The sequence below is a fragment of the Myotis myotis genome, unplaced genomic scaffold (assembly GCF_014108235.1).
Source record: "Myotis myotis isolate mMyoMyo1 unplaced genomic scaffold, mMyoMyo1.p scaffold_m19_p_9, whole genome shotgun sequence".
In the NCBI taxonomy this organism is placed as follows: domain Eukaryota; kingdom Metazoa; phylum Chordata; class Mammalia; order Chiroptera; family Vespertilionidae; genus Myotis; species Myotis myotis.
Genome location: NW_023416401.1, coordinates 36,973,051 through 37,261,408, shown reverse-complemented (window position 1 = coordinate 37,261,408; position 288,358 = coordinate 36,973,051). Strand labels below are relative to the sequence as shown.

At 38.5% G+C, this 288,358-nt stretch overlaps 3 protein-coding genes and 1 pseudogene across 17 annotated transcripts; 2 read left to right on the top strand and 2 right to left on the bottom strand.

Moving 5' to 3' along the window:
• Window positions 1-44,922: 44,922 nt before the first annotated feature.
• METTL4 (methyltransferase like 4) lies at window positions 44,923-67,644 on the bottom strand. Of its 3 annotated transcripts, none has more exons than XR_004970017.1 (10): window positions 67,540-67,644; window positions 65,320-65,707; window positions 63,937-63,999; window positions 61,524-61,893; window positions 59,447-59,516; window positions 54,539-54,713; window positions 51,820-51,926; window positions 51,351-51,430; window positions 45,877-46,463; window positions 44,923-45,548 (listed from the first exon to the last, which is right to left on the bottom strand). XR_004970017.1 is itself a non-coding variant. In XM_036322798.1 (10 exons), exons 2-9 carry the CDS (start codon window positions 65,698-65,700, stop codon window positions 47,986-47,988), a joined length of 1,269 nt encoding a protein of 422 aa, XP_036178691.1. In that variant the 5' UTR covers window positions 65,701-65,707; window positions 67,540-67,644; the 3' UTR covers window positions 46,334-46,463; window positions 47,962-47,985. The 3 variants fall into 3 exon arrangements, 2 of the variants coding, with proteins under 2 accessions (XP_036178690.1, XP_036178691.1); XM_036322798.1 differs by lacking the exon at window positions 44,923-45,548 and adding an exon at window positions 47,962-48,008 and having other exon boundaries at window positions 46,334-46,463; XM_036322797.1 differs by having other exon boundaries at window positions 44,923-46,463.
• A 57-nt stretch (window positions 67,645-67,701) lies between these two features.
• Window positions 67,702-105,116, top strand: NDC80 (NDC80 kinetochore complex component). Of its 3 annotated transcripts, XM_036322794.1 has the most exons (17): window positions 67,702-67,806; window positions 68,570-68,679; window positions 70,578-70,655; window positions 75,048-75,171; window positions 75,263-75,435; window positions 76,151-76,253; window positions 79,451-79,540; window positions 81,597-81,690; window positions 83,174-83,280; window positions 84,014-84,158; window positions 87,364-87,569; window positions 90,722-90,874; window positions 93,299-93,388; window positions 97,333-97,425; window positions 98,626-98,756; window positions 100,589-100,691; window positions 104,693-104,830. In XM_036322794.1, the coding sequence occupies exons 2-17, from the start codon at window positions 68,579-68,581 to the stop codon at window positions 104,828-104,830; spliced, it is 1,929 nt and encodes a 642-aa protein (XP_036178687.1). In that variant the 5' UTR covers window positions 67,702-67,806; window positions 68,570-68,578. The 3 variants fall into 3 exon arrangements, with proteins under 3 accessions (XP_036178687.1, XP_036178688.1, XP_036178689.1); XM_036322795.1 differs by lacking the exon at window positions 67,702-67,806 and having other exon boundaries at window positions 68,579-68,679; window positions 104,693-105,116; XM_036322796.1 differs by lacking the exons at window positions 67,702-67,806; window positions 68,570-68,679; window positions 70,578-70,655 and having other exon boundaries at window positions 75,068-75,171; window positions 75,273-75,435; window positions 104,693-105,116.
• Window positions 105,117-108,551: 3,435 nt separating this feature from the next.
• LOC118663268 lies at window positions 108,552-115,085 on the bottom strand (annotated as a pseudogene).
• A 9,284-nt stretch (window positions 115,086-124,369) lies between these two features.
• SMCHD1 (structural maintenance of chromosomes flexible hinge domain containing 1) lies at window positions 124,370-277,199 on the top strand. 11 transcript variants are annotated; one of them, XM_036323401.1, is made up of 48 exons: window positions 124,371-124,923; window positions 142,645-142,720; window positions 143,680-143,841; window positions 148,470-148,552; window positions 149,422-149,552; window positions 158,308-158,422; window positions 158,541-158,660; window positions 164,291-164,457; window positions 166,289-166,379; window positions 167,042-167,252; window positions 170,153-170,273; window positions 172,643-172,826; window positions 176,217-176,411; window positions 178,630-178,743; window positions 180,129-180,235; window positions 181,034-181,116; window positions 181,293-181,406; window positions 190,873-190,950; window positions 191,027-191,146; window positions 192,086-192,230; window positions 197,321-197,417; window positions 198,487-198,559; window positions 205,427-205,566; window positions 206,193-206,327; window positions 210,008-210,235; window positions 217,927-218,075; window positions 218,965-219,053; window positions 219,982-220,100; window positions 221,732-221,899; window positions 222,926-223,051; window positions 225,665-225,744; window positions 226,239-226,396; window positions 229,060-229,175; window positions 230,742-230,806; window positions 235,465-235,552; window positions 236,824-236,955; window positions 237,821-237,973; window positions 241,978-242,104; window positions 242,271-242,390; window positions 245,715-245,800; window positions 246,837-246,959; window positions 251,808-251,998; window positions 254,367-254,476; window positions 254,746-254,816; window positions 262,022-262,193; window positions 266,087-266,248; window positions 267,491-267,605; window positions 276,034-277,199. In XM_036323401.1, the coding sequence occupies exons 1-48, from the start codon at window positions 124,747-124,749 to the stop codon at window positions 276,056-276,058; spliced, it is 6,012 nt and encodes a 2,003-aa protein (XP_036179294.1). In that variant the 5' UTR covers window positions 124,371-124,746; the 3' UTR covers window positions 276,059-277,199. The 11 variants fall into 11 exon arrangements, 8 of the variants coding, with proteins under 8 accessions (XP_036179296.1, XP_036179294.1, XP_036179297.1 ...); XM_036323405.1 differs by lacking the exon at window positions 124,371-124,923 and adding an exon at window positions 137,004-137,060; XM_036323403.1 differs by lacking the exon at window positions 237,821-237,973 and having other exon boundaries at window positions 124,370-124,923.
• Window positions 277,200-288,358: the final 11,159 nt, after the last annotated feature.

The following is a 288,358-nucleotide window of genomic DNA, read 5'->3' as shown; positions in this document are numbered from 1 at the left end:
CTTAGTATTAAAACCAGTTTTTTCAGAAGCTACTCTTTGTGTTTTGAGTTCCAACAGAGCAGGGATAAAGACGGGTGCTGAGTGCTAAATTGGGCCAGCTGCGTTACCCAGCCAATGGGCTGATGTTTGCACCTGGGGCAGTGAAAGAGCACACAGTTATTAACCTCCTACAGGTTTCTTTTTGGTACAGGAAGGGTTGGATTTCTCTTCCTTTTATACATATATACACAAGAGATGATTTTAGCCTTACACCTAACGAGTCACCTGCTATATGTTTAATAATTCAATTCACTGATTAGAACACCAGGACTCATTCTTATTTAGAATGTATTAAATATTTTAAGAATTTAAAAAATAACCAATACACTCTCTCAAGTTTACAGACACATTAGTAAATATAATTCACAAAGTAATTCCAGTAATAATAGCTATTACTATTATCCTCATTTCATACATGAGGAAACTCAGAGAACCAAGTGACCCCCCCAAGATCACAGAGCTGCAAGTGATAATGGAGCAGGAAATTCAACTCATGACTTATTATTCCAAATCCCAAATTCTTTCCATACGTTGGTTGTCCGTTTTTTTGTGTGTGTGTTTTTGTTTTGTTTTTTTGGCTGCTCTGATATTGGTGATAGACAGATGGCTTACTGTCTCACCACTCACAATCTGCATTAGAAGTGGGTTGGGAGAATAGAAAATGCTCTGCTTTCCACCACCTGACCACTTTCCCTTAATCAGTACAGGGATAGAAAAAGCTCCAACAGTGCCCTGGCAAGGTGGCTCAGTTGGTTGGATCATTGTCCCAGATATCAAAAAGATTGTGGGTTCAATTCCCAGTCAGGCCAGATACCTGCTGGGGTCGAGCCCCAGCAGGTCCAGGGGTTCCCCATAGGTGAGGACGGAGTCGGCGAAGAAGGAATGACACGGAGACAGCGTTCAGTTGATCAGCAGCCTAGCCAGGATCTCTAGCCAAGTTCTGGTCAGGATCTCCAGTGAAGTTCTGGTTAGGATCTCCAGCCAGGTTCTGTGTCCATGTTCTCTTGCTAGGTTCTCCAGCCAGGTTCTGTAGCCATGTTCCCTCGCTAGGTTCCCCAGCCAGGTCCTGTCCAGGTTCTCCAGCCAGGTTCAGTTACCAGGTTCTAGTCAGGTTCTCTTGCCCATTTCTGTAGTCAGGTTCAGTCCAGGATCTTTTGCCATGTTCTCTCCAGCGAAGTTCTTCTGTCTCTAGTTCTGTCTCTTGCTGTCTTATTGCATCTGTATTTATACCAGTTGATTCAATCCTATCAATCTCTATTACAAAGGTTAGGGCGTTTCTTATCTTCATTCCAGGGAGTAAAGATTATGTAGCTTAAGCATGATTGTTCCTAGTTAAAGTGATTAATTACCCACCTGGCACTAGTTAAGAGGTTTTATTCCCACCTTAACTTCAGGGGAAAATCCCTACCTGGGGAAACAACCTTTCTCAGAGACCTTGGTTAAAACACATAGTGCCAAGAAGGTGAGCAAACATATTAAGAACAGTATGCCATATATGCCAGGTCCCTTGAAACAGCAAGCATGGACCGGCTCCCGGCAGATACCTAGGTTGTAGATTCAATTCTTGGTCAGGATGCGTAAGGGAGGAAACCAATCAATGTTTCTCTCTCTCTTTCTCTCTCTCTCTCGCCCTTCCTCTCTCTCTAAAAATCAATAGAAAAGCATATACTCAGAGAGGATTAAAAAAAAAAAAAAAAAAAGCTCCAACAGTTTGTTCCTAAACTGGTAGGCCAGTCCTGAGATGGAAATTTATAGCATTACAGGCCTACCTCAAGAAGCAAAAAGCACATTAGTGTCTGGGTTTATATATAACAAAACAAAACTTTATGTGGATTGATGCTCTCTTTACGATCACACCATATTTGGAAAGAAGGAACAAAAGGAAAAGACATTATCAAATACCTCCCAGCTTCCTTTCCATGAAGTGGAAGACAATGACAAGCCATCATGTAACCTAATCAAGAACATTTCATAGCATAATTCCCAAGTCAGAGCAGAGTGAGGATTTGAATTCACATTTTCAACAGCCAGACCACACACACACACACACACACACACACACACACACACACACACCTGCTAGTTCTGTTCCCTGTGTATTCGATAATTTGTCTTATCCTTTTACTCGGGTGTCTAGTCTATGGAATAGCAGTGCCTCATTGTTTCCCCTGCCTCCACTGTGGTCCAGGACACTTCCCAGCGATAACAGCCACTTTGAAGCACCCAATGAGAGGTAGCATACTGGCCCCAGTTGCATCTCAAAAGTACCCCTGCAGAGGCAGGATGGTTTCATTGAGGTGATACAGACCTCGGCAGTGAGAGTCAGGGTGGTAACGGTCTGCTAGAAAACTCCCTGGTTTCCAAGAAAAGTGTGACTGATTCCCCCCAAAAAACAGAGCTATCCTCGGGACAGAACTCACTCACATGTCCGGTCTGGCTCAACCTCTGCCCCACCAGGGATTTTCTCCATCTGTGTCTTCCAACAGCAAGTGCTTTCAAGTTGCAAACACTGGCCCTTATTAAAACCTGTCTTGTGTATTTGAATCTTCAGCATAACCAACTCCGAGTTTGGCCGGTTGGCCCTCTGGAAGAGGAATGAACTGGAGAAGCAAGCTTGGCTGTTCTAGGCAGAGGTTCTATAAATAGGTATGCATTTATATAATAAAGACATATGTAACATGTCTATACTGAAGCCTGCTATCATCCTCTTGTGTAATGGGACACACTGCCTGCCACGAGACTGGCTTCTCTGTACTGTCAGGCAAACCCACGTCATCATGATATTTTCATGCTCCTTACTTTCTCTTTTCTAAATGCAATGGGGTTTGGGAAGGGATTTGAGGGGACACCTATCAACAAATCCCATATTCCTCTAGCAAAGCAACAGGAAATCTGAAAGATGAGTGCAATTCTAGAACACTGGGGAAACAAATACCAAGAAAGCGCAAACAAAATATAATACTCAGAAAAACTGTAACTGAACGTTTTAGGAATTATGTCAAAAAAATTATGTAGAATTCTTTTGAAACGTCTTTAGAATTTACAGATAGCTTCATGATTGCGTCATGTACACAAATGTACACATCAAAACCTTTGTCAATGTAATCATCTTTCTTTATCTCTTTTTGGATATTTAAAATCTGCCTTTCTGTGGGATTGAACTGTAGAAGCTTCCTTTAACTGAGTGCTTAGCTATTTCCTCAAGAAGGACTGTTTCAACTCAAAAATATCATTTTTATTATTGATTTCTACTGCTTGCCAGTAGTATAATTTTTTTTCTTGCCTTATATGTCTATTTATCAAAATATGTCCAGCCAGCATTTTCTTGAACTACTTGATATTAGTACAGAGCATAGCACTAAGAGTATACAGTCAGTATAATGGTAGTAGGTAGTTGCTGTTCTTATCTGTTCCTCTTTTGAAGATATAGTATATTTTATCAAAGCATGGATTAAGAGACGCACTCAAGTATGATATTAAGATCAAAATTCTGTCTTACAATATGTACTTTCATGAATGTAAAATGTTAAAAAGAAAAAGGCAGTACAATCTCCTGTGAATATCATGAAGTTTAGAGTAAAGACAGTAAAATCCATGGGCCTCAGAGGTTGTAGGTATGGCCAGATTGGCAAGGACTCTAAAATCAACCCCTAAATATAGTGCTTTTATTTATTCAGTTATTTATTGGAGCATTTTTATCTGCCTTCTTCCCCTAAGACATGAAATGCCTCATTGTCATTTTCTCCTCATTTTCCCTGTCTTTCCTTAGATTAGAAACTGACAGCTTAGATCATGTCTGTAAGAGCAATGAAACCACAGCCCAGCCATATGTTATTTAAAGGCCTGGGTTTCATTCACCATAGGTGAAGTTGACTAAAGTGAAAGGGATGATTCATATGGCTGGGCTGCCAGCAGGCTAGAGATCACAGGCCCTGCCTCCCGTTGTGAACAAGATCTATAAAGGAAGCTGAGCCTCTAGGTTTCCACCAGGGCACTCGTTTTACACAGTGTCACCTGACAGAATTTTCAAGAGCACAACTTCAGCCTGTAAAACAGAAAGGTCCCTGTAACTGGTTTAGAGTATAACTGGTCAAAAGATAAGAAATATAGGAAATACAAGTTCATAGCATGACTTTTCTCAAATACTAGACAGGTAATAAATGCAGAAAAAAATTGTTGCTTTGAACCTAATATTGCTTTCATTCAGAATGAGAGTTGTATTGGTTAAACTTTGATTTGAAATACAAAGTTTAAAATGCTTATTCCTGTTTCATGGGATTTTCATGATAATAGTGCTATTTTAAAAATATGACAATCTTCTTATTAGCCAATGGCTCAGTGGTTGAGTGTTGATCTGTAAGCCAGGAGGTCAGAGTTCAATTCCCAGTCAGGGCACATGCCTGGGTTTTTTATTGCTGGCTCAATCCCCAGTGGGGGGTGTGTAGGAGGCAGCCGATCGATGATTCTCATCATGGATGTTTCTATCTCTTTCGTCCTCTCCCTTCATATTTCTGAAATCAACAACAACACTAAAAAGAACCAAACAAACTAAAAAGAAAATGCTGCAAATGGCAACTATTGTAAATATATTTCATTTAGGAAAGAGAAAGAGATGAAAGACATTTAGAGAAAACAGTTTAATTTCAGGGAACAAGTACAAGTCAGGAAGCAAACAATAATAAAAAGAAAGCCCTGGAAATACACTAAGTGGAAGGGAAACTCTTTTCGTTTTTCTCTCAGTCAGATGAGCTGAATCTTGTCTTCCTTTTTATTTTTTTACAGACAATTGAATCTGTATAATCCATGCAGGAGTTAGAAGAATGGATTAGAGCTCTAAGGCTGACATAGACATTTGCCTAATATCTTTCATTAAGTGTGAAAAGAAAACTAAAGAGCAATATGTATTCATGAACTCTTTTATGGAAAAGTACTTTTAAATCAATATATCACTATGTGTATGTAAATGCATAGGGAACAATGCACACCAAACTGTAAAAATGACTTCCTCTCAGAGAGAATTGTGATTGGTGTGGGAAAAATGAACTTTGATATTTATTCTAGGTATTTATGTCCTGAATTTTTAATAAGAATCCATTTATATATTTTATATATTACTTGCCAATTTACATAAAGGGTACAAATAGATAAATGTTGAATATGTATGCACAATCTCTTCTTTTTTTTTTTAAATCCTCACCCAAGAATATTTTTTTCCATTGATTTTTAGAGAGAGTGGAAGGGAAGGAGAGAGACAGAGAGAGAGAAACATCGATGTGCAAGAGACATATCGATTGGTTACCTTCTGCATGCATCCTGACCAGGGCCAGCATGAATCCTGTAACCGAAGTATGTGCCCTTGATTGGAATTGAACCTGTGACCCTTTAGTCCGAGGGCTGGTGCTCTAACCACTGAGAAAAATCAACTAAGGCTGTAGAACCTCTTCTTTAATGGATAGAGCTATAGACTAGAAAACATCAAGGTTAGATTCTAATCCAGCCTTAGAGCTGTTTGGAATCCAGGCCAAACTCCACCCTTATTAGCTGTGTGACCTTAGACAAATTACCAATCTGAACTGATGACTTCAATATCCTCATTAGTTGTTAGAAACATCAAAAAAAAAAATAGACAAAAATAAATGCAAAATTCTGCATTTAAATTTGGGGATTTTTTAATTGCACAACTATAGCATGAGGAGATCTGCTTTAATTACATTTCTTATGAAAATGATATGCTAATTTGTTTAAGGATCAAATCAGTATAAACCAGCCTAAAGAGAATAATGAATATTTGGACTTCATTTGTCAAAAATGTGGTCCAAATCAAGAATTTGAGAACCTTGTGTGCTCATGGTGTTGTAGTTTGCATTCCATTTGGATAATTCACATAGGTCATTAAGAGAACCACCAAAACCAATACAAAATTTAAATTTAAAAAGAGCCTTTAAATTTACATTTCAAAGCAGTTCTAAGGCTCTTTATTATTTACTCTGCATAGGCAGTTGTTTTTCCCCAGTGCTGCTTAGAAACCAAGAAAAACAGGGGTCTATTTCTCCTCCATCATCTATTTATTCTGAAAAATAAAAAGAAGAAACAGGGGTCGGGGAGGAGAGAGAGAAAGGGCATTGACATTTCCTTAATGGAAACCATGTTAGAAGCTGCTCCATCCTGGAATAGCTTTTTAGAGAATTTTATCTCCTACATTGGATAGAGGGAGCCACCTGTGCTGTCTTCCCCTCCCCCAGTGAAGGGGGTTTGTATTCTCCATTTGTCTTTGTGCTCTGGGACCCCATCCTCTAAATAGGTGGTTTTTATGTGGTATCACAGATTTTCTTTTTCTTCTTCTTCTTTTTTTTATACACTGTCAGTCCTTAACATGTGTATAATATCCTTATTTAACAAGCATTTATGTCATCCTCTTAGTGGATATGAACTTGTACAATGCAGATTTTATGTATATTCTTTTTTTTAATTTTTATTTTTTTATTATTAGTTAAGGTATTACAAATGTGTCCTCATCCCCCCCATTAACCCCCAATCTCCCCCTCCCCACCCCCTCCCGCCCCACACACTCATGCTCCCATCCCCCTGTTGTCCATGTCCATTGGTTTGGCTTATATACATGTATACAAGTCCTTCAGTTGATCTCTTCCCCTTATGTATATTCTTAATACAAATGACTTTCTACTTCATAATTTTACTAACACAACAGTTCATATTCATAAACTATATTTGTATAGCATTCTCGAAGAGGAAGCAACATAATTTTAAAAGGGAATTGAGGTGTGTATTTTTTTAAGTAGAGATTACAAGTTAAAATTTCACTCAGAATCTTTCTTCAAAATAGAGATTACAAAGCAGGAAAATATGAGTGGAGAAGAGTTAGGTTAGACCTTGTTAAGACTCTCAAGGAAGAGGAAATAGGCATATTTTCCTTATATCATCAACTAATGAGCAGGAATGACAATGACAGAATTTTCTATTTCATTAAGAAATATTTTCCAAAATGAGGAGAACTTCAAACAAAATACTGAGTTCCAAGTCAGTGAAAGAGTTCAAGCAGGAGTAGGTTGATCTTTCAATGATATTGTAAGAAGAAATATAATTTATGGAATTCATGGTTAACTAGAGGATCGTTAAAGAATTTCCAACATTTTAAGGGTCTGTGATCTGTGCTTATGATAAAGCATAACAAAAACCTTTAAAATGTGAAAATTGTCAAAGGGATAATAGGTTTACAACAGCTTTAACCAAAGCATGACTTCCCTGACGAGTTAAATTATGGTAATATTATATAGTGAGTAAGCTGCAGTACATTTTCTATAATTTTAAAGATTGAGGGTGTATGAGGATGAGCCTTGAGAAAAGATGACAAATTTGTGAAAAGTTATTTTATTTTTCAAAACACACATACAACAGAGAGAGATAATAAAACAATAGATTTAAAAATTGTGTTTAATGAGCGCAGACAAAATGAGCAAATAAAACATTACCTAAATGATAGCACACAAATACAGTCCTTCTTTAAAAACTACTAAAAAAGCCAGCCAGTGTGGCTCAGTGGTTGAGCGTCAACCGATGAACCAGGAGTTCACAGTTCAATTCCTGGTCAGGGTACATGCCTGGTTGGTGAACTACCTCATGATAATTCCAATCACAGACAAGATGAATCAAAATAAAGAACTCCAAAATGAAGAAGCTATGATAAAATAATGATTAATGGGAAGCTTTGAAATTATTTAAATAAATACGGAATAAAATCTAAAATAACCAACGTGGTTATAACTACATGGGAAAAGGTGCCTTCCCTATATCAGGAGAATAGAAGACATCCACATTATCAGAGACAGGGAATTTATGGCCAAGAAAGCTGTATAAATAAACCTTGTTAAACTATTCCTTATCTCCTTCGTTACCTCTTCACCATTTACTACCCATAGCCCAAACTCCTTTGTCTTGTTAATTCTTCACAAATTTATTGTTTCTTTGTCTAAAAGATACAAAAGCATCCTGCTATGATCACTTCTTTAGGTCTGCATTCTCTTGTGAAGGATCCATGTACATGTAAAAATCATCCATTTAAAAATTCAATAAATATGTATGCTATTTTCCTATTAAATATACTTAAATATATTTTTATTGATTTCAGAGAGGAAAGGAGAGGGAGAGAGTGATAGAAACATCAATGATGAGAGAGAATCATTGATCGGCTGCCTCCTGCCCCCACCTGGGATTGAGCCCACAACCAGGGCATGTGTCCTGACTGGGAATCGAACCACAACCTCCTGGTTCATAGGTCCATGTTCAACCACGGAGCCACACTGGTCAGGCTGTCTATGACAATTTAGTTCTTAAGCCCAGCCACAGACCCAAAGAGGGTAGAAGGGAATTTTTCCTCCCCCTACATTTGTAACTCTATGTAAATATGAATTCATTGCTCTTTTACCCCTAGATTCTTGAGTGTTGGTATTATAAATAATTGTTCACAATTTTATTAATTTTTTAATTATGAGTCTTCAATATGAAAGGTTAAAGAGTATGCCAACCTTGATTAATTGCAAAATAAATAATCCACTAATTAAAAAAGTCTTCTTAGTTATCTCCCACAATAAAGCATTAGGATTTCCTTAAGCAGCACATCCACTATGGTAGAACTAGAAGCCCAATGCATGAAATTCGTATATGGGTAGGGTCCCTAGGCCTGGCTGGTGATCATGGCCAATCTGTGGGGCAAAATCAGGGGGCCCCCTGCTGGCACCTGCCTTGGCTGGCCTGGCAACACCCGCTCACTGACCCCGCCCCCTACCACCGCCACTGGTCACCTCTCTCTGCGGGGTGACCAGTGGGGTGATGGGGGGGCCCCCACTGGCAACTGCCGTGGCTGGCCTGGGGGCTGCAGGATGGGGGAAGCTCCTGTGTTGAGCATCTGCCCCCTGGTGGTCAGTGCGTATCATAGCGACCGGTTGTTCTGCCAGTCATTCTGCCATTCAGTTGATTTGCATATTAGGCTTTTATTATGTAAGATATTAAGGTATTACCATCACAAGATAATGATAACAAATGCTATTCACAGTATATGAGGCTATCTTTCATAAATTAAAATGGAACTCCTTGTTTAAAGAAAAAAAAAAACCTTTCAAAATGTAAGAATGTGCTCACATAAACAAAGGGAAGCAGAAAAGTGACAAGTGGCCAGAGACCTAAATCAAAGCTGTCACTGGGATCTTCTTAAAGAGGAGACAAATTCAATAATTCTGTGACTTAATAACTGGCTAGACAACCGAGATTGAAGAGAGGAGAGAAAAATGGTTACTACAAATGTATAATCCTGAGAGTGAAAAGGATGGCAGAATAAAACCAGGTGCAACCATCTGAGTGGAAAGCTTGTTTCTAATCATGTTTTGTGTTTAGGGGAACAGTAGACATCTGAGTACAGCTATCCAATAGACAGTGAATAGAATTCTCAGAAGATGTGGGAGTCAGGATTAGAGAGGTACCTTTACATTTCATTGTCATGAGTCCCCTAAGCCCCCAATTCCCAGGCATTATGAACCTATGACTAGATTACAAAACCCAAGGAAACTACAAAAATATTAATTGGTTTAAGGGCAAGGAAACACTGAAAGAAACCCAGAGAAAGTAATTTTTCCCATATTTACTTCTAAAGAAATATCTACAGTGTAAGAGGGGGGAAAAAAACCTCTTTTCCCATTGTAGCAAAATAGATAGACTATGACCTTATAATGTGATTAAAGTCCACTGGTGCTGATAAGAAAGGTGACACTTAATTATACACTGCTTTTCATCTTCTAAGCACTTTACACGTACTGTGTTAACTAATTAACAATAGAAAACCTGATGTTTCTTCGAAAATACTGCTGTCGCTACTTTTCTTCACCTTTTAGATGATTCTTTTCTAAATCTTGTAATACAACATGCATGAAATGGGTGATATTTAAGCTTTTCAAACTAATGATTATGGTAAGCAGTTCATTTTTCCTAGTACTTCAGAGGTGAATTACAAGAAAAAAGAGTGTAAGTAAGCTATGTAAAAAAGAGAAGCAACTCTACTGGCTCATGAAAGCCCATTAAAGCACCACCAGTGAGCCCTGATAACACTATACAAGCAAGAGTTTGTATTACAGTGTAGTTGGCATTGTTCTTTTGATTTTGAAAAAATGCTTTTCCATTTCATATATCACTAACTGGGTTCCTTCTGCTTAAATGGTGAGGTTTCTGTACAAATTGTGAGTCATAATAATGTATTTGTAAGCTTACAGTAAATATTAAATAACACAATGTAGCCTTAGCTGGTTTGGCTCAGTGGATAGAGTGCCAGCCTGTGGACTCAAGGGTCCAGGGTTCGATTCAGGTCAAGGGCACATGCCCTGGGTGTGGGCTCGATCCCCAGTTGGGGGTGTGCAGGAGGCAGCCAGTCAATGATTCTCTCTCATCATTGATGTTTCTAACTCTCTCTTCCTCTCCCTTCCTCTCTGAAATCAATAAAAATATATTTAAAAATAAATAAATAACAATGTAAGAAAAATGTCTAGCCAATTGTAATAGTACATAAGATACACAGGATTTGGAGTCAAAAAGGCCTGATTATGAGTCCTGATTATAGCATTTAGTGAGTAGGAGCCATGTATTATGTCACTGACATCTCAGAGTATCTTTCACAATGCTAAATATATAGTAAATATTCATTAAAGTTTTGTTGACTGAGATTGACTTATTAGCCAATAAAGTAAAATACTCATGTGCGTGTACATTCCATTTACCTCCTTCCAGGTGTACAGTAACAGGTTCTAGCAGAGCCTTTGAGCTCTTCCTGGTTAAGGCTACTCTTAGAGTGACTGGACTCGGAAAGCAGTTTACACCTTCATTTCTGAAGTACACATATTCTCAGCTCAGCAGCTCCAAAATGAAATCCGAGGGGTAGGACAGACCTGTTACTTATCTTGTGATCTGAGCTTTAGTACGGATACAGTGAGTTCTAGATATCTAATGATTCTCAGTTTACGTATTGTTCCAACTCAGATATCTAAGGAAAATTCTTTCTGACCTCTGCTTGTGTGCCCTTCGATCATTTACTCCAGAGGTCATGGATTGCAAAAGCATGGATTATAATTCCAGTAAATATTTTCTTAGAATTGTTTTTTCCTTTTTCATTCTTCCCAGTCATCCTTTAATCAAACTGAGACCAGAAGGTGGATGGAGGTGGTAGAAGAGGTAAAGGGGAGGAAAATGATGATGGAGGGAGACTTGAATTGGCATGGTGAACACACAATGTGATATACAGATGATGTATTATAGAATGGTACACCTGAAACCTATATAATTTTATTAACCAATGTTACCCCAATAAATTCAATTACAAAATCCAAATTTAAAAAAATAAACAGATAAATAAATCAAGACCTGAACAAACATGCACAAACTCTATTTTTTTTCTATCCAGACAACTTTTAAGTCCCTCTGGCCTATTTTTAACTTGTTATGTATATGTAGTTATGATATAACCTATATCTATGTACATCTAATGAAGAGAAACTGCAAAATTTATCAAGAATTCTTTTCAGAAAACTGCTCTCATAATAAGCACAAATTGTTAGCATCTATCACCATATGATTTAATCACATAAAACCCTTTTCTAGCCTCATCCCCATAAGGTACCTCTCTATTACATTATAAAGATAAATTACAAAATGTTTTGCATGACTCAAACTATTAGAGAATTCTAGGGGGAATGTTAAGATACTACCAAAGTTTTCTCATAAGTAGCTACAGCTAAAAGTCAGCCTCACATTCTTAAATCAACTGATTTCTTTCACAATATTTACTTCTGGAAAAACAATTTACAACTGAACCCAGCTATATAATAAGGTCAACACAAACATGTATCAGAACTAAATACGCCATTGTGTGTTTGAAGACATAATAGTTAAGTGTTCAGCTTAGAAATTTGCTTCAGCTGGGTTAAGAATTGTCTATACCATATTATTCTATCCTGCAACGCAGCTAATTCCAAATTATCTCTGAGGATTGGATATGAGCAATTAGGATTCACAAATAAAGCCCAAATTTATATTAGCCAGTAGTTAAATCCCAACCATCCAATGCTACTTGAAGGAAGCATTGACTTTTGGGTAAATACAAATATTGGGAAATTTCTCAATAAAACCTTTCTTCTATTTCCTTTCACTCAGATTAGCTATTAAATCAAAATTCTCTTTTTTGTATGATATTTTATTCCATTTATATTCCATTTATTTAGAGGAACATAGTGCCATTATGTCTTTTGAATTTTTACATAGCTAACTCAAAAAATGTTTGTTAAAACAAAACATTCTATATATTAAATTTTGAGACTATTTCATTTTCTTTGCATCTTTATTACCAAATCATTGTTTACTTTTGTAACTTCAGAGTGAAAATCACAAACACTCACAACATTTTTTATCTTTGAGAAACTTTGTTTTACCAAAACATGAACATTTTTATACTTTCTCTGAAGCTCCTGTCGATATTCTCAAATACAGCAACTACAATAGCTAGTATTTATTGGGTATGTAATCTGTGCCAGTCGTGCTCAATGCTTTGCCGCTATTATTCATTTAGCCCTAGGCAAGTACTATTAGTATCCCCATCTTACATATCAGGCAACTGACACCTAGAAAGGCTAAAAAATTTCCCCCGTTTCAGCCAGATACTGAGTTGGAACAGAGAAGCACACTGAGGCAACTGGTTCCAATGTTCTCAACTACCTCACCACATTTCTTCTTTGTAGCTGCTTACATTTCAGTCTGCTCTACAGACTTACCTAATATACGTCCAGGGTATATGTAAAAAATGACAGTCAAACCTCATTTCTGGAAGGTCTTGCATCTTGAACAATTCAGTTCTTGACCCAAAAACCAAACTTCAGTTTTTGAACTGACAACCCTTTCAAGCTGATACCTCAGCATGACAAAAAGGGTCTCTCAGGCAATAAACAAAGGAGAAACTGTTTTTGTTGCTGGCCAACTGCTGATCAGCACAATTTTAAAACTAAAGAGGCTATCAAAAGTACTAATGTTGCCAAGGGTGTGAAAGAAACATTGATCACAGGCAATTGAAGAGGTAGAAAAACTGTTGTTGATTTGGATAAATGAAAAACAGTTAGCCAGTGACAGCATTTCAGAGGCAGTGATACATGAACAAGCAAAGATACTGCATGCTGGCCTGAAACACACCCCTAGACCAAGTGCTAAATATGTTTGGTTTAAGGCGTAGGCGCAGGGGTGGGCAAACTTTTTGACTCGAGGGCCACAATGGGTTCTTAAACTGGACCGGAGGGCCGGAACAAAAGCATGGATGGAGTGTTTGTGTGAACTAATATAAATTCAAAGTAAACATCATTACATAAAAGGGCACCGTCTTTTTTTTTTTTAGTTTTATTCATTTCAAACGGGCCGGATCCAGCCCGCGGGCCGTAGTTTGCCCACGGCTGGGTAGGGCATGCTTTGATAAATTTAAGAAAATAAGTGTTTAATTATAGATTAAATTGTACATTAGACATGTACTGTATATATGAAAGGTTAAAACAGGGAATCATTTCAGGAGTCTGGAACAGATTAATTCAATTTATATCATTTCTTTATTTTTATTTATCTTTATTTTTGAAAGTATTACATATGTCCCCTTTTATCTCCCATTGACCTCTTCTAGCCTGCCACCACCCCATTGTCGGCCGTGAGCCACCATTGGGCACTTGTCTATCAGCTGAGTGGCGCTCCCACTGTGGGAGTGCACTGGCCACCAGGGGGCAGCTCCTGAGTTGAGCGTCTGCCCCCTGGTGGCCAGTGTGTGTCATAGTTACCAGTCGGTCATCTGGTCGTTCGGTCGCTTAGGCTTTTATATTTATAGATGGGAAAAAATGATTCAGTTTTTTAACAAATCACTTCTCAAACACCCTTCCAGAATGAATTAAGTTTGAGAACCAAGGTTCCATTGTATATTAATAAAGCATATATCAGCTTCTCAGATCAAGCTGTACTTAAAAATAGCTTAACCAATAAGAGGTATGAGAAAACAAACATAACAGCAACCCCAGTGGTAAGACAATCACGACAACTCAAATTCTTTTACTCTTCTAGTCTGATATGTTAAAATTGCCTCCCCTCATGGTCCCAAGGGGCTGCAATTCTAAGCATCAAGGCAACAAACAAAATCCAGGGAAGAAGAGGAGCATTCTATACTGAACACCTGTTTTTGTTTATTTATTGTTTTACTTTTTGAGTGAAAGAAACCTTTCCCAGAAGCTCCTTAGCGGATTAACTCTTGGGTTCCATTGCCGAGGAGAGGGTCATTTGCCCATGTCCAAATTGAATAGCAAGGGAAATAAGACCATATGACTGACTCATTCTAGATGAGATAGATGATGATAGATAGATAGATAGATAGATAGATAGATAGATAGATAGATAGATAGATATAGATACACACATATGTACACACATACATATATATATATAAAACAATAAGCACAAATTATCTTCTATCACCATAAAATGTAATCATATAAAAGCCTTTTTTAGCCAAGATGTCAGGAAAGGCCTCCTCCAGAGGGAGTTGTTGTTGTCATCACTATGAGAAGTCAATGTTATTCCTGTCTTTTCAGATAAGCAGCTGCTAAGAATTACAGTGAAAGCTTGGGTCCTGACCTGACAGTTAAGACTAGTTTGAGAAACAAAACAGGGGCACTATTCAATTAATATTATATCTAAGAATTTCAGTGAATTCCACTAGAATTTCAAGGCCTGTTGTCCTTTATTTTTCATTAAGAACCTGCCTCTCCCTGTCACTCCCCAAAAAGCTTTACACTCTTTGTACTGGGGCCTTATCAAGAAAGAAGAAAAGAAAAGGCAACTGTGGGAGTGTCGAGACAATTGCAAAAATGGCATTGGACAGAAAGGAGGGAGAAGAGAGCAGAGACAAGCAGAGAAATTGAGAAGACTTCAGGCAAGAAGAAAGGAGTTTGGAGGTCAAGGACAGAAAGGATGCTCTCAAGGAGCCTCTAATCCCTGCCTCTGCAAAATGGTCTCTGACAATCAGAGGGCTTGTTTTAGAAACACAGCTTCCCACAGGAAGTAAATCCAGTGCTTACACATAATACCAAAATCCTTCTCATTCCTCCTCTTTTCCCTTAGCATCCTCTCACATACTTCCCACTTCAGATCCTGACTTTGTGATCATCCAATCTCAGTACTCCTTTTTTCAACCTCTGACATCCTAAAGAAATATTTTCTAATGAAATTTATATGTCAAATCCCAACCAGGAGGCATGGCAGGCTGAAACATCCAAGTATAAAAGCAGCTACTGACATTCACCCCATTTCAAGTAGATTTGCTTTTTCATCACTAGAACAAATACACTTAAGCTGCACAGTCCTTAAAACTAAATATGTATAAAAAATATACATATTTTTATATCTGTAGGATGTTTCATAAGCAGCTTCATGATTTCATTCTTCTCAAGCTGCTTGGATGCAGGATGGGTGTCAATCAGTCTAGAGGCAAATTCATTTTTCCAGCCAGAAAAGAATAAAAAGCAGGAAGCTATAGTTGGGATTTCATGGCACTACTGAGATGCCAGAAGGATTTTCTCTTATCCAATGCTGACAGGATCTCTAAAAGCAAGAGAGCATGTGGAGCAAAGACTCACACAGCAATCTATATATATAAAGAGGCAATATGCTAATTGGTCCTAACGGAGTCCCAGTCACAACTTGTCAATAAGGTGGGCGGGGCTGTGGGGGCCTCAGGGTGGGACTGCGGGTTGCAGGAGATTTCGTCCCATCCAGGCCCCCGCCCCCCGCGGCCCCACAGCCAAATCCTGAATCGGACCTGGGGTTTACTAAACTTTACTGGAGCTGCTCCTCACACCCCCACCCCTGCCCCAGGACCACGCTGCCCGGAGCAGGGTGCCCTGGCAGCCTCCTGACACCAGTGGCCGGGGAGAGCTGAGTGAGGCGGGGGCAGCAGGGAGCCATGGAGAGGGGGGGCAGCTGGAGCCAAGTTCCCGGGGGTCTGAGGAGAGCGCCTGACAAGAGCCGGGACTGCAAAGAAGGAAGAGGAAGCGGCCACGGGGAGCTCTTCCAATCCCCCTGCACGGACACCCTACCCCAGCCCCTGCACCCCTTGGGGGGATGGGAGGCTGACAGGACCGGGAGAAGACCCAGCCTTGTGGGTAGCTGCAGCCCATATCTCTGACTCCCAATCTCCCCCCCCTGCCCACCCCCACCAGGGGTGCCCACAACAACAGCACGCCAGCAACAACCCGTCAGTGCCCCAAAGCACCCGGGGCCAGTGGCCCACCACTGCCAGGCCTCCTCTGCTGGGGCCTCTCCTCTCTACAACTCCAGACCCGGGGTGGAGACAGTCCCGAGCAGCCCCCCAGGGTCAGACCCATTTCTCCCCCCCGCCATCCCTCCCCCAGCAGCAGCACTGTCTCTGCAGCAGAAGCACACTGAACCTCGACAGGGGGTCACAGCTAAACCTGCCCTCCTAGCCTGCCTGGCCCCGCCCTGGCCCGGCCCCTGCCCCGCTCCAGGAGATCAGAGCACTTACAACTGTGAAACAGCCACATTTAAAGAATGGCGCCAAGTGGGGAAGTTTTATAGTTACTCCCCATTCAGCCTCACTGCCCCCCTAGTACCCCCTAGAACCGCCCCCCCTCCCCCCGCCACCAGCACCTCCAGGGACAACCACTGCTACAGGGCTGCCCTCTGAGACCTGCCGAACCCTCTGCAAAGCTTCGATACCTGTAGTCACAGGAAACAATCATGCCCTCCTCCCCTAATCAGCACCTGCTACCTACAAGGGTACCCATGGGCAGTTGGGGGTGATCAGGCCAGCAGGGGGGGGGGGGCAGTTGGGGGTGATCAGGCCAGAAGGGGGGTAATTGGGAGCAATCAGGCCGGCAGACAGAGTGGTTAGAGGCAATCCGTTGGGATTGGGCCTAAACCAGCAATCAGACATCCTCCGAGGGGTCCCAGATTGGAGAGGGTGCAGGCCAGGCTAAGGGACAACCCCCATGCATGAATTTCGTGCACCAGGTCACTAGTTAGAGAATAAATACTGAATGGGTGATTAAATGGAGAAGCACATATGAGGAGTCCACATTTAGAGCCAGGAAATCAGAAAGCAAGGAAGCTCAGAGCCCTGGGGTGGATATGTAGTTGGGTGCACAGACAGAATGGAACAAGCACATGGGCCTGAGTTCATCCAGGCCCTACAAGAACTGGGTATGTCAATATCCTAGCAACCTTCTGCACCTGGCCATCCCACATCCTAGTGCACACTCACTTCCAGGAAGGCTCCTTTCACCATTTTCTTCTCATGGTTATACAAAAAATACTCTCTCGCCTTTTCTACTACCGTTTTCATAAGACTTCACTGAGACTTGCAAACAGAAACATTTGTACTTACACCCTCTCTGCTATGTCCTTTCTGATTATATTTACTAGTATCATTAAAGGAATTATTTCTTTTTTTCTCCACAACTAGATTTTTGTATGTGGAAGAGGATACACTCTTATGACCAGAATAAAGGTACCAATAGGGTTTTGTCTCCTTTCCATTTACCACATCCCTCATAACAAGTCCTAGAGATTTGATATCAATAGACCCTCCACCTCTTTAAACCATTTCTTTTTTGTCTATTACTGAAAATTCAGAGCCAGAGATAAAGCTAATGAAAAGCTACTCTGGAGCTCAAATTACTTGTGAACTATCAATTCAATAGTTGAATGTTAAGCATGGTAATTCACATGGAAAATCAAGTACTTCAGGGTTTGCCAGCAGCGTCATGCTTGTCTGTGTCTAAGAATTCTCAGAATAGCAATTCCAACATTCTCACCCTTTTGCTTGATGTGCATGTGATTTTTGTAAATTGAGGATATTAATCTTTTATCACATCGTAAGAAACATCTTTCTCAATATGCCATCCAGTTTTTCATTTTGTTTATATTTTGATCCTAAATGGGGAAAGAGCTTATTTGGGGACAGGTCACAAACTCTGTGAGAATTTGCTGAGTCCCTCATTAGAAAAATGAACATATGCACATATACATTTGCAAACAATTTTAAAGGGTTTATGGACCTCTTGAATTCCATCTACAGACTCTTTAAATTACATTACTTATTCATTGCTCTTTCATCTGGGTCTTAACTACCTCATAACCAGACAGGGTGATATAAACTCACTGCAATTTCTTACCACTTTGATTTGTGAAAATGTAGAGTACTTTATGTGTAGTATTGTGTTGGGGAAAGGCAGTGTGTAATGGTAGGAAGAAACTATTTTAAGAGTCAGAAAACCTAAGCTGTCAACCTAATTCTGTCACTAGCTAAAGGAACTGAGAAAACTACTTAATCTTAGTAGTTTATAGATCATCATCTATCAAATATGCATATATGTGTGTGTTCACTCGTGTGTGTGTGTGTGTGTGTGTGTGTGTGTGTGTGTGTGTGTAAGGTCTAGTAGGAGAATAACATTCTCTAAAGTCCTTTCTATTTCTAAAAAGTACATACATTATATAGCAAAGTGATGTTCTGTTATACAACACTTTTATTTTGAAGTCATTTAAGACCATACTGGAGAAAAAACATGTAAATTCCAAACAACATAGCTGTGACTATTCAGCACTCCTTAGTTACAAGTAGTTATACTACCATTTAATGGTGCAATTAAAAATGCATTATCACCATAGTAACGGCAACATTATAAGACACCAAATTTTTCCCTGAAATATTCATGCTGAACAGCATACATTGTTTTATGTAATAGTTGCTTCCACCTTTCATTTTCTTAACTGAAAACACATAGTGTTCCCTTGTTTTTAATTTATTTGTAACCATAAAAAAAACCTATGCTTTTAAAGAATCTGCTTTATTAAAATAAAAAAACTCTCTGATACTTGGAAACATAGAGTGCCAGTTGTCACAGTGTCACTATCCCGTAAATTGAGAAACAATAATGTTCCCACTCTAGACAAAATTCTGATGTGATTCTCCTCCCACCACATTTTTATCATTTTGTACCTATTTTTTCTCATTGTTGACCTTTTTCCTTTGGCTCTGTTTTTATTTTACCATCCCCTCCCCCACCTCCTGACACTCTGTCATTTGTACATCCTACATCCTATTTCTCCCTAGGTGATCACTAAAAACCAAAATATGAGTTGATTTGAAAATGAACTCATGCCCAGCTGGTGTGGCTCAGTGGTTGAGCATTGACCTATGGACCAGGAGATTACTGTTCAATTCCAGGTCAGGGCACATGCTGGGATTTTGGGCTCAATCCCCAGTATGAGATGTGCAGGAGGCAGCTGATCAATGATTCTCTCTCATCATTGATGTTTCTCTCTCTCTCTCTCTCTCTCTCTCTCTCTCTCTCTCTCCAGCTTCCTTCCTCTCTGAAATCAATAAAAATATATTTTTAAAAAAGAAAAGAAAAAATGAACTCACAAGGTTATTTGCATTTTAAGAGGAAAATCTTGAAGGCTACAAATCTATCAAGACTCAAAGAAGTAAAGTTTTAGTAATGTAACAGATGATATGGTCAGACGTTAGAATATAGTAGTCCAGCCTCATGCCCCCTCAACTAACCCTAGACAAGCTACCTTGTACTCCATCTACTTATGTGGTCTCTCTTTTTTTTTTTCATTAAAAACTGTTGAGTTATCTACCCAGTACTCTGTAGGCACCAGGGCTACACCAGCCAATGAGACATACAAGTGCATAGCATATATTTCTATCTAGTTCAAGGGGAGACAGTAAACCAAAAAGTAAATAAAGATACATTCAGCCCTGAAGGTCTAAAAGAACTTTCTAAGTAAAGGGACCCACTGGTGCCAAGTCCTGAGACAAGGAAGAATTCTCCATGTTTTTGGAACAGGAAAAGGCCAAGGTATCTAGAGTATAGTATATAAAGAGGAAATTGGTTCAGGATGAGGTTGGAGAGAAAAGTATGGGCCAGTTCCTATAAGAGCTTGAAGATGAAAATGAAGAATCTGGATTTTATTCTAAATCTAATTGAAATAGAAGACTTCAAAGAGGAGAGTAAAATGATCTGACTTATTTTTTAAAAAGATCAGTCCTGGCAGGGGTGGGCTAGAAGAGAGGTCAATGGGGGGAAAGGGAGCATATATAATACTTTCAACAATAAATATTTTTAAAAAATCACTCCTGGCTTCTACATGGAGAATAATCTATAGCAGGAGACAGGGAAGAAAAGAGACAAATTTGAGGAAACTGCAATGGCCAAAGTTGCGATGACCTAAGTCAATTTTGGTCATAATTGCCAGCAAGGGCAATGGCATGGGTGTCAGAAACTTTTTTTCAATTAAAATTAAAGCCTTTGCATAGGCTGTTAAGAAGTTTCATTCTCTTTCACATCTCTCCAAATGCCATCATGACTGGCATTATCTTGTCCAGATGCTGATGGACAAATGAACAGTACACAATCTTACCTCTTCTATTTCAGGACTTCTATGTCCAGCTCTGATTTGGTCAAATTCTAAAGTGAACACAAATCATAGTCTCTCAGAACTTTTAATAAACCATAGTAAAGGCAGTGAATATGACTTATACAAAAACAATACAGAGTTAGAACCAAGGCAGAAACCCAACAGTCCTACCTCCCAATGTATGGGTCTGTCCACTAGCCCATACTTCCACTGATTCCAGATATTATGCTATGTCTCCACTGAAAAAACCCTTATTTGTGTAATAGCCATCCAAAAAGAATGTAACAAATGAGTGAGGTGGCTAATTAACCTTAAGGTGTCATCAGACACTTTGGCAGAAGTTTGCCATTATCTTTTTTACATAACGGAATCTATTCCTCACTAGTGTTGTTATTATATGATACTTTTATGTTCAATCCACAAGACATCTTAAGACCTTGCTGAGAAGTTGCATGTCACTTCCACTGCATTATGTCACCTCCAGTCCCTGCCAGTGACGGAAAATAAGAGACTCAGAAGCTCCAGGACCCATATCCCAAAGCTTTCCCACCCCACTGAGAGTGGAGGGGATTTTATCATTGCCTCAGCATGGGCAAGATGTCCACCTTAAACCAATCACTGCAGCCAAAGTGATGACAGCTTCCACTGCATGACAAAGGAGATGCAGGTCTAAAAACAGGGGGGAGGAGTTTTGACACACTCCAAAAAAAAACAGTAAATGTCCACTCCAGACCATGGAAAATATTGAAGGGTCTAGGTCTGCATGCTAGCTGGTTCAGGAGTAAGAAATAGTCAATCAACATTCACTGCTACAAAGCCAAAAATTGAATTTCTTTTAATGCAAGAAATAGTTTAAACCATATATATATAAAAGCCAAGTGACCAGAACGACCAGAAAGACCGGTCGCTATGACTGCACACTGTGGCCGGCCAACCAGCCTGATGGGGGCGGGGCCAGCCAGCCAATCTTCAGAGGCCCCTCCCACTGGCCAGCCTGGCCCCTGATCAGGGTGGGCTGGCTGGACCTCACCCATGCATGGATTCATGCACCGAGCCTCTAGTACTAGTATACTACTCATTTTTTCTTTAGTCATCAAAGGAGAATATTATGTCATTTCTGTTTCTATTTTTTCTTTTTCTTAATCCTCACCTGAGGATATTTTTTCCCATTGACTTTTTAGAGAGAGTGGAGAGGAGAAGGAGAGACAGAGAGAAACACCAATGTGAGAGAGACACATTGATTGGTTGCCTCCTGCATGCCCCCAACCAGGCCCAGGAGCCTGCAACCAAGGTACATGCCCTTGACAAGAATTGAACCTGAGACCCTTCAGTCTGCAGGCCAATGCTCTATCCACTGAGCCAAACCAGGTAGGGCTCTATTTTTTCAATAAGAGGACCTGAACAGGTGGCAATAGAATAATTTCCGCATAAGGATATAGTAAACAGTAAATTGAAAAACACTTTTATTTGTCACATTGATTTTCTCTGGTCCCATCTGGCCTTAATATATGGATGCATACATATGTTTTTATTATATCACATTATTAATATGCACAAATTGCCGGGAGCCGGTCCATGCTTGCTGTTTCAAGGGACCTGGCATATATGGCATACTGTTCTTAATATGTTTGCTCACCTTCTTGGCACTATGTGTTTTAACCAAGGTCTCTGAGAAAGGTTGTTTCCCCAGGTAGGGATTTTCCCCTGAAGTTAGGGAGGGAATAAAACCTCTTAACTAAGTGCCAGGCGGGTAATTAATCACTTCAACTATGAACAATCATGCTTAAGCTACATAATCTTTACTCCCTGGAATGGAGATAAGAAACGCCCTAACCTTTGTAATAGAGATTGATAGGATTGAATCAACTGGTATAAATACAGATGTAATAAGACAGCAAGACTCAGAACTTAGAATACGGAACCAAGAGAGACAGACAGAACTTAGAATACAGAACTTAGAACACAGAACTAAAGGAGACAGAACCTAGGCACAGAACCTACACAGAACGTTCTCTAGAGACAGAAGAACTTCGCTGGAGAGAACATGGCAAAAGATCCTGGACAGACACTGGCCTCAGAACCTAGAGACAGAACCTAGCGAGAGAACATGGCAAAAGATCCTGGACTGAACCTGACTACAGAAATTGGCAAGAGAACCTGACTAGAACCTGGCTACAGAACCTGGCTGGAGAACCTAGTGAGGGAACTTGGCTACAGAACCTGGCTGGAGAACCTGGAGAACCTAACAAGAGAACATGGACACAGACCCTGGCAGGAGATCCTAAGCAGAACCTCTCTGGAGATCCAGACCAGAACTTGGCTGGAGATCCTGGCTAGGCTGCTGATCAGCTGAACGCTGTCTCTGTGTCATTCCTTCTTTGCCGACTCCATCCACACCTTTGGGGACCCCTGGACCTGCTGGGGTTGGACCCCGGCAACAAATGTTCAAAAAAATTTAATAACAGATACATGAAACGCAAAAAAGTTAAAGGAATTGTAAACTGAAATATGGTTGTTTTACCTATTAGCAGATTTCTGTTATATGAAATCAAACCCTTTAGGCTTTATCTAAGTTACTGACTCCACATCTTTCTTTTTATATTATCTTAAAATAGGAAGCAGTGACAGTTTGAGGGAGCTAAATATAAAAAGGAACCCAAACCAAGCAATATCCAACTTTAAATGGTGAGATTTACATGTAACAAATTAACTATCGTATTATACAGATAACCCTCCAACTTCTAGCTATACATGCTGTATGCCTCAGGGCATTTATTTGTCAAGAAGCAACTTCACGACCACAAACAATACTTTCCAAGAAGAGAAGAAAGAGTTAGCTATGACTTCTGGGTATTTGAGACAAGAAAAAAAGATCGCGCTGCTTAGAATAGGAGGCACTCTGGCCTCCTGGTGTTTTCATTGCTGATAAATTGCCAAGAAGGAGGGAGACTGTGAAGCTACCTTCTTTTATATCTTCCCTATCAAAAAAGGCCCTCTTTTCCATGCCTTGTTTCACATCTCTGCAGGAGACTAAAGAGGAAATACGTGTACTGCAGAGAAAGAGAGAAACAGTTTAGATATTTTCTGAGCTGGAGTAATCACTCCGAGGCTCATCCTTTCTTATCCCTTTCAAGGGGATGATTGCTCGGGATGAGCCTGCCGCTCTTTTCTTCCTAGGCGTTCGAGTGGTAGCCGTCCAAAGGAGATTTTAAACGGGTGTGCTGCCTAAAATAGAGCCCTATCAGCAGTGAAGGGGCTTCTTATTCTAGTCACTTGAATTGTACTTGTTGTTCAAATACTCATCTTGCTGATTCAAGCAAAACTACATGGCACACAAGATAGAAATAGGCCTAAGCAGAGACCTCCCTGAAAGGGGCTGCATACCTTTTTGGCCCACCTGGGGAACCACAAATATCAGCCAGAGGACTTAATCCAATTCAGATATCTCCAGAATAACATCAGAAGGCTTGGGAGTCTTGATTGTTGGTTGGTTAATTGGTCAGCTAGTTGGCTCAGCATTTTAAAACTACAACTAAAAACAATGTTGAAAGTGGCTGAACACACCTAATGGAGTGTATTACAAAGACTATAGGAACTATAGAGACACAGACCCCATGCCATTAATATAAGAGTCACCCTGGTGTTCACCATCAGCACCTCTCTACTGAGGTCCTGGTAATAGTGTTAGCCAGGAGGGGCTGAGGGAATCATACCTAGTCTGGTTTTTTCCTTGCATCATCCAATGTATATAATATACTAATTCTCTTTTACAGTCACACAAAACCATGTTCTATCCACATTGGTCACTTCCTTCCAACAAAGCTGTTGAATTTTCTCTGTCTGAAATTTCAAAAGTTCAGATTTATAAACTTTTCAACTGTTACAGCCTTTATTCAACTACCCATAACAACATCGCTTCCCCCCCGCCCCCCACCTCTGCCCCCGTTCTCACTGCAGGTGATCTTAAGACCACTACTCCTTCCACACCTGGCAAGAATTAACAATTTCTGGGCTAAGTTTGACCTCAAGGACTCATTACTCAAAATTAAAATCATTTTAGGATTTCTTCCTCTGTCAAATATGCCCATTCTTCACATCTGTTGTTGAACAATTTCAGCCCAACTAATGAGGGCAATTTAAAAAGTACACTACAAAATTTATAGATTAAGGAAATCTTATTTATTTTCTAAATGTGTTCACTGTAAGATTCACTTAAAGAATTTATTATTCTAAGTTCTTTGAAATTTTAAATTATTTAATTTAGATGCCCCATTTTAGGATCACACTATCATTAAATAAGATTAGTTTGCTACTCTTCATAAAAATACAATTTAACTCATTTACAAATATGCATTGTAAATATATATTGTCTATAGGGTTCTAGTTCAAAGCACAACACCCTCGGTGAGAGGTACACTAGAAACTTGTGTTCTCACGCAAAGAAAACAAGAACTCCTATTCATCTCACCTAGACTCTATCTACCACTTCACAACAACCACCTAAAACTTTGTGGCTTAAAGAAACAATGACTTATTATTTCTCAGAATTTTGTGGGTTGACTGTTGTTTTTTGTTTGTTTGTTTGTTTTCATTTTTGTTTTGTCTAACCTAAGTTGCTCCTGCACAATTGATCCTAGCTTGGTGTCTGCCTCTGGATGGACCTGGATTAACAGAATAATTCACAGAAAGTATAAATTAAGAAGTGATTCAATAATGAGTTTTCTTTGAACACTTTTCCTTTTTTCAGTTTGAAATTTTTTAAACTTCAAGAAAGTATGAAGAATAACACAATAAACACTTATGTACCCAACACCTGTAATGAACTAAATTTAGCACATTTTATGTGATTTGGCTTAGATACAATTATTCAGGAAGATGCCTACTGAGATAGACAAAGTATGATTAGTTTAGTGTTCTCTCTCTCAAAAATATACTACTTTGTTCTTGTCCCCTAATGCGTAAGGTTCTAGGACAACTCAGGAAAGTTAGTTACCTGATTCCCAGTGTTTTGAATAATGAAAATGCTAGAGGAGAACAAGAAACAATCTATAATGTGTACTGTTCATTTTTTTATTTTGTGGCAGTTTATTTATGATCTTTATCCTTTAAAGATCCCATTTAATGGCTCTGTAAAGGTAGCGTAGTGGTTCAGCAGCATTCTTTTTTTTCCCCTTTATTAATTAAGGTATTACATATATGTCCTTATCCCCCCATTGTCCTCCCCCTACCCACCCCCACTCATGCCCTCACCCCCTCTGGTGTCTGTGTCCATTGGTTAGGCTTACATGCATGCATACAAGTCCTTTGATTGATCTCTCCCCCTTACCCCCACCCTCCCCTACCTTCCCTCTGAGGTTTGACGGCCTGATCGATGCTTCTCTGTCTCTGGATCTGTTACCAACAGGTAGGAAAATCTCAGCCTCAGTATTCCCACTCATCATATCTTATACTGATTCACTGAGTCGGGTACCATGAGTGCCATTTACACCCATTATTTCTAAGTATAGTTAAACCAGAAAATCTTTAAAGATCTAGATTCCCAAATAAAAAGAACATCTTCAAAGGAAAATACGTTTGGAAGCAATGCTTTTATTGTAAATATTTTTTCATAGCAGAGGAAAATAACTTTTTTTCTTTAAATAGAAAATTACATTTTCAGAATACTTTGGTATTCTTCCTTTCAAAAAGAAAGGTGTGCCACAGCATGTATAAATGAGGCACAGTGTTTATTTTTACCTTTGTATCAGTCATAAAAAGGTTTGTTTTATTTCTCCTCTCTGAGTCTTTTTTCCCTGTATTCACTCACTTATATATACAACTTGTTGCACAGAAACACCAGAACATCTTGACCAGGGATGGGGAACCTTTTTTCTGCCAAGGGCCATTTGGATATTTATAGCACCATTCACAGCCCATACAAAATTATCAACTTAAAAATTAGCCTGCTATATTTGACCAAACATTTAATTAACTCACCCCTAATGCCTTGGCAGAGCCAGACCAAATGATTTTTTGGGCCTTATATGGCCTCTGGGCCAGACATTCCACACCCCTGATCTAGAGGTAATCCATTATCCAATTATGTTGACCATGTAACACTATAATTCCAGAAATCAAAATTTAATTCACATCTGTTTGGAATAACCATAAAGGTTATATCACTTTTTAATTCCATACCACTCAAAAATTTCCTAAACACTGTTGAGGATGGAGCTTTAGGCAGCTTTCTCTGAACATAATTTCCTACCTGCTTCCTCATTAGGACATCCCTGTAATTAAAAAAAAAGTTCATAAGTTGAAGAACACAGAATTTTATTAATGAACATGTTTGTCATAAGCTTGAGTGATTCAAGACAGACACAACTCTGCTTGTAATTCTTCTGTGCTATCTTCAAGGCTAGATTTTCTGCTTTCTTATGGGAAATTTTACTCCATCACTCCACTGAGTTTCCTTCATCTGTGACATTAGGATTGATATATTTCAGAAACACCAAGGAGATGACCAAACTTCAGAGATGTGGGCAGCCCCTACCTCCAAACTCAGGCCTTGAACATTTGGGGAAAGAGACATAAATAGGAATTGGGGACAGAGAAGGAAAAAGGAGGAAAAGACTGAAGGAGAAAGGGAGAGAGTTCCTCACATATAGGGGGAAACTGGAGACATGTTGTCATATAAGGCTCCTTTGAGAACAAGGAAGCCAAATGTTTAATTTGTTTAGTAATCTGTTGCCTGAAGTTGTAGTATACCTAGGCCCTAGGGCAACCATATAATTTATGGCCCAAACTGGGGCCCTTTGAGAATAAAAGGGGGTGCTATTAATAATTATGCAATGTCAGGACATAGAAAACAGGGCTATCACTGGCAAACCAGACCTATTGTCCCATAAAGCATAACCTACATGTCATTATCCTCCTTATTCAATGAAGTCAGCCACACCCAGATGACTTGTGTGAGGTTTTCATAGGGAAACTTAAAAGTGATAAAAATAACTCCGCTTCACCCTAGGCCTAGCCAGTTTGGCTTAGTGGGTAGAGCATCAGCCTGCAGACTGAAGGGTCCCAGGTTTGATTCGGTTCAAGGGCACATTCTCTGGGTAGCGGGCTCGATCCCCAGTAGGGGATACATAGGAGGCAGCCGATCAATGATTCTCTCTCATCATTGATGTTTCTATCTCTCTCCCCCTCTACCTTCCTTTCTGAAATCAATAAAAATATATTTTAAATAATAATAATAATAACTCCACTTCAAGTTTTGGATGGTGAGTGATGCTGAACAGTAACAACTTCCACATGATTGCCCACACTCTCTCTGTCCATTGCACTACTCCAGTGGGGAGTCAACTGAGAGCTGGTCATGGTGATTAAGAGGGAGGCCAGGTGGGGAAAAGCCTCTCGCACTGCATGTGGATTTGGAATCAGCCAATCATTTGAACCCTGGCCAACAAATTGGGTACACCATGCTGTGCCCTTGTTGCACTTCCTTTCTCTCCACACAGAGATCAGACAGGAGCTAAATGTATTCTCACCTAGAAAACTAAATATTTAAATTTTAATTTAAAAATATGTACTAGATGCTCCTTTCCTCTGGGCACCTCTGGCTAACTTCTATGGCAGCAAATTTCAACTGCTGTGCCACAAGAATTTTTAAAATATGTAATACCTGACTAGTCACTGACCTCTTCCCCTTAAAACTGTCAAATAAAAAAAAAATGACAACAGTGTAAAACAGAAACCAAAGCCCCCTTGTTCAAAATGTATTAAGAATATCAAGGCAATGACATGAGTAAAACAAACCAAGCACAGAGTCCTGTGGTTGCATGGGTTGCATGCCCCTGGAGTGGGTCCTGGTGCTCCTCCTCTCCACTCTACCAGGCAGCTCTTCGTTTATGACCCAGGGCTTTTCTTAACCTGTGGCACTCATACATGGCTAATCTGGAAGACGGAGTGAATTACAGTCCATGAGAGAGCCAGTGAATAAATGCCACCTCCCTCTGTCAGCCAGATGGCTAATTCCAAGATGCCTTCTACACGGCTCTCCAAGGGGGCCAGTAGGAACCAGCTTCAGCTGTCTACAGTGCTCAATAGCCTGATGATGAACCCATGAATCGGTTTCCCCCATTCCTTTGCCCACACACAAGTATGTCTCAGACTCTGCTCTCAGACTTAGACAAAAGCACATTTTTAGTAAAGTACTTTGTAAAGACCTGGCTCATTGAAGCTCTCCCTCTCCCTTTCTGACCTGCAAGAGTCAGTAACCAGAAAAGAGAAGTGAGAAGCAAATTCTGATCACAGTGCAGAAGAAGAAAAGAAAAAAGAGAACTTTATGCTCATTCCACCTTCCATCTTCTCAATTCACCCCTCTCCCCAACCATTTACCCTTCCTTGCCTCAACACCATGAACTCGTATTGTTTAAAATGCATCTGTTAAAAATAAATGAATAAATAAGTAAATAAAGCAAGCAAGCATCTGTTTACTTCGTGATACAAAAATTCTAGAAATTCTATTTATTGATGTCTTGTTTTTCCTGACATTCATTTGGCCTTTATTCTGTAATAATCTCACTGAAAGAGAAAACATGATCATGACTCAGGCTCTAAATGAGGAAGGAGAGCAACATTCATTATTTCACCAATAATACAATAAACTCATTTAAAGGAAGTAAAGCACTCTCAAGACACCACTTTAAAAGAATAAAGAGCAATTGGGTTTTTTGTTAGCTAAGAACCACACTCTGATAACTATAAAAAATTTTAGATATTTTACTTGCTTTTTATGTTACAGTATTGTATTTTTTCCCAAAATAGTATCCTTTCTTTCATATCTGTTATTCATCAGCACAGTTATTCAATAACCTCTCTAAGGAGCCATATTAGAGCAGAAAAACTATATAAAACAGTAAAATAACCTTGGCTGACCAGCTTGGCTGACCTTCCAATCTGGGTTCTGCTACCTACTAGAAGCCCACCCTTAGGCAAACTTCAGTAAAAACTCAGTAATTCAACAGGGTCCATACTGATACTATACCAGTATCAGTATTGGATTTTTGTATACTACTGATACCATAGTTACCAAAATATATCTCAGTTTTTATAATTAAATATAATACTTTAATATATGATTATAAAAGTATAATACTGTAAGTACATAATAGAAGAGTATATTCTAGAAACCACTGAATATAATTAGCTATCAATACATTAGTCAATCATACCTATAGACATGATAAATAGCATAAATATTAGTTTGATTTTTCATGGTGTGCTTATTAATTCGTTAGTATAAGACAATTCATTGCAGGAATATCATGGCGCAAAGTGTTTTTGTTAAAAAATATTTATATCAACTTTAAAAAATATTATATTCTAACTTAACTTCTTTTTACCAAAATCATAACACACTGTTTATGTAACTTAAATAAATGTATTCACATATTTATTGATTCAATAAATACTTCTTGACGACTACTGTTTACCTGGAGGTAAAATAATACATGAAGTAGAAATGCATTGAAGCCTTCAGGAATTTATAGTCTAGTCAGGAAAACAGACAAGTTACCATGCAATTAAAATACAAAACAATGTATTGGGAAGAATGTACAGAGAATGATGGGGGAAGTCCAATCTGCTTTAGCAGTGCCCAACAGGAGCACTTATTCCATACTTGAGGAGTCAGGAAAGCTTCCAGGAGGATACATTAAACCGAGACTTACAAAATGAGGAGTAGGGGCCGGCCAAAGAGGCATACAGAGATGAAGAAGATTTAAGGCAGAGAAACTATATGTTCTAAGGCCTAGAAGCAAGACAGCAAGGTATATTCTTTAAGGGACACCTATTTCAAGGTTTCACATAGCCATATTATTCAAAGATTTTAAATGGGTTGTATTCCTTAATGTGAATAAAATTTACTTTATATAAATTACCTCAAAACCTTCCTTCCTGCTGTGACTGCTCCACTGACAGGGTGGATGCAACATTCATGCACTGATGCCAATGATGTGTTGATGTGTTCATTCCACCCATGCACTGGTACCCTTGATGCATTGGTGCCATGGATACACTGCTGTTTTGATGCCACTGATGCAGCCCCTCAGTGATCTTCCCTTCACTCTTTGACAACCTACCCCTAATAGTTTAACTGTTTACTTAAAGAAGATCTGTACTTTTTCTTAAAATATTAACTATAAGTAATATGCCTTATTAACTATAAGCAGATATACTACTTCAGTAACATAATTATCAAATTTTAGCCCTAGCCAGTTTTTCTCAGTGGTGAGAGCATCAGCCCTCAGACTGAAGGGTTGCTGGTTCAATTCTAGTCAAGGGCACTTGCGAGACAACCAATCAATGTGTCTCTCTCACATCAATGTTCCCCTCCCTTGCACTCTCTCTAAAAATCAATGGAAAAAATATCCTCAGGTAAGGATTAACAACAACAACAAAATTTAGAATCATTTATTTAATGCCAAATTTATTTACTCCTGGGCTTCTTTCTCCCTCTTCCTCATTCAGATCTAGTGGTATTTGTGGATAATAGTTTGAATAATTATTTTTCATCCATACCTTTTAGACAATAATGATAATTGGTCATTTGTCTCAATGTAACATTTCAGATTTTACTGTAATACCAAATTTAATTTCTTCCTTGTATATGCTGTTATTATGATGAAAAGTAATGGCCAAGGATACAGTTGTTACAAATATGCAACACTCTATACTGTAAGGTTAATCAAACAACTCACAATAATATTCTAACAGTAATTTATAATTATAAAGCAAAATAGCACCAACTAAAAACCATACTCAAGAAAACAAGGATGCTATAGAGATAGATGTTTCTCCTAGATATTGTGTTCATTACAGCTCTCTACATGGGAACAAGTACAATGGGAGTTTTGTTAACTTGCCAAGAACTACATAGTAGCCAGACTCTTCAACCAGAAATATACTGCATTAGAGTTCTCTAGTTACTTATTAATTTTCCTGTATGACAGCTAAATTTTAGTCAACTTTAATAACTCCTTTAATAGGTTATTAGTAACTAGCCATTACTCAGAACCAAAAAATGAAAGTCTCTAGAACATGTCATTTGCCTCTATTTTCCTCATTTATAAAATAGTAACAATATTTATTCCTACCTCACAGAATCATTTTGAGGATCAAATTATTTTAAAAAGTTATAAATATGATGTGGTTGATATATTTTGCAAATGTAAATTATTATTATTAAATCCTAAGATGGTCATGGCTGTAACAGCTGCAAACTTGAGCTGCTTTGGACAAATAAATGTTGAATTGTTAAAGGTCTCAAAAGATTCCTTGTAAAACTGAGGAATTTTGGCTAATGTTTAGTTGAGAAACTGAAATTGAAGTTATTTATAAAACAACTAGAGGCCTGGTGCATAAAAATTTGTGCACTCAGGGGGGAGGGGGGCCCCTCAGCCCGGCCTGTGCCCTCTCGCAGTCTGGGACCCCTCGGGAGATAACGACCTGCTGGCTTAGGCCTGCTCCCGGGTGGCAGAGGGCAGGCCCAATCCCTAGGTGCAGCCCCTGGTTGGGCTCAGAGCAGGGCCGATTGGGGAATTGGGGCACCACCCCCTGTCATACACAGAGCAGGGCTATCGGGAAGTTGTGATTCCACCCTCAGTCACACTCAGGGTAGGGCCGATTGGGGGGTTGGGGAACCATCCCCTGTCTCACTCAAGGAAGGGTCGATGGGGAGGTTGCGGCGTCACCCCCTGTCATGCACAGAGCAGGGCCAATCAGGGGGTTGGGGCATTTCCCCCTGTCACTCACAGAGCAGGGCCCATCAGGGGGGTTGGGGCTCTGTACCCTGTCACGCACAGAGGAGGGCCAATCAGGGGGTTGGGGCGCAGCCCCCTGTCACGCACAGAGCCGCAGGGTGATCAGGGGGTTTGGGCGCTGCCCCCTGTCACGCTGATCCTGGTGCCGGGAGGCCTCGCAGCTCCGCTGATCCTGGTGCTGGGAGGCATATTACCCTTTTACAATATAGGGTAGAGGCCTGGTGCATGGGTGGGTGCCGGCTGGTTTGCCCTGAAGGGTGTCCTGGATCAGGGTGGGGGTCCCCACTAAGGTGCCTGGCCAGCCTGGGGGAGGGGATGATGGCTGTTTGCAGCTGGTCACACACCCTTCAGGGTGGGGGTCCCCACTGGGGTGCCTGGCCAGTCTGGGTGAGGAGCTGAGGGCTGTTTTCAGGCTGGGGGTGACTGAAGCTCCCAACCGCTCCTTTCTTTCTTTCTTTCTTTTTTTTTATTCTGGGCCAGCTTTAGCTTTGAGGCTTGGCTCCAGCTTTTAGGCCTCTGCTGCTGAAAGTAGGTTTCTGGCCTTTGCTTACAATGTTGCGATCCTGCTGGCTGAACCCCGGCAGGTTTCTGGGGTTTTGTTTAGCTTCTATGTTTGTTACATAGTTGCTTGCAGCTCAGAGGCCTGCAGCGGCAGGCGGGGAACGTTGGAGTCCTCCGTCACTGAAGCAAGCAAGCCTCATGTTAGTTTCAAGCTGCCTGGCTGCCGGCCGCCATCTTGGCTGACAGTTAATTTGCATATTGCCCTGATTAGCCAATGGGAAGGGTAGCGGTCGTACGCCAATTACCATGTTTCTCTTTTATTAGATAGGATATTAGAAAATTATATATTGAAGGTGAACTGATTTGTATAATACGCACATAGTTGGTCAATATAAACAAATTTCCTAACAAGTATGGTTCACAGAGGTACTCCATCTCTAGTTTCTGTTGAGGAAGCAAAAGAGCCAAATTTTCACATTCTCCACTTGGGAAATATGCCCTGTGGATAGTTACTAACACATTCTGCTTGTTTGAAATCATTACATTAGTATACACAAACTTACCTTCCGGATCTGTTTTAATTACAAATTTTCATGCATAAAACATGTGATATCATTTCAACATGTTCATTATCCTTTTCCCCATTCTTCAATTCACAAGGCAAGTTTAATTGTGGTATATTCATCAATTCTTCTTTAGTCTTAAGATTTCTACAGATATTGGTTCACCTGAAATTTATAGAAAACAGTCCTCTGACAGGTTGTCCCTAATTGGGTTCCACGACAAAGGACAGTACCAGACAATGTATTGGAAATCACATAAGCATCAAAGCCACATTTAAATCTATGACCATATCCTAGGGCTCTGATTATAGAACTAGAGCCACATATTTTAGTGATAATATTAGTAGCTGCAATTCTTTCTCAAATGAAACCCCAAGCAGTCATGCAGATTAGTACTGGTTTAACATTTTAAAACTTTGTTTCTAATTGGGCTTCAGAGGAAATGATTGCAGCTTCCCTGCTCACTTGTTCTCCCTACTTCACTAGGGTAACATGAAGCTTAATTAGACTTATGTTGAGGCTATTTGCTCCTCTGAAGTTTAAGTTTCCACAAATGTTGAATCATTAAATAATTGCAGCAAAAACATTTTTAAAATCCTTTCCCAAAATCAAAAGAGATTTGAGAAATCCCAAGCCATCTGAGGCTGGAGGGATTGAAATGTAATTAGCTGGCAGATACTCTAATATTTATTTGAGATGATGGACAAGAAGTTGATTCTGAGATGAGGAGTAAAAATAAAAGCCACAGAGAGTGAAAATAAAGAGGCAAACTTGTTTTTAAATAAAGCTAGAGAGACCTTCGGGAGAGAAAAAAAGTAAGAAGTTATTAGAATTGGGGGAGGGTGGGAGGTGTTAAACACCAAGGGCATCTTAGGCGATTTTTTATAATAAGGGTTAGGTACCCGACGGAGAGAGGGTCTAATTGAATTGGCGTTCAGATGGTTGAAAGGAAAGCAATTTTGACCGGCCACCAAAAAATGGTTTTGAGACCCAGACAAAAAGTAAAAAAACCTTTCTTTCCCAATAAGGAAAGAGTAGAGCAGAGAGAAATAGCTGTCCTTACACTAGAGCGATTGTTTTCTATCCTTTTTCCACCAAGACACATATGACAAATGATGTTTCCACTTAAGACAGATTCCAAACAAGCACACAAAAACCTAGTAGGTTCAAACTTGTGCAATTTTTCACCACATTTCATCTCTCTCTCTTCAGCTTTAGAACTGTGATGTGTAACTACCATCTTTGTTGGATAAGCACTCTAATGTGTAGGAAAAGTTCATTATTCATTACTTGGAATATACCTCACAAGTGCTTTAGACACCTCAGGTCGTTACATACTCCAGCAGAATTAAGACAGGAAGAGCAACTGGAAGTTCCTAGAGAGGGCCAAAGTATCTGCCTACCTGTCTCTAAGCTCAAGAGAGCACACACGTTAAAAGAATTCGATATTCCCCAAAGACTCTGGATCTGAGCCCCATCACTCACTACCAGTTTTCCATACTAGGAGTCAAGATATCTGTCTGTGCTGAACTCATAATAAACAAAATCCAATCCAATTTTTTAAAAATATATTTTATTGATTTTTTTACAGAGAGGAAGGGACAGGGATAGAGAGTTAGAAACATCGATGAGAGAGAAACATCGATCAGCTGCCTCCTGCACACCTCCTACTGGGGATGTGCCTGCAACCAAGGTACATGCCCTTGACCGGAATCGAGCCCGGGACCCTTCAGTCCGCAGGCCGACGCTCTATCCACTGAGCCAAACCGGTTAGGGCCAATTTTTTAAAATTACAATCTCTGCATTTTAAATTTGGGGAAACTCAGAAATCAGCTCACCCACACCAAACAATGCTCTATGAAAGATACATTGTAGAGGGAGGGGGAGAGAACTTGATTCTGATTTGGATCTGGTAAAAAACGTAAGTCTTTCTACTTTCACATCTTTTAGGAAACTTATTTTGTGCATATCTCCCTTATCTGAGATGTAGTACTTATTGTAGTTACTATTCAATCATTAAATCACATGCAAAGTTACTTAATTTTTTCTGCTTTGACTTATCTCTCCAATTAGAATGCAAATTCCAGATGATCAGGATTGTACCCCTCTCAGCCCTTTGGCCAATGCCAGGCACCAAGAATCCATTTTGTTAAATTCTTACATGATTAATTAATTAAGCAAACATAGCCCTGGCCAGTATGGCTCAGTTGTTTGGAGCATTTTCCCGTACAACTAAAGGTGGTGGGTTCAATTCCCACACAGGGCACTTACCCAGGTTTCAGTTTGATCCCTGGTTGGGGCGCATAGGGGGGCTACTGATTGATGTTTCTCTCTCATATCGATGTTTCTTTCTCTCTCTCACTCTCTCAAATCAACTAAAAAAACAAGTAATTAAACATTCTCAGGTGAGGATTAAAAAGTAATAAGCAAATTTAATGAATTCCTACATTTCTCCAACATTATTTTCATGACATTTATTATTTCCTATGGATTTATTTAAATGATATCACAGTTAAAGTAAAACAAAACAAATGGTGTGTGTGTGTGTGTGTGTGTGTGTGTGTGTGTGTGTGTAACACCTACAGGCAACTGGCAGAGTCAGAAACTGAGAATAAAGAAAAATATGTCTGGCTTTATTAAGACACATCATCAAAAACTAAACATACTTTTAATCTTCGTAGCAACTGCTTTAAGCATGGGAATGTTGATGAGCTCTTAGTATAAATAAACCAAAGTGCACATCTGAATATAAAGAATCTTTTTGTTCTACATATATTAAACTCCTAATGACATAATGTGTATTTATTGTAATACTAGAGGCCCAATGCACAAAATTTGTACAAGAATAAGCTTTCCTTCCCCCAGCTGCCGGCACCGGCTTCCCTCTGGAACCCAAGACCCAGGCTTTCCTCACAGACCTGGGCTTCCCTCACAGTCTCAGCTTCATCCGGAAGGTCGCCCAGAAGGATGTCCAGTCTAATTAGCATATTATGCTTTTATTATTACAGATATTATTCTAATGCTTTCTTTTTGCATCAAGTTTACTATTGAAAGTTACCTTCTTCTAATGTTACTTCCTTAATGAAAGCTCTTAAGAGAAAATATAAATCTAAGCAAGACACCTTAAAGCAGTGGTCGGCAAACTGCAGCTCGCGAGCCACATGCAGCTCTTTGGCCCCTTGAGTGTGGCTCTTTCACAAAATACCGACTTCTGTGCATGGGCCACGAAGTTTCAATCGCACTATACTTGCACACCTGCATGTGGTATTTTGTGGAAGAGCCACACTCAAGGGGCCAAAGAGCCGCATGTGGCTCACAAGCCACAGTTTGACGACCACTGCCTTAGAGTAACTTAATTTATACAGATTTGCTTTTACAGCCACATTATTAAATTTAAAATTAAAATGAGCAGTGCCTAGTCATATGTCCGACTTGTTTTGCAGAAATCTCAGCCTAGAAAACAGTACAAAAGCCAGCAACTTGATTTCTAATGTTATGCTCACTATAGGGAAAATTGCAATGAAGAAAAGAGGTATTATCAAAAAGCCTAGTGTAGACCCTAGCCAGGGAGCTCAGTTAGTTAGAGTGTTATCCCAATATGCCAAAGTTGTGGGTTCGATCCCCGGTCAGGGCACATACAAGAATCAGCCATTGTATACATAAATGAATAGAATGACAAAACAATGTTTCTCTCTCTCTCTCTCTCTCTCTCTCTCTCTCTCTCTCTCTCTCTCTCTCTCTCTCTCTCAAAATCAATAATAAAAAAGAAGCCACGTGTAGGTAACCTGAATTCCTCAAGGGACAGAGGATAATTTTAGGTTAGATCAATATTTCTCAACCCTCACTGAAAGGTGAAACTCCACCAAGCGTTTGGATACTGGAGACCCCAAAAGAAATAAATCATCACTAGAGCATCTGACTTTCCTCCCAAGTCCTCGCCCCCTTAGCATCTTGGCCAAGTGCCTGTGCTCCTCTTCAGTGTGTTATGAACCACAGATCTGTGATTGCCAAGAAAGTGTTCTATTGGTCCCTCAAATATGATGTTTACACTAAGAACTTGCAATTAAGAAAAAACTCATCCAGTCCTCTGAAACTTTCCACTTTATACCAAGCTCTAGCTGTATGCATGTGAGGACTCCATTACAGATCAGAGTTACTTTTCCCTAGAAGGGAGGGAAGGGCAAGCACGAGTTTCTTGAGCACACAGAGTCCAGAGTAAGCCACTAAAATACCAATTTCCAGCACTGAAAGTTTCTTTTATGAAACTCGGTCCAGAAAAATAATAAAACTATTTACAAAGGGATAAATGGATTTTTTAAAATTTGCATGCAAAAATTATTTGGAGCTGTCCTTATGTGCTATATGTCCATTAAGCTCTTGTTTTAGTTTCATTTTTGGTGAGCTAGAACACAAACCTCTCCCCTATTGAATGACCTGAGTAACTCTCAAACTCAACTTTAATGAGTTGGGTCAAAATACAGGTGAAGACTGACTTTTGGAGATTAATTGCTACCAAGATGATATCAAAGAAAGAAAACTCCATATGCAATCCTGTTGAAACCATACTTTATTAGTTATGGAAGAAACTTTGGATTTCATCAATCCCAGTATTTTTCAAATTGCACTCTGTACTATAGTGGAGGAGTTTAGGAATTACTGAGATAATGGGATAGCTTAATGGGCAGGATTCTGCTATCCCATCCCATCCCACCCCTAACTTTCACCTCTGGGTTCTGCTCAGTGTTGTGTGTTTTTATTTAAGAAAAGAGTCACATTGTTAAATATAAACTTGAAAACTAACAAATTCTTCATTTTATAGGCAAGGAAAGGTCCAGAGAGATCATTTGTCCAATCTGCTTAAAAGCACAGCAAAATGAATGCAAGTCTTCCCTTTTCATAATACTATACTGCCCCCTTTCCAAAAACATTTTAACAGAATTGACTATACAGAGACAGAGAGAACCTTTATACACTTACTATGTTTTTTCTAACTCAAAAATTTTAAATTATTTTATTCCTACTAAATACTACTTAATAAGAAATCAAATTGAGTCTGTCTAATAAAGTTGCCACTAGCCGCATGATTTAAATTTTAGTTAATTAAATGAAACATCCAGTTCCTCAGTCACACTAGCCCTCTTTCAAGCATTCAAAAGCTACCTACTATGACTACTCCTTGGACAGACAGATACAGCACATTTCCATCCCTGCAGAAAGTTCTATTGCAAAGTGACGGTGTAGACAGTATCCCAGCACTATCTAAACAAAACAGCATTTGAGTCTTGTGCCACAAATGCCACCAAGACACACTAAGCCCCTCAATTTAGTAATATAATTTCTTTCAAAAAAGAATGAGGCAAGATACACATTTTTTTCACACTTTCTTCTGTTTAGCTATAAGTGCAAATATATGCCATATAAAAACTTGGGAATTTATCCTGTCACACTTCTCAGTAGAGTTTATTATATTCCAGCAGAAAGTTTATATAAGGGGGAAAACTGCTTATCAGATGATTCAAAAGAAACACCTTCAAATATATATGTATACAACATCTTCATTGTTAACCTGATCTCAACCAAGAAATAACTAAAACACCGGAATCCTCGTGCATCACCAATGTTTTGGCCAATTATTTCTAGTTCCCATACCAACATAAATAATTTAAACATATTTCAAATAATATAAAAGTATTTGTTTACAAGTCATTGCAAATAATGTAAAAGCAAAGCTAATCCACTCAAAGTGAATCAGGGCATCTCATTCCCAGTTCTGAAAGTCCCTATGTTCGCATCAGCTCCAATTTTGCAGGTGAAAAGTTTTTTCTCAGTTTAGAATATGTTGTCTTTAATGTTTCAACTAATCTAAGGAACTCAAAAGAAATAAAGGGCTACTTAGATTATATGAAAAATGAGAGGGAATGATAAGCAACTACAAAATGCAATGGCTAAAATATTCAAATGATAAGAAAATGAATAAAGGTTGAAATTTTCTTGCACATGTCATATCTATAAGTAATCCTTTGTAATTAAAGCTACACTGTAGAATTTCATGTAATTTAATGAGAGTTATATTCTACAAATGTCTTGGCTATTCAGGGTTGCCATTTTACTAATCCTTTAATAATGTCTCATACTGCAACTTGAAAGAAAACTAACTGGATTATTTTATCCACTCATCTGCTTCATCAGAACAGATAATATTTTCAGCTCCCATTTGGCCTCAAGAAATATTTTATTTCTAAAGATTCTAAAGTAATGATATCTGCAGGTTGGCATTTTATTGATGGCTAGTTAGTAAGAGCAATGAGAGCACACACTATCTCACTGTAGAAACCAGAATAAAAAACAGGTACATGGTGATTTATTTTCATATTTGTGACCAGAAAGTACTAAACTTTATGCTAAAAAGAAGCATATTCTGGCTTTATTTATAGCACATGGCATAATGCCTAGTGGGTATGACTGTGGGTAGTGGACATTAAAGGGTTTAGACTTTAGACTCTTGCCTACGTGGCTTTGAATTCTAGTGTTGCCACTTACTAGCTGTGTGACCTTGGTACATACTTAACATCCTTGACTCTCCCTTTCACCTTCTGTAAACCAGCAATGATAATAGCTACTTTTTAGCATTGATGTGAGACTTAAAAATAATTATGTAGGAAGTGTATCTCACTTTTAAACTAGGTTTTAAAAAAATGTAAAATATCATCATGGTGGAAAACAGTTGAATGACATTTAGGACAAAAATGGAATTTGTATTTCTATGTTGAAATAGGTTACTTCTTTGTTAGGCTAAGATAATCACAGCTCAGTTATGTTTCAAAGCAAATTCATCCCTCTATTTTTAAACAACATGTATCTCCTTTTACTTCTATCATTAGGTACCCCTTCCTTTCAAGAGAAGTTTCATGATGTAGCTGAAAGTGAACTTAAATATTGGAATCCTGGAAGTCAGACTTCATTACTTGTTAGTTCTATAGCTATGGTCAATTACTTAACTTCTCCAAATTCTAATTTTTCTCAACTGTTAAGTCCATATAATAACCCCTAATCCAGCCAATTGTGCAAAAAATGCACATTTTATGAAGTAGTTATTTTTAAACAATAAAAGCATCAATTGTACCATACCTGGAAAACATTAAGTGAACACATTGAGAAAATACTCAGACTATTTATTGAAAACTTACATTTCCCAGTTCATTCTTATGAAGATAGTACTTACTAATGGTACTTTACCTTTTTTAGCAAAGTAAATTTAGCAATACAATTTTTAGTAATGGCAAGAGTATCTGATTTGAAATTAAGAAATCTGGATTAATTGCCATTAATCATTAAATACACAATAATGCCTTATTTGCTTTCATGTATAAGTAATGTATAATAAATATTATTCATTTATATATATTTGTTCCACAAATATTTATTAAATACCTACTATGTGCCATCACTGTTTTAGGCACTGATAAAACAAAAAATAAAGTGTTATTTATTTTAAGGAGTGTATTTTCATTTTGATACTCAAAACCACTGCATGAGATGATCAAGTGAGGCTCAGAGACGTCAATAGACTTTGCCAGGATCAATAACAAGTTGTGGAGCTCTTGCCACTGCTGGGGGGGCGGGGGGGAGCGGGGGGAGTGGACCAGGAGCAACAGAGATTCTCTTCTCAACAGGTAGAGGGAAAGAAGCACAATTGATACGGAAGATGTAAAGTTCTTAGCCAGGAGGAGTAATTCACTGCTAAAATACATCACAAAGAAAAATGAAGAGATCATTCAGTTTAATATAGAACAAAAAGCAAAGAAGGAAAGGAAGTTAGAGCATGAAAACAAAAATTTAGTGGAGCTAGCAGAGGCTGGAGGAGTGGAAAGTGAGACTTAATTAAACTCTATCACTGATTGGAAAAAAGCAGCCCTCCAGCAGATAGAGCCACCAAAAATGCATATTGCCACAAAGGGAATTTTGAAGGGATAGGTGGAGATTTAAAAATAAATAAATAAGGAGAGGAGGCTTTTTGTGCTATATTCTCCACGTCATTGACTACAAAAGTTAGTTTAAAAGAGAGCTGGAAACTCTTAAGCAAAATACTCCCATCTCATGTCTTACTTAATGAAGCACATAAAAAAATTATATCTATTGCAATTAATAAACTGTGTTAGCAGTTTAAAAAATAACAACTTGTGTCAATTTCAATCCAGTTCTAATTCAACATAGTTCTTCCAATTTACTTTCTGAAAAAAAGGTAAATCCTGGTTCTTTAAAATATAGTTCTCTACTCAACTAGATTATACTATCCCGAGATAGAGGAAATATTCATTCCCGTCAGTTCTTCTGAGAACTACAATGCTTTATGTATAATGAAATAGGACATTGAAAATGCTGCTTCTGCCATGGCCGGTGTTGCTCAATTGGCTGAGCATCGTCCCATGCACCAAGTGGTTGTTAGTTCATTCCCAATCAGGGCATATGCCTGGGATGCAGGCTTGATCCCCAGTGGGGGGCATTCAGGAGGCAGCCGATCAATGATTCTCTCTCATTGTTGATGTTTCTCTCTCTCTCTCCCTCTTCTTTCCTCTCTGAAATCAATAAAAAATATATTTTAAATTTTTTGCTACAAAGGTAGATCTATGTTAAGTATTTTTAACACAAAAAAATTAAATAATAATAGGATAGGAAGAAACTTTGGGAGGTGATGGATATGTTTAAAACCTTAATGGGCATAATGGTTTCACATGTGTATACTTATCTACAAACTCATCAAGTTGTATATATTAAATACAGATTTTTATATGCCAATCACACCACAATGAAGTAGTTTAAGAATAAATAACTAAACAAACAAAAGTATGGATTTTGGAGAGAAACAGACTGGAGTTTGGGTCCGTTTTGCTACTTATTAGCTGTATGACGCTGACCAAAATATTTAAACTCTCTGAAACTCAGTTTGTTCATCTGTAAAATAGGACACCACACATAAAATAATGTGATGTCTGGGATTTCCTTTTTTAACAACCTAGATGAGAGTGGGCAGGGGTTTGAATTAATCAATACTGGCCATAAATTGACAATTGTTAAAGTTGGATGATACATACTAGTACATAAGGGTTCATTATATCATTGTCTCTATTTTGTGAGACTAAAGAAAAATATACTGTTGTTTTAATCCTCTAGTTTGGTGGTAATTGGTTATACAATAATAAAAACCTAATATATATTTTGTCACCTAGAAGTAGAGTGCTTTGATAACAAACATCTAAAATGTGTCTGAAATACTTTTTATCCTGAGTAGGCAGAGACTGCAAGAATTTTGAGTAGCATGATAGAAGTCTTAAACAGTAAAAAATATGGACATTAAAGATGCTGCTGATGAGACCTCAGGAGAGAGAAACGTATCACTGGAAACCAAAGAATGAGAAATCCTTGTTGCAAAAAAGAAGAGGAGGAGGCAGAAAAGGAGGGGGTGGGGGAGAAGGAGGGAGGTAGGGGGGAAGAGAAGGAAGAGGGGGAGAGGAAGAAGAACTACTACTACTACTACTACTACTATTACTACTACTACTATAAAAACAGCTAATTGTATCCAAGGAATCCTCCATAAGATTATAAGCTGATTTTTCAGCAGAAACTTCACAGGTCAGAGAAAACGGCATGATATAAAGTAAGAAAAGGAAAACTCCTAAAACCAAGATTCAGAGTGATTCTGAGTTGCACTCAGGCTGCCAGTTCCAAATAATGTCACTAAAATCTCTAATAAAAAAATATTGTGTTAGTAACCCAAGACTGGTGATATTATGTATTGAGAAAGGTATGTTTGGATGACTATACATGAATCATTCTAAGTTTTCTTCAGGCCACATAGTGGATCCTCTGATTAGTAGCTAATGAATCTATTATTAAGACCTCAGGTTCATTAGCAAACATGGCATCACATAAAGTACTTAATTTAGGAATCAGAATTCCAGTCTTGTTTATCACTTATTAGCCATGTCAGCTAGCCTCTATGAACCTGATCCCTCAATTATAACTACAACTTCATAAAATCCCTTGAGGATAAAGTAATATAAGTAAAAGAACTCTGGTAACCAGAGAACTATGCCAACAATGCTATGGTGTTTCCAGGGTGTGGTAGGCCAATGGTGCATAATATGAGTCAAAAGAGGCCCTTTAAGGTGATAATCCTCCTCTGAAAACCCAATGTTTCACTGAAGCTGGAAACATAACAATGCACTAAAATATGTCTCTACCAAGCCTTAAAGGTAAGATTTGGGGACCTAGGATTACTTGGTAAGATAAGTACCATATGACTTCACTTCTGTGTGGAATCTAATGAACAGAATAAACTAAAGAAAAAATAGAAATAAACTCAGAGATACAGAGAATGGACTGATGGCTGTTAAGGGAAGGGGAGTTGGGTTGCTGGGTGAAAAAGGTGAAAGGATTAAGCAAAATAACAACCACCTATTGTCTCTTTGCATCTACAAAACATACCTTTGGAATGTCAAAGTAACTTCTTTTCTGTACCCCTCAAAGCACAGGTATGCAGAGCAGAGACCACAAATCCCCTTATTGTTATTAATCGTCGACTGTTAACTAACCTGCACCCACTTATGTAAAAGATGTATCATTTTACTTTATTTCATTCTTCAATTTAAAAAAAAAAAATTTAAGTTATTACATGTCCTTATTCACACATTACCCCCCACCCCCCCACCCCCCCCAATCATGCCCTCAGCCCCCCTTTGTCTGTGTCCATTGGTTAAGCCTATATACATGTATACAAATTTAAGTTACTACATGTCCTTATTCACACATTACCCCCCACCCCCCCACCCCCCCCCCCAATCATGCCCTCAGCCCCCCTTTGTCTGTGTCCATTGGTTAAGCCTATATACATGTATACAAGTCCTTTGGTTGATCTCTCCCCCTTAACCCCACCCTCTCCTACCTTCCCTCTGAGGTTTGACGGTCTGATTGTTGCTTCTCTGTCTCTGGATCTGTTTTTGTTCATCAGTTTATTGTTCATTATATTCCATAAATGAGTGAGATCATGTGATATTTATCTTTTTCTGACTTATTTACTTTTTATCCAATCCCAGAGGATTCCCTGCTTTGCTTTCTCCCACCTCCCTAATTTATCACCAATGGATTTCATGTAACCCACTTACATCTTCTCTTTTGACTGTAATGTAGTGCTCATTTCAGCAACACATATACTAAAATTGGAATGATTGTAATGTATAAAATAAGGTGCAAAACTGCCATTCAGACTCTGGAACATAATCTCAATCCATTGAGATTTTGCTTCTTGGCAATTGTTGACAGTTTGGCTCAAATAAACACAAGAATTCTCTAAAGGTTTGAATGCTTCTTACATTGACAGTATGCTTTTTCAAAATGCTAAGAGAAAGAAGACAGATACAATAGATTATGTTGTCTATAATTCCATTTATATGAAATTCTAAAGAGGCAAAAATAATGATAGACAACAAATCATTATTTGTCAAGGGCCATAGCTGGAAGGACGGGGTTGACAGCAAAGAGTCACATGAATGTTGAAAGAGAAGGAAATGTCATATATCATAATTACTAGTGGTAGATAGACGATTATATATGTTTTCAAAACTCACTGAACTTCTACACAGAAAATTGGAAATTTTTATTTAAAAATTATACCTCAAAATTTTTTAAAAGATTATATATAATAAATCAGCATAGTTAAGAGTGCTCCCGTGTCTCTAGCAGACAGCTGTCTCTCCTTGGTGGGCAGAATTTCCGCTGATTTTCACATCCAGATGTTATATGGGCACCTCTTCCTCGCTCTAGTGCTCTGGTGGGGGAGCGTGGCGTGGGATTGAGACTCCATGCTCCTGTGGGGGAACCTTTTCAGCTGACAGATCCCTCTAGAATCTCAGCCACCTGTGGGACTGAGGCCATCCCTTTTTGTATCTCCGCCCTTCCTATCAGTCTCAATGTGGTTTCTTCTGTAAAATTTTGGTTATGAGGCTTCTATTCAGCTAGTCTTCAGTTGGTTATTCAGGTTGATTGTTCTGTATTTTACTTGTAATTCTAGTTTGGTCCTGGGAGAAGTGAATGTAGCTTCCATCTATTCTGCCACCATCTTGGATCCACCTCTGACCTTTTTATAAGAAAATTTTTTTAAATTTTTGCCAGAAAAATAAGCAAACTAACACATACTTGAAAAGTAGCCTTGAACACAATTTAAAATCCTCCAAAAAATGTTCCCTAAACTCAGTATAAACTTGGCAGGTCTCTGACTGCTTTTCCCAGAATGTTACAGTATATAACAGAGGCTGTATGTTTAGATTATACAGGGGCCAGATTGATAATATAAGTGAGTGTCATGGAGCAAGAGGTACACTGCCATAAACTGGAGAGTACATGACCCCTCCCAAAAGAGCTGCCACCACTGAGTCCTACAGATTGACATAGGAAAGAAAACATACCGCAGTGTAGCCAGAGCATCTGAAGTTTGAAAAGAAGCAGCAATCTCGACTTGTATGGGAAATGTCCTGATTTTTTTGGAATGATGGTTCACATTTTTTCTATCAATGTGTGGGCCAAATAAAACACATCCATAGGCAGAAATATGACCTCTGGTCCACAGTGCAGACTTCATGACTTTTTCCATAACAAAGTTTTTCCATTTTTCTAAACACGTAACATCTTTATTTGTAATGAGCCTAGAATAATATACAATGCTAGTGCAACTGAAGTAAAATTCATCTCAAAATCACATGAAGGCTAGTCACCTCTGGCCATTTTGCTGAACAACAACGTCCTATTTACATTTCTAAGCATACTGGTTGGTAATAATAAAAAAAAAATCAGAATAAAGGGAGAGAGATGAGGAAAAACTGATGAAAATCACAACTTTAAGATCAGAGTCAGCTTCTAGACTCTAGAGGAATAAAATAATCCACGTGTTGAAATTTGAGGACTTCATTGCCCCAACTAGTCCAACCGGGCTGTAAATTTCGAGCAAACAATTCCAAACAGTCCCCATCTGGCTTGATATAGTCTTTTAAAACCTCTGTTCGAAAAAGAGAAAAAAACACAAAAATTATTATTAAGAAAGGAATCAATATCCTTTTAGCAGTTAAGAGTAGAAGAGCAAAAATATTTCCTTAAAAAAAAAAAGAGAACAAATTAATCTCAAGGATTTTGTCACAGGCTTTACTATTTATAGGTAGAAAGTCATTTGAAATAAGTATCCTTGAGATTGAAAAAAACATTATGAGAACTTCCAGTAGCCCTGATTTATCGGTTTTCGTTTGTAGATGAGAAATGAGGATTTTAACACCCACACAGATGACTTCAGTTTTCCAATAATGCTGACATGTCTTCTGAGTACAAACTTAATTTATTTTTTAATAAATGCAATCCATGCATAAAAAAAAGTCTACAGTAACAATACAAAGACAACTCACCTTAAAAACTAAGACAAAATGTAAGTCTCTGAAAACATATACTTTAGTGAAAGTACTAAGAACATTCTTTCACTTTCAAATTATACATCCTTATTTACCTAAAATTTTCACCATATTATTCCCACAATTAAGTATTCCTTATTCGTTATATTATTATTATTGAAAATGATATTTTGTTGGGAAAAAAGTATCTCATATATACTGGATAAGTAGCTGTGATCAACACTAACAGAAAGAAAAGAATACCACAGAAGCTTTTACCATGCTCACTTAGACAAATACTTAAGTCAATTTAACCTTAAATCACATTGCTAAGTTAGCTATTCACTAATTACAGAAACTGGGTATGAAAATCACAAGTCAGGGAAAAAAAGTCACTAAACAGGTAAAATAAAATCTTAATTGCTATACAAGATTGAGCTTGGAAGAAATCTATCAAATTCCCTTTAGTAATAAGGAGAGTTCCTTAGGAATAATTGATGTAGGTAAGGTTTAAAGGCCAATATATGAAAATTTTTATGTTTTTATAATGTTCTTCAATTGTTCTCACAGCAAGATACTTATTTGTCTGAAAGTATTGGCCCTGTTTAAAAAAAAAAATCAAAGAATTAAAAGTGCCTGTCTATAACTCAACAGAATTTAAATTTGAGCTTTGCTAGCATCTAGGAGATGGTAACATAAAGACTTCTAATCCTTTCATAAGTATAGAATTAAATGTTACTGAACTTGAAAGAGAAAGATTTCCCCAAAGTCTTAGGACAATAACCCTGTAGCATTTTTCTACTTTTAGCCCATGAATTCAATGCATTACCAACCTCAGTTCACTTTTAATGTGGTCTAAGATAATAGCGAACCAAGGTTCTCTTTGTTTTTGTTTATTTGTTCAGTTTTTCAGTACAAAGATGTTAGCAACTCTATTTTGGAAATTTAATCTAGAATCTAAACTGGAGTCAGCCAGTCAAAATATTTACTATTCTAAGTATCTACTTTAATCAGTGTTATGATTACAGATATCCATATTTTCTAAGAGTTCACAATCTAATAGAAAAAGATGACCAGGTACTTAGAGTGGAAAAATACATACAACTTAAACCCATTTACCATGTCCTTTCTCAATGCAACACATTACCGCATGATTTTTTTTCTTTCTAATTGACAAAAAATAGAAAATCAAGGAGTAAGTCTTATGATGCTAAATATTTGTTTAAGTTCAAAAGAGGGCAAATGACATAAAGGCAAATTAATAAAAAAAATTATTCTTATTAATTTTAAATATCAATGTAAAAGTAAATGCAAGATCTTAAAAGTTTCATCACAAGAAAAAAATGTATAACTATGTGTGATGATGGATATTAACTAGACTTATTGTTGGTGATCATTTCGCAATACAGATGCTCAACTTACGATGGTTATGTCCTGATAACCCAGCACAAGTTGAAAACATCATAGGTCAAAAATGCATTTAATACAATTAACCCACTGAATATCGCAACTGAGCCTAGCCTACCTTAAACATGCTCAGAACACTTACATTAGTCTATAGTTGGGTAAAATCATGTAACACAATAAATGCAATGTAGGTTTTAAGTGATTTGGTTAGCCTTGGGACTAGGTGGCTACCTGGGAGCAGTGGTTCACTGCTGCTGCCCAGCATTTTGAGAAAGTATGGTACTGCATATCACTAGCCCAGGAAAAAAAAATCAAAATTCAAAGTATGATTTCTACTGAATGTATATCGTTTTGGCACCAAGGTAAAGTCAAAAAATCGTTAAGTAGAACCATCGGAAATTGGTGGCCATCTGTATATACATATATTGAATCATGTTGTACATCTGAAACTAGTATGATATGTCACTTATATCTCAATTAAAAAGTAAGTGCAGCCCAGCCGGTATGGCTAAGTTGTTGGAAAACTGAAGTCCTCTGTGTGGGTGTTAAAATCCACATTTCTCATCTACAAACAAAAACCAATAAATCAGGGCTATGAACCAGAAGGTCATGGTTTGATTCCCATCAGGGCACAAGCCCGGGTTGCAGGCTCAATCCCCAGTGTGGGGTGTACAAGAGGCAACCAATCAATGGTTCTCTCTCATGATTGATGTTTCTCTCTCTCTCTCCCTCTTCTTTTCTCTCTGAAATCAATAAAAGTATATATATTTTTTAAAGTGCATATATATTTAAATGTGAGTATAATATGTACATACTTAGATAATTACATAATATCTGGCATTAGTAAATATACTTCTAACCAACAATGAGGAAGTAATCCATGCATAAGCCAGTCATTCTCCTTTTGCTCTGAGAGCAAGGAGCAGGGTTGGGAAGAAGATGCTCAAACGCTATATAGATTCTCATAAAACTATGTTTTACTCTTCAGATAGAGATTGTTACTGAGTAAAGCAGTAAAAAGGAGTGGAAATTCATCTAAGGTAAAATATAAAAAATAAAGTTAGATTAAAATACTTTTATTTCCTAATCTTCCTATTAAATCTTTAAACTTAAGAATATACATTTATAATGTTGGGTTATAAGCCATCATAGTTATTGATGGCTTATCTTTCAATCTAAGGAGGAAACTTCAAAACTTAAAAATCGGGTAAATGTATTATTTGAAATGAATATGCTGCTAATTTTGCCGCTTTTTATATTTTGAGGCAGAAATAACAAATTATAATTTTTTAAAAAATCTTGGTGTTTCTAGAAGCAAAAGAGAACTTTTCATTTTATGAATTTGCAGTTTAAGAACATTTACATGTAAAAGTGCTAAACATTATATAAATAACATGTATCATTCTAAATCCTAGAGTTATGATCTCAGAATAAAATATACTGCAGAAATTTGAAAGCTGCTTTCTGGTAGCTTTAATTTGTATAGCTCTACACCTAAAATACATGCACATGCTATATAACAACATGCACTCAAAAAGAAAGGATTACAAATATTTCTTGTCTACCACTACTTAGCCAAAGCATAAGGATTACATATATGGAATAATGTGATTCGCCCCCACTCCATTACCCCCAATCTAACTTTTGTTTTAAATGGTTCTCAAAGTGTACTTGTGCTGCTCTCTACTGGGAATATGGCAGAACTGCATTTCATAGATATAGGCTGTAACACTAATTTTTATTAGTAGTAACAAAAAACTAATTGTCTTCACTGTTTTACAACTTTATCTCTTTAAACATAATTTTATTTAAAAGTAATTGATAAATAGTTTAATTATTATTTAAGAATTAAAGATTTTGGATCTTAGCTTTTGGATTTTTAAAAGTAAAATAATAAGCCCTAAAGCAAACACTAAATTGAGCTTTGGCACTCACTGACTGATTCAAATTTAAGTGATAAGAATACAAATTAGAATTCCTCCATCAAATATAACTGGTGTCAAACAATTTTTTTTCTCAAAGAGCAGTACAATATCACTTTTAAGTCACATATTTAATGCATTAAAGAATCTATGGCAGTCCAAAGTTTAAAGGCAATTATTCACAGAGAATCCTTCTTCTAAGTAAAAAAATTAATCATGAGGTAGACATCTGAATATTTCTCAAATGAAGTAACACTACACTGTTTCTTCTACATAAGCAATTTAAGATACAGAAAGTCTAAGTGCTATCAATAAAAATTCTTTGGGGAATGTGTATTCACTTTCCTATATATCCTAACTCATAAACTATACCATTTTCTACAAAATAATATGACAGGATGGCAGCCTGTAGTTTTCCTGAATAACAGTTTGAAAAGTTGGGGGTTTTAAAAGCAGGGATCATCAAATTAATAAAATATATATTCCTAAAGAAATTATTTGAATAGCAAACTTTGAATATCAAATTCAGTTTCTCTCAAGAACTTACATCCTATTGTTTGAACTTTCACTTGAAAAATACAGATTCACTGAGCTTCTAGTATATGCTACAGAATTTCAAATATATTATAACAAATCCTTACATATCTGAAAGATTAAATATCATTATTCCCTCTTTAAATTAGGACTTTGAGGTGGAAAATGATTAGAGTAACTCATTCAAATTGCACAACCAGTATTCAAACTCATGGCAGTCAATCTCCAAAGCCAAAACTTTTCACTATTCCTTGCTGCTTAGTTTAATTGAATGATGAACATTATACTAAAGCATTAAGTCTAGTGAGAGTTGCAGGCTGCAGCAATTACCTTTCCAATGGTTCAGAAAAGCAACACTACCTCAACATAAAACCCTGAAAGTTTCTACCAAATATCAAGGGAATTGTAACCATCTCTGACTGCTATTCTGAGCTCCTGGTTTTAGAACAAGCAAGAGCAGCAAAACAAACAAACAAACAAAAACAACAACAAAAAACACTATTCATATATTCTGCTATAAAATTTTAGATTAATTAAAATAACATATCTGATTTAACTCCAAATCTCTAGACCATTCAAATACTAAATTCAATCCATTTTTTTTAATTTGACAGAAGTCAGAACAATTTTATTTAAAAAACATACCAGCAAGAGGTGGCTTATGTGAGTGAAGGGTACAAGGTACACTGACAATTAATTTGTGATCTGGAATGGGGAGCGTATTCCTAGTTAAAAGAGAAAAAAGTAAATAAATAATATTTTACAGGACATTTTTTATATATTAGCTACAGTTGCCTTAATTGTTTTCACCTTTCAAATAATATCTGAATTTAAAATTAATTTAATAGAAACAATAATGAAAATCAACAATTTAAGTATTAAGTACTAATAATTTCCTTTTCAACAATTATGACAATTACATACTACATACTACATAAGACAAAAAATATTATATAATTTCATATACCATACCATTCATACTTTTCTGGTATGGGACATTTGCAGATTTTTGAAAATGTAAAAATTAAAGAAAATCAATGATCAGTTGGTTAATAAGTTTTAAAAACCTAAAGATTAATACATTTATATAATTTTGAAAAATCACCACTCCTACCTTAATGGTAAAGTAGTTTTTTCTTGAACTCTCCCCAGTATAAGACCTTCATAAGGCTTTTTGTGTGGAGAATCTAATGGGAACACAAACTCTCCTGAATTGGTGATCTGATAGGAAGGAGTAAAAAAAATCATATATCTGTAAATATCCTGGAAAGGTTTGTTTGTAGGGGTTTTTCCTACATTTTTCACCAAAGAAAAAGAACTTATTAAACCTCCAAGCTAGTGTTGTCTAATAAAAATAAATATAATGTGAGCCACAAATAGGTATTTTAAATTTTCTAGACGCAACATTTAAAAAAGTCAAAAGAAAGAGGTGAAATTGATTATATATTTAGTTTAATCTAATATATCAAAAATATTATTTCAATATGTAATAAATTCAAAAAATGTATTGAGATATGTTATATTGGTTTTCATACTATACCTCCAAAATACAGTATTTTATACCTAACACCACATCTCAGTTTGGACTAACCACAAACTACCATATTGGACAAAGCAGCTATAAGGGACTAAAAAATATTTTAAAAATCACTTTATATCTTGTACACAAAAATCTCCAATTTTCATTAACATTTATTCCTGGAAACCATGCCATCATTAACTCATTTATTCATTCATTCAAATATTTAATGATTACTGGCAATGTGACTAAGTAGATTATAATACTTTCCTTCATTTATAGAAAACAGTGTCATTAATGATGTCAGAGCTAAAATTAATAATGACAGAAGCTCAGGGATTGATGAGATAGACAATAGTACAATCCTTGGGCATTATAAATCCAGAAATTAATTTTATCATTTCATCCTAAAGTGATCAGACTCTCAAAGACTCACTTAAACTTCAAAATGTAATTCATAACACTATAAATTCATTAATTAAAGGTGAAGATATACATTTTCATTATCAGAATATTCATATATTTTATCTATAGAATCCTTTACCCCATACCAAAGTACCTAAAAACAAAATCAGGAAAACCTTTTTATCACCACTAGGGCCCATGAGAGATAGCACCTCTACCATACAGTGCAGTAAAAGCACTGGAAATTCTCATTCTTTGGATATTCTTTATACTCAATGCAGATTACTCCTTCTGTTATAACAATAGGGTTTCATATACTACACTAGAGGCCTGGTGCACGAATTCGTGCACCAGTGGGGTCCCTTGGCCTGGCCTGTGGGATGGGACTGAAACCAGCTCTCCAACATAGCCCAACGGTTCCTGGATTGCGAGAAGGCACAGACCAGGCTGAGGGACCCCATCAGACCGCACCGGTGCACAATTGGAGCCAGGGGAGGGATGCAGGAGGTTGGCCAGCCAGAAAGGGACTGAGGGGGGGCTCCAGGGCATGTCCGGCCCATCACTCTCAGTCCCAATTGGCAAGACTGCAGCAGCAAGCTAACCTACTGGTCTCGGAGCATCTGCCCCCGGTGGTCACTGCATGTCATAGCAAGTGACCTTAGCATATCATTAGCATATTATGCTTTGATTGGCTGAACAGACGATTGGACACTTAGCATATTAGGCTTTTAATATATAGGACTGTATTTTTGTTTTAAACTCTGGTCTTACCATATTATCTCTCAGAACTGATTACTGCTACAAATAGTCTTAGTTTTTATGTATTAACATTTTACTGGTTATGAGTTCAGAGGGTAACCTTTTCCTGACTTTGGCACCAGTCTGACTATTAAAAGAAATGTCATAATGGGCAGGATGAAATAAGGTTTTATATTCCTGTCATGATCCTATACCAAATCAACCAAAGCTAAGCCCAAAATACATCATGAAAGCAAAAATACAGCTGTGAATGCTTGTTTGGAAAGTCCCATAAAACAGATGCAAATAAACAATGTACACAGCTTTTACAACATTTCAGTAGACTACAAAGTACAAACAAAGCATATAAAAATAGAACTCTCCTGTGTCTAACATGAATGTACCTATCTAAATATTAAACATTTAAGTGATAATAATTTGGCTTATCTTTCTAAAATTTAGGAGGGCTTTTGTGGAATTCATCTAAGTGAACAATGTATCTTTAAAAGGATGTCCTGTAAACTCTGAATTAATGCTTTAATTTTTCTGTATATTTTGGTATTCTTATAGCAAGCAAGATATTAAAGATCATTCAACCAATATGAGTGTTGCAATCATTCCTTTAAAAAATATGCCCAGCAGCACATAAGGCACCAAAGGACCTAAGTTAAGATTTAAAGTATGAAAAGTTCTTATTTCTAGCACCTTCCCATCTCTTCCACACTGGGTTACTTTGCTATTCTCCCTCTCATCCCCAGCAACAAAAGAAAGAAAGGAAAGGAGTCAAAAATGGTGACTGAAATTGTGGATGTATAAAGAGGAAGAAGATGAAAGGTAAGGCTATTTCTATGTTTAGTGATGAACAGATTCCTCAAAATGTTTGTTTGTTGTTTTTTAAACTACATACATCAGAGCTTTTTAAAAAGTCATCTGGTATTTCTTTGAGTGGCTTACTAAGGCCAGTAGTTTAGAACTCTGTTACAAAACAAGAGGAAACAAACAAAGCCTTAAAAATGAAAAGATAAAAGTATTTAGCAGCAAAGTGGAAGTTTTAATTAGACTATGTTGAAGGAGTAGAGCAGCGACGTGTTAAGTATTAAAAAGTAGATGCTATATTAATGTGATTTACATGTCATGCTATATGAACAAACAAATTAACTTCTGAACTTACTTTTAACCAGTGCCATTCAGCAATTATCTCCACAGACCACGAAGGATAAAGTTCTTCTTTTACAAAACGTAAGTGCTTCTGTCTATTAGTCACCCAAGTAATAACAAGACAGTTTGGAGCAGCCAGTTTAGGGATAGGTATTTGTTTTATTTGCAGTTGTGACAAATAACTATACCTAAAAATAAATAGAAAAATATTAGCAAAATTTGCTGCAAAGATAACAATAAGCAGGGAAAAAAACCTGTATAACACTCCATAAAAACAAAGCTCCCATAGGTATGTATTTGTATTACTAAATATGAACCCACAGTGACATCCAGTGGACACACTATTACAGGCAAGTCAGAAATAACTTCATTTTTTGTTTTTACTTGTTTAAACTTGTCAGGCTATATTTCTTTATCACTTCTAAATGCATTGCATTTCAGTAAATATACTAATATTTACAACATGCTTTTTACCATTATTGTTTGGTTGTCATAATCTGTACATTACACAGGGACCCTGTCACAGTGAGTCTTGACACTACTGTCTCAACATTCTACCCTATTTTCATCCCTCAGTCTATCATCCTCCTTCTTTCTTCCTCCCCAATCAATTCCACTGGCCACTCTAAAACCACCATGCCTTCATTACAAAAAAATTTAAAAAATTAAAAATCCTAGTCTTGCATCTCATGGCCATTAATAGTATGAAGTCTATTTTCCCTTGCACCACTTGCTCTACAATACTCAATCAAATATATGTTGCCCTTTCTCCAACACTCAATACATACAACTGGGAGAAGAGAGGTCAGATTTCTCCTAGGTCCCCTATTGCTGCTTCCAGGATATAATTCATCCATCCTTGCATAAAATCCCCTTCTCTTTGAGAGGTATGCTATCCAGCCATGCTAACCTCTAATGTTTCTTATAGAACAGAGAATTTTCCTCAATTTGTTCTCCTGCCTACACCTAAATTATGGGCTGATATGCAATTAGTCTTTCTGCTATCTCTCCTATATTCCTCAATTGACTACAATGAGGTTTCTACTATTAAATCTGCTCTAGAAAGAGTAAATGACATCAAAATGGCCAAATACAATAAACGCTGGAATCCAACTCTAGCGCAGGGTAACTGTATGTTGTCCACCTGAAACTGATATAAAATAATCATGAATGCAAAATGTAATTGAAAAAGTTATTGGCTAAAAAAATAAACTCAAAATGGTTAAAGACGTAAATGTAAGGCTTGAAACCATAAAAGTCCTAGAAGAAAACATAGGAAGTCAGTCTGAGTAATATCTTGTTATATATCCCCTCGAGCAATGGAAACAAAAGCAAAAAAACAAGTGGGACTTCAACAAACTAAAAAGCTTCTGCACAGTGAAAGAAATCTTCAACAAAACAAAAAGACAACCTACATGAAAGAAAGAATATATTCATAAATGACATTTCTGATCTGAGTTGATATCCAAAATATATAAGAAACCCATACAACTCAATAATTAAAAAAATAAGCAATACAACAGAAAATGGGGAAAGGTCATGAAAGGACATTTCTCCAAAGAATAATACAAAAAGATGCTCAACATTACTAATTATCATGCAAATCAAAACCACAATGAGATACTGCCTCACACTTGTCAGAATGGGTATCAAAAAGTCAATAACAAATAACAAATGTTGGCAAGGATACAGAAAAAGGGAATCCTTGTGCATTGTTGGTGGGACTGAAAACTGGTGCAGCTCCTATAGAAAACTAAAAATAGGTCCCTTTAAAAACTAAAAATAGATATGCCATACAACCCAGCAATTCCTCTTTGCGGTATTTAACCAAAGAAAATGAGAACAATAATTCAAACAGATATATATGTACCCCTATGTTCACTGCAGCATCCTATACAATAAAAGGCTAATATGCAAATTGTCCCCTCAGGAGTTCTACCAGGAGATGGGGAATTCGATCACTCACTATGGAGTGCGCTGACCACAAGGGGGCAGCGTAGAACATGGCAGGCAACCAGCACAGCAGCTGCAGGGCACTGAGAGAGCAAGGAAAGGAGGAGGCAGGGAAGCGAGGAGATGGGGAACCTAATTGGCCCTGATCGCCAGTCAGGCCTAGCGACCCTACCCATGATGCACCAGGCCTCTAGTCTTATCTAATAAAAGGGAAACATGGTAATTGGCGTACGACCGCTACCCTTCCCATTGGCTAATCAGTGAGATATGCAAATTAACTGCCAGCCAAGATGGCGGCCGGCAGCCAGGCAATTTGAAACTAACATGAGGCTTGCTTGCTTCAGTGACAGAGAAAACCAATGTTCCCTGCCTGCCTTGCCGGCCTCTGAGCCTGAAGTTTAAAAAATATTGTAACAAATATAGAAGCTAAACAAAACCCCAGAAACCTGCCTTCAGCAAGCCCGGGATCTCAGAGCTGGAATTGATAGAGTTTCGATTATAGAACCTAAACAAACCAGATACCTGCTTTTAGCAGCAGATGCCTAAGAGCTGGAGCCTCAGAGCTAAAGCTGGCCCAGAATAAAAAAGAAAGAAAAAAAAAGGAGCAGTTGGGAGCTTCAGTCCCAGCCTGAAAACAGCCCTCAGCCCCTCACCCAGACTGGCCAGGCACCCCAGGGGGGACCCCCACCCTGAAGGGGGTGTGACCAGCTGCAAACAGCCATCATCCCCTCACCCAGGCTGGCCAGGCACCCCAGTGGAGACCCCCACCCTGATCCAGGACACCCTTCAGGGCAAACCAGCCGGCCCCCACACATGCACCAGGCCTCTATCCTATATAGTAAAAGGGTAATATGCCTCCCAGCACCGGGATCAGCGTGACAGGGGGCAGCGCCCAAACCCCCTGATTGCCCTGCAGCTCTGTGTGTGACAGGGGACGGGGCCACAACCTCCCTATCTGCCCTGCTCTGTTCCTGACAGGGGAAGGCGCCCCACCCCCTGATCGGCCCTGCTCTGTGCCTGATAGGGGGGAGCTCCCCAACCCCCTGATCGCCCTGCGGCTCTGTGTGTGACAGGGTGTGGCGCCCCAACCCCCCCACCCCACGGGCCCTGCTCTGTGTGTGATGGGGTAGAGCCATAACCTCCCCATCGGCCCTGCCCTGAGTGTGACAGTGGCGGCGCCCCAACCCTCTGATCGGCCCTGCTCTGTGGGTGATAGAGGGTGGCGCCCCAACCCCCTTATCCGCCCTGCTCTGTGTGTGACAGGGGGCGGTGCCCCAACTCCCCTATCGGCCCTACTCTGTGAGTGACGGGGGAGCTCCCCAACCCCCTGATGGGCCCTGCTCTGAGCCCGACCAGGAGCTGCACCTAGGGATTAGGCCTGCCCTCTGCCACCCAGGAGCAGGCCTAAACCAGCAGGTCGTTATCTCCCTAGGGGTCCCAGACTGCGAGAGGGCACAAGCCGGGCTGAGGGACCCTCCCCTCCCCCCCCGAGTGCACAAATTTTTGTGCACCGGGCCTCTAGTTATTTATAATAGCCAATGCATGGAAGCAACCTAGGTGTCCATCGACAAATGAATGGATAAAGATGTGCTATACATACATAAACACACACACACACACACACACACACACACACATATACACTAAATGGAGTATTACACAGCAATAAAAAAGAATGAAATCTTGCCATTTGCAACAACATGGATGAAGAGGGTATTATTCTAAGTGAAATGTCAAGCAAAGAAAGACAAATTCCATACGGATTTTCTTACATGTGGAATCTTAAAAAAACAAAATAAACAAGACAAAACAAAAACAGACTTAATAGAAACAGAGACCAAAGGGATGGTTACCAGAAGGGAGGCGGTGGAGGAATAAGTAAAAAGGAGAAAGGGAATATCGTCAATAAAATTGTGGTAAGTTTGCATGGTGACAGATTACTAAAATTATTGGGGTTATCAGATAAAAAATGTCAAATCACTATATTGTATACATGAAACTAGTATACCAACATAAGATTGCATACCAACTATACATAAATTGAATTTTTTTTATTGCATTGGCTATTTTTGGCCCTTTGCATTTCCATATAAATTATGGAATCACTTTTTCAATTTTCACCGGAAATAAAATATCTTCTAAGATGATGTTTGAGATTGCAAAAAACCTAAACAATTTAGGGAGAATAGACACTATTTATATATTAAGTCTTCCAGTTATATATGGGACATCTTCTTTTATTAAGATTCTCTTTGCTTAGGGGATATATTCAATAATATTATAGTAACTAAATATGATGCCAGATGGATATTAAACTTATCGGGGTGATAACTTCATAAGATATATCACTGTCTAATCATTATGTTCTACACTTGAAAGTACTATAATATTGTATGTCAACTATAACTGAAAAATTTTTTAAATATTTCCTTTAACTTCTCTCAAAAATATTTTATAATTTCCAGTGTAGAGGTCTCATATCTTTGGTCAGATAATATCTAGGTAATACATTTGTAAAAGCTGTAATAAACAGATTACACACATACACACACACACACACACACACTACACAAGCACAATCCTACCAGGTATGACAGATTACCTCCAGCAGCTTAGGGCAAAAGTCAGATTATTAAGGAAATCCATACTATGGTATATATTTTGAAACTTGAGTGTTTGATATTAAAGAAGGCAAAAATGTTGCCCTTTGCAGAAACATCCCTGAATGGGTTCAGTCAGTAAACTCAGTAATTAATAAATATGTTACTTTTAACATCCTTACACCTATATATAGCTCTAGTTCAAGAGAATTATCTTCTTAAAGAAATTAAAACTTTAATACTAAAGTGTTTTAGCAGTTTGAGACAACCTATATCAAAAACTAATGTTTTTAGCACATGTAACTAAAATGTTCAAAGGACGATAGCCTTCAGAAAACATATCTAATAGAAGACTTATTTATACCTACCTGTTACTTCTTTTAACTGACTTGTTCTGCCATGGTGGATCTATCACTATCACATCATATGTTTTCCTACCTAAGAACAAAGACACAATTTCAGATACTTTAGAGTGTATGCAATCACCCTAAAACCTAAACATGTCCTTCAAAACCAAAGTGCGTTCACCACATACACAAATATAATGCAATGTAACAAAGGATTTGTGGCATTTATTCAAATAGACTAAATGAACTAAAAAATATTAATTTAGTACTGCTAGGATTTTAACATGATTTCACCTATTACTATTTTTATAGAGATTGTCTGAAAATAACTATAGCTCACTTAGCTGGACACCAATGATTTTAAAACCTTGTTAGTCTTCATAGCAATATTAATATAGTCCTTTCAAACTTCAAGGTTTTTTGCTTTATTTTTTTTAAGTTTCTTTATGAAATAAACTTTCAGTCTTTTAAATGATATATCAGCCATAATAAAATTTCCTCAATTGTCTACTAGTGTCGTTTTTTTTTCTGATCCTGGATCCAAATCAAGATCACACTTTGCATTTAGTTGTTATGTCTACTAAATCTCCTCCAATCTGGGGAAGTTCCTCAGTTTTTCTTTGTCTTTTATGATCTTGACACTTTTGAAGACTGCTGGCCAGTTATTTTTGTAGAATGTCCCTCAGTTTGAGTATTTCCTCATGATTAAATATAGGTTTTTTGGGCAAGAGTACCAATGAAGTAATGCTGTGTCCTTATCAAAACCACCTATCAGGAAATACAGATGTCAGAATGTCTCATTATTGGTGATACTACCTTTGATCACTCAGTTAAAGTGTAGTCTACAGGTTTCTCTAGGTTTTCCTTTGTAATTAATAAGTGTCTTGTGGGGGAGATACTTTAAGACTGTGCAAATATAGTGTATCTCATCTCTTCACCCACTATTTTTATATCCAACTACTGTGGTATTTGCCAAATGTAAATTTTCCAGTTCCATCATTCATTCCATCCACATTTATTAATTGGAATTTCACAGTAAGGAAGAGCTGTCACTTCTCCTCCTTTTATAAACAAAAGTGATTTATATTTTTGTAAATATACAATCTCATAAGTAATCAAAAGAACGCAATTTAAAATAAGGAAATAACAGTTTTTAAACTATTAGAGTAACAAAAATCAAAAAGAATGGAAAAAATGTTCAAAAATAGCATGATTTTCTCGTTAATTTGTTAAACTATCATTTACCCTGTGGAATTTATAATACTGTGGCATGAATAACCACTCATGTGTAAGATGGCTTGATCACAATTAAAATAACCTTTCCATTAATAAGTTATGTCATTTTAACTAAATTTTTACATAAAATGTCCAAATAATAATAGCAGATTAAATTCAACTTGATCAATACCTACCTTTTACCTACTCATCCCTTAGAATACTGAGTTGTAATTTATTAAAAACATATAAATCACAGAGCTAAACTCCTGATGCAGATTATTCATTTAACATCAAAATTACCCTAAGAAGTGGGTATTATCATATCCATTTTATAGATTAGGGAACTCAAGCTCAGTTTTGTGAAGTACCCAAATTCACATTTAGTTAAGCTTCAGAATCTAAATTCAAATTCTGGTCTGGGCTTCAATATTTAAGGTTTTCAACTTTATACAGGAAAATGTTTCAAGAAATTTGGTACAATAAACTTGAACATTAGCTTAAAATAGAAGAACCTAAAAGCCTAAGAATTAATATTCATATCTGAAGTGTTTCTACTTTGCTATGAAGAAAAGTTAAATAAAATTATTTGGTCAAACCCAATTGTATCCTGAATTCCTAAGTACAAAACAGTAATTGTATTTGCTCTCATAGGGACTAAGTATTTCTGACCCCTTGTTCATAATAAGAATTTAAAATATTTTTAAAAAGCAAAATTCAGCATTTTAAACTTGAATTTAAAAGCAAAATTACATTGAGAAAATTCAGTGTTTTTCTTATCCTCATAAAACGTTTGCCCTCAGTTAGTATTCAGACTAGCTCCTGACTTTTGAGACCACAGAAAAAGTATCTTTCTCTAATAATAAACATAATAATTACTTACAATTCAGAAGCGGGTGCATACAAGAAATGTCAGACAAAAGAAAACTGCTTTTTGGTGGCACCAGGTATTTCTGTCCCATTAAAGTAATCATTTTTGTAAATCTAGAGTTGTTTTCAACAATCCGTGAAAATAAATCCTGCTCTGTAACAGACATATCGTTTTCCATCAATTGTAATGTCAGAAGTTCCATTTCATTCAGAGAAGGCAAATGCTTTGCCATTTCACATAATTCTGATAAATTGCAGGTATCAAATGATAAAGTAATGGGCTCATTACACTTGTCCTGTTTTTCAGAAAGTGGATGAAGAAAGCCACTTTTTAAACCTTCTTGGATTATCTGTGAAGATCCATCCAAAATCAGCCCCCTGATCTGTAAGAAAAATTTTTAAGTACATTAAAAGGTCACTGACATTAATACAATTTTCTAAAAAATGAAATTCCTACTGTGCTTTGAATATGTAAACATTTATGGATTGAAATCAAAACAGAATGCTTATAGGAAAATAATTTTATACTACAATGAAAAGATAAGAATGTATGAGTATACTTTTGAACTGCAGTTTCCTAATTGGGGAATGATCCAAACCTCATAAATTCACTGAAAATTAAATAACAAAGCAGTATATATAAGAAAATACATCCTTGCCCTAACTGGTTTGGCTCAGCGGATAGAGTGTCGGCCTGCGGACTCAAGGGTCCCAGGTTCAATTCCTACAAGGGCATGTACCTTGGTTGCGGGCACATCCCCAGTGGGGACAGTGCAGGAGGCAGCTGATCGATGTTTCTCTCTCATCGATGTTTCTAACTCTCTATCCCTTTCCCTTCCTCTCTGTAAAAAATCAATAAAATATATTATAAAAAAAAAAAAAGAAAATACATCCTTAAGTTATAAAATGAATTTGATAGTGTTTCTAAAAGAAAGTATAATCTCTAATCTGTAAAGAGAATTAAGTTCAAATCACAAGATTTAAACTTAAATTTTCCTAGTGATTTAATTTTAAAATAAACATACTTTGAGTTTATAAAATATAGCTTGAATTATTAAAAAATTAAAGAAAAATAACTGTAAAATGAATATATAAACAGTTTTGCAGACATGCATCTACAATAATCATAAAAATAAAACCCAGTTCTGCTTCTGGACAAGATGAAGTACATTTCATCTGAAATAAACTTAAAAATTATTTTCTAAAAAGGCCTTCAGATGATGGATAGATGTCAAAGAGCAGAGCAGTGGTCTCTAAAAAGAAGCAAATGATTGCTCCAGCCAACTGCCTTGAGAAAGTTTCTAGGCAGCAGCACAGAGGATACCATTCAGAGTCCAACCGTCTCTCTGAGTTGAAGAGACAGAGCTTGGAGTCTGAAAAGGCCAAGCAGGTAGAGTATTCAGAGGAGGATACCACAGAGGAAGAGCTGCACAGAGAGAGGTCTTCAAAGCTGCAAAGGGCCAAGTCTCCACTTCAGTATTGATCAGCATATACATATGATGAAACTCAAAGTCAAGGAAAGAACCAGAAATGATCAAAGGGAACAATCCCCAGAGCTCATACAGGGCTGGGAACAGTTAGTGCTCCCATTGGCCAAATGAAAAATCTCATAATTCACAAACATTGCCTCAGTAATGGAAACAAACAAAAAGCTCTAAGTCTGCTTTAGTTGGTCCTAACTAAAAAAGCTTAAAGGAAGTCTCAAGAGGATCAACCAGTTTCAAAGTAGAGGATACCAGGGAATGGGAAGTTATTATTTGATAGGTACGGATTCTAATTGGAATGATGAAAAAGTTCTGGCAATGGATAGTGGTGATGATGGCACAATAGTGTGAATGCATTTAATGCTAAATGATACACCTATAAAAGGTTAAAATATAGATTTTATTATGTATATTTTACCACAAAAAAACATTTTTGGGGGAAAAAATCCAATGTCATACCATCACATTAATTCAACATGTCCAACCCTGGTTTCCCATCTCAATTGAAGGTGTTCCTTAGGCAATTAAGCTTAAATATTTGTGTTCCCTCAGTTTTCTCCCATTTCTTTACCTCCTAGATTTCATTTATCTCTAAGTTCCAGAAATATATCCTTCATATTATTCAGGCTTTCTTCTGCCACTCTCTTAAGTTGTTTTAGCTATGGACAGTAGGCTTTTATAACTTATAAAATTTCTAAACTTAACCAATATAGCATAAATTTACTTACATTAAATATGTAAAATAGGAATATATGAAGTTTTAATAAAAACTTTGTTTAAATTGTTCATTACTATAAAAGTAGCAATAAACCACTCCTTTATTAAATTCTAACCTTGATCACATGATTGCATTTTTAAGAACATCCTTATTTATATCGTCTGTCTGTTTACACTACTTCACATCAATCTTATAATGTTATCAATGAACATTTCACACTTTACCTTTTCATGGTATTCCATAGCATCCAATTCACCTTGATTGAAATCAACACACCTTTTACGCTTCTAAAGAGTAAATTACAGGGAGAAAATTATACTGCCATCTATCACAATATTAATATTTTGAATTTTTTTTCTTTAGCACATTTTCCATATTGGAGCAACTCAGTCTTTAAAAGGTAATAATTACTATTTAGGTCAAAATCAATGCAGAGGGTATGGAAAAAGGATAAAAATGTTTTCCCACATAATTATTATTGTTACTTTTACTACAAATTGAATAGGTGATAAAAGGTCACCTCAGCCTTATCAGCTATTAGTAAGAAATAGTACTAAATGGTACCAGTGACATCCATGGAACAACTGAGACATTCTTTAAACAGTCAGCAGTGTCATCTGTCAGTTGATATATATGGTATAATTATTCTGGACTTTCTTCAGTTCTGGAGAAGAACTATCATCTATATACCTAAAAAATTGTCCAATGTATTTTTAATAGTTGTTTGTAATTGATCTGAGGGCTAGGTACAAATCAGATATACTAATACTATCCTATATCTAACAACTCCAGAGCAAAGAACACGTAAGACAGTGCAATACAGAGCAGGGCCTATGTACTTTTTATTGCTGAACCTCAGTGCCTACATGGTGGCAAACTCCTAGCAGACTAACAATAAATGTTTGTTGGCTGAATAAAGAAAAGGATTTAGATTAAGTTAATTGCACAATTTGCCATAGCATATCAGAAATAAGGTAAGTTTTATCAAGATAATCTCATTACATATGCTCATCTATATTTTTCCATATTAAAATGAGAAATTTACCCAATATAAGACACCTAAACATTTAAATACTAAAATACATAAACATTAAAAGACAATGTCCATTCTTGGTGAACTGTAAGGTCCTTTACAACTGTTTATTATTATTTGCCTGAATTAATAACAGTAATGATAAATTACCTACATACTATATTACTGAAAGCTCAGAAATATTTTCTGTGCCTGACACATAGCAGATGATCAATAATTAGTTGAAAGAGAAAAAACATATGTATGAGGAAAAAAATCACATATTAAAATTGCTACCTCAGGTACCTATAACAATGTAATAATTTACCTCTATTAATTTTCTTATTCTAACTCTCAATATGTTTAATACTATCTTTCTTCCCTTTACAATTATAAGATCCATGAAGGCGAGGATTGTATAGCAAGGGTTATTAGCAAATTGTTAAAAATTACTCTGGATACACTAAAGCCTTCTTATGCTTGATTGATTCTTATGCTTTATTCTTTAAACTTAGTAAATCACAAGGTATTTGATCCTGGAATAATAAATCTCTTGTTTTCTGTAGAAATATAAAAATTTCTTAAAACTTTCTACCTTCCCCAGAGTAGAAATGGAGATTTCTTTTTTAACACCATTCATTAGATCTTCCTTTTCATTATTTTGTTGGCATTCCTTGTGAATAGCTGAAGTTATATAAGGTTTAGTGATATCAAACAGTTCAGATCTAAAAATATATTTTTGTATGAACATTTCACAATTTCCTCCACCATCATTCTTGGGCTTAGTGGTAGGGTCGGAAGCAATAAATTTAGTTGAGGATCCAAAGGAGGACACAGAATCAAGGTGAACAGAAGCAGTGGGCTCATTTTTACTGCAACAAGACTCATGATGCTGGTGAACTTGATAGTTGATCTTGTTAATGAAAGAGAGATGATCCAGTAACCATCCTGGTGACAGCTGGTGTACCACTGACATTCTCTTTCTTTAAAAAAAAGAAAAGAAAATACCTCTGGGAATGAGATTAGAAGTAAAACCCAACTTTCCAGATCAAGTTCTTAAATGTCCTGTATTTCAATAAAAATATACTTCATACACAAATACACAAGTAAATAAACTTGACATGTACACAAAAGAAAAGTTAGCATTCGTGATATGTAGCAGGTCTAAAAATAATTACAGTGTTTTAATATAAACTTTTAATATGAGGATTAGTAATTCAAAATTTTCAGCCAACTTGGACAAAGTTAAAACCTGATCTTATTTCTAGAATCCCAATTTGATCTTTCTATCTTCCTGGGCCCTGCTTGGATCCAGCCACTGTGTCTACATCTTCCAAGTCAGAAAGTCACTGAATCCTTAACAAGTGACAGTGTCCTGTCAAAGCAAAAAATGCTGAATTACCTATGTGAATCCACCCTTTTTAGTGAAATAAACCTAGAGGTCACAATTTCAGAGGAGCTGTTAGCATATCAGCTCTTGTCTTTCAAACTACATTTAACATAATAAGTCAGCCCATTCTCCGGTATCATTGCCTTACTTAACCACTGGTACCAATGGAGTGCAAAAGGATAGAAAGTAAAGCAAAATGCAATTTTAACAGCACTAAACCACAGCAAAATTGCAAGGTTACAGAGTCTAGATGTGTATTGGTTCTGCGCAGTTCTCCTCCAGCAACTAGAACTTCCTTTTTTCAAAAGATGCTTTTCAGTTCTGGATATTGCCTACTAAATCTAGTATAGTGGAACGCTGATGAGGGGGGACAAATTAATATATGTGACTAATAGCACAGTTAATACTAGTAACATCTAGATTCAAACTTTTACCTCCACGCATTAGCTTTATGACCACGGGGCAAGCTATTTGATCTCACTGAGCCACAATTTCACCTTTTTTTATGGCATCTCGGAGGGCAGTTTAGAGAACGTAATGCGATAATCGACATGAAGTGCTGTGCAGTGCCTGGCACAAGGCAACTGCTCAAACAAATGCTTTTGGTGACGGTAAATCTGGTACTGGTCCTCCCTTCCGAGTCACCGCGGTGGTGAGGAGGTCCTGTAATATCCAGCGAGAGCTAGAAATGTAGATAGGAAGACTGAAACTCAGACAGAAGGGATGGCGTGCCCCAAATTACAACTGTAGTTAATGGCACGACTGCTACAAGGCCCAGGTACCCCGACTTTGGTTCTGAGCTCTTCTTCCAACCCCACCACCCTAGGTATCATAGGCGGTGTTTGTCCGAGTTCAGACTCAGGGAAGCGGGAGTGACTGTGAAGGGAGGGCCAATACCAGGTTTACCATCACCAACAGCAGAGCAGCCTATGCTCACTGCACCTCCCGGCCTCTCCTACTTCTCGGCTTCACACCAATCACCCCCTAATCATCCGGATTCCTGCTAGCCTCTCACAGGACACCACCAGACTAAAAAGGTCGTAAAATCCTAGCGAGCAAATTCTGAGCTCGAACCCAGGCGTGGGCCACACCGGCGCGATCTTCGGAACCGACTGCGCCCAAACTCAGCAGGCTCACTCCCTCCTCCCTCACTGCTTCCCTCATCAGAAAAGTGCAGCCGGCTTCCCAGATCTGCATCGTGAAAAAAGCACGCATCTAAATAGTTGTCCTAAAAGACGCCCCTTTCAGCCCAACGCGGGGGAGAGGAAGTCTTCTCTAAGAGCCAACGGGCGCATCCATGTTGCTGTACGGACAAAGCGTTGCCAGGGCGACTCAGAGCGCTCTGCCCCCGACTCAGCGACTCAGAGCGCTCAGGCCTTCCGAGCTACACTGCGGGTCGGACCGGACTTGGTCGGGGACGCTTACTGGGCCCGGGAGACGCCGGCGCGCCAGGCGAGACGGTGGGACGCCACACACGCAGATTTGCCGCGACGAGCAGCCCCCGCGAAAGAGATGCGCACGCGCGAGCACGGGACGTGATGACGTCAGCAGCCGCGGAGATTTTAAAATTCTAACGGCGCAGGTGGGTGGGCCCAGGCGCTGGTGTTTTGGCGGCTGCTCTCCTGTCCCGCAGGTTATCGCACGGTTTACGGAAATTTGATTTCTGAATCCGGTCAGAAAACTGGAAGAAAGGTGAGTAATGACTTTGGGTTATTTTGTGGCGTCAGGGAGAAGGCGAGGGCGCCCACCACCAGAGACCCAACGGGGCGATGGTCTAGTGTGGGCTGTTGTGCTGCTGTGGGAAGCCTCGGGCCCCACTCTGCGAGGCATTGGTGTCCGGGAGTCCAATAACTTTCTCCTGGCAGCGACTTCCCACGGGAAAGGGGGTGGCCTGGGGGCCGCTGATCGGGGGGAGAGAGGCAGGAGATCGGAAAGGGGGGAGAACTGAGGGGAGCCAAGGTCAGGAGCCGCTTGGTGGATTTGAGATAGGAGTGTAACAGCCTACTAGGGCCTGGGTACGTACTTGGGGAAGTCTTCATCTCCATCTTCAGAGTACATTTCAAGTATTGATGGGGAGCGGGCCTATGGGTTAGAGTGGAAACGTTGATGGATGGACGGATGCAGAAGCATATGTTTAAAAAGAAATGCATGGGCAAACCAAGAAATTGAGAAGAAAAGAAAAATGCTGAGAGGTTGTAAATGAAATTGCAGCAGCCAGAGGCCGAGAGATAAAAGCAGAACAATTAGCCTGTTGATAGCTGTTGACCAGCAGCTAACACAAGACGGCTCAGATGCATCTATGTTTGTGGGAATTTAGGATCAACTCCCTGGGAAAAGATTATTTTAAAGGAACAATGGAACTTGACTGCCTTTCTGTTTGAAGATAAAAGTGGGTGCTGCATAGTGCCACCTGGAAAGTTGTGGGTTTTTTTTAATACTGAATTCATGAATGCAGGTCGTAAGCATGAAGCGCAGCTCAGTTTCTACCGGCGGTGCTGGCCGCCTCTCTATGCAGGAGTTACGATCCCAAGACTTCAATAAACAAGGCCTCTACACCCCTCAGACGTAAGTATCTCATGCCTCATTGTCTTGGACAAAGCAATCTGTAAAGGCGATAGTAGCAGAGCTGCACTATCAGTGATGTCCGATGAGTCTTGTCTGTGGCCAGTGGCACCCGATTTTGGGTCAGTGACAGCTAAAAGTGGGCATATTCCTAAGGTGTTGTGCCTTACCTCATTTGTTCCTTAAGGCTCAATGCCGTGTCTTTTGCCAGGCAACTGACATTCATTCCCTGTGCGGTAAGTTTCAGCTTGCTGAGGTGTATTCAGCTAGCAAAGTTCTCGGTTAAAGGTATTATTGGCAGCAAACGGTAAGCTGCAGTTCAGTAGCCGTCCACGGAACACCACTTCTCCAGACTGTTTTCTCAAGATGCGCTGGGAAAAAAGGTGTCCAAAAGAACTTGCTGTGGTAAACTAGTTTTACTCTATGAGTGATTTCCTTCCTACTAAGAAAAAGGCTATTCGTGAGCCCCTGTAGATCTGTATCAATCCTTCTCGCATACCAAGTGACAAGACAGACATTCTGAAGTGCTCTAAAATAAAATGTCATGCAGCTTACCGTGGCCTGAGAGTGTGAGAGACGGTTAGCCGTTAGTAGCTGTGGGCCACCTATGACGAAAGATTGCTCGCATTTCTCTATATAGGCTGGAATTTAGGCTTAATTTCAAGATGGCTATTTCTGTGAATATCCACCAGAGAATAGCCAGGTGCCTTGGAAGCCCAGGTGCCTCTCCACTTGTTCGTTACATATCAACTTTTCAGACTGCCACCCGCAGCTAACCCAAAGGAGTGGATGCTTCTTCCTTGCTAACTCTGGACCCATCCCAGAACTGGCCCCACTTCAGCCTCTCACCCCTTTTGCCCATAACTAATGTAAATTCTTTCAGAATAGCTTACATCTCCCAGGACATCAGACATGTCTTTTCATCTAGCCATGCTGCTGGCGGTTCAGACTTAATGCCCTAGAACAGTGATGGCGAACCTTTTGAGCTCGGCGTGTCAGCATTTTGAAAAACCCTAACTTAACTCTGGTGCCGTGTCACATATAGAAATTTTTTGATATTTGCAACCATAGTAAAACAAAGACTTGTATTTTTGATATTTATTTTATATATTTAAATGCATTTAACAAAGAAAAATCAACCAAAAAAATGAGTTCGCGTGTCACCTCTGACACGCGTGTCATAGGTTCACCATCACTGCTCTAGAACCTGGTCTTTTTTGCTAGCAATGGCCTAATAAATCCTTTCTTTTCAAAAAGAATTTCAGCCATGAAATTAACATATTTTGTTTAACATAAGGTACAAGTTTTATTTGCTAACTGTTCTTAAATTGCTTAGGTTTACATAGTATAAGCTGCAGCTACTTTTAGGAATTTGAAATATTTATGTATGGTTTTTCTTCTGAAGTCAGAAAAAACTTTTGTACTGTTGCATATTACTTAACACTGAAAGATTTGTCTTGAATTGCACAGAAACTAAAAGGCTACCATTTTCAATGTTTTAGGTCTGTAATTTAGATAATGTATGTTAAGTGTAGCTGTGTTCTGATAGACTAGGCCTCAAAAAAATTTTTTTTAATGTGGCTATCCTATGATTGAAAATATTTTTTAAGTTTTTTCTTTTCCTTTAATGTTGTTATCCATAAATGTCTATATTTTAAGATAATTGAAATCATAATGTAGCTATCTTTTCTTCATAACATTTTAGCATTATAACTTATACTGTATTAGCCTATTCTCCTTCTTGCAGTTATAATTGCTACTAAAAGTTTTCATAATTTTGAATTATTTTTATAGGTAATAGGAAACCTAATATGTTGGTTCTAACATATTTCCAAAAGTTTCTTGAACTAATATTTTTTTATATTTATCTTAAAGAGTGTGTTTTCCTCCTTTTCTTAAAGCAAAGAAAAGCCATCCTTTGGAAAGTTGAATATGACCAAACCCACATCTGAAAGAAAAGTCTCTCTATTTGGTAAAAGGTAATGATATTTTTTATTAGTTCTACTGAAGGTATTCTTCAAGCCTAGGGTTGAACTAAATGCTCTCTGGATACAAAAAATTAGATAGCATGGTCCCTTTCAAGAGAAAGTTTTAATCTAGCTCTCTTCTGTTTTAAATGGTTATATCTGCTTTATAGGATGCAAAGAGATATATCAGCACAATCAGACTACTATTCTTTGTTGATTTCAGAGGGGAGGGGGGGAGAGAGAGAGAAAGAGAGAGAGAGAGAGGGAGGGAGGGAGGGAGGGAGGAGGGGATGGGGGAGAGAGAAAGATAGAAACATCAATGATGAGAGAGAATCATCAATCAGCTGCCACCTACACGCCCCCCACTGGGAATCAAGCCTGCAACCTGGGCATATGCCCTGACCAGGAATCGAATCGTGACCTCCTGGTTCATAGGTCGATGCTCAACCACTGAGCCACACCAACTGGGAAGACTACTATTTTATGAATAGTTAATTTAAAATTCTATACCTAACTTTCAGATACTATGGAATCATAACATTTAAAGTTAGGAGAAACTGTTATCTAGTTAAACATTTTAGTTCCAGACTTCTTTATACACTTAAATATTAAGACTCCAAAAAGCTTTTATTTTGTGGGCTATATCTCTTGATATTAACCATATTAGAAATCAAAACTGAGAAAACTTTAAAATATGTATTAATTCAGTTTAAAATAAGAAGCCATTACATGTTAACATAAATAGCATCTGTTTATTTTAGTTTTTCATAAACAAAGCGGTTTTAATAAGAAGCATGTCCTTGTTTTCATCTTTGCAAATTTTGTTAATGTCTAGCTCAGTGGTTCTCAACCTTCCTAATGCCATGACCCTTTAATACAGTTCCTCATGTTGTGGTGACCCCCAACCATAAAATTATTTTCGTTGCTACTTCATAACTGTAATTTTGCTATTATGAATCGTAATGTAAATGTCTGATATGCAGGATGTATTTTCATTGTTACAAATTGAACATAAGTAAAGCATAGTGATTAATCACAAAAACAGTATATAATTATATATGTGTTTTCCGATGTGCCGGGAGCCAGTCCATCCTTGCTGTTTCAAGGGACCTGGCATATATGGCATACTGTTCTTAATATGTTTGCTCACCTTCTTGGCACTATGTGTTTTAACCAAAGTCACCTCTCTGAGAAAGGTTGTTTCCCCAGGTAGGGATTTTCCCCTGAAGTTAGAGAGGGAATAAAACCCCTCAACTAAGTGCCAGGCGGGTAATTAATCACTTTAACTACGAACAATCATGCTTAAGCTACATAATCTTTACTCCCTGGAATGGAGATAAGAAATGCCCTAACCTTTGTAATAGAGATTGATAGGATTGAATCAACTGGTATAAATACAGATGTAACAAGACAGAAAGAGACAGAACTTAGAAGACAGAACCAAGAAGACAGAACCTACACAGAACCTAGAGACAGAAGAACTTCGCTGGAGAGAACATGGCAAAAGATCCTGGACTGAACCTGACTACAGAAATTGGCAAGAGAACCTGACTAGAACCTGGTGACTGAACCTGGCTGGAGAACCTGGACAGAACCTGGCTGGAGAACCTAGCGAGGGAACATGGCTACAGAACCTGGCTGGAGAACCTAGCAAGAGAACATGGACACAGAACCTGGCTGGAGATCCTAAGCAGAACCTCTCTGGAGATCCAGACCAGAACTTGGCTGGAGATCCTGGCTAGGCTGCTGATCAACTGAACGCTGCCTCTGTGTCGTTCCTTCTTCGCCGACTCCGTCTACGCCTTTGGGAACCCCTGGACCTGCTGGGGTTGGACCCCGGCACCGATGGTCTTAGGCAACCCCTGTGAAAGGGTTGTTCGACCCCCAAAGGGGTCGCAACCCACAGGTTGAGAACTGCTGGTCTAGCTTAATAGAATATATTAAATTCTCATATCTGCTGCATCCAGTCTCTTACAATATCATGCATCATATAGTCAGCCTCTGGAAAACTCCACTGTAAACTCATGAAGGAATAAGAATAAAAGGGACAAATAACATATTAGGTTTTTATGAAAATAGCTTTGACTTCTCCTGTCTCCTAGATCACACTTTGAGAAACATTGTCTAGAGTAGATCATTGGTTGCCTCGCCTGGAGGTGGAGCAGTCTTGACTATTAAGGACCATAAGATTTGGGGGATGGTAGAAATAGTCAGTCTTTTTGTGGTAGAGATTACACAAGTGTATACATTGTCAAACCTCATTAAACTGCACATTTTATTCTAAGCAAATTGCATCTCAATAAAGCTCATTTTTTTAGAGAAATGTTCAACCCTAAAATTGAGAAAATAAACTGTTCCTTTATCTCATCAAAACAAAATATAATTGTTTAAAGACAAGTCTGTTTGTTCAATTGATTTGAAAACATTTAGAGATGAAATATTTGTTATTTTAGGGAAAGTCTTTGCCATGAAACCAAGTTAAACTGTTTTCCATTTGATGAAAAATCACAAGGCATTTTTATAATATAACTTTCATCTCAGAGCTGAACTTCAGAGATAATGATAATAATTATAAAATCTGGCATTTGCAGAACATTTTTATAAGCCAGACATTGTTTTAAGTATTTTATCTATATTAATTCTTTTAATCAATCCTCATAACTGCTCTATGAGTAGATAATTGTTATTGTTTCCATTCTATAGATAAGGAAATTGAAGCACAGAGAATTTAATTTACTCAGTCATACAACTAGTATTAGAGACCGAATTTGAAACACAGACTCTGGTTCTAGATCCTATGCTCTTGAACTATAAGTTGAATGATACAGTATTTAGATTGGTTGGGAAGTTCTCTTGTGGTTCAAAAAGATCTTAGTGTAATTTTGGGTAGAATAAGAGCTGAGTTTATACATATATTCCTTTTATGGTTAAAAAAAATATATAAAAAAATAAAAATTAAAAAATTTAAAAAAAAAAAAATATATATATATATATTAAAGGTTAAGCACCAGTAGTATAAAGAAAAGTGGTTCTCAAATTAGCAAATCCTGAAGGGCAGTGAAGTGAGAAGGCCCAAGCCAAAGAACGTTAGAGTCTGGGCAAGAAAGAACTTGAAAGCAGTAAGCAAGCTTGCGGGGAGAAATTAAGTTTGATGAACAGAGTTCAGATATTACAGCAAAGTTCATTGTACAGACATCCTTTGGAAATTAGTTCCAGGACCTGTCCCTTATATAAAATGTCCTAGTATTTGCATATAATCCATGCACATTCTCTCATATACTTTAGATAATCTCTAGGTTACTTATAATACCTAACACAATATAAATGCTGTACAAGTAGTTGTTATACTGTACTTAAGGAACAATGATGAGAAAAACCTCTGTACATGTTCAATGCAGACACAACCCTCATAGGCCTAACTACATAGTACACATCATCAACATAACTTTTGTTGTTAATATTTTATTTCCATGGTTGGTTGAATCATTGATGTGGAACCCACAATATGGAGAGCTATCTGTAATTCAGTCTTGTGGCATCTGTCCAATAAAGAAAATTATTGTTCCAAAGATATTTAATAAAACTACAATGGTGAGCTAAATTGGGCCATATACTTAGGCAAAAGGAACCATTATAAAGATTTAACCAAATAAGGTTTTGTTTTGGGAGAGGGGCTTGGAATGGAGCATATATACTACAACCATTAATGACTAAAAAATAGCAACATACATATTTATGATAAATTAACAGACACATAATATTGCATGATAAAAATGTTCATGAATAAAAGCATGCACAATGTATCTACCATCTCAAAGACAATTTTCTTTTAAGAAATAATGGCAAATGGTTTGAGAGTGAAAAAGCAATCATGGAGGGGAAAATGGAATGGCAAAAAGACTTGAATTATTGAACAGATTTGGAGAACAGTTGGTATAGAACAGGGGTCCTCAAACTTTTTAAACAGGGGGCCAGTTCACTGTCCCTCAGACCGTTGGACGGCTGGACTATAGTTAAAAAAAACTGAACAAATTCCTATGCACACTGCACATATCTTATTTTGAAGTAAAAAAACAAAACGGGAACAAATACAATATTTGTATTTGCTTGTAGCCCATGGGCCGTAGTTTGAGGACCCCTGGTGTAGAAGATCTAGTAGACTCAAAATGCACATCCTTAGAAGATAATTGCAAAGCACCAGAAGTATGTTCTTTTTATATCTTACTCTTTATTATTTGCTTTTTTTCTCTACCTTGAAGAGAATTGTTTAGTTAAATAAAAATTAAAGAATTGTTGAACTTTAATGTTTGATGCTGATGTTAAAATTTAAAATCACCTTGAAAGAATTTAGATTTGACCACAGAAGAAAATAGTTTTGACTCTTTTTTTTTTTAATGTTTCCAGAACTAGTGGAACTGGATCCCGGAATAGTCAATTTGGTATATTTTCCTGTTCTGAAAAAATCAAGGACCCAAGACCACTTAATGACAAAGCATTCATTCAGCAGTGTATTCGACTACTCTGTGAGGTATTTTATAATTTTAAATAGCCTAAATTGTGAGCATTTCCTATAATTTTTCTATTATAAAATGTTTGACATTTCATAAAAATTATTGTAGTTCCTTACAGAAAATGGTTATGCATATAATGTATCCATGAAATCACTACAAGCTCCTTCTGTTAAAGACTTCCTGAAGATCTTCACTTTTCTTTATGGCTTCCTGTGCCCTTCATATGAATTGCCTGACACAAAGTTTGAAGAAGAGGTTCCAAGAATCTTTAAAGGGCTTGGGTTTGTATGTTATATTTCTTATTAGCCTAGACAGAATGTTAGAACACAGATAAGAATCAATCTCAAAAAAAAAAAAAAAAAGAATCAATCTCAATAAATTTATAAAGATTTTGAGTTAAGAGAAATAATATATTTTAAGATGGTCCCCGTGGGCAACATATGTAGGATAACTTGAAAAGCTATTTGAAGATTATTACCTAAATACAGATGACAGATCATAAGGCCCTTAGCTACTGAAGTGACAAGGAATAGGTAGGATGGGCTGGATACCACAGAAGCAATATAGAAGCAAAAAGGATAGGATTGAAGACCTGGTGAAAAAGGGGTGAGATGAAGTTAGAAAGCTGTGTAGAGTAAACACGGGGAAGAATGGATTTGAGGATGACAAGTTGCATATGTGTGGTTGATTTGAGGCACATTTAGTTTGAGGGGATAGATGATCTTTTATGAGACAAATTCATACTGGTTGTAAATTGCATTCTGTAGCTTAGGGGATATATTTATATTCACAGTAATCTGCAGAAAAGAAACCAAAAAATACACAAAATCATCTGAGAGTAAGATGACTAAGGACAGAATCTCAACAATGATCTTCTAAACAACTCAAGACTATTGGTGTATATGTGGAAGTTTTTAAATATAATTTCTTGGTTAATTTAGACATTTTTATAAAATTAACTTATTAAGTTAGTTTATTTTTTCTAATTTTTCATAGGTATCCTTTTGCATTATCTAAAAGCTCCATGTATACAGTGGGGGCCCCTCATACATGGCCTCACATTGTGGCAGCCTTAGTTTGGCTAATCGACTGCATTAAGGTATTTGATTTCTCATTATAAAATGTATACATAGAAATTTTTTTATCCTCAAGCTATTTCTTTTTCTCTCCTAATCTTGCTTTTGCCAGTTACCTTAAAGTCTCCATCAGTTTTCATTTTTCAAATGCTTGATTTTAAATTCTTCAAACTATTAATACATGATTCCAGAAGTGAGGAATAGGAAGTACCATATTTGCAAGGAGAGTCATGAGCTTTTATAGCTCAAAAAAAGTGAGTCAGTAGGAAATTATTTCCCCCAAAGCACTTATTTATTTATTTCTCTTTTTAAATTAAAATTCCTATTTATTGCAAAAAGTTTGGAAAAATACAGAAAAGCTTACACAGAAAGTGATATACCCACAACTCAAAGATAATTTAAAATATTTCCTTGAGATACAGTTTTAAAGTTACATTTTTGCTGTGAAAATTATGTGTATTTTTTAAACTTTCTATGCATATTGACAAATTTCCCTTCAGAAAACTTGCACCAGTTAAAAGCTCCTCAACAATGTATGAACATACCAATATTTCCATTCCATAGGCATTCGTGCTTTAAGATCTTTACCCATTAGGAAGGTGAAAAATAACTTGTTTTAATATATATATTATTAAGTTATTATGTTTTGTATGATTTGTCATAATTTATTTGTACATATTTTTGGCCCTTTTTGTATTTCATTATTTGCTCCTGCTATTAATGTGAACCCTTATTTATTGAATTCATATATTAAGCTTATCAATGTTTTTAATAATTGACATGATAATTTTCATATTTGCATTTTTTTTAAACTTGAACATTTTTCACATTATTACTGCCTATTTGTGTCTTTTGCCTTTTTTTCTTACTGATTTGTAAGTGCCATCCTATATAATAAAAGAGTAATATGCAAATAGACCCTAACAGCGGAATAACCAGGAACTACTGGTCACTATGACGTGCACTGACCACCAGGGGGCAGACACTCAACACAGGAGCTGCCCCCTGGTGGTCAGTGTGCTTCCACAGGGGGAGCACTGCTCAGCCAGAAGCCAGCTCATGGCTGTCCAGCGCAATGGTGATGGCAGGAGCTTCTCCCATCTCCACGGCAGCACTAAGGATGTTCGACTAACAGCAGGTGGACATCTCCCTAAGGGCTCCCAGGCTGCCAGAGGGATGTCTGACTGCCAGCTTAGGCCCAATCGCCTGGGGAGTGGGCCTAAGCCATCAGTCGGACATCCCTTGAGGGGTCCCAGCGTGCGAGAGGGCACAGTCCCGGCTGAGGGACCCCACCACCACCACCCTACGTGCCCCCCCCCCCCCCGCCCCCGAGTGCACAAGTTTTCATGCACCGGGCCTCTAGTTTTGTACATAAAAAATAATTAAGTTGGAGAAATTAGTTATTATGTGTAGGATGCAAGTATTTTTTTCTCTTTCTCCTCTTGATTTATATGCTGTATTTTGACTGTTCAGAGGTGTGAATTTTTATCTAGCCTCGTGCAGTTTCTTTTTATAACTTCTTAGTTTCCTGCCCTACTTAGTGCTAGAATCCTTAAAATCAATATTGCCCCCCTAGCATTATTTTGCCCATCAGCTGGCTCTTAACTAAATGTAGTCAGGCACTGGGGGAAGGATTTTGACCCAGTATTCATTCTAGTACATTCAATACCCCCAATTAGAGTAGAAATCCAATACCATAGTCCCTTAATACAACTCAAATTTTATTGAACTTTATATATAACATTTATATATCAATTTGTTTTTCCTCAGTGATACCTATGGACATTGGGTAACCATCTTTCTGCTCCCCCCACCAAATAACCCTGTTGCCGCTAAAACACTTTACCCTTTTTTGTCTAAGCAGCTGTCATTATGTGTTTGGAGATAGCATTTTCACATTGATTACAGAAGGTCATGGAATACCTATTGTGGCTTCTATTGACAAGTGAGCTCCTAAGATGACTCTAAGTCTATTATAAAAGTCGAAATCTCCTTCCTATCTTGGTTTGCTTGAGGTAGTGAAACTCAACATTATAGCAATTTAAGAATCAGTGAGAGACTTCCCACTCAGGAATTCTGTATTGAGCCCTAGAGTAAGGAAATTTAATGAAATATTTTCAGTAGAAACCACATTCTTCTTTTTACTCCTAATGCATAGCTCTTTTCTTAGAAGCTTAATGTTCATTATACTAGATATACATTTATATCTTTACATTTTAATAGCAATTTCATTTAACTTTTCTTTTTTTTCCTTTTAAAGGGTTACATATATTTTTTAATATGTTTTTATTGATTTGAGAGGAAGGGAAAGAGAAACATCAATGATGAGAAGCATCATCGATTGGCTGCCTTCTGCATGCCCCTACTGGGAATTGAGCCCATATCCCTGGCATGTGACTTGACTGGAATCAAACCGTGACCTCCTGATTCATGGATTGATAGTTCCTTTCAAGGTGCATGGATTCGTGCACTGGGCCCCCAGTAAAGTATAAACATCTGAATGTTGTGCTATAAATTATTATCTGTAGTAATTTTTAAGCTTAAACAATTGTACTTTTGAAGACTTTATATTGTAAAATTCAATCTAAATTTCATATTTATACATACTGAAGGAGTCAGTAGATAACATTTGAGCACCAAAATTTGAGTTCATATAAAAGAGAAATAATTATTATTGGCTCACCTTTTATGTTTTGGATTCTCAGAGTTGAATTAAAATGTTTGTATGCCCTAGCTGGTTTGGGTCAGTGGATAGAGCATTGGCTTGCAGACTGAAGGGTCCTGAGTTGTATTGTAGTCAGGGCACAAGCCCAGATTCAGGCTCGATCCCCAGTAGGGGGCGTGCAGAAGGCAGCCGATCAATGATTTTCTCTCATCATTGCTGTTTCTAAGAAACTCTCTCTCCCTTTCCCTGCCTCTCTGAAATCAATAAAAATATATTTTTAAAAATGTTTGTGTATGCTTTCAATGAGTTAATAGTGTAAACATCAGCGTATTTTTCTCTGTAGAATAGAACTAAATATGGAACCCATTCTTTTTTAATCCTTTGGGATTTAGTTACTAAAATATAAAGGATTATAATTTAAGGCTTAATAAAATAATCTCTGAAGAGACTTTCAAGTGTGAGCAATGTAAATGCATCGAAAAATGACACTAAAAACAATTGACACATCAGAGCTGTGTGTTTTTCTCATAAACATGTTGCTTGTGTACTGATTAGTTACATACTGCCATGAAAGAAAGCTCACCTTTATTTGATGATGGCCAGCCTTGGGGAGAAGAAACTGAAGATGGAATCATGTATAATAAGGTAACTCTGATTACTATAAATATCATTTTATAGTAATCAACTATAAATGATATTAAATAAATGTGTACCTTGAGATTAATATGTTCTTTTGTAGAGCTTGTCTTTTTACTTCCTGAAAAACTTCTAAAATGATTTTTTTAAAATATTAGTCAATGGATTTACTCTTGGAGTTATACTGTAAGTTCCTGAAATTTATTAGGCACAGACATTTGAAAATGTTAACTAAGTAAATGAAAAATACAAGGCAATTGGAATTAAATCATGACATGTTATTGTTAATTTATACATAATAACATTTCTTTTCCTCTCCTATCTCTTAGAACCAGGATTTCAATAAGGCAGCATTATTTTAATATAATTCTTTGTCCACTCAAAGCATAATTGGTTGAGTATTCAAATATTGCATGTGGGGTTTTTGTTTCTTTTGTGTTTGACTTTTCAGTTAGGCATATTGCCACTTAGATCAGATTTACCACTTACAAAAATAGTCTAAATTGGTTCCCAAACCACACTCTATTGGAGCCCAGAATAACTAGCCCCACCTTATTTCCTAAAACAAACGAATTCATATATCCTAATGAGCAGACAACTATAAGGAATAAATTTATAATGTTCACATTAAACATTAATGTCCCTTGCCATATGTAAAACAGCTATCACCATGCAGGTCCCTAAAAATATATATATATACATTATCTGCTCTAATTCTTATCTTCACTTTTTGGAGCATTTTTCAAAAAAAGATAGTGGAAATAACTTTAGATCCATCTTTTATTACTACCTATGAAACAGTTCAGTGATGCATCAACTGATTGATATGATATTGCCTTTTTTTTTTTTTTAACAAAGAATAATTATGCCCCTTTACTACTTCAACTATGGAGAAGCAGCTAGAAAGAAAATTCTCAAGTTGCATATGTGTACTGGACTAGGTTTATTTGAACCTCAGTTTTCACCCAATTATAAGTTCAACACGTATTAAATATTAATTTTTTTACATTTATTTTAAAGGTTAAACCAGTAAACGTTACTCTTGCTATTTTAACTATTATTTCAGATAACAATATATGGAGAAGCACTTTGGTAACTATAAAGTGCAATTTTTAATTAGAGAATTATCAACTGTTTAACTTCACCAGATTCTGAGCCACAGCTTTGTGGATCCAGAAACATGTTTTGTGTTTTTTAATCTGAAAAATTAAAATTGACCAAGCTTAAAGGAAACTGATTCATCCTCATTGAATTCACAAAAAACTTATCTAAAGTAAACTGAAAAAGTATTAGTTTACCATCAGAGATACACCTTTCCTGTTATAGGAATACTCACACTGCCTATTCAGAATACCACTTTCATATCAGCCAAGTAATAAAAAGGTTGCTTGTAAGCACAGAATCAGTGCAAAGGGAATTGGTTTGTCTTGAGGGATATTTACGTCATCTAGACTATGGAAAATTCTGATCAGTCATCCTTACCTCCTAACAAAGTATGGACCAAAACAACTCATAACTGCAAAATACAGTGTTACTTTCTCTTGGAAAAATATTAAGAATGATAGTATAATATTATTTAGATCTCTACTAATCATGCTGTTTTTAAACCTGAAGTTACAATGAAATTATAATCTTTATTAAGTTCTGGTTTTTACAACTAGACCTTGTCAGCTTACTTGGACTTATATGATTAATGATTCATTAAAATTTTTATAAAGTAGATTATCCCTAGTAAATAAATTTGTGCATTTTATGTTGACTTGTATTTATTAACAAGCTTCCTTGTTTGACCTTCTCAGATTCTGAAGGTATGTTTTTTTTTTACTGTTTACTATCATTTTTATCCAAATTTAAGTGTATTTTTCGTCCCCAGTATTAGAAATACATAGCACCAAGTCTGTGCGGCATTATTAATGATATAACCTAGGGTTGTGTCTCATTTATAGGAGTTCATATAGCTAATTAGTATTCTTGACTTTTTTTAAAAAAAACTTCCACTTAAAAAAGTGAAACAAAGTAAATAGAGAATCATGGTTTTGTTTTTAAAACTGCTTAACCCCATCAGTTGTTTTTGGACTATACCGTAAAATGCTATGAGAGCTTCATGACTGGTGCCGACAGCTTTGAGGAGATGAATGCAGAGTTGCAGTCAAAACTGAGTAAGTAATCTCATTCCTAGCATACTTGCTTTTGGTCATTTATAGCTTAGCTTACCATACCCAATCCTATATAATAAAGATGTAATATGCAAATGGTCGTTATGCCGTGAAGGGTAACAACCAATCGATCGCGTCACGACCGGATCAGCAGGAGGGTGGGGCAGTGAGCTACAAGCGGGCGGTGGCAGAGAGCTACAGGAGGGGGCAGGGCAGCAAGCAAGTGGGAGGTGGAGAGCTACAGGTGCGGGCAAGGCAGCAAGCTATGAGGGGGTGTGGGGGATCTACAGGAGGGTGGGGCAGCGGGTGGAGAGCTACAGGAGGGCGGCAGCGAGCTACTGGCACATGGATTCGTGTGCAGGACTACTAATGTTTATATAAGCACTCACATTCATTTGGATGCCTACTGATTTTTACCTTCATTGTTTCCTTGGTGAAAAGTAGTAGTTGAGCAAAAAGAATACTGGTGTTGCTCCTCACTGGCTATGTGAACTTAACAAACTACTTGTTAAAGTTTTGCAAGATTAGATGGCCATGTGAATAAAGTATCAAACACTACCAGAAGCACAGAAGATAATCAGCAAGTGTTATTCCCCTTGAAGAATAATATTTCTGTGATATCTTTGCTTTACTATGTGAGAAATTAAAGCATCAATTAGTCAAAAGACCTAAGATTGCTTTCAGAATTTGTGACAGAGTTAGTGGTCTATTATATTTCCAAAGAAAACTTTTTCCACTCAGCTATAACCTAATGACACTCGGTATGTACTAGCTGACTCTAAAATGTTCCAAAGGCATTATTTTACATTTTTGTTCCTTTTATTGAAATAGCCTTGTATATAAAATGCCAAGTAGTAGGTAAAAGAGGTAAATTTGTGTAAAGCTATTCCTCCAAAGACAATAAAATCAATCAAAACAGGAGAATATTGCCTTGCCACTATTGCCATGAAAGGTGAAAGCAATTCCCTATGTTCTCACACTCCTGATGAGGAAGCAGGATAATTTTACATGAGAAAGGGAGCAAGGTAAGTAATGTTTTAAAAAAGGAAGATTCATAGTGATCTAATACAGAAAGCGTCTATTTAGTTCTTGGATATTTCTGTTTGTAATTAGTTAATCATAAATTTTATTCATTTATTCAAACAATATTTATTCTATATTTAACTGTGTGCCAGCAACCATTTAGGCACTAAGGATACAGTGATGAATAAGTGATAAAAGTTCTACCCTAATGAGCTTAAATTCTTTTAGACCGAGACAGTAATCAAATGAACAACTGTAAATCAATGGTGCTAAGTGCTATGCAGAAAAATAAAGCAGGATAAGGAGGCTAAGAGTGTAGTGGAGAAGGGAGAACAGTTTGCTATCTGACAGAGAGTGGGTGTCCTTCACCGAAAGTGTTTTGTGAGAGCATTGGTGAAAACCTGAGGGACAATGTTCCAGGAAGATTTGAGATTTTTATGAAGTTGTTGGTTTTTGTCTCCAGAGGATTTATTTAATGTAGATGCTTTCAAACTGGAATCATTAGCAGCAAAAAACAAAGCACTGAATGAACAGATCGCAAGATTGGAACAAGAAAGAGAAAAAGAACCGGTTAGTAAACATGCTTATCTTCAATAAACTTATATACTTACTTAGCTCTTTTGGACTCTGAGTCTTTTTATTGAATACCAGCTATTTATCAATTTTTTTAATAGATTACAAAATAAGCTTCTTAAAAGCTAAATATTTTTTATAGAACAGAACTCCCAACAAAAACACATTTCATATCTCTGGAGCTTTGTTTTCCCTTGGGATCTATCAGTCTTGGACTAATGATGTTCAGAATATGATGAAAGAGTCTTACCTATTTACTTAAGACCAAAAGATATTTTGAACCAGGTCCCCATATTATACACCTCTAGGAAGCACTATGTAAGAGCCCTAATTTTTTTTATTTTATTTTTTTAGTTAGTGGAAAGGAAGTGGTAATCAGAGTTTATATAATATAATGTATTCTAGGGACTTTCTAAAAACTGATAATATTCAGATACCTAATTTTACTTTGTGTATTATATTATTGAAATAGCTAGACTGTTCTGTAAAATATCAGATTTTAAATGTTTGGCTTTTTCATTCTGGCTCTTGACTTTTTCTATCCCAAACTGACTTGTTGAAAAGTACACCTTAATTATGTAATAACAGTAAAGTCCCTTGACTTCCTCTAAAAATAAAACTCTATTTACCCTTCTCTATGATGAATTTAAGAAATATTTCTTTACTTTCAAGGAAAGTATGGAGTTATTATTGATGAGAATAACTAATTTAATGTTCTGTTCTTTTAAAGAATCGTTTAGAAACATTGAGAAAACTGAAAGCTTCCTTACAAGCAGATGTTCAAAAATATCAGGCATACATGAGCAATTTGGAGTCTCATTCAGCCATTCTTGACCAGAAATTGAATGGTCTCGATGAAGATATTTCTAGAATAGGTAAGCACAACTAATACTAAAAGACATCATTCATATTGGGATGGGGACCTGCATGGGATTTATCATATCTAGAGACATCTTTGTCATCTTATCTTTTTTCCTTTAATGGTAAATAGCTAAAGCAGGCTACCAAGTTTTTTTGTTTGTTTATTGGTTTGTGTTGGGTTTTTTGTTTGTTTGTTTATTAATCCTTACCTGAGGATATTTTTTCCATTGATTTTTTTAGAGAGAATGGAAGGGGAGGGAGAGGAAGAGAGAGAAACATTGATGTAAGAGAGACACATTGGTTTGTTGCCTCCCACACGGCCCCAGTTGGGGCCGGGGATCAAACCTGCAATTCAGGTACGTGCCCTTGATCAGGAATCAAACCCGCAATGGGCAGATGCTCTAACCACTGAGTCACATCGACCAGGGCTGGCTTTCAATTTTTCAGTGTTTTCTGAGGCTGCTGTAACAAATTACCACAAACTCAGTGGCTAGAAACAACAGAAAGTTATTCACTCACAGTTCTAAAGGCTAGAAGTTTGAAATCTGGCAGGACCAGCTTACTCCAAGGACTGTGGAGGGGAATCCATTCCTTGCCCTTTCCAGCATTCCTGTCCTTGTGGCCATGTCACTGCAATCTCTGCCTCCATTCTGACATTACTTGATCTATATGTCTGTCCTCTTATCTGTTTAGTTTTTCTTTGCTTCTATCCTTAAGGGCATTTTTAAAAATATATTTTTATTGATTTCAGAGAGGAAGGGAGAGGGAGAGAGAGAAACATCAATGAAGAAAGAATCATTGATCGGCTGCCTCCTGCACGCCCCCACTGGGGATTGAGCTGCAACCCCGGCATGTGCCCCTGACTGGAATCAAACCCGGGACCCTTCTGTCCACAGGCCAATGCTGTATCCACTGAGTCAAACCGTTTAGGACCTTAAGGACATTTTTTATAGCATTTAGGGCCCACCTAGATAACCCAGTGTAATCTCTTCTCAAAATACTAAATTGCATCTGCAAAATCCCCTTTTCCAAATAAGGTAATGTTTACAAACTCCAGGGATTAGGACTTCATATCTTTGGGTGGCCATTATTCAACCTACTATACCTTCTAATATGTTTTTAGGCACCTGGCTTTTTGAAGCCAAGAGGGACCTAACCTAAGAGCATATGCTGCCTGCATATAAATAATACTAGTATATTGTATTCCACATTGTAATTAATTAGCCAGATTCTTAAATCACTGCTAGCCTCAGTGTGCTATGATTATCTTATCCTCCATCACTACCACCTAAACTACTCAACAGCTTAAGCTGACTGAAAATACAATGAAAAGAGGCAAGTACTATAATTCTTATGAAACAGGAGCCCAACTAAAGAAAGTTTGTTTATAGCCTGTGTGTTCCTAACATTGTTTTCATAAACACATTGATCTTAATCATAAAACACTGAAAATGTTATTGTACTAGTACATGATTTGTCGAAACTTCTCTAGTGCCAGAAGCAGAGCAAAGGAAGTTATCTACAAATCACAGGGCCATTGGATGACAGTTACAAAATAAAAAACTACTAGTATATGAACCTACTATACTATTTTCCCAGGTCTTTGCCTGCTTCAGTTTATTCTTTTTGTATTTTACAGGCAGTGTCTGCCTCACATAGGAGTTATATAGATTGTCTTTAGGATATTTGATATAATTTTTATCCTATGAAATATTGATCATCTGTCAAGGGTTATAATTAATGGTGTGATTGGCTAAGTAACTCAGATTGTATGTATTAGATTTGCTCGAAACCAACTCTTTGAATAGTTTACATTTGATCTCTAATGTTTGTTCTCTATAGCGACAAGGAACCATGGACTACTTTTTTTCCTCCTAATCACCATTTATCCCTCCATACCTCTTCCACCCTACTCCTTCCCACAGTCAACACACTGTTGTCCGTGTCTATGAGTTCTTTCTCTTTTTCATTTTCCTTTTAGGTCAAATTAATGGGGCCACCCCATTAATTTCTTATTATAGCAATGTTTGTCATGCAGTTAAATCAATACTTTATAATATTAATATTCTATCTTCTTTATGGGTGTTTAATCAAGATAATTTTCATACTTCCTACTTTTTGGTATGGGAATTTTTTTTTCCCAATAACTGCAAAGTGAGAGAGAAGTACTTAAATCATTTGCAATTCCAGAGTGATTTAGTTTGATATAATACTATGACAGCTGTTAACCTAAGATGATTTTATTCTTGATTATTTAAACTTTAACTTTCTTGATTATTTAAAGCCATTCATGGCCAAAAGTGAGTGAGACATATTTAAACTCTAGAGATACTGTACATTACAGATTTTTGTGTGCAGACTCCTGTATAAAATTTTACTTAAGCCAATCATTAATTTATTATGAGCTCAGGTGCCGAGCTTCCCAGCAACAGTGTTACAAATAGATTATAACAAAACCATGATCTTGATCCTCTCAGCCCTCAGGATGATCTCTCTTGGCCCCTTTGGTCATGAGCATCTTCATCCATTTACTCCAGCCTGCTTAAAAATGTTTTCATATTCTTTGCAAGCTATGAGTCACAGAAGGTTAGAAAACACTATTCTATATAACCCCAAATAGTTTGAATTTTATAACTTCTCTTCCTCCTTGCATAATCATTTGCTGTTTCTATGTCCCATATTTTCTTGGTACAAGATAATCATTCTAGATAACAAATTTTGGTAAATACTAATAGACAAAGCAAGAGCCTAATCACTATGGTTACTTAATATCTGATGAAACCACTGAAATATCAATGAAATAAGAATAAACTGATCTATTTTAATAAAAATATTTCTGTTTATGAAGAACTTACGGGTTTTCAAGCTTATTGCAGAGAATCTCATAGGAATGTTAATTGCATAGGAATCGAACATTAACAGACTGTCCCTCTTAGCTGTAACAGTTCTTAGTTGTAATCATTATACATGGGGTCATATTTTTTATGTAGCACTTTCTGAAAAACATGGCATGACAAATACGGAAATAAGGTTCACATAAAACTTTGTTTATTAAGAATGTTATTAACAAGGTGGGGTCAAATAGAATTATCCAAAAGAGAAAATTATACATGTACATAACTTGAAAATTTAAACACCTTAATCAACTCTACTAAATAATGGCATAATTTCTTTCTAGAAATTGAAGGAATTTAACAAATTTGTGTGTTTTTTATGCAGAACTAGAATGTGAAACAATGAAACAGGAGAATACTCGACTACAGAATATTGTTGATAACCAGAAGTACTCAGTTGCAGATATTGAGAGAATAAATCATGAAAGAAATGAATTGCAGCAAACCATTAATAAATTAACCAAGGAATTGGAGGATGAACAGCAGCAGTTGTGGAATGAGGAGTTAAAATATGCCAGAGGTAAAGAAGCGGTAAGTCATAGCATTTCCAGAGTGGTAGCTCACCAGAGCGGGCCTTTGTAAAGGTCTATCCTAATTCAGAACTGAATCCTATCTAATAAAAGAGAAACATGGTAATTAGCCATACCTCCGCTACCCTTCCCATTGGCTAATCAGGATGATATGCAAATTAACTGCCAGCCAAGATGGCGGCCAGCAGCCAGGCAGCTTGAAGCAAACATGAGGCTTGCTTGCTTCAGTGACGGAGGACTCCAACGTTCCCCGCCTGCCGCTGCCGGCCTCTGAGCTTGCAGTTTGAAACATTATTACAGATATAGAAGCTAACAAAACCCCAGAAACCGGCTTTTAGCCAGCCGGGATCTCAGAGCTGGAATTGAAACAGTGTTTCGATTATAGAACCCAAACAAACCAGATACCTGCTTTCAGCAGCCGAGGCTTCAGAGCTGGAGCCAAGCCTCAGAGCTAAAGCTGGCCCAGAATAAAAAAAAAAAAAGGAGCGGTTGAGAGCTTCAGTCACCCGCCAGCCTGAAAACAGCCCTCAGCCCCTCACCCAGACTGGCCAGGCACCCCAGTGGGGACCCCCACCCTGATCCAGGACACCCTTCAGGGCAAACCAGCCAGCCCCCACCCGTGCACCAGGCCTCTATCCTATATAGTAAAAGGGTAATATGCCTCCCAGCACCGGAATCAGCAGAGCTGCAAGGCCTCCCAGCACCGGGATCAGCGTGACAGGGGGCAGCGCCCAAACCCCCTGATTGCCCTGCGCCTCTGTGTGTGACAGGGGGCGGGGCCACAACCCCCTCTCCCCCCACGGGCCCTGCTCTGTGTGTGACGGGGTATAGCCATAACCTCCCCATCGGCGCTGCCCTGAGTGTGACAGTGGCGGCGCCCCAACCCCATGATCGGCCCTGCTCTGTGGGTGATAGAGGGCAGCGCCCCAACCGCCCCCCACGGGCCCTGCTCTGTGTGTGACAGGGTAGAGTTTCTTTCTCTTGCTGCCTTTAAGATTTTCTCTTTGTCTTTTGCTCTTGGCATTTTAATTATGATGTGTCTTGGTGTGGTCCTCTTTGGATTCCTTTTGTTTGGGGTTCTCTGTGCTTCCTGGAATTGGAAGTCTATTTCTTTCACCAGGTAGGGGAAGTTTTCTGTCATTATTTCTTCAAATAGGTTTTCAATATCTTGCTCTCTCTCTTCTTCTGGCACCCCTATAATTCTGATGTTGGTATGCTTGAAGCTGTCCCAGAGGCTCCTTACACTATCTTCGTATTTTTGGATTCTTTTTTCATTTTGCTTTTCCGATTGGGTGTTTTTTGCTTCTTCGTATTTCAATTCTTGCGCTCCTCTGGTCTGCTGTTGGGAGTCTGTATAGTATTCTTTATTTCAGTCAGTGTATGCTTAATTTCCAGTTGGTCCTTTATCATAACATCGAGGGTCTGACTAGATTTCTTGAGGATCTCACTACATTTATCAGCGGTCTCACCAGTCTTTTCAAGGGTCTTACTAAATTTATCGGCGTCTTCTAGAAAGTTCTTGAAAAACCTTAAAAGTGTGGTTTTGAATTCTGTATCCAGTAGTTTGCTTTCCTCCATTTCTGTCATTTGTGTCCTGTTTCTTTGTCTCCACATTTTTAATCTTCCCTGTGTTGATAAAGTGGTTTTCTCTGCTAAGTGTCCTCCAGGGCCCAGTGGTTCAGCCTCCCCAATTACCTGAGGAGGACACTCTTGGTGCACCCCCTTGTGGTCTTTGTGCACAGTCTTGCTGTAGTTAAGCCTTGATTGTTGTAGTTAACACTGGGAGGGAATGACCTCCAGGCCAATTGGCTGTGAGAATCAGCTGTGTCTGCAGTGAGAGAACTTCTGTGCTGAAGACACCCCTCTGGGGCAAGACTTGCTTCAGTGGGGCTTTGGTGCTCACTGGGTCTGCCCCCTGAGTGTGTCCTTTAAAGGTGTGAGGAGCTGCAAACTGGATGGTCCCACTCTGACCACTGGACACACTCGCTCCTGGTTCTCTAGGGAGGTGCTAATCTAGCCTTTGCCTGAGGCTACCCAGCAAAAGCCTCCATGCAGGTCTTGGGCGGGGTGGGGCGGGTCCCACGGGATCAACAGGGCGGAGTGAGCAGTTATGGCTGCTCTCAGTCCTGCCCTCAGAGGCTCTGCTTCTCAGTGTCCCGGTAATCATTGCAAGCACCTCCGAGAGAAAGCTGCCCTCGAGTTCCGACCAATTCCAGACAGTCCCGCTTCTCCTGTATGAGTCTGGGTCCCCAAAGACTCTCCCAGAACTGGAGCTCAGAGTCTGAGACTCCCTCCCGATTGAAAAAGACAACTGCGCCCTCAGCCGCCAGCCCGCTCTGTGTGCGCCCCTGTACCTTAGTATTTTACTTCCACACCGCACCTCCTCTGAGTCTCGGTATGCTTTTCTCTTTACTTCTAGTTGTAGAATTTCCACTCAGCCAGCCTTCCTGTGGTTCTGTATGATGTCTGTTCCGTCTTTTAGTTGTATTTTTGAAGTGGTTGTGCGTGACAGCAATCTCCGGTGTTTACCTATGCCGCCATCTTGGTTTCTCTCCCATATTTTTCCTTAATGTTTGCTCTATTTATTGGTTCTATATGGGAGGGAAGGGGAATTTTCATTAATATCTCAATGTGGCCAAAACCGGTTTGGCTCAGTGGATAGAGCGACAGCCTGCGGACTCAGGGGTCCCAGGTTCGATTCCGGTCAAGGGCATGTACCTTGGTTGCAGGCATATCCCCAGTAGGAGGTGTGCAGGAGGCAGCTGGTCGATGTTTCTCTCTCATCGATGTTTCTAGCTCTCTATCCCTCTCCCTTCCTCTCTGTAAAAGATCAATAAAAATACATTTAAAAAAAAAATATCTCAATGTGGCTGGACTCTTATTTCAAACTATTTGTCAGATAAATGGAAGAGCAGTAGTATATTGCTTACTAATTATAGTCTTATAATTATCCTACAAATTTAGTGTGAATAAAATATTTTTATTTTTTGTATTTTAAAATTGCCACTTTTACAACTAAGAATACTACATTACTAAAATACTAAAAAAAATAGACAATATAATTTTGTGTAAAATTACAGAAATGCCAATTGAAAACCATTTAGAATGGGGCTATTTGATTTTTTTTAACATTTTTTTTTTCTCTTCTTATAGATTGAAACACAATTAGCAGAGTATCACAAGTTGGCTAGAAAATTAAAACTTATTCCTAAGGGTGCTGAGAATTCCAAAGGTTATGACTTTGAAATTAAGTTTTATCCTGAAGCTGGTGCCAACTGCCTTGTCAAATACAGAGCTCAAGTTTATGTAAGTAATCAGAAGTATTTCAAAGATTTTCAGATACATGATTGCTATCTGGTTCATATGTCTATAAGTAAAAGTTTAAACTTCAGCATGTCTATAATTCCAGACTAAAAATAAAGCACTGAAAATTTTTATCTTCTTGGTAGTGGAAATTTTCGCTATTGTACTTTACTCTTAAAGCTATAATGCCTTTTCATCCTGTCTACCTATTTTATCTATTTATCTAGTAAAAAATTGTGCTTTATTAGAAGTCTTTACAAGGTATGGTAACAAGACCAGTTCTTCCCAGAATTGAGAGAAAAAGCATCCACAGAGCTGGTGAACTTGGAATGAATCTTAAAAGGTTTATGGGGGTTGTCTGTGGAGAAGAGTTTCATATACAGGAGACACTTGAAAACATGAAGCATTAAGTGACTTCAGCAGTCAACAATGAGAAATCTGCAAATCTGCACCTAATTTGTTAAATATATCCAAGGATGTAATTTGGGGAAGAAAATTTTTAATTGCTCTATTGCAATTTCTCGATTATTCACAAATTTCAGTACTCTAGTGCTCCCCCCAAAAAATGTAAATTTTTAAATACTTAATTTTTAAATAAAGAATTTCAATTCTAAAGTTATGCATTTTCCCTTTGAGAATTATTCATTCCTTCAGTAAGTTATTTAGTACAAGTGTTCCATATTAGCTAAGTGCTAGAAATGAAATACCCAGAAAGATACAGTTTCTAATTTCTCAGAGATTACAGTTTATTGGTAGATAGATTTTTATTAAATAAAGCCACACTCATTTTCAATTTCAAAAGGTGCACCCAGTAAACATTTAGTCTTCTACTGAATTGTTTCTCAAACAGTTGCTAGATGAGCACATAGGCAGGCAGGTAGGCAGGCAGCCAGGCAGATAGAATGTACTCACTGCTGCTTTGAGTAGTTTAACTTGACTAGTGTAAGAAAATAATTACTGAGTCAAATCAGAAGAGATTATCCATTGCAAAAAGAATACATATGCTCAGAAAAGAAGGAAACATTTTTTATTTTTTCGTAGTTTTCAATAGAAATAGAATAATAAAAATAGAAATACCATCAAGAAGGTACCTTTCCAACTGTTTTAAGTAGTATTTGGAGAAAAGTTAAAGAGGACATTACATCTTTCAAAACAGAGCAGCTCAAATTAAAACTCACCAATAACTTCAAAAGGCCTACTGAAACATAGTAATGTACAGGATTTTCTTTTGGAGTGATGAAAATGCTTTGGAACTAGAGGTGATGGTGATACAACATTGTGAATTACTAAATGCCTCTGGATTGTATACTTTAAAAGTTAATTTTATATTAAATTTATTTTAACTTAATTATTTTAGTTTAACCATTTTAATGTGTAAGTTTTACATCAACAAATAATAATAGGAAGCAATGAAGTGCTATGTTGAAATAAATCAGTAAAATAGCAGGAAAAAAAAAACACATAAGAAATACAAGCAGGTAAGAGCTTCTGGGTTTGTGAATATGTGGAGATGCAGAGAGAGTGGCAAAGCCCAGAGAGCATGCCCCTTCCCAAATACCTTACTCTGTAGCTCTCCTATCTGGTTGTTCCTGAGTTATATCCTTATTTAAATAAACTTGTAAACATTTACCTATTCTGTACACTCACCTTGCTTTCTTCACAGAACAACATACCCCAATGATCTTTCTACAGTAGTATATTGAGTTGTTCCTTGTTTCTTTTGCAGCCTCAGAGTCCTCTGTTTGTGTGGCTTACTGAGCCAGTCCCTGTTCTAGTCTTTGCCATTACAGTAGGGTCACAATGAATAGCAAAAAAGTAAAGAAATGAAATACAAGCAGATAATTGTAAGGCTAAACAATTAACAAGGATTAAAAGAAAATGATACCTCTGGAGAATATAGCATAAAACATACAAATTGTTTCTAAGACTGTATTAAACTGAGTATATTTGTAAAATGTTTAATAACAGTGGATTTCCAGAATAGATAAGCAAATCTAGAATTTTGCATGTATTCAAAACCAAAAGCAAATTATATTAAAAATTAATTTTATATTCTTGCCGAAACCGGTTTGGCTCAGTGGATAGAGCGTCGGCCTGCGGACTGAAAGGTCCCAGGTTCGATTCCGGTCAAGGGCATGTACCTGGGTTGCGGGCACATCCCCAGTGGGAGATGTGCAGGAGGCAGCTGATCGATGTTTCTAACTCTCTATCTCTCTCCCTTCCTCTCTGTAAAAAATCAATAAAAAAAAAAAAAAAAATTAATTTTATATTCTTATTGACAGTGTGTTCATTTAGATTCAGGATATCACAGATTCACTTTTTTTCTCCAAAAGTGGTTCCTCCTTATCACATTGTGTAGATGCCTCATAAGAGAAACTTTGTAATTACATATGTCATATGTAACCCCCATTCTTTTACATTTTATAGGTACCACTCAAGGAACTCTTGAACCAAACTGAAGAAGAAAGTAATAAAGCTCTAAATAAAAAAATGGGGTTAGATGATACTTTAGAACAAGTAAGTAACAAAACATAATCATTAAAAGCAAAAAATATGATTTTTTTTAAACTTAAAATTACATGTAATTTGTGGTTTCTAATTGCTAAGGAATGAATTTTAAAATAGGATAAATGAGAGGGGAATACCCTTGACTTAGAAACATTTGAAGTAATTTAAGCATCCTAGATTTCATATATCATTGATATAAGAAAGGGATATATGTAACTGAGTAAATTTCCCTTTGATTTTTTTTTTAATATATTTTTATTGATTTCAGAAAGGGAGGGAAAGGGAGGGAGAGAGAGAAACTTCAATGATGAGAGAGAATCGATGATCAGCTGCCTCCTGCATCTCACCCCCCCACCCCCCGCCCCAATGGGGGATTAAGCCCGCAACCCAGGCATGTGCCCTGACCGGGAATCAAACCTGGGACCCTTCCATCTGCAGGCTGACACTCTATCCACTGAGCCAAACCGGTTAGGGCGAAGCAGATATATTTTTGAAAGCCTGCTGTGTATCTGGTATTGTTGTAATTGATGTTGGTGATACATTATCTACCCTTTTTAACTCTATTTCAAGTAGAAAGGAGGGCTGGAAAACACTTATTTTTCTTATAACATTTTTGTAGTGTAAATACACCTATCTAAATAATACACCTATCTAAAATAATCACTAGGTTCTTTCTGAAGGAAGTGGTAGCTGAGCTGAGTTGTGAGTAACAAGTAGGAATTGGCCAGTGGATTACACAGAAGGATACTAGTACACACACACACACCACTGAAGGTCCAGAGACCAAAGAGCATAGCATGTTAATGAAATACTATTAGTATAATAAATAGAATAAGGGAGAAGCCTGGAGTAATAATTATATAATTATGAGGGGTTTAGTTGCTTGTTGGCTGAATGTTTATTCTGTAGTAGGCAGTGGGGACCATTGAAATTTTTTCAGTCAGGGAATAACACCTGTGTGTTTTAGTAAGCTCACAGTATTGCCCTTTCGAAGGATAAAGACACACAATTAAGAGACTTCACAATAACTTGAATGATAAGTGGTAAATCAAACTAAGGCCACTGCAGTAAAGATGAAGAAAAAAGATTTAAAGGTTGAAACAACATAATTTAGTGGTCCATTTGTATGTAAAGTTTAAGAAAGAGAGAAATTAAAAATGTTCATATGTCTAGCTTTAGTATATGGTATTAAAGAAAAAGTATTCATGACTCTTGTTAAAGACCACAAGGCAGACTGTATTCAAGGGAGACTATTACAATGGGGTTTTGTAGTAGGCAAGAGAGATTGGACTCAACTCCAAATATAACAAAGAAAAGTGAGAATTTATAGCCAAGGAGCAGGGTGGAGTTCAGTTGTTAGAAAATTACTGAGCAAACTCAGGGTTAAGGGGGATTCTGGCTAAACCAACCTAACAGAGTTCTTACTGAAGGCAAGAACATCACACGGGAAGGGGGAGCGGCATGGAGGATGAGAAAGAAACCTGATCAGATATTGAGGATGGAAGGATTCTGGTTAAAATTCTTGTTAAAATTGAGCACTTAATTAAGAGACAAACATGAAGCCCAAAATTCAGCCTAGTTGGGAGTTCAGAAGAGCATAGTTTTGTCAAGGAGAGAATCTTTGTCATTGGTGATGTTCTAGAACCTTGATAAAGAATACAAGAGAAGGCTATGGAAGAGAGAATTTCAGGCTGGGATATGCTGAGTTTCAGGTCTCTGGGAGACCAAAGTGGAGAATGTCCAATAGGCAGTTGGAGTTTGGAGATATATAGATATAGGTAGGTATTTCTTAGTATGCAGTTAATTAAAGCCAGGAGATCTCCCAGTTGTGAGATTGAGAGAAAGCTCTCCCAAATGAGCAAATGAGAATACAGCCAAGATGGGAATCTTGGGAGAACATCTACACCCAAAATATATCAGACAAAGAGAAATTTGTCAATTGTAACAAAGAGAAAGAATTAGAAGGACCTCCCAAAACTTAAAGAGGAAACCAGGAGTTTACATGGTCTTAAAACCCAAGTAAGGGGATTGCAGAAGGGACTAATCAGGTGTTACTCCGATGTCAAATAAGATAAAGTCTGTAAGTTGCTCTTTGGCTTTAACAATTAAGATATACTAGTGACATTTTCAAAAGCAGAGGAGCCAGAAAGCATTTTACTGTGGATTGAAGCTTAAATGATGAAAGATATTCGAAAGATACTTTAGTATGAATAGGTTGCTCTTTGTGGACTACTAGAAGTTAGACTATTATAAATGTGTCTAAGGGAAGGAGATGAAACGGTAGTTAGAAAAATATGGGAAAGTTTTTGTTTTATTTTGTGGTGTTTTATGGGGGAGAAGGTTTTGTTTTAAAGATAAGGGAGTTCAAGGGTAAAGTTTTTAAAAATTAAGAGCAAAGGTGATTCGATGGATATGAATGTAGTCCATGAAGAAATATGAAGGCATAGAATCCAGAGAAGAGCTGGAATCTTAGTTGTCTTCATGAGGAAAATGGGTGTTCTGTATTTGAAACTGTCTTGAAGAAGGGAAGATCTCCAAGTATCTTGGTTGATTGGAGTCAAGTAGTGATGGAATTCCAGTCTATTAGTGGCTCTAACTTCTTATAAGTAACTTTAGAGTTCTTTATTGAATGAAAGAATGTGTATTTTCATAATCAAGTGAGGAAATGTTTAATTAATTGATGAAACTTTAGTAAGCTGACATGGAAAATAGAAGCTCCTCAGAGATAAGTAAACATAATTTTGACCATCCATGAGTGCCCAGTGGAAGTTCAGGTTATTTGGGTGTCCATTGGTCTTATTGCAGGTGAATTTATTGAAACAACTAGCTTAACTTACTGATTACTTTGGAAATATATTTAGGCTGGAAGCAAAGTTTATAGCTTCAGTAACTCTAGGCTTTAAAATAATTGACAAGGCAGGAGATATAGAGAAAGTCCTTGGAGTTAGAATGTCTGTGTCTGAGTTCTGGGCATATGCTCATTGCATGATCGTGAGTAAATAGCTTCTTTCCAGCCCACTCCTCTCACTTGTAAAATAAGAAAGGAATGTCCCTTACAAGGGACTTTTGATGATTGAATGAGAAGTATGTGCAAGTGTTTTTAGCAAGTGTAATCATTTTACCATTCTATCTTTTGCTAAATAACAATAACTTCACTGAATTTTTCTCTATATATAAATAATTTTTTTAATTTTATGTACATATGGAATCATCCTTTTAAAGAAAGATGTCAGTTTATACATTTTACTATTTTCTGTTTCCTGTGGGAAATATTTTCCTGGGTTTTAGTTTTAACAGATCTTAAAGTACAAGATTAAATTTTCTTACTTTATTACTCTTTGGAAGAATGCATTGACTATAACCAATCAGCAAGTTATTGGTAAAATCCATATGAATAGTTTTCTTTAATATCCCAAAAAGTGAACATTAATGGAAAATTAGATAACTAAAATAGATAGTCTTTAAAAAAAACTAGATAGCAAAGGCAATTTATATTTACTATTAATAAATTAATATAAGAATATAGGATATGATATATAATATATATTAGAGCTTAAAAGCATTATCACAGCTACTAGTAGAAAAACAGATAATAGAATCCTATTTTACTAAGAATTAAGCCACACCTTTGATTTCTAGTTAATGCCCTCCTATACTACTCTCTGCATTTAAACATTATTTATAAGTTTTCTTGAAATTAACTCCCCTTTGGGGAATAAATTCTTTTTTTTATTGAATTTATTGGCATGACATTGGTTAATAAAATTATACAAGTTTCAGGTATACAATTCTACAATAAATAGCTTCTTAAGACAAATCATAGGTGAGTGTCCAAAAGGACTAGAAGAAATAGCATGGTTTAGTTAATTGTTAGGACAAAAGTCCTATAACTTATTATTAAAATTGTTTTGATGTATAGTTACGATTTCTCACCCAATATTTTCTTCTCCAAGTTAAATACAATGATAATGGAAAGCAGAAGAAGTGTAAGAACTCTGAAAGAAGAAATTCAAAAGCTGGATGATCTTTACCAACAAAAAGTGAAGGTAAGAACTTTGCCGCAGTTTGTATAGGTTAGGCAAAGCTATGTCATGAGCGATTGTTGGGGCACCTGTTCTAACAACAAACTGAAATATTTAAGCTGTATCTTATAACTTGTGTATTAGTTTTTCATCTCTTCCAAAGTTTATTATAAGGAGTTATTTATTTTATTCTTTTAAATGACTTTTTTCTGGTCTTGGGCTATTTCACCATAGAATATGTTTACTCTTTCACTAATTTTTTATACTTGCATATGTGATTTAGTATCCTTGAAAGACCAAAACATACTCTTAAAGCTTAAACCCCAATAAGACCTTTTGTATATGTCATTTCATATAAAATGTCATTCCAAACTGACAATCCTGGCCAAATTCCAAAGATCATTTATGTGAAATCTAAAATGTGAGTAAAATAATAAGATTCATTTCCTACCACCTCTCACCCACCTTCTGGCCAGCATTTTACTTAAGGAAATACTCATAACCACTTATACAATTTATGTGAAAATTTTAACCACACCAATGTTTTTCACTTAGTTACATTGACAAAGTATTAGGAATTAAAAACTTTTTTGTTTACCTGTAGTGTATTTAGGGTTTACACATTTTTGAAGCAATGTGACATTTTTAGAAAATACACCACAATAATAGGATCTTCATATGAAATGAGGCATTTGGTAATCATTTTTGTTTTTTCATATGTCCTCTATGACAGCACTTGAGTTATTTTCATTAAAGCACTTAAGTGAAAGACTTCTTTAGTATATTTCATCTTGAGAAACCTAAGAACTTAGGAATTTTGGCTACTTTGCCTATACATAATTAATACATATGTGAAATAATGGCAGCATGAAAATTATCCACATTTTACGTATAATAAAGCATCTTTAATGCGCATGGAAAAAAATTTAAATTAGAATATCATAAAATTTCCTATGATACAGACTTGAAAATACTGCGGAATGAATTTTATGCAGGCCTCTTGAGAAGGTAACATTTATGTTTACAGTATAAGGTTCTCAGAGGAACATTTTAATATCTCTTACATGTAAAGCAATAAGCAGCCTGGGAATACAAATGATGATGCAACCTGATTTTTTCAAATGCTTTGCATACATTTTTTTAAATCCACCTGAAGTATATAGAATGTGACTATCAAAAATATATATATATATGTAATATAAAACCATGACTTTATCCTGATAGGAAGCTGAGGAAGAGGACAACAAATGTGCCAATGAGCTGGAGTCCTTGGAGAAACACAAGCACATGCTGGAGAGTGCTGTTAATGAGGGCCTCAGTGAAACTATGAATGAATTAGATTCTATTCAGCGGGAGTAAGTTCATTTTACCAAGATTTATAATGTTTATTTTCAGTTTAATTATTTAACATTTCCATAGAACTAGATCTATGCTTCTTTGCTTTAATCTGTATTGCAGAGCTATTTGGGGGGTTGAGGGAATGGTGACTAGAACTTAAGCAGAATAGCTTACAACATGAAGATACTCTCACCAGACAAATACATTCTACTGCTATTATAGCTATTGCCCCTCCATTTTTAGATCTAATTAAGAAATGGCTTTTAATCCCTCAAAACAACACAAAATTTTAAGTCAATTCAAATAATTTAGGCTATTTGTTAGTAAATTTTAATAAAAGTTCACTAAGCTTTAATAAATTCCACTGAGCTCTTATTTTTTAAGATACAGTTTCTAGAAATTAGTTATATATGAACTATTGATACTTTATATAGTCAGTCTGCCTTTGTAATCACTACACTATGCAAAATATGCAATAAAAATCACAGGACTTAAAGGAAAATTGTGATTGGGGCCTAATACTCAAAAACTCCGTCAGTGATACAAACAAAAAACTGGAACCTAATGAAAATGCTAGCGCAATTGTAACCATGTTAAATATTTCAGAAAAGCATAAATACTACGATAAATGTATTTTACCTTTAAAAGACCTGAAGTTTGTGTGGGGAAATAGGTAATCAAAGGGTTGCAGCTTGTGAATTATTGAGAAGAGGTAGAAGGAGGATTATCTGAAATTAAATGGAAAGTTGTGACTACCAGATGTGGATGCATGTGGCTCATCACATATGTAATGAACTGGAGGAGCTCGTGCTCCTGTTAGGTGTGTGCTTAAGTATTTTGTGTTTTATGTATTCCTTTGCATCTGGATTCAGCTGAGTGCAGTTTTCTGCATTCACCTAATGTTTCTCAAGCAGGAAATTGACATAAGAGAATGCAAAATTTGCATTATGCTCAAATTGCTATCTAATATATGAGGTTGAAACATATTTCCAAATAAGCATTATAGCAGAACTGATTGGACACTATGGTACATTTCTTAGAAGTTTTTCATTTTCAAATTATGCATTAAGTTTTCCTGGCTGGTTTTCCTTATAATTTTAAAACTTACAGAGGAAAATTTTAGACATATTATATAATAACTGTAACTTAAAATAGTGACATTTCTTCCTTAAAAATATTCTGCCTCTGTTTACATAATTCTCTCATGCAAACTATACAAAATCAATTTACTAACTAGTTAATTCACAGGTTCTCTAAGTCTAAAGTGGCCTTTGAGTAACTTAAAATCTTATTTTAATGTTGGAAGTACAAGCCTTAAGAAAATCAATTCTTCATTTTCTTATGTGTAGCCTAGGAATAGGAAACTTACTTGAAGGTTTTTTTTGGCTTGTAGGTTTTGTTTCAAGTTTGAATTTGAATGCCTAAAAACAAGACTCCCCCCCCTCTCCTATTCAAGTGTATTTAGTGTCTTGCCCCTGAAAGCATTTGTAAAGAGGATTTTTTACTATAATACTATTATGCATGATAATCATAGGAAAATATTATATCAAAAATTAAGTTTACAATCTTTTGGAGATTTAGGTAAGACCATTTGCTCCCAAGCTTTGTATATCAAAGAATGAGGTTTTGTTGCTGTTTTGCTTTGTTGTTTATAAAGGGTCTTTGAAAACGTTTTTATTTCTGTTTTAATGATTGGAAGCTGGCTCTCTATAAATTATATGCGAACAAGCAGCAGATATCCCAATCACAGCCTGGTTTTATTGAATCTGAAAAGGAGAAGTGAACTAACTAGAACTGATATATTAAGTTTTTTCCCTACACAACTCAAATAAGAGTTTTTATTCTACAGATACCAACTGGTTGTACAGACCACAACTGAAGAAAGACGAAAAGTGGGAAATAACTTGCAGTGTCTTTTAGAGATGGTTGCCACACATGTAGGCTCTGTGGAGGTAAGTGTGTGAAGGTCTTTTCTACATTCTAAAAAAGCTTTTTAAAACTGATATATTTCTGTCTTATTTCTACAGAAATTAAATGATATATTTTATTTCTATGGAAAATATGATCTAGTATAAACTTATCAGAAGAATCCTACCTAGCGATGTGGTAAGGGGACACTTGTGCCTCTCATAAAGTAATCTGTTTTGTTCACATAAACAGCAAACAATGATATTATTACATCAACAGTATAGAATTTGCTGCCAAACCTTGTTGTACATACTGAAGACATTTTAGTATACTTAAGATTTCATTCAGATGACAGAGCATGTTATGACAAATATTTTTTCTTGCTATTAATTTTATTAAACACAGTATAAAATATTTCTGAAACATGAAGTTTACCTTATCCTCACCTTTCACACAGCTTGAAAATTTTACAATAAAATGATTCTTCCAACCTGCTGTACAGAATTTAAAAGCTAAGATAAATTGCTGAACTCCAAAATTCCTGGGTAATTGATTAGGTGACATACTTCCAATTGTGAATGGTTTAAGGAAAGAAGACTCATATCACACTAATAGGCTTCATCTATTGTAAGCGGAGTACATGATATCCTACTTCCTTTCATCTCTCCCGGAAGACATTGAACTGCTGCTTTCTTGCTTGCCAGTGCTCTTCACTGCTTACTAGTAAAAACTAAGGAAAGCATCCTGGACACTACATCAGAAAACCTGGTTTCTACCTACTTCTAATTCAGCCACTTAGTGGCTCTATAACCTTTAATGAATCCTTTTTCAACCACAGACCAGAAAATTATTTGAGTGACTACTTTCTTATTTTCCCAAGGATGATGGTGTTTTATTCTAGGTTCATAAGAAATATTCATTCATAATATATAGATATTGGAGTAGATTAAGAAAGTGCTTACTGATATATGTATCATTTGACTACTTTTGGTCTTTACTTCATCTGTAAAATGAGAGAGTTGAACTAAGTATTTGTCAGCATCCTTTGTACCTCTGTCTATTACAGATAACTATTCGTCTGACCTTAGTGGTGTTAATCCAGTAGTGATTTATCACTACGGATTTATGGGAAAGCTAACCACAACTATTAAACTTTTAATCAGTTAATATAAAATTAGATTTGAAACTCTGATGATAAATTACTATTACTTTTTAATTACTTTTTGTATATTTTAATATTCAAGAACATCAGACCAAATTCAACAAACATTTACTGAGCACTTATTTTGCACTATGCGAAATTCACAATTAGCCAGTACAGTGTAGAAGGAGCATAGAAAGTCAACCAATTATCACTGAAACTTAATGTGGAGAAATTTTGAATAATGAAATTGTACTAGAAAGAAAACAAGATTTGGATCTGAATAAAGTTTTATTGTAACACAGCCACTTCATTCACTTCCATACTATTTATGGCAGCTTTCTTACTACAACATCCGGGCTCAGCAGGTACAACAAAGACCATCTGGTGTATTTTAGGCCCGCAAAGCCTAAAATAGTTATTACTTGGCCCTTGACAGGAAAAGGTTGCTAACTCCTTTAGATTCCTAACCTCCCTGAGAGGACACAAAATCTTTTTTTTCTTTTGTCTGTTTTGATGTTCCAAAAATTATTATAAAGCTATAATAACTCACACACTTTAGTATTGATACATACAAACCAATCTCTCTGGTTGAGAGTCCAGAAAAAAATATATGAGAATAGACAGAAAATTGATATATGAGGGAGTTAGTATTGTATAGTCAGGGTAAAGTGAGTTATTCAAGTAAATTCAGTTTTATAAAATTAAGATCTCTATATCAAAAGACATAGAGAGTAGGAAAACAAGCCACAAAAATGGTAGAAGATATTTTTTAAAACAACTAATAAAGGAGTAGATGAATGGATTAGAAAACTGTGGTACATCTACACGATGGAATACTATGCTGCTCTAAAAAGGAAGGAACTCTTATCATTTGCAACATCATGGATGGAACTGGAGAGCATTATGCTAAGTTTAATAAGCCAGTCAATGAAGGAAAAATACCACATGATCTCACTCATTCATGGATAATAGAGACCATTATAAACTTTTGAACAATAATAGATACAGTGGCAGAGCTGCCTCAAACAGATTGTCAAACTGCAGCGGGAAGGCCAGGGAGGGTTGGGGGGCAGGAGGTAGGGGGGTAAGAGATCAACTAAAGGACTTGTATGCATGCATATAAGCATAACCAATGGACATAAGACACTGGGGGATAGGGGAGGCTAGGGGACTGTCTAGGGCGGGGGGATAAAATGGACACATATGTAATACCCTTTGTAATACTTTAAGCAATAAATTAAAAAAATAAATAAAACCAGGAAAAAAATAAATAAAAAATAAAACAACTGATAAAGGGTTAACATATATGTGTGTGTGTGTGTGTGTGTGTGTGTGTGTATGTGTATCCTCTGAAAACTAGATATGAAAAGTGGGCAAAAGATTTGAATGGGAATTTCACAAAGACCTAATGTGGCTAGCAAACGTGAAAGATATACCATTTCCCACCCTCAAAAAATTGGCAAAAAATTTATTTGCTAATACTAAATGCCAGCAAGAATTGGAGAAATGGGAGTTCTTATTTACATTGCTGGAGTTACAAATTGATGTAACAGTTTTAGCGAACAGTTTTGTAACCCCTAATAAAACTATGCATTTTCACTCTTAAGTATTTAATTAAATTTCTACTTTGCTAGAGGTACTGTACTGGGTTAAACAGTATGCCTCCAAAATACATGTCTATCTGAAATATCATAATGTGACTTTATTTGGAAATAAAGTTTTGTGTATATAGTTAGATAAATTGCAGTCATACAAGATTAGGTTAGGTCCTAAATCCAGTGACTGGTAGACTATAAAATGTCTGAATGGAAATAGAGGCAGAAATATAGTGATGTAGCTACCAACTACAGAGTGCCAAGTAAAATAACAAATAGTAAAATACCAAAATAACCTGGAGTATTAGTTTTCTATTAGTGCCATAACAAATTATCACCAATTTTTAAATTGGCTTAAAGCAACACAAGTTTATTTTCTTATATTTCTGGTGGTCAGAAGTCTAAAAGGGGGCCTCTGTGCTGCAGTCCTTGAGGGGCCACCTACACTCATTGGCTTGTCGCCTCTCCCTCCAGCTTCAAAGCCAATAGCACAGCATCTTCTATCCTCTCTAACTTCTCTTCTATCCCTGACTGTTACACTGCTCATCCCCTCTTAAAAGGACCCTTGTGGTCTACCAGGATAATGCAGAATAATATTTTCTTGAGATCCTTAACTTATATCTGCAAAGTTTCCCTTGCCGTGTAAGATAACGTATTCACAGGTTCTGGGGATTAGAACACAGACATCTTTTTTTTTTTTTTTAATATATTTCATTGATTTTTTTACAGAGAGGAAGGGAGAGGGATAGAGAGTTAGAAACATCAGTGAGAGAGAAGCATCGATCAGCTGCCTCCTGCAAACCCCCACTGGGGATGTGCCCGCAACCAAGGTACATGCCCTCAACCAGAATCGAACCTGGGACCCTTCAGTCCCCAGGCCGACGCTCTATCCAGTGAGCCAAACTGGCTAGGGCAGGACACGGACATCTTAGGAGAGGCTACTCTTCAGCCTACCATGCCTTAAAATACTGGATGAAAAAATAAGTGATATTACATTTAATATCATTCAATAAATATGAAGGTTGAAACCAGGTACCACTAACTATATTGTTTAAAGACACATACGTGTGTGTGTGTGTGTGTGTGTGTGTGTGTGTGTAGTAAGGAAAAACATTCAGGAGAATAGTTGTCTCAGGAGAAAAGAGAAGGTGATATGATCAGGAAAGGACACAAAGGAGCGTGCATACTGGGTACAAGAGTATTTCTTCTCTTACAAATGGTATACTCTTGTCTGTAAATTTGACAATTAAACACTTTAAATGAAATTAATGTTTTTACATTAACAATTGCTAATTGTTTCCACTAGAAACACCTTGAGGAGCAGATTGCTAAAGTTGATAGAGAGTATGAAGAGCATGTGTCTGAAGATCTCTTGGAAAATATTAGAGAGATTGGAGAAAAGTATAAGAAGAAAGCTGCTCTAATTAAATCTCCTGATGAATGAAGATAAAAATGTTGATTATCTAAGCAAGAACTTTATTAACATTGTAAATTTCGAAATGTCCTTTGAGGTTTGAAAAATCTCTTACATATCCTATACCCATTCTTACAATGAAGTCTCATGACCACATCTTCCCATACTTGTAAAATATTTTGTAGCTTTTATAAATCTAGTTCATTAACTTAAAGTGTGTACAACCGGAAATTATGAAAATTTGTTGGTTTGTTATTTTTAGATATAAGTACCAGTTATATTATGCACCCAGAGTTAATAAAATGTTAACATTAAAGTGTAGAGGTTTTTTTCCTGATTTTTCTGACTATCTTCAGATGGTTTGAAAGGTATTTGATCTAAAATAAGAGTCACCAAACTAACTGTGGACCAAATCCAATCACATCCATTCATTGACATATCATTTATAACTGCTTTCATACTGCAATGGCAGAGTTTCGTATATGCAACAGAAACCACCCCATGGACTGCAAAGTCAAAAATGTGTGCTATTCTGGCCCTTTACAAAAAAGTTTGCCAATCCCTCATATAAATTATATAGGGTTGCTACTGTTGAACTAAAAAACTTTCTTAATGATTCTGGACATGTAGTCCAACCTACTCCTTATTCAGAGCCAAGAAGCTAAAACTATGTCTAGTTTTTTCCATCTTTACTCTGAAATAAGCAGAATGTGAGAATCAGAAGAAATAATAAAATAATTTAGTTCAACTTCATTTTAGAGATGAGAATTCATTCCTAGAGAAGTTCTGATTTACCTCGTCACAGTTCTTAGTGGTAGATGCCACACTGCAATTTACTTGAATCAATAAAGCCACAACAGCCATGAAATATGAATGTGCTTGGTGGTGAGTAAGTTGTGCTATGATCTTGAGTCTCCATGATGAAAAAGCATGGTATGTTTTTCTATTTGTTGAAGTCTTCTGAGTTTTTAAATTTTTCTTCATAAAAGTCTTGCTTCTTTTAAATTTTTTTCTATGTATTTTTTTGTTGTTGCTATTTTAAATGGATCTTCCACTATGCTTTCTCTCTGGTAATAATTTGTATAAATGAAAGAATTTGATTTCTATATATTTATATAACTTGTAACTAATTTATGAAGTCTTTATTACTCATTTTTGTTGTTAATGTTGAGTCTCTGGGGTTTTTCAATTACATAGTCATAATACTTGCAAATAGTAATAGTTTACTTACACCTTCCCAATTATTATAACTCCAATTTCCTCCTTTTGTCTAATTGTATTGAACAGTAAATCAAATATAATATTAAATATTTGTGAGAGTGGCCATTATTGTCTTATTTCTAATTTTAGTAAAGATGCTTGAAGTATTTACCCATTAATCATAATTTCAGCCTTTGTGCTGAGTTAGATATATCATGTTAAGAAAGTACCATTTTTTTTTCTTAATTTATTAAGCTTGTTTTCTTAGTAATGGTTGTTGAATTTTTCAAATGACTTGTAAGCATCTATGACATGGAATCTATTATTCTCTTCTAATATTTTCATATGATTTTTTCCCTAATATATAAACATCCTTACATTCCTAGAATAAACCTTACTTGGTCATAAAGTATTTTTTCTTTTTGTTTGGTTTTTACATGCTGCTGGGTTCTGTGTTAATATGTTCTTTAAGATACTTTTGTATTTTTATTCATAAGTTAGATTAGTGGTCTGATATATTTTTTTATTTTTCTCAGGTTTTGTTATCAATGTTACCATTTTAGAGAAATTAGATGTTTCCTTCTTTGAAATTTTCTCTGGTAATAATATTAATATTAGAACTAGAGACCTGCAGCACGAAATTCATGCACTGGGGGAGGGGGAGTGTCCTCAGCTCAGCCTGCATCCTCTCCAATCTGGGACCCCTCGGGGGATGTCCAACTGCCGGTTTAGGCTCGGTCGGACATCCTTCTCACAATCCAGGACTGCTGGCTCCCAACCACTTGCCTTCCTGATTACCCCTAACTGCTTCTGCCTGCCAGCCTGATCACCCCCTAACCAATCCCCTGCCAGCCCGATCGCCGCCAACTGTCCTCCCCTGCCAGCCTGGTTGCCCCCAACTGCCCTCCCCTGCTGGCCTGGTTGCCCCTAACTGCCCTCCCCTGCTGGCCTGATCACCCACAACTGCCCTCCCCTGCAGGCCATCTTGTGGCTGTGGGCACCGCCATATTTGAGGGCGGGGCAGTCAAATTAGCATATTCCCTCCTTATCAGCTGTGGGCGCTGCCATCTTTGCTACAGCGTGAGGGTCAATTATCATATTCCCTCTTAATTAGATTGTATGCTTTCAAAGTTTGGTAGAATTCACCATCTGGGTGCGCTGCTCTCTGTGGGTGTAACTCTTTGACAACTCTACTTATTTTTCCTCGAGTTCTGTTTTTAAGTCTTTGCTTTTAATCTTTTCTATGATTTTGGTAAATTATATTATCTTAGACATTTTTCTATTTAATAAAGTTTTTTAAACTGGTGAACACAGAATTGAACAAAGTAATTTATTGCAATTCTATTAACTTTCTGCTTTTATGGTTCTTTCGCTTGCATTGTATTTTTGCACATTTGCTCTCTTCCTTTTTTCCTTAGAATCAAATAGTTGATGGTTTCTCTATTGAATTAGTTTTTTAACTTAATACTTTTGTCCTTCTGTTTTCTAACTTATTAATTTTGTCTTTTTTCTTTGCTAGGTAACTTCTTTTGTTTTTCTTCAATTTATTTTATCAAAAAAAATAATAAAATAAACAAAAATAGAAAAAATAACAATTTATTTTATCCCCTTCCCCCCTAACTTTTTGAATTAAATTCTCCATTTATCTTAATTCTTCTTTTTATGTAAGAATGTAAAACTATGAATTTTCCTCTGGATTGTACAAGTTTTTCTGTTGGTCTGTTTGTATTTCAGGTTTTTTAAGCACTTTATTTTCCTTGCACAATGGCATGTTGCTGGCAACTAATGTTCTCACCTGACAATAGAAAACCAAAATTTGTTGTTACCACTTAAAGAATTGTTTGTACAGCTTTACATAAAAGAATTAATAAATTTACAGGTATAAATGCAAACCATTTGCCAATGCAAGGCAATTAACAACTCACAGTTCTGGCAGGAAAACATCATAAGAAAGGAAACTGAGTTTGAAGTCTTGGAATCTTCCAACACTGTTAGACTGGGAAAACAGAAAGGACAGCTGATCAAGACCTGCCAGCCTCTAGAACCCTGGAATAGTCAGTGTGTATACTCTAATACCCTGCACAGATCAAGAATTTGATGGTCTTACAGATTCTCACCAAGCCAATTTCTCTTCCATAAATGTGTTCTCTCACCTCAGTCAGGAAGTACCAAGGGTTTAAATCAAAGATAACTTTGTAATATATACAAAGGTAACAGTTAAATATAACATTAAAATTAACAAGTTCTACAATCCAGCTTGTAGCAAATAAAAGCTTCAAAGACAAATTTCTTTACTTGTTTTTTATTTAAGGAAGGAAGAGAGAGACTGAAACATCAATGATGAGCGAGACTCATCAATCGACTGCCTCCTGCACACCCCACACTGGGGATCAAGCCCACAACAGGGGCATGTGCCCTGACGAGGAATCAAACCCTGACCTCGCACTTCAGAGGTCGACACTCAACCACTAAGCCATGCTGGCCAGGCGACAAATTTCTTTTTAAATGTTTATTCCAGTTTCATGAGGCTAACATGAGGTAGGACAAATGTATACTTCCGATTTAATTCATGCAACAAATGGTATGCGTCTGCTTGCAGTCCATTTATAATCATTTGCAATGGACAATGGAGGGGCTCAACTTGTTATATTCCTGCTTGCTGATCCACATCTGCTAGAAGGTGCACAGCAAGGCCAGGATGAAGCCGCCAATTCACACTGAATACTTGCATTTAGGAGGAGTGATGATTTTGACCTCCACTTGCTGAGATCCAGTGCTGTGATCTGCATGCTGTCAAACATGCCAGAGTACATGCTGGTTTCATCAGAGAGCACCGTGTCACATACATGTCCTTCCAGATGTCAACATCACAGTTCATGATTGAGTTAAAGATGGTCCCAGGACTCCATACCCAGGAAAGAAGGCTGGATGAGTGCTTCTGGACAACAGAATCACTGGTTGGTGATGGTGAGCACCTGATGATTGGACAACTGGTAACTCAAGGAGAAGGACTCGGTGGTGGCCATCTCCTGCTCAAAGTCTAAGGCAACATAGCAGAGTTTCTCCTTGATGTCATGAATGATTTTCCATTCTGCTGTGGTGGTGAAGCTGTAGGCATGCTCTGTGAGGATCTTCATGAGGTAATCCATCAGGCCCCAGCCAGCCAGATCCAGACACAGAATGTGGTGAAGCAGTATAGGCCTCATAGGTGGCACCATGTGAAGGACCCCATCCCTAGGGGTCCATTATAAAACCAGTGATGTAACCAGAGTCATTCAGATACAGCAAGGCCCAGATGAACACGTACATGCCCAGGTGTTGAAGGTCTCAAACATAATCTGAGTCATCTCTCTGAGGGCTTTGGGGTTCAGTGGAGCCTCAGCAGCACCAGGCGCTCCTCAGGGACCACATGTAGCTTGTTGTAGAATGTGTGCCAGATCTTCCTAATGTCGCCCCAGTTGAGGACTATGCCAGGCTCCGTGAGGTACTTCAGGATCAGGATGCCACACTTGCTCTGGACTTTCTGCCCCCAGACCACCTGGGCACCCAACAATGGATGGAATCATGGCTTGGGGGTCATCATTTCTAGCAAAATCACCTTTACACATGCCAAAGCCGTTGTCAATGATGAGCCCAGCGATTTCTTTTGCATTGCAATCTAGAAGAGTGGGAGCAGAGGAATGAGGAGGTTGAGCCACAGGAGCAACTCCAGGAGTTTTTGTATATTGTGTCTTTATTGTCTACAATTTAGTTAATGGTTTCTCTTTGTTCTAAACTTTGTTTAAAATAGTTTTAAATTTCCACAAAGAAAGAATTTTGTCCCCTAATTTTAATTTTATTATAATTTTAATTTATATTATATTGCATTGTGATTTTTTTTTAAAAAAATGCTATCACCAGGCTGGTGTGGCTCAATGGTTGAGCGTCTACCTATGAACCTGGAGATCATGATAACCATTCAGGACACATGCCCGGATTGCAAGCTCAATTCCCAGTGTGGAGTGTGCAGGAGGCAGCCGATTAGTGATTCTTTCTCATCATTGATATTTCTATCTCTCTCTCCCTCTCCCTTCCTCTCTGAAATCAATACAAATCTTTACCAAAAAAATGCTATCTTTACAGTTTAGTCAGTGATGGCGAACCTTTTGAGCTCGGCGTGTCAGCATTTTGAAAAACCCTAACTTAACTCTGGTGCCGTGTCACATATAGAATTTTTTTGATATTTGCAACCATAGTAAAAAAAAGACATATTTTTGATATTTATTTTATACTAGAGGCCCGGTGCACAAAAATTTGTGCACTCGGGGGGAAGGGGGGCCCTCAGCCCTGCCTGTGCCCTCTTGCAGTCTGGGACCCCTCAGGGGATGACCACCTGCTGGCTTAGGCCCACTCCCCAGGGGATTTGGCCTATGATGGCAATCAGACATCCCTCTGGCAGCCTGGCAGCCCTCGGGGGATGTCCACTTGCCAGCGGGGAGCAGGCCTAAACTGCAGTTGGACATCCTTAGCGCTGCTGAGGAGGCAGGAGAGGCTCCCACCACAACCGCTGTACTGGCAGCCATCAGCCTGGCTTGTGGCTGAGCACAGCTCCTCCCATGTGAGAGCGCCCTGACCACCAGAGGGCAGCTCCTACATTGAGCGTCTGCCCCCTGGTGGTCAGTGTGTGTCATAGTGACCAGTCATTCCTAGTCGTTCTGCTGTTAGGGTCAGTTTGCATATTACCCTTTTACTATATAGGATAGAGGCCTGGTGCACAGGTGGGGGCCGGCTGGTTTGCCCTGAAGGGTGTCCTGGATCAGGGTGGGAGTCCCGCTTGGGTTCCTGGCCAGCCTGGATGAGGGGCTGATGGCTGTTTGCAGCTGGTCACACCCCCTTCAGGGTGGGGGTCCCCACTGGGGTGTCTGGCCAGTCTGGGTGAGGGACTGAGGGCCATTTTCAGGCTGGCGGGTGACTGAAGCTCCCAACCACTCCTTTTTTTCTTTTTTCTTTTTTCTTTTTTTATTCTGGGATTTATTTACCTTCTATGGCTGTCACTGGAGCTGAGAGCCGGCTTTAGCTCTGAGGCTCGGCTCCAGCTCTGAGACCTCGGCTGCTGAAAGCAGGTATCTGGGTTTGTTTGGGTTCTACAATTGTAACACTATTGCGGTCCTGCTCGCTTCAGCTCTGACGGCTGAAAGCAGGTTTCTGGGGATTGTTTAACTTATATAATTGCAACATTGTTTCTTAGAGTGCAAGCTCAGAGGCAGGCAGGGAACCTTGGCTTCCTCCATCATTGGAGCAAGCAAGCCTCCTGTTCACTTCAGCTGCCTGGCTGCTGGCCACCATCTTGGTTGGCAGTTAATTTGCATATCTCGCTGATTAGCCAATGGGAAGGGTAGCGAAGTTACAGTTAATTACCATGTTTCTCTATTATTAGATAGGATATTTAAATGCCATTTAACAAAGAAAAATCAACCAAAAAATGAGTTCGTGTGTCACCTCTGACACGTGTGTCATAGGTTCGCCATCACTATTTTAGATGTTGCTAAGGTTTTTCTTTGTGGCTTAATTTTTTTTAATTAAGTTTTTTTTGAGAGAGGAGTAGAGAGAGAGAAAGTGGGAGAGGGAAAGAGAGAGAGAGAAATGATTTGTTGTTCTACTTATTTATGCATTCATTGGTTGATTTTTGTATGAGTCCTGACCAGGTATCCAACCTGCAACCTTGGAATATGAGGACAATGCTATAAACAACTGTAACCAACCCTATCAGGACTGTGACTTGATAGTTTTTGTGAATGTTTATGTATTCTCTTTTTAAAATTTGATATATTAATCAGATCTGCCTTATCAATTACATTACTGAGCTTTTCTTAATTTACTTATTATTTACAGGTACTCTCATAGACAGAGAAATAGAAAAGTTAAATAATTTTACTAACTTCTCAATAGCACATGGTAAAGTCCTTTAGGAAATGGCAAAACTGAATTTAGACAGTCTGACTTCAGGACCTCACCACTTAACTATTATATCATGAGGAAGAGAGATCTCCCAGGGAAACGCCTTGAATTCAATACAAAGGTCGTGAAGACACAGGAGTTTGTGTAGCAATTTAGTAAGATATCCAAAAAGCTGGGTAATTCAGGAGCTGAGAAATTGTGCATGATGTAAAAAGACTAGAGAAAAAGGAACTGCAAACTATGTGTAATATTGATCAGTGAAGTTGCCAAAGGTGTGGTCTATTTAGCAAGGGTGCAGTGTGTTGGGGCAAGGAGGGTACGGTTACATATGCGATGATGATGACTAATATTAAACTAAGTGGAGAACAAGCTTCACCACCAATCTGCAAGAGACTTATGATAGTGAAATGGTTTAATCTCTGCAGACCTTCCAAGCTCTCCTGGGGAGGAAGGTATCATTTCCGAAGCAGGAGACTCTACCAGCCAGAGAATGGCAGGGTGAAAATACAAATGAGAAATGCCCCTGAGTTGTTTTTCCCATTAAGGGAGGTGATAGCTCCATTGTGGTGGAGGGTGGGGCAATTTGTAGCTCTCACTGGCAGGTCTTTCAACTCCTACCAGGATAAAGATGTGCTGCAGAAGTTAATCTGTTCACTAGCTGAAATGAATCCACCTCAGGGAAGTCTTTGGATATAATGTCTAAAAAAGGATGCAAACCAGAGTAGTGTTCTGCATGGGAAAAATTACTCCCTGCATATCTTTTAGCCTCAGATGTAGAAACAGTGTCTGCCCTCCATAGCAGAGAGTAATGTAGTTGCTCAGGCCCGTGGGAGAAGTCCCTTGGGTACTTCCTTCACAAGGATGGAGAGTGCAAAACTTTACCAATATGCTGGGAGAGAAATGGAATGGCTATAAAACCGATTTCCTAAGTATCTGACAGCTTTGGAGTAGGGAAGGTGAGATTAGGTATGTTGGAGAGAAAAGGAGTCACACATTGCTCTAATACACTCTCATGCCTCACATCCTGAGAGAGGATATGGGGAGGTGAAACAACTGGCTATTTCAAGTTGTCCACTCTCAGGTGAGCAAGGAAAGATGTGGAATTGAATTAGGCCAGAAATAAAGTTGGCCATGGAGAGGGGGAAAGGCTGAAGTGGTGTGTGTGTGACGCGTCAACCAAGAAACCTCTGATGGAAGGTGGTGAGCAAAGCGTAGATCTTGGAGCACTGGGAACCAATGGTTGTTGATGCTAATTCAATGCCATCAGGAATCCCCAATTTGGGGTGCGGTGAAGAAGGAAACTTTAGTCAGTGCAAAACAGCTCAATTGTTATACAGGACGGCTCTGAGGCAGCCCTCGGGGGAAGTGATCCTGGCGCCTGGACCCTCTTTGGCTAGACAGCACTGCTCTGCTCCTCTCTGGTCTGTACTGCCCTGCTCCATGCCAGTTTGCTTTGCCCTGCACTGACCTGCTTCACTCTGCTCCGGCTAGACACCTTCGGTACCTAACCAAAGGAAAGGCCAGCAGGTCATACCTATAGACAAAAGCTTATGAACTTGTAGTGAGGAAGTACTGGTTTAGGGATGTCTCATTAAGACAGAGCACAGGGTTTGGTTGGTTGTGCTTGTTAGTCATTTTTGCAACTGCAGTGTAGCATTAATTATGTTTGGTTAGAAACATTGTTCTATTGGCTTCCCTGCATCCTGTTGAAAACTTTATCACAATCTGACCTTAGCAGAGTTGCTTTGCACTTTCTCAGGATGTAAGTAGAGTTGAACTGAAGGTCCTAGCTGGGGAGGGTAATTTGGCTGACTAGAAGGCCATGGAAAAGCTTCAGTGGGGTTGTGACTCTAGAGGAACACTCCAAGAAAAATTCAACTAAAGCAGAGAAAATGAGGAAGGAATATGACTTTTGTGGAGGTAGCAGGCCGCTCAGCAGTTGTTAAAATATCAGATAAACCTTTCCTCAGTTACAAAGCAGCTGTTCCCTGCACTTCCCTGCATACTCTATTTTGTAAGAAGACTGAAGCACATGGGGAGGCAACCATAAAATGATACTGAATATATGACACTGTGTACTTCCTCTTCCTGTTGTGGTTGGATTTGAGCTAGAACACCTTGAGGAATTTGGCTTTGAGATGCAAGCATTTTTTTTCTCTTAGGCTAGCAAAGTTGAAGTCAACACACAATTTAGTATAAACTTCTCTTCGTTCTGAAAAAAGGAACAGGCTGGACAGACTTAGTTTTGTAGTATTAAACAAAAACATTCTCTAAAATGGAAAGGGTTGATATCATGAAATTAAAAATCTAAAATATTCATGGAAGCTGTAAAGTATAGTGTGTGTGTGTGTGTGTGTGTGTGTGTGTGTGTGTGTACTTGAGACTCTGCTCAACTTCTTTTGAGAAGCATATTTTTAGGTTTAGGTCAGAGGAACAGGGGGAGGGACACACCCAACAGCTGTAGAAGCAGGAAATATCTACTCACAAACTGAAGAATAAAATCATGTAAGCTGAATATTTTGTTCCAACTACCATTTTTGATAAAGTCCTTATTTGATAAATGTATGATTGAGAGTGGGGATGCTTGCTTTTCTTTGTGCAGAGTATCCAGGCAGCTTTACCCCTGCAAACTCATTGTTTCCTCTGGAGAGTATTTCTTTTAAGATAATTTTCCAGAGGTATTAGGAGCTAAGTCCCATAGGACAGCAAGGGGGGTAATTATGGGAGTGATGTTCATCTCAACTTGAAGGAGGGTCAGTGAAGAGTTACTGACTGGCCTGGGTTTGGCAAAGGTCAAGTTGAATTGAACTATTGATGGCAGTATTTAGAACAAAAAAATATAGACTTTAAGAAAAGTGAAAAATGCAAACTGTCTTTGTTTATCATAATTTATATGGTTATATAAAAATAAGTGAATTACCTGCTGCAATATCAGTGTATCTCTTGTAGTGATACTGCAATCTAAATTTATAACAGGCCAACCAACTTCCCTGTAAGGAGAAGATGAGCAGTACCCAGTTTTCAGGGAAGAATTTAGTTCTCTTTAAAGAAAATGAAACCTATATGGCAAATGGAACCTTAGTGCATAGGGAAACTTGTTTTTCTCTCTGGGCTTTGTTTGGGAACTATCTTGAAATAAGGTAGACATGTTCGCACAACTACTGATTGTTAGGGGAAGATGATCTCTGACCATTTGAAGGCCAAGGCTATAAACTGCAATTGACCCAGCTGCATTTTTGTAAATCAGACTATGTATTCTTTGCTATATTTATCACACTTTTATGTTGCCCGTGGCCCAGTGTTTCTCAAAATGTGGTATTTGGACTGCCTTCATTAGCATTACCTGGAAGTTGTTAAAAATAAAAACTCCTAATCCTGAACTTAAAAAAAAATTATCTTTATTGTAGAAAGTATTACAGATGTGCCCTTTATTTTCCCCATGGACCCCCTCCACCTCGCACCCGCACCCGCCCCTCCCAGGCTTTCACCACACTATCGTCTGTGTCCAAGGGCTATGCATAATCCTGAACTTGACTAATTCAAAATATAGGCATGGAACCTCAGGATCTGTATCTTAAACACCCCTCACAGGTTATTCTTATGCATACTACAGTCTGAACACCCCAGTAGGATCTCAACTATGCTTCCAGGAATTAGGAGGGGGTCTGTGCTCATGAAGGTGACAGACTTAATGAGAGAGGTGGTGGTGACAACAACAGAAATCCCAAGTGAAATATTGGAGTTTCAAAGTCTAGCTATTCTACATTGTCTGTGTGTAAATTCTCCTTCTGTTGCCAACTAGCCTTTAGTCTGTTTTTGCAGGAAATAGTGATTTCCTGTAGGCTTTGCCTCCCTATGGAGAAGCCTGGAAATACTTTCCCTACTACTTGCCACTAGCTGAAGGCTGAGGCTTCCACGGTGGGCTGCTGTTAAATCTTTAAGAAGGTGATCTTCTTTTGAGCCAGGCAATATATTCTGCGACCTTTTGAGTTTCATTTTCTCCAGATACTGTAACGCAGTGATGGCGAAACTTTTGAGCTCGGCGTGTCAGCATTTTGAATAACCCGAACTTAACTCTGGTTCCGTGTCACATATAGAAATTTTTTGATATTTGCAACCATAGTAAAACAAAGACTTATATTTTTGATATTTATTTTATATATTTAAATGCCATTTAACAAAGAAAAATCAACCAAAAAAATGAGTTCGCGTGTCACCTCTGACACGCGTGTCATAGGTTCGCCATCACTGCTGTAATGACTCCTTACTTAGGCATTCCGTTTCATTTTCTCCAAATACTACAATGACTCCTTACTGTTTTATTTGGACCGGCCTGCTGTGTGGCTTTCAGGGCCTCTGATGCAACTTAGTAATCACACAAGGCTGACGAGAGCCCCAATAACTGTGAATGCTTTATCCTTGCCTCACATGCCTGCCATGCCCAACCCAACATACGCTTACATACCATCAATCCCATCTTTCTAGCCATCTTTCCTTCCTTCTGCATGCTTTATTCTGTTACTAATCTCCTGCAGAAGCAAAACTGACACTTGTTCTTCTTCTGGTATGATTAAGCACATCACATACTGTAGTTTAGACCAAAATAAGTCTACTTTGCACTCTTAGATATTGCATTCTCTTTCTCTCTCTCTCTCTCTCTCTCTCTCTCTCTCTCTCTCTCTCTCTCTCTCTCTCTCTCTCTCTCTCTCTCTCTGTATAATAGATAATAGTAGGCTCATCCTGACTAGTTCTGCTTCCAGAATAATAAACCCTGGAACATTTCCTGTAAGCCTGAACCCTCTAAAGATTGTTATCCCTGATTTTTTATATTCTGATGTCTGAAGACATGAATGATCTTTGTAAATATGATAGTTGTGAGAGAAAGTAGGTTTTTTTTCCCACCATGAAAAGACTAATATAAACTTGGTGTCCTTGATAATTTTACCTTTCTTTCCCTTTAAATACTTATAGTTTGAATATGGTGAGCCGGTCTTTCTGACTTCTTCAGAAAGAAGCCTGACAACCTTGCCCTGATGACAGGTAAAAGTTTGTCCATCCTTTCCTAAATGCAACAGTTTCTTGAGCATTTTTTGGCGGTCCCTTCCAGCTCTTTGTATCTTGCCTTCCAGAACACCTTCCATTGCAGTAAAATGGAAGCATTATCATTTATCTCTATAAAAGCATTATCGTTTACCCAGTGGCCTAAGCCCAAAGTCTGGAGTCATCCTTGACTCCTACCTCTCCTTACTTCCTTCTCCTCTCCCCTAAAAGTCTTTCATATCAGTTCCTAACACAACCATGACCTCTTTTATTCATTCATTTATTTACTTAGGTTCAATCATTTTTTATTTCTTATCTGTTGCTTTTTTGAAAACATCTTTATTGAGATATAATTCACATACCATAGAATTCATACATTTAATGTGTACAATTCAATGGTTCTATGCATATTCACAGAGTTGTGCAAACATCACCACAACCTAATTTTAAATATTTTTAATCACTCCAAAGAGCACTCTTTAGCAGTTGGCTATAATCTCTTGATTGGGTTTCCAACTAGCTATTAGTTTAAGTTCTTGTGATCCATTCTTCATGTTACAGTCAGAAAGAAGTTTCTAAAGTGTAAATCTAAGTGTGTCCCATTCTACCTTAAAAAGCTTTAATAGCTCCTTACTCCCATCATTGTCCTGATAGAATAAAAAATCTTTAAGGTAACTCCAGGATCTGTAAGGGTCTGACCTCTTTCTTTAATTCAGGGATAAACAGTATTTTAGAATCATCTGGGGATGGTGAAAGGCTTTAGAAAATTGTTTGAAATGTACTTGGACATTTCTCTCCATGAAGAGATAATGCTCAAATTGTACTAGATTTTCCACAGTCTAGAATATCTGGAGAAATAGTTTAATTATATATAATTTTACCCATTTTATAGTTTTTTATTGTTTGAGATTTCATTTTATCTATGAGCAGGAAACACGATCATATTTTCAGAGTTTAAGGTTTCTAACGCTCATTTGGCTCAGGGTCTGTGGGGTAAGGAAAGTCAAGAAAGGGGGAATAAGGTCTAAACTGGGCCCAGTTAGTTAAACTAAGGGTATCGGGAGGCTATTGGGAAAGAAGGAAAGAAGGACCATGGAAAGGGGAGAGAGAAGTCTATTGGAGGGAGGAGTGGAATGTCAATGCCACAGCAAATCTGGTCTTTATTTTCTGGGCCACTTGCTTCTTGGGAGGATGGGAACGAGGTGCTGATTTTTCTTGTTCATCTTTGAAGCCCCAGTGCCTGGCACACAGTAGACATATGGTTGGCAACAAATGCTGAATGGATAAATGAATAAACAAATGAATACTTCTAATAAAGCATTGCAATTATTTATGTTTCTGTGTCTGTTTTATTCATCTCTGCTTAGTTAATCTTGTGCTCAGTACCTGTTGAATTGCCTTTAGTTGCATAGCTAGACAGGAATTAGGTTTGGCACTTGGGAGTACAAGTTCTTACTCCTAGTTCAGGTTTCTTGTCCCTAACACCATGTTGCCTCTTTAGTGCTGTACAAATATTAAAATATGCCCCTGAGTGCTCTAAGTGTTTCTCAGAGGCTCACAAACCACAAGTTTCTTTATCTGATAATCAGTTTCATTTCTTTTTAGCCACACCTCTCATTGGTAAGGAACATTTTTTTTTTCTAGCAGTGAGTTTCAAATATTCAAACCCATGGTCGTTGTATTTTAGGTAACTGCAGTGTTTTATCTAACTTATTTTAAAGAGCGTAAAAAGTGTGTGCTTTTGAACCTGCCGTGGTACTACAATGTCTCAGGGGTAATAGATTCCATTTGAAGAAGAGCCTAGTGTATTCACCAATATAGCACTTTGCCTCAAACTTCTAATTGATTGAAAGAAGGTCTATTAGAATGGAAACTTTCAGAAAAACAACAGACTTTGCTCTTATGAGGCCCTTACCATTATTCCTTCTCTCCTCCATTTATCTCTCTGTTTTCATCCTCTGTTTCTCTCACACACAATGCCAACCATGTTCAAAACTGATTTACACTTGTTTCCCCCCTCCAGCAACATTTGTCTCACAATTCTTTACAACTTGCTTCTTCAGCTTTCTGCTCAAATAATGCCCTAACAGAAAGTGCTTCCTGACCACTATATAAAAAATGTGGCCTTCTGGTTCCCATCCTTTAGAGTTTTCTCCATAGCACATTAATCACCACCTGACATTCTGTATATTTAATTGCTAAATTGTTTGTCTCACTCAATAAAATATGAGCACCATGAAGATAGAGGCTGACTTGCATCCTTACTATCTAATTGGCACACCAATGACCATTTGGTGAATGAATGATTGATATATGACCTTTAATAACTGTCACTTTATTTATCATCTAAATAAACTATAATCTGTTCATAATAGTGTCTGTACAAAATGATGTCCTTCATTAACACTGTTGCCACAGTTATATTTTTAGAACACATCTAATTATGCCACTCACATGTATAAAATTTTTCTATTGTTTCTGACTGCCACTAGCCATGCTTCTCAATTTGAGGTATGAGGGGATGGAGAAGTCACAGGATAAAATAGCACATAATTCTATTTCAGAGGGCTAATTTTACTTTCAGGATTTTTTTTTTTTGGGGGGGGGTAGTTTCCAATTTTACTCATCTTTAAAAGTTTTGTCACATGCATGTATAAACTCTGTATAAAGTCAAGAATGTATAGGACTTGAACTTTTCAGTATTTTACTGTTATTAATTTACATAGAAAATATATCCCCATACAACTTTTTAAAAAAATATATATTTTTTTATTGATTTCAGAGAGGAATGGAGAGGGAGAGAGAGACAGAAACATCAATGATGAGAGGGAATCACTGATTGGCTGCCTCCTGCACACCCCCTACTGGGGATCAAGCCCGCAACTCAGACATGTGCCCGTGACCAGAATCAAACCTGGGCTGATTCAGTTCCTGGGCTGACACTCTAGCCACTGAGCCAAACTGGTTAGGACCTCATACAAGTTTTGCAGAACTCTGAAATAGTTATACAATGCAATGTTTCCAGAAATGAAGAGCTCCTAGACTTTTATGAATACATACCCAAACTTCATTTACAAATTACTATTTCTAGTATCAAAATGATATCTTATTGTTATTAGATTTAATTCTTTAATAGTTATATGCTATTTTTTAAATACCTGTATCTATCTAGGTTTCTCAGACCCTATGACCCCATATGGCAACCACTGTTTCAAAATAATGGCAAAACAGCTAGTCAACGTGCAGCCATTACCCCCTTGATTGAAAATAACCAAAATTTTAGCCTTTGCTCTAAACTATTTCTTAAACTTGGAGAGTCACTAAAAATCTTCAATAGACCCTTCTTTTTTAAAAAAAAAAAAACTGTGAAGAGATGGCATTAGACATTCTCTACCATTGCTTCAGAGACTACAAATCAGTTTAACTTCCTTGAGTTTAGGTTTCTTATTTGTCCATTTCAAAACATTAATTTTACCTTGCAGGACACCATTGCATATAGTAGATGCACAATAATCACATGTTCAGCTAAATTAATAAGTATCCCACTAAATTTGTCACAGGCCTGGCTTCTAATGGTTAATCAATGAATATTTGTTGAGGGAATGAAAATATCTGAAAGGAGCCTAGAAGGACAGAATAATCACCTATCTTCATTCACCAGCATGAAGATAGTGTTATAATTTCATTTGAATTCACTTATGCTAGTCAAAATATTGAATTTCCCCAGAATTTATTTTTTTTTCTACTGCAACTATAAAAGACTTACACACAAAAAATATCATATTGGCAAATGCACATCTTTAAGGTCTTTCCATTTCTTTCTGGATTAGTGCACAAAATGATGGCCTGGAAGACAAAAATAGTCCTTTTGGGCATCAAATAGTTTTACTGCAAAGAACAGTTTGATAAGTACCTTCACCCACAATTTACAGGGTGAGGGGAAAAGTAGGTTTCTAGTTGTTTATATGGAAAATGATGCAATAATTAATAAACTCTGTGTTCCCATACTTTTGCTCCACCCTGTGTACTCAGTTCCTGATTAAATTATGGGTTTTGCTATTACGGAAATGCTGGTGGCCACATCTCAAGTGTCTCTTAAGTGAGAAAACACTGAACAAAAAGAGGAAGTAGTCATCATTTTTGACACTTAAAAACCAACTACATTACACTTATGAAGAATAAGGTGAGGTGGTTTGCTTTATAAGTTAGATAATAAAGTTACATAATTAAGGTGGTGCAGTATTAGCAGAGAGGGAAAAAGTTTACCAATAGAACAAACTATAAAACCCAGGAACAGAGAAACATGCATTTGTAGAAACTTGGTATATGAAAAAAGTTACACAAAATATAGCAGGGAAAAAATGGACTACTTAATAAATGAGGCTCTGACAATTATTTATTTAAAAATGAAACTGGATTTCTTTTCAGTATCATACATAAAAATCAACTCTTTGTGATGCAAATTAAAGAGCAAACTCATCTTTCTCTATTGAAAAAAAACTATTTGAGGAGTTACTTTCTGAGAACAAAAGTGACTGGCAAATGATTCTAAGGATGTCTCAGACTGCCATACTATTATATAAGTACTAGAGGTTCAATGCACGAAATTCATGCAAGAGGCTCAGCTCCCACTGCCACGGCAGCTGCCTCAGCCTCGGCCTCGGGCCCTGCGGCTCCAAGGCTTAGTCCAGAAGGTCATCTGATCTAATTAGCATATTATGCTTTTATTATTATAGATTCAGATTTAACCTCCCAACAAGAAGATAGGTATCAGTGTTTTCATCAATAGTTGCCCATATTATTGTAGTACACTTCTCTGGTAGTATTTTGGATCTCTCTCCTCCGAGCGATTATACTTAAATATCTTCTAAAGACAAGAAAATAATTTGTTTGTATTTATGTATTTGTATAATTTGGTATTACATAGGAATGAGATATAGCCTTGCTGATGAATTTCCAGCCCTAATCCCAATTTGATGAAATCAAAAAGCAATTCACTTTATCCATTAAATAAGATTTAGAAAAACAATTTGTATTTTTCTTGGGTCATTAAAATCAAACATCATTATATAATGGAATAGAATGATAAGTTCACGTGAATTTGAAAGGTAAGACATGAGATGTCAAAGAAATCCCACAGGGTTGAGGGTTACTTTGATCTTTGTCTCCCCAAACAGTCCCCCTTCAAGAACAAGGAATGGCATTTGGCCACAACTTGACTCTTCCCAATTTTTTCTTCCAAAATCCGCTGTTCCATTCTCCCCACTTCCAGCCCTATTACTTATGCTCCCCCAAACACATCTCTTCGCACTTTTTTTCCAACTGTGTTCTACCTGTAATCTTTTATGTCTAGCCACACACACGCACACCATGATTCTGGAACACCTCCATGTGGACAAGCAAATCTAGATTTCTAACTAGCGATATGAGTCTATCCATATCATTAACCATGAAGATTTTGGCAAACTAGTAAGACAGAAATTACAGGGTGTCCCCAAAACATGTATACACACTTTAATTACTGATAGCTCAATTGATGTTTCTTTTCAGCCAGACTAAACTTTTTTTTTTAATTTTTTTATTTTTTATTGATTTTTTACAGAGAGGAAGGGAGAGAGATAGAGAGTCAGAAACATCAATGAGAGAGAAACATCGACCAGCTGCCTCCTGCACATCCCCCACCGGGGATGTGCCCGCAACCCAGGTACATGCCCTTGACCGGAATCGAACCTGGGACCTTTCAGTCCGCAGGCCGACGCTCTATCCACTGAGCCAAACCGGTTTCGGCCAGACTAAACTTTGAACAAAGGAAATTCATCCTAAAATGCTACTGGAGGTTTGAAAACACAGTTGAAGCACCGACACTGCCTTTGTAATTATTCAAAGTGCGTATACATTTAATTTTCACTCCTTTTCAGGTTTAGCTGATTTGTAATAATGGATGAAGTCAGACTAAGCTTTGAACAAAGAAAATTTATCCACTAGACTTTTTTTTTTTTAATGGAGATACAGAAAAGATAAAGTTTACAGTACAAAACCTGTCAACAGTTAATGAATTGAGGCGCACAGATACCCAACGAAATGATTCTGGATGTTTGCGATTCCATTGCTTCCTGTCAGCAGCAGTGCCTGAACTAGAATGGTCGTCAGTTTGAAAACAGACATGGACAAAAAAAAAATATTCATTTCTGTAGATTCCTCTAAATTTTGTAAATGATCTGTATGGTAATAAACACTGGCTTCATAATCATCCGAAGTGTATATACCTTTTTTGGGGGGTACCCTATGTACTAAATGTAACCCAAAAATTTACTTTGGAGAATTGAAAAATCCCCCCCGCCTGCTACTCCTTGGGCTTAGTGAATACACATCTTCTTCTGAAGTACAACATATTCATTACGTATTTTCAAGAATTGCAGAGTAAATGGTTGAAACCTAGACACCCCCCCCCCCCCCCCCAGCAATGACGGTATTCTTTGTTTTTGAGTTCGGGCACTACACGGCCCACAATAAGGATCTTTAATGAAACACAAAGGCTTTTACTTCAAGTGTCCTACATGTTAAACATTTTGTCTAATTTAACCCGCATAACTCTTCGGCACAGATGTTCTCATTCGCAATTTTCAGCAACATGGCAGCAGCGGTGGAGGCGAGGCGGGTGGTAAGAAGATTCGGCTGGGGAGGGGGGCGGGTAAGGACACATTTGTAATATCTTAATTAATAAAGGGAAAACAATAAAATAAAGCAAAACAACAACCAAAAACAACAAAAAAGAAGATTCGGATGCGGAGATGCTCCAGCGACCTGCACCCCATCGTCGTCGTCGTCGGTGCTCCCGCCTCGGAGGCCACGGAAGGAGACCGCCCGGGTCACAGAACCTCTGGACCTGTCAGAACCACCAGCTTGGCCCGGTGGCCACACTGGAGCCCACGTCGAACCATTAGGACATGAGACGGAAAAGGTGGCACCGGGTATCCTGGCATGTTTCTCCCCGTGGAAACGCACGTGCTCGCTGCGGGGAAAGTCTCACCCCGTGAGGCCTGCGGGCCAGATGCCTCCCGCCGCTGCCTGAACGGGACCGACCGCCCTGGGCACAGCCTGCGCCTCGCCGAGAGCTCGAAGCCCGGCAGGTTCGGTCCGGTCCTTGGCGAGGCGGGAAGATACCAGGACCCTCTCGGTCGAGAGAACATAGTCCTCGGAAGCCTCCCCCACCCCTCCCGGGACAGGCCCTCCCGCCTCCGCTACGGGTTCGCCCCCCACAGCTCAGGCGCCCGCGAAGGGCCCGCCGCGCGCTTCCCTCCAACTTCGCGAGGCGAAGGGGCGGGCCCGGCGCCGAGGCCCCGCCCACACCGCGCGGCGCCGGATTGGCCCCGCCCCCTCGGGGACGCAGGAGGCTCCTCTTCCTTCGGTGGCACAGGCCTCGGCCGCGGCCCTGGTTTCGGTTCCCGCTACGGGACTGTCGTGGGCGGCCGCAGGCGCGGGTCCGGGCCCTGCGAACAGCGCGCCGCGCGCCCCCGCCGCCCCGGGAGCCGCTGGCCGCGGAAGTGACGTGGGGTCCAGGCAAGAGTTTGTTTGAATCGGTTCCCGGCCGGACCCCGCGCTCGCCGCTCTTCGGCCACCGCCGCGGAGGGAGGAGCTGCTGGGCGCCGAGGGGGAGACCTCGCGCCCGGGGGACCGGAGCTGAAGGCGCCGCGCGGAGCCTGTGTCTGGGCCCTGGGCGCGGCGGCCGTCGGCGCCGGCGCGGCTGTTTTTTCCTTCTTTCCCCCAATATGGCAGCGGCGGGCGGCGGCGGGCCCTCGGCGGGGACTGGAAGGGGCGGCCGAGGCGACCGCTGCAGGAAGGTGTACTTGTTCGACCGGCGCAAGAAGGAGTCGGAGCAGGGCGACCGGGTGGTGCAGGTCGGGGAGCGCTCGGACTACGCGGGATTCCGCGCCTTGGTGCGCCAGGTACGCGGCGGGCCGCGGAGGGATGCGCAGGGCGAGTTGGGGTCGGGAGGGGGACGAGAAGAGAAGCCCAAGTTTCGTGCTCAGGGCCATAAACCTGTCACCGGCCCTGGCCCTGAGGCTTTCGGCTTCTCTCTCCCGGGTGCCCGCCATCTCCGTGGCTGAGCGGCAGGAAGCCTCGGGTCGACGCCCGCCGGGGCCTCGGAAGGCAGACCCGGCCTCTCCGTTGGGCCTCGCTCTGCCCCAGGGACCTAGCTGCCCAGGGTTTGAGACCTCGGGTTTCCTCGGGCCGGGCGAACTCGGCACTCCGCTCGTGTCTCTTTCGTGTGGAGCTTTTATTGTTTAAAGAGGAGAGCAGAGTTATCCCGGATGGCTGTCAGGAGTGTGGCGATGGCTGAAAGTTGTGAAATTCCTGGAGTCTATTGACTTCAGGTTCCTCACATGAGACGGTAATTTCGCGGGCCGCCTGTCAGGAGCGCCGGCGGGGTCCTCCCGGGGCGGGAACCCGGGCCGACGGTCGCCGCGCAGGTGCGGCTGGCTTTCTGGTCGTCGGAACCCTAGTCCCCGGGACTTCCTGGGCCCACCCGGAGGGTGTCCGTGGGCAGCTGTAGGACACCGCGGAAGGGTGTGTGTGAACTTGCTTTGAAAACGAATGACGTGCGAGGAAACCAACCTTGAACCGTGCTGTGTTTTGCAGGGGGGAGGGGGCGTGCCGCCTGAGCTTTAAAGGAGGGAGGGTGCCCTGCCCGGCGTGAACCGCTGGGGGTTCTTGGGACGCTAGAACGAGCTCTTAGCGACCAAGGAAAGAGAAGCTGGTGTGAAAGGGTTTTAACCTGAGCGGGCAGATGTAGTGCTGGAGTTACTGAAATCAAAAACCGTGCAGGCGACGTGAGAGGCAAGGACTTGGGCTTGTTGACGGCCGTCTGCCCAGGGTCGAGAACTGTGCCTGCTGCAGTTCATCCTAACTCAGTGCCCGAGTTAGGATGAACATTGGAATGACGGCAGAAAGTGTGTGAACTTGGAAGCTCATTCTGTGCCGTGATGTGGAAGACTCCCATGTGTTTTTAGAGTGAGTGAAAGAATGCGTATCTTTTTTTTGGATGAGTGTTTTGTACTCAAAACCATCCCACCAAAAGGAAACATTTTGTGTTATTTTTTTATTGCAAAAATATCAGCACAATAAAGAAAATATGGAACCCAGAGGGGAAAAGTAAACCTTTACGCACTGTAAAATTTATAGCCACTGTTAGCACTTGGGGTTATTTCTTTGTATCCTCAGCCCTCATTTTTTTTTTAAAAAAAAATTATTAAACTTATTGGGGTAACATTGGATAATAACATTATATGTTAAAAGTGTACCATTCTATAATACATCATCTGTATAGTGTGCTCACCACCAAAAGTCTAAACCAGTGGTTCTCAACCTTCCTAATGCAGTTCCTTGTGTTGTGGTGATCCCCAATTTCATTGTTACAAATTGAACATAATTAAAGTATAGTGATTAATCACAAAAACAATATGTAATTATATATGTGTTTTCTGATGGTCTTAGGCGACCCCTGTGAAAGGGTCATTCGACCCCCAAAGGGGTCGCGACCCACAGGTTGAGAACCGCTGGAACCCTTATTTTTAAAAAATATATTTTTATTGATATCAAAGAGGAAGGGAGGGGGGAGAGAGAGAGAGAGAGAGAGAGAGAGAGAGAGAGAGAGAGAGAGAGAGAGAGAAACCTCAATGATGAGGGAATCATTGACTGGCATGCCCACACTCGGGATGGAGCCGACAACCCAGGCATGTGCCCTGACTGGGAATTGGACCATGACCTCCTGGTTCATAGGTGGATGCTCAAGCTACTGAGCCACTCCAGCCAGGCTAGACCCTTATTTCTTAAAATAACTGTAATGCATGTTTATTTTTTCACTTAATGTTGTCACTATCTTTCTATTTTAATGTAAGTCTCCATAATCAAAGTTTGAAATGATCTGTTTTGTATTACTCTTTACGTAACGAAATCTCCTTTTGTCGATATTTACATTACTTTAAGTTTTAAGTAATGTTATGATAAACATCTTTGAATACATAGTCTTTCACACCTTTCTTTAATTTAAAACTGTGATTTTTCAACCATTTTCATCATGGCACATATAAACTAATTACTAAAATTCTTCAGCACACCAAAAAAATGTATTATGTTTTTTGCCGATCTGACAAAAAAAAGTATAATTTTGATTCACAGCGGACTGCTATTGTGTTGGCTGTAGTCATTTTTCTTTTATTTGTTAATCTAAAAGAAAAGAGGTCAGTGCCAGGTATTGCATGTTTTAAAAATTATTGTGGCACACCGATTGAAAATCACTGGTTTAGAATCTTAGAAGTGAAATTCCTGGATCAAGGGTTCATAACATTTTTTAAAGTTCTTGATTCATATTTTTAAATTGCTTTTCACATAGGTTGTACTAATTTACCTTTCCTCTAGAAATAAATTCTCCCCTGTGAGAAGTTTGAGTAACTGGTAGATAGGAAAAGTATTACTAATTTCTTATTACAGAGTAGAAACTCACTTTTGGAGATGGTGACTTAAGTTAGGGAAAATGGATAGTAGAGTTAAATTAGGATTCAAACCCAAAGTCCATATTCTTTCTGTTATACTAACTCTGCTACAAATAAAGTTCTTTGTTATAGAGAATAGATATATTTATTCCATTTCTTCAATATTTTAAGTTGAAAATAAAGAAAAAGTTTTTTTTTGTTTTTTTACTAATTCTTTACCTCTTTCTTCTTACTTTTTCCTGCTAGACCAAAGGTTAAATTTGATTAGCAGTGAGAGGAAAAGCTAGTAAGAAAAAAAAAAGCTTTATTATTTCTTTTTTTCTCTATTTATTTATTTATTTATTTGAATTTATTGGAGTGACAGTGGTTCGTAAAACCATATAGGTTAAGTGTACAACTGAATAAAACATCGTGTACACGTGATATCGTGTGCCCCATTGCCCCAAGCAAAGTCTCTTTTCCCTCCTCCAGAAGGTTTCTTTTTTTCTTTAATTTTATTGTTTAAAGTATTACAGATAGTAGTACATATGTCTCCTATTTTTTTCCCATTGACCCCCCCGCCCCCCCAGTGTCTTTGTCCATTGGTTATGCTTATATGCATGCATACAAGTCCTTGAGTTGATCTCTTACCTCTACCCCCGGCCCCCAACACTCCCCAGCTTTCCACTGTAATTTGACAGTCTGTTCAATGCTTCTCTGCCTCTGTATCTATCTTTTTGTTCATCAGGTTATAATGTTCTTTATTGTCCATGAGTGAGTGAGATCATGTGGTGTTTTTCTTTCACTGCCTGGCTTATTTCACTTAGCATAATGCTCTCCAGTTCCATCCATGCTGCTGCAAATGGTAAGAATTCCTTTTTTTATAGCAGCGTAGTATTCCATTGTGTAGATGTACCATAGTTTTCTAATCCACTCATCTGTTGATGGGCATTTAGGCTGTTTCCAAATCTTAGCTATTGTAAATTGTGCTGCTATGAACATGGGGTGCATATATCCTTTCTGATTGATGTTTCTGTTTTCTTGGGATATATTCCTAGAAGTGGTATTACTGGGTCAAATGGCAGTTCCATTTTAAAATTTTTGAGGAAACACCATACTGTTTTCCACAATGGCTGCACTAGTCTGCATTCCCACCAGCAGTGAAGGAGGGTTCCTTTATCTCCGCATCCTCTCCAGCACTTGTCATTTGTTGATTTGTTGATGATAGCCATTCTGACAGGTGTGAGGTGGTACCTCATTGCTTTGATTTGCATCTCTCCAATGTTTAGTGACTTTGAGCATGTTTTCATGTGTCTTTTGGCTTTCTGAGTGTCCTCTTTCGAAAAGAGTCTATTTAGGTCCTTTGCCCATTTTTTGATTGGATTGTTTATTTTCCTTTGTTGAGTTGTATGAGTTCCCTATAAATGTTGGAGATTAAACCCTTACGGAGATAACATTGGCAAATATGTTCTCCCATGCAGTGGGCTTTCTTGTTGTTTTGTTGTTGGTTTCTTTTGTTGTGCAGAAGCTTTTTATTTTGATGTAATCCCATTTGTTTATTTTCTCCTTAGTCTCTCTTGCCCTAGGATCTGTGTCTGTAAAGATATTGCTATGACATATGTCTGCAATTTTGCTGCCTATGGAGTCTTGTAGAATTTTTATGATTTCCCGTCTTACATTCAAGTCCTTTAGCCATTTGAGTTTGTTTTTGTGTATGGTGTAAGTTGGTGATCTGGTTTCATTTTTTTGCATGTATCTGACCGAATTTCCCAGCACCATTTATTAAAGAGGCTGTTTTGACTCCATTGTATGCTCTTGCCTCCTTTGTCGAATATTAATTGAGTATAAAGGCTTGGGTCAATTTCTGGGCCCTCTATTCTGTTCCATTGGTCTATATGTCTGTTCTTGTGCCAGTACCAGGCAGTTTTGAGAACCGTGGCTTGGTAATATAGTTTGATGTCTGGTATTGTGATCTCTCCAACTTTGTTCTTTCTCAGGATAGCTGTGGCTATTTGGGGTCTATTTTTATTCCAGATAAATTTTTGGAGAGTTTGTTCTAGATCTTTGAAATATGCCATTGGTATTTTAATAGGTATTGCATTGAATCTATAGATTGCTTTAGGTAATATGGACATTTTAATGATGTTCATGCTACCAATCCATGAACATGGTATGTTCTTCCATTTGCTTATGTCTTCCTCTGTCTCTTTTTTTCAATGTCCTGTAATTTTCTGAGTACAGGTCTTTTACGTCCTTGGTTAAGTATATTCCTAGGTATCTTAATTTTTTTTGTGCAATGGTAAATGGAATTTTTTTTTTCCATTTCTTTTTCTGTGAGTTCATTATTGGTGTATAAAAAGGCCATAGATTTCTGGGTGTTAATTTTGTATCCTGCTACGTTGTCAAATTCATTTATTAGGTCTAGTAGTTTTTTGATGGAGTCTTTGGGGTTTTCTATGTATAATATCATGTCATCTGCAAATAAGTACAGTTTTACTTCTTCTTTTCGAATTTGAATGCCTTTTCTTTTTTCTTATTGTCTGATCGCTATGGCTAGTACTTCTAGTACTATGTCGAACAGGAGTGGTGAAAGTGGGCATCCTTGTCTTGTTCCTGTTCTTAGGGGAAATGGATTTAGTTTTTGCCCATTAAGTATGATGTTTGCTGTAGGTTTGTCATATAAGGCTTTTATTGTGTTGAGGTGTGATCCCTCTATTCCCACTTTGCTGAGAGTTTTTATCAAGAAAGGGTATTGGATTTTGTCAAATGCTTTTTCTGCATCAATTGATATGATTATGTGATTTTTGTCTCTCAGTTTATGTGATGTATCACATTTATTGATTTGTGGATATTGAACCATCCTTGCATCCCTGGAATAAATCCCACTTGGTCATGGTGTATGATCTTTCTAATGTATTGCTGAATCCGATTTGCTAGGATTTTGTTGAGGATTTTAGCAACTATGTTCATCAAGGATATTGGCCTGTAGTTCTCTTTTTTTGTGGTGTTTTTATCTGGTTTTGGGATTAGGTAATGCTGGCTTCATAGAAAGAGCTTGGAAGTGTGCCTTCCTCTTGAATTTTTTGGTATAGTCTGAGGAGGATAGGTTTTAGTTCTTTGAATGCTTGGTAGAACTCCCCTGTAAAGCGATCTGGACCAGGACTTTTGTTTGCAGGAAGATTTTTGATCGCTGTTTCAATTTCTTTGGTAGTTATCAACCTATTCAGGTTTTTTGACTCTTCTTGGTTGAGTTTTGGGAGCTTGTATTTTTCTAAGATTATGTCCATTTCATCTAGGTTGTCAATTTTGTTGGAATAGAGTTTTTCATAGTGTTTTTTCATAATCGTTTGTATTTTTGTGGGATCAAAATACAGAGGTGTTATTTCACCTCTTTAATTTCATTTTCGTTTTCATAATCGTTTGTATTTTTGTGGGATCAAAATACAAAGAGGTGTTATTTCACCTCTTTCATTTCTGATTTTGTTTATTTGGGTCCTCTCTCTTTGCTTCTTGGTGAGCCTGTCTAGAGGTTCATCAATCTTGTTTATCCTTTCAAAGAACCAGCTCTTGGTTTCGTTGATCCTTTGTAGTTTTTTTTTTTTGTCTCTATGTCGTTTATCTCCACTCTGATTGTTATTTCCTTCCTTCTGCTTACACTGGGCTTTTCTTGTTGCTCTCTTTCTAACTCTTTGAGTTGTAGGGTTAATTTATTACCATTGTTTCTTGTTTTTTGAGGCAGGCCTGTAGAGCTATGAACTTCCCTCTCAAGACTGCTTTCACTGTGTCCCATAGATTTTTGGATTGTTGTGTTTTCATTGTCGTTTGTTGCCATGATGCTTTTTATTTCTTCTTTGATCTCTCTGGTAACCCAGTCATTGTTTAATAGCATGCTATTTAGCCTCCAGGTGTTTGATTTTATTTTTATTGTTTTTATTGTAGTTGATTTCTAGTTTTATGCCATTGTGATCTGAGATGGTGTTTGATATGATTTCTGTCTTCTTGAATTTGAAGAGACTTTGCCTGTGACTCAATATATGGTCTGTCTTTGAAAATGACCTTTGTGCACTTGAGAAGAATGTATATTCTATGGCTTTGGGGTGAAATGTTCTGAAGGTGTCAGTTAATTCCATTTGGTCTAGTGGGTCATTTAGGATTGATGTTTCTTTGCTGATTTTTTGTTTAGAGGATTTGTCCAATGGTGATAGTGGGGTATTAAAGTCCCCTACTATGACTGTATTACTATCAGTCTCTCCCTTGATATCCTCCAAAGGTGTTTTTTTTTGTTTGTTTTTTGTTTTTTTTTATCTATTTGGGTGCTCCTGTTTTGGGTGTGTATGTGTTTACCAGAGTTATATTTTCTTGTTGGATTGCTCCCTTTAGTATTATGAAGTGGCCTTCCTTATCTCTTGTTATGTTCTTCACTTTGAGATCTAATTTGTCAGATATAAGTATTGCTACCCCAGCTTTTTTTTCATTTCCATTCTCCTGAAAAACTTTTTCCATCCCTTCACCATCAGTCTGTGTGAGCCCTTTTTTCTGAGGTGGGCTTCCTGTAGACAGCAGATATATGGGTCATGTTTTTTTGTCTACTCAGCTACCCTATTTCTTTTGATTGGGGCATTTAATCCATTAACATTTAAAGTTATTATTGATAGGTACTTGTTTATCGCCATTTTTATTCTTTACACCTGTGTTCCTTCTTCCTTTCCTATTTCTTCTTTTTACAGCAGACCCTTTAGCATTTCTTGCATTGCTGGTTTGGTGGTAATAAACTCCTTTAGTCCTTTTTTGTCTGTGAAGCTCCTGATTTCACCCTCAATTTTAATTAATAGTCTTGCTGGGTACAGTATTCTTGGATTCAGACTCTTCCTTCGCATGACTTTGTGTATTTCATTCCATTCCCTTCTTGCTTGATGCGTTTCTGTTGACAAATCAGTCGCTAGTCTGATGGAGGATCCTTTGTAGGTAACTTTTTGTCTCTCTCTGGCCACTTTTAAGATCCTTATTTTGTCATTGGTGTTTGTTTGCCAATTTAATTATAATGTGCCTTGGTGTCGGTCTTTTGGGGTTCATTTTGTTTGGGACTCTGTCAGCTTCTTGGATTTGTATGAGTTTTTTCTTCCCTGTATCAGGGAAGTTTCCTGTCATTATTTCTTCAGACAGGTTTTCTATTCCTTGCTCGGTTTCCTCTCCTTCTGGCACCTCTGTTATGCGGATGTTGCTTCGTTTCGTGTAGTCCCAAAGTTCCCTTAGGCTCTCCTCCTGTTTTTTAAGTTTTTTTCCTAGATCCTGCTCTGCTTGGGTATTTTTTCCTACCTTGTCTTCTAGCTCACTGATGCAGTCCTCTGCTCCTTCTAATCTACTGTTGATGGTTTCTATTGAATTCTTTATAGCAGCGATGTCATTTTTCATTTCCTCTTGGTTCTTACACATATTGTTGAATTTGTCTTCCATTCTTTTCAGCCACCTTATGACCATTTCTCTGAATTCTTTCTCTGACATATTGCTTGCTTCCTTTTCGTTTACTTCCTTTTCTGGTGATGCCTCCTTTATTTCGTTTGTGGGCTGTTTCTTTGTCTCCCCATGATCTCTCTTCTCCCGGTGTCTGGTTATGTAGCTCTTTCTCTCCTGTGTTGATTTAAAGGCATAAAATACAACACAACAAGGCACAATGCACAAGGCACTGAACACAAATGTATTCATGATACTAATAAACCCAAATAAAGGTGACCACCTGAGAAGAAAGAATTAGGGGATAAGAAAAGAAAAAAAAAGTGCAAAAATGATATTGAGAAAAGGAAAAAAAGTAAGCGAGAGATGGAAGACAATAAAAAAGAAGGGGGGAAAAACTATTGATATGGGGAGAAAACTCCAGTAGAACAACAACTAATCCCAAATAAGGCAAACAACAAACACCCAGAGATGAATGCAAACTACAAACAACAACTAATAACAAGCGAGGAGAGAAAAAACAGAAGGAAAAAATAAAGATCAAAACAAAACAGAAACAAAACAATAAAAAGGGAAACAATCTCACAAACAGACAAGCAGAAAAACCCAAAAAACTAATCAAAAATCAAGCAAACAAGAACAATAGGACAGAGAGAAAGCAAGGCAAAACAAAACAAAACAAAAATACAGTACAAAAAAACAAAACAAAAATAACAATAACATAAAAAACAAAACAAAAAAAAGGGAAGAGAGAAAAAAATTTTGATAGTGAAGAAGGCGAAGAGTGAGGTGTGTATGGACTTGGAGCAGGGAATCGGAAATTAGATTTATAAGTAGGATGAATTTTTAACAGGTGGTAAAAAGAAGGAATAGGGAAAATCTAATGCAAGAATAGGGTAAGAGAACAGAACAACAAAAGGGGAAAAGTGAGGGGTGGAGTGTTGGCATAAAGGTAAAGTTGAGATAGAGTAAAATGATGCTAAAGGAAAAATGAAAATAAAATGTAGAACATTAATCCCAAAATAAAATAAAGAGAAAATAAAATGAAGCTTTTTTAAAAAGGATAAAATAGTAGTAATAATACTAATTAAAAGTAAAAATTTAATAATTAAAAGGGTAAAATCAAGTGAGAAAAAGAAAAACATTAGTTTCTTAAGTAAAAGGTGAAAAATAAAAATGTGCAGTAGTGAAGGTCACTTACTTCCTCTACTCTTCTGTTTAGCATGCCTTTTTCCTGTCAGGTAGTCAGGATAGTATTGAAGTTCCCTGCGATACACTGCTCCTCCGTGTTGTAAACCACAGTCCTGATTTTAAAGCAGGCAATATTTCTTTGTTTCCCATACTGCCTTTATTTGTGTTTACAGAAGAGTCAATTTGTGATTCAGCCCCTGGATGGCAGTGTTTCTGGATTGACCTCCGGGGCTATAAGTCCTCGCTAGCCAGTATTTAGGTTTTGTTTTCCCTGTCGCACTTAATACTGGTTCGGGAGAATCGAGTGCCCCAGAGCTAGTTACCTGATCTTTTCTCCCTGCTCTGATCCCCAGGTTCCACAAAAAGAACTTTTCCCTGCAGTCTCTGAGAGTGTCCCCAATTGGGTGGTCCTATGTATTTGGTTTAGTAATCAAAATCAAGGATTTAAAGAGAAAAAAAGAGCCAGAGTAAGTGCGTGAGCTCACAACTTTTACCGTCCAGCACTGTACGCAATTCTCCAAACGTCTCTTCCGCACATCCTTTTTCCCCTGGCACTAAGCTCCTGGCACACTGGTAAAATCCGAGACTGCCTTTTTGTGCCCAGAGCAGCTCTGGGATGATTTTTAGGGTTCCCTTCTGCCAGCAGCCCTGCAGATCCCCATTCCACACTTGCGGATCACGCTGGCCCCAACGGCCATGGACTTTGTGGGGTGCAGGCTTTCCCTGTGCGTGTTTCTCCAACCTGGATTGCAGACCTCACCTTTCCCTAGGCGAAATCTGACCTTTCCGTGAGGAGGAGCAGGGCTCGTCCGAGTCCACATATTCGTGCTGCTTGAGATCCGGTGTTCCTGGGTTTGTAGCTGGTCCCTGGGTGGTGGTTGCAGGGTCCCAGGATGTATATGCTTCAGATAACAGCTACTCTTCCCTTCAAGATGGCGTGGTCTCCGCAGCAGAGCCAGCCACTCCGGGAGAGATTTCAGCAGCAGTGGAGGCTGCCTGGTCAGGGGAGCCCAGCCTGACAGTCTCCAACAGTCCCCTGGAGTTAGCTATCACTCACCCACAAATTTACATTCTCCGTATTCCACACACTCTCCTTTCGTTCTCTCACTCACACACTATCTTGCAGTCTGCCTTCCTGTCGGCAGCCATCTTCAAGCTTTACTTTTTTATTTTTGAGAATTTACTTTTTAAAGCATCATTAGATTATGCCAACTAATCTCATAATGTTATGTCCATTACATACAAAAAACACAAGACACTGAAATAAATTACTGAATTAAAGTGCAAGGTTTATATAAATAACTAGAGGCCCGGTGCACGAAATTTGTGCACTCGGGGGGGGGGGTTGTCCCTCAGCCTGGCTTGCGCCCTCTCATAGTCCGGGAGTCCTCAGGGGATGTCTGACAGATGGCATAGGCCCACAGGCCTAAGCCGGCAGTTGGACATCCTTAACGCTGCTCCTGCCACCGCTGCTGTGCTCGCTGGCCGTTATCCCGGCTTCTGGCTGGGCGGCGATCCCACCGCCACTGAACACCAGGGGACAGCTTCTGCATTGAGCATCTGCCCCCTGGTGGTCAGTGCGTGTTGTAGCGACCAGTCATTCTGCCGTTTCGTCGATTTGCATATCAGTCTTTTATTATATAGGACTAGAAGCCTGTTGCACGAAAAGATTCGTGCAATAGGCCTTCCCTTCCCCTGGCTGCTGGCACCGGTTTTCCTCTGGCACCCGGGACCCAGATCTTCGCTCTGGCGAGAGCCGCCTTCAATCTTCGCTGCTGTGGCCAGAGTCGCCTTCAAGCCTTTGCTGCTGCGGCTGGAGCCACCTTCAAGCCTTTGCTGCTCCGGCCGGAGCCACCTTCAGTCTTTGCTCCACCGCTTCACGCCTACGTATGCAAATTAACCGCCATCTTTGTTGGCAGTTAATTTGCATATCTTGCTGTTTAGCCAATGGGAGGCATAGCAAAGGTACGGTCAGTTACCATGTTTGTCTATTATTACATAGGATAAGCAGTGAAACTGGGATTGGAATCTAGGTATGTTTTATTCTAAAGCTTGTAGTATTTTTTTCTTTGTTTTTGTGTTTAGACCTCAACAATGCCCACGCTATCAACTAAAGCTTTCAGTTTCTTTGTTAGGAGGGGAGGCAAAATAGTGTACTAAATTAAAATTTTTCATTAAAACTTAAATCAATAACTTTGTAGTGCTAGAAAGTATTGTGGATCCTAAATTATTATTCGGGGGAAAACTCATCTTGTGGAAAAGGGAGCAATCAAGAGGGAAAATGAGGAAAGAGTAGGTCTGTAAGAAGCCCCTAGACTTGTGGTAAGCAGCTATCGACTCACCTGAGCCTTTGTGGTCTTTCAGAATCAAAGATTAGAAAATGACTCATTTGGGTAGTTCTTAAATGTGTCCAGACATTAAATCCCATGTATGTAAACCCTCCTCTCCTGCCTACTATACCTTGTTACCCTACTGTGGCACTTGCTATACATACCATAGTACTTTTCTTTTATATTGTATGCTCCTTGAGGACAGGAGCCTTACCTAATAGTTTATAGCTGTTTAGTTAATGAATCAATCTCTTATTTCCATCAAAAACTTTGAACATAGGGTACATTATGTTAAAAACGCCATAAAATGAAAAGAAAAATAGTAAAAGAAGATAGATGTAGAAAAGAATAGAATAGTAATGAGGAGGGTTAATAAATGCATGTTCATTTAATAATATATTACACTAATGCTGAGCTATGAAATCAGCTTTGAATTTCTTAGAGGTCAAAACGATGAAGGAAAGATAAGTGATAGAAAATTCGTACTATCCATAAAAAAGAAACATTCCCACTGCTAGGGTAGCAAAGCTTTAATTTGAGTAAAATTTCTCCCTAGATTCCTCACAAATCCTGCGTGATTAAATGGACAACATCCTTACAGATAGGAAGGCTGCTTCTTATCTTATCCTTTAGTGCAAGGTAGGTTGTGTGTTATTTAGGGTAGTACAAACTGCTTTAACCAGTTACCACCAAAATTTTGGTAGATTACTCAAATGTAGTAAGTGTTCCTGGTCTGTATGGTCAGGGATTTGTATGAGTTTGGTCAGGGACAAAGCCATCTATAATAATAAAAGTGTAATAGGCAAACCGACCGAATGACTGAGCAGAGAATGACTGTCTGTCCGGACGACCACACCATGACACACATTGGCACCAGGCCAGCCAAGGCAGGTGCGATGCAATTGGTCGGGGGGCCTTGCCATCGCCCCATGATCTCCCCGCAGAGGGAGGCCCAGCCCACCCTCTGCAGGGAGATTGATGGTGGGGCTCTGCGATTGATTGCCCCAAAGAGGGAGTCACAGGCCACCCTTTGCGCAGTGATTGATTGTGGAGCCCTGGTCGGGTGGGCGGGGCCTCCCTCTGCTTAATAAAAAGCTAATATGCAAATTGAATGGCGAACAACTGGTCACTATGATGTGCACTGACCACCAGGGGGCAAACGCTCAACACAGGAGCTGTCCTCTAGTGGTCAGTGTGCTCCCACAGGGGGAGCGCCACTCAGTCAGAAGCCGTGCTCACCACTGGCGAGCACAGCGGCAGTAGTGGGTGCCTCTCCCATCTCTGTGTCAGTTGGACATCCCCCGAGGATTCCTGGACTGGGAGAGGGTGCAGGCCAGGCTGAGGCACCCCCCTGAGTGCACGATTTTCATAAAAGGCTACTAATATGCTAAGTGTCCCTCCGTCCAACTGGTCGCTGTGATACGTACTGACCACCCCGGGGCAGACGCTCAACTCAGGAGCTGCTAAGCTGCAGTTCTCAGGTGATGCACCCCAAAACCAGAGAGGAGGGAGCCCAATTCCTCGTGGGGCTGCGCAATTCCACCATCGGCCGTGTGTTATGTTGTTACTGGGGCACTGTCAGCCCCGAATTTGGTTTATTGCACGTTTGCGTTTGCGTTCCACACCCTGTACAGCAGCAACTTTGCAGAGTGCCCTCTCGCACTCCAGGACCCCTTGTGGGATGTTGGAAAGCTGGTTTTGGCCCCATCCCCACAGGCCAGGCCAAGGGACCCCACCTGCTGGAGGGACCTGGCTCACTCCGCAGACGCCTTTTGAGCCACGGTGCCACCCCAGAGGCCAGGGAGGGATCGCAGAAGGTTGGTTCCAGGGTGTGTCCAGCCTGTCTCACCCAGTCCTGCCCCACCGACCACTTTCTAATTAATTTCCTTTCAGTGTTCATGAATCGGTGCACTGGGTCACTAGCTAAATATAAAGCCATAGCACAATCTTAAAGGCTAGTTTGCAGTTTCAGAGCAATGCATTGAACTATATAGTTTCTGACTGACTTAATCCATGGGTGAAATTTAAAGTATTTGAAGAGTCTATGGACTGCAAGTTAGCTCCTCATAAATATTTCTTAAAATTAGCTTTGGGGAAAGGTTGGGCAGCAGGTACTTTGAAGCTGACCTAAAGACATGGAAGGCATGTACTCTATACTACTCATTAAAGGTAGATTCATATATTTTAACAGTTAATCCAGAAAAAGATGTGATTGCCCTGGCCAGTTTTGCTCTGTGGTTAGAGTGTCGGCCCATGGACTGAAGGGTCATAGGTTCGATTCCTGGTCAAGGGCAGGTACCATGTTTGCAGGCTTGATCCCTGCCCCAGTTTGGGCACTTGTGAGAGGCAACCAATGGATATGTCTCACATCGATGTTTCTCTCTCTTTCTCTTTCTCTTTCTCTTTCTCTTTCTCTTTCTCTTTCTCTTTCTCTTTCCATCCCTTCTTCCCTCCCCTCCACTCTCTAAAAAAAAAAAAAAAAATGGAAAAAATATCCTCAGGTGAGGATTTAAAAAAAAATAAAAGTGAGAAAGCCTAACTAAAAGTCTCACCCAAATAGAACATACTATCCTGTTTTCATACAGAGAAAGGGAGGGAAAGAATATTTGTAATCAAAGCCAGGTTAGTGCAAATACATGAAAGACTAGTTTACACCTGATAAGATAGGTTTTAGATAAAAAAAAAAAATGGAGAGAGAAGGATATATCTGGAATCAAAAAATAATGTAAAGAGATATATCTAATAAAAGACAAAGATGCAAATTGACTGTACCTATGTGATGCCCACCAGCCAATCAGGCATGAGTATGCAAATTAGCCCAACAAAGATGGTGGGTTAATTTGCATATGTAAGCGCCAAATGGGGTGGGGCGTTTGCGTCGTTGCCATGGCTATGACGCAGGTGTTCTGCACCACCCCAGCCACTCTGGGCCTCTGGGCAGCATGGGAAGGCAGAAAGGTGGCTCTGGGCCGGAGCGAAGGTAGTGCTGGCAGCCAGGGGAATGAAGGCCCATTCTTGCACAAATCTTTGTGCATCAGGCCTCTAGTCTATATAATAAAAGCCTAAGTCACCGTTATGGCAGAACGATCAGGACAACTGCCGGGAGCCGGTCCATCCTTGCTGTTTCAAGGGACCTGGCATATATGGCATACTGTTCTTAATATGTTTGCTCACCTTCTTGGCACTATGTGTTTTAACCAAGGTCTCCTCTCTGAGAAAGGTTGTTTCCCCAGGTAGGGATTTTCCCCTGAAGTTAGGGAGGGAATAAAACCCCTTAACTAAGTGCCAGGCGGGTAATTAATCACTTTAACTATGAACAATCATGCTTAAGCCACATAATCTTTACTCCTTGGAATGGAGATAAGAAACGCCCTAACCTTTGGAATAGAGATTGATAGGATTGGAATCAACTGGTATAAATACAGATGTAACAAGACAACAGGACACAGAACCTAGAAACAGAACCTAGACACAGAACCTACACAGAACCTAGAGACAGAAGAACTTCGCTGGAGAGAACATGGCAAAAGACCCTGAACAGAAACTGGCCTCAGAACCTAGAGACAGAACCTAGTGATAGAACCTGGCTGAAGATCCTAGAGACAGAACCTGGCTACAGAACCTGGATAGAACATGGCAAGAGAACCTGACTAGAACCTGGTGACTGAACCTGGCTGGAGAACCTGGACAGAACCTGGCTGGAGAACCTAGCAAGAGAACATGGACACAGAACCTGGCTGGAGATCCTGACCAGAACTTCGCTGGAGATCCTGACCAGAACTTCGCTGGAGATCCTGAACCAAACTTCGCTGGAGATCCTGAACAGAACTTGGCTGGAGATCCTGGCTAGAGATCCTGGCTAGGCTGCTGATCAACTGAACGCTGTCTCCGTGTCATTCCTTCTTCGCCGACTCCGTCTACACCTTTGGGAACCCCTGGACCTGCTGGGGTTGGACCCCAGCAGACAACCAGTCGCTATGATGTGCACTGATCACCAGGGGGCACATGCTCAACGCAGGAGCTGCCCCCTGGTGGTCAGTGTGTTCCCACAGGGGGAGCGCTGCTCAGCCAGAAGCTGGGCTCATGGCTGGTGAGCGCAGCAGCAGTGGCAGGAGCCTCTCCGGCCTCCGTGGCAGCGCTAAGGAGCAGAAAGCTGATTAATAAGGAACAGCGAGCAGGCAAGTAGTAAGGAGCAAGGGGTCCCAGACTGCAAGAGGGATGTCTGCCGAGGGGTCCTGGACTGACAGAGGGCGCAGGCCAGGCTGAGGGGACCCCCCCTCCCCCCCCCCCCAGTGCACGAATTTTGTGCACTGGGCCTCTAGTAGAAATAAAATGAACCTAAATATACTCATCACTCATATTAAAGTTATCAAGTATTTACCACACTAGAATCATTTTTGTCTTTTGTATCACATTCCAGGTCTTAGTTCACTTTATTCCTAAGTACTTCAGCAGGCATTTCTATTACCACATCATCAAAATTAACATTTTTAATATTATCTAATAGCTTAGTCCATATATTGATTTCTCTCATTGTCTCAATAATGCCTTTTTAATATTGACTTGTTTAATTCAGGATCCCAATGGGTCCACATATTGAACTTGGTTTTTTGTTCTTAATCTTCTACAATTTAAAATATTTGAGCAAAACTCTTCCCCCAATCTCTTTTTAGTTTTTCCTGACATTGATCTGTTGAAGAAATCAAGTAGTTTTTTTAAAAATAGTATTTTACATTCTGGGTTTGTCTGCTCTTTTATGGTGTAATTTATCCTTTAATACAGTTCCTCATGTTGTGGTGACCTCCAACCATAAAATTATTTTCGTTGCTACTTCATAACTGTAATGTTGCTACTGTTATGAATTGTAATGTAAATATCTGATATGCAGTATGTATTTTCATTGTTACAAACTGAACATAATTAAAGCATAGTGATTAATCACAAAAACAATATGTAATTATATATATGTTTTCCAGTGGTCTTAGGCGACCCGTGTGAAAGGGTTGTTCGACCCCCAAAGGGGTCGCGATTTTAAATTCTTGAGTATTATTAGTTTAGAACTTTTTAGTAGTTTTCTATAGTAAGGTTGGTCTACATTAACTAGTCTATCATTACCTGAAACAGAAATCAGCCTTTTCTCTATTTGTACATTGTGGTGTTGTTTAATTTTATAAAGAACCTTTGTATTTTCATTTTAAAGATATGTAAAATTTTAATGAAACCATTAACTCACTTTTCTAATTCCCATTTTTTGTTTTGTCATGAAATTTTAGTTTTTTATGTGTTCATTGGCTGTATATTCGTGAGTTCTTGTATTCATGTTTTTTCACTCTTTTTCTCTGCTGATTTTCATCTTGATTTATGAAAGCTTTTTTTCCTTTTTTTTTTTCTGCTAAGGATGCTAACTCTGTCTCTTCTTGTAACCAATCCCCTAATCCCCCAATTTATAATTTGTCTTAAAATTTTATTTTATTTTATTTTATTTTTTAATATATATTTTATTGATTTTTTTACAGAGAAGAAGGGAGAGAGATAGAGAGTTAGAAACATCGATGAGAGAGTAACATCGATCAGCTGCCTCCTGCACATCTCCTACTGGGGATGTGCCCGCAACCCAGGTACATGCCCTTGACCGGAATCGAACCTGGGACCTTTCAGTCCGCAGGCAGACGCTCTGTCCACTGAGCCAAACCGGTTTCGGCATAATTTGTCTTAAAATTTTAGAGTTATTCTTTTGGGAAGGGTTCTAATAGATATAATGAGTCTTTAATACAGGTAACCTGCATAGCATGGCTATTTTTTCCTCAGTGTTATAAAATAAAATGTTAACCTCTGTTTTCTTCTAGTACTTTTATTTTACCTATTTAAATATTTAATGTAGTGAACATGTGTTTTGTTAATAAGTTTACTTATATATTGACTCAGAGTAATGTCTTTTGTCTGGGAAGAGTCTGCTGATGTTGAAACCTTTCTAAAATGTCCCAATTATTCACTTGTCGTCCTAGCTGGCATATAATAACAGAAAAAACAACCTTGTTAAGCAAATAATTTATAGATAGATTTGTGCTTAATTATGAAAAGGCAAAATTTTAAAATATGACAGACAAATGTAGTAATTGTCACAAGATTATATACTATTAGCATTTTCATATTTTTTAAAACTTCATTGGTGCATTTATTTCCTTTGTGTAATAATTCATTTTATTTATGTTATTTTGGACAGACACTTGGCATTTCACCTGAGGAAAAATTTGTTATTACAACAACAAGTAGGAAAGAAATTACCAGTGATAATTTTGGTAAGCAATGTTAAGTTTATGCTTTTATATTTAATATGCTATAGTACAGCAGTTGCCATCCGGTGGTCCTCGGACCACTGGTGGTCCGTTAGATCCAAAAGGTTGGCGACTGCTGCTCTAGTATATTGTAGAACATAGCTATTTGATTACATAGATAAGCATCAAAAAACTGTTGATGATTTTGGTTACTTTGTTGGTGTGGAGAGGAAACTGTCTATAAGTTCACAGTTTATACAGAAGTCATATTTTTCAAGCAAGGTAATAGAAAAATAGTTGACATCATTTATGGCTACAGAAGATGAGACCTTGCCCAACAGCTAGCCACAGGCCTTCCATGTGGGCCCTTAAGAAGCTAATTCTCCTAATTGGATTGGGTTCTTCCATTATCTTTTTTTACCCAATTGAATTCTAAGACCTGCCAGCTTTTTTGTTTGTTTTTTAATATATTTTTATTGTTTCTAGAGAGGAAGGAAGAGGGAGAGAGAGACAGACGCATCAAGGATGAGAGAGAATCATCAATCATGCCCCACACTGGGACCGAGCACGTGTCCTGACCAGGAATTGAACCATAACCTCCTGGTTCATAGATTATCGCTCAACCACTGAGCCACACTTGTTGGGCAAGACCTGCCAGGTTTTCATGCCTGATTTCCTTTTGAATTTAACCACTCTTCTCCTTTCATGTTGATAACACTCAAATGTAGTTCATCATCTGATTTCCTGTGATAATTTAAGTTACTAAATTGAGGGTTTCAGATGCATGGAAGTATTTGGGCCTATTTAACTGATATTCTTAACAAAACACAACTGAATTTATAGATTGTGCCATTGTTTGGGGGTTTGCCTGTATCATCTTTAAAGATACTTCATAGAATAGATACAGTTTGCATTTTTAAAATTATAAATTCATGTGTTTCTGATTCTAGCTTTGCACTTAAGATACTACCTTTTGATTACAGATGAAACTGTTAAAGATGGAGTTACTCTATATCTGCTACAGTCAGTCGACCAGTTACTACTAACGGCTACGAAAGAAAGAATTGAATTCCTACCTCACTATGACACGCTGGTTAAAAGTGGCATGTATGAGTATTATGCAAGTGAAGGACAAAATCCTTTGCGTAAGTATTCCATTTATACTAATTTTGTTAAACTATTACTCTCCTTTATCCCCTGATTACCTGTCCCATTCCTTTACTTTAAAAAAGTATCTCATTCTAATTTTTAGGAGACTGTGACAAGCCATTGTTAGCTTCCTTGCTTCAAATTCTTCATTACAATATAATTATTTCCCTACCTGTCATCTTACTTCAGAGTAAAGATACCTCTCCTTTAAAACTAACCTAGTTGTAGAATTCATTCCCTCTCAACTCATAAGAAATCTTGTTTCTACACATTCTTCTATCTCAGTGGTTCCCAGTGTGGGGCACATGCCCCACAGGGGGGCAATTTGATTTTTAAGTGGGGCAATTTGAGAATGAGTTAACAGTGAATTTTTTGCATTTCTTATGGTTCTAGGGGCCTCTTGTACAGTATATTAATATATATTGTGACATATTTATGCATGTCAGTTCTCTATTATATGTTTTGAAACTTTATTTGCTATTTTTTCATATCATTTCATATTATTGTTCTTTTTTTTTTACAAATTTCTTAGTGATTTCTTCCTCAGTACTTCAGCTGTTCTTTTATTTTTCTCTTTCATGGATGCCATGTTCTCTGTAAGCTTGTTTAGACCAAGTTATTGGCCTTTTAGACTCCCACCACGTGAATAGGAATTCACTTTTTAAATAATAAGAATTATATATCACAGCGGGGGGCCTCAGGATTTTAGAGTTGCTTAGGTGCGTCATGGCAAAAAAACCGTTGGGAACCACTGCTCTATATCATGTATAATCTTCACTTTGATTAATTCTTCCTCTTCTATAGACCTCTGAATTGTTTTTACCTTGCCAATTTGTGTAGTTGAACTGCATGAGTAAATGGTTTGTCTTCTTAATTTCATTTCTTTATTATTTCTTTTCATCTTTATCACTCGCAAGTTTTTATCCTACCTTTGGATTGTTTGCTAGTGATCTTTACAAATTAGTTAACTTAGAGAATTTTTTCTTTTTGGACCCTTCTAATGTATTTAATACTACTTAGATGTTCATTATAAACTTCCTTATTGAAAATAGTTTTATTGTATAGGGATTATAGTTTCTAGGGAATTAGAAAACATAAATAAGCAAAAAGAACATAAAGAGTATCCATATCTTTTCTACCCAGATATAAATACCATTAATACTTTGGTATGTATCGCTTCAGATCTTTTCATGTTGTTTGTTTTTTCTATTTTAGTGGTTTTATATGATTTATGCTATTTTAACCTACTTTTTTGTTTAAAATAAAATGAACATCTTTAACAATGTCAAATATATATTTGTTTTTAGTGGTTAAACGCTATTTAGATAATAATATACTGAACAGTGTTCTATTATTAGACATTTAGCTTATTTTAGTGTTTTTTAATTACAAATGACTGAATATTCTTATGACTAAATCATTGTGCACGTCCTTACCTTAAGTGCAACTAATATTATCTCTGACATTGTTCCTTTCATACAAAAAATACTCTTATTTCTCCAGTCTTAAAAACATCATAATCTTATCCCACCAGCCACTGCCCAGATTTTTGCTTCTGTTTACAGCAAAACCTCTCAAAAGAGTTGGCTGTCTTCACTATTAACCGTACCTTTCCTCCCATTCTCTCCTATTCACTATCATGTACTTACTCTTTTAAGGTTATCAGTCACTAAATCCAGTGATCAATTTTCAGCTCTGGTTTTACTCAAGGCATCATTTGACACTAGTAGCCCTGCACAAAATGCGTACACCAGTAGCTTGCTACCGCCCTCCTGTAGCTCCCCTCGCCCACCCCCCCTCATAGCTTGCTGCCCTGATGCCTCCTGTAGCTCTCCGCTGCCTGCTTGTAGCTCGCTGCCCTACCTCCTGCTAATCCGTGATCTGGTTGTTACGAGGTTGGTCGTTATGTAACGATCATTTGCGTATTATATAGGATAGTTTATCACTTCTTCCTCTTTGATATAATTTTCACTTGGATTTTGAGAGATCACACTCTATTTTCTTCCTACCACTGACTGCCTTCTCTCTTCTCCTCTTTCGCTACCTTTTTTTGATTTTTACTTTTTGAGATATAATTGACACATCTCCCCACCTTCTTAATGTTGAAATAAGTGCCTCAGGGTTTAGCCCTTAGTCTTGTTATCTCCTCTTATTTCTTCACTCAGTGATCCCATCCAAACTTGTGGCTCTAAAGACTATACCATTTTTTATGTCAATGACCCTGAAATGGAGGTTGTGAGAAATGGTCATTTTTAGTTAAAAATTGATAATAATGATAGCCTTATTCCAAATTTTGTCTATCCAGCAATTGTCCATGTGGCATCTCCACTAGAATATCTAAGATGAGAACCCTGATCTGTTCACTAAATCCTATTACTACATAGTTTTCCTATTCAAAGTGATCATTGCTCTGTCCTTTTAGTTGCTAAAGTAAAAAATCAAATTGATTGTCCTTTGTTCATACATTTCATTCAATCTGTCAGAAAATCCTGTTGGCACTGTTTTCTGTATTTATCTGGAAATGACTATTTCTCATCATTTCCATACCTAACACTAGGTCTGAGGCACTATCATATTACCTTTGTTTTCACAGCTCCTCTTGCTTGTTCATTCCACTCTGGTGACAGCTTTATTCTCAGCTTAGGGCCCTTTGCTTGGTATGCTCTTTCACCAGCTAGCCCCTGTCACATTCCCTCGCCCCATTCAAGTCTTGTTTACATGTTATCTTCCTAACAAAACTTACCTTGATCACCCTATTTAAAATTGTAACTATGTTCCCTCTATGCCTTACTGTTCTTTATCTCTCTTCTCTGCTCTTTCTATTCTCTATAGCATTTATTACTTTCTAAGATGTTAAATAATTTTCTTATTTATTATAATTATATTTGATTTCCCACCTTTCTTCACTAGAATGTTAACTCCACTAGAACTGGATTTTTGTCTGTTGTGTTCAGTTCACAGCACAATGCCTGGCAAATAGTGGGTCCTTAAATTCTTTCTCTGGGGATCAATTTCTAAATGTACAATCATGGAGTCAATAGAAATATTCATTTCTATGACTTTTGATAGAGATTAATTACCATACAGATTGGTTTTAACCAGTTTTCATTCCTATCATCATTATATGAATAAGCAGGGAATCTCACTTGCTTTGATTTTTGTCACTTTATATTATACTAAAGGCTGATGCACGAAATTCGTGTAAGAGTAGGCCTTCTTTCCCCCAGCTGCCGTCACCACCAGCTTCCCTCTGGCACCCGGAACCCGGGCTTCCCTCCGGCTGCCAGCAGGCACCCAGGACCCAGGCTTCCCTCACAGCCCCAACTTCATCCGGAAGGTCGTCTGGAAGGTCATTTGGCTGTCCAGTCTAATTAGCATATTATGCTTTTATTATTATAGATTCCTGGGTCTTTCCCTGATTCTCTTTCCTTTGCCTTTGGTGTTACCTTGGGTTATTCTTTATGGTGGACATCTCTTCAGGTCATGCTGATCTTTTCTTTTTATGCTTTTCTTTTAACTATTGATCCAAGCTTTAACTATTCTATGTCAGTAGAGCAAAAATATCTGTAGCTATCTTTATTCTCCCAATTAAGTGCGATATCTGCTCCAACTCCCTTTGGAACACCTTTACTCATTGAACTTGATATAGTGGTAGAGCATTGCCTCCAAAACTGAATTTTTCTTTCCTCCCTCTAAATTTTCTCTTTATGGGAAATATGACCAATTGTACAGTGTTCTGGAGCAAACACCCAAAACTGTCTTGGATTTTTTTCTTTTTTTTCTCCTTTTATTTATAATCAAGTACTAAATTGTATTCATTTCTTTCTTCCAAATTACTCTTAACTCTTTTTTTCTTTCCATTTCCTACAGTGTTCCTTTTCCATTTTTTAAAGTTATTACCCTTAACCAGCTCCTTATACATATCTTACTTCTAGCTAATTTATAAACATAGCCGTCCTGTAAGTCATTTGCTATGCTCTTTTTTCTAATAAAGGAAATAAAAGTGAGAAATAATTTGAGTAGTGACCTTGAAGAAAGAATATTTGGAACAAAGCAGAGCCAGTGATCATGGAACATCCAGTTGGTTGTATAGTAGGAAATCAATAGCAGTTCTGTGTCAGTTAACCAGACATGTTCTGCTGCTTGACAAGTTGCTGTCATAAGATTTCTATATCTAAATTAGCTATTAATACACACATTTAGAGTCGCTTTATACTTGCCGCCATAACTCAGTATGTACTTACTTTAGACTTCTTCATGATGTGATTACATACCACAGAGTACTTACTATTGGATTTTTATTGTAAAAGTCTTCTGTCTCTTATGTCTGTATGTCTGTCTTTAGATTATTAACTCTGTGAGGTCAGGAATCGTGGTTGGCTGACTCATGCAATATAATGCTATATAAGTACTGGTTGATGACTGCTTTTTTATGCTGGTGGTGATTGGTGATGATGCCTTTAATTATGTATTGCATCATTAGGATCAGGATAATACTTTAATTCTTGTTATTTTGGAAATAAAAGTGATGGCTGAAGGTACTTCATAATTTCTTCTATGAAATTTTATATGAAGTATTTGGAAGGGAAAATTAAAGCAGTAATGTTTTCTCATTCTTTTCCAGCATTTGCTCTTGCAGAATTAATTGACAATTCATTGTCTGCTACTTCTCGTAACACTGGGATTAGAAAAATACAGATCAAATTGGTAAGAAAACAATACTATTAAGCAATTCAGCTTTTCCTTTTATAAAAGTAATACAAGTTAATTGGGGAAAAAGTAAAAAATAAAGAAATAATTATCTGATATCTCTTCATCTAATGTTAAAATTTTCACATGCCCTTTTTTCTGTGCATATGTGTGATTATAGTATACATTTTGTTGTCTGTGATCTTCTTTACTTCAACAGTAAGAACATTGCCATATCATGAATATTATGCAATATAATATACCATTGCTGCAGGTTACTTTATTGGCTATGATATAAATTATGTTATAGTATAAAATCTAAATAAAAGCCTAATATGCAAAGTGTCCCCTCGGGAGTTCGACTGGGAGTTTAGTCGCTCGCTATGATGTGCGCTGACCACCAGGGGGTGGCGTGGAATGAAGGAAGGCCCTGGTCAGCGGCCTGCAGCCGGGGAAGGGAGGCCCTGTCCGGCAGCCAGCAGCCCCTAGGGACCCTATCCGTGCACGAATTTTATGCACTGGGCCTCTAGTATAATATAATATAAATTAGCCTACTATTATTGCATATTTAGGTTTTTTTCTGTGTTTTAGCCATTGTAAGCAATGCTGAGAGGATAAACATCCTTATAAGTCTTTGTATGCATCTCTGATTAATTCATCAAGGTAAATATAAGAAATGAAATTTCTGGACTAAAGGACATGAAGACTTCTAAGACTTTTGATTTATATATATACAGCTGAAGTGTCTTTAAGAAAGTTGTATTAATTTATAATTCCACCAGAAATGTATGAGTGAGCCCATTGAATCATTTTCCTATATTTAACTTTTCATGTTTTTAATATTGATTTGACTCTTTCTGTCTTTTTGAACTTGTTTTACTTTATAGCATTTTGATGAAACACAAGGAAAACCTGCTGTTGCAGTGATAGATAATGGAAGAGGAATGACCTCTAAACAGCTTAATAACTGGGCTGTCTATAGGCTGTCCAAGTTTACAAGGCAAGGAGATTTTGAAAGGTTAGAAAACATTACTCACTTTTTTATGGGCAGCTGGGTATTTTAATAAGGATAAGAACTCATATTTCTTTAGTTATACATGATACATTGGAGGTTTTGATGTTAACATTTATTTAGATTTTTATATTATAGAATTTTTATGATTAAAACTTAGTTTAGAAATTGTCAACACTACATAAATCATATTGTGCCTGTTCATTGAACAATTGTTTTTGCATTTTCTGAAGTATGTAGGAGTTATGTTGATATGTTGAGTACTTTGAGGCATTTCCCTTTTTTGTTACTAAGTTTGATGGAAGTTGTGTAGCCTCTGGAGGAGTAGAATGGTTTTAAAATAGGCATTAGAAATCACTAATACCACTTAAAAATGTCTAAATGTCTAACGTACGTATTTCTGTTGAGCTCTATTACTCTACTTTTGTGTCTTATTATTCTACTTTTGGGACTCTGCATTACGAAACATTTACAACTGCTAGGAAATAGAATCTAGCCAGGAGTTTACATCAGAATGTGTTTGTAAAAAATATCCTGAATAAAATGTTGTAGAGGAAACAAAATATACTAGAAATTCTCAGGAATATAATGATTCAGGTCTTTGGGATATTAACTCAATTCTAGTAAGCAATAATCCACAAGTCTTTTGATATTTAAGCTATGTTGTGTATGTACTTTAGGAAACATACTTGGAAAGATCTATTGGCATTCTTATTAAGTAGTTAGTAGTTATTCATGTCCTGTTTTGGTATTTCTTATGTAAAGGAAAGTCACCCAAATTTAAGGATTAATCTTAATAACGTGAGGGCGACTTACTCTTAGAGGTGCTTGCAGCATTCATTGTTCCTGCATGGGTGGGCAGGACACGGAGAACCAGGGACTTCTTTGGTTCAGGGAAGCCATTGCTTTTTGCTCCGCCCTGGTGATTCCCAGAGGCCCTGCCCCACCAATTTCCAACCCCATCCAAGCTGTGCTCATCGACTTTTGCATATGAATGGCCTGTCCTTTTGCCTAAAACAAACTGCAGCTGGGTCAGAGAGCCCCAGAGATTCCAAAAGAAGGCCCACTACCTGGCAGCAGCAGCTGCCTTGCTTCACAGCTGGGCCTCCTCTGGGCACTTCCAAACTCCATACAAAGAGGAGGAATCTGCAGATGTCTCTGTAGCCCTGTTGGGCAGCCCCAGACAGTGCCTGACCTTGCACCTCCTTAGAGAGGATAACGGATTACAACTCTTCACAACCATAAGAGACACACTCAAGGAGCAGACTCAGTGAGCACCAAAAGCCCTACTGAAGCAAGTCCTACCCCATAAGGGTGTTTCACAAATGAAAGAAATGGATGAAAGCAAAATACTAGATATAGACTTCAAAACCACGGTTATAAGATTACTCAAAAATCTTCTAGAAACCTCGGAGAAATTTGGTGAGATCCTCAAGGATATGAAAAAAGACCAATCAGAAATTAAGCATACACGGACTGAAATAAAGAATAATATGCAGAGATCCAACAGCAGATGAGAGGATCCTAAGAATCAAGTCAAAGATTTGAAATACGAAGAAGCAAAAAACACCCAACCGGAAAAGCAAAATGAAAAAAGAATCCAAAAATATGAAGATAGTGTAAGGAGCCTCTGGGACAAATTCAAGCATACCAACATCCAAATTATGGGGGTGCCAGAAGAGAGAAAGCAAGATATTGAAAACATATTTGAAGAAATATTGACAGAAAACTTCCCCTACCTGGTGAAAGAAATTGACTTACAAGTCCAGGAAGCGCAGAGAACCCCAAATAAGAGGAATCTAAAGAGGACCACACCAAGACACATCATAATTAAAATGTCAAGGGCAAAAGACAAAGAGAGCATCTTAAAAGCAGCAAGAGAAAGACAGTTAGTTACCTACAAGGCAGTACCCTTATGACTGTCAGCTGATTTCTCAACAAAAACTATGCAGGCCAGAAGGGAGTGGCAAGAAATATACAAAGTGATGAATAGCAAGAACCTACAACCAAGATTACTCTACCCCACAAAGCTATCATTCAGAATTGAAGGCCAGATAAAGAGCTTCACAGACAAGAAAAAGCTGAAGGAGTTCATCACCACCAAACCAGTATTATACGAAATGCTGAAGGCTATTCTCTAAGAAGAGGAAGAAAAAGGTAAAGATAAAAATTATAAACAAAGTGACAACAAATATATGTCTATCAACAAGTGAATTTAAAAATCGAGTGAATAAAAAATCTGAAGAACAGAATAAACTGGTGAATATTATAGAATCGGGCATAGAGGAGGAGTGGACTGACAATTCTTGGGGGGGGAAGGGGGTGTAGGGGCTATAGGAAGAGATTGGACAAAAATTTTACACCTATGGACGAGGATAATGGGGCGGGGTGGTAAGGGCATGGGGTTGGGTGGGAACCGGATGAAGGGGAGCTATGGGGGGAAAAAGAGGAACAACTGTAATAATCTGAACAATAAAGATTTATTCAAAAAAATTAAATTATAATTTAAAAGGTAACAACAAATTGTTTTTCCAAAATGATTGTATCTAATCTAATAAAAGACAAATAGGGTAATTAACTGTACCTCCGACACGCTTCCCATTGGCTAGTCAGGGCGATATGCAAATTAACTGCCAACCAAGATGGCGGCTGGCAGTCAGGCAGCTGAAGCGAACATGAGACTTGGTTGCCCCGGCGATGGAGGAAGCCAAGGTTCCCCTCCTGCTGCCGCCCAGCTCTGAGCTCTGGATGCAACAATGTTTCAATTATAGAAGCTAAACAAACCCCAGATCCCTGCTTTCAGCAGTGGAGGCCTCAAGCTGGAGCCAGCCTCAGAGCTAAAGCCGGCTCTCAGCTCCAGTGACAGCCATAGAAGGTAAATAAATCCCAGAATAAAAAAGAAGAAAAGCAGAGGTTGGGAGCTTCAGTCGCCCGCCAGCCTGAAAATGGCCCTCAGCCCCTCACCCAGACTGGCCAGGCACCCCAGTGGGGACCCCCACCCTGAAGGGGGTACGACCAGCTGCAAACAGCCATCATCCCCTCATCCAGGCTGGCCAGGCATCCAAGCGGGACCCCCACCCTGATCTGGCACACCCTTCTGGGCAAACCAACCAGCCCCCACCCGTGTACCAGGCCTCTATCCTATTTAGTAAAAGGGTAATATGCAAACTGACCCTAACAGCAGAAAGACTGGGAATGACTGGTCACTATGACACACACCGACCACCAGGGGGCAGACGCTCAATGCAGGAGCTGCCCTCTGGTGGTCAATGCGCTCTCACATGGGAGGAGCTCTGTTCAGCCACAAGTCAGGCTGATGGCTGCCAGTACAGCGGTTGTGGTGGGAGCCTCTCCTGCCTCCTCAGCAGCGCTAAGGATGTCCGACCAGCTTAGGCCTGCTCCCCGCTGGCAAGTGGACATCCCCCGAGTGCTGCCGGGCTGCCAGAGGAATATATGATCGCCAGCTTAGGCCCAATCCCCCGGGGAGCAGGCCTAAGCCAGCAGGTGGTCATCCCCTGAGGGGTCCCAGACTGCGAGAGGGCATAGGCCGGGTTGAGGGACCTTCCCCCCGCCCCCCAGTGCATAAATTTTTGTGCACAGGGCCTCTAGTTAATTTATACTCCTACAACTTAAATTCACTTAGGAAAACATTTGGGTCTGATAGGTTTTTTGTGGGAGAAACTTTAAACTATTGCTTTAATTTCTTTCAGAGACCTAAAAGAATATTTAGACTATTTCTTATTTATTTAGTTTTGGTAAGTCATTTTATTAGGAGTTAATCTTATTTCATTAAATTTTCAAGTTTATTACCATATGATTGCTGGTAATGTTTTTCAAAGAACAGGTGTTCATTTTGATGAATTTTCTTTGTCATTTTTCTGTTTTCAAATTAATTGATTTCTGCTCTTACCTCTATTATGTCCTTTCTTTGAGTTTATTTTGCTGTTTGTAGAATCTTGATATGGAATCTTAAGATAATTGATTTGAGACCATTTCTAAGATTAATATTTTATGTTGTAAATTTTCTTCTCAGGACTACTTTTGCTACATCTCACAAGTTTTGATATGCTTTATTTTCACTTTCATTTTCAGTGTAATCTTATTTTCCTTGCAACTTGCTCTTTGATCCACGGATTGTTTTAAGAATGTGTTGTTCAATTTCCAAGTGGTCTCAGTAGATTTTCTTGTTGGTATTTTGATTTCTAGTTTGATCTCAGTATAGTCAGAGAACATAATCTTTATGCTTTCAGTTCTGTTAGATTTCTTGAGGTTTGGTTTGTGTACCAGAATATGGTTTATTTTGGTGACTTTTGTATGTGTCCTTGGAAAGAATGTGTATTTTGCTGCTATTTGGAGGAATGTTCCGTGAATGTCAGTTATATTCAATTGGTTAATAATATTTTAGTTCTTTGATATCAATACAGATTTTCTGTGTGATGGTGACTAAGGAGAGGTATTGAAGTCCACTGTTTATTTGCAGGTTTATGTTTTTAGTTATCTAAATTTTTGCTCTGCATAATTTGAACCTGTGTTTTTTTGTGTGTATACATAAGGTTGTTATGACTTCTCGATGGATTGACCCTTTTATCATTATGTAATACTATTTGTCTCTGGTAATTGTCTTGCTCTAAAGTAGTGATGGTGAACCTATGACATGCGAACTCATGTTTTTGGTTGATTTTTCTTTGTTAAGTGGCATTTTTCTTTGTTAAATGGCATTTAAATATATAAAATAAATATCAAAAATATAAATCTTTGTTTTACTATGGTTGCAAATATCAAAAAATTTCTATATGTGACACGGAACCAGAGTTAATTTAGGGTTTTTCAAAATGCTGACACGCCGAGCTCAAAAGGTTCGCCTCAAAATATAAGCAAGATCTCTAGGGACATCATTGGCCAATATGAGAAATAAATAGAATTTGGAATGAGACTGGAACCACTATTACACTAAATGGAAAGGTTAGAGAGCAGATGTGACACAGCTGTAAAGAATTAGATAATATAAAGATACATTCAAATAACTTACCAATAAGAAACAACAACAGAAAAAAAGGAATGAAAAATATCAAGTGGGTCTAACAGATATGAATGACTGAAGGAAAATATCACACACAGTTTAAGTGTAGTTCTAGAAAAAGAAGAGAATTGGTAACAGCTGATTCTCTTGAACCACTAAAAGATGGGGCTCTACAGATTCAGACCAAAAAAACCCAAACAAAATACATAAAAAGATATCCAGAGCACAGTGAACACAAAAACAAAACAGATGAACTAGAAAACAGGCTGAGATATAAAACAAGTTAGCAGGCTTTGACAGCAACAATATCAGTTGGTGGAATATTATCTCCAAAGTGCACAGGGAAAATCTGTGAACCTAGAATTGTGAACTAGAGCTAAATAAAGAATTTACAGATAAAAACTAAAGGAATTTACCATTAAGATATTGACTCTAAAGCATATTTTATGTGATATTTGTAGCTACTCCATCTTTCGTTTCATTCATGTTTGCATGGTATATCTTTCCTCATACATTATCTTTTTTCCCCCATGCATCACTTTCTTTTAAACTACCTATATCACTATGTCATCATATTTGAAATTAGTTTCTTGTAGACAACATATAGTTGCTGGTAACCACTATTCTACTTTCTGTCTCAATGAATTTGCCTATTCTAGGTACCTCATTTAAGAAGAATCATACATTTGCCATTTTATATCTGATTTCTTTCACTTAATGTTTTCATGGTTTATTCGTATTGTAGAATCCTTCTGAACTTCATTCTTTTTTATGACTGTAGTACAGCTAACTACATTTTGTTTTTCACTTGATTGATTGATTTTAGAGAGGATGGGAGAGGGAGAGAGAGATAAAAACATCAATGCTGAGAGAGAATCATTGATTGGCTGCCTCCTGCACAACCCGCCCCCCCCCCCCCGCCCCCCCGGCCTACTGAGGATCAAGCCTGCAACCAGGGCATGTGCCCTGACCAGGAATCAAACTGCAACACTCAACCACTGAGCCACAACAGCTGAGCATAACATTTTAAATGTACTAAAATTTTTGTTGTGGTTGTTAATCCTCACCCGAGGATATTTTTCCATTGATTTTTTTTTAGAGAGATTGGAAGGGATGGGGAGAGACAGAGTATCACTGATGTGAGAGAGACACATCTACTGGTTGCCTCCTGCATGCACCCCAACTAGGGGCAGGGATACAGCCTGCAACCGAGAGGAATTCTCTTGACCAGAATCAAACCCAAGACCCTTCAGTCCTTGGGCCGATCGATGCTCTATCCATTGCGCTAAACTAGCTGGGGCTGAAATTTTTAAAAACATGTTTTTATTGATTTTTTATAGAGAGAGCAAAGGATAGGGATAGAGAGATAGAAACATCGAGCAGAAGAAAAACTTCATCGATCAACTACCTCCTGCATATCTCCCTCCTGCCATGTTAAAGAATTTGGAACACTAGCTCTGACCACTTCCTCTCCAAAGTAATACTTTCGTTGTCTAGCATTTCAAGTCTCTCTTTTTAGAAATCTCACAATTTATACACAGAATTTTTTTTCAAACAGCACATTTTAAAAGTTATCTTTGTACTTACCATGTTAAGGTAATCTTCCATATTAGATGTGCTATGACTGTTGGCATAAAAGTATCTGCTTGAGTCAATTTTTATTTACTCACATATTTACTATTTCTGGTGGTCTTCATTCCTTTGTGTAAATCTTATCATCATTTTCATGCCTGAAGGTCTTTCAACAGTTTTTATAAATCAGTTTTGCTCTTGATGAATTTTTCAGCTTTTGTGTGTGTGATAAAATCTGTATTTTCCCCTCTGTCTCCTGCTCCATTAAAGGTTTTTTTTTATTTTTTGCTGCATATAGAAATTTAGATTGAGTTTGTTAAAAATTTCAATACATTGTCCGGCCAGTGTGGTCAGTGGTTGAGCATCGACCCATGAACCAAGAGGTGGCTGGTTCAATTCCTGGTCAGGGCACATGCCCGGGTTGCTGGCTCGATCCTCAGCTTGTAGAAACATTCCTTTAGAGTCAATATCTTAATGGTAAATTCCTTTAGTTTTTATCTGTAAATTCTTTATTTAGCTCTAGTTCACAATTCTAGGTTCACAGATTTTCCCTGTGCACTTTGGAGATACTATTCCACCATCTGATACTGTTGGTGTCAAAGCCTGCTAACTTGTTTTATATCTCAGCCTGTTTTCTAGTTCATCTGTTTTGTTTTTGGTGTTCACTGTGCTATGGATTTCTTTTTATGTATCCTGTTTGGGTTTTTTTGGTCTGAATCTGTAGAACCCCATCTTTTAGTGCAGTGGTCCTCAAACTTTTAAACAGGGGGCCAGTTCACTGTCCCTCAGACCATTGGAGGGCCGGACTATAGTTTTAAAAAAAACTATGAACAAATTCCTATGCACACTGCACATATCTTATTTTGAAGTAAAAAAACAAAACGGGAACAAATACAATATTTGTGTTTGCATGTGGCCCGCGGGCCGTAGTTTGAGGACCCCTGTTTTAGTGGTTCAAGAGAATCAGCTGTTATCGATTCTCTTCTTTTTCTAGAACTACACTTAAACTGTGTGTGATATTTTCCTTCAGTTGTTCATATCTGTTAGACCCACTTGATATTTTTCATTCCTTTTTTTCTGTTGTTTCTTATTGGTAAGTTATTTGAATGTATCTTTATATTCTCTAATTCTTTTTTTTAAAATATATTTTATTGATTTTTTACAGAGAGGAAGGGAGAGAGAGAGAGAGAGTTAGAAACATCGATGAGAGAGAATCATCGATCAGCTGCCTCCTGCACATCTCCCACTGGGGATATGCCCGCAACCCAGGTACATGCCCTTGACTGGAATCGAACCTGGGACCTCTCAGTCTGCAGGCCGACGCTCTATCCACTGAGCCAAACCGGTTTCGGCAATATTCTCTAATTCTTTACAGCTGTGTCACATCTGCTCTCTAACCTTTCCGTTTAGTGTAATAGTGGTTCCAGTCTCACTCCAAATTCTATTTATTTCTCATATTGGCCAATGATGTCCCTAGAGATCTTGCCTATATTTTGAGAAAACAGGGATGTCTCCTCTCCAGTGTGGTGCCAGTAGGAGGTTCACTTAGAGTTCTTCATTTGTCATGATACATGGAACTAAGACTCCCTTTGCTATAATTTCCATTATTCTTCAGACTATATTTTAATGAGTTTTGAAGCAATAAACAGTTTTGAAGGAAAGTTTATAGAGGTATAGGTAGGTAGATAGATATTTAGTTCTGTTTGCTGGGAGATTTTTCTGACTTAACTAGACCCAAGAATTTGCATTTCTTAGAGTATGCAGTTGATGCTAATGTAGCTGGTTCGGTAAATAAACTTTGAGAACCTCTGTCAGTGGCCGGCAAACTCATTAGTCAACAGAGCCAAATATCAACAGTACTTCAAAATAGACTCGCCCAGGCCGAAAACCGACTTCTGCGCCTGGGCCACGAAGTTTCAATCGCACTGTACGTGCGCCCGCACGTTGTATTTTGTGGAAGAGCCACACTCAAGGGGCCAAAGAGCCGCAGTTTGCAGACCACAGGAGATGATGTCTCGATTTCTGGCTCTGATTCTTTTATCTTTGAAGAGGGCATCATTTGGCTTGGGGATCATTTTATTAACACTTAATAAAAGTGCTGTGACAGCTTCTTTTTGTGCCTAAGTAGCTGGTTTAAAATCACCGCATTAATTTACTGTTTTATTTTAGTGATCATTCAGGATATGTTCGACCAGTACCAGTGCCACGCAGTTTAAATAGTGATATTTCCTATTTTGGTGTTGGGGGCAAGCAGGCTGTTTTCTTCGTTGGACAATCAGCCAGAGTGAGTAAAAACTTTCTTGTAAATGAAAGTTGATCAGACTATTTTGAGGTTGACTCTAAATGTTTTAATCAGTTTAACTTTTATTCATTTTTAAAGTATTCTTCTTAATATTTAACAGATGATAAGCAAACCTGCAGACTCCCAAGATGTTCATGAGCTTTTGCTTTCTAAAGAAGATTTTGAGAAGAAGGAGAAAAATAAAGAGTCAATATATAGTGGATTTATTAGAAACAGAAAGGTACACTACATTTTAACTCAATTGTAAATGTTTTGTATGAATGATAGGACAAGAATATTTTTCCTAATTCTATCTAAGATACTAATGTAGCTTTAAAAACCTTGAAGGTATAGAATTTACAATTAAATTACTTTAATTTTATTCTTTTTTTCTTTAATCATGTGAATAGCAAAAGTGATTATGTGTTTTCTCAGGCTGGAAGTTTTTAGACAATACATTTTTTCGTAAAGCTGAGTAAGCCTCCTCGAAAGTGCTCATAAGATTGTAAACTTTTTTCCTTGCACTGACTGAGTTTTAAATCTTTGTTGTATAATCACAGAACTAGAGTGGAAAACAGGGATAGAATAATAGACTTTTAGGAAATCAGAGCTTTAGAGAAAGTAATGAGCAGTTCATTTCTGTTAGAAATTTGCTTTCAAATTCTCATTTTAATAAGTAGAATGTTAATAAACTTGAATCTTGATCATGTACATGATATTTATTATACTAGTATTCAATTTTTTCACCGTTCAAAACACTTTAAAATTTTTATTTTTAAAATCTTTATTTTAAAGTAACTTTGAGGTTTTTAAGAATTATTGTCTAATTCTAAAACTATATGAAAGTTTTAAAGAAAATATTTTAAAGAAGTAAAAAATCTCAAATGCCATTAAAAGATACTTAATGTTTAGTTGAATTTTCTTCTAGTCTATCTTTTATATTATATATATTTTGAACCCAAATTTTTAAAAATTAACATTTTAAGTTAAACACACTTTAAATAGCTTCATGGTATTTCTTGGACTGAATGTACTATATCTTAACTATTCTTTTGAGTATATATAATTATAAATATATATAATTTATATTAATTTATATAATTATAAAGATAATGCTGTGAATACCTTTGCATAATATTTTGCCTGAATTATAATGTTTCTTAGTATAGATCGTTAGAATTTTAACAGCTGTGACATACTATGAACTTTATGAATGTTCATAGTATATATTATAAAACAACTTTTCTGAAAGGTTGAACCCAAATCAAATATACTCCCAACAACAGTATGTGGAAGTGCCTATTTAATCATTTTCTTATTTTAAAAGTGGGGAGGGCAGCAAAATGTTGACAATTTGATAGGTAAAAATAATACCTTTTCTTATATTGCTACTGAGCTGACATTTTTTTTCCTGTTTGGTGGATACTTTCGCTGTTTTCTATTGCTTAACATTCTTCTCTGTCCAGGAAATTTCTTTATTTCGCTTATTTCACTTTTTTCTTTTGAAATTTGTTATATTTATTTAACAGTTTATATATCTTAATGTATTTGCATAGTAGTATTCCATTTTATCATTTCTACATTACTTTACTATCACAAAGTGCTTTAAAGTATATTGGTGGAAATATTATTTGCCATGTTAAAATTGGTGAAAAAATAGGAATTGAGAATTTAAGTGATTTTCAGAACTATATGCTGAGGTCTCTTGGGTCATCCTTTCTGACAGCTTTTCATGTGTCTTGTACTTACTTCATCCCCGCAAACAATTCATGGGTACTAATGGAACCTTGGTCTTTTTATTTTTCTGACTTGTTCTTTCTAGCATACTCTTCCCCCCCTCCCCAACTCCTCTTATATCCCTGACCTGTTAGCATTTGCTAAAAATGTGTGTGGGGTTGGTGGTTCTTGATCTCTATATAACCAACGGTCTTGCTGTGTGTGTGGTGTGTGTGTGTGTGTGTGTGTGTGTGTGTGTGTGTGTGTGTGCCACTTGCTATCAGCAGTTCTCAAATCTATTTCTTGTTAAATGACTGTTAAGATTGAGACACTGAATCAGGTTGAACTCTCTGTAAAGGAAGCGAACTATTCCAGGCACTTTAAAGAGAAAAGGATTTAGTAAAGGGAATTAGATACTTCCATGATTATTGGAAGGGATGAAGGAATGAACTCAAGGTTGAACCTTGTGGAATGATTTTAAGACTGTCCAAGTTGGCCTGCAGGGGATGCTGCAACATAGTTTATAATCACATGGCTGTAGTAGGATCTGGGTCTGGAATTCAGAAACACACTGCCTTACCTGTGATTTGGGGGTTGGAAAAGCCTTGCTGTCACAATTGCTCCAACACTGGAATATAGAATGTCTGACATAACTAGTGCTGTATCAATGCTTATACTTAAAACTGGAACCAGGATAATGGTCTTTTTAGTATCTTTCATCATTATAGAAAACCTTCAAGAATCCTCAGGAAATGGCTGCTGTTTCTTTTCCCCTTCAAAATCTTTGGCTAGTGCTTCTAATTAGGTAAAACCTAATTTGCATCCACAACCCCAAATGTAAGGGCGTCTGAGAAATGTGATTTTTGATTTTCCATTCTCTGGAGCCAGGAAGAAAACAAAAAAAAGGTGGTGTAAATGGGTGGCTGAGTACCATCTAGCATACTCATTTCCAAATTCAATTGGATTTTCTTCTCTCAGGGTTCCATAAGTAACTTACTTTTGGTATGTCTGAAATCAAACATTATCCTAACGTTTCTTATTCTCTCTTTTTCTTCTCATAACTACCCTTTTTAATTGACAGCATCCCCTGACCAAGCAGTTAGTAATTGTTAATCATTCACCACATTTAATTCTGTCTTTTAAAATAGTTTATCTACTCTCTCTTTCATCTTTCATCATATTTTAAACTAGTGTGTTTCCCTTATATTCTCCAATCCTTCATGTTCTCTTTGGTCTGGAATGTTCATATTGAGCTGTCTATTGGGTGACTTAACTCTGTAGCTCTTGGTTCACATCTTTATAATGACACATTGTTTTATAATTTATTTCTCACCTCTTACTAGATCAGCGGTTCTCAACCTGTGGGTCGCGACCCCTTTGGCGGTCGAACGACCCTTTCACACCTAAGACCATCCTGCATATCAGATATTTACATTACGATTCATAACAGTAGCAACATTACAGTTATGAAGTAGCAACAAAAATAATTTTATGATTGGGTCACAACATGAGGAACTGTATTTAAAGGGCCAGAAGGTTGAGAACCGCTGTACTAGATGGAATTTGTAAGGAGAAAGGGGACTTTTTCATTTATCTTGAACCCTATCTCCTTGTGCCTAGGTGGACTCATAGATAGGATTTGGAAGGTACTTGATAAATATTGGGATAATTAACCTGCATAATTAGTAAACCTAAACTATTCTTCTCACTAATAAGTGTATAAAAATATATTATACATTGTAGCTGTAATATTAGTGATTTAGTGTAAGGGATGGTTCAATATTTTTGCAGGGTTTGTTTTTATTAAGAAAGTAGTAATACATGCTTATTAAACAAAAGAAAATGTCGCTTTCCTAGACATAATAGTTCAGTGTGTAGCTTTATAAGTTTTTAGTATGTGGCAACATACATAGTATATATATTTATATATTCATGCAATTTTTAATACATATAGATTCATAGTAAAAGTTAAGAAGTTTATAACATTTATCCTCAAACACTCCCCCCAATCCCTTCTTCCAACTTCCATTCTGTAAGCTATAGATATTCTCAGAAAGTGGACTGAGGACCAGGATGATTTTATTACACAAGTGCCTTTATTAAGCCAACTGAGTTCAGACTGCATCCTAGTTTTCTTTTTTGTTTTCTTTGTTGATTAAGGTATTACGTATGTGTCTTTATCGCTACTTTGCCCCCCACCCCACCCTGCTCATGCCTTCACCTCCCCTGGTATCTGTGTCCATTGTTTATGCTTATATGCATGCATACAAGTCCTTTGGTTGATCTCTCCCCCTTACCTCCGCTCTCCCCTCACTTCCCTCAGAGATTTGACGGTCTCTGGATCTATTTTTGTTCATCAGTTTATGTTGTTCATTATGTTCAACAAATGAGTGAGATCATGTGATATTTATCTTTCTCTAGCTGACTTATTTCGCTTAGCATAATGCTCTCCATGTGCATCCATGCTGTTGCAAGTGGTAGGAGTTCCTTCCTTTTTACAGTAGCATAGTATTCCATTGTGTAGATGTACCACTGTTTTTTAATCCACTCATCTGTTGATGGGCACTTAGGCTGTTTCCAAATCTTAGCTATTGTAAATTGTGCCAATATGGAGTCGGCGATGAAGGAAGGACACGGAGACAGTCTTCAGTTGATCAGCAGCCTAGCCAGGATCTCCAGCCAGGATCTCCAGCCAAGTTCTGGTCTGGATCTCCAGAGAAGTTCTGGTTAGGATCTCTAGCCAGGTTCTGTATCCATGTTGTCTTGCTAGGTTCTCCAGCCAGGTTCTCCAGGTTCTCCAGCCAGGTTCTGTAGCCAAGTTCCCTCGCTAGGTTCTCCAGCCAGGTTCTGTCCAGGTTCTCCAGCCAGGTTCAGTACCAGGTTCTAGTCAGGTTCTCTTGCCAATTTCTGTAGTCAGGTTCAGTCCAGGATCTTTTGCCATGTTCTCTCGCTAGGTTCTGTCTCTAGGTTCTGAAGCCAGTTTCTGTCCAGGATCTTTTGCCATGTTCTCTCCAGTGAAGTTCTTCTGTCTCTAGAGAACGTTCTGTGGAGGTTCTGTGCCTAGGTTCTGTCTCTCTTGGTTCCGTATTCTAAGTTCTGTGTCTTGCTGTCTTATTACATCTGTATTTATACCAGTTGATTCAATCCTATCAATCTCTATTACAAAGGTTAGGGCGTTTCTTATCTCCATTCCAGGGAGTAAAGATTATGTAGCTTAAGCATGATTGTTCGTAGTTAAAGTGATTAATTACCCACCTGGCACTAGTTAAGAGGTTTTATTCCCTCCCTAACTTCAGGGGAAAATCCCTACCTGGGGAAACAACCTTTCTCAGAGACCTTGGTTAAAACACACAGTGCCAAGAAGGTGAGCAAACATATTAAGAACAGTATGCCATATATGCCAGGTCCCTTGAAACAGCAAGCATGGACCGGCTCCCGGCACATAGGGATGCATATATCCTTTCTGATTAGTGTTTCTAGTTTCTTGGGATATATTCCTAGAAGTGAGATCACTGGGCAAAATGGGAGTTCCATTTTTAGTATTTTGAGGAAACTCCATACTGTCTTCCATAGTGGCTGCACCAGTTTGCATTCCCCTCAGCAGTGCACGAGGGTTCCTTTTTCTCCACATCCTCTCCAGCACTTGTCCTTTGTTGATTTGTTGATGATAGCCATTCTGACAGGTGTGAGATGGTACCTCATTGTGGTTAGGATTTGCATTTCTTGGATGATTAGTGACTTTGAGCATGTTTTCATATGTCTCTTGGACTTCTCTATGTCCTCTTTTAAAAAGTATCTGTTTAGGTCCATTGCCCATCGTAGGTTTCTTAAACATGGAGAGCTGGGCATTGGTCTTGACCAAATTAAGTGGTAGGTATCCCAAGCAAGGACTCATTCCATTCTAGAGTAAATGTCCTTAATTTTTCTCAGCATTTTAAAATTCAGTATTTCTTTTTCTTTACCCTTTCTACATGATTCTAAAATTGGTTTACCATTATGGTAGGATACTCTTTTATGTTTGCCAGTTTAGCAATCTGTGTAAAAGTTTCTCTGTCCTCACTGTATTTGAAGGTATCCGAGTGAATAACAAAATATTATATTTCTGTAATTACAATTAAGGTGTATGTAATGTTTTATTTGTATTCATTCTTGCAGCCATGTGACTCTGTTCACATTACAAATGATGATGAAAGATTTCTACATTGCCTTATCTCAGAAGAGAAGGAAAAAGTTAGCTTTACTGCTGTGGTTATCACAGGAGTACAATCAGAACACATACCATACTTGAAAAATTATTTCCATCTTTGGACAAGACAGTTGGCGTAAGTATTTATATTTGATTGAGGACTTGTTTCTACTTATCGTTTTTAAGAATGAAAATATTACAGGTACATTGAAGCTTCTTGGCTATCTGCTTTGCTCCTGTCCCATTTTCTTCCTTTCAGTATAGTAACTAGTACTCTGATGTCAGCATTAAAATTGTTTCCTATTCTGTAAATATTTATTGGTCACCTGTAATGTATTGGTTGATATTTGAGGCACAGGCATTGGAACATCTTTGATAAAAATAAGCCAGAATTTATCAAATTCAGTGCCATCATTCCCATAGCTCTCTTTTGTGCTTCTGTTATAGATCTGTCATAATGCTCCATGCCATATATTTTACTTATTTTTTTGTTTGCTTTCCCCTATTGGAATGTCTTTTTTTATGCACTGCTATATACCCAGTATGTCCTGATACTCTGTTTGCAGCAAGTCTATTAATATGAAAAAAGTCTTTCTATGTAATAAAGAGATAATATGCAAATTGACCATCATGCCCTCACACAAGATGGCCTCCCCCATATGGTCACAAGATGGCCACCACAAGATGGCTAGCAGGGGAGGGCAGTTGTGGGCGATCAGGCCTGCAGGGGAGGGCAGTTAGGGGCGACCAGGCCTGCAGGGGAGGGCAGTTGGGGGTGACCAGGCCTATAGGGGAGGGCAGTTGGGGGCGATTGGACCAGGAGGGTAGCAGTTAAGCGTCAAATCAGGCTGGCAGGGGAGTGGTTAGGGGGTGATCAGGCTGGCATGCAGAAGCAGTTAGGGGCAATCAGGCAGGCAGGCAGGCAGGCAGGTGAGCAGTTGGGAGCCAGCAGTCCAGGATTGTGAGAGGGATGTCCCAGATTGGAGAGGGTGCAGACTGGGCTGAGGGACACCTCTCCCCCATGCACGAATTTCATGCACTGGGCCTCTAGTGTGTTTATATAAAACATATAATTAGGACATACGCCTGCACTAACAAAGAATAACTTTCTTAATGTATGGTTGTAATTTATCTTTGATAATAATGCCAACACTTTTGATATGTCTGAAGAAATATCTCATGATTTTTAATGATTTTTCTTTTATCAAATAGTATTTTAAACAGTAGCTAGGATAATTAATTCTTTTTTAAAATTAAAATTTATATGAAGGAAGATTGCAACTTCCTGTTTGAGGAATAATTATAGATTTGGTATGTTTTAGCCCTGAATAAAATGTCACCAGAATATAGTCATTTTCAACCTTTACTTAAAAAATAAAGTAGTAGTTTAAAAATGAAGTGATTTTCAGTGGAATAATAATGAATGCATCAGTGTTTTGGTTTTTTTGTTTGGGAATATTAGGATAAGATTTTTTCAGTGCTATAGGAGAGGAACTATAGGTGTTATAGAATAATATTCTCATGTTGCACACATAACTTAAACATATCCAAACCTATATACTCCTTGATATTTGAGTCCTTGACATCCCTGACAAGTAAAAATGTAGCCTCTTGCCTTCTAGTTGTTTTTTTTTAAATTATATTTCTTGGAAATATAAAGTATGTGAACTTTGAAATAAGAAGGCCTGTATTGAAGCCTCTTCTCTTCCAAAGTCTTAGGTTCTGTGACCTTAGGTAAATTATATAAACTCCTTGTACCCCAATTTCTATATGTATAAAATGAGGTACAATAGTACCTGCATCTCAGGATTATTTTTACCATTAAATGGGATATATGTTTTAAAAAGCTTGATATAGTGTCTATTAGGTACTGCTAAATAGTAGTTATAGATTTGTTTTGGTAGAAGAATATATGAACTATAATTTTATGTGAGTTAAAAGTATAAAGTTATTTTTCTGTATTTTAGGCATATTTATCATTACTATATTCATGGCCCAAAAGGAAATGAAAAACGTACATCAAAAGAAGTTGGACCTTTCAACAACATTGATATTGAAGTAAGATAAAGTTCCTTTTTCAACTATTATGAATTATTAGGAATCTGTTCCAGTTCAAGTGACTCTGGATAAGAAAAAACAGTCAATACAGAAACAACTTCTCTCTCCTTTTTACTAAAGTTTTTTGGTAATTTGATGTCCAGATAAAGAGGTATTCTTAGATGTGTTTTTCTGGAACCTTTGTACCATAGTTAGTTTCTTTTTTTCTCTCTCTTTTATAGAGATATGAGTTGTTGCTGAATATTATGTCTTAAAGCAGAGAGGAAAAGGGACATAGTTTCCCTTTGGTTCACAGAAGTCTTATGATGGTGAAGTAAGATTTAGAACCACAAAACATTTGAGTGTTGGGTTCTGTTAGAATTTCATGTATATCATTGTCCCACTTCCTACCTCTAGCAAGACACCTTGTAAATGTTCTCATGACTTATCTGTCCTTCAGCTTTGCTTTGCTCTTTTTTTTCTTTTGCTTGCTTTCTATTTTTTAGTAGTATATTCCATACTGGTATGCTACTTATAGCTATTTAACTCATGTAAAATATTTCATTCAGCTAGATTTTTACTTGTATAAATAAACGTAGTTTTTGCCTATTCCTTTGTTGGATCATAGCTGAGAACAAAAGTCACCATAGAATTTAATTATTTTTGTTTTATTTTTATTTTAGATTTCTATGTTTGAAAAAGGGAAGGCACCTAAGATTGTCAACCTAAGGGAAATACAAGATGACATGCAGACGTTGTATATAAACACAGCAACTGATAGTTTTGAGTTCAAAGCTCACGTTGAAGGAGACGGTGTAGTGGAAGGGATTATCCGATATCATCCTTTCTTATATGATAGAGAAACTTACCCTGATGATCCATGCTTTCCATCAAGTATGTTAACCTGTTGTCTTAGCTACAAAATGTGAAGTGATTTAGGATCATGATTGTTTCTTTTCATGATTATTGTTAATTGGGCTATTAAGGCTGGATAAATATTAAAACATTTTTCCTTATGCAAATCTTTTAAAGATGTTAGGTCTTTATAATTTATATAATTCTTGATTTTTGTGTGTATTCAGTTTTAGATGAATAAAGCACTGGCTTTAAGAAACATTACATATTTTACCTTAGATCTTTTATTGAACGGAACTTTTAGTTATGTATTGCATATTAATCCCTTATATATCCCCCTTATTGTTTTCCCATTATCTATGTAGGTATATATAAAGGAGTTTTAAACTTTCTGTAGTTAGTTTTTTCTTCATGCTTTCTGATTTTGTCTTACTGTGAAAAGTCTTCTCAAGACTATAAAGGGATCCTGTAGTTTTAAAAAATTATTTTATGTTTAGATCTGTAATGTATCTGAAATCTAACCTCCTTTTTTTCTGTGTAGGGTAAGGTAGGGCTTTATTATTTTTCCATGTAAGCATTCAGTTTCCTACCACCAATTATATTGAATATTATGATTTTTTATATAGTTTGAAATATCATTTTTATAATAATATTAAGTTCCCATGTGGATATATATCTGGTTTCTTTACTATAGATCTATTTTTGTATTTTTATATACTTTTATTGATTTCAGAGAAAAAGGGAGAGGTAGAGAGAGATGGAAACATCAATGGTGAGAGAGAATCATTGATTGGCTGCCTCCTGCATGCCCCCTACTAGGAATCAAGTCTGCAACCTGGCATGTACCCTTGACTAGAATCGAACTTGGGAACCTTCAGTCCGCAGGCTGACGCTCTATCCACTGAGCAAAACTGTCCAGGGCTATTTTGTATTTTTATATGTGAGTAATGGTACCTTCTTATAGCTATATACTCTATATTGATATCTATAGGGCAAGACACTTAGTATTCTTTTTTTGAGAAAATTCTTATTTCTTAATCTTTTACTTTTCTAGATAAACTTTGAAATCAGTTTGTACATGCACTTAAAAAAAATCCTGGTGGGATTATTTAGGTTTCATTGAATTCATAGATTAAAAGTATTAAATTTTCTCATTCAGAATACTTTCTCTATGTACTTAGTGTTTTGGGTTCTGGAACCAGATTTCCTGATTTGAATCTCATCTCTGCCACTTTCTGTTGTGTAAACTTTGACAAAGTACTTACTGCCTATCTCAGTTTTTCTTATCTGTGAAATGATAGGGGTGGGTAATAGTTCATGCTTCATAGAAGTTTTTTGAGGGGTAAATAAAAAACAGGTTTTTTTTTGTCCAACATTATTTATTCAGTGTTCATACATGTTACTAGTCAGTGACTCTGCCTCCTGTGATGTCTCCACTCCCGGTTTAATTTGACATTTCTAATATTTGTATGCTTGTAGACAGGAAGATCAAGTTCTTCAAATGATTTCTTAAAATAAGAGCCAATAAATTGAGTCATGATTAGAGGGGTTCTCTAAGAGCAAAGCAATTTTGTCTGAAAGGAACTTTTATTTAGGGACTCCTTGTGAGGGTTTTTTATGTGAAGAAGTCTTTATTTGTGAGGCTGACTTAATGCCAGAAAAACTGAGATGTTGCTATATCACTATTATAATGTTTGATCGTGATTTAAGTGGATATATGAAAATATATTGCTAACAAATATAAAATGCTATAGATATTTGTGTTAAATATGTGTTTGATGGTTTGTAAGATATTATAATTACATATTATAATTTCTGCTGTATCACCTGGATCTGATCTTCAAAAATTTAATAGTTTATGTAAGTTAAACTTAAATTTAGTATTATTGATTAATTTGTCCAAACTAGACAAACTTGCTGCTGCTAGATACTATAAGTTTCCCAGCTAATATTTAAGTGAACATACTAGTTCTGACAAAATTGTGAAACTTGTCTCTTTTGTTGTTGTTGGTTTTTAAATATATTTTAATTGATTTCTGAAAGGAAGGGAGGAGAGAGAGATAGAAACATCAATGATGAGAGAGAATCACTGGTCAGCTGCCTCCTGCAATCCCCACACTGGGGATTGAGCCTGCAACCTAGGCATGTGCCCTGAATGGGAATCGAACCATAACCTCCTGGTTCATAGGTCAACGCTCAACCACTGAGCCATGCCAGCTGGGCTGAAACTTGTGTTTTAGGCATAGGATTTATGCTCCTATATTTGTAGGGAAGAGGTATTGTGCTAGAGCACAATGTCTTTGGATATGTGACTCTTTTGCTTTATAAACAGGTTTTAATGATTGCCATTTTATTAGCTAGTATAGCTCCTAACACATTGATTAATATATAAGTAATTATTGACTTTATTTATTTTAAAAAATATTTTTATTGATTTCAGAGAGAAAAGGAGAGGGAGGGGGGAGCAGGAGAGACAGAGACAGAGAGAGAGAGAGAGAGAGAGAGAGAGAGAGAGAGAGAGAAGCATCAATGATGAGAGAAAACCATCGACCAGCTGCTCCCTGCATGCTCCACACTAGGGTTCGAGCCCGCAACCGGGGCATGTGCCCTGACCAGAAACAAACTGTGACCTCCTTGTTCATAAGTCAATGCTCAACCACTGAGCATGCCAGCTGGCAATTCTTGGCTTTTAAATGAGAAACCCCATTGGTAATGTATAACCACTTTGGAATCTTTTATTCTGAGGACAAACTAAGAATAAAGCTACCTTAAGTTTTCTAGAATACAGCGTTAACAATCGTGAGTTTTAGTTACCATTTCTCTGAAGCAACTTGAACATTTTACTTATAGAAATTGACAAAAGTGACAAGTTTCATATACTTTTTAAAAATTTCATATACTTGATAGCAATAAACATTTGTTTCATTCCTGCGCTCTAGAATTAAAAGATGAAGATGATGATGATGATTGTTATATAATTGAGAAAGCTGCAAGAGGAAAAAGGCCTATATTTGAATGTTTTTGGAATGGACGACTAATACCATATACATCTGTTGAAGAGTAAGTTTTTGTTTTTGCTGAAATTATATTGTTTTATTTTTTTAATTAATTAATTTATTTTTTAAAAATTTTTTAATGAAATCTTTATTGTTCAGATTATTACATTAGTTACTCTTTTTTCCCTCCATCACTCCCCTCCACCCAGTTCCCACCCCACCCTCCGCCCTCACTCCCCACCCACTGTCCTTATCCATAGGTGCACGATTATTGTCCAATCTCTTACCTCACCCCCACACCCCTTTCCCCCCCCAAGAATAGTCAGTCCATTCCCTTTCTATGTCCCTGATTCTATTACAATCACCAGTTCATACTGTTCATCAGATTATTTATTCACTTGATTTTTAGATTCACTTGTTGATAGGTGTATATTTGTTGTTCATAATTTGTATCTTTACCTTTTTCTTCTTCTTCCTCTTAAAGGATACCTTTCAGCATTTCATGTAATACTGGTTTGGTGGTGATGAACTCCTTTAGCTTTTTCTTATCTGTGAAGCTCTTTATCTGGCCTTCACTTCTGAATGATAGCTTTGCTGGATAAAGTAGTCTTGGTTGTAGGTTCTTGGTATTCATCACTTTGAATATTTCTTGCCACTCCCTTCTGGCCTGCAAAGTTTCTGTTGAGAAATCAGCTGATAGTCGAAAGGGTACTCCCTTGTAGGTAACTGAGTTTCTTTCTCTTGCTGCTTTTAGGATTCTGTCTTTGTCTTTTGCTCTTGGCATTTTAATTATGATGTGTCTTGGTGTGGTCCTCTTTGGATTCCTTTTGTTTGGGGTTCTCTGCGCTTCCTGGACTTGTAAGTCTATTTCTTTGACCAGGTAGGGGAAGTTTTCTGTCATTATTTCTTCAAATAGGTTTTCAATATCTTGCTCTCTCTCATCTTCTGTCACCCCTATAATTCGGATGTTGGTACACTTGAAGCTGTCCCAGAGGCTCCTTACACTATCTTCGTATTTTTGGATTCTTTTTTCATTTTGCTTTTCCGGTTGGGTGTTTTTTGCTTCTTCGTATTTCAAATCTTTGACTTGATTCTTGCGCTCCTCTGGTCTGCTGTTGGGTGTCTGTATAATATTCTTTATTTCAGTCAGTGTATGCTTAATTTCTAGTTGGTTCTTTATCACAACATCGAGGGTCTCATTAGATTTCTTGAGGATCTCACTACATTTGTCGGCGGTCTCACCAGTCTTCTTGAAGATCTCACTACATTTATCGGCGGTCTCACCAGTCTTCTTAAAGATCTCACTCCATTTACCAGCGGTCTCACCAGTCTTTTCGAAGGCCTTATTAAATTTATTGGCGGCTTCTAGACAGTTCTTTAAAGACCTTAAAAGTGTGGTTTTAAACTCTATATCCAACAGTTTGCTTTCCTCCAATTCTGTTGTTTGTGTCCTGTTTCTTTGTCTTGGCATTTTTTATGCTTCGCTGTGTTGATAGAGTGCCTTTCTGTGCTAAGTGTCCCAATTACCTGAGGTAGACACTCTTGGTGCACCCCCTTTTGGGCTTTGTTCACAGTCTTGTTGTAGTTAAGCCTTGATTGTTGTAGTTATCACTGTGAGGAATTGACCTCCAAGCCAATTGGCTGTGAGAATCAGCTGTGTCTGCAGTGGGAGAACTTCTGTGCTGGAGACACCCCTCTGGGGCTAGACTTGCTTCGATGGGGCTTTGGTGCTCACTGAGTCTGCCCCCTGAGTATGTCTTTTATGGTTCCATGGAGCTGCAAACTGGATGGTCCCACTCTGACCTCTGGGCTTCCTGGCTCCTGGATCTCCAGGGAGGTGCTAATCTAGCCTTTGCCTTAGGCTATCCAGCAAAAGTCTCCCTGCAGGGCTTGGGCGGGGCGGGTCCCCTGGGATCAACAGGGCGGGGTTAGCAATTATGGCTGCTCTCAGTCTTGCCCTCAGAGGTTCTGCTTCTCAGTGTCCTAGTAATCGCTGCAAGCCCAGGGAGAGAAAGTTGCCCTAGGGTTCTGAGCGATGCCAGACAGTCCCGCTTCTCCCGTATGAGTCTGGGTCCCTAGACACTCGCCTAGAACTGGAGCTCAGATCCTGAGACTCCCTCCTGATTGAAAATGACAACCGCGCCTTCTGCCACCAGCCCGCTCCGCATGCACTCCGCACCTTAGTGTTTTACTTCAGCACTGCACCTCCTCTGAGTCTCGGTATGCTTTTCTCTTTCCTCCTAGTTGTAGAACTTCCACTCAGCCAGCCTTCCTGTTGTTCTCGATGATGTCCATTCCGTCTTTTAGTTGTATTTTTGAAGTGGTTGTTCGAGGCAGCAAACTCAAGTGTTTACCTATGCCGCCATCTTGGTTTCTCCCTATATTGTTTTATAACCTAATCTTTTTACTAACTAATATTTTGTTCTATTCAAGCTTTGACTGGTGTGCTCCTCCTAAGAAGAGAGGGCTTGTACCAATCGAGTGCTACAATAGAATATCTGGTGCATTATTCACTAATGACAGATTCCAGGTCAGCACAAATAAACTGACTTTTATGGATCTTGAGCTAAAATTGAAAGATAAGAACACCCTTTTTACAAGGATTTCAAATGGACAGGTATGATTGTAAATATAAGTTTTGAATATTTGCAAATGTTCTATTTTATGTACAACAAAATTCACTATTAGTGTAGATTTATAAGACATTTTGTATACTTTTCATTTTATTTAATCAAAAGAATATGTGTAAATTTTTCCTATGAGGATTTATGTGTTCATACCATCCCCAGTCTGGGCACATACAGTAATCAACCAATCTATCTAAAAAAAGAGTAATATGCAAATTAACTATCACACCCTCAATCCATCAGTCTGTCACAAAGATGGCAGCGGACACGGAGCTGGAGCCAGCAGGAGGCTTGGTTGCCCCGGCAATGGAGGAAGCCAAGCTTCCCACCTGTCCTGGCCAGCCCTGCGCTCCGCTCAAGGCTACAAAGTTTCAATTATAGAAGATAAATAAATCCCAGATACCTGCTTCCAGCTGGCCTGGCCTCCGCTCAAGGAAGCACTGGGAGCCTGGGCTCCGCTTAAGGCTACAAAGTTTCAATTATAGAAGTTAAATATATCCCAGATACCTGCTTCTAGCCTGTGGCCGTGGCCAGCCTGAAAACGGCCATCAGCCCCTCACCCAGGCTGGGCAGGCACCCCAGTAGGGCCCCCACCATGAAGGGGCTGTGGCCAGCCTGTAATCAGCCCTCAGCCTCTCAACCAGGCTGGCCACACCCCCATGGGGTGAGGGTCCCCACTGGGGGGCTTGACCAGCCTGTAAACAGCCATCAGCCCCTCACCCAGGCTGGCCAAGTACCCCAGTGGGACCCCCACCCTGATCTGGGACACCCTTCAGGGCAAACCAGCCGCTCCCCACCCATGCGCCAGGCCTCTATCCTATATAATAAAAAGGTAATATGCAAATTGACCCTAACAGCAGAAAGACTGGGAATGACTGGTCACTATGACACACACTGACCACCAGGGGGCAGACGCTCAATGCCGGAGATGCCCCCTGGTGGTCAGTGCACTCCCACAGGGGAGCTCTGCTCAGCCACAAGCCAGGCTGATGGCTGCCAGTACAGCGGTGGTGGTGGGAGCCTCTCCCGCCTCCTCAGCAGAACTAAGGATGTCCGACTGCAGCTTAGGCCTGTTCCCCGCTGGCAAGTGGACATCCCCCGAGGGCTCCCGGGCTGCCAGAGGGATATCTGTCTGCCAGCTTAGGCCCAGTCCCCCAGGGAGTGGGCCTAAGTCAGCAGGTGGACATCCCCCGAGGCTCCCAGACTGCGAGAGGGCATAGGCTGGCCTGAGGGACCCCCCTCCCCAAGTGCACAAATTTTTGTGCACTGGGCCTCTAATGAATATATAAATAAGTGGAACAACAAATGAATGTTTCTCTTCCCCCCCTTCTAAAAATCAATTTTAAAAACCAAGTTTTAAAAATGGCTAATGGTTAGATGATTTGGGGTAAAATTTAAAGTTCTTTATTAAATCTTAATATCAAGACCATGACCATAGTGAATAGGAGCTATAGAAGAATATCCATTTAATGAAAGCACATAAGAACAATATTATGTAATACAGGGCTGTTTTTGTATTTTAATAACCAAACTATGCAATTTTAATCTAATCTTAAGGGTGAAGTTGAGGTAGAACTGAAATATTTTGGGCTAAAAGGTGATTTGATATTGGTCAGTTTTAAAATACATGCATTGATTGATAAAACAAGAATGATAGTTTTTTTTTTAAGTTGAGTGGAACTAGTGTACTGTTGTATTTTTCTTCTATCCAAATACTTCAGAAACTTTTACTTGATATACTACTCTTTCAGTAGTTCAGTGTTCAGTTGCAAAGAAATGGGTGCATTTATTGTGAACCTAAAATTGCTGGACAGTAAACACAATAGCCTACAGTATTTATAGTCAGTCATTCCTGCAAGATGTTGAAATTCATTATGCTGTTAAAAGATTCTGAATCATGGAAGATTAAGATACGTTTAAAGAATTATCCCCTGAGAAAAGTCTTACTTGTACTTATACATGATAGATATATTACTATTAACTATCCAACATTTATTGAACAATTTGGTCTTTCCAAAAGTTACCCACAATAGGTTAATTCTGTTTCTTTGTCACATTGCATTTTAAAATATGTATTTTCTAATTTTGGGAATTTTAAATACATAGAAAAGTTGATAGAATATTATAATGAGTACCCACATACTCCTCTCCTAGATCAACTGTCATCTTGCCACACTTGTAACATTTTTCTTTAACACATTACTGAATGTCTGGAATTAATTAATGCATCTGGTAATTTGGTTGATAATGAATCCCAAGACTTCTTTACATTTTAGCTTAGAATAATTTTTTCTAATACACAGTCTATACATTGAAGTGCAGTGTAAAAGTGTACTCAGACTGTTCCATTCCTAGCTAATAATGTTAATATCCCTGTCAAGTTGACAAAGTGATAACAGCGTTTTGCTGTTCGGAAAGGAGTTGGTACCCGGGAAAAGTATTTGGGGAAGTTTTCTTTGAAACTTGCCATTTTTGAGTTTTTACCAAGTACTTGTATTTCTTATTCAAAGCTGAAATCATTTTTAATTTTGCCCCATTTTCATTTGGAAATAGTATAATACGGAGAAAGGGATGGAGAAAGAAATGAACTTTTGTAATTTTGTGCATTGTCTTCTGTAAAAGCATGTAATGTGGATGGAGATTGTTTTTCCTATTCATTCTTCTAAAGACAGGCATTAAACAATGTATTGCAGGTTATGTTTGAGTATAAATCTCTAAACTATTTCCCAGCAGGGTGAAGAATAATAAGCAATAATATTGTATTATATATTATTAGAAAACACTGTTTTTACCTTATGATTTAACTTTTGGGATAGGTAATATGCATTACATAATTAAAAGGAAAAATGTGTTTTGCATAGCAGGGTTTCTCAACCCTTTTTTTTATTATCACCCTCATCAGGAACCTTTTTTACACCTTTTTTTTCTTATTGCTTTCCCCCATGATATTTTAATACCATAGATATGCCTTACATATGTTTATGTACTATATTTATGTATCTCTGTTCTTGATACATAAAAAGTTATTTATTACCCTGTTGAGAATGTGCATGATTCACAGTGATAAGGGTTCCATTTACCCCTTTCTCATTGCCTCTGCTGTTCATAATTTTTTTCGTACCCTAAAATTTAAAGCAAGGAAGTAAAGTTTTATTGTTGGTGTTAACCATTGAGACTTGGTTCCAAAGATGATAATAAAGATTTGCTTTCTGTAATACTGGTTTTGTTAGAAATCTAAATTTGTAAGGGAGAAAAATCCAGCAAAATATTTTAGCTTTTTATTAGGTTTTCTGGGTGGGAAAGAAAAAATGGAATGAATGACAAGTGTCCATGGTTGTATATGATAACTATATTTCATAGAATGTTTTTAAATTTTACAGGAGCAACGAGTGAAAATTGACAGAGAATTTTCTTTCTGGCTCAAAGACTGTCATGAAAAGTATGACAAACAAATAAAATTTACACTTTTTAAAGGAATAATTACACGTTCTGATCTTCCTTCTAAAAAGCAGGGCCCCTGGGCCACATACTCAGCAATAGAATGGGATGGAAAAATATACAAAGCAGGACAGATGGTAGGTTTAACTTTTTTTAGATTTAGTATTTAGTAGAATTTGAAACTAATAGATGTACTAGAATTTCAAATTTTATTAAATTTATTGGGGTGACATTGGTTGGATGTATTAGAATTTAACAACAACTAAAAATAATGTATGTATTGATTGGTTCCTCAGGAGCCAGGAAAAAATGAAAAGGTCAAACTGATTTTAATTCCATAATTTAACATGGCATTAAAAAAAAAAAAAAACGCAAAAAAAAAACTTGCTTGTTGCCTAAGGCTCAGTTAGCAAGGTTTTTATTGTTTCTTGCAATAAACTTTATTCAAATAGATATTTTCAATGTTTTTTAATGTGATTTGAAATTATGACTTTTTAGCAAATTTTATTATGTGCTTCTTGTAAGTTGCTATAGATTTTGCGTTGTGGAGAATTCAGAGATCTATTAGATGTGCGTTGTCTTTAGGGAGATTACAATTTAAAAATAGGGTAATATGCAAATTGACCCTAACAGCAGAAAGACTGGGAATGACTGGTCACTATGACACACACTGACCACCAGGGGGCAGATGCTCAATGCAGGAGCTACCCCCTGGTGGTCAGTGTGCTCCCATAGGGGGAGTTCTGCTCAGCCACAAGCCAGGCTGCCAGCTGCCAGCACAGCGGTGGTGGTGGGAGCCTCTCCCGCCTCCTCAGCAGCACTAAGGATGTCCGACTGCAGCTTAGGCCTGGTCCCCGCTGGCAAGTGGACATCCCCCGAGGGCTCCCAGGCTTCCAGAGGGATATCTGTCTGCCATCTTAGGCCCAATCCCCCGGGGAGCGGGCCTAAGTCAGCAGGTGGACATCCCCCGAGGGGTCCCAGACTGCGAGAGGGCACAGGCCGGGCTGAGGGACCCCCCGAGTGCACAACTTTTTGTGCACCAGGCCTCTAGTAAATAATAATAGGTCAGAAGGTGATAACTACTATGAAAAAGGATGAATAGTTCTTTGACAATTTAGAAGGTGAGGAGAAAATTTTCTGACTTTGGATGGGCCTAGGACGGTGGTCGGCAAACTCATTAGTCAACAGAGCCAAATATCAACAGTACTTCTTCAAAATAGACTCACCCAGACTGAAAACCGACCATGGGCCACGAAGTTTCAATCGTACTGTATGCGCGCCCGCATGTGGTATTTTGTGGAAGAGCCACACTCAAGGGGCCAAAGAGCTGCATGTGGCTCGCGAGCTGCAGTTTGCCGACCATGGGTCTAGGAGAAGAGTGTAAATCATGAAATTCTTTGGGCAGGAAACAGCTTTTGTAAGGACCTCGAAAGAAGTGTAGGTTCAGGTTTACACAGATTATTACAAAGGTAGGAGGTTGTGTATTCTCTCCATAAACGTGAGAATCCTTGTCATTTATTTAAAACTCGGATTTGGATGCAATCACTTAGAAGTACTGTGTGTAACTACATTCTTATTTTTCTAACATTTAGGGATTAGAATGAAAAAGGGGGAGCTGACAAGAGTAAAAGGGAAAGCTGGTGAGATAGAAGGAAAGTAGGAGAATATGGAAGTCAATTGAAGAGTTTTAAGAAAGAGGGAGTGATCAGCTTTGTCAAATTCCTTATCAGAGAGGTAATTTGAACGTAGACAAAGATATTTGTAAGTTCAGGGAAACAGCAAGCAGTAGACTTGGGCTATGTGTATGTGAAGAGAAATAGTTTAGAAATTAGACTGGAAAGGTAGATGAGGTATCAACTCTTATAGTTCTTGTCGAGAATTTCTGAGTTGGATAATGGAAATTACTCTTTGATTTTTTTAAGCCATGTAAGGAAAAGAAATGCTATAGGCAATATTAAGCTAATTTATTTGAAGGAAGTGCTAACTAGTTGGAGTTTGTAAGTCGTTGTTGATAGTCTGAAAGCCAGATTTTATGGTGGAAAAAGATTTGAGATACTTTGATATTTATAATAATTACTTTGAAGGAGTTATGGACCTTTTAGACACATGCATAGCTATGACATTTTCGTATGAAAAAGGTACTGTGTCTTTAAAAATGTGTTGAGAATAAGTAGAGAACTTCAAAATTCTAACTTATTAGAATATTAGAATGATTTTTTAAAAATTCATTTTTCTAGTGATAGATACCAAGTTTTTTCCTTTGTATAAAATGGTTCTGTGAAATAATTATTCTATTAAACCTGTTTCTCTTAGTAAATATTAACATTAAAGTCTTCTTTCAAAACTAAATATTAGGTGAAGACAATCAAGACACTTCCTCTTTTTTATGGAAGCATAGAAAAATTTTTTCTTTATGGTAATCATGATGGAGAAGTATATGCTACTGGAGGAGAGGTTCAAATTGCAATGGTAAGACAACAAGTAATACAAAATATTTATTGAAAGTCTGTTGATACCATTTACTTTTGCTTAAATGTAGAAATAAAGGTACAAAGGTTTTTTCTTTTTTAAAATATATTTTTTATTGATTTTATACAAAGAGGAAGAGAGAGGGATACAGTTAGAAATATCGATGAGATGGGAGAGAAACATCAATCAGCTGCCTCCTGCACACACCCCAATGGGGATATGCCCGCAACCAAGGTACATGCCCTTGACCGGAATCGAACCTGGGACTCTTCACTCCGCAGGCTGACGCTCTATCCACTGAGCCAAACCAGTTAGGGCAAGGTACAAAAGGTTTTTAAAAAAATAAAAGAAAATAAAAAGGGGAAGAAAACGGCCCTTTGGTTTTTCCATTGGGTAGTGTCAGCATGCGTTTTTATATTTCATATTTGGTGGTTTTAATAATCTATAGAATTTAACATTTGTATGCCCAATGTTTAACAAGTATACATATATTATTGCTACTTATCACAATGATTTTGTAAAGTGCACATTTCATCCAAGGCCCACAAACTAGTAAACACTAGAGCCAGAATTCTGTTAAGAATGAATTATTCTAACATTATGTTAAGTGAAATAAGCCAGCCAGAGAAAGACAAGTACCATATGATTTAACTCATATGTGGAATTTAATGAACAAACTGAACTAAGAAACAAAATAGACACTGATAGAGAGCAGGGAGACAGCTCTGGGAGAGGAGGTGTTGGGGGCACAGATTGAGTAAAAAAGCGTGTAAAAAGAGAACTCGTGGCCCTAGCTGGCTTGGCTCAGTGGATAGAGTGTCGGCTTGCGGACTGGCGGGTCTTGGGTTCGATTCTGGTCAAGGGCACATGCCCAGGTTGCGGGCTCAACTCCCAGTAGGGGGTGTGCAGGAGGCAGCCAATCAATGATTCTCTCTCATCATTGATGTTTCTCTCTCTCCCTCTCCCTTCCTCTTTGAAATCAGTACAAATATATTTTAAAAAAAGAGAGAGAGAACACATGGACATGGACAATGGTTTGGTGATTGCAGAGATGGAGGGGGATATGTGTTGGTAGAAGAGGGCATAGAGGGAATAAATGGCAGTAAAAACTTTAAAATTTAAAAAAATGACTGATTCTAAAACTAGAGTGGGTTTTATCTCTATACCATGCTATTGTTAATATTTGAATGGTATTTAATTAGGCCTAAGGAGGTAACATGAAAAATGGAAATAAACACAGGTGTAATAATAATAACTATTATGAACTTATATATTTAATGAGGATAAATATATTTCTTTAGAAGAAATAAATGAATGTTTTTATTGCAGCTAAATTCAAATAGTTTTCTTTGCAAGGTTGATACAAGTTTAATTTATTGATTTAGGAACCACGAGCACTGTATGATGAAACAAAAATTGTGCCAATTGCAAAACTGGATAGGACCTTTGCTGAGAAAGCTGTAAAAAAATATGTAGAAGATGAAATGGCAAGGTAATTCTCATTTCAAGATGTATGATAACAATAAAAAAAATCAAGAGTAGATCATAGTACTTTCAACTATTCTTGAGTGTGTTGTTATGCTCTTTTAATAGGGCATTTGTAGTCTAGATGTATATATTATGACAAATAACATTAAAAAATCGAGACCTCTGGTTATAAAATTAGAATCCTATATTTGTTTTACAGAAAAAAGAGGAAATTTTATATATCTTAAGTATGACTGTTATAGGCACTATGATTAGGGTATGTTAAAGAAAAAACAACTTTGGCCTACAACAAGAGGAAAATTGTAACTTCTGAGAGGTAAAGATTAATGCAAGAGAAGTAAAAGGAAATAGAAAAACAAAATTCTATCTGTGACTCTTGCATAGCTTATGATGGGGACATTTTGATTCTCACTGAATCTAACTGGTAATCCTTCTGTTCTTAAGAATTTATTATATCTCCAAAGGGTAACTTTTATAATAAATGAAAAATTATGAAAAATTGACAATTTCTGGCTCTTAATACCAAGAGGTTTTGCCTGACTTTTCAGTAGCCACAATGATGGTTAAGGTGGAGAAAACTTTTAGATTATTAGTCATATAGAAGTTCAGATTTAACCTTTGAAAATATATGAGAAATGCTGAAGTTTCTTGTAACTTCTATTTTCTAATTAACACCATAATTAACATAGTTTGTGAAACTAAAGTGTTTTGTACCAAAATAATTTATAATATGGAGAAATACTCAAAATGTTAATTTTTTTAAAATGTGGGCTGAAACATTAATGTGCCGGTTTCCTATTAGGCTTCCTGATAGATTGTCAGTAACTTGGCCTGAAGGAGATGAATTATTTCCAAATGAAATTAGGCCTGCTGGAACTACCATTGGTATGTTTTTGCTTTGTTTGTTTTTTTCTTAATACTGAAAAAAGGCTTTTCTTGTGTCTTACATTCCCAATATGTAAAAGACCATGACAAATTAAAATGCAGTGTGAAGACCTGGCAAGTTCATCAGATTATTGGGTGTAACTAAGACACTCTTACTTTAAATTTTGGTATAATAGGTGCATTAAGGATTGAAATACTGAATAAAAAAGGAGAAGCGATGCAAAAGCTTCCAGGAACAGGTCATGGAGGGTCAAAGAAACTACTGGTTGAGCTCAAAGTTATATTGCACAGTAAGTATAAAAACTAATTTGTATCTTTAATATTGTTCTTAAATGTGTAATACAGATTTTAATATATTCATATAATTAAGGACAACGTAGCAATCTTAGATTTTATTAAAGTTAGGAATTTCAAATGTGTTATGAATAATTTGAGTTTTTTAATTGATAATCTTTGTTTTTTTTAAAAAAAACTTTATTCTAAATTTTCCCATGTAGGTAACTATATGGGCTAAAATACATGTATAACAATTTGTACTAGATAGGAATGTAAATAATCTTTAAATCCCCTCTAAGTAGATATACTGTGGCTCAGAACCTGTTTGCCAAAAGTACTTGGTTCACATAATAAGCCTTACCCACTCTTTGGTAAAGAGGAAAGAAGTGGGTATTATTGCTCATCTTGAGTCACCTTGTTTGTTAACTTTTTTATCCATTGTCCACACAGTGACTGTACCATTATACATTCCCATCAGCAATATAGAAGGGTTCCAGTATCTCCACATCCTTGCCAACATGCTATTTTGTTTTATTTTAATGTCATCCTAATTGTTATGAATGATACCTTATTGTGGTTTTGATTTGCATTTCCCTAATGATCAGTGAAGTTGAGCATCTTTTCATATGCTTATTGGCCATCTCTACATCTTCTTTTAGAAATGTTTATTCCAGCCCTTTGCCCATTTTTAAATTAGATTGGTGTTTTTTTGTTGTTGCTTTGTAGGAGTTCTTTATATGGTTTGTGCAATAATCCCTTGTCAGATAATATGATTTGTAGGTATTTTTTTTGACTCCGTGGATTGCCTTTTTACCCTATTGATGGTGTTTTTTGATGCAGAAAAGTGTTAGATTTTGATATAGTCCAATTTGTCTATTTTTGCTTTTGTTGCCTGTGTTTTCAATGTCATATACAATAAGTCATTGCCAAATCCAATGTTATGAAGTTTTTCTTGAATGTTTACTTCTATGAGTTTTGCAGTTTTAGCTCCTAGTTTTATTATTTGATCCATTTTGAGTTGACTTTTATATAGGTTAACTTTTTTAAAAAATATGGTTAACTTCTTTTGCATGGGGATATTCAGTTTTCCCAGCATCATTTGTCAAAAAGACTTCTTTCCTCATTGAATGGTCATGGTATCCTTGTCAAAAATCATTTAACTGTATATGGAAGGGTGCTGTATTGAATTCCATTGGTCAATATGTCTGTCATTATGACAGTACCACATTGTTGTTGTTTTTGTGGGTTGGTTTTAAAAAAATTTTATTGACATATAATTGACCTACAATATCCATTAGCTTCAGATGTACATCATAAGTAATTCTGATATTTATATAAATTATTAAATGATTCCCACTCTAAGTCTAGTTACCTTCTGTCATCATACAAAGTTGTTACATTTATTATTGACTACTAGAGGCCCGGTGCATGAATTCGTGCACATTGAAAGAAAATTAATTAGAAGGTAGCCAGCGGGGGTGGGACTGAGCGAGATGGGCCAGACATGCCCTGGAGCGAACTTCCCACGGTCCCTCACAGGCTGGCTACATCTGGGGTGGCACCGGGGCTCAAAAGATGTCTGCGAAGTGAGTGGGGTCCCTCTGGCAGGTGGGGTCCCTCGGCCTGGCCTGTGGGGATTGAGCCGAAACTGGCAGTCTGACATCGCTCGAGGGGTCCCGTAGTGCAAGAGGGCACTCTGCAAAGTTACTGTTATTCAGCAGCTCCTGTGTCGAGCATCTGCCCATGGTGGTCAGTGTGCATCATAACCAACGGTCAATTGGCTGGTCACTTAGGCTTTTATAAATATACTAGAGGCCCGGTGCACAAAAATTTGTGCACTGGTGTGGGGGGGGGGGAGGGGGGAGGCATGTCCCTCACCCCACTTTTGCCCTCTCACAGTCTGGGACCCCTCGGGAGATAACGACCTGCTGGCTTAGGCCCACTCCCGGGTGCCAGAGGGCAGGCCCAATCCCTAGGTGCCTGCCCCTCAGCTCCTGGTCGGGCTCAGAGCAGGGCTGATTGGGGAGTTGGGGCGCTGCCCCGTCACACACAGAGCAGGGCTGTTCAGGGGGTTGGGGACCTCCCCCCTATCAGGCACAGAGCAGGGCCGATCAGGGGGTTGGGGCGCCTTCCCCTTTCACGAACAGAGCAGGGCGGATAGGAGGTTGTGGGCCCACCAAAAGTCACACACAGAGCCACAGGGCGATCAGGGGGTTTGGGCGCTGCCCCCTATCACGCTGCTCCAGGGGCCAGGAGGCCTCGTGGCTCCGCTGATCCCAGTGCTGGGAGGCCTCGCTGCTCCGCTGATCCTGGTGCTAGGAGGCCTCGCGGCTCCGCTGATCCCAGGTTCGGGAGGACTTGTGGCTCCACTGATCCCAGGCTGGGAGGCCTCACGGCTCTGCTGATCCCAGTGCTGGGAGGCCTCGCTGCTCTGCTGATCCTGGTGCTGGGAGGCCTCGCTGCTCCGCTGATCCCGGTGCTGGGAGGCATATTACCCTTTTACTATATAGGATACAGGCCTGCTGCATGGGTGGGGGCCAGCTGGTTTGCCCTGAAGGGTGTCCTGGATCAGGGTGGGGGTCCCGCTTGGGTGCCTGGCCAGTCTGGGTGAGGGGATGATGGCTGTTTGCAGCTGGTCATACCCCCTTCAGGGTGGGGGTCCCCACTGGGGTGCCTGGCCAGCCTCGATGAGGGGATGATGGCTGTTTGCAGCTGGTCACATCCCCTTCATGGTGGGGGTCCCCACTAGGGTGCCTGGCCAGTCTGGGTGAGGGGCTGAGGGCTCTCTCCTTTTTTTCTTTTCTTTTTTATTCTGGGATTTATTTACCTTCTATGGCTGTCACTGGAGCTGAGAGCTGGCTTTAGCTCAGACCTCGGCTGCTAAAGCAGGTTTCTGGCCTTTGTTTGCCTTCTGTATTTGAAACTTTGTTGTGACTCCAGCTCTGAGATCCCAGTTGACTGAAAGCAGGTTTCTGGGGTTTTGTTTAGCTTCTATATTTGCAACAGTGTTTCTTAGCAAGCTCAGAGCCCAGCAGTGGCAGGTGGGGAATGTTGGCTTCCTCCATCACTGGAGCAAGCAAGCCTCCTGTTCGCTACAGTGCCTGGCTGCCGGCCGCCATCTTGGCTGGCAGTTAATTTGCATATCGCCCTGATTAGCCAATGGGAAGCGTGTTGGAGGTATGGCTAATTACCATGTTTCTCTTTTATTAGATAGGATATACTAGAGTCCTGGTGCACGAAATTCATGCACTTGTGGGGGCGTCCCTCAGCCCGGCCAGCCTATGCCCTCTCGCAGTCTGGAAGCCCTTGGGGGTAGGTAGCGGGCCTAACCTGGTAGTTGGACATCTTTAGCCCTGCCGCAGAGGCAGGAGAGGCCACTGCCGCTGCCGCTCGCCAGCCATGAGCCTGGCTTCTGGCTGAGCAGAGCTCCCCTTGTAGGAGTGCACAGACCACCAGGAGGCAGCTCCTGCATTGAGTGTCTGCCCCTGGACATCAGTGTGCATCATAGAGACCGGTCGTTCCGCTGTTCAGTCGATTTGCATATTAACCTTTTATTATATAGGACTAGAGGCCCGGTGCACGAAATTTGTGCATGGGTAGGGTCCCTAGGCCGGGCCGGTGATCAGGACCAATCGGGGCCTTCCAGCTGCCGGCCAGGGCCTTCCTTCATTCTGCATTGCCCTCTGGTGGTCAGCACATGTCATAGTGAGTGCTCGAACTCCCAGTCTCCCAGTCAAACTCCCGAGGGGATACTTTGCATATTTGCCTTTTATATATATAAACTAGAGGCCCAGTGCACAAAAATTTGTGCACTCGAAGGGAAGGGGGGGGTCCCTCAGCCCGGCCTGTGCCCTCTCGCAGTCTGGGACCCCTCGGGAGATAACGACCTGCTGGCTTAGGCCTGCTCCCGGGTGGCAGAGGACAGGCCCAATCCCTAGGTGCAGCCCCTGGTCAGGCTCAGAGCAGGGCTGATTGGGGAGTTGGGGCGCCTTCCCTTGTCATGCACAGAACAGGGCAGATTGGGAGGTTGCGATGCCACCCTCAGTCACACTCAGGGTAGGGCCAATTGGGGTGTTGGGGCACCGCCCCCTGTCACACTCAAGGCAGGGCCGATCAGGGGGTTGAGGCGCCGCACCCTGTCACACACAGAGCCGCAGGGCGATCAGGGGGTTGGGGAGCTCCCCCCTATCAGGCACAGAGCAGGGCTGATCAGGGGGTTGGGGCGCCTTCCCCTGTCACGAACAGAGCAGGGCGGATAGGGAGGTTGTGGCCCCACCCCCTGTCACACACAGAGCCGCAGGGCAATCAGGGGGTTTGGGCGCTGCCCCCTGTCACGCTGATCCCGGTGCCGGAAGGCCTCTCGGCTCCGCTGATTCCGGTGCTGGGAGGCATATTACCCTTTTACTATATAGGATAGAGGCCTGGTGCATGGGTGGGGCTGGCTGTTTTGCCCTGAAGGGTGTCCTGGATCAGGGTGGGGGTCCCCACTGGGTTGCCTGGCCAGCCTGGGTGAGGGGATGATGGCTGTTTGCAGCTGGTCACACACCCTTCAGCGTAGGGGTACCCACTGGGGTGCCTGGGCAGTCTGGGTGAGGGGCTGAGGGCTGTTTTCAGGCCGATTGAAGCTCCCAACTGCTCCTTTTTTTCTTTTCTTTTTTTATTCTGGGCCAGCTTTAGCTCTGGCTCCAGCTCTGAGGCCTCTGCTGCTGAAAGAAGGTATCTGATTTGTTTCTGTTCTATAATCGAAACAATGTATAACTCCAGCTCTGAGATCCTGGGCTCGCTGAAAGCAGGTTTCTGGGGTTTTGTTTAGCTTCTATATTTGTTACAATGTTTCTTAAACTGCAAGCTCAGAGGCCAGCATGGCAGGCGGGGAATGTTGGAGTCCTCCGTCACTGAAGCAAGCAAGCCTCATGTTAGTTTCAAGCTGCCTGGCTGCCGGCCGCCATCTTGGCTGGCAATTAATTTGCATATCTCGCTGATTAGCCAGTTTGAAGGGTAGCGGTTGTACACCAATTACCATGTTTCTCTTTTATTAGATAGGATTTTATATAGAGAGATATTCCCTATGTGTTATATTACATCCCACAACTTACTTTATAACTGGAAGTTAGTTTGTACCTCTCTTAATCCCTTTCATCTATTTTGCCCACCCTTCAACCTTTCCCCTCTCTGGTAACCACCAAGTTTGTTTCTTATATTTATCTGTCTTTTGTTTTGTTTGTTTATTAGTTTTGTTTTTTAGATTTCACATGATTCTACAATGAAATTATGTTGTATTTTACTTACCAAAATACCCTCCAGCTCCATCCATGTTGTCGCAAATTACATGATGTTAATTTTTTTTTTTTTTTTTGTGGCTGAGTAAGTACCACACTGTTCAGTGTGAGTCTCTTCAGTTTTTTCTTCCTTTTCAAGATTGTTTTGGCTCTTTTGGATCCTTGAGATTTTATATGAATTTGGAATGGGTTCTCTATTTCTGCAAAACATGTCACTTGGGTTTTGATAAGGATTATATTGAATTTGTAGATCAGTTGGGTATTATTGTCATCTCAACAATCCATGAATATGATTTTGTATCCCACAAGTTTACTGAATTTTCTAATTCTTAACTATTTTTTGTGAAATCTTTAGGGTTTTCTATATATATAAGATACTGTCATATAAACAGAGATCATTTTATGTTTTCCTTTCCAAATGCATTCTTTTATTTTTTTCCTGATTACTCTGGCTAGAACTTTCAATAATGTGTTGAATAGAAGTAAAGCTTTCAGTCTTTCCTTAGGTATGATGTTAGCTGTGGAATTTTAATAGACCTGCAAGATTTCACACATGATCTAGCGCTGTCTCCCTCTTTAACTTCATTTCATACCATTTTCATCCTCACTTACCATACTCCTAATCATAATTGCATTCTTTTTGTTCCCATACAAATCCAGTTTTCCCACCTCTAAACCTTTCTTTGCATATGTTTCTTCTGCTTTAATCTTTGACAAGCTTTATTTTTCAGGGTTCAGATTGTCACTTTGTCAGAGAAACTTATAATAATAATGATAGATATTTTCCATTACGTTTTTCTAGTTTCACATGCCTTTCCTTAAATTTATCTTTATAACTCAAAACTCTGTTATTTATTAAATGTATCTTTGCTGTTTAGAACAAAGGTAGCAAAGTATTTGTGAAGGATTGGGTAGTAAATATTTAGGCTTTGAGGTGTCTTTAAGTTTTTTGTCAGAGCTACCTAACTGCCTTTCTGGAATAAAGCCGCCATAGGCAATATATTTTGTTGGACTGCTTGCTTTAAAGATAGAAACTCCATGAAAGCAAGGATAATGTTTATATTCTTCACTTTTTTCTAGTACCTAGTACATAGGAGATAATGAATAAGTATTTGTTCAAAAATACATTAATTAAAAATCAGAAGGAAAGTGAGGGTAGGTAGAAAGAGATCAACCAGAAAACTTATATGCATATATGCATAACCTATGGACACGGACAATAGGGTGGTGAAGACTTGGGTGGGGGTAAGGGCTGGCTACAAGGGGTCAATTGGGAGGGGGGGCTATGTAATACTTTCAACAGAAAGTTGCCCATCCGGTGTGGCTCAGTGGTTGAGCGTCGATCCATGAACCAAGAGGTACCTGGTTCCCAGTCAGGGCACATGCCTGAAATCCTCAGTGGGGTGTATGTAGGAGGCAGCCAATTGATGTTTCTCTCTTATCAATGTTTCTATACCTCTCCCTTCTTTTCTCTCTAAAAAAAAAAAAAAATCAACAAAAACTTTTAAAATAGTTTCAAAATAATACTAATATAATTACTACTAAAAAGGCTTTTGAATTAAATTTGACTCTTTTTGCAGCTCTGTTGTACTTAAAATAAAGTTCTCTGTACAAATTATAAAAAATTCTAACATCACTCAAAATAATTCTGTCTTTTTAATGTGGTTATATCATCTACTTGACATACATTTCGGTTTTGTTTATCAATTGCTTTGTTTTAATGGGTTTTTAAAAAATATTTAAGTCATTAACATCATTTCAAAGTAAAAAATAATAAAGAATATTTAGAGAATTGATGTTATTTCTCTGCTCTGTTTTCTTTCTCCTTCTTTATGTAGTAATTTTATTACTTTTTGGTTTATCTTTCCTAATTTTCCTGTTATAATTCTAAGCAAAAGCAAAGGTATTCATATTTCTTTCCTTCCTTTACAAAAAAGATAGCATGTTTTATTTATATAAGTATTTTTTTATTCCTTGCTTTTTTTCTCTTAACAGTAGATCTCTATATCTTAGAGATTACTCTATATAAACAGTGCTTTTCTAATCTTGAAAAAAAAATTATTTATTTATTGTTCACAGTATTACAGATGTTCCCGATTTTCCCCCCTTTACCCCTCCACTCAGCCCTTGTCCCACCCTAGCCCTTCCCACACTATTGTCTGTGTCCATGGGCATATATGTTCTTTGGTTCATCTCTTCCTGTCCCACCACACTGCCCTGTGAGATCTGTCAGTTTGTTCCATGCATCCATGCCTCTGGACCAGCCGTGGGCAAACTATGGCCCGCGGGCCGGATCCGGCCCGTTTGAAATGAATAAAACTATTGGAAAAAAAAAGACCGTACCCTTTTATGTAATGATGTTTACTTTGAATTTATATTAGTTCACACAAACACTCCATCCATGCTTTTGTTCCGGCCCTCCGGTCCAGTTTAAGAACCCATTGTGGCCCTTGAGTCAAAAAGTTTGCCCACCCCAGCTCTGTACCTACTTTGTTCCTTGGTTTATTTTGTTCATTAGATTCCACATATAAGTGAGATCGTGTGATATTTGTCTTTCTCTGGCATATTTCGCTTAGCATAATAATCTCCAGTTTCATTCATGCTTTTCACAAAGTTTAAGAGATCCTTCTTTCTTTTTAGCCACATAGTATTCCATTGTGTAAATGTACCACTGCTTTTTTATCCACTCATGTACTGGTGGGCTCTTTGGCTGTCACTGCTATGAACACAGTGGTGCAAATATTCTTTCTGATTGGTGTTTTGGGATTCTTAGGATATATTCCCAGAAGTGGGATCACTACAAACAGCAGTTCCATATTTAATTTTTTGAGGAAAGTCCATACCTTTTCCCACAGTATCTGCAGCAGTCTGCATTTCCACCAGTAGTGTATTAGGGTTCCCTTTTCTCCACATCCTCACCAGCACTTGTTGTTTTTTATTGATGCTAGTCATTCTGGCCGGTGTGAAGTGATACCTTATTGTAGTTTTTATTTGCATCTCTCTGATGATTAGTGATGTGGAACATTTTTTCATATGTCTATTGGCCATCTATGTGTCCTCTTTGGAAAAGTGTCTATTCAGGTCTTTTGCCCATTTTTTTACATTGGATTTTTTGTCTTCTTGGTCCTGAGTTGTATGAGTTCTTTATATATTTTGAAAGATAACCCTTTATCAGATGTATCATTGGCAAATATGTTCTCCCATACAGTTCCATTTTCATTTTGTTGATGGTTTCTTGTGCTATGCAGAAGCCTTTTAGTTTGATGTAGTCCCATTTGTTTATTTTTTCCTTTGTTTCTCTTGCCCTAGGAGATGTATCAGCAAAAATACTGCTATGCAAGGTATCTGAGATTCTACTGCCTGTTTTCTAGTAGGAATTTTATGGTTTCACTAAATTACATTTGTCACTTATCCATTTTTAATTTATTCTTGTTTATCATGTAAGTTGGGGGACTAGTTTCACTTTGTTGCATGTATCTATTCAATACCTGCAGCTTCATTTATTGAAGAGGCTGTCTTTATTCTGTTGTATGCTCTTGCCTCCTTTGTCAAATATTAATTGACCATATGGTGTGGGTCAATTTGTGGAGTTTCTGTTCTGTTTCATTGATCGATATGCCTGTTCTTGTGCCAGTATCAGGCTGTTTTGATTACGGTGGCTTTGTAGTATAGTTAGATATTTGGTATTGTGATCCCTCAACTTTGTTCTTCTTTTTCAAGATTGCTGTGGCTATTTTGGGTCTTTTTTGGTTCCACATAAATTTTTGGAATATTCTAGATCTGTGAAATATGCTGTTGCTATTTTAATAGGGATTGCATTGAGTCTGTAGATTGCCTTGGGTAGTATGGACATTTTAATGATGTTAATTCTACCAATCCATGAGCACAGTATATTCTTCCACTTGTTTATATCTTCCTTTGTCTCTTTTTTCAATGTACTCGGACTCCATTTTAAAAGAGGTTTCTGTTTATTAATTTTCACAGGCATATGAGTTTTATAGAACGTTAGGAGGGGCAGCACTGAAACAGGGCTTGATTAGCTGTAGTTGAATATCTGCTTTAGATCTTTCAAAGTTTCAAAATAACTTTTAAAAATTATAGCAAAAAAAGAAATATTTGATGCTATTGTAACAGTTTATATTCATGTTCTGTATTCAGTTTCACAGGTAATAAATGCTTGTTCTTTTTTTCTTTTATTAAGCTTCAAGTGGAAATAAAGAAATCATTTCACATATTAGTCAACATGGAGGAAAATGGCCTTACTGGTTTAAAAAAATGGGTGAGTTATTCTGAATGTTAAAAATTGTATCAATGTTATGTTGACTTGATTTATCATTTCTTTTTTATTTTTCCAGAAAATATTCAAAAATTGGGGAATTATACACTAAAATTACAAGTTGTATTGAATGAAAGTAATGCAGACACTTATGCTGGAAGACCACTACCATGTAAAGCAATTAAATTTTCTGTTAAAGGTAAGCAAAATATTAATTCATATTTATATGCTAAAGGTGGTATTTTAAATTAAGGAGGAATAAATAGTAAAAGATTTTAGTAAAAGATGTTCGACCAATTGCTCTCTCCGTGAGCGGGCCTAAGCCGTCAGTCGGACATCTCCTGAGGATTCCCGGACTGCGAGAGGGTGCAGGCCAGGCTGAGGGATCCCCCCCAACTGCACAAATTTTGTGCACAGGGCCTCTAGTTTCTAATAATTTACCAGGGATGTCTGAAACTATTAGACTAAATACCATACTTTGAGAAAAGCTGGTTTAGAGAAGGTTTTATATATTGTGGATTTTAATCCTGTGTTGCAAATACTTTCTCATGTAGGACTTCTCTTTTAGCTTTGTTTATTGTATATAATAAGATTATTAATTATGTGTTTAATAATGTTTGCCTTAGTTTTTTCTGTAATATGGTTATAAGCATATTCTTTACTATATTCTAACTAGAGGCCCAGTGCATGACTTTGTGCACTGGTGAGAGGGCCCTTAGCCCAGCCTGTGCCTTCTCACAGTCCGGGACCCCTTGATGGATGCTCCCACCACTGCCGCTGCACTCACCAGCCATGCCCCCTGTGGAGCGCACTGACCACCATGGGGCAGCTCCTGCATTGTGCGTCTGCCCCCTGGTCAGTGCGCATCATAGCGACTGGTTGTTCCACTATGTGGTCGATTTGCATATTAGGTTTTTATTATATAGGATAATCTCTACTTTTAGAATTTTACTTTTATGTATGGTATGAGATAGGGATCTAACTTTATTATTTTCTGAAGTAGATGTTGCACAGATTTTAAATACCATCTTTATTGTAGTTTAATTTCCAATGTATAAAGGCATCTGTTTCTGGCCTCCAATGAATTTTCTGACCAATGAATTTGCTTTATATTTTTACTTTTTCTTTTTTTTTTAAGAGGGCAAGCCAGAAAAATTTTCATTTGGTCTTCTGGATCCTCCTTTTCGTGTTGGAGTCCCATTCAATATCCCTCTGGAGTTTCAGGATGAATTTGGTCATGCTAGTCAACTAATAAATGATATTCAGCCAGTTCTTGAAGCAAGGTAATTTGAAGTATCAACTTGTATTTGACACTTTATATTTGCTAAGCATTTACACTCTCTCCTTTCTTTTTTGGCATAAATATTTTGTATGTGCTTACCTTCAGTATTATCATTAAAATGTTTAGTGGCTTTTATGATATTTGAGGGATGTATTTAGCCTCAAGCTATCCCCTGTGACTTCAGGGTCATGTATAAATTGACTTGCTAAAAATTTTTTTTAAAATATATTTTAATGGTTTTTTACAGAGAAGAAGGGAGAGGGATAGAGAGTTAGAAAGATCCATGAGAGAGAAACATGGATCAGCTGCCTCCTGCACACCCCCTACTGGGGTTGTGCCCGCAACCAAGGTACATGCCCTTGACCGGAATCAAACCTGGGACTCTTCAGTCCACAGGCCAACGCTCTAGCCACTGAACCAAACTGGTCAGGGCCAAAAATTTTTTTTATTGAATTTACTGTTAAATTCTTTAGGTAAGACTGATAGTTCTGTTTTTTTTACTCCATTTCTTTTGGCAAGTATGGGGGGGGCTTACCTATGGGAATCCCGTTCCAGGAGTTCCCAAAGGTGTGGACGGAGTCGGCGAAGACTATCCACCCTCTTCCTACGGTGGAGTCCTATCCGTCCTGAGTGCGGGGCGCTTACCTAGGGGTCCCTGTTCGGGCGCCATATGCTGGGGTCCAACCCCAGCAGGTCCAGGGGTCCCCAAAGGTGTGGACGGAGTTGGCGAAGAAGGAATGACACGGAGATAGCGTTCAGTTGATCAGCAGCCTAGCCAGGATCTCTAGCCAGGATCTCCAGCGAAGTTCTGGTCTGGATCTCCAGCGAAGTTCTGGTTAGGATCTCCAGCCAGGTTCTGTCCAGGTTCTCCAGCCAGGTTCAGTCACCAGGTTCTAGTCAGGTTCTCTTGCCATGTTCTATAGTCAGGTTCAGTCCAGGATCTTTTGCCATGTTCTTTCCAGCGAAGTTCTTCTGTCTCTAGGTTCTGTGTAGGTTCTGTCTTCTAAGTTCTGTCTTCTAAGTTCTGTGTTGTTACATCTGTATTTATACCAGTTGATTCCAATCCTATCAATCTCTATTCCAAAGGTTAGGGTGTTTCTTATCTCCATTCTAGGGAGTAAAGATTATGTAGCTTAAGCTTGATTGTTCATAGTTAAAGTGATTGATTACCTGCCTGGCACTTAGTTAAGAGGTTTTATTCCCTCCCTAACTTCAGGGGAAAATCCCTACCTGGGGAAACAACCTTTCTCAGAGACCTTGGTTAAAACACATAGTGCCAAGAAGGTGAGCAAACATATTAAGAACAGTATGCCATATATGCCAGGACCCTTGAAACAGCAAGCATGGACCGGCTCCCGGCAGATCAGGGGGTTGGGGCGCCGCACCCTGTCACACTCAGGGCAGGGCAGATGGGGAGGTTATGGCTCTACCCTGTCACTCACAGAGCAGGGCCCGTGGGGGACCGTTGGGGCATCGCCCTCTATCACCCACAGAGCAGGGCCGATCAGGGGGATGGGGCGCCGCACCCTGTCACACACACAGCAGGGCCGATCAGGGGGTTGGGGCACCACAGCCTGTCACACACAGAGCCGCAGGGCGATCAGGGGGTTGGGGAGCTCCCCCCTATGAGGCACAGAGCAGGGCTGATCGGGGGGTTGGGGCGCCTTCCCCTGTCACGAACAGAGCAGGGCAGATAGGGAGGTTGTGGCCCTGCCCCCTGTCACACACAGAGCCACAGGGCGATCAGGGTGTTTGGGTGCTGCCCCCTGTCATGCTGAACCCATTGCTGGGAGGCATATTACCCTTTTACTATATAGGATAGAGGCCTGATGCACGGATGGGGGCCAGCTGGTTTGCCCTGAGGGGTGTCCTGGATCAGGGTGGGGGTCCCCACTGGGGTGCCTGGCCAGCCTGGGTGAGGGGATGATGGCTGTTTGCAGCTGGTCACACACCCTTCAGGGTGGGGGTCCCCACTGGGGTGCCTGGCCAGTCTGGGTGAGGGGCTGAGGTCTGTTTTCAGGCTGGTGGGTGACTGAAGCTCCCAACCGCTCCTGTTTTTCTTTTATTCTGGGCCAGCTTTAGCTCTGAGGCTCCAGCTCTTACGCCTCCGCTGCTGAAAGCAGGTTCCTGGCCTTTGTTTACCTTCTGTATTTGAAACAATGTTGCGATCCTGCTGGCTGAAGCCCGCGACTAAAGCAGGTTTCTGGGGTTTTGTTTAGCTTCTATATTTGTAACATAGTTGCTTAGATTTGCAGCTCAGAGGCCGGCAGCGGCAGGCGGGGAACATTGGAGTCCTCCGTCACTGAAGCAAGCAAGCCTCACGTTAGCTTCCAGCTGCCTGGCTGCCGGCCGCCACCTTGGCTGGCAGTTCATTTGCATATCGCCCTGATTAGCCAATGGGAAGGGTAGCGGTCGTACACTAATTACCATGTTTCTCTTTTATTAGATAGGATTCCTCCATTCCTGCCTTTGAGCTTTCACTGTTGCTAATAAATTTAAACTTGGTTAGGTTTCCTTTTTATGTTTCCTGTGTATTCTCTCTAGGCACTTATAGGATCTACTTTTTATTCTTAACAGGGCAAAATTCTATAGTGATACATGTCTCTTTAGGTCTCTTCATTATCTGAAGTACTTCATTCTCTACTTTCCATCATCACTGTTTTCTCTTACTGGGATTCTTATTTATTTGATATTGAGCCTTCCAGACTGGTTCTCTGATTTTCCTAATTTTTCTATTTTTTTAAATTTCTGACAGATTTTTCTCAACTTTAAAACTTTTCCATTGAATTTTTTCTTTCTACTATACTTTTTTTTAATATATATTTTATTGATTTTTTACAGAGAGGAAGGGAGAGGGATAGAGAGTTAGAAACATCGATGAGAGAGAAACTTCGATCAGCTGCCTCCTACACACTCCCTACTGGGGATGTGCCCCCAACCAAGGTACATGCTCTTGACTGGAATTGAACCTGGGACCCTTGAGTCCGCAGGCCAACACTCTCTCCACTGAGCTAAACCGGTTAGGGCTCTGCTATACTTTTAATTTCTGAGAGTTCTTCCTGGTTTTCTGAATGTTCTTTTGTAGATCTTCTTTTTGTTTTATGAATATGAAACTTTTTTTCAGTGACAAATTACAGTTTTTAAGAATACTTTACATAGATAATCTCTGTTGTTTCCAACTTTGTTGCTCATGTTGATTTTTTATCTCATTACTCAGATATCTGGTAATTATTGGTCATCTTCTTATAATTGAGTGGGGAACTAAAGTGCAGATGGAGTGTGGGAGATGCTGATGACTATGAACTCCACTATAGAATTATCTGCCTGTAACACTTTCTTGGAGAGAAATACTGTTGTCAGTATTTTTAAATCTTTTCTTTTTTCTTGGGCCTGGCTGTTTTCTCAAAGAAAAGTCTTTAGTCTCTTGCTTTGAGAGGAATAGTTTAGCACTCCAGGTTCATAACCTGTCCAGTTACAAGGCTGGGATAAGAATGGGGATGGGAAGGTCTCAGCGTCTATATGCATTTATTCAGGATTACCCTTCTATTCTTTTTATTATTTTACTCTGTCCTTCAATTTATGTGCTTTCCCCTGGTTCAGAGACTCTGCTTTAGCCTTTTTCAAACAATAATCTTTTAGTCATGTGACAGAGGCAGAGAGGGGAGGTCTGGGGATGTTGATTTCCCTATCTATCTATCTATCTATCTATCTATCTATCTATCTATCTATCTATCTAATCTATCATTATTTTGCCTTTCTCTTTTTAAACCACTTTTAGAGGTAACTAGTACCACCAATTCCTGAATGATACCTGGGCATTCTGTGGTATAGATTGGTTTCTGACCTTTTCCATTGCTGTTTTAGGGTTCAAGTTATTTTTAGACTACTAGGTCACTTGCTACTGTGTTCTAGTAAGTTTTGTTGTCCTTATCTCTTCTTCCATTCCTCCCTTTTTAAATCTTTGTCTTTAACAGTAAATTAAAGAAATCTCTTTGTTGGCATATTCCTAAGGTTTTATGAGATAGTGCAAATATATGTGTGCCTTTAATGTGTCATCTTCCCAAAGAAGTTTATCTCATATGCCACTGTGTGTCTTTTTTCAAGCAAAGCATGTTGTTTAATTTTTGCAATTTATTCAGAAATACTTGTAAATATTTAAATTCCATTCTTCAGAAAAAATCGGCTTTTTCTTCATCATGTTGTACTTTTTCTTTATTTTTTCACCTTACCCCTTGACAGTAAAATGTTTACACTCTAAGGATCTACACATGTCCAAAGGTGATTTAGAAATCAAATTGCCCATGGTAGTAGATTAGGGATCTCAGTATATATTTTAACAATATTACATCTTTATAAGACTATACTTGATTTTTTTTTTTTTACTTTATTTAAATTTGCCATTCAGTTATAGGTGCCAAAAATTCTCTGAAATTCCATTGGGTAAAAAGTTTTTTGGGTTTTTTTTAATATGTTTATATTGATTTTTTTTTTTTTTTTTTATAGAGAGAGAGGAAGGGAGAGGCATAGACAGATGGAAACAACCATGAGAGAGAAACATCAATGTCTGCCTCCTGCATGCCTACTACTGGGGATTGAGCCCACAACCCAGGCATGTGCCCTGACTGGGAATTGAACTAGGACCTCTTGGTTCATTAGTTGATGCTCAACCACTGAAACACAACTGTCTGGGCAAGGGTGAAAGATTTGAAAGAATCTATGCAAAAGCTGAAGAAATGCTTAACCCTGGCCTATTTGTATTATTTTTTCTTCTTAGACGTATATCCATAGTCTAGCATTTGCTTATTTTCCTACCTTGTATCTTTACTAATTCATTATATGAAATTTTACAGTATGTCTCTCATTTGCAGTGTTTGGCTTATTGGTATCATTTATCAGTACTTCTTAGATCATTTTTCTATGGAAAAAAATTCATAGGAATTTGCTTTTTTGTTCAGTTATTCCTTTTTAAAAAATACTATTTTATTTAAAAAATGAATTAAACTTGTGAATGGCATATGAGAAAACAGAACACATTGGCAGCTTATTTGTAGATAATAGGGGGGAAGTTACATAATAATTTGTTTTTTCCAGTGGTTTATCTTTACAATATGAAGAAATAACCAAGGGACCGAATTGTATAATTCGAGGTGTTACAGCTAAGGGCTCTGTAAATTCTTGTCAAGGCAAGGTAAGCATTGATATAAATGTTGCAGTTGTAAAAATGAAATTGTAAATTTAAAATTGAATAACTTATTTTGTAACAACATGATAGTAATGTTGGCTTCTTAGGAATTAATCAGGATCATGTCACTTACTTACCATGTATATCTCTAAGAAAAATCTGCATGTTTGCTACTGTTATTTTTGTTAAACATTGATTAATTCAATTTTTCAACTGTCTTCATCATCTTTATTTCAGTCTTTTCACATTCAAGGTCATTTTTCAGTACAGTTATTCAATACTGTATTGTTTCTCTTTTTTAAAATTTTCAATTACAGTTTACTTTCAATATTACTTTGTATTGGTTTTAGGTATACTGCATAGTGGTTAGACAATCATATACTTTACTAATTCCCCCAGTATTTCCATTATTCCTTTTTCTCTCGCTTTTTCCATCAACTTTTGAATTCTTAGAACAGAAACAAATATATGAGAAACTTTAGCTCACTTCTGTAAACATAATGGGTTTGGTATTTGGATAAAGAAAAGTGTGTTTATAGAAGAGTTAGAAGATAGAATACAGTGTTCACATACTCTTCATCTCTTCATCTAGCGTTCTCTATTAATATCTTACATAACCATTCTATATTTATCCACACTAAGAAATGAACATTGATGCAATACTATTGACAACACAATGGACTATTATTTACATTTTTCCAGTTTTTTTTCACTAGTATTATTTTCTATTCCAGGATCTAATCCAGAAAACTCTGTTGAATTTGTAGATTTTTGTTTTTTCCACTTGACTATTGTCCTACATTTTTGTATATGTCAAACCTGAATTTGGTCATTACTCAGAGGTTATACCTTATAAATCTGAAATTATAGTCTGTAAAGAAGCAGTATGACAATTCTTTTACCTGTATCTTCTATATATTCATAAGTATATAATTACATGTAATTTTAATATAAAATTGCCAAGTAGACATCTATAATGGTGTGAAAATAAAAAGCAAAAATAAATCAGAATTGAGGTGATAAAATACTTAAGTATTTATGTAAGACTTGGATTTGTTTAAATTTTTTTCAACAGAATTTTAATCTGAAGGTTATTCTTCCGGGTTTTAAAGAAGACTCACAGATTTTGAAAATTAGATTACTACCAGGTAATATTATTTTAAGAAATATCCCTAAGTTTACCTTTTAAATAATATTATTATGATAATGTGTAATAATATCTTTTGGTGTGATAATTATATAAGTCTTGAAAAGACATATGAATGTCAAACATAGCACTGACAGAAATGAACAGTAAAAAATGGGAAAACCTTGAAGAAGACTTTAGAGACATTCTAAAAATAACTTTGGGAGGAAAATTTGAATATTGAAAATGTATTTGGGGCCAAAGCCGATTTGGCTCAGCGGATAGAGCGTCGGCCTGCGGACTGAAAGGTCCCAGGTTCGATTCCGGTCAAGTGCGTGTACCTGGGTTGCAGGCACTTCCCCAGTGGGGGATGTGCAGGGGGCAGCTGATCGATATTTCTCTCTCATCGATGTTTCTAACTCTCTATCTCTCTCCCTTCCTCTCTGTAAAAAAATCAATAAAATATATTTTAAAAAAATGTATTTGGGAACCATTTTTAGGGCTATACTTACTAGGCTTATATTACAACTGGATCAGTCTTTTACCTCTTCTAATACAACTATGACTACTTCGTATTTTAAGAAAAAAAGTTTCTCATGTACTTAAGTTGTCAATTTGAAAATGAAGTTACATTAAAGTTTCACAGGGTAGAACTTGATGGCTAATTTGAGGAACAGTCTATTTTAGAAATTCACAGAGTATATTCTAGACGCAACCCTTCTGGGTTTGAATTTAAACTGACACCTATGATGAGCTAAGTAAATTTGTATGTGTCAGTTTCTTCATGTGTAAAATGAGAATATTTATTTTCAGAGTTGTGAGGATTAAATGAGTTAATATGGGCAACTCTTACTCTGCAATTCCTTGGTAACTGAATGGAAGACACAGTTTCAATATGCATGTGTTCTCTAAGTGAACTGCATGTGTTTGTAAAATGACTAGAACAGTGCTTGACATGTAAGCTTTAGCTCTGATATTAACAATACCATGATTATATCTTTATATATGACCTTTTGTACTAGTTTTGAGTGAAAAGAAACATTGGCTATTTTATTACCTTTATAAATTCCAGTAGTTTGAGGTTTCCCTCAATCATGAACTGCTAAAAATTGGCACCTTAGTAAGAGTATAGAGAAACCAAGATGGCGGCATAAGTAAACACCAGAAATTGCTGCCTCGCACAACCACTTCAAAAATACAACTAAAAGACAAAATGGGCATCATCCAGAACCACAGGAAGGCTGGCTGAGTGGAAATTCTACAACTAGAAGGAAAGAGAAAAGCACACTGAGACTCAGAGGAGGTGCGGAAGTAAAGTGCAGAGGTACGGAGGCGCACGCGGAAATGGCTGGCAACTGAGGACGTGGTTGTCTTTTTCAGTCGGGAGGGAGTCACAAGCTCCCGACTGCTCTGAACTCTAGTTCCGGGCGAGTCTCTGGGGACCCAGACTCATATGGGGAGATACTGGACTGTCTGGCATCAGTCAGAACTCCAGGGCGGCTTTCTTTCAGAGGTGCTTGCACCAATTACCGGGACACTGAGACGCGGGGCCTCTTAGGGTAGGACTGAGGATCAGCTATAGCTGTTTGCTCCGCCCTGTTGATTCCCTGAGACCCCGCCCCACCCAAGCCTCTGTGCACAGAGGCTTTTGCATATGAAAGGTCTGGCCCTTTGCAATCTGAAAATTACCTAACAAACTGCAGCTGGGTCAGAGAGACCCAGAACTTCCAAAAGAAGGCCCAAGGCCCCACAGCAGCTTGCATTGCCTCACAGCTGGGCCTCATCTGGGCACCTCCAGATCCTAAACAAAGAAGAGGAATCTGCAGATCTCTCCATAGCTCCTGTTAGGTAACCTCAGGCAGAGGCTAAATTAGCACCTCTTTAGAGATCCAAGAGCCAGTGTACCCAGTGGTGAGAGTGGGACTATCCAGATTACAACTCCTCAGATCCATAAGGGTCACAGTCAGGGGGCAGACTCAGTGAGCATCAAAGCCCCACTGAAGCAAGTCTTACACCAGAAGGGTGTCTCCAGCACAGAAGTTCTCCCACTGTAGACACAGCTGATTCTCACAGCCATTTGGCCTGGAGGTCAATTCCTCCCAGTAATACCTATAACAATCAAGGCTTAACTACAACAAGACTGTACACATAGCCCACAAAGGGGTGCACCAAGAGTGTCCACCTCAGGTAATTGGGGAGGCTGAGCCACTGGGACCTATAGGACACGTAGCAAAGAAAGCCACTCTATCAACACAGGGAAGCATAAAAAATGCTGAGCCAAAGAAACGTCACAAATGACAGAAATGGAGGAAAGCAAACTACTGGATATAGAGTTCAAAACCACACTTACAAGGTTTTTCAAGAATTTTCTAGAAACCACTCATAAATTTAGTGAGACCCTCAAGAAATCCAGTGAGACCCTCGAGGATATGAAAAAGGACCAACTAGAAATTAAGCATACACTGACTGAAATAAAGAATATTATACAGAGTTCCAACAGCAGACTGGAGGATCGCAAGCATCAAGTCAAAGATTTGAAATACGAACAAGCAAAAATCACCCAACCAGAAAAACAAAAAAAAAAAGAATCCATAATATGAAGATAGTGTAAGGAGCCTCTGGGACAACTTCAAGTGTACCAACATCTGAATTATGGGGGTGCCAGAAGAAGAGAGAGAGCAAGATATTGAAAACCTATTTGAAGAAATAATGACAGAAAAATTCCCCTATCTGGTGAAAGAAATAGACTTCCAAGTCCAGGAAGCGCAGAGAACCCCAAACAAAAGGAATCCAAAGAGGACCACACCAAGACACATCATAATTAAAATGCCAAGAGCAAAAGACAAAGAGAGAATCTTAAAAGCAGCAAGAGAAAGAAACTCAGTTACCTACAAGGGAGTACCCTTTCGACTGTCAGCTGATTTCTCAACAGAAACTATGCAGGCCAGAAGAGAGTGGCAAGAAATATTCAAAGTGATGAATAGCAAGAACCTACAACCAAGATTACTTTACCCAGCAAAGCTATCATTCAGAATTGAAGGTCAGATAAAGAGCTTCACAGATAAGGAAAAGCTAAAGGAGTTCATCACCACCAAACCAGTATTATATGAAATGCTGAAAGGTGTCCTATAAGAAGAGAAAGAAGAAGAAAAAGGTAAAGATACAAATTATGAACAACAAATACACATCTATCAACAAGTGAATCTAAAAATCAAGTGAATAAAAATTCTGATGAACAGAATAAACTGGTGAATATAATAGAATCAGGGTCATAGAAAGGGAGTGGACTGACTATTCTCGGGGGGAAAGGGGTGTGGGGGGTGCGGGAAGAGACTGGACAAAAATTGTACACCTATGAATGAGGACAGTGGTGGTTGGGTAAGGGCAGAGGGGAGCTATGGGGGGAAAAAGAGGAACAACTGTAATAATGTGAACAATAAAGATTTAATTAAAAACAATAAAGAAATAAAAAATAAAGTATAATGTATTACATGTTACTAAACACATAATTCTTTTATTTTAGAGGTTAGCTAAAAGTAGGAATTGGAGTAGTGAAATTCTTAGTCACCAGTTGGTTCTGACATTTTTTTGGAATTCAAGAGTGAAAGTTGTAAAGTAGGAAATAGCATAGTATAGTGATAGTGGTCATCAGGTTTCATAGTATAAACCAGAACTTAAACCTGAATCTGCTACTCTAGCCATTTGTCCTGAACAAGATACTTAATCTCTCCGGATCTCAGTACCTTGTCTATAAAATGGAGATAATAATATTACCTTCTTTATTAAGATCATTGTGAGGATTATATGATGAGAACTAGAGGCCTGATGCACAAAATTCGTGCATGAGTAGGCCTTCCCTCGGCTTCCGGCACCGGCTTTCTCTGGCATCTGGGACCCGGCCTTTCCTCTGGCCGCCAGCAGGCACCGAGGACCCAGGCTCTTCTCGCAGCCCTGGCTTCGTCCAGAAGGACGTTCAGTCTAATTTGCATATTATGCTTTTGTTGTTGTAGACTAGTTGCCTGGTGCATGAAATTCATGCACGGAGGGGTTCCCGCAGCCCAGCCTGCACCCTCTCCAATCGGGGACCCTTGGGGGATGTCCAACTGCCGGTTTAGGCCCGATCCCACAGGCAATCTGGGACTGCTGGCTCCTAACCACTCGCCTGCCTGCCTGATCACCCATAACTGCCTCTGCCTGCCTGCCTGCCTGACGTCCTGACTGATCGCCCCTAACTGCCCTCCACTGCCGGCCTTATCTCACCCCCAATTGCTCTCCCCTGCCGGCTTGATATCGCCCTCAACTGCCCTCCTCTGCTGGCCAATTTGATTCTGATTGGTCGGTTTCTATGCCAGTCAGTGTCAAAGACTCCGCCTCTTAGGCAACCATTGGCTCTCACAGTTGACCCAGATTTGGTTCTGATTGGTCAGTTTCTATGCCAGTCAGTGTCTCTGTACCTATCAACGGGGCCTGCTCAGCAGCCCAGGTGGTGGCCTGGAGAGAAATGGAGGCTCGGCTGCTGGCCCAGCTGGGAGAGAAAGTTAGAGGCAAATGCTGATCAACAGCTGCCACACAGGCTATGGATCAGACCCTGCTTCTCTCTTCAGGCCTCTTTTCGGGCCTGATTCACAGCCGCTGGAGTCAGTGCTGGGTTGCCACGGCAACCCAGTGCTGACTGCAGGACTGACTTCCGGTTGGTCGAGCCTCCGGTCGTGACGGATCCAGGGTTTTTATATATTAGGATAGTACTTAATTAAAACTTAACATGGTGCCTGGCATAGAGTAAAAAAATATTAACTAATATAAAGTAAAATAAGTGTTTCTAATACTGTTCTTTATAAACTTGTGTTATCAGCATTTAGCATAAATTGAATTTTAAAAATACCAGTGTTTATAGAACACATCAAGTCATCTTGCTACAGAAGTGTAAGGCCTCTTATTGATCTTAGAGCTGTGTTGTAATTTGCTTATGACAGCAAAGTAGTAGGCAGTCTGACAAATTATCTGGTTATATCACTACATGAACTGATCGTTTGAACATTATCCTTTAAACAAGCATGTAGTTACATGTGCCTGAGAAATCAGTCATTGTATAAAGTTTAAGTTAGTAAAAGTATAATAAACTTTGCTTTTCTTCTTGACTACTTTTTTTCCAGGTTCTTTTTTAAAAATGTACGTGTATAGGTGATTTCTAGCATGAGTTATCACTGTGTCAGTTTGTTCCATAAAACTTAGTCTAGACATCAGGCTTTTAAAAAATATTTATTTTTTAATGAAATCTTTATTGTTCAGATTATTACAGTTGTTCCTCTTTTTCCCCCCGTAGCTCCCCTCCCCCAGTTCCCACCCCATCCTCTGCCCTTACCCCCCGCCACTGTCCTCATTCATAGGTGTACGATTTTTGTCCAGTCTCTTCCCGCACCCCCCACACCCCTTTCCCCCCGAGAATAGTCAGTCCACTCCCTTTCTATGACCCTGATTCTATTATATTCACCAGTTTATTCTGTTCATCAGATTTTTTATTCACTTGATTTTTAGATTCACTTGTTGATAGATGTGTATTTGTTGTTCATAATTTGTATCTTTACCTTTTTCTTCTTCCTCTTCTTATAGGACACCTTTCAGCATTTCATATAATACTGGTTTGGTGGTGATGAACCCCTTTAGCTTTTCCTTATCTGTAAAGCTCTTTATCTGACCTTCAATTCTGAATGATAGCTTTGCTGGGTAAAGTAATCTTGGTTGTAGGTTCTTGCTATTCATCACTTTGAATATTTCTTGCCACTCTCTTCTGGCCTGCATAGTTTCTGTTGAGAAATCAGCTGACAGTCGAAAGGGTACTCCCTTGTAGGTAACTAACTGTTTTTCTCATGCTGCTTTTTGAAAACCTATTTGAAGAAATAATGACAGAAAACTTCCCCTACCTGGTGAAAGAAATAGACTTCCAAGTCCAGGAAGCGCAGAGAACCCCAAACAAAAGGAATCCGAAGAGGACCACACCAAGACACATCATAATTAAAATGCCAAGAGCAAAAGACAAAGAGAGAATCTTAAAAGACATCAGGCATTTTTATGCAATTGAGACTACCCTGCTCAGATATAGAATTTATGCATTTGGGGAATAGAAATGATAAAACATGGATATGGCTTAGTGCAGTGGTAGGCAAACTGCGGCTCGCGAGCCACATGCAGTTCTTTGGCCCCTCGAGTGTGGCTCTTCCACAAAATACCACGTGCAGGCGCACACGTACAGTGCGATTGAAACTTCGTGGCCCATGCGCAGAAGTCAGTATTTTGTGGAAGAGCCGCGTTCAAGGGGCCAAAGAACCACATGTGGCTCGTGAGCCGCAGTTTGCTGACCAATGGCTTAGTGTGCCGGGCCAGCACAGCCAAGGGTTCGGTGAGCTGGGGGGGTGGGGGGGGGGGTGAAGGATTAAAGAAAAGACAGACAAAGAGAATAAGCTGGGGCTCGGTGAATCTCCCATGCCTGGCTGAGAGAGATCCAGATGGCAAGCTCATGTTTTATAGTCAGAGGTAAACAAGGTAGTGGTCACCATAGTTACAATGTTCGTGTGATTTTCACTTATTTTGGCAGCACTTGCTGCACCTCCCACAGCCCATTAGCTACCCAGGAAGGATCTAGGGAGGCCATAAGGTCAAGCTTAATTATGCTAAGAGGGCTGTGCCCTCTAAGCTGGGACTTGTTTGTGGCTTTGCCAACAGGTCAGTCGAGGCTTAACCCTGTAGCTGCTTCCTACAGCTTAGTTTTTCCTTTCTCAGCATTATTTATAAAATATTAAAACTTGAAATGTTAAAAATTATTTCTTTTGATATTTCTATGCTTCAGTCTTGGAAACTTGAATCTGTATTTCGTTATATAATTTCCTTGTAGGTCCCCCTCATCAATTGAAAGTGAAACCTGATTCTGAATTTTTAGTTATAGAAAATGGAACAGCTTTCCCATTTCAGGTAGAAGTTTTGGATGAATCAGACAATATAACAACACAACCAAAACTGGTTGTTCATTGTAAGGTAAGCTATTGTAAGATAAAGAATATGTAGATTTTATTTTGAATCCCATTGTAGTAAATGGAAATAACTATATTTTTATCTGCTTTTAGTAAGTCTTGTATAGTATCTAGGTCTTGAATGATTAGTCCATGGAGAAATTTGTGGGATATTGTATTGCCAATAGTTTTCAGGATCCCTAAGCCAATAAAAATGTCAGCAACACCGAGTTTCACAAAGAAATTTATGAACTAAAGATTCCCTTCCTCTCCTTCCTTGGTCCATTCACCTCATTTCAGGTGAAGTATTTAATTTATGAATAGAAATCCTTCAAGATTGGGGTTGGATGGATGGATGGATGGATGGATAAATGAAGATGACTAAAAGGAAAGGAAAACCCTAGTATGTAAAGTAAAAAAAGGAAGAATATTGGTTGGGGAGTCAGATTTTCTTCAAAAACAGATAAATTTTACCCAGAAATATAAAAAATTAACTCTTTTCAGTCATAAATTCCCTAGAATATTAGTGAATTTTACTTAGAATTTTCTAGTTTATAGCCAGAAATAATAGCTCTAATGAAGTACTTGAAAATTTAAACAACTATTTAGTAAGTTATTGAGGTCTTAAATGATTTTTTGTGCTTCTACTAGTTTTTAGGTGCTCCTAATCTTCCAGTCTACACTGTGGATTGCAGTAGTTCTGGAACCAGTATTTTATCAGGACCTGCAATTCAAGTTCAGAATATTAAGAAAGACCAGACGCTTAAGGCTAAAATTGAAATACCTGTAAGTTGTTATTGTTATTCATTGGTATTATATTGAGTCTTCATACAAATAGTCTTTAAGAGATTTATAGTAAATTCTGTAAAGTTGTTTGACTTTTTTAAATGAGGTATTTGCAGTTCTTTTAGCAAAAGGGAAATAAGGAAGCATGAAGTGGTATAGTGAATAATTTAATGTTTTATATAGAATATTAGTAATGTTCTTGACCAAACCTTTTATAATTTCTGTAGCATTATTGATTTACATATTCCTAAAATTAATTTTTTCTTATATAAAAACTAGAGGCCCGGTACACAAAAATTTGTGCACTCGGGGGAGGGGGGTCCCTCAGCCCGGCCTGTGCCCTCTCGCAGTTTGGGACCCCTCGGGAGATAACGACCTGCTGGCTTAGGCCCACTCTCGGGTGGCAGAGGGCAGGCCCAATCCCTAGGTGCAGCCCCTGGTCGGGCTCAGAGCAGGGCCAATTGGGGAGTTGGGGCGCCGCCCCTGTCATGCACAGAGCAGGGTGGATCGGGAGGTTGCGATGCCACCCTGTCACACTCAGGGTAGGGTCAGTTGGGGGGTTGGGGCACCGCCCCCTGTCACTCTCAAGGCAGGGTCGATGGGGAGGTTGCAGCGCCACCCCCTGTCACGCACAGAGCAGGGCCAATCAGGGGGTTGGGGCGCTGCCCCCTGCCACTCACACAGCAGGGCCCATCAGGGGGGTTGGGGCTCCGTACCCTGTCATGCACAGAGCAGGGTCAGTCAGGGGGTTGGGGAGCTCCCCCCTGTCACGCACAGAGCAGGGCCCAATAGGGGATTGAGGAGCTCCCCCTGTCACTCACAGAGTAGGGCCGATAGGGGAGTTGGGGCATCGTCCCCTGTCACACATAGAGCACGGCAGATCAGGGGGTTGGGGCACCGCACCCTGTCACATTCAGGGCAGGGCCGATGGGGAGGTTATGGCTCTACCCCGTCACACACAGAGGAGGGCCCGTGGGGGTGGGGGGGGTTGGGGCGCCGCACCCTTTCACCCACAGAGCAGGGCCGATCAGGGGGATGGGGCGCCGCACCCTGTCACACACAGTGCCGCAGGGCAATCAGGGTGTTTGGGCGCTGCCCCCTGTCAGTCTGATCTCGGTGCTGGGAGGCCTCGCGGCTCCGCTGATCCCGGTGCTGGGAGGCATATTACCCTTTTACTATATAGGATAGAGGCCAGGTGCACGGGTGGGGGCCGGCTGGTTTGCCCTGAAGGGTGTCCTGGATCAGGGTGGGGATCCCCACTGGGGTGCCTGGCCAGCCTGGCTGAGGGGATGATGTCTGTTTTCAGGCTGGCCAGTGACTGAAGCTCCCAACCACTCCTCTTTTTCTTCTTTTTTTTTTTTATTTTGGGCCAGCTTTAGCTCTGAGGCTTGGCTCCAGCTCTTAGGCCTGTCTGCTGAAAGCAGGTATCTGGTTTGTTTCGGTTCTATAATCAAAACACTGTTTCAACTCCAGCTCTGAGATCCCAGCTGGCTGAAAGCAGGTTTCTGGGGTTTTGTTTAGCTTCTATATTTGTAACAATGTTTCAAACTTCAAGCTCAGAGGCCAGCAAGGCAGGTGGTGAACGTTGGATTCCTCCATCACTGAAGCAAGTAAGTCTCATGTTCACTTCAAGCTGCCTGGCTGGCGGCCGCCATTTGGCTGGCAGTTAATTTGCATATCTCGCTGATTAGCCAATGGGAAGGGTAGCGGAGGTATGGCTAATTACCATGTTTCTCTTTTATTAGATAGGATTTGACATTTATGTGTCAGTTTTGTTTTTTATAGTTTTTTATAGTTTTTTCGAAAGTTTGCTAAATATTTCCATTTAAACTACCACTGATGGACTATAGGTATTTAATTTGTATGTGTAATTTTAAAAATGAAACAGTGGTTTTAATTATTATTTTCATATAAAGACATTATTATGTTAATATGACCATAAGATACATTTTTTAAAAATATATTTTTATTGATTTCAGAGACGAACGGAGAGGGAGAGAGAGAGATAGAAACATCCATGATGAAAGAGAATCATTGATCTGCTGCCTCTGGCATGCCCCACACTGGGAATTGAGCCCACAGCTGGGCATGTGACCTGCCCAGGAATTGAACTGTGACCTCCAGGTTCATAGGTCAAAGTTCAACCACTGAGCAACGCCAGTCGGGGAACCATAGGATAGTTTTTATTGGATATACATCATGGCTGAAGGTGAAGCCAGCCTGATATAAGAAATTGATCCCCTAATGTTGTTGAATGGGATAACAAATACTTAAACAAATGAAATACTTAAATATTTAAATGTGATTTCTTTATATATGATGCAGTAGATGATGAATATCCTAATTCCATTTGATTGATGATGTTTTCCTAAAAATTATACATCAAATTACATTTTGAACCTCAAAAGGGTAAAAGACAGCTTTTATTTATTTATTTATTTTTTTTTTTTGTTAGAATGAGATAACTTTATTCTAAATATTTTATTTTCTGACTGGTTGTATTTGATAATCTTCAAATATTTGTTATGTATTTTCTTTTTTCAATAATATGGCCAACTTATTTTGAGCATACTATCAGGAAGCTTAAGGAGAAACGATTTGGATTTAAGAAGGAATTTGGGCTTAGAATCAAGAATAACAAATTATTAGGGATTATGCAAATACAGGGCAGCAACAGGCAGAGGACCCAAGAATCCAGGTCAGTTAAGACGAAGACCAAAGTATAGCACGTAATATGCAGTTAGAAAATGTTATCTAAAGCTTATGACTCTTGAGTTTTGAGTTTGAGTCAGGCAAATTAGATATGCATATGATGGAGGATGAGGATGGGTTTATCTGATATTCTGTGAGGTAGAAATTTTAAATATGTCCTTCATGTTGATGGGATTTGATAGGCTTTAATAGGAATGAACTGTAACCGATAAGGAAAGAGGCATGAGCTAAGGAAGATTGTAAAGGTATTTTAGGCTTAGGCTTATTTTGAATTTTGTGTAATGCATTATACCTGGTTATGAAATAATGATATAAGATTTTAATATTGTATGCCTAAAATCAACTTATAAAGCTTAATCCAGCTCATTTTTATTGATCTATGGAACACCGATGTAATAACTATAATAAATTATAAATATGCCAGCTTAGTCTTTAGGATGTTTAAAATCCTTAACTAGCTATAAGGAAACTTGTCCACTTATCCCATTTAATAATGAATTGAAAAAGCACTAGCGTAACCTAATATTAAATAATATACTTGATGGCAATTATTTGCCCCTGATTTTATTGAAAGCTTTTAATAGTTTATATCTTTAATCTTATTAATGAATGTTAGTCACCAAATCCCTGTTATGTGATTAAAATTTTACAAGTTTGTGGCACTTTTAAGTAAATTTACAAATAAGGGGAAGGAAATCCTTTTAAGTGCAAACATGCTAGTGTTTTGTTTTTAAGAAAGTGGCCATTATCTTTATTTATAACTTAGTGGTATAAAATATGGAATGATTGATAGTACAATATATTCTTAGTTACAAAACTTATGAATGTTAATAGTATATAGTCTGATCTTCCATATTATTGGAATAAATTTTTAAGCAGTGTAATAAAACATTCACTGTTAAAGCTAAAATCTGTTTTCAAAAAGTACAGATGTCAATCAATATATGTTGGTTTTCTTCTCTTCCTAGAGTTGTAAAGATGTGGCACCTGTGGAGAAAACGATTAAGTTGCTTCCCAGTAGCCATGTTGCAAGATTACAGATATTCAGTGTGGAAGGACAAAAGGCAATCCAGATCAAACACCAAGATGAGGTTAATTGGATAGCAGGCGATGTTATGCATAATCTTATCTTTCAAATGTATGATGAAGGAGAAAGAGAAATCCATGTAACATCAACTTTAGCGGAGAAAATTAAAGTAAGTATATAAAACAGATTGGTTATTTTTAAAAATATGTTTTTATTGATTTAAGAGAGGAATGGAGAGCAAGCAAGGGGGGGGGGGGAGGCATCAATGATGAGAGATAATCATCAATTAGCTGCCTCCTAAACTCCCCCAACTGGGAATTGAGCCCACAACCCAGGCATGTGCCCTGACTGGGAATCGAACCATGACATCCTGGTTCATAGGTTGATGCTTAACCACTGCATCACACTGGCTGGGCAACAGATTGGTTATTTTTAAGAATTTTTTTTTTTTTTTTACTTTATGTTTGGAAGACTCTGAATAAGAGGTTTTGCTTGGAGAATCATTTTCTATCCTTTTACTTTGAATCTACCTTTGTCTTTGCATCTTACATGTGTCTCTTGTATGCAGCGTATGTTTGGGTTTTGTTTTCTGATCCACTCTGCTAACTGTTCCTCTTTATTGGTGAATTCAAACCGTTTACATTTAGGGTATTTATTAGTGTATGAGGATTTCCTATATCCATTTTATCTTTTGTTTTCTGGTAGCTCTGTGCCTCCATTGGTTTTATTTTCTTTGTGTTTCTGTTTGTTGTTTTTGTTTTGTGATATTCCATACTTCTTTCCTCCCTTTTTAAGCTATATATCCTGATTTGGGGATTTTTGTGTGTGGTTACTATTAGGTTTGTAAAAAAATAAAGTTGCATATATGCCATGGTTCTTTTCTTTTTATGTTTTTGTTGTCACAAATTATCCCTGTTTATGCTGTAAGTTTTTTGGTGATCTTACTTGTAGTGTTATGACCTTATGTTCTTTTTTTCAGGTAGAATAACTCCCTTGAGTATTTCCTGTAATGGAGGTTTTCTGGTGATAAAATGCCTTAGCTTTAGTATGTCTGGAAACATCTTTATTTCTCCTTCATATTTCAAGGATAATTTTGCTGGTTATATTGTTCGTGGCTGGTAATATTTCTCTTTCAGATATTTGAATATTTGGTTCCACTCTCTTCTGTCTTGTAGAGTTTCTGCTGAGAAGTCGGATGAAATTCTGATAGGTTTTCCTTTGTAGGTCACTTCCTTCTTTTCCCTGCCTGCTTTGAGGATTTTTTGTCATTAATTTTTGACAGCTTTTAAACCAGGTGCCTTAGAGAGGGCCTCTTTGGATTGAAGTAACTAGGTGTTCTCTTTGCTTCTTGGGTTTGAGAATCTAGTTCTTTCCATAGGTGTGGGAAGTTCTCATCCACTATTTGTTTGAATAGACTCTGTTCCATGCTCCTTCTTCTCCTCCAGAATGCCTATAATTCTAAATTCTAATATTGCTTTTTCTAATGGAGTCAGTTCTTATAGAGCTCTTTTCATTTTTCTTTATGCTCACGTCTCTCTCTCCTCTTACCTCTGTGTCATTTCTAAATTCCTATCCTATCTAATAAAGAGGTAATATGCAAATTGCCCATCACTCCAACACACAAGATGGCTGCCCCCATGTGGACACAAGATGGCCAGCACAAGATGGTCAGCAGGGGAGATCAGTTGTGGGCGATCAGGCCAGCAGGGGAAGGCAGTTGGGAGGGACCAGGCATGCAGGGGAGGGCAGTTGGGGGTGATTGTGCTGACAGGGGATGGCAGTTAGGGACAATCAGGCCAACAGGAGAGCAGTTAGGCATCAATCACGCTGGCAGGGGAGTGGTTAGGGGGTGATCAGGCTGGCAGGCAGAAGCGGTTAGAGCAGCCGTGGGCAAACTACGGCCCGCTTGAAATGAATAAAACTAAAAAAAAAAGACCGTACCCTTTTATGTAATGATGTTTACTTTGAATTTATATTAGTTCACACAAACACTCCATCCATGCTTTTGTTCCGGCCCTCTGGTCCAGTTTAAGAACCCATTGTGGCCCTCGAGTCAAAAAGTTTGCCCACCCCTGGGTTAGAGGCAGGCAGGCAGGCGAGCAGTTGGGAGCCAGCAGTCCTGGATTGTGAGAGGGATGTCCAGCGGGATCGGGCCTAAACGGCAGTCGGACATCCCTCGAGGGGTCCCAGATTGGAGAGGGTGCAGGCTGGGCTGAGGGACACACCCCTCTCCCTGCATGAATTTCGTGCACCGGGCCTCTAGTCTTGGATATCACTAAATCTTTCCCCCATGATTGGCTGTTTTCTATGCTCAGTAGTTCACTCTTAATCTCTTTAATTGCATGCTTCATTTCCAGGATTTCTAATTGGTTCTTTTTAAAAGTTTCAATCTCTTTGGTAAAGTACTCATTTTGTTCATTGATTTGTTTTCTGGGTGCATTGAATTGTCTGTCTATATTTTCTCACTTCTGACTGAGTATTTTCAGAACTGCAGTCTTGAAATCTGTCATTTATATCACCCTAGTGACCTGGTGCACGAAATTTATGCACATTAAAAGGGAATTAATTAGAGAAAATACTTTAATATTGCTATTTGCCCTTTCTCTATAATAGAAGTGTCAGAGATGAAAAAAATTCGTAAAATGTATATGAAAATCTTCCTCCTGTCAGACTCTGGGGTGCGCCACAGGAACCAGAGTTGGGTCCCTGCCCACCCACATGCACCTCGAAATCACGCGAGACCCAGACCTGGCCGGCCCCACCCTCATTGGGCTAGATCCAGATATGGCTGGCCCCACTCCCATTGGGCTAGATCCAGACCCGGCTGGCCACACCCTTGTCAAGCCCCGCCGGGTGGGGGTCACAGCCTCAGGTCCTCTGGCCCGGTGCTGGGGCAGGGGGCGCACCCTGAGGTCCCCCGGTCTGGCACCCGGGCGGGGGGCACAGCCTGAGGTCCCCTGTCAAGCCCTGCCAGGTGGGGGACATAGTCTGAGGTCCCACATCAAGCCCTGCCAGGTGGGGGGCATGGCCTAATGTCCCCTGTCAAGCCCCACCAGGCGGAGGGCGCAGCCTCAGGTCCCTGCTGATTGCTCATTAAGGCTTATTACAGGAACTCAGCCTCTCCTGTGGGTGCAGCCATCTTGTGTTATGGAATCCCTGCCTCCACTGTGGGCACAGCCATCTTGACCGTTATGGTGTGGTGGTCTATTTGCATATTCCCTCTTTATTAGGTAAGATAATTCCCAGTGTTCCAGCTTGCTTCTGCAGATTTTTCATTTTTTTTTCTGATCATCCTTGTTACTGTTGTTATTAGTAGTGTTTGCTGTTCTTTGCCTAAGCATTTATATCTGTCTATATTAATGAAAAGGTCTTTCTACTATTTTCCAGTAGATGATGCTGAATTGCAAGATTTTTTTGCCTCTGTGATCTATCAGGGTTGACCTCCACGTCTTCCGTAAGACAGTACAGCTGCGCTGCTTAGGGGTGGGATTTGTTATGCCCTCACCATAATGGGGATCCCTGACCCCGTGGGGTTATGCTCCAAGTATCCCTCCTGGGGATCAGTCATAGAGGGAAACAGCGGTTCTACTGCAATAGCTCTTGATTTACAGACAGTTAAGAGGCCTGATGCATGAAATTTGTGCAAGATGCGGCCTTTTTCCTCCAGCTGCCAGCACTGGCTTCCCTCTGGCACCTGGGACCCGAACTTCCTTCTGGTTCCCGGGACCCGGGCTTCCTTCCGGCTGCCAGCAGGCAGCCCGGGACCCAGGCTTCCCTTGCAGCCCCAGCTTTGTCCAGAAGGATGGCAGGACTTCCTGAAGGATGTCTGGTCTAATTAGCATATTACACTTTTATTATTATAGATATGCTCCTGGACCCGACTCTAAGAACAATGTGAGGCAAGTTTTCGGATTCCAAGTGGCAACAGGGCTCTGTGGTTCTGTTTCTTTGTATGAAACACCATTGCCCTGCCCAACAGTGGAGAGCTGCAGGGCAGAACCCTGTGTGCCCTGTCAGGCATCTGCCGTCTCAGGCACTGTTCACTCGCTTCCTCGCTGCTTGCCCTGCTGGGCTGCTCCCCACAGCTCTCTGTTCCTCCGGCCCAAGGATGCATGTGCTACCACCAGCTTTCTCCCTCTCCCAACTGGGCCAAGAGCTCCTGGCTGCAGGCCTATTCTGGGGGCTGTCTGTGCTTTCCTTCTTGTCTCCCATTTACTCCTTTTTGTTCACCTTTAGATGTTTCAATGTGCGGGTCTCAGGCATGCATCTGTGTTGAGCAGGGATTTCTTTGTTGAATTATAGTTGGTTAACTTATTGACAGTTAGTGGGACAGGCCAAGAGTTCTCTCACACCTCCATTCCTCTAATGTCACTCTCTGAACAAGAAGTTTTATACGGAACCTCTAAGAAGAATCTTACCAAAGAGAAATACTACCATCAGTTATAATTCTAGGCAAAATAAGAGTTTTTTTTCATGCACTAGACTGAAACGTGAATGAGTCATGTGTGACATGATTTTGACACTTAAAACCAAATTCCAATGTTTGGTATTTTGTTTAGTTGTCACTACCTGGCAGCTGTATTGCTGTATCCACAATCAAAATCACCATCTTACTGCAGCAATCTATTTATAGCTATTCTGAAGGCCCTAATAAAAGGTCTGTTAAAGGTAAATAATGAAGTAGTATTGTTAATTATACAGAGTCCTGATTTGGCCACTTCAAATTGGTATAACAATTGCTAAAAGCATGATCTTAGAAAATAGTTTAGTAGGTTCTCAGTAACTTTAGGTGGTTTTCATCAGTTTGCTGAAATTTGAATATATCATTTGTACCTAAAATGGGTTAATCTATATGTTGAAACTTAACATCTCACTTAACAGAGACCCAAATCAAAATGATTAAATTTTATCACATAAAGTAGATTGCTTACTTCTTTAAAAGTACTGTCAATTATGCTGTAATGAAACATGTAAATTCCTAAAAGTCGTTGTGTGTAAAATGGTGCAATAAAAAACACAGGGTTTATGGGAAAATGGGAATTAGAGGCACAATATTCAAACCTCATCACTCACCCATTTAAAAAAAAAATAGGAAACTAATAAAATAGTACCAAAAACAGTAGCAGTAACACATGTTAAATGATTAAGAAGTCCATGAACACTATAAAAAATATGTGAGTTTACTTGTGGAAGTGGGTACAGGAAGGGTTTGCAGCTTGTGAAATCACTAGATGTGTTCATGTGGCTCAATACACATAATTGGCTGAGGAGGCTGATAGGTGTTTGAGGTGTGTTGTTTTATATATTCTGCATGGCTTGGCTCAACAGTTTTTTGTGTTCAACTATTGTAAAGTAAAATTGCTTTTATACTCAAAAGTTTCCCTATTATTTTAATTGCATTAGAACAAACATTTTCAAACCAAGCATTATAGGCAGAACAAACTGTACTTTTCTCTTTGACATTCTTAGAGAAAAACTCTTTATGTGAGAAACTAATTTTTAAAATCCCAGGTTCATTTAAGGCAATTAGAGATAAACATACCCCCATCTCTGGAATTCCAACGTTTGTGGACCCTTATGCAAGGGATTCTAATTAACTAAATATTTGGACAGTTGCTGTTGTGGGACAGATGTAGAACTTACTTTTTTTATACTGTCATGTCCTATAGTCATCTTGAGTTTCCAAAAATAATAACTGATATTTTAAAGAATTGTTTAACCAGGGGTTCAACTGACCTTATTTTAAAATTTTTATTTGGAATAACCTCTGCTCCAGCTAGTTTATGTTTTCCCTCATTAATGAGAGAAGAGAGGATTGAGAGAGAAATAATCCTAAAAGGGAGGCTCAAATCATTTTTACCCTATATCAGCAGAGTTGGCTGAGTGGTTTAAAAGTGGTGTCAAGGAACCTGGCTTCTAAACTAGTTCCACATTCTTTTTCTTACTGAGGTGAAGAAGAATTGACTGGAGAGCCTCTTCCTGTATATACCTTTCTTTTGGCCATTCTCAGAGCTTGTGGCCTACATTTGACACATTTTTGCCTCAAATCTAGTAGTTTTATATTTCTTGGGTTCCAGAGATTTTAAAACATGCACCTCTTCATTGATAATACAAGATATTAAATACTATTATTTTAATAAATTAAATGTATAGTCTTTAAAGTGGTTTTTGTGGTCTTTATATAATTCTTCAATATTGAGGAAAGTCAGCCCAAACTGAACTAGGAATTCATTGAAGGGATAGCACAGCTTTTTGTGTAAGTCCTACTTGCTTCTATTATTAAAAAAAAAAAAAAAGTATAATATAGACTAAATGAGAATGAAACATGGTTTAAAAAGATTAAAAGGCCCTAACCAGTTTGGCTCTGTGGATAGAGCATCAGCTTGCAGACTCAAGGGTCCCAGGTTCGATTCCGGTCAAGGGCATGTACCTTGGTTGCGGGCACATCCCCAGTGGGGAGTGTTCAGGAGGCAGCTGGTCGATGTTTCTCTTTCATCAATGTTTCTAACTCTCTATCCCTTTCCCTTCCTCTCTGTAAAAAATCAATAAAATATATTTTAAATAAATAAATAAATAAAAAGATTAAAAGGTGACTAAACAGATTAGAGCATCATAAATTGGGATGAAAATAATAGAATACCAATTATTTAAGAATTACAACAAAGTTGGGCTAAAAAAATTCTTAAATAGAAAAGATTGGAAATTTAAAAGTAGGATAGAGTGGGATAATCATCTTTAAAATATGGATCTAGTAACAAATTAAAATATGGAATGCAAGAGGTGCAAAATTAAATTAGAGCTAAAAGCATTCAAGAATGGATTAAAGCTAGAAGAGGTCAATTGGGGGGGGGGGGGGAATAAGGGGACATATGTAAAACTTTCAACAATAAAGATTTAGCCCTAGCTAGCTTGGCTTGGTGGATAGAGCGCCGGCCTGCAAACTGAAGGGTCATGGGTTCAGTTCCGCTCAAGGGCATATGCCTTGGTTGTGGGTTCGATCCTCAGTAGGGGGCATGCAGGAGATAGCCAATTAATGATTCTTTCTCATCATTGATGTTTCTATCTCTCTCTCCCTCTCCCTTCCTCTCTGAAATCAATAAAAATATGTATATATATAAAATAAAGATTTAGCAAAAGAATGGATTAAAGCCAAAAGGTGGCCAGAGGTAATTATCATCGGTGGGCATAACTTCTGTGTTTGCTGAACAAAGGTCCACTCAGAATCTCTTCAAAGTCCATATTAATAAGATTCTTTTTAAAAAATGAAAATTACCTCTCAGAATTGATCATGTAATATGATCTATATGTTATTTTTAAACCATAATTATCACAGTGAGAATCTTGTAGTAAAACTCTAAAGAAATAACCTAAGAATTTTTATATTGCATTGAAAGATATGGCAACATTAATAGCAAAAACAACGTAGAAGATACTTTTTTATCATAATAACTAGAGGCCTGGTGCACGAAATTCATGCATGGGTAGGGTTCCTAGGCCTGGCCAGCGATCAGGCACTATCGCGGCCTTCTGGCTGCTGGCCAAGGCCTTCCTTCCCCAGCTGCTGACTGCTGGCCAGGGCCTTCCTTCATTTCGCACTGCCCCCTGGTGTTCAGCGCATGTCATAGTGAGTGAGCAAACTCCCGGTCGAACTCCCGTGGGGACAAATTACATATTAGCCTTTTATATATACAGATATGACCCACCATCATTCTGGTCATAAGGGAGACTTCTTTTTCCTCAGAGGGAGAGAGCCTGGGTTATAATTTAACTTTAAGAGTCTTCACTTAGTAAGATAGTTGGCAGTAGGAGGATATTAGACTAAACTTTTTATTATTGTTAACTATGTAATTTTTCTCTTAGGTTAATTGGACTCCTGAGATTAACAAAGAACACTTGCTGCAAGGTCTGCTTCCTGATGTACAAGTACCAACATCTGTAAAAGATATGCGCTATTGCCAGGTTTCATTTCAGGATGATCATGTGTCTTTGGAAAGTGCATTTACAGTAAGGTTTGTGGACATATAACACATGGAGATATTTCAAAATTCAGCATATGGCAATAAAAATACTTTTCTCAAAAGCAGTCATGTAAAATTTCTTTTTAATGTAGGAAATATCACAATTTCTGTGAAATATAGTAGGTTGTCTTTGGAAAAAAACCTCACTGGAGATAGTGATTAGTTTTTAATATCAGTATAGCCCTGTGCTTAATTAATTGGCCCTCTAGTATCTGTAAGAGCCAAAACTTGCATTAAAGGAAAGTCTTCCTAGTGCAAGCAACAGTGAAACACCTGCAAAATGGAAGACACGGAAAATATGAAATATACAACCTTATTAGTCAATGTATTGTTCAGAAGGAAATATTCCTTGGTTATTGATGAGATTCAAAGCTGACTCCAACCAGACCCAATATATAGAACTGATAGAAAAGGGGAAGGGAGGTAAATATATTAAAAATCTTATCTTTCACCTTCGCCTGTCACTTCCTTGACCATCTCTTTTCTGGCAACCTCCTTCATTTCAAGCCTTCTACCCATTTTCATACTTTTTCCAACACTTTAAATAGCTCCATAAAATTTTCAGATGTACTACTTTCCAACTATAGTTAGATCTCTTAATGGTTATTCTTAACCTTCTTTTCTTTCTCAGTGCTCTCGTTATAATTTCTTTTTAATCCAGCATAGATACTATGATTTAACATTTATGTAATTTTTTTCTGTCAGTATTCTATACTCTTTGCAAGCTGCCTTTATTTACTCTTGGGTTATTTGGAGGGGAATTATTACATTTGAGTTTTAGAAAGTGAGTGATACATATATCTTTAGCATATTGTAACTACTTTAAATTTTTTGTACAATGAATGGTGTGACTAAAACCTTTTAACTTAACCAATTTCAGACCCCTACCTGATGAACCTAAACATCTAAAGTGTGAGTTGAAAGGAGCAAAAACAGTACAGATGGGCCAAGAGCTTCAAGGGGAAATAGGTTAGTATGTCCAGTGTTAAAAACAAAACAAAACACAAAAGCTTATATAATATGTATTTATGTTCATGTTTTGGCATATGTAATCTGAAAGGAAAGCTTTGGGTTTATATACAATTACTGGTTTAAAATCCATTGTCAGAAAAGATTGAAGTGTTTTCACTATTTTTGCCCAGGCTGACATACTGTGAAATTAATTTGGTAAAAAATGTGTTGGAAAAAACGTTCGCTCATACCAGTGAATACATATTTATCCTATATTTTTCATATATCTAAAACAGTGATTTTCAACCTTTTTCTTCTTGTTTGACACATAATCTAATAGTAATGATCTACCCTTTTTGCTCCAGAGCGACTTTTTAAAAAAATCAGGTGCCTACACTTGTATGTCTGGTACCAAGAATTAATCAGATACAACCTTATTATGCAATTTGATTAATAAGAAGCAACTCTATTATATGATCTCTATATTTATGGTTTAAGACAGGACATTCACACTGCACGGCTTTTGTTATGTTAGTCATTGTCATTTTTTAATTTGCCAATCTAAGGGAAAAGAGGTCAGTGTCCCTGACTAAATAGTCAGGTATTACATATTTTACAGATTCTTGTGGCACACCAGGGTGTCAGGTCACACTGGTTGAAAATCGCTGATCTAGATATGTAATACTAAATTATTTTCTTCAAATTTTTATGGTAAAAATCTGGTTAGCATCAGCATCATTTTAAATGAATAAACTCAAATGTATATATATTCTTGATGTTTTTGTTGTGATTGATTATAAGGTAAGTGAGTATAACTTTTTTATAAAAATACAAACAAGAACAAAGTGAGTTTTTAGGCATAATTTATTAAAGTATATAAGTGTATTTATAGATATTTGTATCTTTTATTAAAAGATAACACTTTGAAATCAAACTTTCCTTTTAGTTGTAATAGTTACAGATCAGTATGGAAATCAGATTCAAGCATTTTCACCAAGTTCTTTATCTGCCTTGGGAATTGCTGGTATTGGACTTGATAGCTCACAGTTGAAAACTACCTTTCAGGTATGGCTGCTTTTCACTACAGTTGGCTAATGCCATTGGTTTACATGTGACAAAATTTGGGGGAAACTAAAATAAACTAAAAGAAATTTGATTTTAGTACTTATAGCAAAAAAAATCATAAAAGAAATTATAAAACCTTTTTGTAATTAAAATTTTTGAACATATGCAAAATATAGATTAAATAGTATAAATAAATCCCATGCTCTCATCACTCAGCTTCAAGTCATTACTTCCCTCCTTATCATACCATTTTTGAAGCAAATTCTATACATCACACAATTTCACCTATAAGCACTTGAATATAAATATTAGGGCAGTTTTTCATGCAGCTGTTTAAATCAAATTTCTAAGTGCTCACACTCTTTATTAAAGTAATTGTGAAACTTTACAACTGTGGAGTTAATTGAGATTAGTTTAAAATAAGAATTGTGGTACACTTATTTCAATTTAAAACAAGCAGACACAATGTATTCTAGAGAGATTAAAGACATGTTTAGGGAAAAAGAGGTGTGGAAGTTAGACCTTCAGGGAACCTGCGAGAACAGAGTAGGTGAAAGAAGAGGAATTCTAAGACCCAAGTAGAGTCCATTTAGAGCACTTATTGGGGTTTTGGGGAGATTAATGTGGATTATTTTACAATGTCTTTTTACAGAAAATATTCTACAAACAGTTGTTTACAAACAAAGCATAAAATTTTAAGTCTAATTTTTAAAATATGACTTTCTACTCAGTGGAAATTAAGATGAAATCATTAAGAGTCGGTATTAAAATGCAAATACTACAGTACTCATGCCAGTGTGTAACTGGTTTATGTCATTCAATCACATTGTAAAAATTACAAGCTAGTTTTATTGATTTCCATTAATATGATGTGTTAGGTATTCTAAGTACCAGGAATTAATCAGTGACAAATCAAAGCTTCTACCTTCTTAGAGATCACCTTGTAATTTGGAGAGCATGCAATAGGTAAGACATGACTGATAAGAAGAAAAATAAATCATGGTAAGGGAATAGAGTGACATTATATTGATTGGTCAGGGAAGACCCCTCTGAATAAGATATCCTATATGCAAAAACAAACAAAAGAAAAGCCATGTAGATATCTGGTAAAGAATGTTACAAACAGAGGGAAAGAGCAAGTGCAAAGGGTATTAGGCAAGCACCTGCTTGGCTATGTGGGAACAGAAAGGAGACCATGTCAGTGTAAATAAGATAGGATTTAGACCAGCGGTTCTCAACCTGTGGGTTGCAACCCCTTTGGCGATCGAATGACCCTTTCACAGGGGTCGCCTAAGACCATCCTGCATATCAGATATTTACATTACGATTCATAACAGTAGCAACATTACAGTTATGAAGTAGCAACGAAAATAATTTTATGGTTGGGTCACAACATGAGGAACTGCATTTAAAGGGCCAGAAGGTTGAGAACCACTGATTTAGACAAAGTAAGATAAAAATACATAGCCAGACTTTTAGATCTCTCCTTTACAAAAAAAGAAATTCAGTTTCTCCTCTGAAGGAAATGAAATTCATGGTATGCCAATGTTGACATGTGTGCAAGTTATTTGCGATTGTTTTACCCAGAAGCACATCTTCCTATCTTCTCAATGTACTTTTTTCCTCACTAGGAAAATACACAGAGTATAAGTGTAAGAGGCATCAAATTTATTCCAGGTCCTCCTGGAAATAAGGATCTTTGTTTTACTTGGCGTGAGTTTTCTGACTTTATTCGAGTACAGCTAATTTCTGGACCACCAGCTAAACTTCTCCTTATAGACTGGCCAGAATTAAAGGAGGTAAGTAACTTCCTGCCTTGATTGAAAGAACTTAATATCACATGGCTTATTTCTTTCAGCTTGTCAGTGGATCAAAACAGATATATTTTGTTGTTAAAGGAACAACAGATAACAATAGGAACGGTTAAAGGACAGCAAAAGGACAAAATAATACGATTCTTTATACTTTATTTAATACATTACTGTGTCCTTGTTTGTTAAAAAACAGTATAATAATTCAAATCCTAAATATGTTATATTTTCAAACATCCAAAAAAGTGAAAATAGTATAATGAAACTCTTACTGGTTTTTACCAATTTTGTTTCATTCTCTCTCACTGACTTAAAAAAATGTTTTTATTGGAGTTTTAAAACATATTTCAGATATCAAGTCATTATATCCATAAAAACTTAAGTATGTCTTCCTGTGCAAGTAGTTAAATCTTAAAATCTAATTCTGCAAATGCCTATCAAATCTGTTACTTTTGTTGAGCTTTTACTAAATTTTTAGAATTGTAATATTGAAATGTTTAGATTCTGGCATTTACTTATGGTATAGCAAGGCACCTTTTGGTATGATAGCTTACATTTTTTTCTAAAGGAAAATGAACTCATATGACTATGGTAGTAGATAAAATTTACTTCTAAAGAAGCAGATCATTTAAGAAGAGTTTACATGCCTGTGCCCTAGTTTGAGATTATCCTTTTTTTTTTTTAAATCCTGAGAATTTTTTCCATTGATTTTTTTAGAGAGAGTGGAGGGGAGGGAGGAGGCAGAGAGAGAGAGAGAGAAAAACATCAGTGTGCGAGAGACACATTGATTGGTTGCCTCCTGCATGTGCCCTGACCTTTTATTGAATTATTAATCATTTCTATGAGGATCATTAGTAATATAATTGACTTTTAAAATTTTATTTTAATTGATGAAAGAAACCATTTGTGAGTAGAACAGAGATAGACTTTATGATGATTTTATAAGTATACAAATAGTAATGATATTGTTTGACACATATTTAGTGCTTCTTAAAATATTTATATGTGTATCAGTTTGTTCCAGTAATTAATGGAAAAGAATTACAGCATCCTCTCATTGTTCAACTTTGTGATCAGTGGGATAATCCAGCACCTGTACCACTGGTTAAAATAAATATCATAAAAGCTAACAATTTAAAGGTAAGTTTTAAATGTCCTTAAATAATTTTCACTTAAAATTTTCGATTTCATTCTTATAATAATGTCTTTAGGTGTCACATTTCTTTTTTTTAAATGTAGTCCTACATAACATAATGTCTATACTTAAAGATTTTTATCAATTTAAAGATTTTTCATAATTATTTTATGGAAATAAAGTTTATATCTTACAAGCACTGTAAGAAGTTAGCAGCGTTCTTCAGTTATGACTGTTTGAGTATTTATTGTGTAACTAGAGGCCCGGTGCATGAAAATTCATGCTCTGGAGGGGGGAGTCCCTCAGACCGGCCTGCCCCCTCTCACAGTCCAGGAGCCCTCAGGGGCAGGAGGCGCCCGGCGATAAGAGGAAGGCGACACCCACATCACACCTCTGCTGCTGCCACTGCCAGCAGCGCAAGCCTTGGCTGGCCCTGGTTTCCTGAGCCTTGGGCAGCCACTATCCAAGGCTTGCCTGTGCCTCGGGCCCACCCTGAGCGGCTGGGCAGCCGACACCCGAGGCTTGCCTGTGCCTTGGGCCGGCCCTGGGGGGCTGAGGGTGGGTCTGGCCACACCGTGCCTGCCACCCCCCACCCCCAGCGGGGCTGAAAGGACTGGGGGACTCCAGCAGGGCTGAGGGGATGGGCGCCGCCATCTTGTGGCTATGGGCCCTGCCATCTTTGTGACGGTGTGATGGTCAATTTGCATATTCCCTCTGTATTAGGTTACTAATATTTGGATTTTGGATTAGGATGAATAGATAACACTGACAAGGTGTGACTGGAGGGCAGATATAATGACCCGCAGTATGAGTTAAGGAACAGGTATTGGGGAAACTTACAAGCTGAGGATAAGCAAAAAAAGTCATGATAGGTACCTACTAGGGCCTAGGCATAGCTGCTAAAACTACCCTGGGTTGTTCTAGGGTATGGGGCAGTCATGTACATGGCCTTGTAATATTTGGGGGCAAACATAGTGCTGGATATTAGGAAGTCAAATATTAAGTATTCTTACCTAAATATTGGGATAACCAACTGCTTAGAATCTACTAGGGACTTTGAATGCTTGGTGCAAAGTTGGAGGCCTTTCTATGAGGGGAAAAGCTAGAAGTTGCCAGTCTCTTACAAAGTTGTGTTTTGACACAATCCCTCCTATTGGTTGAAGGGAATTAATTTGCTCCAGCAAGGTTGTTACCAGGCAACACAGAGAGAGTTCCTGAGGTAATATTCAGCCAGACTTGAATTTTATAATTTTAGTGAATGAAAACAGTTGATAATATGTAAATACACAGTTCCTGGAAATTAATCTATCAGTTCAATAAGAACCCCAATAGGGATTTACCAGGACCTAAAAAGTTGATCTTAAAAGACATACAGGACTTGTTTTCAATCCTCACATATAAGAGAGCCATGGCTGGTGATTGAGTTAGTTGGAGAGTCATCCCCTATGCAAAAAGCATATTATTGGGTGAGGATTAAAAAGAAAAAGACATACAGGATTTTAAAGTGCCGAGAATGGCTTGTGATCCACATGGACTTGTTTTCATACTAAAGTAATCAGGGTTAAAATAATCTGTCAAAAAGATGATATTGCTGCTATGCAATCAGAAATAGACTTGCTTCTCTGGCTTAGCAATAAGGATTTAGGGCCTATTTTGAGGAAAATGGGTTGAGAGATAAGGGATCAAAGGGTAAATGTGACAGGTAAAAGTATAGGACTTTATTCTATCATTTCACTTATCATTTTTGCCTCTCCAACTGTTGCTTTTATTTTTTTCTTCATCTACTATACTAGTAGTTATCCTATCTTTAGGCTCCATTAAGCAGAAATAAGTATTAGGTTTTAGGAGTATGATTTTCGCTATCACACTTTACAAATTCACTTTTGTTCTTAATGTTTGTTTCTAAGAGGGTTAAACAGTGATTATTTTCTATCCCAAATAAGAATATGACTCTAGTTACTAGATAAAAATGCTGACAGACTTTTCTAATCAATTATTAGGAAATGTGGCAACTGATTCTTAATCACCTGAAACTAGAAGCTTGGTTATCACTATGAAGGTAGTATTGCAACAAAAATTTAGAAGCACATTTGATAGACATAAAGATAACGATGAGCCTTGACTGGTGTAGCTTAGTTGGTTGGAGCATTGTCCTATACACCAAAGGTGGTGCGTTCAATTCCCGGTTAGGGCTCATACCCAGGTTTTGGGTTCCATCTCCATTCAGGGCAAGTATGGGAGGCAGCCTATTGATGTTTCTTATATCAGTGTCTCTCTCTCCCTCCTTCTCTCTTTCCCTTCTTTCCTCCCTCTGAAATCAATGAAAAAAGGATATCCTTGGGTGAGGGAGAAAAAAAGATAAAAGATGAAGTAAAAGTGGACATAGTATTATGATGCCTTGAATTATGTGTGTGTGTGTGTGTGTGTGTGTGTGTGTATTTATGTTTATTTCTCCCATGCCATTCCCCAGAACCCCAGTTTTGTAATATACAGTATTTGTGAAATTAGAAAGTTGTAGGTTTTAGAAGTGTATGCAACTATAACTTTTAAATTAGTAATAGAGAAATTGAATTTCATCTCTAGAATTTTCTAATTATTTTATTTTGTTTTATTTTTAGCTCACGCCTTCAAACCAACAGTATAAAACAGATGAAAGGGGCAGGGCTAATTTGGGATTGTTCAGTGTTTATGCCCCTAGGTAAGAACTGAGAGTTTAATGGTTATTAGTATTATACAGACTGTTTTTTCTTATTATTTGCTGAAGTTAAGAGTAATAAACTGTCCTGGCCGGTGTATCTCAATGGTTAGAGTGTCAGCCCAACCACTGCAGGGCCACAGGTTCAATTCCTTGTCAATGGCATATACCTGAGTTGCAGGTTTGATCCCTGGCCTCTGTTGGGGCACCTGGGGGAGGCAGCCAATCAATGTGTCTCTCTCACATCGATATTTCTCTCTCCTTCTCTTCTTCCCTCCTTCCCTCAACTCTCTTCCAAACTCTAAAATCAATAGAAAAAATATCCTCTGGCAAGGAATTAAAAAGAAAAGAGTAATAAACTAGCCTTCTCTTTAGTGTTAGGTGATAGAATGAGCAAGAGTAGTTACCTAAATGAGTTAAACTATGTATAAATTCTCAGAATTTTTAGATTATAACTAATGTAATTTGAATCCTTTCCCCCATTTTTTCCTTTTTAGAGGAAAACATACTATGCAGGTGAAAGCCATCCATAACAGGAATACCATAGAAGGACCTATAATTAAGTTAATGATTCTTCCAGACCCTGAAAAACCCATTCGTCTCAATGTTAAATATGACAAAGATACTTTATTTTTAGCAGGGGGTACTTTCACTGGTGAGTAATTCACAGTTTTAAAATAAATTTGTAATGATAATTTGCCTTTCAAATTAGTGGAATAAAGTACAGTAGGTCCTCGGGTTATGTCAGAGACCCGCGATTTTCACCATAAGTAGGAACCCACCTACATAAGCACCTACGTCACTCACATGGAGCACATAAACAGCAGTAATGAAATGAAACAGTAAAAAAAAAAAAAATTTAAAAGATAACAATTCCTGACCTTGTAGTAAATAAATAATAAAAAACATAAAACACGTATGTCCATACGTCGAAATGACGGAACTTTTTTTTATATAAAAAATAAATGGGAGATGGCGATGTAACCACGAAACAATGTACATCGAGTCCGACGTAACCCGAGGACTGCCTGTATTTATTCTAGGTACTTAGCATGATAAAGAAAGCAAGTATGTAATAGCCTTTTAAATGACACAGAAAATACATTTGACTTAGCTATATGTCTTTTGTCACCTCTGTATCCTGCATTATTTTAATGGTACATAACAAACTGAAAGTTCATACATAAACTGATAGCCTCAGGTAATTCAGTTTGCAAAAGAAATATAAACAGCTAAATGGCAAGAACTGTCAGGGCTCTACTAAATGTATTGCAGTATTAACAAAATAAAACCAGATTGTTTAACTTAATTTGGAAGGAAATACATCACATCAGAATTTATGATTAAAGATACTTCAGAACAACAAACATTACTAAATACCTCCTGTGTCTAGGCACTATACTTGGCTCTTAGTTCCAATAATGAATATGACAGTTTTCAATGAGTTTAGTCTAATGTAGGAGACAGTCAAGTAAGCAAATAATTTCATTGTAATCTAGCAGGTACCAAATCAATAGGAAATAGTATTTGCTTCATACAGGTAATTTTCTTGAAGACTTGTTTTCTTGAAGGGATGAGTTCCTGTACATAAATATAATTATTAAAAATTGTTAATTTTTTAATGTAAATTTTTTGGTCTGCTTCTTGTAACTACTTACGTTACATATATACATTGTCTTTATACTCAAGTGTTTTAAATGTTTGGGGAGATAAGACCTATTTTCTGTGATTAAAAAAGGAACATATGTCAAATGGCTGGTACAGATGATAAACATAAGGGGAATATTATGTGTAATAATTTAGCTGATGTATGCTATTAAAAATCATAAAAGAAAGTAAACATTGTATTCTTGGAATACACAAAGCATATGATTTTATGACCAGCTGCCCAAATTTCTAGGTTGCTGAATATCCACAGTCTAACCTTTTTGGTCTTGCATGATAGAACTTACACCACGGCAGACTATGAAAATAAGACAAGGGACTATTAATAACAAAGATGTATGTGTAGATTTCTGGGAAAGACTTAGCACCAGAGTTGTCTGTCATGATTAAGTTTTATAGACAAACTAGAGGCCCGGTGCACGAAATTCGTGCACTGGGTGGTGGTGGAGGGGGAGGTTGTCCCTCAACCCAGCCTGCACCCTCTCCAATCTGGGACCCCTTGGGGGATGTCCGACTGCCGGTTTAGGCCTGATCCCACAGGGCCTAAACCGGCAGTCGGACATCCCTCTCACAATCCAGGACTGCTTGCTCCCAACCGCTCGCCTGCCTGCCTGATTGCCCCTAACTGCTTCTGCCTGCCAGCCTGATCACCCCCTTACACTCCCCTGCCAGCCTGATTGACGCCTAACTGCTCCCCTGCCGGCCTGATTGCCCCCAACTGCCCTCCCCTGCCGGCCCACTAGTCCCTAACTACCCTCCCCTGCTGGCCTGCTTGTCCCTAACTGCCCTCCCCTGCTGGCCTGATTGCCCACAACTGCCCTCCCCTGCCAGCCATCTTTGAGGGCGTGGCAGTCAATTATCATATTCCCTCATTGGCTGTGGGCACCATCATCTTTGAGGGCATGGCAATTAGCATATTCCCTCTTTATTGGCTGTGGGCGCTGCCATCTTTGCGGGTGGGGAAGTCAATTAGCATATTCCCTCCTTATTGGCTGTGGGCACCTCCATCTTTTCGACAGTGTGAGGGTCAATTACCATATTCCCTCTTTATTAGATAGGATTGTTAGAGAATGCTGATTAAAGAATAGTGTTATTTTCTTCATCAGAATTTTATTAACAATTTGTATGCTTTGACATATAGGCATACCTTATTTTATTGAGTCTCTGCGATACTGCTTTTTTACAAATTGAAGGTTTTGGCAACCTTGTGTTGAGCAAGTCTGTAGCCACCATTTTTCCAACAGGCTAATTAAAAGTATGTACGTTGTTTTTTTAGACGTAATGCTATTGCATATTCAAACTACAGTATAGTGCAAACATAACTTATATTCATTGGGAAAGCAAAAAACATGTATGGTAACTTGCTTCATTATAGAGGTCTAGAACCAAACCTACAATATCTTGAGGTATGCCTGTACAGTAAGTCTTCACTTAACATCGTTGATAGGTTCTGTGACTTTAAGTGAAACGACATATAACAAAACCAATTTTACTATAGGCTAATTTATATAAACCAGAGTTAAGTTCCTGTGACATCATTATAATAAACAACGTTTAAACCAAACAATGTTATTTGAGGACCTGCTATGCAATTAGCCAAATTCATTAGTTGAACTAGAAAGAAAACAAATTTTTTAATGTTCCTCATGACAGATTTTATGATTACTGTTATTTCTGAAGATGATAGCATCATTAAAAATATTAATCCAGCACGTATTACCATGAAAATGTGGAAGCACTCTAACAATGGGAACCGACCACCAGCAAATGTGAGTCATGGAAAGCATTTTAGAAGTTATAAATAGTTCTTACATTTATCTTAAAATTAAATGTAATTTAAGTAAAAATGCAATATGTATATACTGGGAAGCTAGAAATTAACCCACTCCATCACTTCGGATTTAAAAATATATCAGAATATTTCAAAATTGTGTTGATGCTACTGAAAAAGGACAGCCTGTATTGTGATAGTTCTAAAACTTTCAGATACTTTACACAATAAAATTATCTTGTCTAAAGGACCGTGGCACAAAGTAAAAAGCATAATATCACTAAGATAGTATAGAAAATGAAATAGTAGAGAAATATGATTGATAGACTTACTTGTTAGAGAAGGGGGATAGAGTGGTAAGAACAGTTTGAGGATTTAAAGCAACATAGTCCAATGAAAATATGTCACATGATATTTCCTATTTCTAGTAGCAACATTAAAGTGTAAAAAGAAATAGTAAGATTAAGGTTAATGTAGTTTTAACCTACTATATCGAAAATTATCTTACCAAGTCTTTGAATTTGGTTTGTATTTTATGCTTACACCACATCTCAATTTGCACCACCATATTTCAAGTGCTCAGTAAACAGATGTGGCTGTTGGCTACCATACCTTATACTATATCAGAAGGTCCCTGTTGGGGTCCAGCCTCAGCAGGTCCAGGGATTCCCAAAGGTGTGGATGGAGTCGGGGAAGAATGAAGCACATGGAGGCAGCGTTCAGTTGATCAGCATAGCCAGTGGGGTCTCTAGCCAGGTTCAGTCTTTATTGTCCTGTTACATCTGTATTTATACCAGTTGATTTTAATCCTATCCATTCTATTCCAAAGGTTAGGGCGTTTGTTATCTCCATTCCAAAGTCACTACTCTATTGTTCTGTTAAACTACAAGGAAGTAACTGAAGGAGATTATCCTAAGTGATTGTTCGTAAAGTGATTAATTACCTGCCTGGCACTTAGTTAAGGGGTTTTATTCCCTTCCTTAGTCCTGTTAATCCCTAACTCGAGGGGAAAATCCCCACCTGGGGAAACAACCTTTCTCGGAGAGGTGACCTTGGTTAAAACACATAACGCTAAGAAGGGGAGCAAACATATTAAGAATAGTATGCCATATACTCCAGGTTCCTTGAAACATATGCTGTGCAGATGTTTCTTCCCTGCAGAGACTGTGTCAAGCAGCAAGGATGGACCGGCTTCTGGCAGGTCCCAATTTAACAATGCCTTTCATGGTTTATGATTCATTTTAATTATCTGTTTAGGAAATTAACTTCCTTAATTGACAGCATCATTCCCATCAAGCAGCTATTACCTTAAACTGTATCACCAACAAAGAGATCTATGTGCCCTTTAATAATGTCTTTCCATTGTGGCTAATCTCATATTGTGTCTTAAATACATTGTAAAGATATATACATATAGGTATGTGCCTGTGTATTTATAAATTCAGATGTGATTTGCATTCACATTTAGTAAAGGTGATATACTAGTAACTTTTCATCGTAAGTATACTATGTTAAATGTTTGTGATTTCTCTCTCCCCTGTCCTCTTCTCTCTTCTCTTTCTAGGCAGAAACATTTAGTTGTAATAAAATAAAAGGTAATGACAAGGAAGATGGCTGCTTCTACTTCAGGTATTTTTCAAGTCATTTCATATTTTTATGCATACTTTGTTACATAGTTAATCAGCCTTTGCCTGCCCAACTAGAGAAAAAAAATTTGTGATTGAATAAAAATTAATACTCTCTTATTTTTTGCCAATAAGTTTTTTGAGAATATGTGTTTTAACTGTTTGTAAGCTTTGTAAAATGGCTTGTTGAAAGATTGTTGTGATATTTGTATGTATATATGTTTTCAGAATTATCAAAGCCATCAGAAGAAGAATCACACTATATTGTCAGACTACTTTATAATATCTTACTCTATAGGAGATTTCTATAATCTTAAAGTTACGATCTTAAAAGTTAAAAAAAAGGCTGGACTAGTTTTTTACTGTTAAAGTACATATTATTTTGAGGTGTTGCTTCTGCATTCTGGACCTCTATTTTGAAATCTGAAAAATAATTCTGAGTAGGCTATGTCTAAGGTTTTGTTTATCTATTTTTAATGATAAATGGGTTTTTTTAGATTTTTTAAAAAAGGATAGTGGCACAAAGTAAAAAGCATTATATCACTAAAAGATAGTATAGAAAATGAGATAATTATCTTGTTTCTTTAAATGTATTAGTCCTTAAGTCATGTAGAAACCAAAAAATGCAGTTACAAACCATTGTTAAAATAATGCTAACATTTATAATTGTTTCTGTATTTACCTTTATTGAGATCTTGATTTCCCCATGGAGCTTCATGTTACTGTCTGCTGGGATACACTTAATTTTATCATAATGTATTATCACTTTTAGGTATTTGTGGATTTGTTTTGCTAATATTTTGTTTGGGATTTTTCTATTTACATTAATGCATTTTCTTTCATACATATTCTTTTTCAAGTTTGATGTCTAGGTCATGTATGCCTCACAAAAATAACTGGAAGAAGTGGTCCCTAATTCTTGATTTATTCTGTGGGAAGGTCTTGTTGAATAGTGTCATACTAGTATTTATGTATATATATGAATAATTTTAGGAACAATCACAAATCTTTTTATATTGTGTTTTTATTACTTATTTGATCAAGATATTTTCTAATTTTCATTGTGATTTCATCTTCTATCCAAGTTTATTCAGAAATATAGTGTTTAATTTTTAAATGTGGAATTTTCTTATTTTTTTTGTTTTGTTACTGATTTCTAGTTTAATTCCACTTTGGTCAGAGAACCGACCCCATATAATTTCAATTCTTTGAAATTGATTGACAGTTGTTTTTGTAATATGTGTCACTTTTGTAAATATTCCATGTGTGCTACAAAATAATGTATACTGCATTTGAAGCACAATGGTTTTTATATTAATTAGTTCAAAATTTGCTATAATTTTTTTGTCTGTGTTTTCTAGCAGTAAGTATGAGTGTGGGTTCCTCTGTTTTCCCTCTCAGTTCTATTCTATCATTGATTGCTTATATATTTTAAGGCTATCTTATTTACATAGAGACTTAGATTATATATTCCTGGCATATTGAATCAGCTATTACAAAGTATTTGTCTTTTCACTCTAGTAATGTTTTTGTCTTGAGATCTACTTTGGTAATAGTACAGCAACTTTCTTTATGATTGACATGCAAAGCCATCTTAGGAATCGTGATAGTGTTTGCATAAAATATCTTTTTTTCATTACTTTTGTATCTCTATTTTAAGAGTCTGACAGTATGGTTGTTTTTTAAAATAATGTCTTTAAACTGAAAAGTTTAGAGATTACATGTAATTATCAAAACACATGCTTTTGAATCTGTGATCTTACTGTTTATTATTGATCCTACTATTTTTTTTTTCTTTTTTAGGTGTTTTTGTTATTTTCTACTCCTTATTAAGTTGGTAGTTATACATTCTTAGTATTCTCTAAGTTTTTTTGGGTTTTTTGTTTTAGATTACAACATGCATATTTGACATACCAATGGGTAATGACAATTTCCATTTTATAACTTCTTAGACAATGCATGAATCTTTTTTGTTTGTTTTAAGAGAAAGAGGAAGGGAGAGAGAAAAACATTGATGTGAGAGAGAAACATCAATCGGTTGCCTCCTGCAAGCATCGAAACCAGGGATCAAACCACAACCATGGTATGTGCCCTGCCACCTTTTGGTGTATGGGACAGTGCTCCAACCAACTGAGCTACACTGGCCAGGGCGACAGTGCATGAAACTTAGAAGCTTAAACTCCATTTTCCCTCTCCCATTTACATACATGCTTTTGTTGTTGTGTATGTTAAACCTATCAAGGCATTATTTTATATAGTCAGTGGTCAATTCTATTGACTAATTTATTTATCCTTTCTGTTAACCTTCAACTCGGCTTCCATCTGAGATCATTTTCTATCTGGGGAACTTCCTTTACTATTTGCTTCTAGTGTACTTTTGTTGGGATGAGTTATCTCATTTTTGCCTAAAAAATATTTTTTCCACTCTCATATTTGAAGGATATTTTTCCTGTATATGGTATTTTAGGTTGGCAGTTTCATTCTTGCCATCATTCACTACCCCATTATTTCTATTGAGAAGTTACCTGACAGTCTTATTGTTGTTATCTTAAAAAGTAATCATTTCCTCCTGTTCTTTGGTTTTGAGTTTTGTTTTCAGAAGTTTTACTGTAACAATGCCTGTGTGTAGATTTCTTTTTATTTGTCCTGCTTAGTTTTCATGGGCTTTCATTTTGTGGTCTTGGTTCAATTTTGAAAAATTGTAAACTATTATTTCATCATATATGCATCTGCCTCCCTTTTCCTCTTCTTCTGGCAATTCTTAATTACATTCACATTAGTCTTTCTCCGGGTATTCTCTGTTTCTTACCCTCTTTGCCATTCTTTTGTTTCTCTTCATTCTCAATATTTTATTCTGAACTACCTTCAGTTAACTAATCTCTATTCAGTGGTATCTAATTTTCTATTTAATCCATCTTTGAATTATCAGTTTCTGTTTGGTATTTTCATGTTTAGTTCTCTATTGGGATTCTCAATCTTTTGTATGTGTTTTTGACCCTGAGTAGTAACCAAAGCCTGTCTGGAGTGTCTCTGGATTTCTTTTATTTGTTTCTGTTGGTTCCCATTCTAGTTTTTTGGCCTATTCATGTATCTGGTTGTTTCTTTTCTGTGGTTTGTGTTTTGTTTTTATAATACATTTTATTTATGAATATTTATAGAAATAATTTGAAGTCTCAGATGGTATCTTTCTCCAGGTAGGGTTTACATTTGCTTCTGTTCATTGTTTGGGCCACTAGCAGTCTATTACCATTTCAGTACAGTTTCAGAGGTTGAGATGATTCAAAGCTGAGTTGCTTTTCCATTGGGAGCTTATCTGCTTTAGGTCCACCTGTTTCTTAGGTCCACTGCTCCCAAGAGTAAAGCAGCCTTAAATATGAAACTCACCGCTTAGGATTTCCATGCTATTTTTTCATCCTGTTGAGTTATTTTTCACGTTTTACTTGTTATCTCTCAAACATTTTAAAGCAAATGTCTTTAAATATAGTTATCTTCATCAGGAAGGGTAGATCTGCCATTTGAAAGCAGTATTCTGTTTTATTCTTACTGTAACTTTATTAGGTATTTCTCTCTTAAGTCATCTTAGAGAAAGATTAAATAATTTTCTCCAAGGTTACATATATGTTATAGTGCTGGGATTTCAATTCATATACATATTCAAAGTCTTTGTATTCTTTGCTACATTATGCCAGTATTTTTAGATTATAAATGGCATGCAAACATTATTGTAGAGATCATAACCCATATTGTACATTCCAGGCAAAGTATACCATAGAATGTCACTTATATTTTCATTGTAATTAAGTGTGATCAAAACAGGCTAGGAAGTGTACCTCGTAGTAGACACTAAATTCTTTATTGATAATTAAATCACAGTAAATGCCTTGTAAAGTTAAGTATCCTATATAATAAAAGCCTAATATACAAATTGACTGAATGGCGGAATGACCGGTCAGCGGGGTGGGGGGGGGGCTCAGGGCTGGAGTGGGCGGCACCAGGTCAGCCAAGGCAGATGCCAGCGGACAGAGGGAGGGGACGGTGATCTGGGGGGGAGGAGTAGGGCGGTGGCAGCGGAGCGATGGGGGGTGGGGCCCACCACTACCCGGCTGGTGCCATCCCCTGATCGGCCTGCGGGTTGCCTCCCGCAGAGGGAGGCCAGACTGCAGCTTAGGCCCGCTCCCCACATCGGCCATCCCCTCTGGTCTGCAAGAGGGTACAGGTCGGGCTGAGGGATTCTCCCTCCCCCCCCCCCAGTTTAAAATATAAAATATAAAAGCAACATACACAGATCAGCAGGATAGCCTGTAATTTTGAAATATAAAACTTAGAGTTAGAAATTTATTATGTAGAATTGAAGCAAAATTCTCTTCACATATAATTCAGCACTTTTTATGTTAATTATTTTATGGACTTTATATTCCTATTTTTTCAACTTTGCCACACTCAGAGCCTGGTTTCTAGATGTTTTATGGAAAGAATGTCCAGGGAAAGAGGGATCTGGAATTAAAGCTAATATTGCAGGAAATATTTGCTGATGTAGACTAATGTAGAAGTAATTCTCTTTTTATGCATTTTCTTTTTGAGGAAGGAACAGAAATGTTGATGTTGTGAATTCCCCATTATTTAAAAGTTGTGAATAATTTTATCTCTTTCTTTCTAATTTAGGGATAAAGCAATTCCTCATAAAGTGGGAACATATTGTATCCAGTTTGGTTTTATGATGGATAAAGCACTTATTCTTAACAGTGAACAGGTTTGCTTACTCTCTTTTTATACCGTAGTTAGCTTTACATTTTCTTGCTTAATTTAAGAAAGAAATGTTTTGTTTTAAAGTGAATTAATTATTGGATGCAAAATATAAATAATGCCATTTTCAGGAATATTAGAATAGAATGCATTTAAATGATATTAATTAATAGGATCTGCTGCTGAAGTTACTTTTTCCATCTCTTTATATATCAAAGACTCAGTTAATAATCATTTTAGTGTATATCATGGTAAGGTTGCTGCTATCGATCATATGTGAAAATTTTTCAATTAATAACTTTTCACATGCTAGAATCTATATATATAAAAACCTAAGTGACCATTCGACCTATCTACCGTTTGATCATTGGACCGGTAGCTGTGACGTGCACTGACCACCAGGGGGCAGATGCTCAATGCACAGTCATGGAAACATGGAACAGACAAATGAATCTCAAAGGGAAAGTGGGGGAGGTAGGAAGAGATTAACCAAAGATCTTATATGCATACTGGTGGGATCCCTCAGCCTGGCCTGTGGGCATTGGGCTGAAACTGGCCTGGTGCACGGATTTGTGCACTGGTGGGGCACCTCCACCTGGCCTGCAGGGATCAGGCCAAAACCGGCAGTTTGGCATCCACTGAGGGGTCCCAAATTGCAAGAGAGCACAGGCCAGGCCAACAGACCGCACCGGTGCACAAATCTGTGCACTGGGCCTCTAGTTATAGATAATGAGGTTTAAGGTAGTTTTAACATATGTCATCTTCATTCAATAAATGGTAGTGTATCAAATTTTTAAAAACGACCTGTATTTTTACATGTCTATAAATTTATTCTTTTTTTTTTTTAAAATATATTTTATTGATTTTTTACAGAGAGGAAGGGAGAGAGATAGAGAGTTAGAAACATCGATGAGAGAGAAACATCGATCAGCCGCCTCCTGCACATCTCCTACTGGGGATATGCCCGCAACCCAGGTACATGCCCTCGACCGGAATCGAACCTGGGACCTTTCAGTCCGCAGGCCGACGCTCTATCCACTGAGCCAAACCGGTTTTGGCTATAAATTTATTCTTAAATAGTTACATTGAAAAATTACTTTGATACACATTTTTATCCTCAGTTTTTAAAAGTTAATTTAAATCATTTTGAGAGATTAATGACAGTACATGTTTAAAAGTAACATTTCATTTAGTATATGCCATCATTTCTTCTCTTACTCTTAAATTCTCAGCTATTAATATATATTGTTAATTGAAATTCTTCTTTTGTTTTGAAAGATTATAATTGATGTTCAACCTAATCAACCTATGAAGTTAGTACCTAAAATTCAGCCAGCCACACCAGCTGTTTCAAATGTTCACTCAGTTGCCAATAGGACCCTGGTCAAAGATTTACATCTTATTATCACGGTAATGTTTATTTACTTCCAAAATTGCATTGGGTAGCAAGAATTCTTTCTAATTTTTAGTGTGTAAAATAGTTATTATAGAATCAGATTTTGATCATTCAGTTTTAGGTTATAAGGAAAATTTGTTTAGATAAATGAATACAAACATCTCTGAGTACAAATAGAGAATGCATACATAATACATAAAATATATCCAGATATACTAAGTAGAACTGACTCAAAAATGCAAAAACCTGCCTACCTCTCAATATATTCCCTTTATATCTCCTATTTCATATATTTATTAAATACGCGTCGAGTAAATTGATTCCACAGTATACATTTCATTGAGGGGACAGAGGAGGTAATTAATTATTTTTAAGAGAGCTGCTCTGATAACTGATCATAGTGAGCTCCTCCTCAGAGCTTTTGATTACCTGAAGACTAAGCAGCAATAGAATTGCCGTGAATATTAACAAAAACAAGTAAAATACAGTGGTGGGACCTCACCTTTATGGAAAATTTTGCAGATAAGGTACTTAATTTCTTTTCAGTTTATTTTCATATTTTAGACAAGTAAGTTGTTCTTAACGTCTCTGCCCCAGATCAATAGATGTTAAAAGTACATAACAAGATGACATTTTAAAATGGGAGCTCTTAAAAAAGAAAGTTAGGAGCCATTGTATTAGTTGGAAACTGCTGGTTTTTCTTGGTTTCTGGGATTATTTTCTGCCCATGGATCACTTAATCTGAGAATTGAATTCTGTGCTTAGAGTAAAGAATCAGGATAATTTAATATTTTTCATTTTTATTTGCACATGTCCTTCACTGGGTTTAGTTTTCTTACCAGTTCTTCTAATTAGTTATTTTCCATTATTTACTTTAAGGATGACTTCAACAATCAGACTGGACTTGATTTGGTTGGCACTGTTATAGCTACCATCAAAGGTTCTAATGAGGAAGATACTGATACACCACTCTTTATCGGGAAAGTTAGAACACTTGAATTCCCTTTTGTAAAAGGTTCCGCTAACATCACGGTAATTTTTACGTCTTTTGGTAGTTGAGATTTCTGTATTTTTAGCCTCAGTGATAATATATTTATGTTTCATTGAAAAGCTATCATTCTGTGGATAGAAACAATGAAACATAGCTCGGGTAAAATGTATACATATCTTAGAAAAATTTAATAAATCAACTTCTCTTTGTATTTTTTCTCCCAAAAGGGAAGTAATTTTAGTTACAGAAAATACACAGTGCAAAAACTCAATAATAATCATTATATTATCACCCTCTGGAGATGATGATTAACAATTTAGTGTATAACCTCCAGAGTTTTCATATATACACTAACATTGTATGGATACTCTGTGTGTATATGATTTATATACTTGGGGTAGTGTGTATGTGAAATTATAGAACATTGCTTTTATAAAAGTGTTTTCTACTTTAACACATCTTTGGTATATTTCTTTATCAATAAGTATAAACCTAGATTATTGTATTGATGATCACTTATTTGATCAATCCTAAGTGAAAATTTAGTTTCTTTCTAAAGCTTGTTTTATCAGCAGTGCTTCCATCAGCTTCTATGTATATCCTTTTTTACATATATCTGATTATCTCCATAAAAAATTGGTAGAAGGTTAGAGACTAGGCCTTTTGGTAGTTATTGCCTATTGCTCCTCAGTTTATATTCCCACCAGAAGTATGTGTACATCCTTATAATATTACCAACCCTGAATATGAAGTTTTTAAAATTCTAACCAAGTTTCCTCTATTTAAAAAATATGTAAATTTTCTTTGTTACTAGTAAGGTTGAACATTTTTCATATTTGTGATCTTTGTAGGATTGTTCCTCAACTCTTTTTCTTTGGAATGTTCATCATTTTCTTAATTTTATATTAAAGATATTAATGCTCTTTTGTATATAAATACTTTTCCTGAGTTTGTCTTTTATTGGGGGCTTTGTTTATATTGGTGCAGGAGGGAAGATTATATTTGCAGTGCTAGCTGTAGTATTCTTATGCACTTAATTTTTTGTCTGAATTTTATTTTTATCCTCTTTTTCAAATTCATCAACTAAATTTCTTGGTATCATTTATTTAATAATTCTTCCTGTACCAGTAAATTTGAAGTGTCAACCTTTTTGTCAGTGTTTATTTTTATATGTAGACCAATGCTAATACCACTTTTTTAAAAATTATACTTAGCATATGATATATCAGGTGTACAACATATCATCCTGTTTTAATAACATTAGGCTTATAATCAGGGAGTCTGCTAGCTTGCATCTCACCTACAGTAGACATGTCAGTTGATTTGTCAATGAAGGACCTAGTTTCCAACATTTAAAGATCTGGAATTTTTACATAAAGATAAGCATTTCTGATTTATTTGGAGAATTCTACAAACACAGCAATACTGAGCCAAGATTCTCTTAAGGCAGCAGGACTTTCCATTCAGTTCTATTTATGCCACTTCTTTTCATTTCTTGACATTGAGAGCAAGTGTTAGCTGATACTTATATTTACACTTGTTCTTTTATTTTTATTTCAGTGGAGAGTAAAGTGAAATTTTCTTGTACCCTCACAAAAATGAGGTAATGAAAGCCACATGTTGAAAAACAAAGGGGCGAGATACGTTGAACTTCAAAGTAGGTTTGTTTTAGAAGAATACAGCTAGTCCACTTTACTTATTTCCTATTTACATATGTCCTATTTCCTTGGCCCCCCTGTAGGCTTTTAAAATCACTAACCCCACTGTACAGGTTTCTGAGGTTGGGATGATGACATAAGCTATTCCCCTACAATTATATACAGAATCTAAGCTTCATGTTACACATATGAATTTCCACTAGAGGTTCTTAATATCACACTAAATAAGCAGAAAACTCAATTCCTGCTTGGCTTCTGACCCATTTATTGATATAGTAGGTCTGGGGCAGGGCTCTGTAATTTGATTTGTAATAAGCAAGTGATTGTTATCACTAGGGACACGTAGGAAACACTGACCCATTGTACAACCAGTATTTGTTAATGTTACACATTTGTTTGTAAAGAACCTGTATTGCTTTCTTTAAAGTTATAATCTGAATATATAATTTTTTAAGGTTGTTAACCTGTTATTCAAAGTCTCTATATTATTTGCCTACTTGATCTGGAAATTTCTGAAAGAGGTGTCTAAGTTTCATTCTGCTATGCATTTGTCTATCATATTCTAAATTTGCGTTTGTACGTGGATTCAGTTTGGGACTCTTCAGTTCTCTTCATTTCTGTTATTCTGTATATGCTCTTTTTTTGAAAAGCTGTACATCAGATATTAAACTAAAACTTTGAAATAGGAAATTGTCCTTAAACAAGACATGAAGGAGAGGTTTTGTTTTTTTAACTATATAGAGAGTTAAAACTTTATATACCATAAACATATCTTAGAAATAAAAGAACAATGGTAATATGTTGGTAATTATTGATACTGAATGGTGCCATATAGAGATTCATTATGTGGTTGTTTAATAAAGTTGTAAAGATAAGTTGGGTAGAAATAGTGCTACATATATATGGCTGTGTGTGTATTACTATATATATGTATAACAGTATTTCTACATATAAGGCAAGATTAATATATTAAACATATTTTTTAAACCTCCTTAAAAACAATTCCTGCAAATCAAAGAAAAAAGACAATCTAGTGGACAAACAAGTGACCCAAGAATATGAATTAATGGAATAGAAAGTATAAATGACCAGTAAACATGACCTCAATGCCAAATGCTGATTGAAGCAATAATGGCTAATTGCTTTTAATCCATCTTTTTAGAAAGAAAAAAAAAAACTTGATTGATAGTGTGTTGGCCAGCATCAGGGGAGCTAGATATGTTTAAACACTAATGGCAAGAGGATAAATTGATACTGCCTTTTTTAAAGGAAATTTGATACTACCTATTAACCTGTTTTAATGAGTCATATTTCTTGTTACCTATTCTAAAGAACACAAAAAGTAGTAGTAAAAAATATTTTCTTTGCTGTGTTCTACATAATAGCTAATTTTAAAAAATAAACTAGATGTTCTTCATTCAGTGAAAGAATATTATAGTGTAGTATATCTGTCCTATGCATAAATTTTAAAATTAGTATCTAGTCATTCACTGGAATTGATCAACAAATCAAATTCTGAAAGCAAATTGCTGAAGTATAAAGTATATGCTATTTGTAAATGCAAGTAGTGTTTTATTTTTATTTGTGTTTATATTCACGTAAATACACTGAAAACATCTTTCAGAAACTAAGTGGGATTAGGGATCAGTTAAATGGTTTTGTATTCTATATTCTAAGAATTTTTCACTATAATTTGTAATTTTATTTTGTGGATTGTTCTATAGTGTTCTATTGATTTACATTTTTTAAAATTCTACTTCTCCATGATTCATATTATTGTAGTCTAAAACACAAAACAGCTAGCATCTGTTTCCTGTAAGACTATGGAAAAATCCTTTATTATATAAATATTTATATTTACTAGTTGTATGCTGTCTTAAACTAAAGTATACCAAAGGTTTTGTGTGTGTGTGTGAATTAATGAAGAAAATACAATTTTTATAAAAAATAAATCTTCAGAGCTTTTTTCAGGACCTCTTGTTCGGTCACCTGGGACTGGTGGGTCTACTTTCATGGTAACAGCTGTAACGTAAACTCAGCTTTGGGCTTTGGGCATTTTTTCTGTGGCTGTTTTTATAACTTTCATACCATCAACTGTTTTACACTGCTTCAACTTAAAAGGTTTGAATCAGGAAGATATTTCTAAGGTCTAAAAGAAAAGATACTTTTTCTTATAATTTTCCATTGTATATGTTTTTGCATAATCATTTACTGATAAGATCATTTTGCTTTTAAACCAATATCAAAATGTAAAATGTTTAATGAATCTTAAGGATGGGTCAATGTTAAAATTTACCACTTACTGGGAAACAGCACAATAAAATGTTTATACGTTGACAAATATCTTTTTAACTTTTTTTTTTGTTACTGTTTTTTTATTTACTCAGAGTCTAGTGCTGGCAGAAAATAGTCCTGGAAAGGATAGTACTGAATATTTTATTAAATTTGAGCTTCAGCTACCAGATTTATCAAGAACATTAGAATCATATAGTCTACCATTTATGTTTTCTAATGGTAAGTTTCTAGGAAAATAGAGGATTAAACTCTTATGTTTGTGTTACTTTGTCATCTTGATTTGCTTTCCATTAATGTTGTGCTTATTAATTATCTAGTCATGTTATGAAATATTTAAAAGTCACAGTTTTTAATTGAATTAAATTATCTGAATATTTCTTTTTAGATGTTAAGAAGCAGCAACAAATGCTAGCATTTGCAAAACAAAAGGATGAATTATCTCAATCTATTGAAATGTATAGAACTGTATTTGAAACCAGCAAACAGCTTATTGATGAAATGAAGTGTAAGTCATTTTGTATTCAAAGGTAATAAAAAATATGCTTTAGGGAGTGATGAAGCAGAAGGTTGAGACCATGAGCTAAGCACTGTCTACTTTCCTAAACTACAAGTAAACTGCAGAACACTGCAGAAAGGTGGTAATAATGGTTTACACTATTCCTCATTTGAGCTACTTAAGATGAAATATTTCTTCAAGTGAATTTATATTCTGTTTACCTTCAAAAATTCAAGATTTTTAAGAATTATAAATCTGTGGAAATTTAAGGCCTTGACATAATAATAATGTTTATATCCAGCTCCAGCTTCTGGCAATGATATTAGATGACAGTATCACTGTGGGATATGTAATGTGATTTTTATTTTGAGTAACGGAATTGTGTGTTTTACTTAAAATATCTTAAGTATTTCACACTATGGAGGTGTATAGGGCAGCATACATTGATATAGAAATGTACAACTTATTTTTTAATCAATACATGGAATGTTTGCTGCAAATTTTAATGTTTGTATACTTTTAAGGCATTTGATGAGTTGTGCTCTGTCATCTCTTTCCATTTGTCATATTTTTTTTACTGTGGTTTTTGGCTCTATGGTAATTATATAGTTAAAATTTTGACCCATTTACCAACAAATATGTACTGCCTCCATCAATGTATACTCACTTTTGTATTATCTATCTAAGGTTAAGGGTATTAAGAAGATAATAGGAACTAAGTAAAGCCTTATTTGTTTCTTGCAACAACCTTATGCAATTATGTATGTGTATATTATATACTAGAGGCCCAGTGCACAGATTTGTGCACCAGTAGGGTCCCTCAGCCTGACCTGCAGGGATCAGTGAACCTATGCGCTGCCGTAGCCCAGCCTTACCTGCCAGCTCTCGGGCTCCAGCCCGCTATCTGCATCGATCCGCACAGCACGAAGTAGTGCGTGAAGTGGCAGGCAGCTGGGGAGGAGCCTGGGCTGGGCATCAAGCCACTTCCGCTCATCCCGGCCTCGCTGTGCCTGCTGCCTCCACTGTTCAGGCGAGCAAGGGAAGTGTCTGCAGGAGAGGCTCTCCAGCTGAGTCCGTCATCTGGTGGCGCTCCCGCTGTGGGAGCGCACTGACCACCAGGGGGCAGCTCCTGCATTGAGCATCTGCCCCCTGGTGGTCAGTGCGCGTCATAGCTACTGGCCAGTTGTCCAGTCACTTAGGCTTTTATATATATAGACTAAGGGCCCAGTGTATGAATTCATACACCTTGAAAGGAACTGTGGGCCGTGAGGCTGTGGTGGGCACAGGGGCAGGTCTCAGCCCATCCTCCGCTCCCCTGCCTGGCCCCACCTGCCATGGCCTCACCCCCTGATACCGTCTGCCGGCAGTCCCGCCACCACCGCTCCCATGCACTGATGTACCGGGCCTGCTTTCACCCGCTGACAGCGTGGAGAGATTGGGGCCAGCGCCAGCAGCGGGAGCTGCTCTGATCACCCCTCAGGAGCAGGGGGCGATGGAGAAGCCATCAGGTGATCAGGGCCAGCAGCGCTGCTGGCACCCACTGACAGTGCTGAGCAATCGGGACCTGCACCCGGTACCGGCTGCAGGTGCGAGCAGGGCCAGCGCTGGCAGTGGGTGCAAGTGGGGCTGTCGCTGGCAACAGGTGTGAGAGGCAGCTGTTGGCCCTGATTGCCCCTCAGGAACAGGAGGAGGTGGAGAAGTCCTGAGGGGTGATTGGAACTGGCAGCCACTGCTGGCACCCACTGACGATGCCGAGTGATCGGGGCCAGGGCTGGGCACTGGCAGCAGGTGTGAGCGGCAGCTCTGGCACTGGCAGAGGGTGCAAGCGCCAGGCGGGACCCCAGTGCGAGGGAGCAAAGAATTTTCAGTAACCACCAGAGGCTTGCCCCGATGACAGCGACTGGCTTGGTCTGGCATGCCTGCTCACCTGCTCCACCATCCCACTATGGCCCACGCCCGCTATATGTTCTGTGCTCTGCTGCCCGCTGCCGACGCCCCCTGGTGGTCAGCGCATGTCATAGTGACTGGTTGTTTGGTTCCACCGTTCGGTCTATTTGCATATTAGGGTATTATATATATATAGATAAGCATATGGATTAAGATTAACTAAATTAGATAAGACAGAACCTACACAGAACCTAGAGACAGAAGAACTTCGCTGGAGAGAACATGGCAAAAGATCCTGGACAGAAACTGGCAACAGAACCTAGAGACAGAACCTAGCGAGAGAACATGGCAAAAGATCCTGGACAGAAACTGGCCACAGAACCTAGAGACAGAACCTAGCGAGAGAACCTGGCTGAAGAACCTAGAGACAGAACCTGGCTACAGAACCTGGATAGAACATGGCAAGAGAACCTGACTGGAACCTGGTGACTGAACCTGGCTGGAGAACCTGGACAGAACCTGGCTGCTGAACCTGGCTGGAGAACCTGGACAGAACCTGGCTGGAGAACCTAGCGAGGGAATCTGGCTACAGAACCTGGCTGGAGAACCTGGCTGGAGAACCTAGCAAGAGAACATGGACACAGAACCTGGCTGGAGATCCTAACCAGAACTTCGCTGGAGACCCTGACAAGAACTTGGCTAGAGATCCTGGCTAGGCCGCTGATGAACTGAATGCTGCCTCCATGACATTCCTTCTTCGCCGACTCCATCCACACCTTTGGGGACCCCTGGACCTGCTGGGGTTGGACCCCAGCAGTAATCCAGGACCCCTTGGGGGATGTCAGAGAGCTGGTTTTGGCCTGGTCCTGCAGGCCAGGCTGAGGGACCCCACTGGTGCACAAATTCGTGCACCGGGCCTGTAGTCGCTATATAAATCCAATGGGTGAAAATTTTCAGGTTCACTCCCTAAAGATGCATTTTCAAATCTATGGAAAAATAAGGAAAGTCCTTTGAGAGTATATTTCATGGGTGACCCCTGAACAATGAGGTTCAAAGAGCCTTTAAGTTGGTGAACACTTGAGGTGCTAGGAGGGTGGCACATCTGAAAGAGCACGACAGCTCTGTTCCCCTCCCCCATCCCTTGCCCTGTGCCATTCTTCCATTTGGCAGTTCCTAGGTTGTATCCTTTATAATAAACCAGTAAATGTAAAAAAAAAAAAAAAAAAAAAAATTAACTAAATTATCCAAGGTTATTTGGAGTTTTTAGTATAATATCTTAACCAATTAAATTTTTTTGTATATTAGAGCAGGATCTTAATTTTAGATTTTATTTTAGGTCATTCATTATAAGGAAGACAATAAGAGACTGAAAATATTTTTTTAAATATTTTTATTTTATTACACATTGATGCAGGGGTTTTTTTATTTGTTTCTTTTGAATTTTAGGCCAAGTTGAAGTAGCAAAATCAAAAGAGGCCCAGTTGCGAAATGAACTAAAAACAAATAATATTGACATTCCTACAACACAACAGGTACAGTTTCCAAGTATATGTGAAATTTTTTTTTTATTAAATTCTAGTTTACATTTTTTGGGGGGGCCATTCATATTAGGAATTTTATGGGCACTATTTGGGAACTAAGACACATGTGGATTGTAGTCTAGTCACTTACTAGACAATAAAAAGGGGCTAGCAAAATGATAGAGTTCTCTTTTCAAATAAATTTCAAAAAAATTTGGGGTTTTTTCGCTTTTTTAAAATTTTATTGATTTCAGAGAGGAAGGGAAAGAGAGATAGAAACCTCAGTGATGAGAGAGAATCTTTTATCGGCTGCATCCTGGACACCCCCTACTGGGGATCTAACCTGGGCATGTGCCCTGACTGGGAATTATAACCTCCTAGTTCATAGGTCGATGCTCAACCATTGAGCCACATCAGCCAGGCTGCAGTTTGTATCTCTAATGTAATAACACCAATAAGTAAAATTAATAATACACCAACTTGAGAACTGCATTGAAGAGACTGCGTAAGTTATAACCAATATATGTAGTGGCAAAGAAAATTAAATAAACACAAGACAATAGAGTATTTTAAAATTATGTTCTTTTATGTACTATATAACTCACTTTCAAAGAGAAGTTCTATTATAGGTTGTGTATTTCTTAATTAAGATAAGAAATTAGTGAGGTGAATGAAAGTTTTACATTACTATAACCATATTCTTTTAAAGCAAGGGTTGGAGGGGTGGACATCTGGCCCTTATATGGCCCACAAACCACTTTGTCTGACCCTGCCAAGACAGTGAGGGTGAGTTAATTAAATGTTTGACCAAATATAGCAGGCTAATTTTTAAGCTGATAATTTTGTATGGCCCTCGAATGATATTATAAATATATAAATGGCCCTTGGCAGAAAAAGGTTCCCCACCCCTGGTTTAAAGTAATGCCTGCTTACTAGTAACTTTATGTTATTGGGTTGTCCAAATTATTGATTTTTCTTTGTTCTCATTATAGACTGCCTGGTACAAGAGTAATTGGCCTTGTAGTAAATTTTCCTTTATAAATTACAGGTGCCACACATTGAAGCACTTTTAAAAAGAAAGATACTAGAACAAGAAGAACTAAAGAAAAAACCAAGAAGATCATGTACTCTTCCAAACTATACTAAAAGCAGTGGAAATATTTTGGGAAAGGTCTGTGTTTAAGCCTTTTAAGAGGCAGCACATTTTATTATCTTGTTTTGTTCAAAATGTGTTTTAAAATGACATGATAATAAGAGAGTGTTTCTTCGTACTTTTAATCTTTTTCCAGTAAATTACTTGTTCTCGTTATAATAGGGATTTGGAAGGATTTAAAACTTGAATTGCATACTTATTTCCATAATTCTGCTGTGGCAGAAATTGTTAACATGTCTTAATTCAAGGCTTATTACCTACTTAGAAATGCTTTCATGTCATATGGCTTTATAGATATCCAAGACCTTTTATATGTGACTCAGACTTTAGTGAGCCAACAGAAGAGAAAGATCAGAATTTATCTAATTTATCTGAGTCTAATATTGTTAGAGAGTGAATTCTTGGATTCTCCTAGAACTTAAGAAAAAACAGTAATAACAACAACAAAACCTTTATATTTGTTTGCTGCCAACAGAGTGCCAGTCTTCCTTTTCTCCTATTCCCTTTTTGGTTCTCCTTTTGTCAGAATTTTATTTTCATTTTTATTCTACCATTATTTAATCCTGAATACTTTTTTATAGAAAGTGTTTCTTATAGAAGTGTCCCTAACATCTTCAGTTTTTAATGGTGTTAAGGTTTATGGTATATGTATGTGTGTCTTACTTGTTAAACTTTTCCATTTAAAATGCAGCTTAGCTTTCTGCTTTTACCTCTGCTTTAAAATTGAGGAAACTGAAACTGAGACACAGAGAGATTTAAAAACTTGTTTAAGGTTACATAGCAAGCATCAGAGCCTGGACTCAAGCACAACCAGTCTAACTCCAAAGTCAGTGCTGTTTATTACTACTTGGTGTGTATTTTTTAATCCTCACCAGAGGATTTTTTTTCCCCCATTGATTTTTAGAAAGAGTAGAAGGGAGAGGGAGAGAGATCTGGAAACAATTTGAGAGAGAGACATATATTGGTTGCCTCTCAAATGTGCCCGGATCGGGCCAGGGGATCAAACCTGCAACCTAATACTTGCCCTTGACAGGGAATCGACCCCGTGACACTCTAACCACTGAACCACACTGGGCAGAGCTATTGCTGTTCTTAATTGCCTTTATACATCATTCTTTTACAACCATTCTGTGATTGTTTATAATATTTCTACTTTTACATGAAGAAATTGAAGTTCAGAGAATGTAAATAACTTGTCAATATATAGTTATTAAGAAGCAGAACTTAGACATAAACCTAAGTCTTTCTGACTCCAGAGTCCATGGCAGTTTCTTTATAAATGGCTCCTTAACCTCACAAACAAACTGCATTTTGAAAATAGGGGTAGTGGTTAATCTCAAAGGGAGGGGTAGTGTTTACTACTGAAACCAAATTACCTTATATTCCAAACCCCAAATATAATTGAAAAGTTAAGAATGTAAATTTGTTCCCTAGCCATTTTGGCTCTGTGGATAGAGTGTCGGCCTGCAAGACTGAAGCGTCCCAGTTTCATTTTCAGTCAAGGACACATGCCAAAGTTGCAGGCTCAATCCCCAATGAGGGGAGTGCAGGAGGCAACCAATCAATGATTCCCTCTCATCATTGATATTTCTCTCCCTCTCCTTCCTCTCTGAAATCAATAAAATATATTTTTTAAAAAGAATGTAAATTTATAAACTGAAACAATTTATAATTTCTTAAATTGTTATTCCTTATATCCAATTTATAGAATTTATAGGAAGAATCAGTCTTTATAAAAAGAAGCAGTCCTGTGATTCCAAGCATATTGATACCTGTAATAGTTAGCCTGTTTTCAGGTACTGACATTCCTCATTCACTGGTTCATTTAATACAGAATTCTTGCTCAATATGTAAGATTTTTATCAAAGTATAAAATAAAATGTAGCAGAATAAATATATTTTTAAGTCTTCCAATCAGATGTTTTTCATCACATCTCTTAAAAATCAGAGGGAAGCCTTTGAAATTTTGTTTTATATAGTTTCTTCTGTCATCTCAGAAGCCCTTTCCTAACCAGCAAGAGAAAATTTTTTTCAAATCATGCTTAATCTTCTTCCTTGTTTCCTTTAAAAAAAAACAAAACTTTTTTTTCTGGCATTTATCCTAGAACTAGAATAAATAAGTATGGAATATAGTAGGAGACAGGAGATTTACAATGTATATTATTTTTAACATGGTGAAATACCTCCATTAACTTGGATATTTTAGTGTTGCCCTCTTAATTGCAAATATCTCGAGATTCCATCTATATTCTTGTTGTTTAAAATATGTTTTTATTGATTTTAGAGAGAGGGGAAGGGAGAGGGATAGAGAGATGGAAACATTGAGAAGAGAAAAACAACTATCAGCTGCTTCCTGCATGCCCCTGCTAGGAATTGAGCCTGCAAATCGGGCATGTGCCCCAACTGGGAATCGAACCGATGACTTCTTGGTTCGTGGGTCTACAGTACTCAACCACTGAGCCACACCGCAGAGCTCCTTTTTTTTTTTAAGTGCCATTTATGTCTTACCCCTAAGAAAGAATTAGTAGCATCCATAAAAATAGGTAGGGTACACTTACACCTGAAAAAGTAGTTAAGGCTTGAACAGAACATTGTGTTATACAACTTAAAAATAGCAAGTGTACATCTTAGAGTTAGATTTAAAAAAAATAATTATATATATATATGCGCGCGCACACACATACACACACACACACACACACACACACACACACACACTAGAGGCCTGTTGCACGAAGAGATTCGTGCAACAGGCCTTCCCTTCCCTTGGCTGCTGGCACCGGTTTGCCTCTGGCACCCGGGACCCAGGCCTTCGCTCTGGCCAGGCTCCGGCTGGAGCCAGCCCTGGAGCCGTCAGGCTTCTCTCCACCGGCCCCGGGGCCATCAGGCTTCGCTCTGCCGCTTGGAGCCTACATATGCAAATTAACCACCATCTTTGTTGGGTTAATTTGCATACTCTCCTGATTGACTGGTTAGTGTAGCGAAGGTATGGTCAATTTACATGTTTGTCTATTATTAGGTGAGATATATACTTTATATTGCCTGAAAACTCATGGAGAAAGTATAGTGTTAAGGAGTCTACTGAGAGCTCCCAATCATATCTTCACTTAGAATTAATTATTGCAGTTATAAGATTAGGGCAGTGGTGCTCAACCTGTGGGTCACGACCCCTTTGGGGGTCAAACGACCCTTTCACAGGGGGTCACCTAAGACCATCGGAAAACACATATATAATTCCATATTGTTTTTGTGATTAATCACTATGCTTTAATTATGTTCAATTTGTAACAATGAAAATACATCCTGCATATCAGATATTTTTTAAAATATATTTTATTGATTTTTTTATAGAGAGGAAGGGGGAGGGAAAGAGAGTCAGAAACATCGATGAGGAAGAAACACCGATCAGCTGCCTCATGCACACCCCCCACTGAGGATGCGCCCGCAACCAAGGCACGTGCCCTTGACCAGAATCGAACCCGGGACCCTTCAGTCCCCAGGCTGACGCTCTATCCACTGAGCCAAACCGATCAGGGCTGCATATCAGATATTTACATTACAATTCATAACAGTAGCAAAATTACAGTTATGAAGTACCAACGAAAATAGTTTATTGGTTGGGGGTCACCACAACATGAGGAATTGTATTAAAGGGTCGCGGCATTAGGAAGGTTGAGAACCACTGGATTAGGGTAACTTGTGAATAATCAGAGTGGACACCTATCTGTCCAAGCACTTGCAGTCAAAAATAGAATTAGATCACCTAATTTGATTTGCAACTACCAATCATTCCTTTGTCTACTAGGACATATTTTTTATCTTCATTTACATGTGCTAGTTTCTCGGCATGTCTGTTTTCTTACTTTTTTCCCACTAACTTCAAGAGAATTGGAGTACAAAGGTGGACATCATGATGTTTCTAAGAGTGACAGACTACTTTCTCATTGCTAGGGCAGGTATGAATAAAGGGTAGATGTGACCGTACCAGTGCAGTGAATGAAATTTTTAAATTGCTCTCAAAATTTCAACGTTGTTGTATTTTGAGCAAGAATGCTTATGACTAAAGTATTTGGAAATAGGAGGGTGGGGCCCTAACTGGTTTGGCTCAGTGGATAGAGCATCTGCCTGTGGACTGAAGGGTCCCAGGTTCGGTTTTGCTTAAGGGCGTGTACCTTGGTTGCAGGCACATCCCCAGTAGGGGGTGTACAGGAGGCAGCTGATCAATGTTTCTCTCTCATCGATGTTTCTAACTCTCTATCCCTCTCCCTTCCTCTCTGTAAAAAATCAATAAAGTATATTTAAAAAAAAAAAAAAAGAACAGAAATAGGAGGGTGGGTATTTAGCCTAAACTCCAAAGTGTTCTTTTAAGCAGAAGAAATTGTTCTTATTTGTGACGTTTAGTTTTGTTTTCTGAACAAAATACTGTAGTAGTGGAGTAAAATATATACTTAGAAGGGTATGGTATGTAACTATATTTATGTTTAATTGAATCTTAAAGTCCATTTATTGTAGGTATATATTACTTAAATGTATTTTATGGTTACTTAATTAAAACACATTCCCAATGATAGAAATAGTCAATGTGAAGAGTATACATCATTAATTAGCAGGTAATAGTCCAAAATTTTTATTTGCTCATTTGTAAAATTTATTGGAGTTTAATCTGTAGAACAGTTTTTCCAAAATTAACAACAGAATAGATAGTTTGATATTCAAGCCAGTAAGTTTTTAAAGTTTGATAATTTTTTTGTGAATTCATGTGTTTCAGAGAAGTGTTTTTGCTCCTTAGACTTGGACTTTTTAAATATTTACTATCAAATTTTTATACATTTAGAGTTTTATACTTGTTTTTTTAATGGGTTATAGATTGCACACTTGGCACAAATTGAAGATGATAGAGCTGCAATGGTTATTTCTTGGCATCTGGCAAGTGATATGGATTGTGTTGTAACCTTGACCACTGATGCTGCACGTCGTATCTATGATGAAACCCAAGGTCGTCAGCAAGTGTTACCACTTGATTCTATTTATAAGAAGAATCTTCCAGATTGGAGAAGGTTAGAAAAAAGTGGAAGTAATTATTTTTTCCTGTAATAATATATATTTTTAAACTAAGCATGGAATTTTAAAATGATTTCTCAAAAAGATGCCTAAAACAAACTGAGAAGTGACTCAAATCACTGACATTATTCTATCTTCATCTTCATCACAGATGTGTATACTTAATTAAGATGAATTATATATGCTGACCATGTTTAATTTACTAATTAAATGTAGCTTGTATATATGAAACACACACACAAGAACATGCATACATTATTTCTTCATTTGCTTTTCAAAGTATGTTTTTAGGTAGCAACCATTCAAATCAATTAGCTATTTTTAATATAAAATTTAAACTATTTTATGTGTACTCTAAGTTTGACTATTTTTTAAAAATTCACTTTAAAAGACTGGAAGGAAATGGTAACAAAACAAAAAAAATTAATTACAGAATATTGACCAATAATTTTCTCAAAGTCATAAACAAAGCTTTGCAAGGCCTACAATTGCATAGGGATAGGGATTTTAAGGAGAATGGGAACTCATTGAGAATCTACTATGTTATAAAACTAACATTTCATTTTGTAATCTAAAAATAGCTTAACACGTTAAGCGCCCAGCCTGTTTTGTCTTCCGGACGGAAAGTATAGTGTCAGTCACCGGTGAGTAACTGGGCACTTAATGTGTTAAGGAAACAACTGGAATTTGAACTCAAATTTGTCTGCTTCTAAAATCTCTCACTGGCTAAAATCAATGAAAACATATCCTCGGGTGAGGATTAAAAAAACAAATCTCTCACTCTGCTACTAGTCACTACCCATTTTATTTTGTTTTGTTTTGTTTTATATATTTTTATTGATTTCAGAGAAGAAAGGAGAGGGAGAGAGAGATAGAAACATCAGTGATGAGAGAGGATCATCGATCGGCTGCCTCCTGCACACCCCGCACTGGGGATCGAGCCTGCAAACCAGGCATGTGCCCTGACTGGAAATCAAACTGTGACCTCCTGGTTCATAGGTTGACACTCAACCACTGAGCCACACCAGTTGGGTTCATTAACCATTTTAAACAATTTAGGAAATCCCATCAAATCATAAGTACTGTGTTGATAAGAATAATATTTTTTGTGAGAATAATTTTTCCTCCAGGAGGGCTTCTTTTATGTTTATAATCCCTGAAGACTATATTAAGAATCCATGATTTAAGGAAAGTATGAATTTGGTATTTATTTATTTACTTACTTATTTATTTATTTATTTATTTATTTATTTATTTTTTAAATTTTGTTTCATTTCTTAAAGTATTGCAAAGAGTATTACATATGTCTCCTTTTTTCCCCGCTTTGACATTCCCCTGGCCTCCCCTACCCCCCAGTGTCTTGTGTCCATTGGTTATTCTTTTATGCATGCATACAAGTCCCTCAGTTGATCTCTTACCACCCCCCCAACCCTCCCCAGGTTTCCCACTGTAGTTTGACAGTCTGTTCAATGCTGCTCTGCCTCTGTATCTATTTTTGTTCATCAGTTTATAATGGTCTTTCTTATCCATAAATGAGTGAGATCAAGTGGTATTTTTCTCAGCTTCCCAGGGGCTGGCGCAGCCTCACAGGGGCCGTCTCAGCCTCACAGGGGCCGTCACAACCTCACAGGGGCCGTCCCAGCCTCACAGGGGCTGTTTCAACCTCACAGGGGCCGTCAAAGCCTCGCTAGGGCCGTGAATTTGGTATTTAGAACTAATGTTTGCTCCAGCAGCTAGTTATCCTCTCTCTTCCTGGTATTGTTCCTCTAATTGAGATTGAATTAACTAGCTCCTAGAGCCACCCTTACCCTCCAGCACTTCCACCTTCAAGATTTGGAAGGAGCTATACTATGTGGAGATGAAAGGCCCTACATCCCAACCAACTTCCATCTCTGGAATTTCATTGTTACTTCTGAGCTTCAATTCTTATTTGTATGCTGTGAGGGAAAAATAGACAGCCAGGGCTTTGAGCTACCTCCCTTGTGTGTCTCAGTTCTTAGCTCTGCCCCTTCCCTCCATTCTAGGGCCCCTCGCCCATGACACAGTCGTATCATTGGCATCCTCATTTAGGGCCAGCTTTAGAGCTTGCTTTTCTTTTGTTGTCAAACTAAAAAATAGTTAGTTTATATTGACTTGACAAACTAATTGAGGGTAATAGTACAGATGAAACTAAGTAGATATTTGTATATGGTATATCATTTCTAAGGGCACAATAATCATTTAGGAGTTTTACTTATGGATGGAGAGTTGATTTAGTGATTACAGTAATTTGCAATATATTCATGTTTTTCATATTTTACATTTTTTAATTTAAAAGTTGTATGAGTTTTGTTTAATACTTTTTAAATTTTTCTTTTCATTCAGACCTCTGCCTCATTATCGAAATGGAAAATTATATTTTAGACCCGTTGGAGATCCAGTCTTTGCCCGAGATTTGTTAACATTTCCTGATAACATAGAACATTGTGAAACAGGTAAAGGAAATTATGGTAACTTTATTTTATATAGATGTTACATATGTGATCCAGACATATAAATTATTGATTGTGGAATTTATGTTCTTACTTAGTTTATAAGTAACAATTTTATTAATATTTAGTTCTCTAATTTTTTCCAATTATAGGAAAGTGTTAAATAAAATTCTAAATTATCATTCTTTATTAAAAAATGTTCAATGTGTGTTAATATTTTAATGTAATCAAAGAATATGTCAAGATAAAATTTTGTTTATTGAATTTTTTAGTATTTGGTATGCTATTAGGAGACACCATTATTTTGGATAATTTGGATGCTGCCAATCATTATAGAAGAGAGGTATGTATTGAATTCTCTTTTAACTTGTAGCTCTAGTTCTATTATGTATTTTTAAAATTTAATATATTGCAGACCTGTATGGCAAAAAAATTATTTTATGACAAATGTGCAAATGATTAACCTTGTCAAAACCAATTTAAATACTACATATCGATAAGCAGCATAAAATTGGGCAAAATAATGAATTGGCCATCATGCAAGTTAAAATCATGCATGTTTTGGGGCTATGAAATTATCGAAGACTCAAAACTGATATCTGTTATCGATGACTAGAGGCCCAGTGCATGGGGGCGGGGGGTCCTCCTCAGCCCAGCCTGAACCCTCTCCAATCCGGGACCCTTCAGGGGATGTCCGACTGCCGGTTTAGGCCCCCTGCCGGCTTGGTTTCCCCTCACGGCCATGCCTGCAGCCTGGTCGCCCCCCAATTGTCCCCCCTGCTGGCCTAGTTGCCCCTCATTGCCCCTCTCTGTCGGCCTGGTCGCCCTTCACTGCCTCCCCTGCTGGCCTGGTTGCCACCAGCTGCATCCCCTGCCAGCCTGGTCACCCCACGCAGCCTGCTGTTCAGTTGTTTGGTCGCCCCTCACTGCCCCCCCCCTGCCAGCCTGGTCGCCCCACGTAGCCTGCTGCTTAGTCGTTTGGTCATCCCTCACTAACCCCCCTGCCGGCCTGGTTGCCCCCAACTACCCCCCTCCCCTGCTGGCTTGGTCACCCCTCATGGCCCCCCCTGCCAGCCTGGTCACCCCATGCAGCCTGCTGTTCAGTTGTTTGGTTGTCCCTCACTAATCCCCCTGCCGGCCTTGTTGCCCCACTCAGCCTTCCCCTGATCAGCCTGGTCGCCTCCTGCAGAGGGAGGCCAGACTGTGGCTTACCAAAACAACCGAACGGACGATGAACAGGCATTTTCAAGATGTGTCTTTCATAGGATATGACATTTCTTTCTTTTTTTTTTTTTTATCCTCACCTGAGGATATGTTTCCATTGATTTTTTAGAGCGTGTGGAAGAGAGAGGGAGAGACAGAGGGAAACATCAATGTGAGAGGGACACTTTGATTGGTTGGCTCATGCATGAGCCCTGATCTGGGCCCCGGCCAAGGAGGAGCCTGCAGCCTAGGTACATGCCCTTGATCATAATTGAACCCAGACCCTGCGGTCGGCAGGCCGAGGCTCTATCCAGTGAGCCAAACCGGCTGGGCAGGATATGACATTTCTTAGCCCCTCCAGCAGCAGACCTTTGCTTTTTCCTCCAGGAGTATGGTGGGAAAACCCTAGATCACCTTCTTGGATTCTTATAACCCAAGTTACCAAGAACACTGCAAATGGCGGTGTACAGGGAGCTTAGCCAATGAGCAGTCAAAAAAGGTGGTTTGGCTCAGTGGATAGAGCATTGGCCTACAGACTGAAGGATCCCAGGTTTGATTCTTGTTAAGGGCATGTACCTTGGTTGGGGGCACATCCCCAGTGGGGAGTGTGCAGGAGGCAGCTGACCGATGTTTCTCTCTCATCGATGTTTCCAACTGTCTATCCCTCTCCCCTTCTCTGTAAAAAAATCAATAAAATATATTTTTAATAAAAAGAAAAGAAAAGGTGTTTCCTCTGCAACTCATGCGCAGAGGACCCCCTGCGTTGTGTCCACTGGGCTAGGGGCATGTTCCTGCTGCTGAGGGGGCATGCCCCCAAGGCCAGCAGCCAGCCCTGCATTGTGGGCGCTGGGCTAGGGGCGGGTGGACCCGGGCCGCGCAGCAGCCACCGCCGCCGGGGTCACACCTCTCAGACCGGCAGCCCCGCGTTGTGGGCACTGGGCTTGGGGGTGTGGATCTGGGCCACCACTTGGTGCCAGCACACACGCAAGTGGCCATGGGGCAGGAACATCTGCTTGGCATCTGCGCCCGTAGGCCCGGAGTGGCTGGAGGCATTCTGGGACCCCAGCTACTCAGAGCCTATGTGCAGGCCTACAGGCTAGGAGTGGCCTGGGTCCCGAGGATGTTCCCGGGACCCAGGCCACTTGGAGCCTGTGTATGCAAATTAACCTGCCATCTTTGTCAGGTTAATTTGCATACTCACTCCTGATTGGCTGGTGAGTGTAGCAGAGGGACAGTCAATTTACATGTTTCTCTTATGTAGGATGGTATTGGAAAAGCGTGCTATCATTAATGTTGGTAGAAATGTAATTTTATGTATCCCTTGTTTATTAGTTGTTAGGGCTGCTGTAACAAAGTACCACAGACTGGGTAACTTAAACTACAGAAATTAATTGTCTCTCAGTTCTGGAGGTTTGAAATCCATATTCAAGGCCTGAACAGGGTTGATTCTTTCTGAGGGCTGTAAGGGAAGGATATCTTTCCTCTGTCCTTGTTTTACAGATGGTCGGCTTCTTCTATTCATATCTGTGCATAACTATATCCCCTTTTTATAAAGGCACCATTCATTGGATTAGGGCCCTCTTTTTTTCTCTTTTTTTAAGAGAGAGAGAGTGGGAGGGAGGGAAGGAGGGAGGTGAAGGAGAGAGAAAAATATTGATGTCAGAGAGGTACAGCAATTAATTGCTTCCCAAACATGCCCTGACTGGGGCCAGGGGTCAAACCTGCAACCCAGGTATGTGCCGTTGACCAGGTATAGAACCCATGACCCTTAGGTGTGCTGGTTGATGCTCTGACCATTGAGAACACTGGCCAGGGCTAATTACGTCTTTAACTTGCTTCTGTACAGACCTTATCTTTAGATAAGATCACATCCTGAGAGACTAAGGGTTAGGACTTGAATATAAGAATTTTGAAATACATAATTCAACCCATAACACCTTAGAAGGCACAGTTGGGCAGTATACATGTTTCAGTCTATTACTATATAACAGACACTCCAAAAGTTGCTTTAAACAGTAACACGTATTAGTTCTCATATATCTGTGAGTTTCTCCAAGTATTGATAGAAGACCCTTTCCCAATAAACTGGAACCCCCAAAGGGTTAAATCTTAGTGTAAGGGTAAACAAAGAAATATTATATCTACCACTTTGGTCTCAACTCCAAGTGCCCCTGGAGACTGCAAGAAAATTGCCTCTCTTGAACCTTTGGTTTTAAGTAGAAGAAAAGAAAAAATATTAAATTGTTCTCCTGGAGAATTTGATAGATTGGCCTATCAAAGTATAACAGGTTTGCCCTCATGTCTGTTTGTAACCTGCATTCATAATATTTGGATGGTCTGAAAAATCTGAAGGTAAAATATTTGGTTTCATATGGTGCTGAACTGATAGTGTCCTTAGATATGTGATCAGAGGAAACACAGATTCTCTCTGGAGAAATTCAACTTTATCTTCGAACTGAAATAATTTCCATATTGAATATAGAGCAGGTTTTAAAAATATGTTTAATATAATTCAAGAAATAAAAGTGTTAAAAATTAGGAAAGCAGCCCAGGTGGCATTGCTCAGTGGTGAGTGTCGACCTATGAACCAGGAGGTCATGGTTTGATTCTTGGTCAGAGCACATGTCCAGGTTGTGGCTCAGTCCCCAGTGGGGGTTGTGCAAGAGGCAGCGGATCAATGATTCTCTCTCATCATTGAAGTTTCTATCTCTCTCTCCCTCTCCCTCCTTTCCTCTCTAAAATCAATAAAAAATATATTTTAAAAAAATTAGGAGAGAACAAGTCAACTTAAAAATCAAATAGAGCCTTAACTGCTTTGGCTCAGTGGATAGAGCATCAGCCTGAGGACTGAAGGGTCCCAGGTTTGGTTCCGGTCAAGGACATGTACCTTGGTTGCAGACACATCCCCAGTAGGGGGTGTGCAGGAGGCAGCTGATCGATGTTTCTCTCTCATCAATGTTCCTAACTCTCTATCCCTCTTCCTCTCCCTTCCTCTCTGTAAAAATCAATAAAATATATTTTTAAAAAAATCAAATAGAGCTTCTAAAAATAAAAAATGTAATAAATACTGGACAAGTAACACAGCTTAAGAGAGAATAGTGAGTTGGGAAATAGGTAAGAAATATTATCCAGACTGCAGCTTAGAAAGAAGGAATATAAAAAAAAGGTTGGTCATGGAAAATAGAATGAGAAAAATCTCAAAGAAAAAAAAGTCTAATTATAATGCCAAGATGAGGATCATAGCAGCATTTGAACTAATGGGTGAAAATTTTTTAAAACTGATGAAAGACACCAATCCACAGCTTTAAAAAACGTAATGCGAGTATATGTGACAAAAGCAGGTGCAGTATATGCTCCTCATAACTGGTATAGCATGTATTGATTTCTTTGCTTCCAACGTTTTGAAGTAAGTCATATGTAATTTCACTGGCTAAATATTGTTTGAAAGCTCTTCTGAGAAAAGACTTCTATGCATCCCTTGGTTACATTGTTAAGTTTCAGTAGTTTTTGTTACTGTTTCATCTTCCTAATTTTTTTCATGCCATTTATATTACTTCAACCCGTTGTTTATTCCACCCCTTAAAATGTTCATGCCCATGCTAGTCAACCTGCGGACTGAAGTCAACATGCTAGTCCCTGCAGGAATTGTGAATAGGTATTTCCCAGAGTGGTAGGGCTGATGTTCACTCACTGGATTTGCACATGCTGTCATTTCTTTTTTTTTTTTTTTTTTTTTTTTTGTCCTAGTAGAGTGCTTAGTCAAGTAGAATTATAAGATTGAAGGATACTTTGCACATTGAAAAACTATCCATGAACATAATATTAGCATATTTTTTCTAAAAGGGGAGCCAAAATGTTCTTTCTACTTGAGGCTTATATCTTATATCCGTCAGTCTGTTAACAATAAAATAGACAAGTCTGTAAGTTTGAGTGTGTTATTATTTAAGTGGATATCAAATCCTTAAAAACATTGGCTGACTCCTGATAAATGGATAATACATGAATCCAGTTTGTATTGTTAATGTTTGCTTTTAGAAAACACAAAAATCCAAACCAAAACTAAGAAAGTAAGGTGTTGTTTTACTGATTCACTTTATCAAAGAATTCACCACACGTTTTCTTCAGGTAAGCATTTTGCTGCATTTAAATTTTTTAAGATCCAATTTGTTGAGAAAACTTCTGTAAAGTACCCCTGGAAGTATAATAGAAGAGTAAATACTGGTCATGATTTTTTATTACATGATCTACTACTTTTTTTATTTTTAAAATATCAAATTTTATTTTCATAAATCAGAGACTATTTTACCCTTACTATTAGATTGGAGTAGGTTTTACATGTTAACTTATAATGTTCTTCAGACATTTTTTTTAATGTACACATTCTATTGTGTGGATTTACCATTATTTCTGTAACTTATTGAAATGTGAGTTTCATATTTTTCATTCAGTTTCATATAGTTCATATCTTTATTTCTTCAGAGTAACTTTTTAGACATAGAATTGCTGGGTCTTGCAGAGTGTTAAGCTATTTAATACTTTCACATTTCCTTTTAGGAGGGCTGCTGCAGAGCAGATTAGGACAAAAAGACCCTTTCTCCATAGCTCTCCCAACATTCAGGGTGGTGTGCAGTGCAGTATGCATGTGTTAACATTCTGAGTAGTGACTATATCTCATTTGAATTCTGCTTCTCTGATGACCTTTGAAGTTGAACATTTAAATTTTTTCTTTTTGTATTGATATCAGAGAGGAAGGGAGAGGGAGAGAGAGATAGAAACATCCTATCCTATATAATAAAAACCTAATATGCTAAGCATCCAGTCGGCCAGTCGGCCGTTCAACCAAAGTATAATCCTATATAATAAAAGCCTAATATGCAAATTGTCGCCTCAACCAGGAGTTCGACTGGGGAGTTCGACCAGGGGGCGAGGCCGGCTGGCCAACCACTTGTGGCCCCTCCCCCAGCTGGTCCCATCCCGGCCAGGGTGACGGCAGGCAGCCAGGGAGAGGGAGGCCCTGGCCGGCAGCCAGCAGCTGCTAGAGACCCTGCCTGTGCACGAATTTTGTGCACTAGGCCTCTAGTATACTAATGATATGCTAAGGCCACTCAACCACTCGCTATTACGTACACTGACGACCAGGGCGCAGACAGTCAACCAGTCGACTAGTTGCTATGACGTGCACTGACCACCAGGGAGCAGACAGTTGACCAGTCGCTATGATATGCACTGACCACCAGGGGCAGACGCTCCGACTGGTAGGTTAGCTTGCTGCTGGGGTCTGGCCAATCAGGACTGAGCGAAACAGGCCAGACACGCCCTGGAGCCCTCCCGTGGTCCCTCCCGACTGGCCAACCTCCCACTTCCCTCCCCAGCCCTGATCGTGCACCGGTGGGGTCCCTCTGCCTGGCCGGTACCCTCTCGCAATCCAGGACCCCTCAGGGGATGTTGGAGAGCTGGTTTCGGCCCGGTCACGCAGGCCAGCCCGAGGGACCCCCCACTGGTGCACAAATTCGTGCACCGGGCCTCTAGTCAATGATGAGAGAGAATCCTTGACCGACTGCCTCCTGTACACTCCCTATTGGGGATTGAACCCGGGACCCTTCAGTCCGCAGGTTGATGCTTTATCCACTGAGCCAAACCAGCTAGTGCAAACATTTAATTTTTTTATACTTTCCTAAATCTTTTTTGAAAGAACATTCTTGAAGTTCATGAAATACTAAATATAGTGTCTCTTTTATTCTCTCACTTCTTTGAAGAATTTAATTCTTGACTAACCCTACCTACTTTTTTTCCATGACTTAGTATTTACTACGTAATTCTAGTTCCCCTAACTCTCACATTACTAGCTCTTTTACTTCCCACGACTGAAATTGTAGTATTGCCCACTAAAGATTCAGCGCTATGATTTTCAGTCTGTATTTTCTTCAGTCTAATCTTCTCTGCTATTTTTTTTTTGGTCATCTGTAAAATTTGTATTTCACAGAAGGAAATTAAGCTACTGATGCTGCCTTGATACTGCCATGGCTTTCAGAAGCACAGCCTACTCTTACTGGTCCCTCTCTCTTCCTTCTTCTTATCAAGCAAACTGTCAATTTCACATTTTTCCATTTGTGTTGTCACTATTCTAACTTAAGCTAACACTTGAGAATTATATTAACTTATTGCCCTGCCTCTTGTTTTTCCCCAATTCATCTTACACATCACTAGCTTATTAAAATATTTATATAAATACTAGCATGGGCATGTCATTTCTAATTTCAGAATTCTTAAATGATTTCTCCTTTCTTAGAACAATTGAAATAAGTTTTATGGACTCACTAATTAATATCTGTTTACTTAAAATAGGTTGTTAAAATCACACACTGTCCTACACTGCTCACAAGAGATGGAGATCGCATTCGAAGTAATGGAAAGTTTGGGGGCCTTCAGAATAAAGCTCCTCCAATGGACAAACTTCGGGGAATGGTATTTGGAGCTCCAGTACCAAAGCAGTGCCTGGTCTTAGGGCAACAAATAGGTAGGCTGCATAAGTTCCTAAATAACAATTTCCCATTTAATTTTAATACTTTATCTGGGGCTTGTGTATTGATATTCTAACATGAAAAGTAATCTAGTAACAAATATGAATAAGATGTTTTTGTTCATGACATGTGACCTCCCTCCCCCATTTTCCCTTCTACAAGCTCTTTTCTAGTTATCCAATATAACTGTTTTTTACATCTTTGCTCTGAAGTATATATACAGATGACACTTGAACAATACAGGTTTGAATTGTATGGGTCTACTTACATGAGGAATTTTTTTTTTACTAAATATATAGTTGTCCCTCTATATCCCCAGGTTTTGCATCCTTGGATCCAACCAACAGCAGATTGAAAACAGTATTTTCCATCTGCAGTTTGGAATTCACACATGTATGCCTTGTTCTACACCATGTTTTGTAAGGGACTTGGGCATCTGTGGATCTTGGTATTCGGAGGTGAGGGGAGGTGGTCAGCACCCCTAACCCTGTGTTGTTTAAAGGTCACCTGTACTTTTTCAGGAAGCCCGCTCCAGGCCATTACCTTAGAGCCTATTTGCTCTTAATTTTATATAGCTTTAATATACTTGGGTATCTACTTTTTCAGTAAAAAGTAGTTTGTTATTGTTACTATTTCATAAAAAATGGTAAATACACATAATATAAAATGTATCATCTTAATCATTTTTAAATGTATAGTTCAGTAGTATTAAGTACATTCACATTGTTGTGCAACCAATCTCCAAACCTGTTGTCATTTTGCAAAACTGAAACTCTGTACCCATTAAACAGCTCCTCCTCTTGCCCCTTTGCCCCAGTGTCCTGACAACTACTAGGGTTTATTTTCTGTGAATTGGAGTATTCTAGGCACATTATATAAGTGGACTCAGACAGTATTTGACCTTTTGTAACTGGCTTAGTTCACTTAGCTTAATGCCTTCCAGGTGCATCCACATTATAGCATATATGAGAAAACCCTTTCTTTTTAGGGTTGAGTAATATTCTTGAGAAGACAGGAAGGAGAGTGCTGAGGCCACAGCCTTTATTGGGGTTTCTGAGGGAGAGCCACGCATCACAGGATGGACAGTTCAGGACGGACTAGTTTGAATAATTCCAATGGGCTTTGGGTTATAGGTGTGGTCTCTAGCTAGTTGCCTGGTAACTGGCCCTGAGATGATAAGGCAGAAGAATATTGCGTCTTGGCATGCACAGGCCAGATAGAGGAGGTTTGGCTCTGGATTAGTTACATATCAAAGGTATGCTGAGCCCTTTGCTATCTTCAAGAATTGGCTAACTCTGGGAGGGGCAGTCTGTTTCCCAGCCAGAAAGGTCTTTAAAGATGTCAACATATCATAATATATAGAAAATTAAAATTATACACAGTACAAAGGTCCATTACTTCAGTTTATAATGGCATTGAATGCTTACAAAAGTCTTCTGTGTAGACAATAAATGAACATCTAAACAAACTGTAAGAAATCAGGCGGGGGGGAGCAGTGAATCGACATAAAAAAGCCTCAACCCTTATCACTCTAGCACTACAGTTTATGCAGTGTTCCCAAACAAGAAGCATTACCTGTGGTACTTTTAAAATACACAAGTGCCATACAGACAGAATTTCTAGTTTACCTGGGTACCTGAACATTAGTATAACCATAAGGCATTATCTGTAGACTTTAGGGAAGAAAAGATTGTAATTAAAGATTTGTGTTCTCTATTGGGTTGTTTATGTATGTAAAGTTGACAGATAATACAAAGACTTCAAAAATATAACAGATGCTTAATCCTTCTGGATATATATTTCAAAGATACATTCTATATACAGACTAATGATTCAACAATAAAAATTTAAATATTTGACAAACAGTTTTAAAAAATCAAATGAGACAGTTTAAGATTATTGATATGTACAAAGTACTTTTGGTTGTAAGCAGTAGCAGCCAGCCCTGACCACTTGAAGCAAGATGGGAATGTATTTAGAAGGAAACTGGAAGCAATCACAGATTCAAAGAAGATTGGAAACAGCCAAGACAAAACCAGAAATGTCTCTGAGACTTTCAGCAGCCTTGAGTTCCTTTCACCTTCATCCTGGAGTGCATCTTTTAACAGAACTCAGATTCTACAACTCCTAGGAGTGAGATTGTCCCTCCTGAATCAACCAGCATAGTAAAGACCAGATAAAACAGAGCTTTGAGGAACCTCCTTCTAGTATATCATGGGATGTTTGCAGAGAAAACGCAATTTTCAATCACATTACCTCCACAAAAATTATACTAACACAATTAAAGCAGAGTGCCTTCAAATAATTTTGCCTACACAGTGTTTTGCATTATAGTATTTAATATGAGGTAACAGCAAATCAGAGCAAAAAACAGAAGGAAGAAAAGAATATTTACATGTTACAAAATAAGATGATTAGAAATAAGACGTTGAGTAACATGTAAATACATTAAATTCTTTAATTGAAAAGCAAAGACACTTAGCCCTGGCCGGTGTGGCTCAGATGTTTGTAGCATTGTTCTGTGCACCAAAAGGTGGCGTATGATTCTTGGTCAGGCCACACAACCAGGTTGCAGGTTCCATCCCACCCCCCCGCCCCCATCGTGGTGCCTTCAGAAGCCAGCCTATCAGTGTTTCTCTCTCATTCTCTCTCTCTCTCTCTCTCTCTCTCTCTCTCTCTCTCTCTCTCTCTCTCTCTCTCTCTCTCTCTCCCTCTCTCTTCCTTTCTCTCTTCCTCTCCCTCTCTGTCCCCTCCCCGGCTCCCCGCTTCCTCTCTCAAATCAATTTGAGCCTGGCTCTTAAATAATATCTTTCACAGTTTTATATGTAAACTACTCTGTATATTTATTAAATGTTAAGGTGTTTTTATCTTTATTCTCATGACTATTGATCATATTTGTGTGTGCCAGACATTAAATATTTTAGGGTTTGTGAGCCAAGAGACAAAATCAAGGGTAGTATGAAGGTATTTATATAGCCGTTTAGAATATAACCATTTAAAATTGTATAAAGCATTCTTGGCCCGTGGACTGTAGTTTGCTAACCCCTGGACTAGAGTGTAGTCACTATATTTAATATTTAGTATCAAGTAAGTCATACAGACAGGCGATAAATAGTCTCAAATTTGAATAATTTAATACATTTAGTTTTACTTTTTTAAAAATTGAATTTATAGGGGTGACATTGGTTCGTAAAGCAATATAGGTTTTAAGTGTACAACTCAATGAAACATCATCTGCAGGCTGCATCGTACGCCCATTGCCCCAAACAAAAAACTCTTTCCATCCCCCTTCCCCCGCTCCTCTGCCTTTGCCCACTCCACCTAGCCCTCACCCCCCTCTCCTTCTGGCTATCATCACACTATGGTCTGTGTTGTACTACATTTTCAGAAAAGTAATATAAGGAAAGTTAAATTTTTTTAGAAAAATAAGTATTTTATCAAAAGTGCATCTTTGAAAGCTGTGATTAAGGTAACAGTCATGTCTGCTAGGAGCAAGGATTTTCTAACAGTGCTGCCTTTGATGCATTTGCATCCCTCCTTAAATTTGTCTATGTGGAGTTAGATTAGATACTGAATATCAAACAGGATGTAAACATTGTGTGATCCCATTTACAGAGCACTTTAATGTAGAAAACTCCTTACACAGAAATAAATTTATTAAAGTCAAGCAATTGAAGAAAATTAAAATTTAGCAGCCTAATAGTTTTGTGCTCAGGTCTAAAGTGTGCTCTTTTATTTCAGTTGTTTACATTGAATGTTTTGTGGCTTTAAAAGTAGTTCCCACGTGTTACTATAACATAGTACCCATTGTTGCTAATTCTTCTTTCCTAAAACCCTAATTTGATGTGATATCAGTAGTTTTAATCAAATGCCTTTGGTTTCTTTGCAGATCTTCTTCAACAGTATCGTAATGCTCTGGACAAGTTGAACAGTTTGACCAAGGAACTTAACAGTGAATTAGAGTACCTGCAGTCTCCTGAAATGAAAAAGAAAAAACAAGAACTTGATGAACGAGAGAAAACTCTGAAACTAATGGAGCAACACCTTCTAGGTATATACTTACTTTTTGTTAACATCTATTTTGTTAGCATGAAGATGAATATTAATGATTAAAGAGGTTCAACCATAAGAAAGAATGCAAATGATCCAGAACTTAAATCTACAGACACTCTCTTGACCTCGAAGTCATCTGATAAATGGTTGTAAACTATTCTCTCGGCAGAAGTAGTAAGAATCATTCTCAGTATTATTTTTCAATTCTTTTTCTATAAATTAAGATGTATTTGCTTTTCTTTTATATATATATATATACATATATATACATATACATATATATGTATATATATATATATATATACACACACACACACACACACACACACACACACACACACACATACTAGAGGCCCGGTGCATGAAATTTGTGCATGGGGGGTGGGGGCGGGGGTCCCTCAACCCGGCCTGCCCCCTCTCACAGTCCAGGAACCCTCAGGGGATGTCCTCCTCGGTGGGAGGCGACCGGGATGATCAGGGGAAGGCACTGCCCCCGTCACCCGGCTGCTGCTGCCACTGCAGCTGCAGGCCCTCGGCCCTCACTTCTTAGTGCTGGCCCTGCCCCCCACCCACTGGTGGATAGGGGGTGATCTGGGGCCAGGCCTGCTGGGGGAGGAGCTGTGGGAGATTGAGGGACAGCAGGTTGCACCCCGTCCAGCCTCTGCGGAGGCATGGTGCCTGGACCGGGCCCAAGCTGCTGCCTCTGTGGCTGCCTCTGCAGAAGGGGCAGCACTGGGACCGGGCCACACCACGGCCTGTCCTGCGCCACCTTTGCGGAAGGGGGCACGGCACTGCCTTCTCACTGCCTCTGCAAAAGGGGCCGCAGTGCTGGACCAGCAGCACCAGAATGGTTCGCCCCTTCTGTGTGAGCTCCTGACCCGCCCGCCCCTCCCACGTGGTGCCAGCCCTAGGCCCTCACAGCCGCTGTGGCTTTGTCCAGATGGACATCTGCCCTAATTAGCATATTACCCTTTTATTAGTATAGATTTTTATTGATTTCAGAGAGGAAGAGAGAAGGAGAGAAACATCAATGATGAGAGAGAATCATTGATTGGCTGCCTCCTGCATTCCCCCCACTGGGGATCAAGCCTGCAACCCAGGCATGTGCCCTTGACTGGAATCGAACCTGGGACCCTTCAGTCCGCAGGCCAACACTCTATCCACAAATACAGCTAGGGCTGTATTTGCTTTTCTTGCTTACAATTCCAGTCTTCTAAAAGTTAATTTTCTACCTTTATAGGTGTGACTCCCACACGTAAGGGCAGTGATTCATTAGGTCATCCAACAAAGGTTGAAATGACAGATTGTCCAAATCCTCCTAAAAGAATGAGAAGAGAAGTTACAAGACAAAATAGGTGAGTGTATTTATGACCTGAGAGTTATCATTGGTTAGTTTATCAAAGCACTTGTCTCATTATGCTTTAAAAAATAGCATGAGTTTATTTCTAATTTTCCCCTTGAGCCAGAATTAGCATTTTTTAATTGAACTAAGTGATGGATAATGAAGGAAGACATATCATTATATTCTTCTAGGATACTCCAATTTTCTAAATAATGTTTGCTAATTATTTGGAAAGTTTAATAGTTTATTTTTATATGTTAAAAGTCAGTGTTAAGATTTAAATTGCTCTTCTGTTGTCTGGCTTAACTTTCAAAAACTGCATTCTACTTCGTAGGATCAGCAACTTGGTAAGTATAGGCTATGCAAAACCATTTCACATTACTTATTCTAAAATTGTATATCATGTTTGGTTTAGAAAATCATATACCATGTAGGTAGCTCGCCAAAAAACCAACAAAGCTGTCTGCAACCTAACTCAATGATAAGAAAACTATCCTTTTAGATTAGATATTAGTAAGGTCCTCACACAGAAGGATACCATGGTACAAGGGCTTCTTGTACATTATTTTAAAAAGTTTAAATATAACCTTTGCCTGTATACATGTCTCATATTGACCTGAGAGTAGTTCCTTTGAGACTGTAGTATTTGGAATTGGCACCCGTGTCCTTTCTATCTACATATTCTACATTTATGCAGTAAATGTTTGAATGCTCATTGTGTGCTATATATTACTAGGTGAATGAAAGTGGGATATGTGGTAGGCATTTAATTCATTCCATATAATTCATTTCTTAAGGCATTAGAGCTTAAATCTCAAATAAATTTGAGAAAGGCTCAATTTAACAAGTATACAGGAGATAGGGGAACTTTAGTAACAAGTTAAATGATACCACAGGAAGCAGTCAACCAAATCCAGAATGTCAAGTATAGGATATTGTACAGGAAAGATGACTGCTTTTGTCAATAAATCAATGACGCAAAAGTAGGATGAACTATTTGTTGTAGAATAAAAGTGATTGAAATATAAAACAATCAAATGTAGTATGTAACCCTTTTTTGGATCTGGATTTGAATCTTTAAAATGACAGCTTTGAAAAGATTTGGAGAAATGTTAATATCACTTGGTTATATTAAGAAATTATTAATTTTATATATATACTAGGGGCCCGGTGCACGAAATTCGTGCACTGGGTGGGGGGGGGGGGGGTGTCCCTCAGCCCAGCCTGCCCCCTCTCACATACTGGGAGCCCTCAGGCGTTGACCCCCATCACCCTCCAATCACAGGATCGGCCCCTTGCCCAGGCCTGACACCTCTGCCAGAGGTGTCAGGCCTGGGCAGGGGACCCTCATTTCCCCCCCATCACTGGTTCTGCCCCCAGCCCAGGCCTGATGCCTCTGGCCCAGGCGTCAGGCCTGGGCAGGGGACCCCCAGACCCCTCCGATTGCTGGCTCTGCCCCTGGCCCAGGCCTGATGCCTCTGGCCCAGGATTCAGGCCTGGGCAGGGGACCCCCCTCTCCCCCCCATCACCGGCTCCACCCTTGCCCAGGCCTGATGCCTCAGCCAGAGGGGTCGACCCCCATCACCCTCCGATCGCCTGATCGGCCCCTTGCCCAGGCCGGACGCCTCCGCCAGAGGTGTCAGGCTTGGACAGGGGACCCCCATCTCCCCCCATCACTGGCTCTGACCCCCGCCCAGGCCTGATGCCTCTGGCCCAGGAATCATGCCTGGGCAGGGGACCCCCATCTCCCTCTGATCACTTGCTCCACCCCCCCGCCCAAGCCTGACGCCTCTGACCCATGCTTCAGGCCTGGTCAAGGAGACCATCATATCGCCCCAGTCCCCGGCTCCGACCCCCACCCAGGCCTGATGACTCTGGCCCAGGCATCAGGCCTGGGCAGGGGACCCCCAGCCCCCTCCGATTGCTGGCTCCGCCCCCCGCGCAGGCCTGATGCCTCGGCCAGAGGAGTTGAACCTCGCGGGTTGAGGGCGTGAGTGCGGTCGGACGCCACAGCCGCCCCGCCGGCCCGCGTCCGGGTCTGCCGGCGGGATCGGGTCTTGGGTGACTGATGGCACTCACACCCCCAACCCGCTCTGGGATGGTGCTGTACCATCCTGCCTGCAATATGCAAATTAGCCGCCATCTTTGTTGGCGGTTAACTGCCATCTTAGTTGGTAGTTAATTTGCATATCTCGCTGATTAGCCAATGAAAAGGGTATCGGTCGTACGCCAATTACCATTTTCTCTTTTATTAGTGTAGACTAGAAGCCCGGTGCACAGAATTCCTGCACTGGTGGGGGGTGTGGCCTGGGGGATCAGCCTGCTGTGGGAGCACCACTTATCCCAGTCAGCTGAGCAGCTGCTCCCACTGTGGGAGCGCACTGACCACCAGGGGGCAGCTCCTGCATTGAGCGTCTGCCCCCTGGTGGTCAGTGCACATCGTAGTGACTGATTGAGTGGTCGTTCTGGTCATTCCACCGTTCAGTTGCTGGTCTTTTATTATATAGGAAGGATAACAACATCATGGTATTTACATTAAAATAAATATATATATTAGAAATGTGGCCTTGGTGGGTATGGGTCAGGGGTTAGAGCATTGGGTCTTGGGCACATACCGTGGTTATAGATTCGACCCCCAGTTCCAGTCAGGGCATGTACAGGAGTCAATCAATCGATGTGTGTCTCTCACATCAGTGTTCCTCTCTCTTTCTCTCTCTTCCTCCCTCTCCCCTCACCTCCTCCTTCTCCTCTTTCCTCCCTCCTTCCTTCCTCCCATCTCTCTAAAAATCAGTGGTAAAAGTGTCCTCCAATGAAGATTAACAAAAAAAAAAAAGAAATGTGTACTGAGGTATTTATCGGTTAAATAATATGCCTGGGATGCACTCTAAAATACTACAGGAGGAAAATGTGTAACAGGATATCAAAATAGATTGAACAAAGTATTACAATTACTGAAGCTTTTTTTATGACGTTCCCCATAATTTTTAATTGAGTGTTTTATTAAAGAGGGAGAGCATTTTTCCAGTTTTCTAGAGGCCAGTGAAGAAATTCCTGCTGAGCAGTTCTAAACTAAAGTACTTAATACTGAAGCTTCATCTTAGCCTCAGCACTGAAGTAGCCCAAGACCTTGTAGTTACAGCACTTCTACAGATGTCACTGGTCTGGATCTTGTTAATTAAGATTTTTATAGCGCCCTGACTGGTTTGGCTCAGTGGATAGAGCGTCGGCCTGCGCACTGAAGGGTCCCGGGTTCGATTCCAGTCAAGGGCATGTGCCTTGGTTGCGGGCATGCCCCAGTGGGGGGCGTGTAGGAGGCAGCTGATCGATGTTTGAAATTTTCTAGGAGTCATATTAAAAAGAAATTGAGATTAATTTTAATAATAGGTCTTATTGAATCTAGTATATAAAATATTATCATTGTAACATGTAAACAGCATGAAAAAATGTAGTTGAGGTATTTAAAATTTTTTTTTCATACAAAGTCTTCAAAATTCTGAAGACAACACATTTCTGTTAGGACTAGCTACAATACAAGTACTTGAGCCACATGTGGCTAGTGGCTACCAGATTGGACAAGCACACGTATAGAAAGAGCTTATGATGGTGAAATCTTGTATCCTATGCATTTTTTTCTTATCCTGTTTGCTAGAGGCAACATTTATTTTAACTGTTTAATTTTAGTTATTCTGTTGTTGCCTCCATTTTTTAAATATACTTATGTCTGTCTTACCAGCTTTCAGACAGCACAGCTCACCCAACCTTGGTGTAGATGTTTGTCTTACCTGGCCACCTAATGACTTTTGGACTGAATTGTTCTGAATTATTTTAGAATTTTTTCTCTATCGTGATTATTTTGTTATACCAAATCCTCCCTGCTTTTTTCAAAGGTAGAGAACAGTAAGCCACATACATTATTCTGGCTGTGTAAACAATTAGTACTAGGCAAAGCTGGGTGCTAGGATTACCTTTCCTTCTCTATGAAGTTCTAGGTCACCAGTCAGTATTCCAGACATCAGAATCAAATCTTCCATACTGGATCAGTTCATAAAATCATGTTAAAATTTAATCCAAGTCTTATTTAAACAGTTTCTTGGATGTTACTAATTTTTTTCTGGAGTTTCTAATTTCCTTTCTTACCCCTACCCCCTACTATTTGTCTTGATCACATACTCTTCCTACATAGTACTAACTATGTAGGCCTCCTGGGCCTTCCTTGGCTACTCTCTTGGGTTGAATCCACTGTGTCTTGGATTCCTTGTTTTTCTCTTTTATAACTTTCTTATGAAAAGTGTATCCAAAGAAACTCAGAGCCCTTGCACATCTGAAAATGTCTTCATTCTGCCTTCACATTTGACTGAAATTTTTTCTGGTGATAAGATAGAAACAAGACTAGAATATAGTAGAGAAAGAGGGACTGGGAAAAACTGTAGAGACAGTGGCAGAGACAAAAGAGGGATGGGAGAAGCTGGAAAAGAAGAAGAAATCACAGCCATATGCCAGATGTTCAAACCAAAACTGAAAGCTCTGTTCCCTTGTGTCCAGGCATTACAGCTGCACCAGGAGTTAGATAACAGTGGTAATTACTTAATTAAATGTTCATATATTGGCTTCAGGTATACACATTGGTGGCACTCTAGAGGCTTGTCCAATGTTGGCATTTAAGGATCTAACAACCTGATAGTTGGCTCTCCAGCCATACACTTAAAGCAAAGCCTGCTGACCCACTGACCCTGCTCTGCCCTGGCCCACTTTAAATTTCCACTCAGAAACGAGATTTAATGGGCAAATGGTTCTGTTTTTATAACAGGAGAAGAAATCCAGGCCAGCAGCACAATCCTCTTTCTTAAATCCTATATAATAAAAGTATAGTATGCAAATTGTCCCCTCGACAGGGAGTTCCTCCAGGGAGAGTTCAACCAGGGGGTGGGGCCGGCCAGAGGAAGGGAGGAAGGCCCTGGCCAGCAGCAGTGGCAGGCGATTGGGGGAAGAGAGGGAGTACCCGGCCAGCAGCCACTAGGGACCCTACAAGTGCACGAATTTCGTGCACTGGGCCTCTAGTATAATCATAAAACCAAGAATCGCCATGCATATGCATGTGAGAGAAAAATAGCAAAACCAACTAGAGAAGATAATTTAACCAAACTCTTTTTAAATTTTGTAATTTTTAATAAGATTGCAGAAGGAGTTATAGTCACAAAACTCAAGAGGGTATTAGGAGATTATGGATGGTACAAGATTATCCTATCTAATAAAAGAGAAACATGGTAATTAGCCATACCTCCAATACCCTTCCCATTGGCTAATCAGGGCGATATGCAAATTAACTGCCAGCCAAGATGGCGGCCGTCAGCCAGGCAGCTTGAAGCGAACATGAGGCTTGCTTGCTTCAGTGACAGAGGAAGCTAACGTTCCCCACCTGCCGCTGCCGGCCTCTGAGCTTGCAGTTTGAAACATTGTTACAAATATAGAAGCTAAAAAAACTCCAGAAACCTGCTTTCAGCCAGCCGGGATCTCAGAGCTGGAGTTGAAACAGTGTTTCGATTATAGAACCCAAACAAACCAGATACCTACTTTCAGCAGCCGAGGCATAAGAGCTGGAGCCAAGCCTCAGAGCTAAAGCTGGCCCAGAATAAAAAAGAAAAAGAAAAAAAGGAGCAGTTGGGAGCTTCAGTCACCTGCCAGCCTGAAAATAGCCCTCAGCCCCTCACCCAGACTGGCCAGGAACCCCAGTGGGGAACCCCACCCTGATCCAGGACACCCTTCAGGGCAAACCAGCCGGCCCCCACCCGTGCACCAGGCCTCTATCCTATATAGTAAAAGGGTAATATGCCTCCCAGCACCGGGATCAGCAGAGCCGCGAGGCCTCCCGGCACCGGGATCAGTGTGATGGGGCAGCGCCCAAACCCCCTGATTGCCCTGCGGCTCTGTGTGTGACAGGGGGCAGGGCCACAACCTCCCTATCCACCCTGCTCTGTTCGTGACAGGGGAAGGTGCCCAACCCCCTGATCAGCCCTGCTCTGTGCCTGATAGGGGGGAGCTCTGTGTGTGACAGGGTGCGGCGCCCCAAACCACGCCCCCCCCCCCACCACGGGCCCTGCTCTGTGTGTGACGGGGTAGAGCCATAACCTCCCCATTGGCCTTGCCCTGAGTGTGACATTGGCAGCGCCCCAACCCCCTGATCGGCCCTGCTCTGTGGGTGATAGAGGGCGGCGCCCCAACCCCCCCCCCCCCACGGGCCCTGCTCTGTGTGTGACGGGGTATAGCCATAACCTCCCCATCAGCCCTGCCCTGAGTGTAACAGGGTGCGGCGCCCCAACCCCCTGGTCCACCCTGCTCTGTGTGTGACAGGGGGCGGTGCCCCAACTCCCCTATTGGCCCTACTCTGTGAGTGACAGGGGGGAGCTCCCCAACCCCCTGATGGGCCCTGCTCTGTGCGTGACAGGGGGGAGCTCCCCAACCCCCTGATTGACCCTGCTCTGTGCGTGACAGGGGGTGGTGCTGCAACCTCCCCATCGACCCTGCCTCTTGTGTGACAGGGGGCGGTGCCCCAACCCCCCAATCGGCCCTACCCTGAGCGTGACTGAGGGTGGCATCGCAACCTCCCGATCTGCCCTGCTCTGTGCATGACAGGGGGCGGCGCCCCAACTCCCCAATCAGCCCTGCTCTGAGCCCGACCAGGGGCTGCACCTAGGGATTGGGCCTGCCCTCTGCCACCTGGGAGCAGGCCTAAGCCAGCAGGTCATTATCTCCCGAGGGGTCCCAGACTGCGAGAGGGCACAGGCCCACAGGCCGGGCTGAGGGACACCCCCCCCCCCGCCCCCCCCCCCCCGAGTGCACAAATTTTTGTGCACCGGGCCTCTAGTAGATTATAAATACTGTTGCTGAAATTAAAAATTCAAAGGACTAAAGTCAAAGAAACTTCCTACAAAAAAAAATATGTGAAGACAAAGGAGGAGACAGAATCTTTTCAGACCAAGGAATCTTAGAAAGAAGAAAATGTAGAAGAAAAAAATATGTGGAAGAAATTTTCCAGGGATGAATGAAAGGGTGCATTGAATGCCCAGCCTAATGACTGACTCTAAAGAGGCTTGAAGATAATTGATAGTAAAATTTTAGAACATCAAGGAAAGGTGGAAGAGTGTAAATTTTCTCAGAGAGAGAAAGGGAGAACCATGTTATCAATGCAGATTTTGGCACACACAAAACACACACCAAAAGGTTTAGCTTTGTGTTGGCGGTGTTAGAAGTTTTAGGTTGAAAATTGGTATATTCTAGTCTATGGCTTCCTCGCCTTTTGCATCTTGTTTATCTTTGGGAAATTTAAAATCACTCTAAATTTGCCATTTAAAATTTAAATTTCATAAGTTTCTATATAAAACTTAAATTAGTGTTTAGTAATTTTCTCCTACACAGTCTTGGCCTATATTCCATAAATTTTCGACTAATCTCACACTTCTCAAAAACATTAAAGCATTTGAGCAGTATCTTACTATTGAAATAGTGATATATTTCATCCATATAATCAGGAACAAATTAAATAGCAGGAAATAGCAACAAAATGTGTGTGTATGTTTTTACTTGTATATGTGTATTACATACTTATATATTTATTATAAGTTTTTATAGTTATTACCATATTTCATCAACTTTAAGATATTAATTATAAGAGAAACATTATAGAAACTGTCGTGAACATTAAAGAAAAACACTGCATATTAACTCAGGACATTTAAAGGTGGATTTCAGAGATGTTAAATGTGAAAAAACGTGGACTTTACAGTCGACAAAATATACCTAGCACTATGGGATACTACACAGTAGACTCGTTTTCTTTAATAGAGACTTCAGTTTTCTAATTCATTTTCTACTCATAAAGATCACAAATTAGCTCTTTATTAAAAAAAATGTGTACCTTTTTGGAAATAGAAGTTTAGTTTATCATTAAAAAATAAACTATTTAGATATACCCGAATAAAAACGTCTGGATAGATTTATATGCAAGGTATTCACTATGTTCATCTCTATGTGAATAGAGATATAGGTATTTTTTCATGTTTTTTCTTTTTGCTTGTCTTTATTTTATAACTTTTTTGTAATAAGCATTATAATTGTTAATTTTTTAAATTGTAATTTCATTTAAGGAAAAGGGGGATTAAGTAAGTGAAAATCTTCAACACCACTGTAAAGAACTATGGTACAAATTACCCCTTCTATATATGTTTGCTGCTTTTATTTTAAGGCTTTTTTACTTTTTTTTTGGCATACATGTCAACGAAGTGTTTATGTACAAGGACTTAATTAAATATGTTTATATGAAGAATTATAATAGCCCATAGTTCCTTTGGATATTTAACCATACAGGTCTAATGAGGGAGTTAGGGAAAGGAAAACTTTGATTCATAACATTTATTATGGTTTTTCTCTCTTTCCATTATGACCAGGACTGTAACCAAAACAAATGTGTGAAAGGTGACAGAGAAGAGGGGACCTGTGGTCTCAGTGAGAATGCCCTGCCTTCTGCAGCTCTGTTTCGGAAGACTAAGGAGGTGATTTACCAGACTGAATATCTGTGGGGACAGTACAAGCACCTGGACATTCATTTCCATGTCTGTCCAGAAAGCAACCATTCAATTTTATGACTCTTACTGGATGATATGGATTAACTGTAATTATTCCAGTCAACATGCCCTTTGGTTGTCATTATCTTGCAAATGTGTCAGAGGAAAATGTGCAAATACGGCAGTGACTAAAACTGGCACATAGCATTGATTAATACTGAAGAAAAGTATATGAACTATTTTTCAATATGATTACTATGAATTTGCTAGAACTATTTCTTGGAAACAAACCTTTTTATTACTTTTGTGTAAATTTATTTAACAAAACTGTTTTGTTGATTGTATCTAAGGAAAGTTCCAGAGGTTAGGTATTTAATTTTAAATATGTGAGGAAACTCTTAATGAAGAATTCAAAATAAAAGAAGAAAAAGCACCAGGTATCTGGGAATTCAAATGTTAAAATACATGAAAAAAATATTAACTACATGAGTGAACTTGTGACAGCAGTAACATTTTAAATTTCTAAAGACTTTACCCTTGTATATATAAAATAGGCCGCAGCAGCATCCATTTTTATAAGTATTGTTTGATTCTATTAATACTAGATTATATAGTCTCAGCCTTAATTCTACATTTGCATTATTTTGTAATTTTTATTACTATTTTTAAAGAAGTTGTACACTTCCATATCAATGCAATAAGGCCCTCCTAGAAAGTTGCTTCAAACACATCTGAATTGTGTATTAAAGCTAACATGTCAATATATGTCTTTGTATAAGTCCAGTTGTATTGTTCTGTAAAGTTACTTTGTAAGGAAATACTTTTGGTACAGTTTTGTGTCCCAGGAAATGTGTATTTTTAATCCTTTCTAAATACACAGTGAGGTTAATAACTGGTGGTTTTCTTATTGAGTAGATTTCTTTTTTAATTAAAAGCTTTCTAAAAGTTATTACCTTGGTAAAGCTATTACAATGTTAACCTGTCTTTATAATTGGAAGTCATTTAACTGTTTTGCTTAAGAGACCAATAAAATGGCAATAATACAATTAGCTAAAGAGAAGATTGGATTCCTTTTAAGTGAAACTTGTTCTTATTTGTTCTTAAATATTAGTGCTAAAACATCAAAGTCCCATATTATACTTTTGCTTCTCTGACTTGGTTATTTACAATTATTTTAAATGGGTGGGATTAATTCAATTATATTTTAGTATAAATTTTCAAATAATATTTTTTAGTAAAAAGTTTGTATCATTTTTATGCTGTTAAAATGACTTTTCAGTTATATCTGATAAACATTTTCATGGAATCATCTTTTCCCCTTCATTGTTACGGAATTATATTTATAAAATTATTTTCACACATGTTAATTAAGATGCTTTATTTTGCATGCCTATTGAACATAGTACCTGTTTTGATTTACAAAAGAGGATATACAGTCATTCCTTAGTATCCACAGGGAATTGGTTGCAAGACTCCTTGCTGATACCATAATCCACAACCACTCAAGTTCTTTTTTTTTAGAAAATGTTCTTTTCTTTATATATATTTTATTGATTTTTTTTACAGAGAGGGAGAGAGATAGAGAGTTAGAAACATTGATGAGAAAGAAACATCGATCAGCTGCCTCCTACACATCTCCCACTGGGGATGCGCCCGAAACCCAGGCACAGGCCCTTGACCAGAATCGAACCTGGGACTTTCAGTCCGCAGGCCGACACTCTATCCACTGAGCCAAACCGGTTTCGACCACTCAAGTTCTTTATATTAAATGGCATAGTATTTGTACATAACCTACATACATCCTCCCTTATACTTTAAATCTCTTCTCTAGATTATATACAATACTTAATGCTATGTAAATAGTTTTTATACTGTATTGTTAGTGAACAATGACAAGAAAAATGTTTGCACATGTTCATTCAATACAGATGCATGTCAACAAAAACATAACTTTAAATAGACTTTAAAAAGAAAAATGTTAAAGAGGGGACATTTTATAATGATAAAGGATCCATCAGAATATAAACATTATAAACATGTGCACCTAATAACAGAGAACCAAAATACATGAAGCACAAACTGACAGAAAGTAAGAAAATTTAATAATAATAGTTGGAGACTGTGCCCCAATTTCCATTACTTTTTTTTCTTTTTTTTCTTTTTAATCCTTACCTGAGGATTTTTTTTTTTTTTCATTGATTCTAGTGATAGAGGAAGAAAGAGAGATAAACATTGATGTGAGAAACATCAACCGGTTACCTCCCATATGCACCCCAACTGGGATCGAACACAAAACCTTGGTATGTGCCCTGACTGGGAATCAAACCAAAACAACACTTTGTGCAGAGGATGACACTCTACCTCTGTGCCACACCAGCAAGAACCTTTTGCTTTCATTTTTTTAAAAATTTTTTAGTTACAGTTATGATACAATACTATATTAGTGTCAGGTGTACAACATAGTAATTAGACATAACTTGCAAAATGATCCATTTTCATTTTTTACATGTATTTGTCCAGTTTTCCTAACCGTTTTTGAAGATACTGTCTTTGTCCCATTGTATATTCTTGCTTCCTTTGTCATAGATTAATTGACCATGTAGATATGGGTTTATTTTTGGACTCTATTCTGTTCCATTGATCTATGTATCAGTTTTTGTGCCAGTACCATGCTGTTTTAATTACTGTAGCTTTGTACTATAGTTCCACATCAAATAGCGGGATACCTCCAACTTTGTTCTTAAGATTACTTTGACTATTCAGGGTCTTTTTACCTTTCATGTAAATTTTAGGATTAGTTTTTCTAGTTCTGTGAAAAATGTTATTGATATTTTGATAGGGACTGCATTAAATATGTAGATTGCTTTGGGTGGTATGGACATTTTAATGATGTTAGTTCTTCCTATCCATGAGCACCATATTTCCATTTATTTACATCTTCAGATTCTTGATTCAGTGTCTAATAGTTTCTGAGTACAGATCGTTTACTTCCTTGGTTAAATTTATTTCTAGGTATTTTATTACTTTTGATGCAATTGTAAATGGAATTGCTTTTTTAATTTCTCTTTCTGATAGTTTGTTATTGATGTATAAAAATGCAGCTTAGCCCAGCTGGTGTGGCTCAGTGGTTGAGCATCGACCTATGGACCAGGAGGTTCGAGTTTCAGGTTACATGCCTGGGTTGTGGGCTTGATCCCCAGTAGGGGGCATGCAGGAGGCAGCTGATCAGTGATTCTCATCATTGATGTTTCTATCTTTCCCTCTCCTTTCCTCTCTGAAATCAATAAAAATGTATTTTTTAAAAAATGCAATTGATATCTCCCTAGTCAGTTTGGCTAAGTGGTTAGAGCGTTGGCCCTCAGACTAAATGGTCTCGGGTTCGTTTCTGATCAAGGGCACATATCTTGGGTGCAGGCTCGATTCCTGGGCCCAGTTCAGGTGCGTGTGGGAAGCAACCAGTCAATGTATCTCTCTCACATCAATGTTTCTCTCTGTCTCTCCTCCTCCCTTGCACACAATCTAAAAACATCAATGGTAAAAGCATCTTCAGGTGAGGATTAACAAAAATAAAAATGCAATTGATTTCTGAATATTAATTTTGTATCCTTCTACTTTACTGAGTCATCTGTTTTAATAGTTTTTTGGTGGAATCTTTAGAGTTTTCTCTATAAAGTATCATGTCATCTGTACATAATGACAGTTTGACTTCTTTCTGTCCTATTTGGATGCTTTTTTTTTCTTGTCTGATGGCTGTGGCTAGGACTTCCAATACTATGTTGAATAAAGGTGGTAAAAATGGACGTCCTTGTCTTGTTCCTGATCTTAAACAAAAATTTTTCAGCCTGGTCCATGTGGCTGAGTGACAACAAATGCATTGAGAAGTCACTGGTTTGATTCCCGGTACGTGCCCGGGTTGCGGGATCACTCCTCAGCAGGGGAGTGTGCAGGAGGCAGCCTATCCATATTGATGTTTCTCTCTCTCATCGTTGTTTCTCCTCTCCCTTTCTCTCTCTCTCAAATCAGTAAAAACATTTTTTTAGCTTTTCACCATTAAGTATGAAGTTAACTTTGGGTTGGGCATATATGGCCTTTATTACGTTGTGGGATGTTCTATCACCATTTTGCTGAGAGTTTTTATCAGAAATGGTTGTTGGATTTTGTCAAGTGTTTTTCTGCATTTATATGATAATAATGTTTAGTCTTCATTTTGTTTATGTAGTGTATCGTGTTCATTGATTTGTGGATATTGAACCAATTTTGCATGCCAGGAATAAATTCCACTTGATCATGGTATATGATCTTTTTAATGTATTGATGAATTTGGTTTGCTACTACTGGATTTTGTTGAGGATTTTTGCATCTATGTTCATCAGGAATATTGGCCTATAATTTTTTTTATTTTTTAGTGTCTTTGGTTTTGCTATCAGATATACCCCATTCTCAGTAATAGGTAGAACAATTAGACCAACTAAAAGATAAAACCAACAACACAATGGAAGACCTAAAGAACACTATAAACGAGCAGTTCTCAACCTGTGGGTCGTGACCCCTTTGGGGGTCGAACGACCCTTTCACAGGGGTCGCCTAAGACCATCGGAAAACACATATATAATTACCTATTGTTTTTGTGATTAATCACTATGCTTTAATTATGTTCAATTTGTAACAATGAAATTGGGGGTCACCAAAACATGAGGAACTGTATTAAAGGGTCGCGGCATTAGGAAGGTTGAGAACCACTGCAGTATAAACCAACTAGGTTTAACAAGCACATAGGACATTTCACCCAACAACAACCGTATGCATTCTTAAGCACATGGAGAAAGTTCTCCAGGATAGACCATAGGCTAGGCTATAAAACAAACCCAAAAATGTAGAGGGACAGAAATAGTAGAGTAGGTTCTGTGGTCACAATGCAATGAAATTTGAAATAACGGGAACATTGGGAAACTCAAATACTTGGAAATTAAACAATACGCTCCTAGATAACCAATAGGTCATGGAGAAAATCAAAAGGAATTCAGAAAATATTTTGAGATGAATGAAAAGAAAACACACCAGAAGTTATGGGATGTGTCTAAAGCAGTGCTTAGAGGGAAATGTAGTTATAAATAACCACATTAAGACAGAAGAAAGGCCTGGCTGATGTGGCTTGGTTGATTGAGCAACACCCCATGTACCAGGAGGTTGTTGGTTTGATTCCCGGTCAGGGCATATGCCTGGGTTGTGGGCTCGATCCTCAGTGGGTGACATGCAGGAGGCAGCCAATCAATGATCCTCTTTCATCGATGTTTCTTTCCCTCTCCCTTTCTCTCTGAAATCAATTTAAAAAAATGGTTTTAAAAAAGTGGGACTACATCAAACTAAAGCTTCTGACCAGCAAAGGATAACATCCACAATATGAAAAGACCAAGTACCAAATGGGAGAAAATATTTTTAAATCATATATTTGATAAGGGGTTAATATCCAAAATCTATAAAGAAGTCATATGACTCAATAGAAAGAGCAAAAGAAAATCCAATTTAAAAACGAGCAGACTTTTTTCCTTAAAACCTCCAAGGTCTTTAGGCCCCTGGCATGTGACAGCTGGCCTCAGTGTGCTCTGTGCTTTTTTCTGTGTGGTCCCAGGCTCAGCATGGCACCCAATTGGAATCTACATTAACCTGGTCGACACCACTCACTCCCCTCTGGTAACTTCCTTAGACCCTGTCTCACCCAACTGTACCATCTAAGGCTCTTTCAGGGGCTGAGCCTTATGAGCAGCCTTAGGCCCTATATACCTTTTGCAGAGCTGCCCAGGCTCGGTACCAGTGGCAGCCGGCCTCAGTTCACAGTGTGGCCTCTTCCAAGCACCTCCAGGCCAGCACAGGGAGCTACCAACTATGGATCACTTTGTAGCTCCTACCACTTAGCCCCAGGCTGGTCACAGGTAGCTGCTGACCTTGGCCAGCACTGAAGCCCCTCCCAAGAGGATATTTTTTTTCATTGATTTTCAGAGAGAATGAAAAGGAGGGGGGGAAGAAGGGGAGAGAAACATCGATGTGAGAGAGAAACATAGATTGTTTGCCTCCTGCATGCTCCCCACCTGGGGCCAGGGATTGAACCTGCAACCCAGGCACGTGTCCTAGCTGGGAAAATCCAGCCCTAGAACCTTTGGTATGCAGGTCAATGCTCCAACCACGGAGCCACACGGGCCAGGGAGTTATGCCCATTTAAACTCCCTCCGGCCATGAATGAGAGTTTCTGTCTGCATTCACACTAACAGTATTGTCAGATTGTAAAATTTTTGTCAATCTGGTAGGCTGTAGTATCTATCATAGATATTAATTACTCTGCACTTCCATGAGGTTGAGCATATATTTTTTATTGGCCATTCAAGTTTCTTTTGTATAGTGCAGATTCCAGTCTTTTGTCCTTTTTTCTATGGGATTGTCCTTTTCTTGTTGATTTATTGTTGTTGATTCATTAAGTTCCTCTCAACCCTTTATCAGCTACATGTTGAGAACATGTGAAGGGCCTGGAGGAGGGAAAGCTTCAGAGTGAATGAGGACTGCCAGGGTCTGAGGGTGGTGTGAAGGTCCCCAGGCATGAAGAAAACTCCACACAGAGGGAGCAGTTTATGCAAAGATTTTATTTGCTTAAAGGCCTTCAATCAGACACAACTGGAAACAGGTAATAAGAGGAAAGTATCCCTTTCCCTCCTCAGCCCTCTTCAGGCAAGTTAGATTAGTTTCTGGATTTAACGTTCTTCATTTAAAGACTAGTTTTGATGTGGATGACACGGCTCTGCGTGTTTCTCTTGGGCCTTAGCTCTGCCTTTGAAGACTCCCCTCGGATCCAATGCCCTGCATCTCTTGGTGAGGGGGGGAACCTCCTCTGACCAAAACGGTTTTCGTTGTCCAGACTTGCTCCCTTTCAGAATTTCCCTAACCTATGAGATTATGCATAATGAATTCATCCTTCAGAAGACAACATTAATTTTTATTTCCCTGGCAATCATTTAGGAACAGCAGTTCAAAGCTTAAAATGGATTTCCCTTTTATTTATTATCTCTACAGTTGACAGACCTTTCTGGCTAAGCAGTGATTTGGCAATGGTTGGTTCTTATTTCCAGCTTTTTAAAAGTGAAGTTCAGGAAAGCTAATTCTAAGGCAGCATAGGTTTGAATCCTTAGTTGGCCCCTCATTACCTCATCCTTGAGGGCGGGAAGCACTCTGGCTGGAGATCACATGCTTTGGCCTAGGGAGGGGGTGACTCTTATTTTGTTCTGGGCCTCAGAGTGGGGTGGGGAAGCTGAAAATAGTCATTCCTTGGCTGCCTGGGTCAGGCGAGGGCCTCGCTAGTATGGGTCCATTTACAAGTGAGAACGAGAAACCAGCCTCCGGAGGTGGGCCTTCCCAGTCACTCTGATGTGAGCAGAGTTGATAAAGGCCCAAGGAAAGGTAAGGGCCATTTAGATTTCTTCATGTTGTGCACATTTGTTACAAGATCAAGCTGAAGCATGCTCTTCTGTTCAAAGTTTGAGTTTTCAACTTGTGTCCAAGTTAGCATCCCCAGATCCCAGTTCTCACCCAAATGTAATGCCACTTTACCGCTATATATTAGGTATGTGAACTTGGTCAACTGTCTTACAAAAGCCAGATACCTATCTTTCTTTCACTCATTTACCCTTGTGCTAATGAACACTGATATATGCCAGGCACTGTGCCAGGCATAGGGTTAAAGCATGAATAAGGAGAATAAGAAATCATTTTTCTTCAACAAACCTGCATTGAAAACTAATCAGTGGTGTTGGAGGTGAGAGTCGATGTGACCTTTGGAAAGGATTCATGGTTGGAAGGAGGCACGAGGGGCTCTGGGTGCTGGTCATGACTTGCTTCATTATCTGGGTGCTGATTGCATAGTCACTTTGTGAAAATTCATTCATAAATCACTTGTGGCTTAAGTACTTTTTATAATGCTGTATGCTGATAAAATTTACATTAGAAACTAATCTACAAACACTTACTTTTTAAAACCCTTTACGGCATTGGGACCTCTCGTACTAAAGGGAAAGAAAGTTTTAGGGTTGAAATACACTGGAACGGAGTGCTAGCACATTTTTTCTAATGTTCTGCCTATTTCTCCCAGGAGTCCTGGCACCACCACTTCCCCCGCAAACAGCCACTTGGAAAGCATAATCTCAGAATATTCTGGGAATAAAATATTTTGTTTTTATATTTTAAAAATTAAGGAAAACATGTAAGAGTGTAATAGAAGACGAAGTCACTTTCCTACTTGACCCCTCAGCATTCTCTGAATATGAAACCCGTCTCACCTGTATTTGCCATTAGTCAAAAGATAGTAGCAACTTTTACCTGCCCATGGCTTATTATTTATGTTGTTGTAGTCTTTTAACCAATAAATGTTCAAAGATGTCAATGGGCTGCGATGGTGAGCTCCATTTGAGCATGCCCTTCCCTGCTCTGCATTATTTAAATGTGCTGGGACCTGGCCAGAGGATTTAAATATGGTGTTGCACCATGGTGCTGTGTTCTTTCTTAGCTCCTCAGGGTGAGTTTAAAAGTGATTAAGTCTGGCCCTGGCTGGCCCCGGTGGTTGAGCACCAGAAGGTCGCCGGTTCAGTTACTGGTCAGGGCACAATCCAGGTTGTAGATTCAGTCCCCAGTACCACATTGATGTTTCTCTCTCCCCCCCTTCCTCCCTCCCTCTCTAAAACCAATAAAAATATTTTTTGAAAAAGTGAGTAAGTCTGAAAAGACTGAGCCAAAGAACCTCATGCAAATATCCTGCTTCATTGACAACTAAATAACCTAGTTGTCAGTGCTTAATGAACTTGTTTTTTACAATATAAACTTCAAAAAGTTACCAAAATACATGAGGTAATAGCAGAACAGAACTTTTCCCGAATAAAGTTATGACTTAGAGCAGTTCAATTCTTTCTCATTTTCTGATTTTATTATTTGCATTGACGTTTACTAGTATTTTAGCCTTTATAAATACTGTTTGTATTAAACAAACATAGTCTCTCTTTCAGTTCATCTTAGGTCTCTTAGAGTGACCAAACCCAGGGCACGTTGGAAGATGAAAGGAGACACTAAAAAGAATGAGCAATGTTAACTGACCCACAACGGAGTGACCTGGGACTGGCCCGGGCAAATCAGGGTATCTGGACGGCCCACCTACTTTCAGATAAGGGGATAAAAACAAACAACAAACCAGAGCTTGTTTTTCTCCACTCGCCTGTACTGGACCCTTTAACAGTGAAACGTCCTGCACCCGTTTGTCATGTTCATGACTCCTCAGTCCTACCTGGTTCTGCCTCATCTACATCCTTCAAAGACCACCTGCTTTAGCTAACCTACGGGCTAGCTCCTGCCTTTGCTTATTAAAAACATACAGTGCACAGGTCACAACTGCAATCACTTCCTCTCGCGATCACATTCATTTTTCATATCAGCTGATTTTAAGCAAAACAAAAGAATAAAAACACTTCTCCACAGCCTTTTCCAATTAATGTTCAACTTTTCTGATTGCCTCAATCTCTCTCTCTTCATCATACCAAGATACACTGTTTGTACAATGCTATATTCTTTATTTGTGACTTTATTTTTATTGTTTACACTGTTACAGATGCTGCCATTTTTCCCCTCTTTGCCCACCTTCTCCCCGTCCCCCGGCCCCCCCAAACTCCCTTCCCTCTGGCCATCACTGCACTGTTGTCTGTGTCTGTGGGTTTTGCATATAAGTTCTTTGGCTAATCCCTTCACCTTCTTTCATCCAGTCACCCCTCTCCCCTACCCTCGACAGCTGTCAGTCTGTTCCGTGGACAATGCTGTATATTCTATTTACTAAATGTAACTTTGTACATGTTCTGAAGTCATTTCAAACATGTGTGCCTTGCTTCCCAGTCAATGAAGATAATAAAAAGCTAAATCTGTTTTTCTCTGGCTTCCATATTGCCTGGGATAGTGTTCAATATGCAAAACTTCCTCAATATGCTCCCAACGAAACAAATCTTTGGATGGCCACAAAACCTCAAGAACTTCTTATCTCCCCAAATATACCATTTTCTTATTGTTTCCAGACTTAAGTTGAAATACAGTTGATTCTCATTATTCGTAGACTGTGTTTGTGAATTAGCCTACTCGCTAAATTTATGTGTAACTCCAAAAGCAACAAGCACTGCAGCACTTCATGCTCATCTGTGGATGTGTGAGAAACATGACTTGCTCGATGTGCACGTTCCCAGCTGAAGTCCAGCAAGACGAGGCTCTGCCTTCTTGTTTTAGCTCCCATGCTATAAACAGGCGTCCTTTTCATTTTCGTACTCTTTGTGAGTCATTTTGCTGTTTAAAACGGCCTCAGTCATAGTGCTGAGTGCTGTCTAGTGTTTCTAAGTACAAGAAGGTTGTGATGTGCCTCATGGAGAAAATATGTTAGTTAAGTATGACTTGCAGTGGTGTTAGCCATGAGTTCAATGTTAATGAACCAATAATATATATATTAAGTAAGGTGCCTTTAAAAGAAACACATATAAAACAGGATTACGTATTGATTGGTTGACAAAACCATTGTGACCAGAGGTTTGTAGGAACTACCCTGAATGTCCCCTAGAAGCAATGTATAGCATTCCCTAATTCAGTGTTTGCAGCAACTTTATAGAACATACTATGCTAAATGATGAGAATTGACTGGATTCAAATACTTTAACCACTGTTTAGAACTGCACAACCTGAAATACTGGAGAGAGTTAATTTGCTCATGAATATTATTCTAATGAGTATGAACCAAGATTGTGCTAAAATTGATTAACTTAAAATCATCACACTCATTCTGCCTATATAAAACAGTTTGTTGATTCCAGAACAATCAACTCTCATTCCATAAATAAATGATGAACTACAACATAGTTTGATGTGGCTTGCAATGATGAAGAATTATTGCCTAAGCTAGTATAGCTCTCTTGGTAAGAAACAAACATATTCTTAGAGCCTATTTTTGTCAGTTATTTCTTATAAAGAAAAAAAAGTGTTCAGAATCATGATAAGTGTGACAGCAATAAATTCTCAAATGTAATATTTGGCTTAAAGTTAGTTATAGGGAGCAGCCTTAGAACGAAGGAACATCTGGAAAAAATTGGGGGATATGGAATTAGTAACTACTTTCATCTTTTTAAGGAAGAAGATATTCATGGTTGAGTTGCCTGATGATCTGCATTTATTTTTGTGGCGTTATTAATGCTGCTAAACAATGAGCTGAGCTACGTGCTTTCTCTTGGGGAGCGGGAGGAAGAAACTGGGCTAGAAATCACCCACCACACCCAGGGGCAGACCACAGAACCTGCATTGTTTCCCTGAACAGCCCTCTCTGTGTGCTGTAATGTTCATGAGCTATCCTGTACCCGCCAATGTAAAAGAAGCATGTGTCTCTCCATTTTACTTGTATCCAATCCCAGGGTTCCCCACTTTGCTTTCTCCATCGGCCTTCACCTACCACCAATGGCTTTCATGTAATCCTCCCTACGCCTCCCCCTTTCATTGTAATGCATAAAACTGCCCTTCTCCAGAGCATTTTCTCAATTCGTTGAGATTTTGATTCCCAGCAGTTGTCATCAGTTTGAGTCATCAGGTTTGGGCATTTCCTATGTCGACAAAGCAAAGATGAGGGAGAAGCGTGGGACACCCAGGCAAGTCTTGGAGGCTCGAGCACATCCTAGATGCAAAATCTGTTCATCTTGATCCAGTGTCTGTGCCCAGATGACAGCATGGTGATGGGGGACATCCTGCCTGCGGTCTCTGTGAGGATCGCCTTCCTTCCACCTGGGGGCCCAGGGCCCGGCAGGCTCACTGCTTCTCGAGAAGTACCCCCAAGTTCAGAGCCCGATGAGCATCTCCTCGCATGACCAACAGTGAGGGAATGGGTTATGGAGTAGTTCTACTTCGTGTTTTTGCTTTAGGTAAGTTGGTCACAATCAAGAGTGTAAGTCACTATGGGGCACTTCTTATTTAAAAGCAGAAGGAATTCCTTTAGATTGTTATAGCAAACTGAGTTTTCAGGGGCTTAAGGGAGTGGGCGGCTGATGAGCAGTCCACACTTCCAGCATCCTACCATTTGTGTCCACATTATTGCTTATGGCTGGGACCAGAAGACCTGCCCACATTAGCCTGTTTCCTAAGGTGCGTGAGCTCTCTACCCTCACGAAGC

Bases quoted from the DNA above. Each gene is read 5' to 3' on its own strand.
- METTL4 (XM_036322797.1), bottom strand. From the start codon at position 65,700: ATGTCAGTGGTACACCAGCTGTCACCAGGATGGTTACTGGATCATCTC. The intron at 59,517-61,523 runs GTAAGTAATTAT...CTTTGTTCTTAG, and splicing joins TATGCACCCGCTTCTGAATT to GTAGGAAAACATATGATGTG. The intron at 51,927-54,538 runs GTAAGTTCAGAA...CCTTCCTATCAG, and splicing joins CTGAATGGCACTGGTTAAAA to ATCACCAATTCAGGAGAGTT.
- NDC80 (XM_036322795.1), top strand. From the start codon at position 68,579: ATGAAGCGCAGCTCAGTTTCTACCGGCGGTGCTGGCCGCCTCTCTATG. The intron at 76,254-79,450 runs GTATTTGATTTC...TGTACTGATTAG, and splicing joins GGCTAATCGACTGCATTAAG to TTACATACTGCCATGAAAGA. The intron at 81,691-83,173 runs GTAAGTAATCTC...TTTTGTCTCCAG, and splicing joins AGAGTTGCAGTCAAAACTGA to AGGATTTATTTAATGTAGAT.
- SMCHD1 (XM_036323401.1), top strand. From the start codon at position 124,747: ATGGCAGCGGCGGGCGGCGGCGGGCCCTCGGCGGGGACTGGAAGGGGC. The intron at 148,553-149,421 runs GTAAGAAAACAA...TTTACTTTATAG, and splicing joins GAAAAATACAGATCAAATTG to CATTTTGATGAAACACAAGG. The intron at 251,999-254,366 runs GTTAGAAAAAAG...CTTTTCATTCAG, and splicing joins AATCTTCCAGATTGGAGAAG to ACCTCTGCCTCATTATCGAA.